The sequence below is a fragment of the Diospyros lotus genome, chromosome 10, assembly GCF_014633365.1.
Source record: "Diospyros lotus cultivar Yz01 chromosome 10, ASM1463336v1, whole genome shotgun sequence".
NCBI classification, from domain to species: domain Eukaryota; kingdom Viridiplantae; phylum Streptophyta; class Magnoliopsida; order Ericales; family Ebenaceae; genus Diospyros; species Diospyros lotus.
In genome coordinates, this window is record NC_068347.1 from 35,798,392 (window position 1) to 36,086,749 (window position 288,358).

At 37.1% G+C, this 288,358-nt stretch overlaps 11 protein-coding genes, 2 long non-coding RNA genes and 1 pseudogene across 43 annotated transcripts; 4 read left to right on the forward strand and 10 right to left on the reverse strand.

Moving 5' to 3' along the window:
- Window positions 1-12,430: 12,430 nt before the first annotated feature.
- Window positions 12,431-18,121, reverse strand: LOC127812263 (2-alkenal reductase (NADP(+)-dependent)-like). The gene is made up of 5 exons (XM_052352654.1): window positions 17,786-18,121; window positions 17,425-17,602; window positions 13,948-14,114; window positions 13,461-13,543; window positions 12,431-13,002 (listed from the first exon to the last, which is right to left on the reverse strand). Exons 1-5 carry the CDS (start codon window positions 18,026-18,028, stop codon window positions 12,624-12,626), a joined length of 1,050 nt encoding a protein of 349 aa, XP_052208614.1. The 5' UTR covers window positions 18,029-18,121; the 3' UTR covers window positions 12,431-12,623.
- An 8,898-nt stretch (window positions 18,122-27,019) lies between these two features.
- On the reverse strand, window positions 27,020-32,450 carry LOC127812264 (2-alkenal reductase (NADP(+)-dependent)-like). Its single transcript, XM_052352655.1, has 5 exons — window positions 32,076-32,450; window positions 31,714-31,891; window positions 28,534-28,700; window positions 28,051-28,133; window positions 27,020-27,563 (listed from the first exon to the last, which is right to left on the reverse strand). The coding sequence occupies exons 1-5, from the start codon at window positions 32,313-32,315 to the stop codon at window positions 27,185-27,187; spliced, it is 1,047 nt and encodes a 348-aa protein (XP_052208615.1). The 5' UTR covers window positions 32,316-32,450; the 3' UTR covers window positions 27,020-27,184.
- A 28,679-nt stretch (window positions 32,451-61,129) lies between these two features.
- Window positions 61,130-62,951, reverse strand: LOC127812265 (uncharacterized). The gene is made up of 5 exons (XR_008025845.1): window positions 62,233-62,951; window positions 61,956-62,048; window positions 61,684-61,855; window positions 61,422-61,551; window positions 61,130-61,318 (listed from the first exon to the last, which is right to left on the reverse strand). It is a non-coding gene; the product is annotated as an uncharacterized LOC127812265 (long non-coding RNA).
- Window positions 62,952-66,607: 3,656 nt separating this feature from the next.
- Window positions 66,608-70,181, forward strand: LOC127811611 (uncharacterized). The gene is made up of 3 exons (XR_008025741.1): window positions 66,608-69,052; window positions 69,142-69,203; window positions 69,337-70,181. It is a non-coding gene; the product is annotated as an uncharacterized LOC127811611 (long non-coding RNA).
- Window positions 70,182-70,573: 392 nt separating this feature from the next.
- LOC127811610 (probable thiol methyltransferase 2) lies at window positions 70,574-78,453 on the reverse strand. The gene is made up of 8 exons (XM_052351622.1): window positions 77,967-78,453; window positions 77,621-77,751; window positions 77,010-77,096; window positions 76,126-76,226; window positions 75,948-76,047; window positions 74,995-75,041; window positions 74,821-74,899; window positions 70,574-71,191 (listed from the first exon to the last, which is right to left on the reverse strand). Exons 1-8 carry the CDS (start codon window positions 78,343-78,345, stop codon window positions 71,138-71,140), a joined length of 978 nt encoding a protein of 325 aa, XP_052207582.1. The 5' UTR covers window positions 78,346-78,453; the 3' UTR covers window positions 70,574-71,137.
- Window positions 78,454-78,845: 392 nt separating this feature from the next.
- On the forward strand, window positions 78,846-81,409 carry LOC127811609 (uncharacterized). Its single transcript, XM_052351621.1, has one exon. The coding sequence runs from the start codon at window positions 79,053-79,055 to the stop codon at window positions 81,120-81,122; it is 2,070 nt and encodes a 689-aa protein (XP_052207581.1). The 5' UTR covers window positions 78,846-79,052; the 3' UTR covers window positions 81,123-81,409.
- A 510-nt stretch (window positions 81,410-81,919) lies between these two features.
- Window positions 81,920-118,265, reverse strand: LOC127812011 (poly(ADP-ribose) glycohydrolase 1-like). 5 transcript variants are annotated; one of them, XM_052352264.1, is made up of 11 exons: window positions 117,843-118,265; window positions 117,477-117,671; window positions 117,276-117,379; window positions 101,444-101,648; window positions 100,135-100,239; window positions 97,502-97,620; window positions 94,141-94,284; window positions 85,033-85,189; window positions 84,654-84,854; window positions 82,747-82,809; window positions 81,920-82,216 (listed from the first exon to the last, which is right to left on the reverse strand). In XM_052352264.1, the coding sequence occupies exons 1-11, from the start codon at window positions 118,095-118,097 to the stop codon at window positions 82,061-82,063; spliced, it is 1,704 nt and encodes a 567-aa protein (XP_052208224.1). In that variant the 5' UTR covers window positions 118,098-118,265; the 3' UTR covers window positions 81,920-82,060. The 5 variants fall into 5 exon arrangements, with proteins under 5 accessions (XP_052208224.1, XP_052208222.1, XP_052208227.1 ...); XM_052352262.1 differs by having other exon boundaries at window positions 117,477-117,689; window positions 117,843-118,264; XM_052352265.1 differs by lacking the exon at window positions 81,920-82,216 and adding an exon at window positions 82,223-82,651 and having other exon boundaries at window positions 117,477-117,689.
- A 565-nt stretch (window positions 118,266-118,830) lies between these two features.
- On the reverse strand, window positions 118,831-130,295 carry LOC127812009 (ankyrin repeat protein SKIP35-like). Of its 5 annotated transcripts, none has more exons than XM_052352259.1 (5): window positions 130,059-130,295; window positions 129,713-129,882; window positions 128,610-129,389; window positions 124,513-124,945; window positions 118,831-119,913 (listed from the first exon to the last, which is right to left on the reverse strand). In XM_052352259.1, the coding sequence occupies exons 3-5, from the start codon at window positions 129,242-129,244 to the stop codon at window positions 119,107-119,109; spliced, it is 1,875 nt and encodes a 624-aa protein (XP_052208219.1). In that variant the 5' UTR covers window positions 129,245-129,389; window positions 129,713-129,882; window positions 130,059-130,295; the 3' UTR covers window positions 118,831-119,106. The 5 variants fall into 5 exon arrangements, with proteins under 5 accessions (XP_052208219.1, XP_052208218.1, XP_052208221.1 ...); XM_052352258.1 differs by having other exon boundaries at window positions 129,713-129,985; XM_052352261.1 differs by lacking the exon at window positions 129,713-129,882.
- Window positions 130,296-167,005: 36,710 nt separating this feature from the next.
- LOC127812022 (protein ALP1-like) lies at window positions 167,006-169,091 on the reverse strand. Its single transcript, XM_052352279.1, has 2 exons — window positions 167,800-169,091; window positions 167,006-167,725 (listed from the first exon to the last, which is right to left on the reverse strand). Exons 1-2 carry the CDS (start codon window positions 168,563-168,565, stop codon window positions 167,658-167,660), a joined length of 834 nt encoding a protein of 277 aa, XP_052208239.1. The 5' UTR covers window positions 168,566-169,091; the 3' UTR covers window positions 167,006-167,657.
- Window positions 168,786-169,974, reverse strand: LOC127811276 (L10-interacting MYB domain-containing protein-like). Its single transcript, XM_052350988.1, has 2 exons — window positions 169,460-169,974; window positions 168,786-169,376 (listed from the first exon to the last, which is right to left on the reverse strand). Exons 1-2 carry the CDS (start codon window positions 169,784-169,786, stop codon window positions 168,786-168,788), a joined length of 918 nt encoding a protein of 305 aa, XP_052206948.1. The 5' UTR covers window positions 169,787-169,974.
- A 4,733-nt stretch (window positions 169,975-174,707) lies between these two features.
- On the forward strand, window positions 174,708-175,160 carry LOC127811277 (uncharacterized). Its single transcript, XM_052350989.1, has one exon. It carries the CDS (start codon window positions 174,708-174,710, stop codon window positions 175,158-175,160), a length of 453 nt encoding a protein of 150 aa, XP_052206949.1.
- Window positions 175,161-177,246: 2,086 nt separating this feature from the next.
- Window positions 177,247-235,490, reverse strand: LOC127811650 (histone-lysine N-methyltransferase ASHH3). 22 transcript variants are annotated; one of them, XR_008025762.1, is made up of 16 exons: window positions 235,319-235,490; window positions 234,705-234,769; window positions 211,918-211,979; window positions 199,899-200,028; window positions 199,517-199,628; window positions 189,497-189,638; window positions 188,580-188,658; window positions 188,291-188,462; window positions 188,136-188,216; window positions 187,775-187,952; window positions 186,247-186,274; window positions 185,988-186,075; window positions 178,044-178,092; window positions 177,885-177,967; window positions 177,693-177,761; window positions 177,247-177,495 (listed from the first exon to the last, which is right to left on the reverse strand). XR_008025762.1 is itself a non-coding variant. In XM_052351685.1 (15 exons), the coding sequence occupies exons 3-14, from the start codon at window positions 211,933-211,935 to the stop codon at window positions 177,896-177,898; spliced, it is 1,149 nt and encodes a 382-aa protein (XP_052207645.1). In that variant the 5' UTR covers window positions 211,936-211,979; window positions 234,705-234,769; window positions 235,319-235,490; the 3' UTR covers window positions 177,247-177,495; window positions 177,885-177,895. The 22 variants fall into 22 exon arrangements, 14 of the variants coding, with proteins under 14 accessions (XP_052207645.1, XP_052207649.1, XP_052207648.1 ...); XR_008025760.1 differs by having other exon boundaries at window positions 177,693-177,772; XR_008025761.1 differs by having other exon boundaries at window positions 177,693-177,804.
- Window positions 235,491-243,933: 8,443 nt separating this feature from the next.
- On the forward strand, window positions 243,934-278,730 carry LOC127811491 (proteasome subunit alpha type-2-B). Of its 2 annotated transcripts, none has more exons than XM_052351403.1 (12): window positions 243,934-244,096; window positions 244,716-244,787; window positions 244,925-245,001; window positions 258,938-259,002; window positions 261,916-261,962; window positions 262,855-262,930; window positions 265,529-265,596; window positions 267,657-267,726; window positions 276,886-276,971; window positions 277,731-277,793; window positions 278,276-278,341; window positions 278,439-278,730. In XM_052351403.1, exons 2-12 carry the CDS (start codon window positions 244,747-244,749, stop codon window positions 278,485-278,487), a joined length of 708 nt encoding a protein of 235 aa, XP_052207363.1. In that variant the 5' UTR covers window positions 243,934-244,096; window positions 244,716-244,746; the 3' UTR covers window positions 278,488-278,730. The 2 variants fall into 2 exon arrangements, with proteins under 2 accessions (XP_052207363.1, XP_052207362.1); XM_052351402.1 differs by lacking the exon at window positions 243,934-244,096 and adding an exon at window positions 244,442-244,572.
- An 8,008-nt stretch (window positions 278,731-286,738) lies between these two features.
- LOC127811959 (uncharacterized) overlaps window positions 286,739-288,358 on the reverse strand; it is a 5,567-nt pseudogene continuing 3,947 nt past the window's right edge.

A 288,358-nucleotide genomic window follows, 5' to 3' on the forward strand; every position in this document is an offset into this window, starting at 1 on the left:
ATAACATCTACAACAGTTTTCTACAAAGATAGAAATATATAATAAAAAAAATTTAGATAGTTTTGAACTCAAGAAGTTATTTAACAAGTTGAGACATTTGTATTAGTAAGTTGTAGGTTAGGATTTAAAATTTATAACATCTAATAATTCTTCAATTTTATCTAAAAAATAAGTAAAAATTAAATTATTTTAAATTAAGTACAATGACAATCTTCTTATCCAAGTCCTCAGACCCATTAATCTTGAATATTTAAAAAAATATATGTTAAGGAGAGTTTGTGAATTTAAAATTTAATAAAAATTACTTTGTATAATAGATCAATATCTAAAAAATAATATTATTTAAATGATTTCAATCGTTGTTTTTGATTCAAATAATTTGATATAAAACAATACGAGTACAAAATGTTACATGTCAGTTAATTTGAGTCTTAATCCTTAGCTTTTAATTAATAAATAAATATATGTAAAATAGTATGAACATGTTATAAATGCATTTACTTATTATTTTTTCTGATCAACTAGCCGAGGCCCAAGCTTAAGCTTGAGAGGCTGTTTGGTTTACCCTTTTTTTTTTTAATAATTTTTAACTATATAATATTTAAATTGATAACATATTTAAATAAATGTATTTTTAAATTATTAGTTAATACTTATATGTTTAGTTTGAAATAATTGATAAGGTAACTTGATAAAAAAATGAAAACAGATATATTTATTAAATAATGCAAATAAAATATATAAAAACAATAATTTTTAATAAAAATATTAAATATATTAATTTAATATACATTAATATATATATTTAACTATAATATATATATATATAGTGAACCAAATAGCCTTGGAATCCCAGATGAATGGCGGCAACGGTGAAAAGAAGTGGATGGAGAGGCAATAGAGGTGACAAACGATGGTGATAGACGACGATGGTAGTGGTAACAGATGATGACGACGGTGGCTACCGAAAATAAGTCTGACAGTGATGGGATGAGAAAAGGTAGAGGGAGAAGAAGGATATAGGTTAAAAATTTATTTGAAGGTAAATTCATCATTTGCGTAATCAAACCCAATAAGCTTGTAATCAAACCCAATAAGCTTATACCAACGCTTTTGGAAAAAGTTGGGGGTGAAGTTTGCTTCAAAGGTATAAGAGCTTTTAAGTTTAATAGCTTTTAAGTTGTTCAAACATGCCAAATACTTCAAAAAAAAAAAAAAAATAGCTTATAAGCAATGATAAGCCAAACACCCTCTAAGAATGGATTAATTACACTAATAATCACTCAACTTTACATTTTGTTACTGTTTAGTCACTGAATTTTGAAATGTTACCAGTTAGTTACTAATATTTCAAAACTGTTATTTCTTAGTTACTGAACTTTAAAATGTCACATGTTAGTCACTAATATTTTAAAATCGTTTCTTACCCATCACTTGTTAGTCACTGAATCTTAAGTTTACGAGTGACGAATGAGAAACAGTTTTGAAATATTAATGACTAACATATAATATTTTAAAATCCAGTAACTAAGCAGTAATAATTTTGAAATATTAGTGACTAACAGGTAACATGTCAAAGTTCAGTGATCAAACAGTAACAAAATACAAAGTTGAGTGATTATTGGTGTAATTAATCCTCTAAGAATGGTGTCGTTTGCTTCTCTCCTATCTTTATTGTCAAATTTGTCTTCTGCAAACCCTAGGCTCATGGAAGCACCTCTATCGGCTTCACTATAATTTTCTCTCTAAATTTGTGTTCGGCAATCTATTTTCTCTCCAACCCATCACATGTATTGTGTTCGTCTTTTCTATAATAGTTGAATCCCATTTAAAACAGACAACTTGCGTGCCATCTGAGATGACTATTGAAAAGAAATCTTTAACTTCTATCGTCAAATTTCTTTGTTTTCAATTTTCCGTTATATTTTTCTTGTTAAATCTCTATATCATATAATAGCAAACCCAAAATTTCCAAATTCAAAACCCTAGATTTTTGATTTGCCAGTCTTGTGCAAGAGTAGTTGATATTTGTTTGTTTGCTCTTGTTTTATGGCTTTCTTCATTGAATTACAAATTCCTTCCACAACACCCCCTCCCCCCCCCCCCCCCCAAAAAAAAAAAAAAGAAAAAAAGAAAAGAAAAGAAAAATAAGGTATAAAGGACAAAAGTGGAAATGACCTATTATCTTCATTTTTGGATACACGAAAAGCAAGATCAAAATCCAACATGGTTTATTATTGTTTGTGTTTTCCTTCTTGGTTTGAAGTGGTCTTAGACTGTTACTTTTCTGCTATATGCAGGTTGTTAATTTCTGAACCCTATACCTTCTGGAGGGAAAAGAATCCCGATTAATTTAATATTTTAAAGAAGCTAGAGGAAGCATAGAGAGTTAATTAGGCTGTCAGCTTCTCATTCTTGAGTAATGTTTTTGCTACTTGGGGTGATAAAAATGCTGGATACACTACCAATATTACCTCTTCCAGAACCACCCTCTGTTGGGGATCTTTGCCTTCTTCTTCTTCCTCCTTCTCAAGTTCCAGAATGTAAGGGGGCAAGAATGTATGAATGTAAGGGCGTTGGAATTTTGAAGGTGGAGTTGGGAATTTTGATGGAAGGAGTGTAGTGTTTAAATTTGATAAGGTAGCTTTTTGAGTGCATAAATTGTAACATCTAATGAATGCTTAGACAAAGATTGTTTTATTTTAATTTTTGACTTTTTTGGTTGAGCAGAGTGTTATATATAGATTACTTTTATATGTTAGACCTGCCAAATTCGATGTGCTATCAAGTTACTCATCATTTTCCTGCATGCATGCTTGTTTAATTTTTATCATTATATAGGTTGTGGTGGTATTAGAAAATTAAGAAGAGATGAGCTAGCGGAGCCATGGAGAAAGGGTCGACGACTACAAAAACTCCAGCAGATCGATTTTCTCAAATCTATTCGTGGGCGGGCGACCTGTTGTTGTCAAATTGAATTCTAGTGTTGATTATCGAGGTAGTAGTGATTTCATCCCTCCGACAGTCCGCTATATGTTAATTTGCTTATCATTTTTACTTTTTCCTACAAAATATACAAGGCTTTCTTTATAACTTGTTTTTGAACTTGATTTGTAGTTCTGCTCCACTTGCAAATTGAGATATGTGGAGTGGAGAAGCTATTTTACCTGTAGATGCATGTGCTTCTGTCTCTTTTGCTCATCAGTTTGTATATGTAGAGTCAGAACTAGTTTTGTAAACTTTATTTAGAATGGAAGAATACAGGACAGCCAATTAGGTCACCTTAGTTTGTAGTTATACCAAAACACATAGTAATATGCGCTTTAGAATAATGCTGTTATATAATGCACTTAAATACATTATTACTTAGCCATGCTCTCCTCTAGGCCAAAGCATATATGTGATGTCTAGCGCCATGCTGCCATCTAAAGCTTTGGCAAATAAAACTAAAAGTTGACCATATACTTAATATGATTAGTTTTGATATTCTTTAACTTCCATTCAATGAAGTCACTGCCACGTGTTTAGTCCTTTCATGGGTCCCTTGATTTGCACTGTAGTGGGTGTCACAAATTAACTTCTTTAAGGGTATCTCCTCATTGGCATTTGGAGTGACATCCTATAATCGTCCAAATGACATTTCGGATTAAAAATTAACCACTCCAATAGGGGTGACATATAAGATTGTAAAATGGCAACAATTTTCTTGCGATGTCATTTTTACAATCTTTAGAGAGAGAAAAAGGGATAAATGCAATCTTTAACTGTCATTTCTAATGACTATATTTCAACTTTTATTAAAATAAATACAGATTTCTTGAAGTAGGGATTTTTAGGCTAGGCGTGCGACGGAGCGAGAAAGAGCTAGAAAGGCAGCAATTGACTAGCTAGCGACGAAGGGGCGAGCCAGCGAATGACGGAGCGAGAAAAGTTGAGAAAGACAGCAGGCGAGAGTGAGGTGAGCGACTGAGGGGAGAGCTGGTGAGGGTGAAGTGACGAGGAATGACTGAGTGAGGGCGAGGCGACGAGGGCGAGGGGGGTGAGCCATCGAGGAAGGGAATGAGGCAAGAGGGAGATGCGCAGAAGAGGGATGAAAGTTTCTGGATTGGATTATATAATCAATTATATATATAATTATTTTTATTTTAGTTAATTATTAGAATTTAAATTGATTATTTTATGTTAGAATTATATATTTTGATTTTAATTTAAAATAAATATTTTAGTTAATTGTTAGAATTTATTTTTATTGATTATTTGAATTTGAAATTTGATAAAAAAATATTAAAATATTAAAATGACACTTCTATTTTGGCACTTGCCATTGAAGCAGATTTATGTTTTAGGGTGCTATAACACTATTTAAAGATACAAATGAGTAATTTAGCACTCAAAATAACACTACTCTTGGAGATGTTTTGACTGTGGATGCTGAAGTCAAAGTCTCCTATGGTTCTAACCCTCTCAACTAAAGTGGGGTGTGTTTTGGCTTTATACCCAGATTATACACTAGAGTGATTTACCATCATTTGCTTCATACTCTTTCATGAGATTAAGTTGTCTACAATAAGGACGTGAGATCAAGTTCTTCAAGAAGAGGGCAAGATTGCTTTCAAATATTATTCCTTGTGTGATGTGTTGTATATGGTGGAAAAGAAACAAATGAGTTTTTCAGGGAGTAGAGTATTCTGTTTGTTTCTTGAAGGGAACAGCTCATATTTTATTTTTCTCCACTATATTTGTAGATGAGATTTCTTGTTTATAGGCTTTTGGTTGTGTAGTGTTTGCCTTTGCCCTCTTTTGGTAATATATTTCTTGTCAGAGAAAAAAATGGTCTTCCACTTCATCAAGAGTCGAATTAATGCTTCCAGAGTAATTTGTTCAACTAGACCTCCCTATCTTCTCCTTCACCCCCTTTCCCTTTCTTTCTTTGCTGAGGTGTTTAGCTGTTCTCGGCTTCTTGCCATGGCTAGTTTTCTTTTTTCATGTAATGTTTTCTGCACATCTAATGATCAACCCGGTGATAATTGCACCCGCAATGTTGCACATAAAATTAATGCGAGCAACTTCTGTATTGTCCACAGTCCAATGAGTGCAGGGCAAGCCAATACTATAGCCATACACGGACAAATGACTAGCAGTAACCTGAATATATTGGGCTTCATTAGTCATGGTTGCAAGTCTTGTTTTTTGTTCAAAACCTTTAAACTCTAGATGATCCGCCGAGAAAACTATTTGCAAGGCATTATAAAAAACCATGTTGGTAAAACCAAAAAGAACCAGCCAGTTTGATGGTAACTGGCCTGTGTTATGGTCCGGTCTGTATACAAAATTTGACATGCCTAAGAACCAACTGGTTTAACTATGAACCGGCTGAGTTGTCCCGGTTAAACTGGTTTAAAGCAACAGTGAAAGGCAGAGAGGTGATGGTGGTGTTGGTTCTGCTGGAAGAGGCTGGGGAAGCCGGAGAGGTGAGAGGGATCATCGGAGAGAGGATGGAAGTGAGGGAGGAAGCGGCATTTTGGAGTCGAGGAAGTTGGTGCAAGCGCAAGAGCTTGCCATGGAGTGGGCAGCTCTGTTGTAGTCAAGAGCTGCCTCTGTAGTGTGGAAAGTCCCCAGTCAATGCCTTTCTTTGTTGACGGATCTGCCCCACGGCCACCTTCTCACCCTAATAAATCTGCTAATTGCTCCTGGTTATTGTTGTCACTGCTGCCGGTTCTCCTTTTTGTGGTAGTCATCTCCTTCATGCCATTACTTACAGATCTTTTTGAATCAAAATTATGTATTTTTCCATCTGACAGCCAATGGACATGCCTTTGATTTCTAATCTCAAATATCAAGGCATGACATTTTGAATTCCAATTGCTGGCCATTTAATTTCTTCAGATTTGAATATTCTGCCATCTCCATGTGATGGCAGGAATTTAATTTTTTTTTTCTGTTTTTATTGTATGTACTAATTTTATTTTTAATTTTAAAATAAAAAATTAACATTTATTTTGATTTGTTAAAAAATGTAAAATAACCATTTACCCTCTGATCTCTTTCTCTCTTTAGGTACAGAAAATAAAAAAGAAAAAGAAAAAACTTGGTGGCAGCTGGCCAACAGGAATCCCAGCAACGCTAGGTTCTTTGACTTTGAAGAACCGAATTGCTGGATTCTTCCAATTCTGAAAAAGAGAGATGGCTCTTTGATTGAAGAACCCAGACCGCAACTATTTGAGAGGGGGGTGGCTCTTCAACCCGACGATGCTAACTTCAGATCGATGAACCCTACGTTGCTAGGTTCTTTGATTTGAATCCACTACAAGCAAGAGAGGGAGGGAGAGAGGGGTTGGGAGAACATACCATTACCGCTGCCGTTACCATTGCTAGAGACTGGGAGAGTGAAAGAGAGAAAGGGAAGGGAAAAAGAGAGAAGAGAAAGGGGAGAGAGGATAAGGTCATTTTTGGTATTTGCAAAAAATTAATAGTAGTTTGACAATGTTAAGGGAAATTCTATTTATAACCATATTTTTTTGTTCTTTGTAACCAGTGTAAAGTAAAATATTAGATTTTACTATTTATAACCACATTTATTATTTTATGTAACAGTTTCTATTCCAAACATACCCTCCAAACACTATCTCTCAAAAAAGACATTTCACGCGCATCAAACCTTGTTCTTCTCTTGCTTCTTCTCCTTTTTCTTTAGACTACTCAAATTATTTATTATTATTTATTGTATTATTATAATTATAACTTTTCAACGTGTATTATTATTATTTGTAATAATATTTTATTTTAGTATTTGTTGTTAGATTTTATTTAAATTAACTTTATTTAATTTATAATAAAATGTCATAAATTTAATATAAATTTTAAATAAATATAATTTTATTATGATTTGTATTTAACTAAAAAAATTAAAATTAAAGCAACATTAATTCAAGAAAAAAATAAATATAATATTAATCCAAATATTTGGGATTCGAAATAATTTATATATATTTGAAATAATTTATATAAAATCATTATATATATGTATATAGTTATAATATTATATATATATAATAATATAATGGTATAATATACATATAATATATAATATATTATATACATTTGCATTCTCCCGATGCATATTATATATTATTATATAATATTATATTAATTATATAATATGTTATATAATTGAATTTGGGAGAATATGCATATTATATATTATTATATAATATATATAATATTATATCAATTATATAATTTATTATATAATTGAATTTGAGAGAATTGTATTCTCCCAAACCTCAGGGTTCAGGAGAATGCAATTCTCCCGAATTCATAATTTCGGGAAAAATGAGTTTTTTCGAATTCATGAATTTGAGAGAATTGATTTTTCTCAAATCTATAAATTCAAGGTGCTTACCGAACCCTGAGAATCGAGGTTCCCCGAACCTCGGGGTTTGGGGCATCCCCTAGCCCTCGAATCCCGGGGTTCGGGGGCATCCCCCAACCCCGAAGTTTGGGGCATTCGCTAGCCCCTGAATCTCATGGTTCGAAGGCATCCCCCGAACCCTGAGATTCGGGACATCCCCTAGCCCCCGAACCCCAAGGTTCGGGGTGGGTTTCAAGGCGTATTTTTTATTTTTTAATTAATCTTATTTTTTTAATTCATCTATCAACTATGTATATGTAAATTATGTTATTGAACTAGTGATAGATATTGTAAATTGTGTTGTTTCTCGTTGAAACAGGAATACTCGTTATCTTCTTCATCAAACTCTACGTAAATAATAGTGGATAATAATCTTTCATCGCTAGTAGTAACTGTTGATAGTACTAGTAATTGGTTATGGCGAGGAGAACTGGCCTGAGCAATATTTGGTGTTAGATAATAGTGGTTGCGTAATGCTAAGTGTTGAATAATAATGGTTGTGCGATATTCAGTGGGTGAGTAAAGTGGCTGTAGTGATCGTGGTCGAGAAAATAAGTGAACGCGCTTGAAGAGTAATGATGGGTGGTTGAGCGTCGAAGATTTAAATGAAGGGCAAATATGAGTTTTCATTTCAAGGTATCTTAGGAATATTAAAAGTAGATTGTGAAAAGCAAAACATATGGTTACAAATAGAATTTCCCTAATGTTAAAGGGTTAAATTGTTATGTTTTTTTAAAAATTATAAGATTGCGTACTCTTTATTATTTTTAAATTATTTTTAGTTTTTAATTTTTTTAAAATAATAAAAATGCATTCATTTTATCATTTTTAAAAATATATTTTAAAAAATAAGAAAATTTTTTGTAAAGGAAATCTAAAACAACAAAATGTTATTTTGGTTATTTTCAACCAAAACCATCTCTAAATCCAAAATATAAAAAATATATTTCATTTTTCACATTTCGGCTCTAAAAAGGAAAAAGAAAAAAGGAAAAAAAGTTTATTTGTAAATTTTAAAAATAAAATTATATATTTATTTAAAATTTTAAAAATATAGTATATCTATATTATAATTAAAAATATAAGATAACATATAGTATATTATTAAGTATATTATACATATTATGTATAATAATATTTAATATAAATTATCACTAAATATCAGTAATTTATTACTTTATTTTAATAATAAAATTTATTAAAAAGAGTTAATTTTATTATTTAATAATCAAATTCATTAAATAAAAAATCATAAAATAATTTTTCTCATAATTCTAAAATAAACACATTTTTTAATTTTCTATTTTAAGAAATAATTTTTTTAAATGATAAGAAAAATACATTTTCAATTTTCTAAAAATAGACTATCATAATAGAAGATTAAAAAGAAATTTAAAACTCAAAACTAAAAATTCAAAATGTAAAGAGAACGCAACTATAGTTTTTCAAAATCACATGTCCCCTAAATTTCAGCTAATTTACATTTTAAATTATAATTTTTAGTAATTATGTATTTATTAAAAAAATTTATTCCAATTTGACCTCGATTCAACCTTCATCTATGACCCAACCCCCCCCCCCAAAAAAAAAAAAAAAAAAATAGTTGCTTGGTTTGGTTCTTAAAATATTGATTAAAATGTCATAGTTTTAGAAAACACAAAAGGAAAAAAAAAAGAAAAGGAAATTCTTGAAAGACCCCAATTCAAAAAACGAAAAGAATTTTATTAATTAAGGTTGAATGCTTAAAAAAAATTTGTATAGTTGAATTGACAAAAGATGAACAAAGAGAAACATATAAGTTGGTGACAAGAGAAGGAACAAAGGATTTGAGCCAAATGTATAAAAGAAGAAGACCAAAAGATATTGGATAAATGATGAACGATCAAAGAAAGATGAAGGGAGTGTTTTGCAAAGCTATTCAATTAATGTAGGAAAACAAATATGGCGTTAGGATATCAAATATGACTTTGTGTCTTCATGTTGTATAAGTTGGTTTCGTAATGTCAATTGTGATGGAATGCAATGATATCAATCACCTTTATTTATTGTCATATTTCATTAAACTTTTTCATATGAAGATAGTGTTGTAATTTTTTCTTATCATTCCCTTTGTAGAGGGTTGCGTCAAGAAAGACATATGACCTAAAATTTTGTCACATTATTCTTTTACATGGATTTCTATTGTTAATGCGACTTTTAAAAGTTAGTTGACATTATGAATGTTGTCCCTCCATCCCTAACTTGGATAAGATAAGGTGTAGTTAATGAATGTGATATGAGATGATTGGAATAATATATGATATAGATGTATTTGTTTGAAAAAAAGTAGAGCAAGCTATAAAAAAATCAAAATTATTAAGGTAGTTGGATTAGATAATATCTTAATAGAAGTATGGAAATAAATCAACAAAAAAAAAAAATAGAGAATTTTGTTGTTAGTAAAATTGTTTAATGTGATTCTTTAATTGAAGATGATACTTGGCTATTGGAGGAGCACTCTACTGCTTATTTATAAGAACAAGAGATATATTCAAAGTTGTGGAGGGATAAAGTTAATAAGCCACACTATACAATTCTTGGAGAGGATGATTGAGGGAAGTTTAAGAAGGGAAACTAAGGTGTGCAAAAATCAATTTGGTTTCATATTTAGCAAGTCAACAATGCAACATATATACTTTTTGGTGTTTGATGGAAAGGTTTAGAGAGGGACAAAAGAATTTACATGCCATGCTTGTAGTTTTAGAGAAGTTTATGACAAAGTCTTTAGAGAAGTCTTATGAAGGGATTTAAAGTAGAAATGAGCCGAATTGCCTATTTATAGGTTACTAAAATATGTGTCATGGAGTAGAAGCATGTTTTACAATATATGGAGAAGATATTGAGCTTTTTTCACTTATGACCAATAATATCAAGAATTTGTGCTTATTAAGCTTTCTCTTTTTGCCTTAGTGATAGATAAACTCACAAAACACATCCAAAGAAAGAAGCCTTGGTATATGCAATTGGCAAGATGGCAATGAGACAAAAGAATCCTTGAATACTAAGCTTGAGATATGAGATGACACTTTATAATTTAATGGTTTTAAGTTGAGCATATCAGAAATTGAATATATAGAATGCAAATTTAGGAAAATATAAGTGTAGATGATGTTTTGGTGAGACTTGAAGATCAAATTGTTCTAAGGAAAGATTATTTTGGATGTGTTAAATTGATAATCCAAAAAAAATAGGGAGATTATTGAGAATGTTAATTATTCATAGAACTAATTCACGATGGTTAAAATGGAGAAGTATGTTCAATATATTATACGATAATAAAATAATTTTAAAATTAAGAGTAAAAATTTATTACGCAGTTATAAAACTTACTATTATATGGTACAAAATTTTGGAATTAGTCCTATTAGAGATAAGATATGTGACAGTGTGAGTTACTGTGAATATGCAACTATACAAGGATAGAATTAAAAATGAGGTTATATTTAATTGAAGAAACTTCTATTTAATATGAGATGTATGAGACAAAATTAAAATGATTTGTTCTATGAGAAAAATGTGCTCATGTAAGAAGAGTGGGTGGAATAGAAGAGTTTTTTTAAAAGGGGCATAAAAAGACCAAGAAAACTAGATAAAATATTAAAAAAAAAAAAATTGATAAGAAACTCTTAGGCATGATTGTTGAGCTAGTATATATCTGCGTTGAGGACCCCCATGTGGTGGGACTGAGGTTTGATTTTTTGTTGTGTTATGTCAAGACATTCTATACCGGGGAGAATTTTGTAATTTTGGGCACCATTATTAGATTAAACTGCATGTACATGTCAAATCTGTTACTTTTTATGTTTGCTTTCATGCTAATGCATGCACTAACATCTTTGCCGTGTTCATTCCATGGTCTGGTTTTCCTATAAGAGAAATGAAGTGAATATAAATTAAAGATCATGGAAAGAATGGCTGTACTGTTCTAGGCTCCCTCACTTTAACACACACACACACACCAAAGGACAGGGTGCACATAGAATTTGACTTTTTTTTTTTTTTCCTTTTATTTTCAATGAGCGGTACCTCAAATCATATACGGTTTTTTCCTTTTATGTGAAATGTGTATAGGAGACTTTCTTCTGTGCCAATCAAACATTACAGTGTTGATAGATATGAGTGCTGCTGTCTCCTAACAATCTGTGGCATGCATGCTTTGGATGATCCACCAGTTCCGACACTTCTTTCTGAACTTATTGTTCATTTCATCGTGCAGGTATTTTAGCCTGTCTGGATGGATATATGAACATAGCTCTGGAGCAAACAGAAGAATATGTTAATGGACAGCTGAAAAACAAATATGGTGATGCCTTCATTCGGGGAAATAACGCTAATCTGATAGTTACAGTAGTATCTAAACTGATATCTTGTCATTAGCTATGATCGTGGCTTCTTTTCCGATGCAGTACTCTACATCAACACATCAAAAAGGACGAGATTGCCGATGGAGCTTAGTTTGCGATGAATATTGGAAGCCTACAATATTTTGTCATAGATTATGTGGATCCGGGAAATGATTGAGTTGGAATTTAACTAGAAAGATCCTATTTTAGTTGTCTGAATCTTGGTATCCGTAAACCAGTAGAGTTATTGATTTGAAGTCGCCATAAAATGATTCCTTGAGTTCCTATGTTTCTGGCGATTTCAAACTTTACCAGAATTGGTTTCTTTAAGTTATAACTGATGCTTATGCCTGGGGTTCGGGGCAACCAACTCTTGCCGTGGCCATTTTGTTACAAGAAATCTGCCATGATTGTTTGTGACATAGAACAGAATGAAATCAATTTTATTGGTTGCCCTAGTTTCTGTGGCATTGTTTTCTCATGTTTACCACAACTTATACAGGTGCTTGTGGCTTTGGAAGAGTAAACATTTTCTAAACTCGGCTGTAATTGCATTGGAAACCAATTGATATGCATGCATACCAGAAAACAATTGATATTTATCGAGTAATGAACTTCACTATCTACTGGCTTTGGCTGCGATTTAATACATGATGGGCATCCCATATTCCAATTCCAAGTTTTATTGCTTCAAACCTTGTGTGACCCTACGCTTTCTAGCCAAAATCTTTGGCTTTAAACTCTCACAAAACAACACACAAGTCCATTCATTTATTTTAAGCTAAACACTCGCGAAATATACTATACTATATCAATATTACATATCATCGTCATTCACGAGCAACTACCACAACTTGTTTCCCCACATTGCGACCAGAAAAAAGCCCAATTAGAGCCTTTGGCGCAGCCTCCAGGCCTTCGGCTATATCTTCAACATATGCTATCTTCCCTTCTTTTATGTTGGGCAGAATCACATCCAGAAACTTTGGATACTGGTGATAGTAATCAAAAACTAGGAATCCTTCCATACGAATCCGTTTTGTGACGAGATACAACAGGTTGTGTACACCTTCAGGTTGTTCAAGGTTGTACTGTGAGATCATCCCACACACAGCAATGCGGCCATGGAGGTTCATGTTGACAAGCACTGCATCAAGCATCTTTCCTCCAACATTCTCGAAGTAGATATCTATGCCATTGGGAAAGTACCTGACAAGCAAATTATTGAATGTAGAGAATGAGGGGATTCAACTTAGGCAAATTAAGAACATAAAAGAATGGCACCTCTTATGCACCAGGCTCCCGCTTTGTGAGGGTCAAGAGAGCTCTCTCTCTCTCTCTCGCTAGCGCATGTGCAAAAAGGTTGTTTCCACAAATCAAACCCGTGACACTCTAGTCACAAAGGAAAAACTGTATTGTTGCTACTAAGGCTCACCTTTACCAAAAGTCGCTTTGTTATAAGCCCTTCTATATTGACTAGAACTTGTTTGAGTCAAGTTTTAGCACCATATAATTGATCTAAAAGTGGAGTTAAAAACTCCCAACATGACTTGACCACCCCCAATGCCATAGTCATCAAGTGGCATTACTGAACAATGATTTCCAATAATACCAACAGTTCCATCTAGGAATGTGCAAAGTTCCTGAAGCATGCAACTAATACTCACCTTTTCAGAGCTGCATCTAAGTCTTCCTCTTCTTTATAGTTAAAAGCTCCATCAAACCCAAATTTGTTTTTCAACAAATCAACCTAAATTTGAAAGTAAAAGAAAGAAATACAACCATCAGAAAAGAGAGAAGCAAATCAATGAAGATGACACTAGACTAGAATATCTGTGTAAAATTTCTACATTTTTTCGGTAGACAAAACATGACAGTTAACATTTGATTACCTAATTGAGAGAGAGAGAGAGAGAGAGCAAAATTTAAAGGGTAACAAATTCTTGAAACAGACAATTAAGTTGGAACATGTTTGAAGGAGCATAAGTATTGATCTGCACAGTTGAGAGACAAGCACCAAGAGATCTCTCTCCAAAATATGCTCAAGAACTGATACAAGAAAAATCTACATTGAACAACAAATAATTGTGAAGCTATTGTGAAGCTATTAGCATCCTTTAACCAACGGTTTAGCATAAATAGCATTTGGCATACCTTTTCTTTGGTTCCAGCACTTCCAACAACATAACAGCCTAATAATTTTGCAAACTGGCCAACAAGCTGACCAACAGCTCCAGATGCCGCTGAAACAAACACACACTCTCCTGTTTTTGGAGAGCATACCTCATAAAAACCAGCATAAGCTGTCATACCCGGCATACCTACAAAATACAAATGCAAAGCAGACTGGTCAGCTCCCAACGTAGCATAACAGTCACATTAACACTAGGCCATAGTTCCACTAATTGGGGTCAACCTAATGCAACAAGAAAAATAAAGACAAGACTCTTTTCAGCTCCCATATACTTCTACTGGTTGGTAACATATTTCAAAACATGATGTATTTATTACCAACCAATAAAAGTGTTTGGGGTTGGAAACAAGATGCATTTATTGCACCTTAATGAATTGCCCTAGCATTACCTTGAAATAAAATAGCACCAAAAAGGTTAAAGTAATATGAACATAACCAAGATGAAAATGTTGCAGTAAACCCAGGAATGAACTAAACTTAAATAAAAAAATGAATCAGAGGCATTGGTTTGGTTCAGTTCTTGGGTCTACGGGGATCCATGGACTTCCCTAAATCTACTAAATTTTTTAATATAATCCTTAAATCAAGGAGAATAGTTGACAAGTGGGGAAAACACACTCTAACAGTCTAATGCTTATTTACAAGAATAAAATAAACATTCTAAGTAGTGAAAATTATAGAGGAATTAAGCAAAGAGACATACTATGAAATTCCAAGAAATGGTAGTTGCACAATGGTTAAAGAAGAAAAACTATGGTGTTTGGAAACCAATTTGGTATTATGCTTACTAGATCAACAACAGAAGTTATCTACTTATTGAGGTAGTTTGTGGAGAGGTTGTGGAGGATTTGTAGATGATGTTCATAGACTTGAAAAAAGCTTAAAACATCTCAAAGAAGTATTGTGGAGGGATTTAGAGAATAAAAGAGTCTTTAATTACTTATAAATAGGTTATTAAAGACAAATATCATCGAGCAGAAACATGTGTTAGGCCTTGTAGAGGAAATACGAAGGCATTTTCAAATATACGGTTAGATTATATCAAGAATCTATAGTGAGCCCTTAACTCTTTACTCTTTTGAGAGACAAACTCACAGAACACATACAGATGAGTTGTCTTACTGTATGTTATTTGTAGATGATATTCTCTTAGTGGATGAGACAAAAAAATATAAGTGTTGATAATATGGCGGTGAGACTTGAAAACAAAAGTAATTCTTAAAAATATCACTATAGATATTTTAAATCAATTATCTTTTTTAACAGAAAAAAGAGGTTATTGAAGATGTTATTTATAAAAATTGTGCAAGATGGTAAAATTTTATGTGATCATAAAATCCCTTTAAAGTTAAAAGGGAGGTTATATTAGGTTATTATCAAACCATTTGATGCGGGCATTGATCAAGACCGGACCCAAGCCAAGGCTGAGCCGACCATGCCGAAATAGTAGCACCAGAACAATATTTTAATATTTCATATGTTTTAGGATTCTACTTGATTTAGGATTCTACTTCATGTTTCTATTTGATTTAAGATTCTATTTCATGTTTGATTAGGGTTTTATTTTTATTAGGATTCTAGTTGGATTTTGTTTTTGTTTACAAATATTAGATGGATTTAGATTAGCCAAGCACTATAAATATACCTAGAAGTTAGGGGTTGTAATCAAGTTTTCTCAATCAAATTTCAGCAACCTATTTGGGTTTTCTTAGCAAAACAGTCTTGTTTTTGCGTCTTCTTGAAAGCCAAGTTTCGGCCATTGAAGTTTGTTCTTTCAAGGGTTTATTTTGGTGTGTGTTTTTTACACACGCGTTACACGCTGCGTCCATTTTTGTTGTATGGTGCAAAATGTTAGGTAGACATGCTAATTATGAGTAAAATATGAACATAACCAAGAAGAAAATGTTATGGTAAATGTGGAATCATATAAAAAAAAGACAAAATTAGAAACAAAATTATCTATAATGAGGTCAGAATAGTGCATATTGAAGATAAAATGCTCAAGATGCATTTAAAAATGGTATAGACATATGATAAGAAGAAAAAATAAAAGAACTTGTGAGAAGAATTGATATGATGGAAGAAGTATGTAGCAAGTGAAAGACAAAAAAGGAGGACGAAAAACCCTCAGACACAACATTAAATATAAAAGATATAAAGCATGTGCAAAGATGACTACAGATCTAGAATATATGTAGCCAACCCAATATACAAGGAATAAGGTTTGTGATGATGAAAAAAGTTTAATAAAAATTATGACTGCAGAACATTTTGGTAGAAGCAAGCATTATAGCTAAAGTTCGGAACTTTCAAAGTAATATACAATCTCTCATGGGATGAATTATTGATTGGGATAACAAAAATCTTTGCCTTTCGAGATCTTTGGCAATGACTCATGAATTATCCAAAGATAAATTATCCCAAGGATCTACAGAGGGAAATTAAAGTGTAACCTTTACAATTCACCATGTCAATAAAAAATGGGTAAATACACCCCTTGAACTTTGGCTATTTGACTCGAACACCCCCTAAACTTTAATACTGACACAATTAGTCCCTAAACTTTCCAAAAATTAGCCACAAACACCCCATTGATACTTACAGTATTAAGTAAATTGACTGTATACCCCTGAACTTTGGGTCTCTGGCCTACACCTTCTGAACTCTTATTTTTCTTCAAATCAGTCTTAGACTTTTCGGAACAAGTGATTCACCTTAACCATAGGGATTTAAGTGGCGTTTTAACAATCACATCATAGAATAACCTTCTTCAATCTCTTATATCTCAAAATGCAGCTATTCAGATCTCTTACATTCAAATTCACATCCACAACCATCAAATACCAAGCATATAATCAAGAGCTGGGGAGATATCCTATTATGCTGAAGAAAGTTCATTATAGGCCCACTTTGATAGATTTCAATCAAGAGCTCTGTTTGTTTTAATAGGTAATGGAATTCAAAATAAGGGAGAAAATAGTAACCTTCGGAGGGGCTAGGCTCAATTGTTATGCATGTAGCATAAATTTTCTTCATGGGCATATGTTACAATTATAGTGCAAAACTTAAGAAAATGGCCAAAAGGAAGATAGATTAGGTTCATGCATTCAGTTTATCTATTGAAACTTTAAAAAAGATAACTTAAATTGTTTGCAAGTACCTCCAAACTTATTAAAAGAAGAGGGGGTAGCTGCTTCAGACACCAATAGGATCCATTAATGAAAATTTCTAGGTACAAAAAACATAATAAGGGAATCGGTATTACCATCTTGAAGTTCCAAGAAATAAGGGAAGAAAAGAAAACTTTTTTCAGTTTCATATATGCTGTTATCATTGTCATGCAGTTATATTGAACAGAGAATAGAACAAACACATTCTCCTTGTAATTATCTATAGATGCAACAGAACTTTGAGGGAAACAAATGAAATGAACATACCAAGGATTCCTGTGTAATAAGAAAGAGGCACATCTGCATTTTGAATTTTAAACAGCATTTCCGGTGTTGTAATGAGACTGTACTCTTCCCAACCAGTTATTCCCCAAACCAAGTCACCCTTCTTGAAATCAGGATGTGCAGAATCCAATACTCTAGCGACTCCATACCCAGTTATAGGCTGCACAAAAATGAACAAGGAAAAACACAAATGTAAAGCGATTACAGATGAGGACACAGAAATTCCATAATATTGTAGTTAGTATAGAACTTGCCGTGTGGTTGAGTTGGGAACCATAATTCTAATTTCTAAGTTTTGGGCATTCTGTTAATTTGGGTAGTATATAGATGAAGAAGAACTTACGGAACCAGGAGTGAAGGAACCAATGTAGCTATCTTGGATGTTGCGCATGCGGCCTCGCATGTAAGGATCACAAGAGATATACAGATTCTTTACCAAGACTCCCCTATTATTGGAATCCTCAGGAAGCTTGAGGCGGATGGTAGCAGTTTGGAGAAACATGTCTGATTCTTTGGGGAAGCCAGTCACGTAATCCCTCAAGATCACTTGCTTGTTCCTCACTTCCTTCTCCTCCGCCATCGCCATCTATAACCAACGTCACTGTCCCTCCTGCTGATAATCTGTATATAAGTGTGAGCGACAGAGTGTGGGCAATAAATGTGAAGGGTGGATATGGTGGAGGACGATTTCTGATGTGCGGTGGATAATGCTTGGACTTTTGCGTCGTGTTTCGCCCTCCGTCCCTCTCATGGCCGGCATATTTATAAAATATTAAGTGGTACATCGGATGCGTCGACTGGATGCGTACACACGTTAGAAATTGTTTCCACTATGAACGTGTGCGTAATGTTAGTCGACATACGAGACCAGAGCCACACATATTGAAAACTGAAAACAATTGATATTTATCTACTGGCTTTGGCTGCGCTTTAATACATGCGTGAATCGGCATACCAAATTCCAATTCCAAGTTTTATTGCTTCAAACCCTATGTGACCCCACGCTTTTTAGCCAAAATCTTTAGCTTTAAACTCTCACAAAACAACACACAAGTCCATCATTTATTTTAGACGGCCAATTTGGCCGACAACTTACTTGATAATGTGATATAAAATTACACATATAGCCTTAAGACAATGACAAGTATTTAACATTGGACAAATATGGACGCGCCTTCATCTTCATCTTGCTTATTGAGTGTTTAGTGAGTGTTTATTAATTTTACCCTGGATGTGTCTTCATCTTCTAATCCATTCTCTCTCTATGTACCCAAATTTCCCTTGCTAGGTTCCCTGTGAACGTGAAAATACAGACGCGCATTCATCTTCATCTTGTTGGGTTCTCATTGCTGCCAACATCTGCAAGGTGCACTCTCTCTCTCTCCCGTTTTCTCTCCCACGTCTTCATCTTTATCGCCATTCTCTCTCCCTATGTGTGCCCAAAAACGAAGCTGAGACGCCACTCCACCGTTGTCGCCGGTATCTACAAGGTGTGCACTTTCTCTTTCTCTCTCTCGGACGACCCCATTTTCGTATAGAACTCCTTCAATGTGATATTGTTTTTGCCATATTTGGTCATCATTAGCTCGCTCCTCTATCGATTAGTAGTCGAGAAGATCGAGCCGTCGCCAGTCCTTCCCTCTCCCATCGCCGCCGGTCGTTCCCACTGTAAGTAGGAGTAACCCCCCATCTCTCTCAATTCATTCGGCTGTTAGTATTCCTTCATGTAGTATAGCTGGGTTCTTGGATGTGATTTGATGGCGTTATTTCTTAATCTTCACTATTATAGTGTTGATTGTGCATTGGCTTTTGAATTTAGGGTTTTCTTATTTATCTTTTGTTCCAAGCACTTCGGATGCTTGAGTCTATTGGGGTTCCTTTCATCTTATACAAGTTTGTGCGTAATTGTTATTGTTTCGGTTTGTTGGTTGCAGCAATTCAATTTGTTTATGGTCTATACTCTCCGAGTTGTTGGGCCAAATACTGTTTCAATGCATTCCCCTTGGTTGGACCAGTCTTGTGTGTGTTGATGATATTGTTAACACAAAGAAAAGAAAAAAAAAAAAATTGTCATTTTTTTCTTGTGAAAGAGAAATAATTTATTAATTACCATGTGTGGCCGAATTAAGGAGCAAAACAAAATAGATGTCTTGTTTTCAACCTTTTAATTGTTTTCAAAACTAGGCAGCATGCTCACATAATGTAAATTTGGTTAATCTAACTCATTTCTCTCTTCTACATTACATGTGTTAGGAAAAATAATTAATGGACATAAACAAACAACAAGTAGCTGGAACCCGAGGCGTGACAAACGTCACTGTCCTTAAAGAGTATTTTCCACCTCTCAATAAACAGTGCAAAGACTCTGGTGGACACTTTCCAAGGATACAACAGGTACTTCCAAATCCGCTGCACTCACAGTATTTAGGAAAGTAAGGAGAGCAAGATACACAAAATGAACCCAACAACAAGTTTGAAGCAACAACAACGTAATGAAGACAAAAAAGAGCAATAATAGGGATGAAAAGCAACCAATGAAAGTATAGCGGTAAGGGAGCAACAAATAGGAAGACGGGCAATCCGAACTGCAACAATTAAATAAAAATAGAGAGCAAAATGTAAACAGAGAAAGAAGACTAAGAGAAGATGTTTTTCTACATTTCTGCAAGTGCATCGAGGGTTGCTTTTATAGGCGCATGAAGGTGAACTTTGGGGGGAGGAAGACTCGGCCATCAGATAAGGTAGATGATCGATTCTGCAGCACAAAGGATAAGCGAATAAAATAAACTGAAGCAAGTGTGGGAGACTTGGTCAGCCACGACCTGGTCTCACTCATTTAAAATATTAGTATTTTACAACAATCCCCCACATATTTCAAATGAGTTCAAACTAGAGGAATGACTGATACTGGGTTGAGTGTAACACATCGAACTTGGTGTCTTTTGGACTGTGAACTAAGTTTAGAAAGAATGAGACATAACTTACATGGTCATTGATGAAACTTATAGTTTCTATGAACTAAGGAACATGCTTGTAAATTATGATTCTCACCAATCATATTACACCCATTTAATTCTTGCTACTTATCGCGGTTTTGCGCTAATAGGCCATGCGCGCGCCTAGTAATTCATGAGTGCTCTAGAAATTTAGCCACAATTTCATAGGAGCTGCCCCACTCCACACTCATATAGGTGAATCCATCAAGTGTATACTGAAATACTATACACCACTCATAAGGGATATGAAATTCATTAAGAGTTGAGCTCAACCCTCATCCATTGCAATTAATCTGCACTATTTACACCATGGGATAGGACACCACAATTAATAATAGTGCTTCACCATAAGATCAACACATGATTTGTTATTACCCATATGAAGCTAATTCATGGGATCTTCAATCACATAGGTTGGGTTACCATCACTGTTGATTTCTATCAGTTGGCAATAGTCCCATTCCCTTCGATGTTTCATTTATTAATTTTCTACCCAATGGTTTAGTCAGAGGATCGGCCAAATTCACTTCTGACTTCACATAATCTATGGAAATAATTTCATCTTTAAGCAATTGCTTTATCACATTAAGTCTCAATCGAATATGTCAATTTTTACCATTGAAAGTTTTGTTCTTTGCAATGCCAATTGCCGGTTGGCAATCATAATGCATCGACACTGAAGGTGTCGATTTTATTCCTAATGGAATATCCGTTAAGAAGTTTTTCAACCACTCAGCCTCATTACCAACCAAATCTAGAGCTATAAACTCTGATTCTATGGTGGATCTGTCAATAATGGTTTGCTTGGCTGATTTCCAAGACACTGCACCCCCACCAAAGGTGAACACATAACCACTAGTAAATTTTATCTCATCTGAATTAGAGATCCAGTTAGCATCACTATTTTTCTAATATAGCGGGAAATCCACTATATAGAATACCATAATCCATGGTACCTCTCAAATATCTCATTAGTCTAAGTAAAGCAGACCAATGATCACGATTGAGACTTTGTGTATATCTACTCAGTCTACACACAACATAAGCTATATCAGGTCTAGTAAAGTTCATCAAATGCATTAGACTCCCAATAATCTGAGCATATTTAGACTGAGGTACACTATCACCTTTATTTTTAATTAAATGGGTATTAGCATCATAAGGAGTGCTCACCAGAGCCGGCCCTGGGCCAGGGCTACCAGGGCCACAGCCTAGGGCCCACAAGTGAGGGGGGCACAATTTTTTATTTTTAAACTTATGTATATATGTGTATAAAAAATTAAAAAAAAAATAACAAAAGAAGTTGCCACTTATACCCTGTCAAAAAAAGATTTCATTGCTATTTTTATTTTGTTGGTACATGTGATGATTGTTTTTACTTCGATTAATTGTGGAGGATAAAAGTAGAGGTGTCAATAGTTCGGATTGGTCCGGTTCTATAAAAATCTAGTAACCGAACAATTTTTAAAAGTTATGAAAAAATAAGAATCGTAATCGAACCATTACATATATAAAACCAGGCCATGACCAATCTGTCACACTAGACCAGTTTCGGTTTGATTTCGGTTCTATCCAATTAACATTTAACTTCTAAACATTTTCGCAAAATATGAAATTACAAACAAATTTGTTAATTAAAATAAACCCATAACTTCATTAATGTTTCAAGTCTTGAAGTAAAAGTAGAACAAAATAATTCATAGACTATCTCATCAAATGAGATTACATCTACCATTTAGTATAGCAATAACGCATCAAAGGTTAGAAATAAAAGAGTTCATGAATCTCGCTAGTTTCCTAAGAAGTGATACTATTTATGCATATATATATATATACTCAAAAAATTATAATATATATATAAGTATAATATCAGTTCGAACCATGGTTTGAAAAAAAACAAATCAGTAACCAAAGTAAATATATTAGTTTTTAATTTTTTAGAACCAGAACCTAACCATTGAACCATAAAATCAATCCAAAAGGCATGGTTCGATCCGTTTGGTCCAGTTCATCGGTTTTTGGATTTTTTTGACAACTCTAGATGAAATGAAGATTGATCAAATCAAGAAATGCTTACGGAGATTTGAGAGGAAGTATGTAGATTCAAATATGTTGTTTTTGTTTTTTAATGCAATATTTACAATGCAAGGTACTATTTTTCCTTCATTTGGGGTTTTGTCCCATTGGATTTTTCCCAAATAAGGTTTTAATGAGACCCCAAATTATTTTTTCTTATCTTTTGTAAATTCTTATATTTTTAATAAAATTAATTAATTGATAATTTTTATTTTTTTATTTAATTTGTATAAAGGGGCACACTTGAAAAAATTTGCCCCAGGCCTCCGAAAACCCAGGATCGGCTCTGGTGCTCATAGGTTGAACATCAAAATGTCCAAATTTCTTTAGTAGCCTCTCTACATAATACTTTAAGTCAGCATTAGGCCATTATTACATCTTATGATTTTAACACCCAAAATTACATTAGCTTCTCCCATATCTTTCATATCAAACTTAGAAGCTAAAAGTTGCTTGGTTTCATTTATAATTTTATTGCAAGTCCCAAAAATAAGCATATCATCAACATATAAACTAATAATCACATACTCATTATCAACACATTTTGTATACACACATTTATCTACTTCAATAGAAGAAAAACTATTTGAAATTGAAACAAAATCAAATTTATCACGCCACTGTTTAGGAGTTTACTTTAATCCATATAAGGACTTAAGCAGTTTACAAACCTTATTGTCTTCACCAAGAGTAACACAATCTTCGGGCTGAATCATGTAAATCTCTTCTTCTAAATCACCATTTAGAAATGCAGTTTTAACATCCATCTGGTGAATAATAAGTTTATAAACAGAGGCTAAAACAATTAAAACACGAATAGAAGAAATTCGGGTAACTGGTGCAAAAGTATCAAAATAATCAATATTTTATTTTTGAGTAAACCCTTTTACAACCAATCTAGCTTTATATTTATCAATAGATCCATCAGGATTAAATTTTCTTTTAAATATCCACTTACATCCCATAGGTTTTTCCCTTGGAGGCAAATCAGTCAAAACTCAAGTTTGATTTTGTAAAATAGACTCAATCTCACTTTGAATAGCATTTTTTCAAAATTGACTTTCAAAAAAAGTTACAACATCAGTATAAGTTAAAGGATCGTTATCAACAAGATATGTATAAAAGTCATTCCCAAAGGAAGACTCTTTTCTTGGTCTTTTACTTCTTCTTATATCATATTCAACATTTTCTAAATCAACCCTTTTTGAAGGTGAAGTAGAAATTGTATTAATTTTCAAAGAAAAAATATTTTCAAAAAATTCAGCATTTTTTGTTTCAACAATAGTGTTTTAGTTAAGTACATCACTTTTCAATACCATAAATCTATATGTAGCACTATGATTAGCATAACAAATAAAAAAATAATTTGATGTTTTAGAGCCTATTTTTCTTTTCTTAGGTTCAAGAAACATAACGTTGGCAAGACATCTCCACACTTTTAAATATTTCAAATTAGGACAGTAACCCTTTCATAACTCATAGGGCGTCTTACTAGTTTTCTTATTAGGAATTCTATTTTGTAAATGGCATATAGATAAAATAGCTTCACCCCAAAGATTATCAGGTGCATTAGAACTAATTAGCATAGCATTCATCATTTCTTTTAGTGTTCTATTTTTTCTTTCAACTATACCATTAGATTCAGGGGAATAAAGAGGAGTAGTTTCATGTATTATTCCTTCTTTCTCACAAAAATAATTTATCATTATGTGCTCGCCCCCTCTATCTGATCTAACTCTTTTAATTTTCTTATTTAATTGATTTTTTACTTCTGCCTTATAAGAAAGAAACATGCTAAAGGCTTCGTCTTTGTTGATACAGACTTTCAGTTTTTACTTTGACAATTTTTAAATGCAAGAAAACAACTAACTTAGTTTTTGTAAAATTGAAAAAGGCCAACGCATCCAATAAAGGTAGTGGCTTCCATCTCCGATAAATTGCTCCAATAAACATGAATGCTGAATATTCACTAATATTCTACTGGTAAACAAATTGAATCAATGTTCTTAAGTGTAGATTTGAATGTTGAATAGGACTTTAAATTTTTATAACTAATTAAGAAGAGCCAAATTATATATCTAATTTTTCTATTAAGTCAAATTCAACAATCCATAATTTCTATTCAGAACGACAATAAAATCTATTTATCTATTTATGGTCATAACTCATAACTATGCATTTTCACTATATATATGCAAACATAAATTTCAAACATTCTCATAAACTATCAATATTCAAGCTCCATAGAAATAGCAAATCAAAATATATAGGAAAGTGGAATTAAACATAATTCAAATCAAATTAAATTAAACATAATTACATTCTTCTTACAGTAAGAAGTATAATCTCTTTTACAAAGACAAAAGCTACATAAAGGTACATTCAAACACAAAACTACATAAGATACACCCTTTCACTACTTAAAAACTATAATCTTCCTTGTAATGTTGTCCATTGACTGAGATATTAGACTGTACAATGACTGTAAATGGATCATTTGTTTGCATAGTAAGAATGAAATCAGTCAGTTAAAAACTTCTCAATTATAAAGTCAACTAAAACTAAAGGAACATTTACGTGAAGAAGCAGAAGCAGCGGACTAGAGAGAGACGGTGACGATGGATAGACGATCTAAACACCGACAATCAAAAAACTAACAAAAAATAAGTGAAACAATGTAAAAAATATTCGTTCAAAGATGCACGCAAACAAATCCTTAAAAGAAAACAGAGAGACGTCGGAGCATTTCCAAACAAAAAACTAAAGTAGCATTTACCTGAAGAAGGGCGAGAACAGAGAGACATCGCCGAAGGCGGCGACGATGGCAAATGTCGACAACTGTCACAGAATTGGGAGGAAGCAACGACCACGGTAGTTGAACACGAGGCATGAAGCAGCGAGAACAAAGAGAAGTCGCGGAGGGAAATGAGACGCGGTGGAGAAAGAGATGTTGCGGATGGGGGGACGCCAGACGTCTAGCTTTGGTGTTGTTGCTAGTGAGGATGCCGGTGCTGCTGCTGGGGAGGGAGACAGAGAAAGAGAGAGTGAGTGAGAAGGAGAAAAGCAAATAAGGACGGGTGAAGGTTGAGAAAGAGAGAGAGAGAGATACCCAGATGAAGACTCCACTGGGTGGGGGGGGGGGGGGGATAATATTTGGTTGCCCTTTTTTACTAATCTCTGTTAGAAAAAAAGTAGCTTTTAACTCTCAAAATAAGGAGCGTTATGTTCACCCCCGTTAAAAGGGGTGAACAAAGTCGCACTCTTTTATACTGGGGAGAATTTTGTAATTTTGGGCACCATTATTAGATTAAACTGCGTAGACATGTCAAATCTGTTAGTTTTCATGTTTGCTTTCATGCTAATGCATGCACTAACATCTTTGCCGTGTTCATTCCATAATCTGGTTTTCCTATAAGAGAAATGAAGTGAATATAAATTAAAGATCATGAAAAGAATGGCTGTACTGTTCTAGGCTCCCTCACTTTAACACACACACACCCACCCACCAAAGGACAGGGTGCACATAGAATTTGACTTCTTTTTTTCCCCTTTTATTTTCAATGAGGGGTGCCTCAAATCATATACGGTTTTTTCCTTTTATGTGAAATGTGTATAGGAGACTTTCTTCTGTGCCAATCAAACATTACAGTGTTGCCTCCGTACGGTTGATAGATATGAGTGCTGCTGTCTCCTAACAATCTGTGGCATGCTTTGGATGATCCACCAGTTCCGACACTTCTTTCTGAACTTATTGTTCATTTCGTCGTGCAGGTATTTTAGCCTGTCTGGATGGATATATGAACATAGCTCTGGAGCAAACAGAAGAATATGTTAACGGACAGCTGAAAAACAAATATGGTGATGCCTTCATTCGGGGAAATAACGGTAATATGATAATTACAGTAGTATCTAAACTGACATCTTGTCAATAGTTATGATCGTGGCTTCTTTTCCGATGCAGTACTCTACATCAGCACATCAAAAAGGACGATTGCGGAAGAGCTTAGTTTGCGATGAATATTGGAAGCTTGCAATATTTTCTGTCATAGTTGTCTGTGAATCTTGGTATCCTTAATCCAGTAGAGTTATTGATTTGAAGTCGCCATAAAATGATTCCTTGAGTTCCTATGTTTCTGGCGATTTCAAACCTTACCAGAATTGGTTTCTTTAAGTTATAACTGATACTTATGCCTGGGGTTCGGGGCAACCAACTCTTGCTGTGGCCATTTTGTTGCAAGAAATCTGCCATGATTGTTTGTGACATAGAACAGAATGAAATCAATTTTATTGGTTGCCCTAGTTTCTGTGGCATTGTTTTCTCATGTTTACCACAACTCATACAGGTGTTTGTGGCTTTGGAAGAGTAAACATTTTCTAAACTCGGCTGTAATTGCATTGGAAACCAATTGATATGCATGCATACCAGAAAACAATTGATATTTATCGAGTAATGAACTTACTATCTACTGTCTTTGGCTGCGATTTAATACATGATGGGCATACCATATTCCAATTCCAAGTTTTATTGCTTCAAACCTTGTGTGACCCTACGCTTTCTAGCCAAAATCTTTGGCTTTAAACTCTCACAAAACAACACACAAGTCCATTCATTTATTTTAAGCTAAACACTCACGAAATATACCATACTATATCAATATTACATATCATCGTCATTCACGAGCAACTACCACAACTTGTTTCCCCACATTGCGACCAGAAAAAAGCCCAATTAGAGCCTCCGGCGCAGCCTCCAGGCCTTCAGCTATATCTTCAACATATGCTACCTTCCCTTCTTTTATGTTGGGCAGAATCATGTCCAAAAACTTAGGATACTGGTGATAGTAATCAAAAACTATGAATCCTTCCATACGAATCCGTTTTGTGATGAGATAGGAGAGGTTGTGTACACCATCAGTTTGTTCAAGGTTGTATTGTGAGATCATCCCACACACAGCAATGCGGCCATGGAGGTTCATGTTGACAAGCACTGCATCAAGCATCTTTCCTCCAACATTCTCGAAGTAGATATCTATGCCATTGGGAAAGTACCTGACAAGCAAATTATTGGATGTAGAGAATGAGGGGATTCAACTTAGGCAAATTAAGAACAGAAAAAAATGGCACCTCTTATGCACTAGGCTCCCGCTTTGTGAGGGTCAAGAGAGCTCTCTCTCTCTCTCTCTCTCTCGTGCTAGCACATGTGCAGAAAGGTTGTTTCCAGAAATCAAACCCGTGACATTCTAGTCACAAAGAAGAAATTGCATTGTTGCTACTAACTCTCATCTTTATCGAAAGTCGCTTTGTTATAAACACTTCTATATTGACTAGAACTTGTTTGAGTCAAGTTTTAGCACCATATAATTGATCTGAAAGTGGAGTTAAAAACTCCCAACATGACTTGCCCACCCCCAAGCCATAGTCACCAAGCAGCATTACTGAACAATGATTTCCAACAATACCAACCGTTCCATCTAGGAATGTGCAAAGTTCCTAAAGTATGCTGCTAAATATATCTCAAGAAGAGATTAATACTCACCTTTTCAGAGCTGCATCTAAGTCTTCCTCTTCTTTATAGTTAAAAGCTTCATCAAACCCAAATTTGTTTTTCAACAAATCAACCTAATTTGAAAGTAAAAGAAAGAAATACAACCATCAGAAAAGAGAGAAGTAAATCAATGAAGATGACACTATACTAGAATATCTGTGCGTAAAATTTCTACATTCTTTTTGGTAGACAAAACATGACAGTTAACATTTGATTACCTAATTGAAAGAGAGACACAGAGAGAGAGAGCAAAATTTAAAGGGTAACAAATTCTTGAAACAGACAATTAAGTTGGAACATGTTTGAAGGAGCATAAGTATTGATCTGCACAGTTGAAAGACAAGCACCAAGAGATCTTTCTCCAAAATATGCTCAAGAACTGATACAAGAAAAATCTACATTGTAACAACAAATAATTGTGAAGCTATTAGCATACTTTAACCAACGGTTTAGCATAAATAGCATTTGGCATACCTTTTCTTTGGTTCCAGCACTTCCAACAACATAACAGCCTAATAATTTTGCAAACTGGCCAACAAGCTGACCAACAGCTCCAGATGCCGCTGAAACAAACACACACTCTCCTTTTTTTGGAGAGCATACCTCATAAAAACCAACATAAGCTGTCATACCTGGCATACCTACAAAATACAAATGCAAAGCAGACTGGTCAGCTCCCAACGTAGCATAATAGTCCCATTAACACTAGACCATAATTCCACTAATTGGGGTCAGCCGAATGCAACAAGAAAAATAAAGACAAGACTCTTTCAGCTCCCAAATACTTCTACTGGTTGGTAAAATATTTCAAAACATGATGTATTTATTGGGTTGGAAACAAGATGCATTTATTGCACCTTAATGAAGTGCCCTAGCATTACCTTGAAATAAAATAGCACCAAAAAGGTTAAAGTAATATGAACATAACCAAGATGAAAATATTGCAGTAAACCCAAAAATGAACCAAAGGCATTGGTTTGGTTCAGTTCTTGGGTCTACGGGGATCCATGGACTTCCCTAAATCTATGAAAATGTTTAATATAATCCTTAAATCAAGGAGAATAGTTGACAAGTGGGGAAAACGCACTATAACAGTCTAATGCTTATTTACAAGAATAAAATAAACATTCTAAGTAGTGAAAATTATAGAGGAATTAAGCAAAGAGACATACTATGAATACTATGAAATTCCAAGAAATGGTAACTGTGCAATGGTTAAAGGAGAAAAACTATGGTCTTTGGAGACCAATTTGGCATTATGCTTACTAAATCAACAACATAAGTTAGCTATACTTATTGAGGTTGTTTGTGGAGAGGTTTTGGAGGATTTGTAGATGATGTTCATAGACTTGAAAAAAGCTTAAAACATCTCAAAGAAGTATTGTGGAGGGATTTAGAGAATGAAAGAGTCTTAATCACTTATAAATAGGTTATTAAAGACAAATATCATCAAGAAAAAACATGTGTTACGACTCGTAGAGGAAATACAAAGGCATTTCCAAACATACAGTTAGATTATATCAAGAATCTATAGTGAGCCCTTAATTCTTTACTCTTTTTGATAGACAAATTCATAGAACACATAAAAATGAGTTGTCTTGCTGTATGTTATTTGCAAATGGTATTCTCTTAGTGGATGAGACAAAAAAAGGGGTGAATATTAAACTCAAATTATATAGGAATACCTTATAATTCAAAGGCTTTAAGTTGAACAAATTAAGAATTGAATATATGGAATGTAATTTTAGTAAAAATAGAAGTGTTGATAATATGGTGGTAAGACTTGAAAACAAGTAATTCTTAGAAAATATCACTTTAGATATCTTGAATCAATTATCTTTTTTAAAAGAAAAAAAGGTTATTGAAGATGTTATTTATAAAAACAATGCAAGATGGCAAAATTTTATGCGATCATAAAATCCCTTTAAAGCTAAAGGGGAGGTTATATTAGGCTATTATAAGACCATTTTTGTTGTATGGTGCAAAAATGTTAAGTAGACATTCTAATTATGAGTAAAATATGAACATAACCAAGATGAAAATGTTGAGGTAAATATGAAATCATATAAAAATAGGACAAAATTAGAAATAAGATTATCTATAATGAAGTCAAAATAGTGCATATTGAAGATAAAATGCTCAAGATGTAGTTAAAATGGTATAGATATATGATAAGAAGACAAATAAAAGAACTTATGAGGAGAATTGATATGACGGAAGAAGTTTGTAGCAAGTGAGGCAAAGACAAAAAAGGAGGATGAAAAACCCTCAGACACAACATGACATAGAAAAGATATAAGGCATGTGCAAAGATGACTACAGACCTAGAATATACCTTGCCAACCCAATCTACTAGGAATAAGGTTTGTGATGATTAAAAAAGTTTAATACAAATTATGACTGCAGAACATTTTTTGTAGAAGCAAGCATTATAACTAAAGTTCGGAACTTCCAAAGTAATATACAATGTCTCATGGGATGAATTATTGATTGGAATAACAAAAATCTTTGCCTTCTGAGATCTTTGGCAATGACTCATGAATTATCCAAAGATAAATTATCCCAAGGATCTAGAGAGGGAAATTAAAGTGTAACCTCTACAATTCACCATGTCAATACAAAATGGGCAAATACACCCCTTGAACTTTGGCTATTTGACTCGAACACCCTCTAAACTTTAATATTGACACAATTAGTCCCTAAACTTTTCCAAAAATTAGCCACAAACACCCCATTTGATACTTACAGTATTAAGTAAATTGACTGTATACCCCTTGAACTTTGAATCTGTGGCCTGGACACCTTCTGAACTTTTATTTTTCTTCAAATCAGTCTTAGCCTTTTTGGAACAAGTGATTCACCTTAACCATAGGGATTTAAGTGGTGTTTTAACAATCACATCGTAGAATAGCCTTCTTCAGTCTCTTATATCTCAAAATGCAGCTATTCAGATCTCTTACATTCAAGTTCACATCCACAACCATCAAGTACCAAGCATATAATCAAGAGCTGGGGGGAGATATCCTATTATTCTGAAGAAAGTTCATGATACGCCCTCTTTGATAGATTTTAATCAAGAGCTCTGTTTGTTTTGATAGATAATGGAATTCAAAATAAGGGAGCAAATAGTAACCTTGGAGGGGCAATTATAGTGCATGTAGCTAAAATTGTGCATTAAGGGGCAATCAAGAGCTGGGGAGATTTTAATCAAGAGCTCTATTGTTATGCATGTAGCTAAAATTTTCTTCATGGGCATATGATACAATTATAGTGCAAAAATTAAGAAAATGGCCAAAAGGAAGATAGATTAGGTTCATGCATTCAGTCTATCTATTGAAACTTTAAAAGAAAAAAATCCAAAATTGTTTGCAAGTACCTGCAAGCTTGTTAAAAGAAGAGGGAGTAGTTGCTTCAGACATGAATAGGATCCATTAATGAAAATTTCTAGGTACAAATAACATAATAAGGGAATCAATCTTACCATCTTGGTAAGTTCCAAGAAATAAGGGAAGAAAAGAAAACTTTTTTCAGTTTCATATGCTGTTATCATTGTCATGCAATTATATTGCACAAAGAATAGAACAAACACATTCTCCTTGTAATTTATTTATAGATGCAACAGAACTTTGAGGGAAACAAATGAAATGATCATACCAAGGATTCCTGTGTAATAAGAAAGAGGCACATCTGCATTTTGAATTTTAAACAGCATTTCCGGTGTTGTAATGAGACTGTACTCTTCCCAACCAGTCATTCCCCAAACCAAGTCACCCTTCTTGAAATCAGGATGTGCAGAATCCAATACTCTAGCGACTCCATACCCAGTTATAGTCTGCACAAAAATGAATTAAGGAAAAACACAAATGTAAAGCGATTACAGATGAGGACACAGAAATTCCATAATATTGTAGTTATTATTGAACTTGCCGTGTGGTTGAGTTGGGAACCATAATTCTAATTTCTAAGTTGTGGGCATTCTGTTAATTTGGCAAATATATAGATGAAGAAGAACTTACGGAACCAGGAGTGAAGGAATCGACGTAGCTATCTTGGATGTTGCGCATGCGGCCTCGCATGTAAGGATCACAAGAGAGATACAGATTCTTTACCAAGACTCCCTTATTATTGGAATAATCCTCAGGAAGCTTCAGGCGGACGGTAGCAGTTTGGAGCAACATGTCTGATTCTTTGGGGAAGCCAGTCACGTAATCCCTCAGTATCACTTGCTTGTTCCTCACTTCCTTCTCCTCCGCCATCTCTAACCAAATTCACTCCCCTTCCTGCTGATTGGTCCAAAGGTGAAATCGCCCCCTTCCTGCTGATTGTCTCTATATACGTGTGAGCGAGCGAGTGTGGGCAATAAATGTGAAGGGTGGATATGGTGGAGGGTACCAAATAGGGTGGAGGGTACCAAAGCAACTAAGTGTTTGTTATTGTTATCATAGAACATGTCTACATCACACGATTTATTTATTTAAATTACTCCATTATTTGAATTTTGTGTTGTGTTGGGTACAAAAGCGACAAAAGAAAGGCGGCCGCTTAGTCAAAAGAGCAACAGTGGGCCTGCCTGCTGGCCGGCCGACGGCAATTCATTTCGTTTCACATTTGGGAAATTTTTAATCTTTTAATAATTTAAGAAATTTCTCTCAATTAGGGTATTTACCCAAAAACTCCTTACAACTTAAAAACATCTTTAAAAACTTTTTGTGATTTATCTTCCTTCCTTCCTTCTCATAAAGCAATCATGCATGTTTAAATAAAATTTAACAAAAATAGTAAATAAAAAAACACAACTTTATTTTCTTCCTCTATTTATACATACAAATTTGTGAGTTTACAAGAGAATATATATATATATATATATAGGTAAAGCATTTTATGTCTCATCTCCTCTTCTTTCCTCTCTCTTTCTCTTTCTTTTTCGACAATTGCCTCTCGTCGTTGTTGTCCCATCCTCGTTGCCTTACTGTTGGACTCTTCATTTTTGTAGCAGTCGCCAAGGCGATAAGGATGCAATGGTGAGGTGACGGCAACGAAAAAAATGTGGTGAGAGGCGGTTGTTGGAAAAGAATAGGAGAAATGGGCAAAAAGGTCATTCAACCTCCTATAAACCAACTTGCAAAAATTCTCTTTTTACAAATAGCACAACTCTGCAAAGAAATTAAATTACCTTTTAACTTTGCTCGTATCGTAACTTGTTGTTTGAAGACAAAACCATCTTATTTGCATTCTTAACCCACCACATCTATTTCTTGAGATATTTGTCATCTGGATAAGTCTGGAAAGTCAAAGAGGGTGATCAACAGGGTTACCGAAAGAAGGCAAAAAGATGAAATTTCCCCCGCTTAGCCTTCACCTCTCTGCTCTTCTCCTTCTCCCATGGCTGCGCGCCCAGCCCTCGCATATTTCCTTTCTCACTTCTCCCATGGCCGTCGACCGCCAATCGCCGCGCCTCGCCGCCTGTCGCTGCATCCAACGACGGGAGGCAAGGAGACGAGGCGAGGCACGGCGAGGCGACGATGTTGGCGGCACGGCGGTGCAGCGATGTGAGGTGAGGCGCGGTGGTCGGCGATCGTGGGAGAAGCAAGAGATGAGAGAGGCGAGGGCTGACAGTGGCATCCATTGAAAATTTGTATTTTAGGTAAGGGTGTTTTGGTCTTTTCAACCATCTTCTGTAAGCCTCTCTATAAGACTGCCTGGCCCTGTAATATAACCCTTGTCATATTGAAGCTACTTTTCTCACATCAATTAATAAAGTATCATAAAATTTTCTATATCTCTCACATCAATTAAAAGTAACATAAAATTTTCTATATCTCTTGTTATAATTTTTTTGTGATTTGGATCAAATCTTTGTTATGCATTTGAAACTAAGGGTGTGTTTAATTGACATGGAAAAGATGAAAAATAAAATATTTTCTAGTCAAATTCCAACTTTGGATGTTTGATTGACAATCTTTTTTTTATGAAATTTGTTTTCCACCCAAGTGTAAAAGTGTCCTATTGTTCACAAAAAACAAGAAAAATCATTTCTGGGAGGAGGGTTCTAGTTTTGATTTTTCAGGGAAGTTGAAAAATGTTTTCTTTTTTACCTTTTGCAATCAAACACATATTCTAAGAATTTAATCTTGTTTTTGTTTGCCAATTACAATAGAAATAATTATAATAAACAATAATTATATTTATAATATTATAATTATTGCTCAAAAATAGAATTATTGTAATACTGTATTTAAATCAACATAATAGAAATATTGAAATAAAAAAGTACTGCGTAAGGAAAAATGAAAGCACAACAAAATTTAAAGAGATGATAACATCGAAACCTGTGTAACATATAATTTTCTTAAAACAGATTTGCTACCTCACAGAAGGAGCTAGAGGCTTTTTGGCATTTATTTCCTAGGGTACAACGGTTTACAGATTGAGAAGTTAGTATAAACTTCAAAACCTTATATCGAAGTTGAACACTATTAAAATTGAAAAACTTGAGAATTTTGTAGAATAATTCTTCTGAAAAATTCTTTAGAGAATTCTCTCTAATAATTCCTCTAAGAAATTTCTCTATCTATTTTCTAAAGAAGAACCCTCTATTTATGGAGGAGGAAAATTGAGAGAAGAAAAGAAAAGAAAAGAAAAAAGAAGAAGAAGGAATGTGGCTAAGAAGTGTCGTGGGAGGATTTCCTTCTTCAATTAATGCATAGTAGACGCTCATAATTTAACGCATAGTATACTTTTTTGTATTTTCTTCATTTCTTTTACTTTTATAATAATATAAATTATGTATTATAATTCACATGCCTCAAAACCATTTTTTAATAAATTTTTCATTCACCCAAATATCAATTTGAACATGTAAATATCCAAAATTTCCAACAGTTTTCCCATGGCATCTCCTTTAAAAAAAGAATCTCTTATCTCATACCTAGGGATGGCAATTGCAACCGAAACCGTGGAGAATTGAACCGAAACCGAACCAGTCAACACGGTTAAAAACTGTTTGACTGGGTAATAGTTTGGTTTGGAAAAAAACCGAACACTGTTTCAATGGGTATGATTTGGTTATGGTTTTCACTAAATCCAAATTAAAACCCGAACCAAATAAACATATACATAATATATATATTTATTTAATATATTATATATACCTATAATATATATATTGACTAATGCATTTTTGACAAGTATTTTAACCAATGCATTACAAATATATAAAATATTTAACATTTATAAAGTAATTAACAAATAAAAATAAAACATAATCTTAAATTATTTTATTTTTATCAATCAAATAATTATTAATAAACATAACTAATTAAATATTTTTAAAAAATAAAACCTGCGCGGGTGATGCCCCACATATGGATCAAAATAAAAAAATCATGGTTAAAACAAAAACCGAACTGAAACCCAATAATTTGATTATAGTTTTTAATTTTTAAAACTAATGCGTAATAGTTTTTTATAATTTAAATTTAATTTAATTATAATTTTAGTAAAAACTAAAACTAAATCAAATCATTACCAACTCTAGTCATACCTTGCTCATTCTCCACATTGGAGGGTTTTTTTTCCCAGCCCTACTTCGTGGGCTTGCCAAAACTTGATCCTTAGGTACACACCAACACTTAGGTGGTGGCCTTAGCTTTCCTGGCTAGGGGTGAAATCAAGTTTCTACCTTCAAAGCGAAACTCTTGACTATTCCTCAAAAACTGCCAAACTTGAACCTTGACTTGGGCACTTTGACTGAGGACCTTGTGATGGATGCCCTAGTCCTCAGAAGGTGATTTTACGCCTTGCTACTACGAGATAGAAGGGAAAAATCAGAATATTTAAGAAATAAAGGTCTCTTTGTATTAATTTACTTGATGATTACAAATGAGTTAGGCTAACATTTTATATAGTGGTTGTACGTGACCTTTCAAAGAGATACAACTTGTAAAAGAAAAGACATGACTGCTGAAAATGAAAATATGAAACCATTGGTCTCAGTAGTTATTGGCAGTTATGGGCGGTTGCTGGCAATGGGTGCCCAGGCTGACTAGCAGTGGGCGTGCTTCTATGCTTGCACGCTTGTCAGGGCCCTTGCTGGCCCTACACGATGTTGCATGGCGCAGATGGCCTGTCTTCAGGTGCCCCTATTAGCGCATGTGCCTTCATCATGCGGACTGCACCAAGAGAAGTGGCCTCGGCTGGCCCTGCATGCGACATTAAGGCCTGGTTTGTGGCGGGCGCTTCAGCCACTAGTTTGACATGCGCACCAGGCTGCAGCAAATGTCGTGATGTGGCAGTCGCTTATGGCAAACTGTGGTCAATTGCTGGCACGGTGGAAACCTCGATTGTAGTGGCTGCAACTTGTGGGTTCAACACCTTGGCCTTCCTTCAAGGGTTGCTTGGACTTTGAAGCAAAACTTTCTACCCCTTTTTGGGATTCCTCGAGGCTGGGAATCTTGATCTCCTACAAGCTTGGGCTTCGACCTTGGAAATTCTATTGAGAGGCATAGTAAAGTGTCCAACTTTTGAGCGAAACTCTCAGCCTCCCTTCGGTGATCATTAAAGCTGGGACCTCAACAACTCTGCCCAGGGTTGTGACAGAGTTTCTCAGCTTTGTTACTTTTCTTTTTGCCTTACTTTTCCTTGCACTCCCTTCATCTCTCGTTTTCTCCATTTTACCTTGTGTTTTCCTTTTTTGCTCCTGTTTGTAGCCTAGGATATGCACTTTACAGCTCCAAACTTTGAATCTTTTCATTTTGAACCCTCTTGAGGTTCACCATAATAATAGTTTATTGACAAGTAACAGAAAAAACTAAACTACTCATACAATTTACAAATAGATATTACAACAAGAGCCATTAGCAACACTTTTCCTGCCATGCTACAATATCCTAACTTCAACCCCTAGCGGTTTTATATTCATTTAACAATGTTATAAGATCCTTGTCAAACCATGGTAGGCGTCTGCGATGCAAAAGTATTTACAAAATTACTGAAACTAAAGTTTCTCTAGGAAAGCTTCTCTTTTCTTTTAGACATTCCAAGTTCCAACTTCGTTTGAGCACATTTTAATGTGCGAAATAAATACTCAACACTTAGTAGGGTTAGAAAATATTTTTGTACATAATTTATGATATGGCATGAGCATGAATATCATCATGACACCCCCAAGTGACTAAGACTAATAACAAGCTTTTAAACTTTTATTGCCTTCATGTTTGCAAAATGGGTCTCGAATGCATTAGATGCTTATATCATGGCAAAAGGTACACTTTCAACTCTATCACCTTATCTCTAAATCTACGATCACAATTATGAAATACAAAGAAAATATTTTTTTCTTATAATACATCAACCAATAGTTTCATACCTAAAGAATGTATTGCATATTACAATTATATATCTATTCATGCATCATGCACATTTCAAACCTAAGAATAAACGAGTTTAAACTCATTTCCTTAATTCTTCTTCCCTTTTTTTTCTTTCTTCTCTACCCCACTTTTCTACAGTTAGCCTTTCCTCAAGAGTACAGGAAAAAAATGAAGAGAAATTGGCATTTCTTCCTTAGGCTAAATCTTAATCCCCTGCCTCAAATGCGTAACCATACTTTCTTTTATTTGTCCCATACGTACCTCTTTCTTTGTCTTTTCATTCCTTTTAACACAAATGCATCACCTTTGCATTGAATGTACTTTCTCTTATCGCCCTTATGTGATCTCTCACCGCTCGTGCTCTCAATTTTGACAGAAAAAATAAATCACAGGTGAAGACTTTGCCTCACTGTGCAGAATAAAGAATCAAACTCATAATCTACTAGTGCGAATCTCATTTTATCATGGTCCAACCATTTAACTTGTGTCCTGGGACTTAAATACACTTTCTTTTTTTTTTTATTATTATTAAATTGGAGAGTAAGAGATACCATATTTTCTTTATCTATATATATACATATAAACGTATTTAAAAGAGAAAATTCATTACTTTAAAATTTTGTGTAATTATTTCCTAAATAATAAGTTCCCCTCAAATTTTTAGAAAAACGTGAAGTGTTACATGGGAATCCATAACAATTCCCACTTGGTATTTAAAATACCTCCTTAACGCACGCCAACTTATTTTCTTTTCATCTTGTATTTTATGAAAAGGTTTTTTTGATAGGTATCTATCAAAAGGATGTTTGTTAACCAATATAAGAGAAAAAAAATATCAGATACGAAAAGCATTTCAAATGTTTGGTATTTCGAACGCATTTGTTAAACTTATTCGATTATTTCCAAAAAAAAACACGTGACCTCTTATCTCCCTCTTTAAAATTAAATTTATCTAACATCCCTCCTTAAATAAATTTATCTTACATTTTTCAAATAAATTTCAATTACCTATATGTCCTTTGTAGGATAGTTAATACGATTTAATATATTTTAAAATTTTAAATTTATTAAAAAAACTTATTCATTTAAGTCTTATAATTAATATTATTTAATATATTTTTAAATTATTTTAAAATTTAAATAAAATTATTCCTTTCACCAATTTTTAAATTATTTTATTCAATTTTATATCTTATTATCTATTATGAAAATATATTTTGACAATTTTTAATTATCTAGATGGAATTATTGTAATTCCAAGAATACTTATTTCTACTTTTCAACTCTTTTTAAATCTATTTTTAACATGGATTTGGAAAATAAAATATTATTTTAATTTTATTTTTTAACAATTTATATTAATCATAAAATATTATTTTAATAATAAATTTGTTGTTGATGTTAACTATTGCCCAGAAAAATACCCAAGAGGGGGGTGAATTGGGTTTTTCAAAAAATAATAATTTTATCTCTTTTGAAAACTCTTAAATTTGTGATCTTAATATATGGTAATTGTAGTAGAATTGAAAATAGTAAAATCACATAACCACACAGAACAAGAGAAATTTATAGATGTTCGGCTCTAAAGAGCCTACTCCTCTCTCTCAAGACTTAGCTTGAGGCTCTCAAAACTTAGCTTGAGCTTCCATTAAGAAAAATAAACACTAGCTTTTAATTGGAGCTAGAACCAACATACAATCTCTTGTTTAAGCAAAAACCACTAGCACACTATTAGCAAATACAATCCCCTCACACAACAAGTGAGTAAAAATAACAAACTTACAATCAGAGACAATTACAAATAAGTCACCAACGGTTGAGAATTCCACCAGCCAACGCATTTCCAACACTTCGAACATTTTCACTCTTGTTTGAATGCTCTATCAAGTTTTTTCTACCTTGAGTCTCCATACTTACCCTATATATATACATCTTCCAAACACACTAGTCATTAAAGAAAAAGTTAATATGAAATTTGAAATTCAAAAATTGTTTAGGTTTTCTCAAACAATTAGAAAACATGTCTCACATTTAATTTAAAATAAATTTACTTTTTGCATGAGAAATCAAAATTTGAAAATTTAAATATAAACTTTTGAGACATAAATGATTAAAACAAGAAAACTTGTCTAAAAATAATTCTCCTTTAATTCAAAATAAATTTATTTTTTGCATGAATAAGAGAAGATATGTTTAAAAATAATTCTCCTTTAATTCAAGATTTGAAAATTCAAATAACCTTTTGAGACATAAATGATTAAAATAAGAAAACATGTCTAAAAGCAATTTTCCTTTAATTCAAAATAAATTTACTTTTTGCATAAGTAAGAAATGCATTTATTAATAAATGAAAATTCAAATATAAACTTTTGAGACATAAATGATCAAAACAAGAAACATGTCTAAAGACAATTTACCTTTAATTCAAAATAAATTTATTCTTTGTACCCATTTTTAATTCAAAATAAATTTACTTTTTATATGAGAAAGAAATATATTTATATCATAAAAATATTTTTGTTATCATCAAAATTGTATTTATTTACCCTTGAATTTAACAATCTCCCCATTTTTTATGATGACAAAAATTCCATGTTTTACTATATATAAACATAACTTCCCTTGAGGATATGCTCCCCTTGATTTTATGCATAATTTTTTTTTTTGATAAAATAGTTAACTAATAAAATATTTTCTATAAAAGAACATATTAAACTTATCAAATATAAGATAATTATATTCATTTTGCATAAAACAGACAAATATGGAGTACATAAGATCAAGACAAAAAATAAAACATGAGGTCCTTTCTCCCATTTTTTGTCATAATCAAACTAAGATATACTCTTAAGTCGATCCTCAACTCTGATAATCCACATTTGAATTGCCTATACTTTGGTCGACTGAAGATGTATAGCAAAACAGGGAAAATGAACTTAAGATAGCTAAACGCATAGATGATAATAAACTTAAAAAATCATATTATTCAGAAAGTTTCAACATTCTTAATTCTCTTCTAATTTTGCAAAATTGATCTCTCCTAAGGATTTTGTAAAAATATCAGCCAATTGATCATTTATGCTTACATATTCTAATTCAATGTCTCCATCTTTTACATGTTCTATAATAAAATGATGTCTAATTTCAATGTGCTTTGTCCTAGAGTGAAGAATGAGATTTTTTGTTAATTGAATTGCACTAGTATTGTCACATCTAATGGGAATATGATTGAACTTGATTCCATAATCTTCTATTTAATGCTTTATCCAAATAATTTGAGCACAGCAACTCCCAACAGCTATATATTTGGCTTTAGCTGTTGAGAGTGCAATTGATATTTGTTTCTTACTAAACCAAGGAATAAGTGAGTTTCCTAAGAATTGACAAGTCCCATTTGTGCTTTTTCTATCAATCTTACTTTCAACAAAATCAGCATCTGAATACCCAATTAATTCAAAAGAAGATCCTTTTGGATACCAAAGTCCTAGATTTTTTGTTCCTAAAAGATATTTAAAGATTTTTTTACAGCTGTTAAGTGTGATTCCTTAGGATTAGCTTGAAATCTAGCATATAAACATACACTTAACATTATGTCGGGTCTACTGGCTGTTAAATAAAGTAAAGATCCTATCATTCCTGTAATACCCGGAGAGCCCAGAAAAGTTAGTATATATCGAGGATAGTGTAAGGAAGGAAACAACAATAGTTGGATACCTTTTGGGCTGAATGTTGGCAAAGAACTCCCAAGTTAAGCGTGCTTGACTTGGGGTAATTCAGGGATAGGTGACCTCCCTAGGAAGTTCGCGTAGGCTCATCATGATAAGTTGTTTCGGTCCTTCCTATCGCTCGAACGGGATGTTACAGGTGGTATCAGAGCCGACCCCTGAGCCTCTGAGTGTGGTGGTGGGGAAAACCTCAGCAAGGAGGCTGAGTCCCTGAGGGGGGGTGCGTGTAGGCACCTTAGGCGAATCCCACATCGGCCATGCATCGATGGGAGATTTGGGACCGGTTGTAAGGTCGCATGATGAGGACGTCATGTGCTCAAGGGGGGGAGAATGTAATACCCCGAGAGCCCAGAAAAGTTAGTATATATCGAGGATAGTGTAAGGAAATTTAAGCGTGCTTGACTTGGGGTAATCCAGGGATGGGTGACCCTCCTGGGAAGTTCGCGTAGGCCCATCAGGATAAGTTGTTCCGATCCTTCCTATCGCTCGAACGGGATGTTACAATTCCTCTATATTTCTTTTGATCAACATCATTCCCATTATCATCCTTGTCTAGCTTAGTTGAAGTACTCATGGGAATTGGACTTACTTTGTACTAATTCAAGCTCAAATTTCTTAAGAAGATCTTTAATATATTTGGATTGATTTATAAATATTCTATCTTCTAATTGTTTTATTTGAAGACCTAAAAAATAATTTAATTCTCCCATCATACTCATTTCAAATTCTTTTTGCATACACTTAGCAAAATCTTTGCACATTTTCTCATTTGTGACTCCAAAATTATATCATCTATATATATTTGAATTATGAGCATTTCATTTTTCTTCATTTTTTATGAATAAAGTTTTATCTATTTTTCCTCTTAAGTAATTATTATATAGAAAAAACTTACTTAATCTTTCATACCAAGCTCTAGGAGCTTGCTTTAATCCATATAAAGGTTTTGACAACCTTTAAACATGGTTTGGATATTTGTCATTTTCAAAACCTAGAGGTTGTTCAATATATACTTCTTCATTTAAGTATCCATTTAAAAAATCACTTTTAACATCCATTTAAAAGAGTTTAAAATCTTTATAGCAAGCAAAAGCCAAAAGCATTCTAATAGCTTCTAATCTAGCTACAAGGGCAAATATTTCATCAAAATTGATTCCTTCTTGTTGATTATACTCTTGAGCAATAAGTCTTGTTTTATTTCTTATTATTATTCCATATTCATCTATTTTATTTCTATACACTCATTTTGTTCAAATAACAGGATAATTTTTAGGTCTAGGAACTAATGACCAAACTTTATTTCTCTCAAATTGACTTAATTCTTCTTGAATGGTCATCATCCAATTTTCATCATTTTCAACCTCTTCAAACTTCTTTGGTTCCAATTGAGACACAAATGCTAAATGTTCACATATATTTCTAATCGATGACATTATTCTAACTCCTTCATTTGGATTACCTAAGATTTGATCCTTAGGATGATTTTGGACAAATTTCCATTCTTTTGGAAGATTACTTAAATCATTTTGAGGTTTTGAGTTTCTAATGAATTATTTAGCTAAGGTAAAATTTGATTATTATTTTGAGAAACATCATCATTATCTAAATACACTCTAGGTAGAGAAGGTGAAGAGTCATTAAAGGCTACATGCACTGATTCCTCTATAGTTTGAGTTCGTTTATTAAAAACTCTATAGGATTTACTAAATCATAAATATCCCACAAATATTGTTCCATCAAATTTAGGATCAAATTTTCCTAGGGCATCTTTGTTATTATTTAACACAAAACATTTACATCCAAATACATGAAAATGGTCGACTTTAGGCTTTCTATTCTTAAGAAGTTCATATGGTGTTTTCTTTAAAATTGGTCTTATAAGAGCTCTATTTAAGATATAACAAGCAGTGTTTACAGCTTCTGCCCAAAAATATTTAAGTAGATTACTATCACATAGTATGGTCCTAGCCATATCTTCTAGAGTTCTATTCTTCCTTTCTACTACCTCATTTTGTTGGGGTGTTCTAGGAGCTGAGAAATTATGATTAATGCCATTTATGTTACAAAAGAGTTACATATCCGAATTATCAAATTCCTTACCTTTATCACTTCTAATACTAATTACTTTTGTTTTGTATTTTTCTACAGAATTCTGAAAAGTAATCATATGTTTCATCTTTTGAGGCTAAGAACATAACCCATGTATATCTAGAATAATCATCAACAATGACAAGACCATACATTTTTCCTTCGAAGTTAAGTGTCCTAGTTGGGCCAAATAGATCTATGTGAAGTAATTCAAGAGGTTTAATTGTTGATACTATATCTTTAGATTTAAATGAAATTCTTATTTGTTTGTCTTATTGACATGCATCACACATTTTATCTTTTTCAAACTTTATTTTAGGCAAACCTTCTACTAAGTCAAGTCTTACTAATTTTGAGAGTAAATCCATACTAGTATGACCTAGTTTCTTATGTCAAATCCAACAATCTTCATTAGTTGCAGATAAACATCTTACATTATTTGCTAAAACATCATCTAAATCAACTATATATATATTTTCATGCCTTTAACCAACAAATATGATATTGGACTCATGTTTAACTACGCATTTAGATGATTCAAATATTACAATATATCCTTTATCACATAGTTGACTTATGCTAAGTAAGTTATGCTTCAATCCATCAACAAATAGCACATTCTCAATGATAGTGGAATGAGCATTATCTATTTTTCCAGCACTAATTATTTTACCTTTGGCGTTATCCCAAAAAGTTACAAAGCCTCCATCATTTGGTTTGAGTTTAAGGAAATTGTTTGGATCTCCAGTCATATGCCTTGTGTAACATCCCAAAATTTTGAAATAAATAATAATTACCAAATTTCGGTATTTGAGGATTAAAGATAAAAAAATAATAGTAGAAATAATGTAGAAAATAACAATAATCATAAGAATAATTAAGTGTAAATCAAATTAACTTAAATTAATTAAATTAAATTAATATGTTTATATTTGTGTGGTTGTGCTCGTGTGCTTGGAGGTCGAGTATTGTACAGTGATATTTTTTTTCTCTTTGAAGCTAAAACAGATGAGAGAGAGAGGGAGAGCTCGAGAGTAAGCAGAGAGTGAGAGATAGAGAAAGGGAGAGAAATGGAGAGATCGAGAGAGGGAGAGAGACGTGATGTAGCGGCGGCCATGGTAGCTGGTCGAGTGAAGTATGGCCATGGCAGCCGAGCGAAGCAACAGTAACGATGAGCTTCAGAAGGTCGCGATAGAGGTAGAGCAGCCATGACTGAGGTTGATGGCGGAGCTGGTTCGTAGTGGCGCGAGAAAGCGACCAGAAGCAAGCGAAGCCGCGGCCATGGCAGCCATGACCGAGAGCTCAGCAGTTGAGCGAGGAGGCGATGGTGGCAGCAGGGCGCGGCCGACGGTGGTGGAGGTACCAGCTGGTGGTGGCGTGGTGATTGAGGGTGGTCGATGGTGCCGCTAGCAGGAGGTGGCAGCGGCTGGTGGAGCTCGGTCGTGGCAGGTGGCAGGTGGCTGCTGGTAAGCGTGCAGGGGAGAAGGCGCGGGGAAGCAGAAGAAGAGGAAGAAGAAGAAAAAGAAAGAAAAGAAAAGAAAGGAAAAGAAAAAAGAAAAAAGGAAAAAGGAAAAATAAATAGGTTTTGGGATTATTTCGGGGTGGAAGGTAACCAGGTATGTAGGTAAAAATTATTAGAGGTGTTATATGTTCAAGAATTTTTATATGGCTAAATTATTCGTGTTACACGGTTAGATTTACTTAATGTGAGTTACAATTTATTTATTGTTTGGAAATGTTTTACTTCGCAGAGGGAGTACAAGAAAGGCAAGAAACGACCGTGTAAAGGCAAGTTCCCAACCCTCTCCTCATGTTTTTTAATTCCCGTGAGAGACTTTGTGGTTTCTCGTATTTTATCCCATTCCTTACTCTAATTTGGCGCCTAGGATTATTTATTGAGTTATTATTCATTTGTTTTAATTTAACTTAAATTCGGGACTTCTAGAATTTTAGTTGTTAGAAGCCTACGGGGGTTCGTACCACCCCCATTCCTTCTGGAATGATGCCGAACCTAACTTGATGACTAGGTTCTTAGATGTGCGGATTCATTTATGGATTTCTCGGGTGTGGGTCGGTTAGAGCTATCGAACAGTGGGGCAGGCATCGGCTGCCTAGCGACGTTGGAGTAGACTATTGTACGACCCTGAAGTGGACCGTCGAGCGGACACTCCTACTCACTGAACATTGACCGGTGCCGGACACTGCTGATTAGCTCTGCTAGTATGTGATTTATTGCATGATTTGATATGTTGTATCACTGTTCATGGTTTGATATGCACATGGGTACGGGATATATGTTGGAGTATTCATTTATTGAGTATGCTTGGTCACAGACATACTAGCTTGGTTATATTGCATCTAGCACAAGCATATGCATCGTGTGTGATTTACTATGTGGGCAGAGCATAGCCTGATGATTGGATGTATGGGCATCGGTGTATCACATTGATGCTCATTACGCTATTGCATTTTTATGTGCATTGCAAGGTTACCGACAGTTCTCAGGTCTCGGACGGGAGGACTGTTCCAAGGGAGCCTTTGGCTCGGTTATTCTATGGCCCGGGTGTCGAGAGGACCGACACGAGCATTTGGGTGGCGGGAGCACCGACCCGGGATGGTGCGCACAGGTTTGTTGGAGATTTATGTTTCCTTTTAGGGTAGCGGCAGGTTGGTATGGAACTTGGGTGCCGTGTGTCTTATGTGGGTCCCAAGGACCGGTATGTGCTTTCATTATGCTTTTATACTGTGTTGAACGTCTCATGACTTGTGTGTGCTTGGGGGTTAGTGTTCTGGGGAGAGGTTATTGGATATGTTCAGCCTTTAGCCTTTCTTTCTTTATGCTTGCTGAGTTTCTCGACTCACTTTATTTTCCATCATTCCAAGTAGTTGCAGCGTAGGTCAAGGGCAAGGGAGTCAGCTTCTAGCGGTAGTGTTGGTATGGTGTATAGGCAGTTCCATCAGTCCCCGTCAACTTTGATGTCTGAGTAGGATTTACTCTATTATTTTTACTGTGCCAAGTCATTCCTTGTGTCTCATGTATGTTGGCACAGGAGTCTGTATTCATTTATTTATCTTGTGACCGCTATGCTAGCGGGGTACCCGTAGTGCATGCATGTATATAGCTTAGCTTCCGCTGCTTTAATTCTCTTGTATGCATGCTAGGATGTTTTCTATCTTGTGTTCCATTCTTTCTCCTTTCGTAGGTGCTCATGTTCGGGTAGTCCAGGTGGTTGGGATATCCGGGCGGGGGTGCTTACATTGTTGGTATCAGAGCGTAGTTTGAGTCAGTTTTGGGGGACGAGTTCCTGTACACCAAGGTTATCAGGTAGAGTTAGGGAGGTGTCTAGGTTGCCTTTAGCGGCCAGATATGAGTCCAAATAGGAGACCCTATCCCTAAGTTGTGAAAAGGAAAGGAGTGAAGTGAAGTGTCCCCAACAGTGAGTGTGTAACATGGTATAGATTTGTGTTGGGATACCCTAGTAAGGAGCCATATGCTTTTGGGCCAGTTTTAGGTTGAGGGGTGAGGAATTTGGTACTTAGCTTGATACTTGATTTTGTGTGCAGATCATAGGGTCTCTTGCTATTTGGTATGGATCCAGGAGGACCGAGTTCTAGGGTGCCAGACCCGGATTAAGTGACACTAGACTTAGTTTGGAATCGTTGGGAGAGCGAGCCACTCCCCACCTGATTAGTGGTTAATTTTGTAAAAAATTTGTTATAATTATACCATTGTTTTGATCTTAAAAATTGTTTAAATTAGATATTAATATATATTTTATGGTTATATGCAAGTTTAAATTGAAAAATGAATGAAATGAAATTTTAAAGTAAAATTTAATAATAATAATAATAATAATAATATATAAAATTATATATAATACATATACATCATTATATGCATGCATGTAATATATATATATAATATAATCAAATATATATATGTGCCATGTGTAATACATATATATAATATATAATTTATTAATAACATTAAATTATTTTTTTTAGGCATGAAGAATTCAAACCCATGAAGACTTAAAGTCCATGAAGAATTCAAGCCCATGAAGACTTAAAGTCCATGAAGAAATCAAGCCCATGAAGAAATCAAGCCCATGAAAAATTAAAGCCCATGAAGAATTCAAGCCCATGAAGAATTAAGGCCCAATTTGAGCAACCCATGGAAGATATTATTTGGAGAAGGCCCAAGGATTATTTTTAATCCTAATGAAGATTAAAAAACCAATTTGTAGAAATCTATTTTTATTTTTTATGTGAGAGCTTTATTAGGTGTGTTTTTTAACTAAAATCCATTTAACTTTATAAGTGCTTTATTAGGTATGTATTTTAGCTAAAATCCATTTAATATTAAGTGTGTATTATAACTAAAATCCATTTAACTTTAAGTGTGTGAGTGCCCATTAGATATAATTATGTCTAGTTGAATAATTGAAATTGTGTGGTTTGTATTGCATCTTGTGGCCTATAAATAGGTCACTTGATTGCATTTATAAGAGTGATTATTATTCTTGAATAAAAGTTTAGTTGTTTCCTTATAATTCTCTCTTTGAGAATTGTTCTTGTTCTTTCTCATTTTCTTTAGTACTTTCTCTTATAATCTTACTTCTTTTTTTTTCTTCTTTTAAATTCTTATGTCATTTATTGTCTTTTAATTATTCATCGCCTAAATGGCCGGTTAGTTTATGCCTTTAAATTTCTGTAATTTTAATTCTTGTCTTTTAATTATCCACCGCCTAAATGGCCGGTTAGTTTTTACTATTTTAATTCCTGTCATTTAAATTCTGTTATTTAAATTACGTCATTTAAATTCCTGTCAATTAACTTTCAAATAAAGATGAGTAGCTAAATCTAATCTTGGATTAAGGCAAGGATAGTGTCCAACGCCAATGATTCGCAAAGAAAGCTACGCTTTAAATAAGTAACATTAATTTAAATTTCAGTATGTGTGTATTAATTATTGAAAAATCACTAGGTTTGGATTGGAGCGTAAGCTTAACTTAGAGCTTTCATGCCATGTATGAGAGTTACTAGAACTGGAAACGCTATCATACCCAAACCCAAATGATTAATTTAGTTGTTTTGTGTATTAATTGCAATTGAATTTATGGTGGTTGCTTAAATTAGAATCCTGCATATCATGTATGGGGATTGCTTAACCTAGAACTATCATCATCTCTAATTGCATTTAATAACAAACCCTCATATCTGAAATTAAATTAATGTTGCTAATCTTTTATGCTAAAATTTGGGAATCAACGGGTTGGTACTGAAATTGTCTTAACTCAAGCACTATCCAAATTCATATTTTTACGTTTAATGTTTATTTCAATTTCTACCTTACTTTATTTTCTAATATCTGTTGTCTAAAAAAAAAAACCATAAAAAATCTTGTTGTCAATTTGTCCAAATGCGTGTGCGTGTGTGACATTCTTTTTCTTTTGCCATAAATAAATCTCTCAGTGGACGACCTGGACTCATCCAGAAAATATAAATTTAAATTTGGACTATAACTGCACTCGTACACTGGCGAGTATAAACCTCTCACCAAAATAAAAAAAAAATATAAAAGTTTTATTATGATTTGTTTTTATTGTGTTTTAATTGCAGGGTGAGAGTGCAGCCACCACCCTGGGTCGTAAGTAGCGTGATGGGGAACATGTGATGGGTTTTCTGTGGCGTATGGACCAAGTATTCATGCTGACTACCCACGAGCACTTGTGGGGCCATTCTGTGAAACAATTACTTTTTGTAAAGAAGTGTATGAATGAGAGGTGGAAACAACTTACTCGGGTTCTGATGGAGGATATGACCCTTTGATACCATTATGACCAGTTCACCTGCGCTGTAAAGCAACAGGCAGAGCTTTGGGATCCCAATGACTCAGGGCGACAATAGGAATCTTCAATGGGGCATCCGATAGATGCCGTGGTGCAGGATCCCATTTACTTGAGGGATGAATCTGCAGGACCTAATTCCAACGTTGGAAGTAGCAGAGGTTTGGCGGATCTGACGGATGAGGTTATGTCCCGAGCGAAATGGGGTGCAAGGAGCTCAACCTAGTGAGGAATGCTCGTGTTAGTGAGGAGAGAGGATAGTAGGTGGATTGTTAAATAGGGTTTATGTATGCACTTTCTTTTGGTTGGTAGTGTGAATGTAAATAGTTGTTGTATCGAGTCTAAGTAATAGGAAGAATCGAAGTTTTGTGTAAACTCTCCTCGGGTATGTGTGGTTATCTTGGAATGTGTATGGGTATTACTGAGGTATGAGCCCTAGATGTAATATTTGTGTTATGTTATGATTGTATCAAAGGCGATGGAAAATGACTTATGCATATGAGTTGGGTGAGTAAGAGCACGTAACGGTGTAAAATAAAGTTTTGATTGGATATGGTACATGTTCGTGAGGCATGCCTGGAACGAGCTAGGGCATGGGTTACTTTCCTGAGGGAATTGTGTGTGTGAAGCTATGGCTCATGATGCTTGTCCAGTGTGGTTCTGGGCATAGCAAGACGTTGGTTTCTATGGTGGTATGACAAAATTGCTAATATAAAAGAAATTATAAATGTGTGATGAGTAGTGACGAGCAAGGTATTGAGAGTAAGGTGTGAACGTATATAAACATTTTACAAAAACGGTTAAGGTGCAGGACTACGTGTAAGGGGACATGATGTATGATGTTATCGTGACTTGCCAAGTCACTTTTATCGGTAGGTGCGTACGCATGTGTACTAATGGGCAACTATAAGGAAAGGGGTGAGGCAGTAGCGAGGCACAACACGTAGTCGACCGTGGGTAAGGGAGCTGTTGGCCGGTGGCCAACGGACACCAGTTCTCTTCCTATCTGTCGATCTCTTTGCTGGGAGCTCGGTATTTGCTATGTGTAGCAATAGGAAAAAAATTACAAGTTAGACATGTTAGTTGCGTACCTAAGGACTTGGGTAAACGAAATATGATGGAGTAGAGTGGTTAAAGATTTATGAGTTACCACGATGTTGGAAGGAATAAACGAGAGGAAAAGTTTGTGAAATTAGATCGTAGGAAATAAGTTATTTTCACGTGGAACAGTTAATTGGCTAGGGAAGTAGAAAATCTCAAGTGGAATTGGGAAATTTGTGTATGTAGTCCAACTTGCTTTGTTGTCATTTGTGAAATTGCCCAACTTGTTGTAATTCGTGTATGGGTTACTCGTGTATATCTCTGGTGGTAGTGTATATCTGAGGATGGAATTGAAGTGTTTAGCTATATAGCTGAATGCTACAATGTGATGTAGAATTAATGGTATTATAATTTGAAGATGGAGAAATAAGGAAAAGAACTCATCGATACATTTATAGGCTGTGTAAATATGTGGACGTTGAAGTTTTGTTCTTAGGTATGGAGAGCAAATAAATTGGAAGTCTCGTGCCTGGAAGGCCTAACCGCGATTTGATTATGACTGTTTTATGACGCTTGGGCATCTACTCGGATATGGAACGAGCACTGTGTAGGCAATGAGATCAAACGATGTTAGTGATAGTTTGCGGTCGTTAAAGATTTGGAATTCTGATGTAACTCTGAGTGGGGAGTTATCGTCTCGGTGACATGTGTGGCTGGGTTATGAGGAAATGAGTAACTAAGTGATTGAGACCTACTAAATGGGGTCTAGTCGATTCACTCGAGACAGTTATTGAGAGTTGTGTTTATTATGGAAACTCAGAGGTGTTGGGCTCAGGCGAGTGTAGAGAGTATGTCGGGACATGAGGGTATACTCAAGTGCATTTTTGGGAAGAGTTACCCTCTAAGCTAGAGACTGAGACTAGCAATGGATTGTTGTTTGGGTTCGTTAACGATGTAGCTTGACCAAGGGTGTTCCTTAGGGTGTTCCCTATGACCCGGTTTGCCGTAGAATAGTCCATCTGATTATGTTTGAGGTGGCTAACATGCTGGTGACACTTATGAACCATATGGGTTGAGCGTCCCGAGCATCTTTTGTTATAATTTTCCTTTGGTCTCGTTGGTGTTGTATGAGTTTAGCTGTCGACAGGGTTGCGAGTGGACTCTTGAGATGCAAACCGTAAGGGAAAGGATCACTGTGGGTCGTCCTAGCCTCATCGATCTGACTGTTATTTGTGTGACCGGTCGGGCCATATGTGATGAAATTGTCCGCAGACCTTGGGGGCGGTTATTGGTCCAATGATCGGTTGCTTTTGGTCTGACCAGAGGGAGGGTCACAAAGCGAGTAAGTGTAAACAACCGCCATTGCTTAATGAACAGAGGTTTGGAGGACAAGGCAGAGGGTTGGTAGTCACTGAATGAGTCATAGAAGGAATCCACAATTGGGTATGTCGATTCCTTTAAGGGGGAGATCTTAAAGATGATGGCTCAACTTTTGTTAATACCAATTATATTTGTAATTAGCTACATTTGCATTGAGCTTTGTGTTGCGGATCCGTGTATCATTGAGATTGAATATCTCTGAATTTTGAGCTCGCCTTTAGGCTGATATGTGGACGAGATAGTACCTAATGGAAGTGTGATAAGAACCCGAGATAGCTTTAGGGTGACGGTCGGATTATGATATTATAACAAGGAAATCTTATTGGTGTCTTGGGTATAATTGCCGATGTTCCTTAAGCTAGTTAAGGCATAAGTGGTCATAACGTGGTCTAATAGAGGTGATAGATTGGGGAGTTGTGCTGATGTAATAAGTCAAGTGGGATACGTAGTAGACTCGGACATGTGAGAATACTGGAAAATGATGATATGAAATGTCTTGGAAGAGATGTTGGGTAATATCATGACAGTTGTGAGCGTATCTTGAGAGAATGGATTGAGCACGAATTTCTAGGACGAAATTCTATTAAGGAGGGGAGAATTGTAACATCCCGAAATTTTGAAATAAATAATAATTATCAAATTTAGGTATTTGAGGATTTAAGGTAACAAAATAATAGTAGAAATAATGTAGAAAATAACAATAATAATAATAATAATTAAGTGTAAATCAAATTAACTTAAATTAATATGTTTATATTTGTGTGGCTGTGCGCGTGTGCTTGGAGGCCAAGTATTGTACAGTGATATTTTTTCTCTCTGAAGCTAAAACAGAGGAGAGAGAGAGGGAGAGCTCGAGAGTAAGCAGAAAGTGAGAGATAGAGAAAAGAAGAGAGATGGAAAGATCGAGAGAAGGAGAGATGCGTGATGCAGCGGCGGCCATGGAAGTTGGCCGAGTGAAGCACGGCCATGGCAGCCAAGTGAAGCAGCAGCGGCGGCGAGCTTCAGGAGGTCGTGATAGAGGTGGAGTAGCCGCGACCGAGGTTGATGGCGAAGTTGGTTCGCGGTGGCGCGAGGAAGCGGTCAGAAGCAAGAAAAGCCATGGGCATGGCAGCCATGGCCGCGAGCTTAGCGGCTGAGAGAGGAGGCGATGCTGGCAGAAGCGCGTGACCGACGGTGGCGAAGGCGCCAACTGGTGGTGGCGCGATGATTGGGGGTGGTCGATGGTGCCGCCGGTAAGAGGTGGCGGCGGCTGGTGGAGCGGCCGTGGCAGGTGGTCGCTGGTGCGCGTGTAGGGGAGAAAGTGCGGGGAAGAAGAAGAAGAAGAAGAAGAGAAGAAAAAGAAAGAAAAGAAAATAAAGGAAAAGAAAAAGAAAAAGAAGAAAGGAAAAATAAATGGGTTTTGAGATTATTTCGGCTTGGAAGGTAACCAGGTATGTAGGTAAAAATTATTAGAGGTGTTATATGTTCAAGAGTTTTTATATGGCTAAATTATTCGTGTTACACAGTTAGATTTACTTAATGTAAATTATGATTTATTTTTGTTAGGAAACGTTTTACTTCGCAGCAGGAGTACAAGAAAGGCAAGAAACGACCATGTAAAGGCAAGTTCCTAACCCTCTTCTCATGTTCTTTAATTCCTATGAGAGACTCTGTGGTTTCTCGTATCTTATCCCCTTCCTTACTCTAATTCGGTGCCTAACATTATTTATTGAGTTATTATTCATTTGTTTTAATTTAACTTAAATTTGGGACTTCTAAAATTTTAGTTGTTGAAAGCCTACGAGGGTTCGTACCACCCCTATTCCTTCCAGAATGATGCCGAACCTAACTTGAGGACTAGGTTCCTAGATGTGAGGATTCATTTATGGATTTCTCAGGTGTGGGTCAGTTAGAGCTATCGAATAGTGGGGTATGGGTCAACTGCCTGGTGACGTTGGAGTAGATTATTGTACGGCTCTGAAGTGGATCGTTGGGCGGACACTCCTAGTCACTGACTGTTGACCGGTGTCGGACACTGCTGATTAGCTCTATCAGTATGTGATTTATTGCATGATTTGATATGTTGTATCACTGTTCATGGTTTGATATGCACATGGGTACGGGATGCATGTTGGAGTATTCATTTATTGAGTATGCTTGATCACGGACATACTAGCTTGGTTAGATTGCATCTGGCACGAGCATATGCATCACGTGTGGTTTACTATGTGGGCGGAGCATGGCTTGATGCCTGGATGTATGGGCGCCAGTGTATCATGTTGATGCTCATTACGCCATTGCATTTTTATATGCATTGCATGGTTACCGACAATTCTCAAGTCTTGGACGGGAGGACCGTTCTGAGGGAGCTTTCGGCTCGATTATTCTATGGCTCGAGTGTCGGGAGGACCGACATGAGCTTTCGGGTGGTAGGAGCACCGACCTGGGATGGTGCGCACAGGTTTGTTAGAGATTTATGTTGCCTTTTAGGGCAGCGGCAGGTTGGTATGAGACTTAGGTGCCGTGTGTCTTATATGGGCCCCAATGACTGGTATGTGCTTTCATTATGCTTTTATACTGTGTTGAACGTCTCATGGCTTGTGTGTGCTTGGGGGTTAGTGTTCTGGGGAGAGATTATTGGATATGTTCAGCCTTCAGCCTTTCTTTCTTTATGCTTGTTGAGTCTCTCGACTCACTTTGCTTTTCATCATTCCTGGTAGTTGCAGCATGGGTCAAGGGCAAGGGAGTCAGCTTCTAGCGGTAGTGTCGATATGGTGTACAGGCAGTCCCGTCAGTCCTCGTCAACTCTGATGTTTGAGTATGATTTACTCTATTATTTTTACTGTGCCAGGTCATTCCTCGTGTCTCATGTATGTCGGCACAAGAGTTTGTATTCATTTATTTATCTTGTGATCGCTGTGCTAGCGGGATACCCGTAGTGCATGCATGTATATAGCTTAGCTTCCGCTGTTTTAATTCTCTTGTATGCATGCTAGGATGTTTTCTGTCTTGTGTTCCATTCTTTCTCCTTCCGTAGGTGCTCTTGTTCGGGTAGTCCGGGTGGTTGGGATATCCGGGCAGGAGTGCTTACACCTTGAGCATCCGCTATTCAAGAACCACTTTGCACTCTATTGAGACTTTGATTTTTCCTACACACATTTCAAACACTTGTTTTTGATACCCAAACTTCCTTGGGTCCGGCTTGATTAGAAAATTTTGGAAGCATACTTTTAGGCACCCATACTTTTTTAACTAATTTTCTTATATATAGGCATGAGTAGGCTTTATGCCCTTCTTCATAACAAAAAAAAAACATGTACCAAAGAATAATAATTTTTCTTTAGAGTTTTTCCAAAACATATTTCTATAGATATTTTAGTTAGGATTATAAAAATTATTTTTCTTTGTTTTATTTTTATTGCGCTTATTTTTGACAAAATTTATTTTCTTTTTTACTTGATTTTTCAAACTTTCATTTTCTTTTTCGAGACTTTCATTTTTTTTCAAGACTTTCATTTTTTAATATTAGAGAAACACTTTCTATTTCAAAGTTTTTTATTTTTATTTTTATAGCATCAGTTTCTTTTCTTAAAGAAGTCATTTCATTTTTTAAAGTGGAATTTTTTGTAGATACTTTTTCAAGTTTATCAAAAACATCATAAAATGCTTCAAGTTGTTCATATGTTAAATCTAAAGAAGAAGAGTTTGGTTTTACCTCATCCTCAAGATCTGTGAGAACTACACTTGCAATCTCATCTTGAGCCTCATCATCTTGCTCATTTTCTTCACTGTCGGGCCATGCCGCCACCATTGCCTTCTTCTTTGATTTCTTGAGCAATGGACATTTGAGCTTAATATGACCAGGTTTCTTGCACTTATAGCAAATAATTGACTTTTTCTTTTGAGACTCCTTCATTTTCTTTTGAGTTTTCTTTTTGAGTAACTTCTTCTTCATTAACATGTTGTATCTTCTTGTGAAGAGGGCAAGCTCATCATTCTCATCACTATCATCCATTTCATCTTCCTCTTCAATGGACTTCAACGTAATAGTTCTTTTCTTTAAACTCCATCTCATAGGTAATAAGAGATCCCATTAACTGATCAAGGGCAAGAGTCTTAAGATTCTTTAACTCTTGAATGGTAGTGACTTTGGGTTTCCATTCCTTTGGCAAACACTTTAAGATCTTTCTAACAATTTCATGGTTAGGATAAGTTTTGCTAAGAGATTTAAGATTATTAATAATATCAGTAAATCTAGTAAACATTTCAGAAATAGACTCATCAGATTTCATCTTAAAAAGTTCATAACTGTGAACAAGCATGCCAATCCTAATTTCCTTAACTTGATCAGTCCCCTCATGTGTTACTTGTAACATATCCCATATTTCCTTAGCTGTGTCACAACCTAAGATTCTATTAAATTCAGTGGGTGAAAGTGTACAATATAAAAGATTCACAGTTTTAGCATTGCTTTGTGCCTTCTTAATATCATCTTCATTATATTCTTCCTCAGGTTTTGGAACTATTTCCCTTTCCTCTATTTTGGTAGACATTTCTATATCTTTAGTTAGGGATTTCCATACATCATAATCATTAGCTTGAACATAAATTTTCATTTTAGCATTTCAATAAGTATAGTTTGTGCCATGAAACAAATGAGGTTTATTTGTGGACTGACCTTCGGCTGTACCAATTCCAATAATGGCTGTCATAGTAAAATTTAAAATATAAATATCACAAGAAAGAGTAATAGACAACTAGAGTAGATTATAAACCTACTCCGATACCAATTGTTGCCCAAAAAAATACCCAAGATGGGGGTGAATTTGGTTTTTCAAAAATTAATAATTTTATCTCTTTTGAAAACTCTTAAATTTTTTATCTTAATATGTGGTGATTGTAGTAGAATTGAAAATAATAAAATCACACAACCACACAAAATAAGAGAAATTTATAGAGGTTCGGCTCTAAAAAGCTTACTCCTATCTCTCAAGACTTAGCTTGAGGCTCTTAAGACTTAGGTTGAGGTTTCACTAGGAAAAATCAACACTAACTTTTAATTGGAGCTAGAACCAACATACAATCCCTTGCCTAAGTAAGAACCACTAGCACACTACTAGCAAATACAATCCCCTCACACAACAAATGAGTAAAAATAACAAACTTACAACCAAAGACAATTACAAACAAGTCACTAATGGTTGAGAATTCCACTAGCCAGCACACTTCCAGCACTTCAAACCTTCTCACTCTTGTTTGAATGCTTTATCAAATTTGTTTTACCTTGAGTTTTCATACTTACCATATATATATATACATCTTCCAAACACACTAGCCATTAAAAAAAATGTTAATATGAAATTTGAAATTCAAAAAATGTTTAGACTTTCTCAAACAATTAGAAAACATGTCTCACCTTTAATTTAAAATAAATTTACTCTTTGCATGAGAAATCAAGATTTGAAAATTTAAATATAAGCTTTTGAGACATAAATGATTAAAACAAGAAAACATGTCTAAAAACAATTCTCTTTTAATTCAAAATAAATTTACTTTTTACATGAATAAGAGAAAACATGTCTAAAAATAATTCTCCTTTAATTCAAGATTTGAAAATTCAAATATAACCTTTTGAGACATAAATGATTAAAACAAGAAAGCATGTCTAAAAATAATTCTCCTTTAATTCAAAATAAATTTACTTTTTGCATAAGTAAGAGAAAACATATCTAAAACCAATTCTCTTTAATTCAAAATAAATTTACTTTTTGTATGAAAAAGAGAAAAATGTCTAAGAGTAATTCTTCGTTAATTCAAAATAAATATACTTTTTGCATAAATAAGAAATACATTTATCAATAAATAAAAATTTAAATATAAACTTTTGAAACATAAATGATCAAAAAAAGAAACATGTCTAAAAACAATTCACCTTTAATTTAAAATAAATTTACTTTTTGTATCTACTTTTAATTCAAAATAAATTTACTTTTTATATGAGAAAGAAATATATTTATATCATAAAAATATTTTTGTCATCATCAAAATCGTATTTACTTACCCTTGAGCTTAACATTAACAAACAATTTTTAATGAATTTGGTAATAGGGATATTTTGATAAAAAAAAAACTCTTATCTTGGTGTTTATTATATGCATTAACAAACACATAAAAAGAAAAAGTACAATTATTAGTGGATTCCAAAAAGTATAACAAATAGTCTGATAGAAATCTTGGAATGCTTTCTACCCTTATCTTGATCATTTCATATATTGGCTCGGAAAACATTCCAAATTTATCTTGATACCTCTTATCTTGCTCATTTTAATAAACGCCCCCTAAAATGAATAATCATTACCATGATAATGATTATTGTAACCTTATGATCTTTAGACATATTAAGAGTCATATTAAGCTAGTATTTGTTAACAAAGAAATGGGATGAAAAATGTCATATATGAAAAGCATTTCGAATATTTGTCATTTCTAACATATTTGTTAAATTTATCTAATATTCCTCGAAAAAATCCTTATGTGACTTCTTATCTGACTTTTTACAGATAAATTTATCTGGTCTTCTCTCCAAATAAATTTATTTGATATTTTACAGATAAACCTAAATTACACATATGCCCTTTGTAGGATAATTAATCTCATTTAATACATTGTTAAAATTTAAATTTCTCTCTTTATATATATATTTTTTATTATCTAATACAAATTCCTTTCACCGATTTTTTAATTTATTTTATTTAATTTTATATTTTATTATCTATTATGAAAATATGTTTTGACAATTTTTAATTATCTATGTGAAATTATTGTAATTTTATCAATAATTATTTTTAATTTCTACGTCTTTTTAGAATCTATTTTTGAACATAGATTTAGAAAATAAAATACTATTTTTATTTTTTGACAATTCTCATTAATCATAAAACACTATTTTAATTATAAATTTGTTGTTGATGTTAACATACAGTTTTGAATGAATTAGATAATAGGGATATCAGTAAAAAAAAAACCTTATCTCGGTACTTATAATATACATTTAACAAACATAAGGAAAAAAATACAATTCTCAATGGATTCCATAAAATTTAACAAAGAGTCCGATGTAAATCTTAGAATACTTCGCATCTTTATTTTAACTATTCCATATCTTGGTCAAAAAAATATTTTAACTTTATATTGATACTCTCTTATTTTGCTCATTTTAAGAAACGCTTCCTAAACATATAAGGTCTTACCTTAAGCAAGACTTTAAACATGAAATGTAAATGCATTGTTGTAAAGCCCAACTTTTGGGCCATATTGTGAGAAGGCCCAAGGAGAGAGGGGGAGCTAGGCCTATATGGGTGTAGAAAGCCATTTGGGCTCTCAACTTCATCCTCCATCTTCTTCCATTTTGCCTATTTCTCTCTCTTTCTCTCTCTTCCAAGAGCATCGATTTCATGAAATTCAACTGCTAGATCTTGAATCCAATCCTTTTTTCATCGTGAAAGTAGCTCTGATTTACAATAAGGTAAGTCTTTTAACTTCATTAGCCTTATTTTCAACATAAAAATCATGATATATATATGTATATATACGTGGGTTGGGTTGGCTGAGACTTTAGAACTACAAAGATCTATCCGCTAGATCTTGTTGATTTTTGGGTATGTTGGTCGATAGGGGTAAGGGTGTTGAGTAGTCACCTCGGATCGCCGAAAAACGTTAGCCGTGGTGGTCGGTGGCGACTGACAATGTGTTTTAAATTTGGCCAAAAAATTAAAAGTAGATCTATGAAAATCCAGCCGTTAGATTTAGCCCATTTTTAAATATATTAATCTCCTTGGATTTGAGGTTTTAATGGTAGGTTCAGATTGTAGAAACCTACGGCTGGCGGTGCTGGCAACCGACAGTGGTCATCGATAGCTGCTGGTGGTAGCGACGGTGACTGGTATAGACTGTTTTGGGTAGGGCTTAGTTGTGGCAGCCTTTGGGTTTGGTCCAAACTTAAGTGACTTAATTTTGTATTTATTTAATTCTTATATAATTTGATAATTTTGATAGGTGATTTTGACACGCCCCAGCCAAGAGACGTTTGAGGGATTTCCAAATCTTGCATATCAAGGTGAGTGGGTGAATGGTATTATGGTGGTAATTGTTGTATTTATATTTTCAAGCATTCAACATTCTATATATTCTATTCACAATTTCATTTCATATTTGCATTTGGGAAAGTAGAATCCATTTTATTTGAACTATGCATATTGACACTTATGGATGATTGCAATTCCTCTAATGTTGCATTTGGGAAGAATATGATGCAAGTGGCACTTGTTAATACTAAATGATAGCGTAAGATATATATTAAATAGAGTAACTATTAGAATCTTGTGTAGCTAACCACGGTAATTGTTAGCTATTGGTGCACCACCTATACATGTGGGTGAGAGTATGGTCTACCGAAGTGATACTGGGAGTGAGAGTATGGTCCACCCCAAGAGAATGAAATATGTGAATTTTGCTTCTAAATGATTAACTCCTAAGTGTGCATGTTTATTCATCATCACCTATTATGTTATTATATATATTGAGCTTGACATGACATGGAGATTAATTTGTTGCGTTGATTATGTTTTCCTCCATTATAATACTTTTTATCCCTCACTAAGTCGATGGTTGGCTTGCCCCATAATATTTTAGATTTGTAGGTTGGCATCAATTCTGATAGCAGGGATCGTGATAAGCGATTCTACTACATATACCCTAGTCACTTTTCGACTAGGATATGTACACCTCATTTCACGAGAATTGTGCATAAGGAGATTTAAGTTTCTTGCTTATGTAAATGGGTAAATTTTGAATATTTTAAGTATATGATGAGTTATGGGCCGAAATGCACTTCAATTTCTATATCAAAATAATGACAATATTTCTATAATTCATTTGAATGTTCAAATGTCAGAGAAATATGTGTATAGCAAGTTTGCTATACTCTATCGAAGTCTTCGACTTTTTAGGGGGTAGTGCCGGTCACAGTCCCCAGATTTTGAGTAGTGACATTTGTATTAATTCTTCTTTTTTTCACTTTAAAAAGATAAGTTCAATTAGGGGTGTGCATTTAGTTATAATCGAACCGAACTGGTCGATTTTAGCTAATCGAACCGAACCGTTCCTAAGAATACAATCGAACCAAACCAAACCGATTCGATATACTAACCGAAATAATCGAAATCGATCTAACCGATTTTGAGTTTGAGCTAACTAAACCGATAACCAAACTGGAAAACTTACCCAACAACCGAACTGAATTTAAACAAAAAATCGAACTAACCGAGTTTGACATTGAGCTAACTGAACTAAAAACCCACCCAAAAAATGAACCAAAGAAATCTAAACAAATAACCAATTTAATCAACTATCCGAATCTTTTAACCAAAATGCACTTAGTTGGCTGGTCCACATGGAGGAGTATACTTCTACTAAAGCTAGTCACACATCTACAATGTAAAGAGAAACAAAGCTAATCACACAGTAGATAATGCTAGTTTCAAACAATAAATCCATCCCCACCCCTTCCAAATTCAAAACCAATATTATAATTTTGACATAGCTTCAATAGAACAGATCTTTTCAAGTATTAAAGATGGAGAAAAGTAAAAAATATTATAACTAATAAGGAAATATTCAAATCAATGTACAAGTGATTGGAGACATGGGTTTGACATAAAAATGTAAAAGAACATAAACATATAAACATAAAACATGATATTATAACTCCCAAGTTTGCTGTTTCATCATACCTTGCCTTGGAATTCTTCGGAGTTGTCGCATCCATCTGTAAAACAGAATCAAAGTAAACAAATTAACCATCAAGGCTAAATGAATATCAAAACTGGAATTCATAAAACAGAACGTTCCAATGATAATAAAATCCTCACCTTGTTGCAGCAGCAATAGTAATTGGTAATCTCAAACTAGCTTCCACAAGGCAATGTTAATGGTGATACCACGTTTGCGCTCAGCTCAGCCTTGAGCTTGTCCAACACCCAGGCATGCTGAAAATTTTCACTGGTTAAGAAGAGCAAGATAATAACATTAAAAAACAAAAAATCATGTCACAAGGAAATTGAATTTTGAGCCTTTGACCAACAGAAAGGATGGCACACTTGCAACAGCTATGGCCAAGTTTCATGGCCTGACCTGTTCATGCAGCAAAATCAATCATGAAGTGCATAGCATTGATATTGGTTAAGTCCCGCCCTATGACACTGAGCCACACAAAAAGTGGACCATGCTCCACATAGACAAAATTTTGCAAAGTAAGAAGCAAATTCATTCCATTTTAGGAGAAGTATCATCATTTTGTAATTACCTGTACAAACAAAGACATTAAGACAATCAGGAATCTAAATTAGTTACTAATACTATAATATGACAATCATATTTAAGATTCATATTCAGGTGACATAGACCTTCATCTGAAACACTTCCACTTAGATCATTTACTTCATGGTCTTCATTTGGAATCCATTCACCTTCTTCTAGTTCCTCAGGACCATCATTTTCTGCAAATTGACAACAGATCCCCTTTTAAGTCTCCCAGAAAACATAACAATCTCTCCTCAAACAATACAGAAACATTTAAAAAAATCCAAAAAATTTAAAAAATCCAACCCCAAACCCGTAACTAAAAGTTCAAAAAAATTAAAAAAATCCGAAACCCTAACATAAGAAAATTTCAAAACTAACCTCTGTTGGTTGTAGGAGTGGCTGAATGGGTTGAACGTCGGTGACTTGGTGTGGTGTGGGTCGATATTGTGGAAAGAAAATAATCAAACTAACTGACGCTCGATGATAAACGACTAGGCTTTAGGTTTAGGATTTTGGTTATGAGTAGAATGGAATGAGGCAAGGAGTTAACCGACGGTGACAAATTGATGGACAGTAAGACTTCTCTCAGTTTCGATTAGGATTGAGATGGATTAGGGTTTCTCTCTCCCTCAAATGCTAAAGATTCAAACTCACCTTCAAACTCACCTCTGTTAACGTTTGACGGCAAAGGGAAAGGCGATGAAAGGTGACGGCGAAGAAGGAAGCACCGGAAGGAAGCGACGGCAACGGTTGGGTACTAGGGTTCTCCCCCCCCCCCCCCCCCTTCTCTCTCTCGTTACATTCGAATTGAAGACTCTCGAACATAACACAAATACAATGGATTGGATTTGGTTTGGATGCGTAGCTGGTAGCCCTTGTTCTCCACGGCATTCGATTATTAGCATAAAACGATGTCATTTTATCATATACAAGATGATGTTGTTTTGATTAACAATCGGTTCGATTTATTCGATTAACCGAACAAGGAAGATCGAATCGCTTTTTTAGTAATCAAGATTTGGCCAAGCATAATCGAAACCGATAACCGACCCTCAATAATCGAACCAAAGCGGCTGATTCGGTTCGACTAATTCGGTCTAATCAAATCGCTGCGCACACCCCTAAGTCCAATGTTAGCAATATATTGATGGTAAGATAGCCAGCTCTGTCAATGTAACGAGTGAATTCACTCAATTAGCATTAAATAACCATCTAAAAAATTGAACATACTCTTTATGAGTTTTCTGCTTAACATCTCTTTAAATCCAATTGAATACATGCGAAACTCATTAAATTAAAATTCAAAATTTCAAACTCACTTACCCGTATTAACTCATACCAGTGAGGTGTTATCTCGATTTTACATAACAAAAATTTACATGATTATGATATATATAATTGGCCCAACTCGCTTCAATTAAACAATAACTTGTATTTAATTTGCCTTTGAAATCGAATTTTAAGAACGTCATTGTAGAAAAATTATGATGGTGGGATGACAAATATGTTATAGTAATTCAAAGATTTTAAGATACGAAAACTCGCTTTCCTTTGTCCCAAAATACAAAGTACAAGGGATCTAAACAAACTTTCAAGATACAATGGAATCAAGAATAATGTTTGTTGACGAATGTGCAATTTTTGAAAATAAACCCGAATACACGGAATTAATAACAAATGAAAGAAACTTTGTATTCTAATTCTGCAATAAAAGAATACAAAGAATAGGTTTTTGTGTGCAAAAATATTATGAAGTTTTATGTAAGAATGTAGGAGAAGAATAAAGAGAGATAAACCATATGAATTCTCAAAATATTTTTATCCAACAACACACCAATCTATTTATAGATAATATTACAACTCTTCACCAAAAGTACAACCATTCATATGTATTACAATTAGGGTTGAGTACAACTTCGGTCGATTTGGTTTGATTTTTTTTTTTCAAAATTTTGATTTGGTTAATTGTTTTTGAAGGTTTGGTTTTCGGTGTTCAGGTTGATTATTTACTTAAAATAACCGAAATATCCAAACCGAATATACCCATAACCCTTCCACCTGAACCCCCCTCACGCGGGTTCTTGCATAGTGTGGCACCTCACACGGGTTTTGTTCTCCTATTCTCCATCCCAGTAGCCTTTCCTATTCTCTATCCCTTGCCTTACTAGGGTGCACTCATTCTCCTTGTGATGTCTCACTAGCACTACGATGTCCCCGAGACTCTCATATCTGTTTTCTCTTGAATCTTCGTCCCATCTGACGGTGTCGCTGTGCCGGTCCATTCTAACGGTATCGCCATCCCTTCTAACTGTGTTCTCCATCCCTCGCCTCACTGAGAGTCCCTTATCTCTCCTTCCACCATCCCTCGTTGATGGCGAAGACGAAGGCCGGAGACGACGCTGATGGCCTATTCGATAAGTTTTCTGGCTATTTCTATTTTATATTGAAACCTAGATCTACTAAAATTCAACCATAAGATACTTTTGATTTCGGGTATGTGGGTTACCGTGGTTTGGGGAATCCAATGATCGGTTTCGATTATCAGAATCACCGGTTGGCTAGGTGGCCGGTGGCAACAGCAAGGCCGAACTGCGAGCCACCGTTGGCAAGGGCGAGCGACGGAGTGAGAGAAAGGGGTAGCGAGCGACGGAGCAGTGAGAGGTGAGAGCGAGAGTGAACTGCGAGCAACCGAGGGGCGAGCTAGCAACGGCGAGGGCGAAGGCAAGACCACGAGCAACAAAGAGCGAGAAAGAGGTAGTGAGCGATAGAGTAGCAAGAGGCCAGAGTGAAGGTGAGCTGTGAGCAACCGAGGGGTGAGCCAACAATGGCGAGGGCGAGGGCACGAGCGATGGAGTAATGGAGAGCGAGAGAGAGGTAGCAAATGAAAGCGAGCGAGAGCAAGAAATGGAGAAGGGTTAGGGCAGGGGCAAAGCCCATTTGCAGAGAGGGATGGGGTGGGCGACTGGATTACCTGGGTAGTGGGTTATGGGCGCTTATAGAGGGGGAGATTTATGGGCCCCCAAATAATTAAATGTCCATGGGCCCTGAAGCAACCGCCTCATGCGCCTCCTGGAAGGTCTGACCCTGATGATATGTTATACACGGTACCAAGTACTAGCAAATATATTTAATATTCATTTATAGGAGGGAACTCACCTTCTCAAAGCTGTAGCCAAGTCATGCTCTTCCTTGGCTGAACTATCCTCTGTCACCCCTAAGACAGTTCGCTCCCATGATAGCCACCGCACTTAGGGGGAGGCTCTGGTGGTGGTGCGTTAGCACCGAGTTCGTCCCACATCAATCACCCAGAGGGCGACTGAGGGGCTCATAAGTGTGATGAAGCTCTTATCCTTTGAAGGGCAAGAGCTGAGAGTTGATTTGTGGTTGTGGGCCTATGATGACATGATGTGTAATACCCCAAGAGCCCAGAAGATGATAGTATACATCGAGGATAAGTAAGGAAAGAAACAACACCAGCTGGATACCTTTTAAGCTGAATGCAGGTAAAGAACTCCCATGTTAAGCGTGCTTAAACTAAGGAAGCTCAAGAATAGATGACCCTCTTGGGAAGTTCGAGTAGGCTCATTAGGGTAAGTTGTTCCGGATCTTCCTATCGCTCGATGCGAGATGTTACAAAAAAAAATGTGTCAACATATACCATCTACATCTCCTCTTTAATTAAAAACTTTACTAGGTACTCCATCCAACCTTTTGATTAGATCCGACAGCTCCAACAACATAGCACCCAATCAACTTTGCATACTGGCCAACAAGCTGACCAACAGCGCCTGAAGCTGCAGATATGAACACCCTTTCCCCTTGCTTTGGAGAGCAAATCTCATAGAAATCGAAATAAGCAGTCATACCAGGCATACCTAGGATTCTTGTGAGTATGATAGGGGTACATTCGTATGTTCAATTTTAAAGAGATTTGTAGGTGTTGTGATGAGTGTGTACTCTTCTCATCCTTAGGTGGTTCTCCAAACTAAGTCGCCTTTCTTAAAGTTAGGGTGCTCTGAATCCACAACTTGTCCTATTCCAAACTTGGTTATTACCTATAATAATTAGTATCAGATTATCGTACATATACTGGTCACTAGAGAAACATTAATTAATTAAACATATATATATATATATATAGAACAAAGGCAAAAGTATATGAATAATATTTTATTAATTAACTTATATATGAATAATATTTTATTATAATATTTTATTAATTAACTTATATATGAATAATATTTTATTAATTAACTTATATATATATATATATATTCAGGAACTATAATGAGTACTAGCTAGTCCATGCATAGTCATGTTACATTATATGTTTGTTTTAACTACAGTACACTTAATTTATTGTATAATAACTAGGAAGTAGTAAATGAAAGAATCTATCAATCTATGGATACATACGTACCGAGCCAGGGGCGCCCCCCCTCCCCCGGTGGGCTTGGCCACCGCCATTTGCTTGTCCCACCTGCAAACCCACGCTGCTGCTGCTTATGTACATGTCGCTCTCTTTCAGAAAGCCACTAACGAAATGTTTCAACCAAATTAATTTGTTCCTGTCTATGTTGGGCCAGGCACACAAAGGGGTTGTTTACTACTGACCACTTGTTCTGCTTCTGCTTCTGCTTGTTCTTCTCGGTCACCACCTGCTTCTGCTTTTCTTCAAGTATTACTACTGACCACTTGTTCTTCTGATCTGTGTTCCTTGACTACTGCTATTAGTGCTGCATCTTCTAATTCCCGTCTCATTATTCTCAAAATAATGTTATTCATCTAGACTGGATCTTCAGTCTAAGTGACATATTTTTATTGAACAATGAAAATGTGCACATGTCTATGTTTATTGTACATCTTTTCATTGTCTAATAAAAACATATCATCTAAGCTGAAGTCTAGATGAATAACATTATTCTTATTCTCACTGATCTCCCGATCTCTTTAATTAATTTGTCCACTAACTAGCTATAGCTTGTTGTCAGAGATTGAATATGTATATATATATATATTCATTAACATCAATATTAAATTGTTGATCTTTCTTATATATTTGATGCGTACACTCCATAGAGAGGCCCTCCTCCTTTTCCTTCTCTGTTTGAATAATTATTATATGATTAGTGGGAACTATCGGAGACTTCGGCTAGTTGCGCGGTCGGGATTAATTTACAGAGAAAAAGATTTCAAATTCGAAGAATACGTACAGGGCAAGGAGCTTACCTCTTTGATGAATGGTGGCCACAGAACCCAAAGCAACGGCCGTCACAGCTTAGCCTATTTCATCTTCACACACACACACACATACACACAGATATATATATATATATATATAGACTTTTCTCCACTTCTCTCCCTCTACTCCACTCGTATGATATGTATGTATGTGCCTACGCTGTTATTGCACCAGAAAATTAATCTGATCTCTTTGACTAGCTAGGATCCCGCAACGCAAAATGTTCTTTTGAATTCACTTTTGCACAGCCCCACCCCCATCTCTCTGTTTCTTTCTTTTCAATTTTTCAGTTACTTTAATTCAAACCAATCTACCGTTCTTGTTAATTAATTCACATCACTTTCAATATTTAAGCACGTTCCCCACTATCTTTGTTTTTAATTTGTTGACATTATTTCGTTCTTCCCAAAGGGCACAAACATCTTTCAAATGCTCAAACCCCATCATCATCTGCAACAAAGATCGTTTTATAATCAGTCAGATCTAGTCTTGAAGCAAACCCATTTCCATTTTGTTATTGTTTCGTTGATTGTATGGAGCATACGACCAACTCACTGTCAACTTCTGTTGCTTCCTGTTTACCCATTTCACTTGAGTTGGGGCGGCGGCATGGAGGAGGGGCTGAACGAAATGAGGAAGTCTTTACAATTTATTTTTTCTAAGGATATATTGGAGGAAAAAGGAGAGCTGGATGTAATTGTAATGAATTTGTAAACAAATCAACAAGGGCAATGTGTCATTTTAACACTATCCTTGATTTTGATGCAAAGTGATCATTTTCCCTAATTATCACTTTTGGTTGGTCAAGGAGACAGATTTTTTTGTGGTAGAGATTGTACTCAATAGGATGAGAAAAGGGATCCCTGCATGCATTTTTTCTTCTAAACAATGATGGCCTATCGCAACCTTCGCCACATTTGAAGCCCCTAACTTGAGGATGGTACGCACATGAAAACTACGAAGGAATTATCTAATTTGATAATACAACATTTCTAGAAACTTATGGATCCTAGACAATCCCCCAGTCACCCGAGCCTTGTGGAAGTGGCAATGTATGTTGATAGAGGTCTTTGTATGATCAATGGACATGCCTGATTTATCTTGTTACAGTGGAAGAGATTAAGCAGGCCATCTTCAACATAGGTGAAGACAAAGCCCCAAGTCCAGAAGGTTTTACGTTCAAGTTCTTTAGGAAAGCTTGGGATTTTGTGGATGCTATTCAGAGCTTCTTTCAGAGGGGAGATTTTCAAGATGGGGTCAATGCTACCATTATCAGTTTCATTCCCAAGGTTGCCCAATTGAGATGGTTAGTCAATGCCGCCTAATATCATGCTATAACGTCATTTATAAATTTATTTCCAAGGTTTTACCTAATTGGCTTAAAGTAGTCCTTCCTGATTTGGTGGATATCTCTCAAATTGTTGCTATTATGGGGAGATCTATATTGGAGACAATATTCTTCTAGCGCAAAAGCTGTTTCACTAGTATGTGTGGTGAAGGTTGATCTTGCAAAGGCTTATGATTTTGTGGATTGGGATTTCTTAATAATGGTGCTTTGCCTTATGAATTTTCCTCCCAAATTCTGTGTTTGGATTTGAGTTTGTATAACATCAAAGTTTTCAGTGAAAATTAATAGAGATCTTCATGGTTTCTTCTCTTGTTAGGAAACCCATTATCTCTATATCTTTTTGTTTTAGTTATGCAGGTTGCTCATAAGATTGTAAGATGTCACTCCTACGTTGATGATTTTCAATACCATGGGCATTGTGAGAGGTCCAGGATTATCATGTTGATGTTTGTTGATGACCTGCTGATGGAAACTATGAAATCATGTCTGGATAAATTTGCAATCCCTTTAGGTCTTGAAGCCAATTTCATAAAAAGTGATTGATTTATATCTTGCTCTGATGAAATCATAAAAGGAAGAGTTGGTTTTGGCCTCTGGTTTTTAGAAAGGTACTCTTTCTATTTGTTATCTAGGCATTCCATTGAATACTACTAAGCTTTCTTATGGAGATTGCAAGTTGATTTTGAATAATGTTTAGAAGCATGTTGGAGTGTGGACAAATAGGCTTCTATCATTTCGGGGGCATCTTCAGCTTGTTAGGTTTGTTCTCTCAACTATTCATATTTATTGGGCTTCTCTATTTATCTTACCTAAGCATGTAATCAAGGAATTTGAGCAAATTATCCAAGCTTTTCTATGGAGCGGTTCTGACTTGAATGGCCACAAAACTAAGGTGGCTTGGAAGGAGGTATGCTGCGCTAAGGAGCAAGGAAGGTTGAGCATAAAACCCTCTTTGTATGGAATCAAGCTCTAGTTGCAAAGCTTATTTGGCTCATGTTACAGAACTCTAAGGAGACTGTGTGGATTCAATGGGTGCACTCTTACCACTTGAAGGGTCGGTGCTTCTGAATTCTCCATATTCCATATTTCTACCTACGGTATTGCAGGAAGCTCATCCTGCTCCGAGATTGGGTTTGTAGGCATTTTCAATGGCACCTTGGAAACGGGCATAATGCATTCCTTTAGTATGATCTATGACACCCTTTGGGCGTTTTGATTGAGCAATATTCCTTACCGTTGCTTGCACAAGTGGATCTATCTATAGAGGCCAGAGTCTCAGCGATTATTGAGGGAAGGGATTGGTGTTGGCCCCAGGGGAACCTTATTCTTCCAGTAGAGATTTATGAGTCTATGCCCTCTCTTTCGTTGGTGGAGCAAGAAGATTTTCTTTAATGAACGTCAACTAAGGATATCATGCCTTTCTCACCCTCGAGTGAGAATCCTTTGGCATTCCTTGGTGTGGCATAGTTCAAGGATTCCAGCGCACACTTTCATCCTTTGGCTGACCAACAAGGAAAGATTGTCTACTTTGGATCATATGAACTTATATATGTCTTTTCCATATAGATGCTTTTTGTGCAAAGATGCAATGAAAAGACAATCACTTATTTTTTGGATGACCATACGTGAGGAAGATCTTGAATCTCTTTAAGGGAGAGCCAAATTTGCTTGGTTGTGGCAACAATGTAATCAAGGAGTTTTGTGAGCTTCAAATGGAGAGACAAAGGTCCTTGGCAAATAGCTCATCCCTTAGTGCTTTAAGGTTTGATTTATTTCTTATTACATGAGCACAATAATAGGTGTTTCTATGGTTAGAAACATGCAGAGTTGTATAATTTCTCAATTACACAAAAAAAAGACATACCAAACCACATAATACTCAAAGATAGTTACTGTTTCCTAGATAATGCAAAAAAAGAATGTGATTTAGCGTGAAATGATGCAATAGAATTAAAGAGGGTCTCTTGCAGCTGGAGATCTGCTTTTCGGGTTGGAATTTGAAGATTATATTTCTACTTTCTTAGTGTAGATAAGGTAACAGGTTGCTAAACAGCTATTAAACACTAAAAGGCACGGAAGGACTTGAGGGTGATTGGCTTAAGAATTGGGCATCTCAAGCAGGCACAATATGATGACTGAAGATTACCTGCTGTCAAATTGTAGCAAGCGCTTCAATTTATAGAGGCCTATGATGAAATCCATATTTGGTTTATCTCAAGGATAAGGATGAAGAAAAGATAGGACAAGTACCTAGTTCAGAAAATTAGTCTCCATCTTACTAGGATAGGCCCAAGGTAGCTAGGTCAAAATGCAAGTACATTGATGCATCAGGACCTGCAAAAGCCCCAAGATCTTAAGAGTTCCTGTGTTGCAGGTTAAGCAACTTTAACATGCCTGGGCCTCCACAAACTGAAGGCAAAGTAATGGAGTAGTGTCTCATATCTGTAATTTGAGAGGGCTGTGTAGTTGTTTTCTGAGAAGAAATGTCCCTGCATTGTTAACTGTTCAGTCAATAATGTTCCGTTTGTAGTGATTGTTGTTCATTGGTGCACATTGTTTCTTAGGGGCCACGTCATCAAGAAGCTTGTGCAATGCTTGAAAGTGAACAAAAACGTCTGCCTAGCTGAGCTTTTGGCTCTTCTTCATTTAGCAATTCAAGTGATGCACGACTGGGAGAAGTAGAATGGTCTTTTTCACAGCGATGATTGGCTGGCAACTTTCTTCCACCTTCCAAGCTTCTCTCTTCCCTGCAAAGGAGCTTCTGTTTAATGCATTTCAATGTAATATAACCTAGTGGAAAGTATCTAACTTTGGCTCATTCACAATTCCACAGGATAAGTATGAAGGCCATGAAAGAGGAAATTTAGGAATTTATCAAAACAAGTCTCATTTTGTCCATCCACTTCACTTTATTTAAAAAAAAAAATGAAGGAAAGGAAGGAACTATTGTGAAAGCTGTATTTCTGAAGCACGGAGGCCCTGCAAGAGATAATAATCTGTTGGTCGAAGGAGCTGGAGACTTCCATTGCCCTATCACATCTATGTTCTGCTTATAAATCTATCTCTAAAATCTGTGATACATGTTTAGGATTGTAATAACGTATTCTATCAATTTACTTACCAAAAAAACAGTAATCTATCAACTTACCAAAAAAACAGTAATCTATCAATTTTCCCTCAGAACTATGACTACACTAGTAAATCACTATAAGCTATTAGCAAACCAAGAATTGCAACAGATGAACACCAAAATACAACATAAAAAATTTTGACCAAATACAAGATGAAAAGAATGCACACAAAAGACAAAAACAATAACAAACCTTAAGCATGCTAGATTTAAGGAAATTCTGTTCCCCTTTTTTTATTTGAAAGAAAGAACGATTGATTCCTAAATTGCAACTATAGCATATTTGTTTAAGGTAGTGGTGGCAACTGGTAAGGATGAATTAGCATTTGTGTTGTTTTGCATTTGATAATGTTTTGATGATGAAAAAATTTACATTTTTGGCATTTGAAAATGATTATATTTTATCTTTGAAAAAAGAAAATGATTAATTCAATCAATGCCAAAGAATATATATGTTTCAATGTTTATAAAATCTTTTATATTTATTTTGAAATCAAATATGTTAAGAGTGTCAAAATATTTTCCATATCATGAATACTTGGCAAAACTGTCGACTGTATTATGCATGTGATCCTCTGAGTTGTTAAAGGCAAGCAAACTGTCAACTGTCTTTAAAAATCGGTCAACCGTTTCCTTGAAAGTTGTCGACCGGGTGATTGCATGCTCTCGGCCACCATTGGTCGACAGCCACTGCATTAGATCTGGTCACCTGTTTTTGAAATCAGTCGACCGGTTTCTTCAACCTGTCGACCGATCTATGTGCATTTATGAAAAATAGTCGATCGATCTTTTGAATTTGTCGACCGTTTTATTGGCAGATTTTTTTAACGGTTAGTTTTTGCAGGCTCCAACGGCTAATAATGGCTAGTTTTTCTTCAACCTTTGGAGAAGCCTATAAATACAGCCAAGGAAGCACTGGAGAAGGCTAATGAATGGAAATAAAGTGTTAAGAGCTTACTATTGTATTGATCCTTCTCATTAGTGTTTAAGCTTTCATTTTTCTCTCAAAATGCTACATTTATCATTTGTAATATCTTGTTCTAGCCTTTGTGTTTTTATTTGAGACATATTGTAACTAAGAGTGTTAACTCTCAGATTTTCTTGTTTGTATTTATCATTGTAATTCCTAACTTATGTGCTAGAGGGCTTACCAAGTTTGGTAAAAGGTTTGTATTCCTAGTAATTTATACTAGAGGACCTACTTGGTAAAGTATGAGATTTTAGTGGATTTGAAAATCCTTAGTGGGGGGCTAAGGTAGTGGAATAGGTTGAGTTTAGGTGAACCACTATAAATCTCGTGTCATTTTTTCATTTTTGCTTTATATTTTTCAAGCATTGCATTTTCCATTTTTCTATGTTAACTCATTAAAACCTCATTTCAAGTAAAGATTTTCACATTTCAAGTAAATTTTTTAAAACACTCATTTCAACCCCCCCCCCCCCCCCCCCCAACCCGCCCCCAGGTGTGTGGTGCCATACATCATGCCAACCCAACAATTTGGTTTTCACAACCAGCATTTGGTTCATCTAATTGATTCCTATGAATTGGATAATTTATCCAAGAAATAAAAAATCAAATTAGAGTTTAAATGGACTTAAACAAGGAACCCACATTAATGTTGATAGTTAGACATGGTTCTGTTTGTTTTTTTTTTACTACATAGTTAAACATGGTTTCACTGAGGGAAAAGTCTGGTAACCCAAATATTCAAGCTTTTGGGTTGATATTTAAACGTGTTTTTTTTTTTAATTATCTAGTAGAAAAACTTACTAGATAGTAACCTATAGTTATTTATTTCAATTCCAGTAACCCAAGTATTCAAGCTTTTGGTTTTGGGTTTCAGTAACCTCGTCATCAATTCCTTCTCTTTGTTTAGATATGGGGGAGAGTTGAGATGTGGGGGGGAGGAGGGGGGGGGGGGATATAGAGCAAGATTGTTCTGTATATATAGGGAGAGAGAATTTAATTTTTTAGGGGCAAAATAGTAACTGTAATGGATAAAGTTGTCAAAGGAGCACACTGAGGCACAAGAGTGCTTTGAGCCTACACAGGAGGCACTAGGAACGAGGGCAAGCCTTTTGAATGTGAGGTGCACATTTAAAAAATCTGTATAAAAATGCTTATACATCATTATTTTCAAACTCATAAAATGATGAATAACATATAACCAACACTATTAACTAAATAATGGAATGTTTTATTGTTTTCTCAAATTTCTGATTATTACTAGTTAGATTTTAATAAGTGCATAAAAAAAAAAAAATAGACAGGAGCAAAAGGCATGTGCCTGGTGCCTTAGCACAAGGCACATCTTAGCACCTAGCTGCAAGCGTCATAGAGTGAGGCACCCTCAGCTGAGCCTTGAGCCTAGGTGCGTCTTTGACCCTATGGTAATGGGTAAATGTTCGTTTGATAGAGAGAGGTCAATGTAATTTCTAAAGCATTGAGGGTACACACTATAATTTAATGAAACCTTGGGTACCAAGAGTAAATTTACTCTAATAATAAAGTGTTCATCTATCTTATTTTGTTTTTCAGCATTCGAAAGAAGGGTCAGATAGGATAAAAATGTTGAAGAAATGGAAGGAGAATTTGAAAATTTTCCTTTTGTGGGAGAGATGCCAAAAGTAATACTCATTGACCCTGAAAGAAGTATAAGGAGCATCAGGGGCTTCAAGTGATTTGCTGTGGACAAGAGTCCACAAGGCTGGGGGATATTCATAGGCAATTCCTTCATACAAGTTCCTGAAGATACTTGCAAATAATATTTAGCCTATTAAGGTACTTGAGGTCGCATGCTTGATAAATATATATAAAATTAAGTAATTAGATGCACTTAAAAAAACTGTACTTCGGTACTTATATGTATATATGTGGGATAGAGGGGCAGCACAACTATGCAAATTTGACATCATAACTGTTTAATTGATTCAATGATTCCTTATTTTAGAAAAATATATTACATTTAATCAAATGAAAGTAAAAAAATTCTTAAAAGTCTTCAACTGAAAAAGTAATGCTATGATCTAAGAAAAAACAGAGTAAGCCATGAGCATAAAATTATGTCACACAGTGTTTCATTACCGAAGGTGTAACTAGTGCCTTTGAGATTATGGAAAGGTAAAGCAGAAAGAAAGCAAGAACAATTAAACTATAGGACAAGAATAATATACAATGTTCTCTTGTATGAAGTTATATGAGTACACCACACAATATATGTTTAATTAATGGGTTTGTTCACATACCCTGCGAGGTCCAACAGCCAACTCATTTTCCACAACAGATATTGCTCTAAACCCCATAGGGTGCAATACCTCTTCATAACTACAATGATGAAAGCCAGTTATAACCAATCCAAACAAATCCCAACAAAAAATTGAAAGAATAAAATGAAAACAAACTAAGGGGCAGAGATGTACTCAGCAACTGATACTTTATATGGTGGGCCACCAACATGATCACTAATCTGCACCAAAAACATACACATTTCACTGTATTATTTGCGGTTTATCAAACAAGAATCCCTCTTTTGAAACTTCCATCAGAAATGAGGGGCTTTCCAATTTGAAATGAGGATGGGACTAATGTTCAACAAACTCTGATTTTGAATTAAATAAAGGCATCAAAGAGAGAAGGGATAGTGGAGTCGATTGAAAATGCTTTAACATTAATATGAAAAGTAAAAAGAATCTCCATTGATTGCCCTGTTACAAGTGTGTAGCTCAGCACTGAAGATTAACCAGAAATACTGCTCCTAAACATCATTCTTTTAGAAGACGAGCATGCCCATTCTAGAAAGAAAGTGAGAGGAATTTGTTCTTTGTTAAAACTAATTTTGAAGAATCTGCTATTTTAATGTATGAACTCACAAAGCATATGGAAAAAGAGATGCCTTCATATATCTTATTTGTAGATGTTATCGTGTTAGCAGATGAGACAAAAGAAGGTGTTGATGTTAAGCTCAAAGTAATGAGGGATACCTTAGAATCCACAGGCTTCAAGTTGAGCAGGTCGAAAACCAAATACATGAAATGTAAGTTTAGTAAAATAGCAGTATGGATGACACTACTTGAAGATTAGTTATTCTTACAAAAGACAGATCAGCAATGAGATTATCAATAATAAATTTAGAGTGACGCCTATCTAATAAGGTCCATGATGAAGTAGAGAGAGCTAGAATTTATGTACCCAACCCCACCTAGTGTGTAAAGGTTTGTGATGATGATGATAAAACTAATTTAAAGAAGAGAGAAATTCTCTCATGAAGAAATTGCTTTTGTATACCATATAAAGAAATTATTAATGAGCAAAGCACAATTAATAAAAATGAAAAGAGGGGAGGGGGGATTGGAGAAATAGAATAAATGGTCACCGGGAACATCAGTGTTATAAGCTCTCCTCCAGGTTTTAGAAGAGCTTGCATTTGGCTTGCCCAGGCTGATCTCATATCAGGTTCAATTGCACAAAAGAACCTGCAAGTTTTCCATTCAACCTACTATCAACATGTTTCTTCCACCAGGATAGTCAAAACTAAACCCTCACTAACTTACGTGTAGTCAAGAATGAGATCAAATAACTCAGTTGGATGCCAAGCAAAGAAGTCCGCTTTTAAGAAAGTAAAATAACCTGCATTTGGTAATGATGACGACAACTGCATTCACAATTTTTGCAGTAAATTAAAGTGTGAGCAACTCCAAAAGATATCAGATCTAATGTAAAACTTAGTGCAGCCATAACTCTGAAAACAGTAGGAGGTCATTTCAGTTTGTAATTGTCCAAGTATTTGCTATTTCAATTTGTAATTGCCACACAAGTTTGACAAGTTATTAGCAAGAAATAAACATTTGGCAATTGCATTACTTAGCAAGGAGATTTGATGATCAACTATGGATAACTCCCCATAAACAACAAAACTAATTTACACGCATCTCTTGGCAACAAAATTACACAATGGAAAATTAATTTACACGTCCCTTGGCAACAAAATTAGACAATGGGCCAATAAAACCTAAGGGGTAAATTCAATCACGAGAATGGTTTAATTAGTACATGTCTTGTGAAGGACTCATTGATTGAGCAGACGAGTAGCAAACAAAGATAGCTCTAGTCTAGAAGTTAATCTCATCTTCTTTGTTAGTCTTACTTTTAAGCTCATCATTCTTGACATCAAAATGTTGAAAAGGTTCAGAAATGTTTAAAAGGAGAAATTAACTGCATAAGACACAGATGAGTCATCAAAGCAATACCAAAGAACAAAAAAGGCATCCACGCCTTCCGAGACTAGAAGCAGAAAATTTGCATGTAACCCTTATTTAGGATTATGTGAAGAAGTTCAGCTTGCCAAGTGTTGCGATCATTGCAAATCCAGTGTCTGCCTTTATTTAGGATATAATGAGCTTTAATGACAATAGATTGCCATGCCATCAGCTCTCACCTCTATTGCTTTCCTAATTGCTGTTTCTGATATGTCCACTCCAACAACATAGCGTTCAGAACATGCAATTGCAACCACATCATGACCCTGTTATAAATGAACTGCTTTATTTAACTGAGCCAAAGAAAAATGGGAAAATTGTAAGAGCAGAAAATAAAACACGGAAACAATAGCAAGATCATGAAGAGAACGAGTTAGGAAAAAATTCAACAGGCAGTGAATCATGTAATTCTGGCACGTGAGAGAACACTTTTGCCAAAGTTTTTTGTATATTAAGCTTCATTCTTTTTTTCTTTCTTTTTTCTTTCCTGGAAAAAGTTGGAAAACTAAGTTTTAAATCAACAACCAAATCAAATTAAAATATGAACAATTTGCAGTCCATAAGATATCTAGGGTCCTAATAGCACCATGACGGCAAGTAGAAAAAATATTATCATAATAGATTGCACAAACCAAATCCAAAACTTTAAAACTCTGACGAGTTTATTGCCCACAAAAATACAGCGCCTCTAAACAAGGGTATTGAGTACTTCAATATATGAATGTAAGAATGCACGTAAGCAAATAAATTTAAGACCAAAAGACAAAAGAAAGCTTTGAAAAGAGCTTACACTTCCAGAACCGGGTACCAAAGCCCTGCCTTTGGCAAGGGCGCCGGTCTGGTGAAGGTGTACCATAATTGGGGTAGGCTGCCCCAAATCCCAGGGAATTATCCCTTCATCCCAACATTTTCCCCAACCACCTGGTAAGTCAACACACAGTTAAGTCTGGTTAATGTTCGCCCAGTTGAGGGCGCCCGCGATTTGCACTTGGGCATTAGATCAATAGCAACATTGGATTTTGAGGGATTGAGATAAATAGTAAGTAGTAACAGTAAAAACAATAGCAAGAGCAAAGGAATTTGGGGATGATGACGACGATGAAGATGAAAAGTATGAAATTGTAAATGGTGGGTACCGGAGGAGGAAGAGTGGGAGTGAATGACTTGTTGGAGCTTGGTGGAGATGGGATTGGAGATGATGTCAGGGATCAGGTGGTGGTCTTTTGAGGTGTCGTTTTCCACCACCACCATCTCCTTGTTTATTTTCTTCTGTCGTTGTGTACCACTATTACTAGTAGTAGAATTGGTATGGTTATCGCTGCTGCTGGTGCTGCTGGTGGTAGAAGTGTGAGTGCGGAGGAGGCGGAGAAGAATGCTACGCCTACGCAACTGTTGAATGACTGAAACTGTGTGCGTAGACGCTGCACCGTCCAACACCAACACCAACCCCAACCCCCACGTAATGGATGTGGATGCGAAGGAGCTCCTGTTAATCTTCAATTTCAAATTGGGCATCGGATGAGCAGCCCACGATGATTCCTCTTCTGAAATGAGGGATGAGGATGAGGAGGAAGCATCTAAATCATAGCAGGTTACCCCTCCCTTCGTAACCACACACACCCCGCTAGATATATATATATAGTAGTCAACCCAGCCGTGGCGTCGCCTGCCAACCAACCATCATAAAATTTTGATTGGGATTTGGGAGTGGGTATTAAAATAAAATAATGAAAATGTTACTTTAAATTTAGATTAATATGTTGTTGTATATTTACACACATATTAAATTTAGTGTAAATAAATGGATATAATGATGGACGCTCCAATTTTTCTCTTTTTTTTTTTTTTTTTTGTTCAACTTACTTGTAAATGCATGGAAATTACGAAAGATTTGTTTTTGGGAGACGACTTATCAGTTATCTTCACACTCACACACCACCGCCCGCCCGCCCGCCCCGCTGCAGACAAAACAAAAAATTTCAAGAAAGAAAGGGTAAAACTGACATTTTCACACTCTCGGGAAGCCAGGGTTAACGTTGTGTTTAAAAATCTCACGACTGAGGAAGGGAAGGTTGCTCATGCTTGCTTGCTTGCTGCTTCGAATTCGTTTGAAATTCAATCTGTTGCCGCTTTCTCGTACCTTCTCTTTCTTCTTCTCTGCCTACTTCCTCTCACCACATCTTGCGTCTTTTATTACGGTAAATTTCCACGCTTGAGTTGCCATGTCCAATCGACAGTTTTCATCAGCATCAAGGAAGAAGAAGCACAAGGAGCGGCCACATCCATTGCGGGATCTCAACGACGTCGCCATCAACGCTTCTTCTTCTTCTTCTTCTTCCTCTGCTTCTTCAGTTTCCTCGTTTATGTCTATTGAGGCCCCCAGAGCCAGAGGTTGTCTTCGCTTCTTCCTTTCGAATTCTTCTTCGGCTTCAAAAATTCCTCCTCATCCCCATAGAAGGAGACGCGCCGGCACAAGTCTTCCCAAGGCTACCGCCACCAAGCCCAAATCAGCCCCCTTAAATGCTGGCAACCATCCAAAACTACCCTCCTCCTGCTCTTCCTTTTCCAGATCTAATAATACCAACAAGCCTCTCAAAGAAAACCTACCAAAACCCACTTCACAAAAACCTCCTTGTCTCTATCAGTCGCAGTACGGAGGGAAGAAGGTTACATCAAACCCTGCCCCAACCGCAAAGCCTCTCTCTGTGGGTCTTACGATTCATTCGGCATCTGGATCTCAACGGCAGCAGCAGCAATGTTCGCTGACGACCATGGATGGCATATCAGTTGAGCCCTCAAGTCCCCTAAATTTACCTGGTTTGAGCACTGTTGCTGACAATTCTACTTTCACTACGTTAGCATCCTGTGATTCTGCTTTGGGATGTGAATTTGGCGATAATCTTGTGGAAGAAGTCTCTACTACTGCAATCCCTGCCGCTGCTGCTGCTGCAAGTACTACAACACCTCCTGCTCAGGCCTCTGTGTCTCCAGAGATTCAAGGTGGGTCATCTATTCTGCTTTCATCTGCGGCAACTCCTGCTTGTTATGGTGCTGGGCATATTGTTTCTGGGGTGAACGACAGGAGGAAATGCAGAGCCAGGGGCATTCTTACAGTAGGTAAATTTAACTCCGGCTGTGGTAAAGAAAACATTTTTGACAATGGCGACGATGTAGAAATTCTCAGTAAATCTAGGACCTCTTTGGTTCCTCTTCCAGCTGAAGCTTCAATGCGTTGGCTGTGTGATGAGAATCCAAAGATTGATCCTGGAAATGGGTTGTCAAACTGTATCAAAAAATCGTTAGGCTCTGTGACTCAGCATTCTCTACCTTCGCCTTCATCAGGTCATGGAATTTCTTCAGGCGTAGGCGACGTTTTTGAGTATAGTAACATCACTAGTTCCAGCGCAAGTAGCAGGGGGAGGACTAGGATAACTTTGCTTTCCCCTGGTGGAAACCCCGCATCTCGAGGTCTTTCCGGGGCATCATTCAATGAAATGGCAGGCTGTTCAATGCCTGTTTCCCCCCATGCTACCCCTACTAGTGATGCACAAAAGCATAGAGAACATAGATATCGTCTTTCCGGGAAAAGCCCTCTATTCTCTTTTGGCTCCTTGGATAGTGATAATGTTATTCGAACTCCACAGTCTGATGTGACTTCAGGTGGACGGGTTATACTGTCTTCATCAGATGCACATGATCATCAAAAACATGATTTTGGATCTGAAATTGATTCGTTGGTTAAGGTTCTTTTAAGGGCATCCTTATCTCCACAGTCCCATTTATCAATATGGGATACACCTGGTTCAGGTTTTCAGTTGCCAAGCTTGAATTTACCTTCCAATTCCATAGACCTTCCCAAGTTTCCAGGTGCTTGGGATCACAGTACTTCATGTATTTCTAGTTCTACTTTTGAGGAAATGTCACGGTCTCAGGTGAGAGTTTCGTGGAGGGATGGACTGGCAAGTCGGATATTTGAGATGGATGAGTTCGATTGCTGCAGATATTTTTCAGATGACGAGAACAATCCTAATGAATGCAGTAATGGCAATTTCAAAGCCAGTCCGAATCATGAGCTTGCTTTAAAGTCGGGAACCATTTTAAATTTTAGCAATGGTTTCTGCTCTCCTGAAACTGTTGGCCATGAAAAAACATATGATGGAGAATTAAAAGAGAAGTTTCCACCACAGAGATCCAATCTGTGTGCAGAGTCCATATGCATTGATGGTGGACTAGTTGCTTCAGGGGATTCAGATTGGACCTTGTGCTACAAAAACCAGTTGTTTGAACTGTAACCGTCGCCTGCTCATTTGTTTGATCATATTGCTTCCAGAGTAAGTTTGCCTTCAAGTCAACATGATTTCTTCCCTGTATGACTGTCTCGAACAACCCTTACATTATTTTCTTTTACTGACCTTGTACCAAGCATCTGGATTTAGCTTTATTTTGTTATTGTGAAATGCATAGGTAACAACAATGTTCAAAGGATACTGTGCGAGAGAGAGAGAGAGAGAGAGTGTGTGTGTGTGTGTGTGAGAGAGAGAGAGAGAGAGAGAGAAGGGAATGCTATATGCAACACCATATAGAAAAAATATATACATAATATATGCACATAAGCCATATAGTTTAATTAACATATGCAATTGATCAGCCTTTATATGGTTGTGAAATTTCACCGTAGTGGAATGAAACATGTATTTAGCATTGAGCTAAGTTGGTTTTGCATCGGCTGAGCATATTCATTCTTAGATCGTAAACTGATAAAGAATCATTTGATGGTCAGCCTAAACATGGCATATATGCATTAGCTCTATTTATGGTGTTAATGGTTTGCCCTAACAATGTGCTTTTTTGGCCTTATGTAACCATTTGTGACATCGTGATACTACAACACTCACGGGATAAGTTTGATCACCTCGCCAACCTTTGCGTACTACAACGAAACCTCGCCGCAATGGAATTGAACCTCTCTCTCTCTCTCTCTCTCTCTCTCTGACACACAACTTTGTCAAGTTATGTAGTTGGATTCACTCTCCGAATATTGCATTGAGTTGCTGTGAAACTGAAGAAGCCCAGGTTGCAAAGCAAGAAATTAATATAACCAGAATAATGCAACCTTTTTTTTTTTTTTCCAAATCGTAAATAAATACTAAATATGCTGAAACACAAAAGTTAAAAAAAAAAAAAAAAATCAAAAGGCTAACTATTATATGGTGGTCGCACACATCCAACATCATGGCATGGCATCAGTTCCAGTAAAGAGTGAAGGGAGGAGCCAACGGAAAAAGCCAATGTTAGTTTCCCCTTTCAACCTCTGAGACGAGTAATCTACCAGCATATTCCACAGCTCTCCCACTGTCCACTCGTGGGACAAAATCCAGTGAGTAACCTGCCCCAAGATGTTATATGAAAAAAGAGGTCAACTGCAAGCTAGCGCGAGGAAAGCAAATTAAACATGTTGTTTGACCCAGACGGACCCCTCCGTGGGAGAAAGGCGGCCTCATCATAATGCTAATGCTAAACAAAGAAACCATGCCTTTTTGGTTTAATGACCTCAAGGAGCTCCTACAAGGCAACATCAACGAGGTGCAAAATTAAATGGCAACCCCACCTATCCTTAGCCTCGCAGTGCTTTCCTGGTCTGATGGCAGAGATTATAAGCTCCAGAGTCCAGGCAGCATCTCAAAGAATTACCATAAATGCTCATGCATAAAAAATGACAAGTGCAGTGCAGGTGTGGAAAATATTGGTTCGACTTTTGTGTCATCCACAATTTTTGAACTAGTACACTTTTAATAGCTCAAGAAGAATCCCTTTTCTCTTCCTGAACAAGGAAAAAGTATAAACTGCTAACACAGAACCAATCAAAACTTCAGCAAGTCCAACAGTTTCAGGAAATTATATACACACAAACTATACCTGTTCAAGAGTCTGCAATGCCTCCACCCCAAATGTGTAGTATGAGATGAAAGGTCTTAGTGCCTGAAAGGAAGGCACCCCAGTTAGCAGAAAATCAACGTCTACTGGAGAAATGAGATAGCATGAAAGTATGCACCCGGTTCAACCTGAAATCAATCTTAAGATAAAGCCATGAAATTTATAAAATTGATGAATACCTGAGAAATATTATAAGAGAGAACATTGGGGACAACAACAACATGTAAGCCTTGATCCCACTGGGTGTGGTAGGCTACATGAATTATCCAGCTAGCCAAACACCACATTGGTGACACAGACTTCAAATATCCTCAAACATGCTATTAACAGTGTCAAGAAATTTCATATCCAGGCATGTTTTCATCATTTGGACAAATAATAGGGTTCATTATACAATAGAAGATGGGGAGCATCTTCCCCAAAATTCATGATTAAATTAGAAGCAAGTTTCAATATCTAAAATAAATGCGATTCTTTTAGTGAAATGATGCATATATATAAACCCACTTCAAAGAAAATTCGCGCAGTGAAATAAAATACATATGGAAAAGTCTAGAGAGCCCGACGGGTTTACTGACTGGGTTACCGAAAGGGGGCAAAAAGACAATTTTGCCCCGCCCTGCTTTCTCCTCTCCCCTCCCATGGATTGCCCCCGCCCCTACTTCTCTCCTCTCCCCTCCCATGGCCGCTGCCCTAGCCTCGCCTTGCCGCTGCGCCTCTGTCGCCTCGCTTCCCTCGCCTCACTGCCATCGCCGCCTCGCCTCGCCGATCTGCTGCGCGACGATTAGCGAGGTGAGGCAGTGATGGCAGAGAGGCGACGGAGGCGAGAGTAGCGAGGCAACGGAGGCGCAGCAGTGAGGCTAGGGCAGCGGCCATGGGAGGGGAGAGGAGAGAAGCAGGGATGGGGGCAATCCATGGAAGGGGAGAGGAGAAAGCAGGGCGGGGGCAATTTTGTCTTTTGCCCCCTTTCTGTAAATCTCTCTGTGACCCTCTCTGGCTCTGTAGTGGAGCTCAATACATATTATTACACCTAACCAAAATTAAAAAAAAAAAATCCCCACTTATTTTTTTCTTTATCTCTGCACACATCTTAACTTGATGAATCTCTGTTGTGAACTAATTCATCCAAACAATTATAGAAAGAATGCAAATTTGGAGTTTGAAACATCTGATATCCTCAAATTATCAATGGATTAATCAAAATCTATACAAATCTAATCTTAAGTGCTTCTTATAGTTGTGTCAGCAATCTCAAAGTAAGAAACTTTTTACTATTATAAATCAATAATAAACTTCCAACATCTGATGTCCTCAAATTATCAATGGATTAATCAAAATTTATACAAATCTTAAGTGCTTCTTATAGTTATGTCAGTAATCTCAAAGTATGAAACTTCTTACAATTAGAAATCAATAATAAACTTCCAACATCTAAGTGCCTATATCCAAGCTGTAAAATGTCTTTCATAAACTTCTTTCAGAACTATAATCAGTTAAGGACATAAGGTAACTTGGGCTTTCAGCAACATGGATAAAGTTATCTGCTTTCACAGATGCAAAAGTGAGAAAAGAACTTAAAGATTTCTTCCTGTTGTGGCTAAAGATGCCAGAAAATAGTGATTATCTGAAGATACCTCATGAAGACTCACAAGAAAGCTAGTTTTGGAAACAGCAGAGGTTGTCTACTTACTTTATTTTGTTTCTAGGGGTTAAAAATAAACATCACACAAGATGGGAGAGAGAAAAACTTTTGCAACGTCCCCATCCTGAATACAAGTGCATATATTAACCCATAAATAGATAATCTGTACACTTGATGGTCATAGTGATCAGTACATTGTGAAGGGCTCCAAACTGAGTTGAAAATTAATGGGGCAGAAGAGAATCACCTCAGATGCAGCAAGCCATTGTAGTGTGGCCTTAAGTTCAGGGTCTCCCCCAAAAGCACCGCAGCCCCAATTCCCTGTTGCAATACCTATTTGATGTTCATGGTCCACAAGCTGACTGCATTTTTCTTCAAGACTATTCATTAGTTGATCCAGAGACATTCCTTTGTCTGATCCAGACAACATTGCTGGAGCTTCATGAAACTGGGGAAAAGCATAAAACTGCTATCAAGCATGCAAGTTCAGATATAGATACCTCAACAAACCAAAACTCATTAATTCCCAAGTCAGTGGTGAAAGTATTGACAACAAAATTTATCACAAAAAATCATCACAACTGCCTTAGTTTACCCAAAAAACACTTCGAGGGGAAGACCAGTACCAAAATAGAATTCCTCAAGATGTCCACAGGATGTTTAAGATCTTGACTAAGATCTTGACAAGGTGAAGCTTTACAAAATTCATCACTGTGAAACAGTTCCTGATACTGCTGAAATTTAGATTGATCAAAAAAGCCACAGAATGCCTTGTTAATCTCCCTGCAATCCAACATGCTGGAGTGAAACACTTACCAATCAACAGCTAAGAAAAATAAGCAACAGGGGTGTTAGAAATCCAGAAATCTTTGCTATAATTGTTTCTTTCCTAAAATATCTCTATTTCCTTATTTCTAGAGTTTCCTTTTTAGGATAAAATTATGCTTCCTTGTTAGTATTGTTTCCTTTATTTTTTCTTCTTTCATTGAGTTGACTAACTCCGCCTGAGGATGTTATCCACTGCCGGTCCCAAGTTCGGATAAAGGAGGAGGGTTGTGTTAGGTAGCCGACAGCCAAAATAAAACCTAGTCAGATCCAAAATATGAACTCTAGACAAACTATGAAAAATCGTTGAGGCATAACCCTTTATAGCAATTCGCTACACTGCCCGCGTGTAGTGTCAAGTGAGCTAGGGCTATTGCATCGGCGCCCGGATGTAGTGACAAATGAGCAAGGGTCCCCGCATTTACTTGGACGGATGTGAGTAAAGAAGTTAGTCTAAAATCAAAATAAAAAACAAAAACAAAATCAAAATAAAAAACAAAAACAAATTCAAAGTCAAAGCCAAAACCAAAATCATAGATTAAGGATTGGGTCATGGAACATAAGAACATTAACAGACAAAGCTATAGAAGTGGTAGATGTGATAATTAGAAAAAAGATTAATATTATATGCCTTCAAAAGACGAGATAGGTAAGGAAAAAACAAAAATTTTATTAGAAACTGAATATAAAATATGGTACACAGGAAATGATTGAGCGAAAAATGGAGTGGGGATTATTATGGATAAAAGTTTAGTAGATGAGGTAGTGGATGTATAGAGAATAAATGATAAGATTATTATGGTAAAGGTTGGTCTAGGAAGAATGACTATGAATATCTTTAGTACATATGCACCACAAGTAGGGTTAGGTGAGGAGATAAAAGCAAAATTCTGGGAGGACCTAGAGGGACTCATACAAATGATACAAAGAGAAGATAAAGTGATTATATGAGGTGACTTAAATGGTCACGTGAGTAGAGATGGAAACGGCTATAGAGAGGTACATGGAGGGTATGGATTTGGGGAAATTAATAATGAAGGTAAGTCTATTCTAGATTTTGCTATGGCATATGAGCTCATCATAACCAATATTAGGTTCAAAAAACGGAACAAAAATTTAATCACATATAAAAATGTCGCATCAAGCACTCAAATAGATTACTTCCTCATGAGACAAGAGGATCAGTTATGTTGTAAGGACTGTAAAGTGATACTGGGGGAGTGTTGACTACTCAACATAGACTTTTGATACTTGACGTCCAAGTAAGAAATTGAAGAGAAAAAATCACATAAAACAAAATCCAAAAATTAGGTGGTGGGATTTAAAAGGGGAGAAACAACTAATCTTCAAAGAAAAATTAAAGGGTAGAAGAGAATGAAATGGAGAAGGACAAGCAAACCAAATGTGGAGGGAAATGGTTACTGTCCTGAGAAGCACGGCAAAGGTAGTCATTGGAAAGACAAATGGTAGAGCCCCAAACCTTAAGGAGTCTTGGTGGTGGAATGAAGAGATACAATTGAAAATTAGAAATAAGAAAACTTGCTATAAGATTGTATATTAGTGCAACAATGAAGAAAATCTAAAAAATTATAAAGAAGCGAAAAAGGCAGCAAAAAGAGCTATTAGTGAAGCAAGGTCAAAAGCATATGAGAATCTATATAAACGACTTGATACTAAAAATGGAAAAAGGGATATATATAAATTAGCTAAAGCAAGAGAAAGAAAAACAAGGGATCTAAACCAAGTGAAATGCATAAAAGATGAAAACCAAAATGTATTAGTGAATGAGGGGCGATTAAGGAGAGATGGAAGGAGTATTTCACAAAATTATTCAATGATGGTGGGGACACAAGAGTTAGGTTGGGACATTTTAGTAACTCCAAAGGGAACGTGAGCTATGCATTTTATCAACGCATAAGTCCAAATGAAATAAGGCAAACATTAAAAAAGATGAAAAATCGTAAGGCAGTGGGATCGGATAATATACCAATAGAAGCATGGAAATGCATGGGAGAAGAGGGCATCTCCTAGCTAACGAAATTATTTAACGTGATCCTTGAATCAAAAAAGATGCCAGATGAGTGGAGGAAGAGTATTTTGGTTCCTATATACAAGAACAAATGAGATGTTAAAAACTGTGAAAATTATAGAGGAATTAAGTTAATGAGCCATACCATGAAACTCTGGGAGAGAGTAATAGAGTATAGGCTCAGAAAAAAAAATAGATGTCTCAGAAAATCAGTTTGATTTCAAGTCTGATAGGTCAATAATAGAAACTATATACCTACTGAGGCGCCTAATGGAAAGGTATCGAGATCATTAGAATGACCTGCATATGGTGTTAATAGATCTAGAAAAGACCTATGAAAGGGTCCTAGAGAAGTATTATGGAGGGTTTTAGAGAATAAAAGAGTTTGAATAGCCTATATACAAGCTCTTAAGGACATGTATCACGGTGCAGAGACAAGGGTCAAAACATGCGAAGAGGATACTAACCGTTTAAAATTACAATGGGACTGCATGAAGATTCTGTACTAAGTCTATACTTATTTGCTTTAGTAATGGATGAACTCACTAAACATATTCAAACAGAGGTGCCATGGTGTATACTATTTGCAGATGACATAGTGTTGGTAGATGAAACAAAAGAAGGAGTGAACACTAAGCTTGAGTTGTGGAGAAACAACTTAGAATCTAAGGGATTTAAATTAAGTAGAAGGAAAACAAAATATATGGAATGTAAATTTAGTAAGAATGCAAGAGTGGAGAATGTTATAATAAAATTGGAAGACCAAATCTTACAAAAAAAAGACCATTTTCGATATTTGGGATCAGTGATTCAAAAAGATGGAGAAATTCATGAGGATGTCACGGATAGAATTAAGGTAGGTTGGCTAAAATGGAGAAATGCATCGGGGGTGTAATGTGATGGTAAAATCCCATTAAAACTGAAAGAAAAATTCTATAGGACAGCTATAAGACCAGTCTTGTTGTATAGCTCAGAATGTTGGGCAGTTAAATACCAATATGAGCAAAAGAAGAGCGTAGCGGAGATGAGGATGCTAAGATGGATGTGTGGCCATATAAGAAAAATAAAATTAGAAATAAGGTTATTCGTAATAAGGTAGGAGTAGTGCTAATCAAGGAAAAGATGAGAGAGACTAGACTAAGATGGTTTGGTCATGTGAGAAGGAGACCAAGAGACGCTCCTGTGAGGAAAGTTGATAAAATGGAACTAGTCAAAAAAAGAGATAGAGACAGACCCAAAAAGACTTTGGGAGAGACATTAAAGTTTGATATGAAGTGTATGGGCCTAAATGAAGATATGACAAAAGATAGAAATATATGGAAGTCTAGAATTCATGTAGCCGACTCCACATAGTGGGATAAAGGCTGGATATGTTGTATGTTATTGAGTTGACTAAACCCTAATTATTTGGGCTTGGTTTAAATTATTCTTTTCCACAAGGGGTACAATTACTGCAATAAATCCTGCTCAAAAATAGGTGAGCATTTCAACCACTCAACATAGATGTGCATACGATCTCAAACAGGAACTGAATTCTGCATGCTCTCTCACATCCTTCAATCAATCAATTTGGAATGATGCTTATCCATCTTAACTTACATATCGACCATTACAAGTCTAAGTTCCATCATAGAAATCTATCTTCAATAAAATTTCCATCATTTTTGTTTATTTATTTAGCATCTTTAGCCATGCATAAAAGCATCAGACTCTAATTTGTCCTTCATGGGCCAATAGACATCCATCCCAGCCCTTTTTAGAAACACTCATAGATTGCAAGCAGCCAAGAGATCCTTATATTTATTTTGGTTCCCTATTATAGGCAATAGTCAACCACCCAACACAAACATGCACTCCAACTCACTCACCATGAGCTTGGTCCTTGGAAATTGGTAAAACACGAAAAATAAGATTAATTGTAATAAAGGTAGAGTGGACCCTACTAAAAGTAGGATGCATGAGATGCGACTAAGAAACTTTGAATATAGGAGAAAAATACCAATGGAAGCACCTAAGGTGAGTGAATGGCATAAAATAAGTTCATGGAAAAATAGATAAAAATAACAAATAAAGAAAATACTAAAAACCACCTTGTAAAAAACTTTTAAACATGATATTGAACATAATAGCCTTGTAGAAGACTTAACCATAGATAGAGATCACTGAGAACTAGAATTCATGTAGCCAACATTACAGGTTCAATTCGTAGCCCCACCACTGCTTAGTCGGTTCCACACCATATGGTCCATGGGTTTAAGCAGAGGGGGCCATTGACACTATAACGAGGTTTTAGCAAGGTATAAGGTTGGCTAGGACTACCAAGGGGCAAATCCTTCACAAGGTAGCCTTGAGTCACCTTCCTACCACTTTCTTAATCTCAAACAAAAAAAAAAAAGAGAGAGAGAGAGAAGAGAGAACATAGTGGTGTCCTTGCATAATAGCACATGAAAATTTATTTTGAGACAGATAAATACCTGCATCCAATGTCCACATGCATGTAATATAGCTAGATAGAAATCGAGCAATATATCACTGCAGCATGAAGATGGCCAGTCCTCTGGTTTTATGTATTATTAAAGTTCAAGAAAAGATATCAGAACTCCTACTTCAAGAAAACATATCAGAAATCCTACCTACTCCAAAAACCAATTAGGTGTTGAAGACTGACAAAAGTATTGGACAAATTTGTAGAAATATGAAATAGTCAAAAGTTAGCTTCTGAGTAGTATACTAAAATGGAATTACTTTGAAATCAGCAAGGTGAAATCCATTTCAAATTGGGGCCTTGTAATAATATCTTCAAATCTAAAGCAATTATAGTACACTGTAAATCCTGAAGAAGTGACAGCTCAAAGAGAGAGATCTGTGTCTTCAGTTCCAAAAACTCAAAAAACTAACTACATAAGGTCTCTATATATATGTACAGCCCATACTATTCATATGTACAAAACTATCCTTCGACACTCCCCCTTAAGCTGGCACATACATATCAAATGTGCCAAGCTTGTTACAAATGTAACCAATCCAAGGTCCTCAAAGCGACTTAGTAAACAAATTATCCAACTGATCATTAGACTCAACAAATGATGTGCTAATCTCTCCAGAAAGCAACTTTTTCCTAGATAAAATGGCAATCCATCTCAATATGCTTAGTCCTCTCATGAAGGACCAGATTGGAAGCAATATAAAGTTCTGCCTGATTATCACTAGTAAGATTCATAGGCCCTAGCTAGCATAACCTCAACTCCCTAACAAGCTGTCAAATCCAGACAAGCTCACATGTAGCTAGAGCCAAAGCCCTATACTTGGCTTCTGCACTAGACCTTGCCACAACATCTTTCTTGCCCTTCCAATAAACTAGATTACCTTCAACTAAAGCACAGAATCCTGAGGTAGATTGTTTATTTAAAGGGCTGCCTGCCCAGACTGCATCAGCCTACCAGTAATCTGTGTGTGGCCTCAGTTCTCAAACAACAAACTTGATAGGGCTTAATTGTATACATATTTTTATCTAATTTTCACCTTAATCTTGTGTTATTTTTCCTATTTAAAATGTGTGTTACGTGAATTTTACATTATTTTAATCTTTTTTCTAGGAATCCAACAAAGTATATTAATTCAAAGATTTGGGTGTAAGAAGAAAATGAAAAGATATTATAAATTAATTTATAATGTTAATGTTAAAATTAATATTATAATATAATTAAAGAATTAATAATGGAAGCCTTGCATTTTTATAATATTATAAGAGTTTGAATTGGAGCACAATTGCAATTGAAGCATATTGGAATTGGATTGGAGGCATCCTTCTCCAGATCTGGGCAAGAAGCATCCTTCTCCATTCAATTTCAGTTTTTATTTTTATTTTAATAATGTCTAGTTAAATTGTTTTAACTAGGGTTTGGATGGATTTTAATTTTGGGATAATGTTATTATTTGTTTAATTTGATTCAAAACTTAATTATTATTTTTATGAGGAATTTATATTGTTGTGTTTAATGCTTTAAGAGATTGATCACATTTTAATGATTTAATGATTTATGCATGACTGACTAAAGAATTGTTATAAATTAGATCCATAAGCAATATAAATCACATACATGACTATGATATTGAGAGATGATTAGCTTATGTGTGGGAATCGAGGAAGCTTAGTGAGTCAAATTCCCTTCCGAGATTAGAGGTTTCCAAAGAACTTAATGCTTATTTGTTCTTTTGACATCCGCTCAAAAATTTAACGGTGAAATTAAATTAATAAATGATTAATATGACTTAAGAAAACTTATTAATTAATTGAGAGAAATCTACCATCACATACAAATAATTATAAAATACTATAAGGGTATTTTTGGTTTTGAATCGGGTTGAATAAATAGTTACATAACTTAAATTAAATAAAATCTAAACCCTAGTGCATTCATTAATTAGGCTTTCTCATAAAGAATTTAGTTTTCCATTTATTTTCCTTTTAATGCATCCGATTAATTAATTAGTTCAACTTAGGCTAAGTTAAAATTGATTTGGTATTGTGATCTAGTCCTTGTAGGATCGACATTTGTTTCATCACTATATGCATATTTGACTAGGGTACACTTGTCTGAATTAATTGTGCATAAATCATACATCAAAACTTCAACCTAGGGGAACTCTTAATATCTCAAAATATGAACTAGAGCATGCCAGTAATTGTCACACGGTCTGTCTAAAACCAGCTCATAAACACTCACCACAAACGAGATATCAGGCTGACTGACAGATAATTAAGTTTCCCCAATAGTCATCCATATCTTCTTGGATCACATATAAATTGCCCCCGATCAGGGAACAACTTCACATTAGTATCCATGGGAGTATCCTCTAGTCTAGAATCAAACATCCCAATCTCCTCCAAAATATACAGGCACACTTGCACTGTGAAATGTAAACACCATGTGCTGACTGAGCCACCTCCATGCCAAGGAAATGCTGCAATCTACCCAAGTCCTTGGTGTGAAATGAGAAAGTAAATGATCCTTCAACTGGGAGATACCAGTCTCAGTATCTCAAGTGATCACAGTATCATCAACATATACAACCAGATATATAGTACCACCAGAGGAATGCTGATGGAAGACAGTGATCAGCATCACTCCTAGACAAGCCAAAAGACTGTACAGCAGTGCTAAACTGGACAAAGCAACACAAAAGTTTCTCTTAAAGAGAAGGAATCGGGCACCAATGTTCCAGAAAACGAAGAAACATTAACTCTAGAAGCTACGAAAGTTGCCTCAGAACTGGACACTACTGCTGAAATGAAGATTAAGTGACAAGTGGCAATCAGCAATTAGCAAGTGAAATCAGTAACAGTTGAACTGATGCAGTCTTCAATCTCAGCAGTCTGCAATCAGTTACAGTCTTCAATTGCAAACTTCAATCACAACACAATCGTAGAAGACTGTAATATTCGTGATGAACAGAAAAAATCGAACACTGAAATAGTCGTGACCTTGAGAAGGACAACAGATGGTGGAAAAAGATTGAGCAGAAGCAATCACAGGGAAAAAAACAGCTGTAAGATTGAAATTGCAGCAAGATGAAGGGTGCAACTGTAAGCTGTAAGCAGCTGAGATTGCGGTAGCTAGGGCCAAGATGAATGCTATATCTGATCGCTTGAGCTGGGAAGAAATCAAGACGCAACTTAAACAAAAAATGCAGCTTGCAATTGAAGATTGTAATAATGTCACTCAGTCACGGCCTACAATTGCAAACCCTAGGTGTGACATCCAATCAAAAAATTCTAACACAATCGAATTACAAGCTCCAGCAATCACGCACTGCACAAGAGTCTAATCACAAACCCTTGCTTTTGAAATCCAATCAACATGTTGATCGTGTTTGAGTTGTATATACTATATATAGAAATAGTTAGCATGATGTCATGGCTAATGTCATGATAGTTGTATATATATGTGTTCCATCTTTTAGTTTGTAACTAATAGAGATACTCTTCAAATCATCTCTCTCTCTCTAAATTCTCACATGGTATCAGAGCCACCGGTAAGAAAATAATAAGTTGCCGCTGTGTATCCTTCTCCAGCGGCCTTCAAACCTAAACTTCTTTTCTCTCTCCTCACCACCTTTGTCAAGACCAAACCTCCACTGTCCGGCTATCATTTGCCAGCACCACTGCTATCATAGTGTTCATCATCATCAGATCGGGCCAATCCTAGAGACCCATCGCCGCCGGATGCCCCACGCACCACCACAAGTTTTTTGCCCATCTTCCACACACTGCCTATCAGCCCACTTTCCGACCACCATCTGCTCGTGCCACCACCGTCGTTGCATCACCGGTCTCGGATCAGTCTAGCCCCAGAACCCCATCGCCACTGGTCGCCCCACGTGCTTCACGCGCCGCCCAACAGAGACTATTCCTTGAGAAGTGAAAGCTTTTATTTTATTTTATTTTATTTTATTTTTGGGGGGGGGGGGGGGGGGGGGAGGGAGAGAGAGTAGAAATCTGTGCATTCAGTTCGGAAAACTAACTACACAAGGTCTCTATTTATATGTACAGCCTATACTATACAATGTACAAAACCATCCTTCAAAATCCATCCAAATGTTTGAATTCTAGAACCAAGTTCTTGGAATAAATACTGCACAAAAACTACCAGAGAGACTATTCCTTGAATGGATGAGCTGAGCCTATGCTTAACTTATTATTGCTATCATGAAGAACTAGTTTCAAAAACAATGACCCATTCTACAAAAACTGTACCACAATTGTCATAAAGAAATGATGATCAACTTGGCACCAGAATTGGATTAAGTGAATGCATACATGCCCAACAAAACACAAAATTACTTCAGATACTTAAATAACACCTGTCTTTTTGCATACCGGATCAGACAATCAAGTCCAAATTGTCTCTCTCCTGGAGAGGAAAGTGCATCCATTGCAATGATTCTTGTTTTCCGTCTTCCTACTAAATCAAAATCCCTCTGGTCAACATGATCCCCTGCAAAACAGAAGGAAAAACCATACCTGCACCACATGGATAGATTAACAGAGAGCAAGCATTGCAACAAATATCATTCAACAACTACCACATTGTAGTTCAGTAGATATTTTCACAGAGTCTAGGAACTTTGAATTGAAATTTGTGCCGACAAACTTCTGAAGATATATGTTCAAAGGGTGGTGAATGCCAATAAATATTATATGTAAAATTTCACCAACCAAAATTTGCATGAATAAAATTTAGGTGGTTATCATGATTGTAAAGGAGTGAATCTTGGTAAACGAAATTATCAAGAAATAAATAAAATAAAGATAACTAGAGGCCTGCTAGGTTGGCTGGGTTGGAAGTCAAAGGAATTTGAGTGGAAATGGGAATGGAATGATTATATCATTCAATTATTATGTTTGATAAAACTTAAATGGAATGGAATTAAAAATTAAAACTCTATACCAAAAATGCCATTTGACTAAAAAATAAAAAAATATTATTTTTATTTTTGAGAGCTAATAAAATATTATTCTATTTTTTGGGTGTTAATGAAATATTATTTTTATTTTTGCGTGTTAATGAAATATTATTTTTATGTGTTAATAGAATATTATTTTTTACTCTTTGTAAGGATATTTTGTATTTCTTGAAAACAATTAAGGATAAAAAAGTAATGCACAATCAACTGTATCTATCTGTAGGGCCAAACCCCCAGGCTTTGACTGCAGCGAACCTATTCGTTCACCTAGGGCTGTGGAGCAGGCAGACCGTGTGTTTTAGAGATGGTGAGATAGGTTCAGGCCAAAGGTTGACTATGATCAAAGGACCCCTCAAGTTTCCCACATTACAAAAAAAAAGAGTAGTTGCAACAATTTTTTATGGAATGAGATGAGGATTCCATCCACATTTGGAGAGAATGCCCATTCCTACATATAACGGAATGGGCATTCCATTTCTAAAGTTGCAACCCTATTAGTGATATGTCCCACAAGCCAATTATATTTTATATAAATGATCATACTTTTCATTGTAATTCTTTTTATTCAATCAAATGTTATTTCAAAGGCATTATGTTTTATTTGTCATTAATCATTGTCGTCATTATTTATTACAATCTATACTTGACAAAGTTCATAGATCAAATAGGCTCATGGAATATGGTCGTGCACGATCATGAAACATATTCCTTATAAGCCTTGATCTTAAATGTTCCTACTCATAGAGTTATCAGAAATGGACACTAATAACTCGAATAAACTAGCATATATGATGCATGCTCAATTGGGAGAATATCTTGTTTCATGGACACTAGTGCATATATGTGGGTACTTATTAGAAGAATGAGTACACTGAACTAACCTGCTACAGAATTCCTAATGGTTATTGTTCAATATCGAATTGGAATTCTTATGTTACAATTGTGCAGATTGGTCCTTAGATTTGAGACATTACAGTAGTCTTATATTTGACTAGTTACGCCTTGGTGCTATTTGGATTCTAAAGGAATCATTAACAAACTGTCACTGGGCATGGCCTTGTCACATATGAAGGCTTATGAATGTCAATAAATGATTCATCACTTATCGTACAGATAAGAGGATGTCCTGTGTATTCCAATAATTTCATGACTGTGTAAATCCTTAGCCAAGGTGAGGTGGAAATCAAAAAGTGTTTTGATTTCACCTATGAAGTCATAAATTTGGAATGGAAACATAGTTATTGAATAGTTAGGGTTAGACATAAAACCATACCCTAAATTCAATCGGGACATTAACTGATGAAAGGATTTTACTGCACAATAATTGCAATTGAAAAGGTCCACGTATATTTCATCATTGGCTAGGTATTCATGGCATGTTGCTAGACGTTAACCATGATATGTAAGAATTTTAGAATTAATTTGATTAATTCCAAAACTATTAATTAAAGAGTTTGATTAAGAAACTCATGAGATGTGTTTAAATTAAACTAATAAGTTGGGCCCTAAAGTAGCCCAATAGAGTTGGATCCTACATCTAGTCTAATGGTGGACCTAAGGGGTCACACACTTGGATCGAGCCCGTTTCACAATTAAAGGAGAGAACCGACCCAATATGATTAGGGTACAGCCCTAAAATGTTTAGGGTTTTGTTATGGTAGGATTAGGGGGGCTTTGTGCTCTACAAATATGTCGCTTCTAAACACTTAGACGACAGAAGAAGTTTTTCGTGCTCTCTCTCAAAAACCGTCCTAGTTGCTAGCACAATTTGGGACATCGTGGAAAGGGCCGATCGTGTGGACTGACTTAGAGGAGTTCGCGCTTGCGTCTCTGCGGATCGGAAACATACAGAATCAAAGACTGCACAGTCGCGGTTTTTAACAAACATTGTTATTTCATTCCCATTCCTGTGCCAATTCCCTCCACCCCCTATTCCAGCAAAGCAAACGCTACCTAGGTAAAGTAATCTCTTTATTTAAGGACACCAACTAATGAACTACGGTAAGATATAAGTTGATTAATGGCAACATATACAAGTAATATAGTGCTTGCATACATTTTTCTAATGTTGAACACCTATTAGAAATCATGTCCATATGATGAAAAGGTTGTATGAGGATATTTTTAGAAGTCATGGCCATACAAAGATTTAACCCAAGGATAGAAGTCCAATTCTAGCAAATACATAGAATCTTATTTACATCTTATTTCCACTGACTCATTCACCAAACAGTGACACATATCCTAACCACTGAATTAATTTATGAACTAAAGATCCAAAGAAGCTTTTTCATTTGAAGACACTTTAAAAGATTTATGGAAAAAGTAAAAATACGTATTTACAGTAGTTGAGAAGCTAGCAACTTCACCTTATCAGCTTCTCATTTTACACATGAAGAAGCTGGTAGGAGTTTCAAAGAGTGTCTTCTATTTTTTTTTTTTTTTAATTTCATAATTCATGTGACAATAACAAAGAAATAACTAGTCAAAGAAGCATTTTATCAAAATCAGAAGAAGATTGAGATACATGAATGGTTAGGCATTATGGCTACTAGCAATTCTCTATTCAATAAATTGGCAAGCAACAAATGCATGGAATCAATTTTATAAAATAAATAAAAGATAAAACTGCTTCTCCCAAACATGATGCATCAATCTGAATCATGGACATAACTAGGAGATACATTTGTGTCCCTGCTAATTATCTAGAAATGGTAATATGCTGACAGCCTTACTCGGAGTTACCACTGAATAAACTAGCAAGTCCTACTCACCCTGAATAATTTGAAAACCTTTCTGCACCCACAATTTCTATAGTTTCATTGTCTGCCATGGAAGGCAAGAAAAGCATTCCAGCAATTAGTTCCGGGTTAATCACGAAACGGATCTCTTCCTATACAGCAAATAACGACAATGAAATAGCATTATCCCCCATATTCAACACAATTCAACCATGGCAATGCTTGAGTAAGAACCACAAAATAATTCAATCAGAAACACTTCAAGGTTTAAATCTTTTATTTCTATTGATTTAAATATTTGTGAAACTTTCTCTAGAAAATATTTTAATGAAATAAGTAATCTCTTGATATGTCACCCCTTGACAATGTGTAGGATATAAATGATAGTAGTGGTTTCACGTATGTTCTGCAAAAAGAAGCTGAATATGTAAAAAAATACCAACATATCAGGCCTTTATCCCATTATCTAGGGTCAACTACATGAATTCTGGCTTGCTAGTTATTTCTATCTATGATTTTATCTTCTATAAGGCTCTTATATTGTACCTATGTGTCTCTCACCACGTTTTTCTTGGTCGTCCTCTGCCTCTTTTACTAGATATCTGTGTCCACATTTTTCTAAAAACCAATTTGGTTTCATACCTAGTAGGTCAACAATGGAAGTTATATACTTGCTCAGACGCCTAATGGAAAGATATTCAAATAAACAAAAGGATTTATATATGATGCTTATTGATTAAGAAAAAGCTTGTGACAGTCCTAGAAAAGTGTTATGAATTGCTTATATATAGATTATTAAAGACATGTATTATGGAGAGGAAACAAGTGCCAAAAAATATGGAATAGGTACGGAGGCTTTTCCAATTACAACTAGAATATATCAAGGATCTGGACAAAGTCGTTACCAATTAGCCCTAATAATGGATGAACTTACTAAACATATCTAGATAAAGGTGCCTTGGTGTATGTTATTCGTAGACAACATTGTCTTAATGGATAAAAAAAAAAAAAAAAGGCCCAAATATTACACTCTAGACATGAAAGAAACTTTTGAATCTAGAGATCATAAGTTGAGCAGATCAAAAACCAAACATATGGACTATAAATTTAATAAAAATATAAGTGGAAAATGTTATGGTGAAAGTCGTAGATCAAGTCATTCTAAGAAAAGATCAATCTAAACATCTTGAATCAATCATTCAAAAAGATCAGCTTTGTTGCATGACACAATATGTTGAGCAATAAAGCATCAACATGTACAAAATATGAGCATAATGGAGATGAAAATGTTACAATGGATATGTAGCCATACAAGAAAAGATAAAATAAAAAATAAGGTTATTTTTATTTCTTAAGAAGGTCGAAGTGGCTCTTATTCAATATAAGATGTGTAAGACACAATTAAGATGGTTTGGTCATGTGAGAAGATGACCAATAGAGCATCTTGTGAGGAGAAAATACAAACTGGAACAAGTATTTAGTAAAAGAAGTAGAGAAAGACCTAAAAAATACTTGGGAATATTGAATATGATATGAGTTATAAGGTCCTTGCAAAAGATATGGCAATAGATGAAAATAATTAACCAGCTAGAATTCATGTAGCCAACGTCACATAGTAGGACTAAAACTTGATCTGTTGTCGTTCTTGTTATTTTCTTTGGAGTTTATATACTTCCAACAACCCTATACAACAAAGTCTCCGAAAAAGGCTTATGGAGGGTTTTGGACAGGAAGAGATTTTGAATTAATTATATAAAAGTTGTCAAAGACAAGTATTACAAAATGAAAGTGTGTACAAACACTCATCACAAAGATGCTAAAGCTTTTCCAGTTACAATTAAATTGCATTAAGGATCTATATTAAGCTTTTACCTTTTTGCCATACTAGTGGATAAACACACAAAGCACATTGAAAAAAAGGTGTCTCGATGTGTATTAAATTGTAGATGACATTGTCTTGATAGATAAGATAAAAAAAATATCAATACAAAGTTGAGTAACAGAGGGACATCTAGAATCCAAAGACTTTAAGTTGAACAAATAAAGAAAAAAGAATACATATAATGCAAATCTAATAAAAATAGAAGTATGAATCCAGGAATAGGCTAATTTAGTTATCCATGATCAATTATTTCAAAATACAACGAAACTATTAAAGACATTACTCATAGACTGAAGGTAGTATGGTTAAATTGGAAAAGGGCTTCTAGCATATCTCTTTAAAATTAAAAGGAAAATTTTATCGAACAACTATAAAACCAAAATATGAGCCAAATTGGAATAAGGATATTACGATAGATATATGGTCATATAAGAAAAAGACAAAATTAAAAATGAGATTATCCATAATATGGTCAAAGTAGTGCTTATTGAAGATAAAATGCACAAAACTTTGTAGTGTAAGACCAGTAAATGATTTTAATACGATTTTATGAGGAAAGTGCAAGGAATGAACTAAGTTTGTAAATAAATAATGCCCTTCCGAAACATATGGTCATTGGACATAATTGGTGAGCTAAGGTCCATATACCAACCCAATCAAATGGAATTAAAGTCAGGTGTGTTGTTACAGTTGTTTAATAAACTACAAGAGAATCATGCAAGGCAAGTTGTACAAAGTCAACAGCAAATAATCAAAATAAGTATGCAACTCCTCAAAAGCAAACCTGTAGACAACCCCGATGAAGAGTGCCACCCCCAAGATACTTGTTTGCAAAATCCACCTCAATAGCCTCACAAGATTGATCTTCTATGAAGCCAGACATGTAAACCTACAAGCAGAAACAAAGATGAAACAACCATATCCTTGCAACAATGATTGATTATGTTTTATTCAAGGATTAAACAAGTTCCAACATCATCAACGGCAATCACAAGCCTTAATACCACTAAGTGGGATCAACTACATGAATTCTAAACCTCCATCCGTTCATATATATGGTAATATTCTTTGTAAGATCATGTTAGGATCCTGTCTTGACTTGGGGTTTGACGAAGAACAGAATGTAGAACGAGAGAGGGAAAGAGAAAGAAGAGGGAGAAAACAGATAGAATAGAGAGAGAGAGAGACAATTGAAGAGAGAGAAAAAGAATTTGAGATTTCTTATTTCTCCACACTTCAATACAGTATTGAGTAGCTTTATATACCTACTCTATATTCAGTTTTCAGTTACAGGTTGTAACTGAAAATGTACAACAGTCCTGTAACTAATCAACTGAAATAACAGAAATAACAGCGGCTAACTATTACTGGGAATTAATTTGCTACAATCAACCCAAGACACCTGAGGTCTTGACAGATCATTATACTATATTCATGCCTAAGGGTTTCTCACCAACTTTTCTTTGGTCTTCCTCTCCCTCTTTTGCTAAAAATTTCCTCCATTTCATCCACTTGCTTAACAATTGCCTCTTTTTGTCTCCTTCTCACATGTCCAAACCATTTTAATCATGGCTCTCACATTTTATAAACAAGTATGTATATATATATATACATATATATATAAACAAATTTATATTTTGATTCTTACCACCAACTTTGCTGGATGGCATTGAATATTGAGGACTGAAGCACTAACATGTGTAAAATGTAAGCGTAATGGAAATGATTATGTTATGGTGGATGTGCAACCATATAAAAAATAAAATTAGCAATGAGGTTGTTCATAATTAGGTCGGAGTGATTCCTATTAAAGATAAGATGCACAAGATGATTAAAATGGTTAGCTTATGTGAGAAGAAGGCCAATAGTGGTTCTTGTGAAAAGAGTACTAGAATGGAACAAGTTTTTAGCAAAAGTGGTAGAAGAAGACCAAGAAATACTTGGTGGAAGACTCTTGGGTATTATATATGAATTACAAATGCCTTATGAAAAATATGGCCTTAGATAGAAATGAGTGGCAAGCTAGACTTCATGTAACCTCACTTAGTGGGATTAAGGCTTGATATGTCGTCGTTTATATTTTTGGTTCTTACCTTGAAGTGGCAAAGAGGCATAGAGGACCTGCTCCAAAAATCAGCCTTTGGATAATAATTACAAGAAGGATTATCGTCCAATGAAAGTACTTTACGCTCAAATGAGACAACACCCACAGGCATGCAAGTGCATATCCTCACAAAATAGTGTGTGATGCATTTGATTTTGTTCTCCTGTTTTGCAGTATAACTGTCATATAAACTCCTGAAAGCACAAGAGTAAGAAATGAAACTATTTTTTGGACAGAGAAGAGAAACCCCTGAAAACAAAAGAGGATGAAATGAACCTATTTCTGGCGTGCGGGTGGGGGGGACAGAGAGGTGAATGATTTCAGAAATGAAACAGCACTATTCTTAATACAACACTCAACATCAAAATAATATTTTCCAAGAAGAATAATAGTTAGGTCAAGAACACTCAAAACCTTGACTCTCAAAACAAAAAGTTAAATTAAAAAGGAAAAATAAAGAAGATGGAACCTATAACAAAATTGATTTACAACTACCTGAATATCCCTTCCAATACTGAGAACCAATCTTCCTCCATTTTTTTCTCCCCTTTCTTTTCTCTCTTCATTCCTTTCCAGTTGTGAGGTTCTGGTTCAAGAGCTAGTCCTTACGTAATTATCATCTCCACTTTTGATGTTCAAAAGTGCAATGCCTCCAAAACTCCCCAAGTCAAAATTCAAAGCACAAACCACTTTTGGATGTAGTTTTCCCCAATAAAAGTTATCACCAATTAAATGATAGCTATAGTGAAAGGACTGGGTAAGTACTTTTTTTTTTTTTTCCTTTTTCCCCTGCCTTTATAATGTGTTTACAAGAGGGGGATGGAATAGAAGAAAGCATTCTCTCCATTTGGGAGAGAGAACAGTAATTGAATGAAAATAGATTGAATACTTTTTCTATTTTGACGACATTAACCTTAACGGTTTTTAGAGGCAAATTACTAAAAACTACTGAACTTTTAGTGAGTTTTCAGTCTTAGACTGGCTTTTTCATTTTTTTCCAATAGACAATAGCCACATCCAACTTTGAAAGCATTTCAACTCCATGGTGTTCCATTCCTCTCCACCTCTACTTACTTTCTCAAACATCTTAAGTGGATCTCTAACCTAACGACATAGGGAGAGAAATAAGTGAGAAAGTGGGTTTTCTTTTTGGTTGAGAGAGTGGGCTTTTAATTAGGATTTCAAAAGTGAGTAGGCCCAACATAAAAAAATAATGTATTTTTTCTAAGATTTATATGAGAATGCATATAACTTCTGTAATTTAAAAAATATAAATTCAATATGATTTAAATTTCAAATATAAAAAAGTAATCATTTTTAAATGTGATACCTTTTATATGAACTATGATAACATATATTTTCTATGATTTAGATGGGAATATATATTACTTTCATATATACTAAGTATGACTAATGGATTCTAATTATGACACTTTTTTCTCAACTCTCAAGACTATTTATGAATCTTGTGAATCTTGTTTCATGTGCATCAAAAGGTACCGATAACTCAAAGTGACCAATCGAAGAAGCTTACCCACCCGCCTGCCAAGTCCCACATTCTGATCAAAGTGGTATAAACCTTCCTCATACCCCATTCCACGTACCAAGTATTCCATGAACTAATTAACTATGATATATGCATATAATATGCCTTGCTCCATCATCCCTATACAAGAGTTCTTCTCTTATAGTAATCTTAGCAGAGGAAGCCAAAAAGATGGAATTGGCACTAAGAGGGTGCTAGACTCGCCTTAAATTATAGGAGCTTTAAGCTCTAGAGCTTATTTGTTAGGGTATTTTGGTCTTTTACTTGGTCAAGAAGTGCCTTTTTAGGCAGCTTATAAGGTCTCCAAAGAAAAGGGTTAGGGGGCACTGTTAACCTTAGGACTCTTAGATTACAACCTTAGGTGAGAAAACCCTCACATAAACCCTCTTAAACACTCTCAGATGCAATGTAAATGTAAGAACATAAAAATGAACAGCAGAAAAGAAGATAACTGAATTTAAAAGATCAAACCAAACAACATTAGGCGCAGATTTATCCTGGTTTGGAATGCCTTTGGCAATCCTACATCCAGCCTTCAAACACCCACCAAGAGCAGCCTTTTATTAGGATGAAACTGATCAGTACAAAGCCCAAGCCCTCTCTCAACCCTATTGCTCAAGTACAACCCTTGTTCACTCCCAGAAAACTCAAGAACACAATACACATGCCTCACTTTCTCTAAAACAAAGAATACTCACAATAGAAACAGAGAACTTGACAAGAGAGAGGAGTTATTAGACTGTTGTCTTGCCCTCTTATTTATAGAGGAGGCAGACACACTTAGGCAACTAACTAACTTAGAGAAATTACATATTAACCCCAACAAAATGTACTAATTACACTTAACCCCTAGCTGCCTAATTTCTTCAACCAAAACTACTCTTTTATACTCCTTCCGGTTCTGCTATCTTCTAGGACAAAACTCGAGGCAAACTTCAACAGGCACCAACTTCTAAAAAAACGATTTAGAAAAGCTTATAAAATAGGTAGCTTATAAGTTCTTTTAAGCCTTTCTACTTAAAAGCTACGTAAAGCTTTAAAGTTAGCTAGCGTTTAAGTTAATAACATGTTCAGATAAATGTGTTTTAAACTATTATTTATATAGTTATGTGTTTGATTTGAAGCCTATCAGAACTTACAAAAAGACTAAAATAAACATGTTGCTGAATAATATAAATAAAATTCATAAAAAAAAACTCATTTTTAATAAAAAAAAATTATAAATTGATGTCCAACTTATAAAATTTTTACCATTATATGTTGATAAATTATATATAATTATTAAAAATATATTATATTATGGAACAATGGAGTAAACTAAAGAAGATGGGTGACGCAAACACAAATGGTAACCAAGAAATAGAATTTGGAGAATGGAGTAAACTAAAGAAGACAGCATTAACAAAGGAATAATTCATCAATTCAATAATAGAAAGGATTACTTAAAAAGGAATCAAAGCTCCACACAAAGTTGCTGTGATTTATGATAAAAACAAAGACATACATATATAAATACAGAGCGAGAAGAGACCGGGGAGGTAGTGGAGAAAGGTGACAGAAACAGAGCAGCAAATGACGCGTCCACCCAAAATCACGAGCCAGTGTCGAACGCTGCGCCTACCATGACTAGGCTAAAGATTGCCCATGGAGGAGCTGGAGGTGGCGATGGCGATGGAGGAGCTAGAGGTGAGAGGCGGCACAATGGAGGCGACGAGAAGGAGAAGGAAGGAGGCGACGAAAGAGAGAAGGGTAGAGAGATGAAGGGCAAAGGTTGAAAATATGATAGTTGTTGAAGGGAAAAATTATGAAATTATTGGTCAATTAAAAAAGCTATGTACAACGTTTTGAGAAAAGCTAGGGGGAGCTTTTCTAAAAACGTACTCAAATAGCGTTTAAACTCGGCAGCATTTAAACTTTTTAATTTTTAACAAACGTGTAACTAAATAAGCTATAAAGTGTTTAAACTTCACTGATAGCTTATAAGCGGTCAAACTGCTAAGCTAAACACCCCCTAAGTTGTTAAAGAACTAATAAGCTCTCTTTGACCAAAAATTAAGCTAAACGCCCTCTTAGAGGCATGGCGCTTTAGTGATAGCTGCTAAAAACATGCCCCACTTCTTCGAAGAGAGCAGTGGCAAGTCATGCACCTCAGAGCTTCATTCACAACAGCAAGGTCATGTGAGCCATGACGACCAACATCCTTGTGATCCCTAGCTCCTATGTCCTCGTCATCAACATGATGGGGACCAAGTCTGACGAGATTTGCGTCTAGGTGGAGGACAACAACATCCTATCAACAAGTGACAAGTAGAGTACTTAATAATGAAAATGTCAACACCAACTGGGGTTAAATATGTCTTCTTCATCGACATGTCAATACTGATTCCATCTCAACACACTACTAGATCCTTTCCCTTTACCCCTACAACTAACCTAGTAAGAGGCTAATCCCCCCCCCCCCCCCCCTTGCATGAGCTAAAGAATGTAGGTGACTGTCATGACTCCAAGGATATATTAGTAATAATGTATTAGATATATTGTAGTTGGTTGTACCTTGTGGTATTATAGCTGTTGTACCTTTCAATTGTTATTGTAACTGAAAGGAAAACAAGTGATAAGTGTCTTTTATACACTTATTTAAGCCTACAAACTTAACATTTATTCAGTTAATGGGCAGATTGCTACCTAATTTGGCTTAATATTTGGTTATGTAGGTGCAAAGCTTATTTTAAATGAACTTGGAGATGAACCAAGCGATGGTTGGATACCTTTTGGGGGTTAATTTTAATGAATACATGAGAGTTTCGGGAGCAAAAAGTGGAAGTTGAAGAGTTGGGAGCCCGAGCAACAAAAGCTCGCGGCCTACCGCAACATGCATACCGTGGTAGGACCACTATGGGAGAAGCTTGTTGTAACTCGTGGTCCATGCATACCGCAGTTGGAAGTCTCCACTAGAGTTCACGGTCCTGCTGCGGCAAGCATATCGCAGTAGGGCACGAAGCTTAGCCGGAGAGTTCGTTTCGGGCCCGTTTGCTTCCAAATTGAACGGGAATGGATGTCTTCTAGTGCACGTCTCTAAAGACCAAAAGAACATTATATAAAGACCCATTCTTCACAACTCAAAGAGAGCCACAGAGTTAAGAGAAGAGATCAAAATGAAGAAGGAGAGAAGACACTTTAAAGACACTCAAGTGCTGGGTTGTATTTTTCTTTTCTTTTTGATATTCTAGTTCATGAATTCCTACTCTCTTTTTTTTCTATATGTTAAATTCATGCAGGGCTAAGCTTTTTGTAACTAGGGTTAATGATGAAACCTCGTTTCTTGTTGGTTTAATTTGAAGTTACTCGCTTTTGCTGTGTTCTTGTCTTCCGGGTTGATAGTTTATTATACTCTGATACCGTTTTGATGTTTGATCACCATTAAAGCGTATTTGTGATTTATGTTGTTTTTGAGAGATTCAATATAAATTGGCACATGGTAATAAACGACATAAGATCCTATAATAGATAGAGATACTATTATGCCTTGTGAAATCATATTGGGATGATCATTGAGAGTGAATGCATGCTCATATGTTCGTAGGTTGATTAGAGATAATTAATCTCATATATATGCATAGAATCGAATTGTAGAAGGATTGGTGTTGGATTGACTGTTGATAGCATCAACAGTGATTGTATTTGCTGAAGAAATTGATGTTGAATAGTACAGTAAATTGCTATAATTAGTTATGTTGTTTGTTGTATTTAGTAAAGGATTAGTTAAGTAGCTAAGTCGGTTAGTTAGTTTGTTGTCAAGGATAGTTGGATATAAATAGTTCAGTTATGTCTTATTTCATTTTGATTAATTCATTGATCGAGACATTCTTCAGTCACTCCTTGTGCTATTGCACGATACTCGTCTTCTCCCACAGAACAAGCCACCACGGACTATTTCCTAGAGCTCCAAACCAACAAATTTTGGCCAATAAATACACATAACCCACTGGTAGATCTCCTGGTCACTTTGCAGCCAACATGGTCTGCATCAATGTAGACCGTTAGGGACAATTCACTAGAGGTAGGTGCAAACAGCAACCCCAGACCTGTTGTGCCCTTGAGATATCGAAGTAACCGTTTATAAGCCATCCAATGTTGCACTTTAGGAGAGGATAGGAACTAGCTCAATTTATTAACAACAAAAGCTATATCTGGTCGAGTATAGGTCAAGTATTGGAGAGAATCAACAATGGTTCTATAGAGTGATGGATCAGAAAAACTATCCCCTTCATCAATCAATGAAATGCCCAAGTTCACCGGTGTCCCACAAGCCTTGTAGCCTTGTAGTCTTGCATTCACACCTTTTTCAACAAATCCAATGTGTATTTGGATTATGTAAGATACATACCACTAGAATCTCTATGAACCTCAAAACCTAGGAAATAATTGATTGAACCTAAGGTTTTGAGCGCAAAATAAGTGTCCAAATCATGAATACAAGCCTTAAAAGCAATAGGATCAGACCCGTGACAAGAATATTATCGACATACACCAATATGAACAATACAGCTTTAGTGGTTCTCTTAATGAACAAAAAAGCATCTAAAATAAACCTGATAAAACCCCAATTTTGCAAAGCTATCCTCAATTTGGTGTACCAAGCTCTAGGTGCTTGTATGAGACCATAGAGTGACTTTTTCAGCTTACAAACATAGGAGGGAAATCTGGAATCAATAAAGCCCTCAAGCTGTGACATGTATACATCTTCAGTTAGGTCCCCATTGAGAAATGCATTATTAACATCCACTTGTTGTATGTCCCAACCAAAGGTGACTGAAGGAAAATAAAGCTTTAATGGTGGGAGCATTAACAACAGAACTAAAGGTCTTCACATAGTCTATTCCAGGGGTTTAAAGAAAACCTTAGCTACCAAACGAGCCTTATGCTTGAGAATTGACCCATCAGATTTATACTTGACCCTAAATACCCATTTGCAACCAATAAGATTCATATCAGAAGAAAACGGAACTAAATCCCATGTATGATTGTGCTATAATGCAGAGAATTCCTCCTTCATAACCGTAATCCAATAAGGATCTAAGAGAGCTTCATGGACTGAATTAGGTTCTAGGGTACTCATTAATGCATGGGGAGAGGTAGTATCAAGCTGTTTGCACTTAGATCGAGTTATCATAGGATGAATAGAGGGTGTTGGAGCAAGTTTATGTTTAGGAATATGGGGTTGAATAGGCTGACAAGACTGCTGATTTGAAGAAGGCTCTAAAGATATAATAAGAGAGGAAATAGAACCAGCAAGATCAAAAGGTGATAAGGAAGGAACTAAAGACACTGCTACTCAAGGAACATCAGAAGAAAGAGAAGGAAGGAAATGAAGGATAGAGGTTGAAGAACTATGAGACTGAACTGCAGATGAGAAACAAGCTAAGGGTAAGAACAAGCTAGGATAGGGATACACAGCTGGATTAAATTTAACATGTCTAGAGACATATTCTACCCAAAGGATGTAAACATTTATACCCTGCTTGAACATGGTTATAACCAAGAAATACACACTTGGAAGAATAAAAATCAAACTTGTGTCAGTTATAAGGTTAAATATAGGGAAAGTAGGAGCACCCAAAATGTTGAAGGTCAATGTAGTTAGGCTATTTATGATAAAGTAACTCAAATGGAGAGCAAAAATTTCAGGACAACAGAAGGTAAAAGGTTTATGGTGTAAACAGCTATTTGAAATGTTTCTACCTAAAATTTTAAAGGCATATGAGCATGGGCTAACAATGTAAGACCCATCTTAGCTATATGTCGATGTTTTCTTTCAACAACACTATTTTGTTGGTGTGTTTAAGGACATGTAAAACGAGGTTGAATGCCACAAGTTTGAAGGTAGGGTAAAAAGGCTTTAAATTCTCCCCTATTATTGGTTTGCAAGACTTTTAGTTTTGAGTTGTATTGTAACTTAGCATATGAAAATTCACAAAAGTGGGTAAGGCATCAGACTTCAGTTTCAAGGGAAATAGCTATGTGTATCTAGTATAGGCATCAACAAAGATAAGATAGTAACGATAACCCTCAGTAGAAGTAATAGGAGCTGGACCTCATACATCAGAATAAAGCAATTCTAAAGGTTGTTTTGCTGTAATGGGACAATGAGCAAATGGAAGTTGGTGTAATTTGCCAATTTTACAGGAATCAGAAAAGGAAATATCAGACTTGGAACAAGAAATATGAAGTTTATTCAAAACATGTTGTAGAACATGAGATGCAAGGTGTCCTAATTTGGCATGCCACTGCTGCCCGACATTACTTGTTTGGGCTACATTTATGCTAGATGACAGATCTAGAGAGAACAAATACTATCTTGTACATTTATTTGAAGAAATAGGAAAAGTAGTAGCAACTTCTTAGGTCTTGAAAGAAGGAATAGCCTTGGACTCTAACACAGCACGACCAAATGCTGGTACCAACTAATATAGGCCATCTTTAAGTGTTCCTCACCTCATATGAAGAAGAGTCTCCTTAGTGTAAATGACTAAGATTGTTGAGGAACATGAAGTACATTAGGCAAGCAAATAACGGAGCTAGGGTGAGTTTGAGTATGTAAATGACTGACACCAACATTGGAAATAGGTAATGTCTTACCATCGCCAATAGCAACTTTATCAACACCGTGATATGGAGAGGCTAGAGAAAGATTGTTGAGGTTGGTGGTAATGTGGTTAGTTGCTCCAGAGTCAACAAACAAAGGAGATTCCCCACAAGGTGAGACTTGGGATTGAGTATCAATGGATTGAGGCAAATAACCATAAGAGGTAGACCCTAAGTCGGCCATAAAAGCTTCATTAGATTCATTAGGACCGGCTAGAAAAACATGCGGATTTGATTGAAACTAAGAACCACCACCTCACCAAAATTTCCAAGATTTTTTATTATGACTAGAAACTCTTAGAAAACTCCTATCAAAGCGGTGGTAACATTTGTCTACAAAATGACCAGGTTTACCACATAGCTGGCAATATACTCTCCTACCACCAAATCGACCTCGTCTCCTGCCTCCTCTATTCATATAACCGCCCCCACGAGATACAAAACATCCTCTATTGTTAACATAGCCACTGCCAAATCTAGATCCTTAAGAGGCAACATTCGTATTCATGGATGGTGAAACAGCACAATCAAAATTAACAAAAGAAAAGACAGATGAATTCTTAATGGCTAATCTTTGTTCATGCATTAACAAGAGATATTGAACTTTCTCTAAGTTTATCTCATCCATCTGATATGTAATAAGGCTCACCACAATTTCATAATCATGATCAAGGCCATTCAAAATAGCTAACAACAAATCCTTGTGACCTAAGAGTTCACCGATAGCAGCTAGAGCATGTGCAATAGTTTTGATTCTCAAAATGTAATCATTAACAGAAAGAGAGTTCTTCTTAACTGACCATAGTTGTTGTTTTAATTGAAATGACTTAGCAACTGTCTACTGCGAGTAAAGAGTCTCAAGAGAAGACCATAAATCCTCGGACGATTTGCAATGTATCACCTATGCGAGGACTTCCTTGTCCATTGTAGAAAAGAGCCATTCGAGAAGAAGTTGATCAAATCGAATCTAGGTCGTGTATGTTGGATTTACAATCAGTGAATTAGATCCTCTTGCTTCGATATTTGGAGCATATTTAGGCGGAGGTGGAAACTTGTGTATGAATTGAAGCAAGTCAAAGGCTCTAATAGTAGCTAAGATTTGTGCCCTCCAAAACAGGTAATTACTGGTATCAAGTTTGATTGGGACAAAATTGAAGAATTTCGCAACTGAAGGAAAATCGAGTTGCGAGTCAAAAGATAAATAATAGTTTGATCGAGGTAACAAGGAGGCACTGCAATCTTGATTAGATGCCATGGACGTAGGTCAAAGGCTCTGATACCATGTAATTAGGGTTTCAGATGTGAAATGAAGAAACAAAAATCACACAAGGAGAAAAATGAGAATTAAAGGTTCTGAAGAATGCCTCAATCAATGAATTAATCAAAATGAAATAAGGCATAGCTGAACTATTTATATCCAGCTATCCTTAACAACAAACTAACTAACCGACTTAGTTACTTAACTAATACTTTACTAAATACAACAAACAACATAACTAATTCCAGCAATTCACTATACTATTCAGCATCAATTTCTTCAACAGTATTGTTAGGATTATGTGTTCTATTGCAGAGGATTTATTTTATCAGTAGACGGTTATGTTTGTTGTTAATGTGGTTAGGCGGTTTGAGGCTAGTATATAAGCTAGCCTCACTATTGATTTCTTGTATCTTGTAATTCATTTTCCTTCAATACAATTCAGAGAGATTAATTTTTCTTTCTCTCACTTCTTCTTTTCTTTTCCATCGTGAAGCTCTCGCTTCATGGTATCAGAGCTCTGCGACTAACATCAATAGCCTCTTGAGATTCCAACTCACCGTCGCTTCCTCATTCTTCTTCTACCTTATCCTTGGTCACTCAGTCTGATTTCTCAGCAATGGTGAAAGCCTTCAATTTCATCCCTACAAAACTAGGTTCCAGCAATTACTTATACTGGAAGGCGCAAATCTTGGCCACAATTAGGGCTTTTGATCTGCTGCCTTTCATCAACAAGTCATCTCCACCTCCGAAATACATTTCCTCCGATCATGAAGAGTCAGTTGTCAATCCGGAATATCTCAGCTAGATCAAATCAAACCAGCTATAGTTAGGGTGGTTATTCTCTACCATAAAAAAAGGAGGTTCTAGGACAAGTAATTCATTGTGAGTCAGCAATTGAGGTATGGATAATTCTCAAGAACCTTTATTCTCAACAAACTGTGGTAATATCTTTTCAATTAAAGCAACAACTTAGATCTATTAAGAATAATGATATGTCCATAAATGACTATATTTTGAAGATTAAGACCATAGGGGCATCTTCAAACCATAGGGCATGCCCTAGCAACTATTGGCGAGCCTCTAAGTGATAAAGACTTGTTGATGGCTATCTTACATGGATTGGATGATGATTATGAAACGGTCATAAGTTTGATTACCTATCAAATGGATGAAATCAGCATAGAAAAGGTTCAATATGTCTTACTGATGCATGAACAAAGACTTGCTGTGAAAAAGTGTATCTAATTTGTCATCTATACATGGTTTTGATTCTGCAACTATGCATGTTAATGTGGCTTCACAATTATCTAGAGGTGGTAGTAGTTCTAGCTGAGGAAGTTTTCTAGTAGAAGAAATTTTGTTCCACGACGAGGTGGTTATAGAGGAGGTAGAGGTCGAGGTAGGTCTTTGGTAGGCAGATCTATTGCCAGTTGTGGGGGAAACCCGATCATTTTGCTGATAGGTGTTTTCATCGATTTGATAAAACCTTTCAGCATAATATGAATTCTTTTGGTAGAGGTGGTGGTATGGTCCAATCTAATCCTCAGGCTTTTGTAGCCTCACATGAGTCTAATGGAGCTTTTTTTATTGATTTAGGGTTTGCACCTAGGACTCACTATGGTTGTTTACCCCAATCCTCAAAAACACAGTCCCAATTCTCTTCTTCTTCACCTTATTATCATGGTGATCCTTACTGGTGCATAGACTTTGGTGCTACGAACCACATCGCCTCCAACTTGAGTAACCTTTCTCTTCATTCTCCCTACAGTGGCAGTGATAAAATTGTAGTAGGCAACGGTAAGACTCTTTCTATTGCTAATATTGGGCTTAGCCAAATGTTTACTCAGACTAATCCTACCTTTATCATTTCTTTACCAAGTGTTCTTCATGTTCTTAGTATGAAGAAGAACCTGATTAGTGTCTCTCAACTCACTAATGACCATAATATGATTACTAAATTTCACTCTAACTTTTGTTTGATTAAGGACAAGGATTCGGGCCAAGTGCTACTTTGAGGAATCCTTAAGGATGGTCTCTATTAGCTGGCTCTAGCATTTGCTCATGCTGAATTCCAGATGCTTCTTCTCGTGTGTCTAGTAATCCTGCTACTACTGTTTCTCTAACGAAGTCTAATAAGTCTAGTTTGAATAATTGTAAATGACAGAGTCTGTCCTCTTCTAGTGGGTTGCCTAGCATGCAATTGGCTTATGTTGATAGGGTGTGTCAGCAATGGCATGCTAGGTTAGGACATCCTTCTTTCTGTGTATTGCAATACGTTCTTAATAAAGTCAATGTTCCTTGTTCTACTACTAATCTTTCATTTTGTGACTCTTGTAAATTGGGTAAAATGCATCAACTTCTTTTTGTTAGTTGTCAAATTACAACAAAGAGTCCCTTGGAATTAGTATACTCAAATTAATGGGGTCCTTCTCCTGTTCTTTCTACTGAGGGGTATCATTATTATATTGTGTTTGTGGATGCTTACATTAGGTATACATGGTTGTATCCCTTGAGACTAAAATCTAATGCTTTGTCTACTTTTAAGACCTTTCACAAATTTGTTGAATTACAATATCAATCAAAACTTAAGGCCTTCCAAAAGGACAATGGTGGAGAATTTAAGGCCTTCCTACCTTACCTACATGCCTGTGGCATTCAACCTCGGTTTCTCTGTCCCTATACACACCAACAAAATAGTGTTACCGAAAGAAAACATAGACACATCGCTGAAATGGACCTTACTCTCTTAGCCCATGCCCACGTGCCCTTAAAATTTTAGGTAGAAGCCTTCCAAACAGCTGTCTACATCATTAATTTGTTACCGGCTTCACCACTTCAATTTCAAACCCCTTTCAAGAAACTCTATCACAAACAACCTAACTACATGCAGTTACAACCATTTGGTTGTGCTTGTTTTCCATACCTTAGACCTTACAACAAGCACAAGTTCGATTTTCATTCTACCAAGTGTGTGTTTCTTGGCTACAATCATGTGCAAGCTAGGTATAAATGTAAGCATCCCTCAAATAGAATCTATGTGTCGAGACATGTCCATTTTAATCCTGAGGAGTTTCCATTTCCTCAAATGTTCTCTACCTTTCATGCCCCTCAATCAATGTCTAATGGTTTGTGTGCAGCTATTCAAAATTCGTCTCTTCCTTCTGTCTTCTTTGATTCTTCGCCTTGAGCAGCACCACCCAACTTCTTTGTCACTCCTCTCACTAGTTCTATTCTATCTATTGCTGAGCAGCCTTCTTCTCCTTCTTCTTTTGTTCCTGTTGAGCCTGTTGCTACACCTAAGTCAACTAAATCTAAGGCTACTCCAACACCTTCCATTCACCCAATGATCGCTAGAGCTAAAGCAAAACAGTTTGCAATTACTTCTCCCCATGCCTTAGTGAGCTCCCTAAGCCCAATTCTATTCAAGAAGCTCTCTTAGATCCCAATTGGATTAAAGCTATGGAGGAAGAATATTCTGCCCTACAGAGGAATCACACCTGGGATCTTGTTCCTTTTTCCTCAGATATGAACCTCATTGATTGTAAGTAGATTTTTAGGGTCAAGTACAATTCTAATGGCTCTATTCTCAAGTACAAAGCTCAGCTCTATTCTGAGGTCAGCCCTGCAAGATTGGGGTTTTGTAAGAGCTGTTTCAAATGTTTCTTTGTTCATTAAGAGGAATCCAAAATTTGTGTTATTTGTTTGGTATATGTGGATGACATTCTGGTCACTGGATCTGATTATATAGCTTTGCATGCATGTATTCAGGATTTAGACACCTACTTTGCCCTCAAGACTCTTGGTTTAGTTAACTACTTCTTAGGGTTTGAACCTTATAGAGACCCTATGGGTATATACTTAACCCAATCCAAATATACACTGGATTTGTTGAAGAAGGTTGCAATGCAAGATTGCAAGCCTTGTGCCACTCCTGAGTCTGGGTACCTCTTTGACTGATGAGGGTGATTTGTTTCAAACCCTTCACTCTATAGGATTGTTATTGGCTTACTTCAATATCTGACTTACACTAGACTTGATGTGACGTTTGTGGCGAACAAATTAAGTCAGTTTTTGTCTTCTCCTAAGGTCCAACACTGGTTGGTTTGTAAGAGGTTGCTTCGGTATCTCAAGGGAACAATTGGTTTAGGTCTGGTATTTACCCCTTCTCCTCAAGACTAGTCTCTGACAATGTACACCGATGTTGATCATGCGGGGTGCAAAGTCACAAGACGTTCTACTAGTGGCTTGTGTGTTTTTCTTGGTAAAAACCTATTAGTTTAGGGTTCAAAGAAGTAGACTTTTGTGGTCAGATCTGTTGGTGAGACTGAATACTGAGCAGTGGCACAAGGAGTAACTAAGGTGTTGTGGTTGAAGTCTTTGTTTTTAGGATCAGGTTATCCATGTATTCATACTCCTATTCTTTGGTGTGATAACTTAGTAGCCAAGTGTATAGTAGAAAATCCGGTGTTTCACTCTAGAACTAAACACATTGAGATTGATGTGCACTTTGTTAGAGAGAAGGTTGAACATGGTGATGTTGAGATTTGGTATGTTCCTACATTGCATCAAGTGGCCGACATATTTACTAAGGGGCTGCCAAATAATAGATTTTTGTATCTGTGTGACAAGCTTGAACTTAGAGTGACACCTATGCATTAGCATTCAGCAACTACAGATAAGTTGCAAGTTACTTCAAGGAAGTCTAATATGGAGTTTGGTTTGAGGGGGCATGTGGAAGGATTGGTGTCAGATTGACCGCTAATAGCATCAACAGTGATTGTATTGTTAGGATTATGTGTTTTGTTGAGGAGGATTTATTTTATCAGTATGTGGTTATGTTTGTTGTTAATGTGGTTAGGTAGTTTAGGCTAGTATATAAGCTAGCCTCACTGTTGATTTCTTGTATCTTGTAATTCATTTTCCTTCAATACAATTTAGCGAGACTAATTTTTCTTCTCTCATTTCTTCTTTTATTTTCCATCGTGAAGCTCTCACTTCACGAATGACCATCGAGAGAGGCTTTTGGTTGACATAGGATCATTGATTTTCAACCCAAGGCAAAGAGTAGCAAACTCGAGTAATAAAAGATTAAATCATATAAAGTACTATGGTGGATTCATGAACTCTAGTGCCGTAGATTATTGAGTTTTGAAATCTAAAGAATTGTTTTTGTGCGTCCGTAGTTCGTGATTTAGTTCTAGTTAGTATAGAACCAACTATTAATAGCTTTATAATTGTGTGTGTGATTTGTTGAAGTTAAGCGTGGTTAAAGTAGAAATCAATAGCCAATCCTTATGGGTTCGACACTCTACTCATCATTATATTACTTGTTATGATCCTCATCAATAGGCTACGAGCTTTTGTTGCTCGGACTCCCAACTCTTCAACTTCCACTTTTTGCCCCCGAAACTCTATAAATTCATTAAAATCGGACCCCAAAAGGTATCCAACCATGTCTTCCCCGCCTGGTTCAGCTCCAAGTTCATTTAAAATAAGCTTTGCACCTATATAACCAAATATTAAGCCAAATTAGGTAGCAATCCGCCCATTAAATGAATAAATGCTAAGTTTATAGGCCAAAATAATTGTGTAAAAGACACTTATCAACAAGCCTATAAATAGGTTACATCTTAGAGGTTAGGGATATAGTTGAATGATAATTGAAATATGTTTCTCTCTCAACTTCTCTAATCTCTCTCCTGATTCTCTCTCTATCTCTGTTCTGCTTGAATCATCCCTCATTTCTATCTGTTTCTACTTTCCCCCTACCTTTTTGTTCTACTTCTCCCTCAAGATTCTTCTCATTTCCTATCAAAACCCTAGCTCAACCCTAGGTACATGGCAGTGACATGGAAGAGTTGACCAACCACATCATCACTTAACAATGAAAATGGACGGAGTTAAATGGCAATCTAAAATTGAAACGTCTCCCAAGTTAGAAGTGGCTATTGAAAACTTTTTATAAAATCAGTGTAATTGAAACTCACTAAAAGTTCAGTACTTTTTTGGTAATTTACCCTTTTTAAGTTCAAACTTGCCCCTTAGTTAAACATTCTATCTTTTCAGGAAAAGGGTATATTAGTCATTTTCTGTTTAATACCTTTCCATTCCACTCAATTGCATTTCATTCCAATCCCTTCCATTACTAAATCTCTCCTAAAGAAAGCCCCGTATTGTTGCCATTGGCATTATAGACTACAACAGTAGGCTGGTTTTTAACATTAAGATCGCTACCTCAACTCTACTAGTTGTCTCAGCAAAGAATTGAGGACACCGAGTCCCCACCACCATATGTTCCCAAGAGAAAGAAAGAGAATGACAGAGAAATTATGATGCTACCCAAATCATGAGATAGAGACAATTACATACGCAAACAAATAATCAAAGTTGATGGTTGGAAGACGTTTCGCTGCTCTATTAGTTATTGGAAACAAACAAAAGAAGGAGCACGCAAGAAGAGCACCGATCAGTTCCTGAAAACAACACAACAGTCAAAGTCACCTTATTAAAATTGTCTATTTCTTTTTCTTCTTCTTTTTTAAACCAAATTGGGCATAACAAGAGGGGGACCTGGGTCATGATCACCATTCCCGATTGCTGGGACTCCAGTAGGCGAAGAGAGGTTTTTAGGCCATGGCTAGGACCACATTTATTATATGGATGAGATTGTGGACACGGACGCTGATAGTGGGCTTCTAAGAGAGATGGCAACCGCAGTAGTAAACTGGCCAATTCCGGGACTACCTCTCCGAACCACTTCTCTGCCTGTCCACGAGACATTAACTGTACCAAATTTAAGCATAATATTTTAACCGACCGAAACAAAAAAAAAAAAAAAATAGTAGTCAAACAAGAGGTTGTATCAAGTATGCAAAACAATCGAGAAGGAGATGATGACGGGAACAAAGGAATAAATAATTAATTAAAGTATATTACTTGGTCGAAGAAGAGGGTGTAGCCATGTCCAGCGGAGGAAGCAAGGCCTTGTCGGAGGGAAAGGTTGTGCCTCAGGTCTGAAATTGCGAGAAAGAGAGACTCTCCTGAGTCCACTTTGCTATTTTGTGGGCCCCCTGACAGTTTTTCCAGGGTTTCCACCACTCGGGACGGCCACAACAACATGGACGACGACGACGACCGAACTACTACTGGCAAATACCCTTGAACGAAATTCATCACTTCCCCATTTTCCATACGCACTCCGACGGACAGTATCTCTTTTCTCTGCGGCTGCGCCGATGTGACCCAACCCAACCACAAGGCGTAAGAAAAGAACCAAAAAAAAAAAAAATTGGAAGACGCGGCGCCTTCCCTGTGCTGTGCAACAAATTCAGAGACAACGTGGAAGAGGACTTGTACGACCCCTACGCTGATTTCTTTTTATTCTGGTCGTGTAATTTATTTAAACATAAATTAGAAAATATACTAAATTTTCCTTATGTTTTTAAATTTAGACATGTATTTTCAATTTTTTATAAGTCCCGTTAAATTCTTACAAGTTGTTTTAATTTTTTAGTGTTACACCCTCCTAAAATCAACTCTCGGATAATTAGATTTTATTTGTCTAATCCCCTTTAAAGGTTATGATTCTTCCATTTCCTATCTCACAATTAGATGAGGACAATGTCCCTCAACACTAATTAATCCATGAAAGCCCAGTTGGCCACTTTTTGGGGGTCAAATTAAGCCCAATTCCCTGAAATTATAATAGCTCAAGCAATTAAACCATTATCCCATATACTTGGTCCTTCACCCAAGTTTTAGACCACTTGGGTTAATCCTACAAAAATTAGTTCCAACAATCTTGCACAAAATCCCCCATTTCTTGGCTAATTAACTCCAGCTATGGTATAATGGTAAATAAGAGGAATGTACATAACCCCACACATACAGCACAAAACAGTGGGACGCACGCAGACACCAAAAGTAGGAAAACGGCCATTATAAATATTACAGGTATCCACCATTTTTGAGATAATATAACTGCCACGAACGCGCACCTCCGGATGTGAGAACACGCGAAGAAGAAGAAGAAGAAGAAGAAGAAGAAGAAGAAGAAAATTGACAAACCCGATGCCTTTTTGTCACCTTAAACCCAACAAACTACCTAAGCTCTAGTGTTATTGTTATCTACTTGATATATCGTATGGCGCAAAAAGAGAACCGAAAATCCATAAGTTGCAGCCGGCCGGGCATGATATAGCTAAGCATTACTAGAATGGAGTAGAAAAAATGGAGGCAGATGATGCTCTAAAACAGCCAACAGCTCTCTCCCCTGGCCTGCATCTTCCAGGTTTCCATTTCCTAGCCTTCTAGCTGCTTCCACAAGCTGCCCCCTAAGTCGTTGTGACAACAAACATCCGCCTGCCTTGACACATGCCCTATACAGAGGCAGATATGCTATGGCCACCCTCAAGGGTGATGGGAGATCCCTTAAGCAAATAGGAGATTCACCCCACTTCAAAATCCTCACCATGTTCAGGTAATGTTCTTGTCCTTCCTTCAGTCCTTCTGAAAATGCCGTCTCGGACCAGTTCTCCTGCAGAAAAGCCCTAAGCTCAGGTGCAACGGCCCCATCTTCACACCTGGCAATGCTGTCAGCAACAGCATACGTGGCAGCTGGGTCACCTAGGAAGTCTGAACGAAGGAGAAATGCTACCCCATCAAGAGACCCACCACTGCGCTCACCAGCAGCCTTGAGAATTTCAACACTGAGGGCTGCAAGGACATGCTGCGGAACATGAGGAAGGAGATAGGCAGCCACCTCAACTTGGCTGCTGGAAGTGGCAGCTGTTAGTGCAAGACAGAGTTCCATGTCTCGGCAGCCCCTTTTCACAAACCATTGAACAACCTGCATGCAACCTCTCTCGGCTGCTCTCATCACTGGACCCAAGAAGGCCATGGCATTACCCTCCTCCACTAAACATTCCATTGTGCCAATCTTGCCATAATGTGAAGCAAAGCCCAAAGCCAGGTCAACATCAACATCCAAACTATTCCTTTGGGCAATCTATGCAAATAAAAAATCAAAACCAAATAACAATAAGAAACGAATACCAAGCAATAGTGAAAATGAAAGTGGAAATAGATTCTAATTGTCCACATTATATGCCTTGATGATACTTATAGGATTAACAAATAACAGGGATGATCTATGCATAAACATTTGAATATTGGGGGGGATAACACGTCTGAGTAATAGCTTGTGCAAAAAACACAAACAAACAACAGAATCAATTAATTGTTACGGAAAAGCTCAAATTAAGCCTACATGTTGTAAATCATGCACAACAAAAAGAAACATAAAGAAGAACAATCACAACAGTTAGTTATTGACAATATACCATTACAATGACAAGAAACAATGTTGGTGATAAAAACAAAAAATACATCAAACTACTATGGTTGTTAGGTCTCTGCAGTACGAGATTTCGTTGATTGATAGGTGGTCCTTGCATTATGAAGTATGATAAGAACAGAAACAAACCATTTTAATCTTCTGTCAGCACTTATTTTAACTAACCAGAATGTTTTGTATCTTCTTACCCCATGATGTTACTAGGGCATTTGATTTGAATTGTGAACTACTATCTCATCTAAAAACTTAAGCTACTAAATAGAGAGTTAACTTTATCTTTTTATATCATAATTTTTACTCTCAACACGCACCCCTCAAGTGAACAGGTTTCATTGCATAACTGATCAAACCTGCGCAATTATTTAAATATCGGGTCAACGGTGAAGTTTGAACTTAGGACTTTTACTTGTTCTAATATCATGTTGAATTGCTAACCACCATCTCATCTAACATTTAAGCTTTTAGATGGAGTGGTAGTTAATAATTCAACAGAAGCAATAACAAGAAAGGAAATAAGAGAACAAGATACAATTTGTGTTTCATTTGGGAGAGGGGTGGGCTAGGGGATGGAACAGTGTATAATGGAATAGAATGGAAGAATATGGGAAGTATCATTAAGGATAAGTGAAGTAACATAAAGAAAGAGTAATGTAGCTTCGCTTTGTTTGAAAAGAGAATGAAAGGTAAAGGAACAGTAAAGTAATAAAAACAAAGTGACAATTAATACCCTTTACTTTCAAAATAAATAGTAAATTCAAGAAAAGTATTTATCAATACTTTCCCTTCCCCCTTCCTACACCACAAATTGGGGTACAAGGAAAAATGGGGCATGGGAAGGGACAAGGGAATAGAGGGTATCATGTACCCCTCCTACACTCCCCTTCTATTACAAAAATCTCTCCCAAACAAGGGAAAATTTTCTCCTTTCCCTCTGTTCCCCTCCCCGTCCATTATGAAAATTTTCTCTCCCCTTCTTTCCCAAGGGAAAACTTTTTCCTGCCCTCTGTTCCCCTCCCCTTCTATTATGAAAATTTCTCCTGCCCTGCGTTCCCCTCCCCTTCCATTATGGAACTCTATCTCAGATAAGGGAAAAAGTTCCCCCTCCCCTCCTTTCCCCTCCCCCTCCCTACCCACAATCTGAACAAGGAAGAGTTTGCACCCAAGAACTCAGACTAGCAGGGCAGTTGTGAAGAAGCTACAGATCATGGAATCAATTAAGAGGAAACAAGAAAATCTTCATGGAAATACAAGGAAAGATGATGATATTATCCATGAATAGATGATGAAAAAGAGAAATTCACATTGGGATATTTCCTGAAACAATACAAAGACCACATTTCTTCAATAATAGGATTTTTGTTATCTAAAATCCTTTTGTTTATCTCTATTTTCTTTCCATTAGGCACCTTAGCAAGTATATAATTTCTATAGTTAACCTACCAAGAATGAAACCAACTTGATTTTTAGACACCTTGGTTCTTCTTCTTAATTGTTCCTCTATAATTTCCACAACTTTAAACACCACCTTATTCTTATAAATAGGCACTAAATGCTCTTCCTTTGCTCGCTTGGCATCATTTTAGTATTACAGGAAAGCAATAAGAAGCTAAAATCCAATAATATGTTTTAGGAACACATGTTTATCCATTTTGGAGAAGATTCCAACCATAACATAACCTTAAGGGGTGTTTGTTAACCAAGATGAGAGGAAGAAAATGTCAGATATGGGAAGCATTCTGAATGTTTGACATTTCCAATGCGTTTATTAAACTTATCTGACCATCTTCGAAAAAGCTCTCACGTGGCCTCTTATCTCCCTCTTTCAAGATAAATTTATCTGACATTTTGCAGATAAGCCTCAATTACCCATATACCCCTTGTAGAATAATTAATATCATTTAATACATTTTAAAATTTTAAATTTATTAAAAGAACTTATTCATTTAAGTCTTATAATTAATAATATTTAATACATTTTTAAATTGTCATATGTTTTGACAATTTTTAAAATTTAAATGACATTATTCCTTTCACCGATTTTTAAAATTTAAATTTCTCTCTCTATATATATATTTTATTAACTAATACAATTCCTTTCCCCAATTTTTAAATTATTTTATTCAATTTTATATTTTATTATCTGTTATGAAAATATGTTTTGGCCATTTTTAATTATCTAGGTGGAATTATTGTAATTCCAACAATAATTATTTTTACTTTTCAACTCTTTTTAAATCTATTTTTGAACATGGATTTAGAAAATAAAACACTATTTTTAATTTTTATTTTTATTTTTTTGACAATTTATATTAATCATAAAATACTATTTTAATCATAAAATTGTTGTTGATGTTAACAAACAATTTTAAATGAATTTGGTAATAGGGATATTTTGATAAAAAAAAAAACTCTTATCTTGGTGTTTATTATATGCATTAACAAACACATAAAAAGAAAAAATACAATTATCAATAGATTTCAAAAAATTTAACAAACAGTCTAACAGAAATCATGGAATGCTTCCCACCCTTATCTTGACCATTCCATACCTTGGTCCGGAAAGCATTCCAACCTTATCTTGATGCTTCTTATTTTGCTCATTTTAACAAACGCCCCCTAAACAAACAAAACAACATCTCTCATTCCCTCCTGATGCACTGTGGCAGCTGTACCCCTTTCCCCAAATTGTGAATATCCATGCTCCAATTACTCAAGTTAGTATAATGTCAAAGTAAGGGAGAAAAGCAGACTGAAACAGATAATTATGGTGTCAGTAGGCCATTTTAGACCAGAGGATATTTTTCCAGATTCATAATTGGTTCTCTGGACAAAATAGAACATGTCTATGTAGATGACATTCTTCAGTTTAAACTAAAGCAGAGCGTCTTCAGCATAATTTCTTCCTTTCAATCTCTTTAACATCAATTTAATGATCCTTAATAAGAAATTGACAGCATTATCATTCGCATCTTCCAACTCAATTTATGGTGTTATTCAATTTGTTTATGTATTTTATTTTGGTAACTAGGGGGAACCTGATGAGTGCAACTCTGTTTTCATATGAATTCAAGAGTTTCTAAAAAGTCTTCAACCTTCAAAGTAAGACAACCAACAAGCTTTTCACCTCTCCTATTTGATTTTCAACAAGAAAAAAATCTCTTTCTCATTTGTATTATGTGAAATGCTAATTGCTAATGTCATATGAAAACAGCACCCTAATTACAAAATGAAAAACTGGATCCAATTCAAATCCCTAACATAAAATGAGCCGCATTGCATTATAAGATATACCATTGCAGTGAAGCATCAAATCAGAATAGGTGGATCCGCCAAGCTCAGCATGGTTTAGATGCTATTGATGGAAAACAGTAAGACTATCTTTCTCCAAGTGAAAGTATTGCAATGAACTTGAAGATGCAACTACCCCCTCCTCCCCCACTCCTCGCAACCCCCCTCCCCAAAAAAAAAAAAAATCATTTACTCAACTTATTTCTTTATTTTCTATTTTTATAGTATTCATATACTTTTAATAATATTATTAAATATAAAATTAATAAAAAGTGAAATTTCCATGACAAATTAGGCAGTTATTTTATCATGTATATTACTTAGGACTACAGCAAAATTGGAATTTGATGGAAAACTTGCATTAGACAGACTCTTCTGTTCAGTCCCACTTCCTCTTTCTTGTTTTGCTCATTTTGTGGATGAGCTGTTACAGTCTAGTTTGGTTCCTTCTGTTTATAAATGGTTTGCCCCAGCAGTCCTTTGATTTGCTAATCAATGAAAGAAACAAGGCTCATCTTTGATACTAAAAGAAAAAATTTGGGATCCAACACAGATAAGATGTAAAAGACTCATTTCCCCTCCAAGTTCTAATTTAATTTCAAGAATGATTTTTAGATAACAATATCATTTTTAAGAATAGCATACAATAAATATTAAGTATAGTTGTTCAAAAGTCTCCACATACCTCTAATCAACTTTTTAACACATATTCCAATATTCCAATATCTAGGCTATTAGAAGGCCCAACAAGCAAACACACACTTGCACTCGATGCTCATACTCAAGTTCATGTAAGAAAGGTAAAAACAAGAATGGAGAGGTCGAAAATAGAATATAAAAATTGAAAACCATGTAATAGAAAGGGAGAAGAATATAGAAGTTGCTTGTATATAAAACAATGGGCACAAAGCTAATATACACATTAAGAGCAGCCTCCAATAATATCTTACTAACAACCATTACCTGTAATAATATGCGAACAAGCTCCGTGCTCCCAAATCGCGAGGCTTCAAGAAAGCATTGGTTCACATTGTCGGCACCTCCTTCCACCAACATACCCAGCAATCCCTGAATTGCAGTTGCTGATATGCCAGATGCCCAACCAGGGTCAAAAGAACTAGAGAAGAGTGTAAGAGGAAAACAAGCTGCATCAAAGGCCTCCGTGAAATCCTTCCCAGTAAGATGGTTGCCTGCTAGATCTAGGAATGTCTTGAATGCAGATAATTGGAGTTGGATCTCAACAGCTGAGCTTTGAGTCACTTTATCCCTATTGCCCTGACTACGTGAATGAAATCCTATGCATTTCAGAGCCCATTCAGTAAACTTCTGAACCTTGGCACCAGCTTCTGCCTTCAAAACTTCATCCCCATTACATTCCTGGAGACGCTCATGCAACCTACCAACAAGGTAATGGTAAGACAAAGTGGCACATCTGCTTTGTGACAATTAATGACCATACAAACAGCTAACAAGTACATAAAAGCAAAAGAACAAAGCCAAAACTAGAACAAAATAAGGACAGAATGCGATTATTATCTTGAAATTCTTGAATACTACATAATGATGGATTCAGAAAGCTTGACAAATTCACATGCCAATGTTCTATGTATATTAACACAGGTACCTTTCGTATTGATTTCTTGGAAGGTCAAGAAACAGTGTAAATCAAGCAGAGTTTTAGTTACCAATTGTTTTACTTTCATCGTTTGTTTCTCATAAGCATAATATTGTATAAAGAAAGCCTTGGAAACAATAGCACAAGTTGTTTCTTTGTGACAGGCAGGTCAAAGATTTAAGTTGTGAGAACAACCTTTGACAACTTGCCCCCGACCCTCTCAAGGCAGGGAGCATCATGCACTTGGGAAAGGGTGGAGATTCAAGACCTCGAACACTATCTACAATAAAAAATCATTGAAGTGCCAGAAGTGGTGCCAATTGAAGACAATACAGAATTAAAAACAAGATTATCTATTATAATGTGGTGCCGATTAAATATAAACACGCATAAAACACGACTAAATTGTAATGGTATAGGTAAAGAGGAAGGGGGAGGAGGATCAAAGAGAAGAGGGATGTAGCAAAAGAATGAGAAGGTGCTAGAGTAAAATTGGACTAAGAAGAAAATAAAACTAATATGGCAGAAGAAAATAAGGGGGAAAAATGAATTAGCAGCAGCAATAGAGGAGGAAAAAGCAGGCAAGACTAGGGCTACTTATTTCCAATAAATATGTTCGCTTCTAACTTCCGAAAGCATGTTGTCAGGACCTTAGGTTATATAGTAGCTTACAGTAGGGTTGAGTGTAGCGGATTATTCCTCAGGAGAAGCAGTTAATTCTGTTACACTGTTAGCAGTAGTTATTTGACTACTTGTATTTTCTGTTAAGCTGTTGAAGTAGATATATAAAGCTACTAGGGCTGTTGTAGATGCATTATTCAGAAATATCAATTGAATCTTCTGATTTCCTCTCTCCGAACTCTCTCTCCCTCTTGGATCTGTCTGTTTCTCTCCCTCAGCTTCTCTTCCTCTCTTTCGTCCTCCCGATTCTCTCTAATTCTTCCTCTATTCTCCCTCTCAATCTCCCTGTTTCTTCCACCACCTCCTGCTTTTCCCTCTCTTTCTCTAATTCTGCCCTAATTCCCAGCTGAAACCCTAGGCGAACCCTAGGATCCTAGCACATGTCAGTAGTTTGTGTATTATTAAGGGCTAACAACAATTATAGCTATTCTATTTAGACCCTGATGATTGGGCATTTTATATAACAATAATAACGTCCAAAAAAGTATTCTAAATTACATTAGGACCCCAAGGGTGCTCAAGTATGTCCCTAGCATATTAACAGCATGTCCAACAGAAAGAATAATAAAGTAACTATGTTATTTTCCTTCCCACTTCCATTTGGGGAAGGAATTCTAGCAAAGTCCTTGATAAGAAAATTATAATTCTGTACCCTTGCATGGCATAATACGCAAGAGCTAAATACTATTGCTTTCAAGGGAATAGAGAGACACATCTAGTCTCAAAGAAACCATTCATATTTTCCCTTTTTTCATGTTTAAGGAACCAAATTTCCTTTTCCTCTATGATCCAGTAGCAAATTCTCTATTTATTAGTGTCTTTATTTTATTTTTATTTGTTTAGTTATGGTTAGTATTTAAGTTACAAGGTTTTAGAAACCTTTTTATCATATTAGTTTTTATCACATAAGTAATTATGTGATTAGCATGCCAATTTTAATATAGATGGATGGCCAAGATTAGATCCTTCCTTTGTGATCAACAGCTAGGGTTTATTACCACTATAAACATAGTTAAGACACTTTGCAGACAGCTGTTTTATGTTAATTCAACTTTTGATGTTTTCTTAAACCCTAATTTTCAGGTCATTGTTCCAGGTTTGGCCTTATGCTGTTTTAGCCGAATTTCTGAACTTGGTTTTGCTGATCTTCTTCGCACTGCATCACTCTTAACTCCTTTTTACTTTTTCTAGATGATTTCTCCATGTAATTAGTGGCTTAGACAAGCTTGGTGTGGGCCTCTTTAGTAGAGGGGTCAGTCCCTCTTAGTGCTGTTTTCTTCTTTCTTCAGATTTCATTGCTTATAAAAAGAAAAGGAAACAAAATGAATTTCCCACAGTCAAAAGCCACCCCAAAGATACCCTATGTTGCGCAATTCTTACAAGTTCCAAGAAGCTCCAGACGGAAGAGAACCATTTCTCAATACGTGGTAATTGTGAAACATGGAAAATGCTACTCCATTAGTTTTTATTAAGTCATACATAATGCACTCTTGCATACACACTACGAGGAATATCACAAATATCTCCTTCCCATTACTCATTCAAAATATCCCCTTTTTGACAGATATACCAGGAATAAATGATGTAAGAGAACTTGATATAGATTGTTGAATTCCTTTCCTGACAACTTAACGCATACTGAGTGTTGGTTTTAAAATATTCCCTTTTTGACAGATACACCAGAAATAAATGATGTAAGAGAACTTGATATAGATTGTTGAATTCCTTTCCTGACAACTTAACGCGAGAGTGTTGATTTTAGGAGGTCATGAGTTCATATCTTGATATTTGTGTTTTGTCACTTGCTATTCCTGTGTGGTCTATGCTCTTGTCCTAAATATGTTAGGTACATCTTTTAGTTTGTTCACATCAAGTTACATATGGGAGAAAGCATAAAAACTTTATATAAATTTTTTAACAAGTTTCCTAGCAGTTTAATATAAACTTGATATAAATTTATTTTGTATCTTAACAAATAGATTAGGAAAAATTCCACCCATTCAATAAGAATGCAGATTCCTAAAACAAGAGAAGGTTGTGTGAGCTACATGTTCAAGAAACAAGCAAGTAATACATAAGAGCTGAATAAATTGAATTTTCCATAAACCATTCTATCATACATAGTGTCATGCATCATGGCCTGCAATCTAGGATATACCAGGTAGTGCAAACATGTAATGCATGTAAAGGCTCCTTCTAATGGATTATAACCTCGTAGGAAATTGCATGCATACATTACAAATGTATAATATATATATTGGTTGAGAACTAAAATTTTTGGTTAGAAAATATAGTTGTTAGACAACTAAATTAGAAATTTGATTTTACATATTTAGCCTTTTAGTAAATATAAATGATAATAATAGGCTTCAGTTATTCACATTTGTTGAGATTCAAACTTCCCAAACATAGGTGACACCTTTTTATAATAGTATAATTACTTGAAGCAGCCAATCAGGGATCCTCAAGTTTAAAAAAAAAAATTGCAATTGGGAAGGATCAGAGGTCAAGTTTAGCAGGCTAAGAAACAAGTCAAGTTCTGACAATCAATGTTCTTGTTTACATAAGAAACAATAGAAGAAACGAAAATTTTGATCCTCATAACTTCAAGCCGCAAATCATTTTTTCATTGGCGGTTATTTTTACTCCCAATCAATTACCACCAACCTACCCACTTTCTCTTTTTCATAAGTGGTCAATAATGAGTATGAGACAAAATTGTATAAATGAGGCAACAAAAATTAAGCACATACATGAAATTTACCTTTGGGCCATCACAGTCACTGTATCTGCCAAACTCATCGTTCTGCTTTGGCAGGCAGAAACACATGAAGCAAGGAAAGAAGTCCTAAGAGCAGCTCTTGTGAAGTCATAGGCGCCATTGGCAATTATCTTCTTAATTAATCCAGTTATCCCATGTAGCTCCTGCTGCGTGCTCAAGAACCAGATGGAATCTAAAGAAATACACAATGCATCATTGAGTATTTGAGGATCTGCCAACATAATCAGACTTTCTGCAAGTTCCCAATCATGGGAACTAACAGCACCCTGAAACAATCGCCCCAGCTCAATCCTATCTTGCCTACTGAGTTTCTTCTCATGCTGGATTTTCTCACTCTTGCTAAGCTCAGAATCTGCGTTGAGCATCCTGGATTTCAGTTTATCTGCCCCACAACTACATCCACTAGCTATCTTGTGCCCTTTACTCACAAGAGGTGCTTCTCTTGAGAATACCACATCACTGGCCTCGCCTCTTTCTTGTGTAAAAGCCATAATCTCATTCCTTGGACTTGCATTTCCACTCTCATCGGCTTCCATTTCTGAACAGAATGGATCTTCAGGGTTAGCCTCCAAATACAAGCCATCACTTCCCATGGCTGAAATTTTATCATGATCCATATTGTCCCCAAAATAATGACCTCCCAATCAGTAGTGCCTCAATCGCTCCAAGCAGCAGGTGGAATGTGCATCAATCAATTATCTTTCTATTAGGAGGAATGCGCGATAAAACCATCCTCCGGACCAAAGGCAACCAAGAACCGCCCTGCAAATTATCCACAGCCTGAACTTATTTAAAATTTTCCCGCAAACATTAATATACTGCTCTAAATTATTGTTTGAGCCAATCAACAGGAAAGGCAAGAACCAAGGACCAGAAACTATGATTTTCTTTTTTTTTTTTTTTTTTTTTGGGGGGGGGGGGGGGGGGGGGGGGGTTGGAAGCAGAAACAGGAAAAAGAAAAGGAAAAGAAAGCAAGAAAATTTACAAACCCTCTCTCTCTTTCTGGACGACCTCCGGCATAAGGCAGCCGAATAATGAAACAAAAGCCAAAGACGGAATCAGAAAAAGCTGTCAAATAAACCTACCCAATCAGAAACTCGTATCAGAGGAACAACAAAGAGCTCCACCCATCGATAAATCCAGAAACCCTAAAACTAAAACCCCTCTTTCGAACAAAAAGCCAATCAGAATCCTAAAGCCACGCCATTCCACAGATAAAATTAAGAGCGTCAAGAATTCATCCAGTGGCAATCCCCTGTCATTAACGGAGTATCATCATCTATGGGTGTGCACATATATATGCAGCAACTATGTCACCAACATAAACGCGAGAAAATTGAACTGACACAGGAATCAGCCTGATGCGGAAACAAGAAATGTCACCGAAGAAAAATACGAGAGAGAGAGAGAGAGAGAGAGAGAGCACCTTACCTGATCAAATCAGTGGAAGAGAGATGCAGAGTGGGGGGAAAAGGAAAATACCCACCATCTGATGGATGGTACCTGATTAAAGAGCATTTTGAGAACTCGGACATAAATAAAATATATAAGTGTCTTGTCTTTTATATATTTGCTATATATTCTCTTTCATTATGAGAGAGAGTCCATCCATAATTTTTAGAGGACGGTATTATTATAGATTTGATTTTTGAGAAGAATGAGGAAATTAGAAATGGAAAATTCGAGACAAGAGTGAGTGAACCCATCCATGGCAAAGAGTCAGTCACCCGAGAGAGATCCCACCCGACAGCCACTCCAATCATACCACAGAAGAAGGCGGGGATGCTTCCCCAGCGGGCTGGGTGGGTCCCACGCTTGTGCTACATCCCCACCATATTCGCCCTCACCCACCTCCCCCCACCCCATCTCCAATAATTGTACATCCCCCACCCTTCACCCCAACCAATAAAATAAAATAAAATAAAAACTAATTATTTATGGAAGCCCAATGATTTCCCTGCTGATTTTTCAATTCTATCCCACCCCCAACAAAATCACTGAAAAACTTGGCTGGAAATGTATGTGGAGAGGATTTTGTAATTTTTCCATTTAAAATTAATCATTATTTAACCATCATCTTATGATGAGAATGTTGATGAAGGCGTTAAGGCTCAATTACATTAATTTATTTATTTTTTAAAATTTTATATGTGGTGTGTGTAATCTGAATCCTGATGATGTAAGTGACATTATACTCATAATTAAAGAGACTTTTATTATTCTAAAAATTCATTTCAAGAGATTTTGATTTTTCGACTTCTTTTAAAAAAATATATTTAAATATACTTGATATAATATGAGTTAAGATTATACAATGATAATCAAGATTTTGCTATATCAATCAACAATTTCAAATGTAACCAATTCTTGTTTTAGTTTATTTTTATTTATTTATGCTTGCCAAATTTAAAATTATTAGTTAACATAATAAAATCTCAACTATCACTTGTACACTTAATAAATCTATAGTATACGCCACTCTAGTCACCCGCCAGGGCTCTTAAAGAATGAATTTTTCTCGTCCCTTTTATCTTCTTCATTCATGTATATAATTTCTCAATAGAAAAAATTAATAATTTTTCATGTATAAAATAAATAAATAAATGAAAGCCTAGCCCAATAAGAGATCATTGCCCCCCGGTGATATTGGACCCCCCCCCCCCCCCCCCCCCCCACCCCATTATCTTTCTCGTCCTCTCGTCTTTGTTATCTTTTTTTTTTTATTACTAATTCATCTTTATTTTTCCTCAAGTATCTTTGTTTTCATTACCTTTCAAACTGAAGACTTAAAAAAGATATTGACTGTTAACACAATTTTTTATAACATTTCATATCAAGTGATAGGAAGGTCTAGAACAACTTATCCTAATGAGTCTACGCGAACTTCCCAGATGGGTCACTCATTCTTGAACTTCCCCACCTCAAGCACGCTTAACTATGGCTGAGCAAAACATCGGTTTAACTAATTAAACTGAACCAAACCGGCCGATCCGATTGGTTCTGTTCGGTTATTAGTGGTGGGTTGTTCGGCTTTGGTTAGTGTTTGGAAAAATTTTCGGATAATCAGTTCGGTTCGGTTATTTGGGTAAAAATACCCGAAAAATCGAATCAACCCGAGCTACCCAATAGGCTCCAAGAAAATCGACCCGTGAGTGCTACTACCCCCCCATCCCATTCTGTGTTAAAACAGTAGGTTCTATGGCACACACCAAGAGGGGGGTGAATTGGATATTTTAAAAATCTTTGATAGAACTTTGAAATCCTTTTGATGGAAAATTCGATGCAAGTGAGGATTATTGAATTGCTTGAAATAATAAATGAAATAAAACCACAAGCACAAGAGAAGAACACAAAGGATTTGTAGTGGTTCGACTTAATCCAAGCCTAATCCACTACCTTAGCTCCTCACTAAGGATTTTTCAAACCATCCACTAAAACCCCCTACTTAAACAAAGTAGGTCCTCTAGTCCAAGACTAGGAATTACAACCTCTTGCTTATACAAGCAAACCCTCTAGCACCTAGCTAGGAATTACAGCAACTTGCTTCAACGAGCAAGTCTTCTAGCACAAAGATAGGAAAATAAGAACGATATAAATGAAAGAGAGAAGCTAAGAGTTAACACTCTTAGTTACAAGTTCTCTCACAATGAAAACAAGGCTTAATAATAAATTTACAATGATAGAACAACAAAGCCTTGGATAGAAAATACAACAGTGAAAGCGCAAAGATTGTAAACTTCGAGTAAAAATGATTTGAACTCTTTAGATCAACTCGTTCCCGTCCATTAGCCTTCTCTTGATCATCTATGACATGTATATATAAGTGTCCCACGAAGTTGAAGAGAAATATAGCCGTTTGGAGCCGTTGGGATTTGAAAAAATAGCCGTTGGAGCTTTCTGCAAAAAGAAATAGTCGACAGAAGACATATATAGTTGATTATTTTTACAACTAAAGCAAGAAATAGTCGACAGACAAAACGAATAGTCGACTATTTTATAACACAAAATTTCAATAGTCGACAGACACATTCCAATAGTCGACAGATGCTGAGATATGAAGAAATTTTTGAATTTCATGAACAAAAATAGTCGACAGATCAGAAGGCATAGTCGACTATTCTTACTCGATAATCGACAGATGCTAAAAATAGTCGACAGATCAGAAGGCATAGTCGACTATTCTTACTCGATAGTCGACAAATGCTAAAAATAGTCGACAGATGCCTTGAATAGTCGACAGAACAACCAAAATAGTCGACTATTTTGAGGCATAGTCAACAGAATGAAAAACATAGTCGACTATCCTTTTGAAAAGATTGAAAATTTATCAAATCCTCATTTGATTCTTTTGAATCCTCATTTTGATTATTTTGAAAGCAAGTTGAGATCATCAAAAGTATATTTTGAAAGAAATTATTCTTAACAAATCAATCTTTCATCCATACTCAATATTTCATATCTTGCTTTAAGATTTATATACTAAAAATGCATTTTCTCATTCATATAATCCATATAGTAAAAATTGATTTTCATATAGACATTCATCAAAACCATTTCATTACTAAGAGATATTAGATATCAAAATACTAGGAGATAGTTTTCTAAAATGAACATACTTTCAAAAACATGTTCTAGTTGGTCTTTTGCCTTAGAATTATTTTGACCAACGATTTCAAGGAGATTCTTTTTAGATCTTAAAACTTGTTTATGCTAATCTCCAAATAATATAAAAGATCATAGATCAAAGCACTTTGAAATTGATTTTTGTTTCCAAACCATATGCTTTAATTGAGAAAAAAATACATTTGAAATTTTTCATCATCAAAACTAAACACAAGAGTAAAATATCATTATGTTCATTCCTTTCTTCTTCCTTCTTGCGCATCACTCACAGTCACCCAATACCAATAGCCCGCCCGAGCTGAGAGAGACCGCCTCACCCGTCGTCAACCTTCACCTCGCCCTCGCCGTTGTCACCGTCGAACGCCTTCGTCGTCATCAGTTTCTCCCCCACCCAACACCCAGCCAGCCCCCCTTCACTCGTTGTCGAAGCATCAACCCTAGGTCCCTAGCCCTAGGTCATTAGCGGCTAACCCTCAGCTCACAATCGTCATCAGACCCAAACGCCTTCAACTTCAAGGCTTCAAGCCCCTTCACCGTCGACTTCTTCAATCTTCCCCACCCAACACCCAGCCTCCCTAACCCCTGCACCCGATAGCCCGATACACAGCCACTCCCCGATCGTCGAAGCATCAACCCCAACCCTAGGTCACCAGCTAACCCTCACATCGCCCTCGCCGTTAGACCTAAACTCCTTCACCTGATAGTCCGAGACCCAACCCAACCCACCCCCCACCCTGTCGAACACGACAACAAACCCTAAGCCCATTTCACCCTCCTCAGTCCTCATCTCCTCACCATCAAGGACTCAAGGTGTCAACAATCTGGTTGGTTTCAGGCTTTCAACAACTTAAGAGTGAACAATCTTGCAGGTATTGTCATCATCGATTTGAGAAGGTAATACAATTTCGGCAACTTAATCGTCGTGTGGTTTTGACTGTAATGTCCAATCTGGTTGGTTTCCCTTGTTGTTTGTTTACTCTCTCAATGCTTTTACTTAGCTTTGCGAATTCGTTGTTTCTCTTTTGTGATTTGGCTCGTTGTTTCTGTTTTGTGTTTTATGTTTTGATTTCATCATTTCAGATTTGGTTTTATTTTGTGATTTGCTGTTTGTTTAACCTATAGATACATTCCATGTAATGTACCTATTAGTTTTCTTCTATTTTTTGCTATCAGAACAGAAAAACCCAAAAAAAGGAAAACATGACCAGGTATTGCTATTTTTAAGCATTGTTCTTCGGTTGTGACTATGACGCTATGTTTTGTTTTTCTAATATTATTGATTGTAATGTAACAGGACACTATGACTTCATTTAAAATGGCGTCAACGTCCTCATCTTGCAATGTAAGTAAATTGGATCATATAGGATTCCTATATAATTTGATTTTCTACAAGTTTGATTGGCAAACTATAGTTTTTTAAAATGAAATTAAAGGCTGAAAGAGAATGTTACTTAATTGTTAAGACTTTACTTAGATTATCATATATGTTTTATTTATGATTGTGTTATGTTTATTGTTTGGATGTGTTTAAATTAGATTTGGATTTAAGATGAATTTGTTAGGTTTAACAACGACTTAGATGCCCTTTCCAACTGTGTGTCATCACTCTTTAAATACAAATTAATTACTTACAATTGTATTAAATTTAAATGGCTAGAGAAGAAGACACCGGTCCCATCACAAACATCCCTATGAATGATGATGATAGTTCAAGGCCTACACCAATAGTATCATCAAGCCAACCTCAAGATGATAGAGGTACAACATCACTAGGAAAATCTAAGAGAAAAGTAATAAGATCTAGGTTAGACGTATGGGATCACTTTACCAAATTTGTAAATGATGAGGGTCAGATTAAAGGAAAATACAATTATTGTTCTAGGGAATTCAACTGTGACCCCAAAAAAAAAGGACAACAGCTTTAAGGAATCATATGGGAACTTGTAAGAAACACCCTCATGCTATAGAATCTCGTCAAATAGAATTACATTTGCAATCATCTACAACGAGGGGTGAGAGAGAAGGTGGTGACAGTATTGGTGCAATGGTGAATTGGAAATTTGATTAAGTGCTTGCAAGAAAGGCTTTAGGTCGTATGCTGATAGTAGATGAGTTGCCTTTCAAGTTTGTTGAGCATGAGAGGTTTCGACACTTCGTGAATGTTATTTATCCAAAATTTCTATTTCCTTCACATTGGACTATGGCTCGTGATTGTTTTAAGTTATTCAATGAAGAGAGGTTGAACATGATGAATAAGTTAAAAAATTATTGTCAAAGAGTCTGCTTAACCACTGACACGTAAATCTCCATTCAAATGATGAATTATATGTGCTTGACGGCACACTATATTAACAAGACTTGGACGTTAAAGAAAAAAATCATAAACTTTTGTCCAATATGTAGTCATAAGGGTGATGCCATTGCTATGGCAATTGAGAGATGTCTGATGGGATGGAAACTCGATAGAGTTTTTACTTTGACAATGGATAATGCTAGTTCAAATGATGTTGTTATGGGTAATTTCAAGAAAAAAAAATGGCAAAATGGGATGTTAGCATTATGAATGGACAATATTTGCATATGAGGTGTATGGCTCACATAATAAATCTAGTTGTACAACATGGGTTGAAAGATCTAAATGATTCAATAACAAGAGTTAGGGATGCAGTGAGATATGTTAGACAATCCCTAGCAAGATTGAGAAAATTCAAACAATGTGTTGAACTGGAAAAAATTGAATATAAGGGCTTGTTATCATTGGATGTTGCAACTAGATGGAATTCCACCTACTTAATGTTGGAAATTGCTCAAAAGTTTGAGAGGACTTTTGAGAGATTTGATGAGGAAGATCCTTATTTTCAGCTTGAACTTAGTACAAGTAATTGGAATAATGATTTGCATCAAGTTATTACTATAGATGGGAGACCCAAGGCAGAAGATTGGACAAAAGTCAGAATGTTTGTCAAAGTGTTGAAACATTTTTATGAGCTAACTTTGCGAGTATCGAGTAACAAATATGTCACATCCAACACATTTTTCCATGAGCTGAGTAAAATGCATTGTCTCTTACAAGGGTGGTTGGAGAGTGACAATTTTGAAATGGTGGAAATGACTGTAAAAATGAAGGGAAAATTCGATAAATATTGGGGGGATTCGTACAAAACAAATCACCTAATTTACATTGATGTGGTTCTTGATCCTAGGTATAAGTTAGAGTATATGGAGTATGTACTAAAAGAGATGTACCCAGGTGAGAGAGGCGCAGGTGTAGTTTTGTTGTTAAAAAATTCCCTACAAGCTTTGTACAAGGAATACAAGAAAAAGTTAGAACCTCAAGGTGATGCTAGAGAGTCATCTGGAGTGTCTACTCCAATTGTTATGGCAGATGATGAGGACGACTCAGAAAACCCATTTTTTTCTCACTTCAAAAAGCATAAGTGTAGCAGTGGTAGTGGTTCTATAAATATGCCTTCAGAATTGAATAAATATTTCAGTAAAGTGTGTGAGCCTTCAAGTAAAGACTTTAACATCTTGAAATGGTGGAAAGAAAATTGTCATTAGTTTTGTAATACCCAGTATTAAATATCAAGAGAAGTTTTGGAAGTTATGGGATCAAAATGAAATTTACAATAGTTTCGGGCCTAAGTGCAATATGCTAACATAAACAGAAGGCGAGGGACTGTGTCAAGTGGATCAACAAAGGTCAAAATGGTTCAAATAAGCAATACTCAACACAATCAAGGGACTTTCAAAGGATTGAAGTCAAAAGCACGTAATTAGGAGCACCCGGGCAAAAGTGCAATTTTTGTAAACTGCCCAAGGGAGATCAAGATGACAAGTTTTTCAGAAATTCCAAAGGGAAATAGGAAATATACAACCTGAGGGTAATTGTGAAGGTGCTAGATAGTCTAGGGGTATCAGGAAATAAAAGAAAATTCAATTAAAAGTTGGCTGGGGGCTAAAATGCAATTTTTGAAAATTGCTTGGTGTGAAACCGACCGGCCGCCTATGGCCGCCGGCGGCCGCTTCTGGGGCATCGGGCAGGTCACCCGGAGGCTCTAGGCTAGCCTCCAGGCGACGACGAGGCCGTTGGGAGCTACCATTGGCCGGAAAATGGCCTTGATGTGATCGGAATTAATGGCCAAAAGATTTCCGATTTGGCCGAATTTTTCGAGGGATCTAGCGCTTGATGTGGTGTTTTTCGATTGGTTTAGAGGATAGATTTGGGCTTAAGGGATAAGGACGAGCCGGATATGGTAGGAAATCGGGTCCAAAACGAGTATAAAAGGAGGTTTTCGGCCGAGGGTTCAAAAACAAAAATCGCTCAAATTTCTTGTGTTTTTGCTTGAATCGAGCTTGAGGGATAAGGGGCTTTTGTTCCTTGGGTTGAGGGGATCATTTCTGGAGCATTTGGGAGCGTTTGGTGTAGATTTAGAGGGGTTTTGGAAGTTTGGCCGGAAAACCGAACCGCCGCCACCGCGACCTGCAACTGGGTTTTAAACCCACCTCCGGCCACTTTTTCCGACGATTAAGGGCACCATTGAGGTCGCATTGAAGAGATCTACAAGCCCCTATAAGAATTTAGGGCATTGGACATCGCCGGAATCGGAGAAGACGACCGGAGAAGAAGACTGTGCGGCGGCGCGTGGCAACCACTCGCGGGACCTCTGGGTGGCGCGTGAGGGCGCGTGAGGTATGGTTTTTCTTTTATTTTAATTTCAGAATTTAGGTAAAATTATTTTAAGAATTATCATGGAAAAATATTTTGTGAAAATTGATGTTAGGTATTTTTAATGAATTTCCGAAGATAGAAATGTTTGAAAAATAAATAAAAATAGAGAAATTGTGGAAAAATAGAAATATTGATTCTAAAGGTCTTAAATGGTGAAATAGGAATCAATTGGGTCATTGGAAGAAGAATTACACAATTTTTGAGGTGTGGCACGTTTTTCGAGGCAAAATCCAGACTTTTCCGAATTAAGGTGAGTGGTTTGATTTTAGTCTTACCTTGACTCGAAAGTGTCTTAAAGTGCTTTTGGTGAGTTCTTGTGAGTATTTGTACGCTCCTAGACTTAGCTTATTTCACAAGGCATTTACTTACATTCGTTGTGTCAATATTGCATTAACTGTTTATTTTTAAAAGTATTGGTGCATGGCGTGTAAATTTTCATATCATATAGGGTCAAGTCTAATTGCATCGTTGGGTCCATATGGGGCGATAAGGGGTCTACTTGAGATTGGGACAATGTTAATCCAGGTGAACGGGTGTCACACTGGGGCACTCGAGGGAATAATGTTAAACCAGGTGAACGGGTGTCACGACGGTGCACTCGAGGGATTAACGTTGGACCAGGTGAACGTGTGCCACAGTGGGATATTCGAGGGATTAAGTATGTCAAGGTGATATCTCGAGTTAGATGTGTCTTGCATGTTGTCGTATAGTATGCCATGCTCGTATGTCTTTATGCATTGTACATCTGTTTCATGCCTTCACTTAGATGGTTTATCATCTAACATGGGTTATGCCCCTGGAACATTCAACGTTCCAGTCAGGGACAGCTGCGAGGTCGAGGACACGGCCGGTGAATCTGTGGTGTTTATTTGATAATTGTTGTATTACTTTGGAAACACTAGTATTTATAATGTTGTATGTATGAGCAACCGCTCGACGGTGTTGTAATCGTTAGTATCAATGTTGTATACACATATCGGTATGGGAACATTTTGTGTGTAACACGTGGTGGGCCACGTCATTTTGATTAATTAAGTATTCCGCTGTGTTTATTTTATCTCGTTCAGTTAAGATTTGTTATTTCTAGCTAAATGAGTAAGACTGGAACTCTCGGGGTATATATCTGCATGAGGAGTGGTTCTTTGATCACCGCGGGAGCCGGATGTAGTTTTACGACGGGTGTTTCATCTGCATGCGAAGATTGTGCTCACAGGCGCCGCGGGTATCAAAAAAAAAAAGAAACCCCGGGAATTTCCTTATAGTGACATGCCTGTATAGGGCGGGGTGTTACAAGTTTGCTATTCTATCTTTTATGGCTCATGATGTATAGGCAATTCCAGTTTCTACTGTTGCATCCGAGTCTGCATTCAGCATTGGGGGTCGAGTACTTGATCTATTTAGGAGTTCTATATCCCCTAAAGTGGTTGAAAGTTTGATTTGTACGCAAGATTGGCTTCAATCGTCTACCATGCCAATGAGTGTTGAAGAAGATTTGGATCGTGTTGAACAACATGAAGAAAGTAAACTAAGTTGAGTTTTACTCTTTTTTTAAATTTACTTAAATTTTAGTTCAATACTTTGAAATTAACTAATTCATTTTGTGTATTGATTTTAGAATTGACAAAGATTACCTTAGACAACAATAGTAGCTCGACTTCCAAATCCAATATGGAAATATAGATTTTTGAAGATCTCGTGCATTTGTAAGTAATAAGTATATATATTTTTTACTATCTAGTTTATGTTTTCAAATATCTAATTGTTTATGTTTTCAAATATCTAACTATAAGTGAATGCATGGTGATGTTTTTGTTAGTGTTATCTTTATTTGTTAGAATTTTCGTTCATGAATTGGTGTTAGCCTTTGTTGGTGTTAATTTGCTGGAATTTTCCTTCATGAATCATTATCAGGTGAATGTTTTTTTTGGAGAGTTATAATGTGAAACTATCTATTGAATATTTCTGGAGTGTTATTATTTTTTCTGGAGTGTTAGCTTATTTGGCATGATTTTGTCTTTTTAGTCTTTATTTTTCATTGCCTTATTGTTTACTTCCTTATACCCTATTGGCTTAAACTTCATCTTAGATCTTAACATCCTAGCAAAATGAAACTTAAGGAAGTCATATATTTCCAAGTTATAAATGATGTTTGAGACTGAGACTAGTCAATAACTTCAGTTTACTGATGCATTTGTGATGGTCAACTATTGATAAAATCATCTTTATTTGACTGTTGAAATGTGGTGTAATCTCTTTCTTGTGAAATGAAAGCTTTATTATGGCTAAGGATTCATGCTGGGATTTTTATTTGTTCCTTGTGTACCATGGTTGTATTGAGTAGAGCTTGGCTTTATTTCTCAATTCATACTGGGATTCTTATTTGTTCCCTCTTGGGGCGCTCTCATATTTAATCTATAATGGGGACCTGGGCTTTCATTTTCAAAATTGAATTTTAAGTCTACGATTCTGTTGGAGATATCCAATAAAGATCTACGGTAGAGGTAGCTTTTTCCTTATTTAAGTTTTGTTTGAAAAGTATGTTCAGGTATTGCCTCAGAATACAGGGTACAAACTTAGCCTTGATAACTATATTGAATATCTTTTATTTCTAGAGTGTTTTTTATGGATTCAATTCTAGAGACTGGAGTGTTTTTTCTTAAATTCAATTCTAGTGGTTTTATAATAATGTGAAATAGAACTGCAACAAACTTTAGAGAGTTTTTTGTTTTTCATGAATCCAATTTCTGGAGTGGTTTATTGAATATTTTTGGAGTGTTATTGTCATAATGAATCTGGTTAGTTTTGTTATAATGAATCTGCTCCCATGTATTTGTTAATCCAAATCTCATATTAGAAATATTTGTGTGTCATCTCCTAATCTATTGCCATGTTAGTGTCACGCAGACAATAGAAGTTATCACCCAACCCCAATCAAGATGTATTCAAATCAATTTTTGTATTGTTTCTTGGTTTAATCACTGGTTCAGTTAGTTTAAGTCCAAATGAGTTAATTCGGTTCGATTTTTGAGCTGTTTTATCAGTTCGATTTACGGTTCGGTTAGTTAAAAGTCTAAATTGGTTAATTCGATTTCGGTTATTTCAATTAGTGTATTTAGGTGGTTCGGTTATTTTAATATGGGCAATTCGGTTTGGTTAGGCAAAATGGGGCGGTTCAGTTCGGTTATAATTAAATGCACACCCCTATGCGTCTGTGAGAAACCTTGGACCCTACAGGCCCTGGCCCTAACCACCGTCTATCACCCCTGAGATGGTCCGCGCCCAAGAACGCCACCACACTTAGGGGGGGAGGGCTGTAGGTGGTGTTGTGCACCAGTTCTCAATCCCACAACGGTTTCCTAGAGGGCCACTGAGGGGCTCATAAGTACAGTGGGGCTCTTGTCTTTTCAAGGGCAAGAACTGAGAGCTGATCCGTGGCTGTGGGACCATGATGACACGATGTGTAATACCCCAAGAGCCCAGAGGAGGGTAGTATATATCGAGAATAAGTTATGAATGAAACAACACCAGCTGAATACCTTTTGGGCTGAATGCAAGCAAAGAACTCCATGTTAAGCGTGCTTGAGCTGGGGAAGCTCAAGGATGGATGACCCCCCTGGGAAGTTCACGTAGGCCCATCAAGGTTAGTTGTCTCGGACCTTCTTATCGCTCGGTGTTACAAAAAACTGTGTCAACATTTGGCGTTGTCTATGCGAAACCCTAGGCCCTACGGGACCTGGCCCTAACCATCCTCTGTCACCCCTAAGATGGTCCGCACCCAAGAGCGCCTGATCGGGGATGTCGAACACCGATAGATTAGATGAATGATGATTCGGATTTGCAATAGGGGTGCAACCCAAAGTCGTCTCCCAACGAACCTCTAACGGATCTGTCAAAACAAGGCTAAACGGGGGGGGGGAAGTTTTTGATGAAAAACAGAAAACAAGATATGCAAGAACACAATGAATCAAGATGCAATCAGTTGCAAACCAACCTTCTATCCCAGTTTTCATCGCCTTCTCAATAAACAATTTGTTTAGTTTTAATCCTCAAATCGAAAATCAGAAAAATCCTTTAACAACCGCCAAAGATTTGAAAGAAAACCAATAAAAAGATTTCAGAAACCTCTTAGTTCAATCTATCAGTTTTGATTCCCCTTTTTGCACAGATTCGAGACTGATTGAAATATCATCCAAACAGGTTGTTCTTGCTTCTAGTTAAAGCCTCAACCGAGCACAAAAACTTTGGATTCTCAAACAAAGATAATGCATGCATTCATCCAACCGGTATCAACACATACACAGATTTAAGAGAGAACAGAAACAAGAGAACAATAAAGTTAAAACTAAAAAATAGATTTCCATTAAAACCAAAGACTCAAACCGGGAACAAGGATGGTATTGCAACTAATTACAGAATCCTTAGCCCTCCATCTTGACAAGAACAATGGGGAGAAGGAAAGCTTTCTACTGTTCACACCCTTCAAAAGAATGCCCCCTTTTAATGGCCTCTTAAGGTGCTTAAGTAGAGCTTAAGGAGGAAACCCTAGGTTACTGCCACTTCACAGCCGATTTCGGATGGGTTAACGTGCGTTCTGGGCTTCGGCCTCTTCATAATAATTGTATATCAGGAAGATTAGATAAATTTGGGATTTTGAATCACTTGATTTGGATATCGGACGCCCAAGATATGGCCTTTTAAAGAATCAGCATCTGTGCAGCTTTCCTAATTTGACCTAACTTCTTAGCCCCGACTTTGAAGTGCTGTTTGAAGGCCCAAACGAACTCGGATTTGGACAAACCATACCATTCCAGAAATCCCAAGAAGTCCTCTACAGTATCTCTGAAGACATCATCTTCATTATGGAATTTTATCTTGGCCAAAATACTGAAGGAAGTGCAGGAGGTTAAATCTGCTAAAATTGCCCTTACTTCTCTATCTCCAATTTCCAAGATATCTCATTGCCATCAAGATGTCTCATGCCCCATCTCATGCTCCCATAGCCCTAAACCTGGAAAAATAAAGTAAAATAGTGTGAAGCCCAATTCCTATAAAATAAAATGAAATAAAATCAAGATGAATAAAATGACACAACTAATGTGCAAAAAGACTAAATATGAGGGCTAAATAATATGAAAATATGTGCTCTATCAAATTCCCCCACACTTGGACTTTTGCACTCCTGGGCAAAACACTAAACACTAACATTCACTCTTTCAAACAAAAAGGATGCAAAGAATGCAAAATGAGAGGCACGACAAGTTTTATGGGAATTCAACACTTCAAAGATCATCTTTCTTACACTTCCCAAACAAACAAGTAGCATGGCAATTTTACTTGGCAAGACGAGTCAAAATAAGCAGACCCTCATAGAATAAGAACATGCTTTCAAGTTCCTCAAATGCTATGCCCAACTCCACCCAATCATAATTCCACTACCAGATATGCTCATCTTCTAAATCTCCACTCTCAGTGCTTTATGCATGCAAATCAAAAGGACTTTTATCCATGGCTCAAACATGGTAAGGTGAAAGGGATAGGAAGATAACAATGAAAAGTAAACTTTAGGAAGAAAGAAAACATTCAAGACAATCCCAAGATCAATGAAGAACTATTAAGCAAGCAAAAAAATAGAACCCTTTTTTTTTTTTTTTTTTTTTTCGCATGGTGGGTGCGTTTTACACTCCATCCCACCTTGGTGAGTGCGTTTTACGCTCCATCTCACCTTGGCCTTTGGCCTTTCTATCTATTTTTTTTTTCTTCTTTTGATTCCAAAGGACTTGCTTAAATTTTTTTTTAATCAAGGGATGCAATGAATGTTCTTCAACCTAAAGAAGGGAAAAGATCACTTTTTTTTTTTTTTTGGTATGACGAGTAAAATGAACGAATGCCTTAATCATCTTTTCACATGCATGAGCATTGATAGCTTCAATAAAGATTCAAAACAAACTCTGGAGTGATACCCATAATTAGTGGATGCAGGCATAGCATAAGAAAGGACAAGAACATGCACATGCATGCACAAATATCCCCACGAGTCTCCATACAGGCGTCAGGCTTAGTGTTTGGTAAGTTTGTTATGATTTTCTTTTTCTTCTTATGAGGCCGTCCATCGTCGGTTAGCCGTTGGTGGTTTCTCTGGCTTCGCCGATCAATGTCGTCTTCATTTTTGGGGAAACAGCACGATTTGGTTTGGCGCTTACTGGGCCTTTGGGCACAATGACCTTAGGATTAGCTTCCCATGGAATACCGGGCTTGCGGCTGCAGCCCCTCCGCCTTAGGCGGCACCCCATTGCAAAGCGCTCGGCCTGAAAGATTTAGGGGATATTTTTAGGGTTTTTCTAGATTCTTGAGGTCTGGTTCGCGATTTGCGACCTGACTGTTCTTTCTTTTCCTTTGTAGATGTTCGACCAATACCGCGAAAATTCAGGTCAAAAGCGCTGCAACTATATCGTAGGAGAAAACAACACTTCAAACTCTAAAGATTGTCTTATCATGGAGGGTCAAGACTTTGAGGGTGCGAGCTCGCGGTCTAGGGAGGTCGTCGTCCTGACCTCTTCAGAAACCGAGCTGGAGGTCCAAGATAAGGTCGCTGAAAGGAGTACTGGTCGTGCGGTCTTCAAGAGATTCCCATCCAAAGCCAAACCTCACGAGGTGATGGCTTGTGCTCGAGAGTTTCATCTCCCTAGGAGCTGTTGAGTATACATCCCTACTTCGAGCTCTCACGCAGCCTACCCGCCGTCCAATTTCGTAGCCGTTAGCCCTCAGCACCTTGAATCTGGCTTTAGGTTCCCAGTAGCTCCATACCTTATTGCCCTTTTGAACAACGTCAAGCTCACCCCCTTTCAATTAACACCGAACTCGTATACCCAACTCACTTCATTGGCCGTCTTATTCCTTACAAATAAACTTCCTCTTCCTTCGCAGAAACTAATAAAATTTTTATTTTTCTTCAAAAATGCCAAGGACGGGCTGTACTACCTGGCGGCTCGTCCTTCCCCGTATAAGGCTGCCCTTCCTCAGGGTAAAGCGAAGGGGAAGTCCAACGTGGGCAATTACAAGTCTAGTTGGTTCTTCGTGTCTTGCCCTTCGCTTTCCTTACTTAGGAAATATAGCTTCGCACTGACCCCTGGTAAGAGAATATCAGCTCGCATGGATCTTTCTTTTCTTTCTTGAGTACTTGTTTTAACTTGCTCATCCTTTGATGCAGATTTTCGGGGCAAGAAACTGACTTTATCTGCTGAGGAGACCGACGTCCTTGACAAGCTTGTGGCTACGAGGTCGAGTTCAGAGATTCTTGAGCTTTCAGACGAGCTTCTCCAAGAAAACGAGCTCGCCCCTCCTCTCGGCTTCGAGACCGTCTAGGAGGACCATATCAGGGATTTGGGCGCGAAGATCCCCCCGTCTGCTTTCCAAGTCGTAGGGCCGAGTAATTCAAGAGGAGAAGCCGACCAAGACGAAAGTATGGTTGACCTCGACCTCCTCCAGCCGAAGCAATCTAGGGCGAGATCGGGCACTACCTCTTCCACAAGCCCGAGCTCTAGCTCGCGGGGTGGTAGGTCGGAGCAGTCACAACCGCAGCCGCAATCGCATCCCCACAAATAGCAACAATAGACTCAGCAGCTGCGGGGGGTCAGCAGGAGCAACGGCAAAGAACTCTGCCCCATCAATCCCATCAGCAGCCAGGGCATCAAGCCCCTGCCTCCCGAGACCATGATTCGAGTGGGGCCTGTGGGAAGGAGGTCGCAGTGGAGGTTCGAGACACTCCTGTTGCCGGTTCAAAGAGGAGGCCAGACCAGCCGCAGCAGAGGGAGGACGCCAGGGCCAAATGGGCTAGGGTCCCTAAGAATGAGCTAGCCCTGGAGGCCCTGCCAGGAGGGGTCTATGTCAGCTCCCTTCTGGACTCCGCACCCAACCTCTTGGGTTCAACCTCGAAGCCTCTCGATGACTCAAAGCTAAAGGGGATCCCTCTTTACAATTTTATGGCCCGTCATAATTTGGTGGTAAGTGAAAAAAAAATTTGTGCCTTGGTTCCTTAGTTTGCTTTTTAATGGGCTAATCTTTCTTCTTTCACAAGCTTTCCTTACTGCCATGAAGCTTTGGGCTCAGTACAAGGATTTTAAGGAGCAGCTTCAAACGGTGAACACGTCCCTTCAGGCTGAAATAGTGAAGCTTAAGGATGGGAAGAAAGCTCAGCAAGCCGAAATAATAAAGCTCATGGATGAGAAGAAAGCTCTCCAGGCCGAGTTCCTTGCTACCTAGAAGGAGGTGGAGGGCTTCGAGATGCGCCTGAGAGTGGAAGCTCAGAAAAATAAAGATCTCGAATAGGAGCTTCGCAGGTCGAAGAGCATGTGGGAGTTTGCTAACTCCGGGCTCACCGACGAGCTAAATAAAGAGAAAGAGGAGTTGCGGAGGGCTCAGGAGGTACTCAAATCATCTGAGGCAGAGCTAAAGGCGGCGAAAGATGAGCGGACTCTGGCGGATGATCGTGCTGCCCGATGTAAGGAGCTCGCCAAGAGGACCATTGACGATATAAGGGCAGAGGTCGGAGTGTGGATGGACGCTGCGCGCCAGGAAACCAAATCCGACACCTGCTCGGCGTTCCTGTACACCCTCTTGGTGAACCATCCTGAGATGGATTTCTCCTTCTTTGGTGCATAGGCCATCGAGGAGGTGCAGCGGTATGCTGTCGAGGCCGCAGAGGACGCCGACGATGCCACTCCCCTTGATTCGTCTGTGGTCGCGACGCAAGCTACCCAGGTCGAGGCTGAGCCATCTGCGGCTGCCGAGGTTCAGCCCAGTGAGACTGCCGAGAAGCCTCCTGTGGAGGTTGTCGAGGCTTATCCAGTCGGGGCTGTGGATCCTCAGTCGACTCCGTCCACTACAGCCCAGCCTGTCGAGGTCGATCCTGCGGAAGCAACCGCCCCTCCTAGTTAGGACTCTCACATGTGTATTTTCCTTTTTTTCTTTTTTTCTTTTTTTCTTTTTTTTTGTAATACGAGCTTCATCCAATAAAAATAGGCATTTTATGTACTTTGTGCACGTTGCCTTAGATTTCTTCGTGAACTCAAGCTAATTAAACTTAAATTCTAACGAAGTATTGGTATAATAATTTTTGAACCAATCTTCATGATATATCTTGAAAACAACTTCAGCAAACTTCCGAATACCTTAGCTTAAAAGATCATCTCAGAGGAAGTCTTCATGAATATAACTTGAGAATGAATCGTTCGACCATAGGTCTAGATAAATCCAGAGTCTTCCCAGCTCGCAAACTGAGATGCTTGAACTAGCTCGCCGATGATAGTTGTAATAATCAACGCGAACACCTATCCTTAGGCAATTTCCAGGAAGCCCCCATCTAACATGTCTTGACAAAATAACGAGAACCTTACCGATGTGTATGTAAAGGCAGATTGCCTTACGATCTCAGCTAACATATAGTGGCTAAACAGATTGTGATAGACGATCAGGACGCGTGTCCGGTAGGTCGCGAGTAGTCTTATTTAAGCAAATTAATACGGACCTCAGCTGACACAGTTGAATATGCAAAATTTGATAGGATATGAGATTGTGTCGTGACCTCGATTAGCATATTGAGGCTTTTGACAAGTTTTAACAAATTGGGAGTGAACGCTCAAGTAGTGAAAACTCAACTTGTACCGCCAAGTTATATGTTCAGGCGAGTCACAGGGCGACCCCAGCTAATATGTTATGGCTTGTTATTTCGTTAACTTGCATGGCCGAGATATGTGTCCAGGTAGGTCGCATTACGGCCTCGGCTAACACACAGTGGCTTCTACAAGTTTTAATTGAACCGAGAGGGAACACCCAGATAGGTCGCAGGCCATGGCTTAAGCCATGATAGAAGGACCTCGTCTAGTGAACCCTAGCTCGGAGATACTTGTGGAAGTGGTTGCTCAGTAGGTTCCAAACCATGACATTGAGTCAAGATGAATGGTTCTCATCTCGCAGTCCACGACCTGAGGGAGAAACCAAGGTGAATGCCCAGTTAAACCATAAGCCGTAACATAGTGGCTAGGTTACTTAGGCCCCAGCTCGCAAACCATGGTTTCTCATATCCTCGTTTCGGGGGTATCCAATCGAATGCTGATAAGAATAGAGCACAACGAAAGTTCATAAATTCTAATCAGAACAACGAAGGTTATTTGTAATAAAAAGACGAAGCATAGGCAAGAACAATTACATTTATTTGAAGTAAGGACGAAGGTGTTCCGCATTCCAATCTCGTGGAAAAGGAAAACTATCCATGTTTGCCAGATGATATGCTCCGTTACTCAGATTTTCCTTGATGATAAATAGACCTTCCCAGTTAGGGCCTAAGGTGCCATCACTTGTCGCCCAAGCTCCTGGGAGTACCAAACGTAGTACCGGGTCTCCGACGTTATAACGTCGGATTTAGACCTTCCTGTTGTAATATTGTGCCACCCTTTGTTGATAGACGGCGACCCTTACGTGAGCTACATCTCTTGATTCCTCGAGTAGGTCCAGATTCGCTGCTAGCAACTCGTCATTGCAATCTAAACTGAAGGTGGCCCTTCGGTGGCTGGCCACTTCATTCTCAGTGGGGATCATAGCCTCCGATCCATACGCCATTGAGAATGGGGTTTCTCCAGTGCTACTTCGAGTGTTGTTCGATAGGCCCAGAGCACTGTTTGCAGTTCATCCATCCGAGCCCCCTTTCTTGCTTGAAGTTTTGTTTTCAGGGTCTGCTTGATTATTTTGTTGACAGCTTCAACCTGCCCATTGGCCTAGGGGTGATCAATGGCGGTAAAACTTTTTTGGATCCCCATTGATTCGCAGAATTGGATGAATTGCTCGCTGGTGAATTGGGTTCCGTTGTCAATTATTATTTGTTGCGGCACTCCGAATCTGCAAATTATGTTATCCCATATAAACGCTTGTACCTTCACACTGGTAATCTGTGCGAGCTCTTTTGCTTCTGCCCATTTGGTGAAGTAATCAACTGCCACTACGGCATGCTTGTATCCTCCGCGAGCCATAGGGAGTGGCCCTATCAGATCCATACCCCAAATGGCAAAGGGCGATGGGCTGCTCATCTGTTGCAGATAGGCTGGCGGAGCTCGCGGAACTTTGGTGAATCTTTGGCACTTCTCGCATTTCTTGACTGCCTCCACGGCATCTTGCTTTACGGTGGGCCAATAAAACCCTTGTCGAAGGGCCTTTTGTGCCAGCGAAAGTGCCCCTGCTTGATTACCGCAGTGACCTGCATGGATTTCTTCTAGCACAATTTGACAGTCGGTGCCGTCAATGCACCTCAGGAGTGGGGCTGAGAACCCTCTCCTGTACAGTCTATCATTGTAGATGCAATATCGAGCTACTTGAGCTCGTAGACGACGTGCTTCCAACTCGTCTTCTGATAGTTTCACTTCTTGTAGATACTCCAAGATAGGAGTCATCCATGAGTTTTGGGACACCGTGATCACCAGCGTTTCAGCCCGTTATTCTGTGCTCGGGGTAGCTAAAAAGTCCACGGGTATGTTTCCCAAGAATTCTACATCCTGGGCGGTTACTAGGCGAGCTAATGTGTCTGCATGAGAGTTCTGGGAACGGGGGATTTGGTGCATTTCATATTTTTTGAAAGTGGCTAAGAGTTTGCGTACCTTCTGTAAGTATGCCACCATCTTTGTGTCTCTGGCCTGGTATTCCCCCCGTATTTGGTTGACAACCAGCTGAGAGTCACTGAAGATCTCTAAGAATTCAGCTCGTATTTCCTTTGCCATACGGAGCCCTGCCAACAGGGCCTCATATTCGAATTCATTATTGGTGGCCGAAAACCCGAACCTCAAGTCGCAGAGTATTTTGTGGCCCTCAGGGCTTATTAACATAACCCCGGCTCCCAATCCTTGTTCACTTGATGAACCATCGACTTATAATTCCAGAATGGCCCTTTCAGGTTCTTCATTTCTTCATCAATCGGTCCAGTGAACTCGTCAATGAAGTCTGCCAATGCCTGACCCTTTATCGTCGTTCTTGGTTTGTACTTTATGTCAAACTGAACGAGCTCGATAGACCATTTTAGTAAGCGACCCAAGGTATCTGGCTTTTGTAAGATTTGCTTCAGCGGGTATTTGGTCAGGACTTCGATCTCATGAGCTTGAAAATAAGGTCACAGCTTCCTTGATGCCATTATTAGACAATAAGTCAATTTTTCAATTGGTGCGTACCTCGTTTCTGCATCAATCAGGCTTTTGGAAACATAGTAAATGGGGTGTTGCACCCCATCTTTCCCCCAGATGAGGGCCGCACTGGGAACCTATTGGGATACTCCCAAGTATAAGGTCAACTTCTCTCCCTCATTGGGTTTGGGAAGCAGCGGGGTCTGTCCCATATATTCCTTTAGCTGCTGGAATGCGGACTCGCATTCTTCTGTCCATCTAAAGTCTTAAGCCTTTTTCAAAAGCTCGAAAAATAGGGGACACTTATCGATCGCCTTTGAAATGAAACGGCTCAGAGCCGTGACCTTCCTATTAAGGCTTTGTACTTCCTTCTTCCTTACGGGCGATCTCATGTCGAGCAGAGCCTTTATTTTGTCTGGGTTGGCTTCGATGCCTTTGTTATTTACCATGAATCCAAGGAATTTCTCGGAGGCTACCCCAAAGACGCACTTGAGTGGATTGAGCTTCATTTGATAGCACCTGAGGACTCCAAACATTTCTCTCGGATCGGAAACATGGTCCGTTACTTGCTCAGATTTTACCAGCATGTCGTCGACGTACACTTCCATGGTTCTGTCGATTAGCTCTTCGAACATAGTATTTACCAGCCTTTGGTAGGTCGCACTAGCATTCTTCAATCCGAAATTCATGACCTTATAACAATAAAGCCCATGGTCGGTAATGAATGCGGTGTGCTCTTGGTCGGTGGGGTTCATGAGGATCTGGTTGTAGCCTGAATAGGCATCCATGAAACTGAGGAGCTGGTGACCAGCTGTTGCATCCACGAGCTAATCGATTCTGGGGAGGGGAAAAATGTCCTTGGGACAAGCCTTGTTTAGGTCGGTGAAGTCGATGCAGGTCCTCCAATTCCCATTTTTCTTTTTTACCAGGATCGGGTTGGCTACCCATACCGGATAGTGGGCCTCCTTGATAAAATCGTTCGGCAAGAGCTTGTTCACTTCTTCTTTAAGAGCGGCATAACGCTCTAGAGTCATTGGCCTCCTCTTCTGGCACACTGGCTTGTAGCTCGGATCTATGTTAAGCCTGTGCGACATGACTTCTGGGGCAATTCCCACCATATCCTCGTGGTTCCATGCGAATACATCGAGGTTAGCTTTAAGGAAATTAATAAGTTGGGATTTCACCTCGGGGGCTAGATTTTTTCCTAGCTTGAGGCGCCTTTCTTTGTCTGCCTCGCTGACTGGGATCTCTTCGAGCTCTTCCATGGGACCGGCAGATCTGTCGCAGTCGACCTCGCGGGGATCCAGGTCATGATTAGCCTCCCATTGGCTGGTTGGTCGCGGGCCATCTTTTGCGATGATATTCACTTTCTTTCCTTTTGCTCCCATTTTCAGGGCATTTTCATAACAACGTCTCGCGAGGTGCTGTTCACCTCGTACACATCCTACTCCATTGGGGGTCAGGAATTTCACTATAAGCGACCTGGTTGAAGTAACTAGGTCCAGGTCGTTCATTACTGGCCTTCCAAGCACGACGTTGTATGCTGAGGGGCAGTTTATGATTAGGAACTCCGCCAAAGCGGTGGCCTGGCGATTCAGATCCCCGATGGTAAAGGGAAGGTTGATCCGACCGATAAGGATCACTGCGTCCCCCGTGAATCCATAGAGCGGCTCTGGGGACGAGCTCAACTGTTCCAATCCCAAACTCATTTGATCGAAGTACACTTTATACATTACATTTACCGAGTTGCCCGTGTCCACCATTATCCTTCGCACTTCGGAGTTGTCGAACTGGGCCCGTATACCGAGCGCATCATTGTGCGGCCAGTGGATGTCTCTGTCTTCTTCTTCCGAGAAAACCATCTTCTCCGGGATTGGGTTACCCCTAGGTCGCTTTGCGGGAACCGACTGTTCGTCCATCCCCGCCAGCAAGATATGGTTGGCTTCACGCACGTACTTGTCGCTGGATTTGTGGGAGGGTCCCGCGAGGTGAGGTCCACCATGAATCGTGTAGATAGTTCGTACAGCTGGTGAGCGCTCATCATCGAAGGGGAGCGGCTGCTATGGCAGTGGCTAGCTTGGTCGATTGATCGGTCGTACCACATAATCTTTCAAGCGACCTCTTCTTATCAGATCTTTAATGGCGTCCCTTAAAGCCCAACATTCGGAGGTGTTGTGACCCGCCTCGTTGTGGTATGCGCAAAACTTTTCCTTATTTCGAAATTTGTTGGGAGTTCTCAATAGGTTGGGCTTCCCGAACTCCTCTTTATTTCTTTCCATGGCGAAGATCCTTTCTTAGGGGTCAGACAGGACACAATAGCTGTCAAAGCGCTGCGACCTACGGGGTCGCTCATCTCCCTCTGCCTTGTGAGCTCGCTTGAAGACTTCATTGTTTGAGCTCTCCCCCCGAGCTTCCCTTCTGGCATCTCCGTTATGCCTTTTCTTATTCTGGTTGGAGCCCCCAGCCTCTTCTCTAGACCCGACGGGTTTCTTTGACCTGAAGGCATCTTCCCATCGGACCTCCTTGGAAGCTCGTTCATAGAATTCCCCCAGGTCTTTAATCGGGGTCCTGTAAATGCTCTCATAGAGCTTTTCGTCTTTTCGGAGGCCAGTGGACATCGCCGTTAGGATACTTTCATCGGAGGGATCCTCTACGTTGCTCACCTTGCGTCTGAACCTAGCGATGTAATCCTCCAGCGGCTCGTTTGCTTTCTGGAATACCGTGGCGAGGTGACAGGGCGGGGCGAGCTGCCTCCTTAGAGCCCTGTATTGGTTGAGGAACCTCTGTTGGCACTCCTCCCAACTATTGATGTTGCGGGGCGAAAGACTCCTGAACCACGCTCGGGGAATGTCACCCAAGATTGCCGGGAAAGCGCGACATTTAACCAGCGAGCTGGTCGTCTACAAATCCATTTGCACGTTGTACGCATCCAAGTAATCATAGGGGTCGGTGTCCTTATTGTATTGTGTCATGTTTGGGACTTTAAATCTCCGGGGGAGGGGTTTGAGCTCAATCTCTCTGGTGAACGGTGTTCTCTCCCCGCGGCCATTATTCTGGCTGTGGACTCCTTGTCGTTCTTCCAGCTATCGTACCCTTTGATATAGCTCTTCCACGGTTGAGTCCGGGCCTGCTAATTGCTAGGCCTGAGATCGTCTACTTCTTTCTCGGACTGGGGAGTGGTGATTTGGGGATGGATAGTTATCCCTGATATCCTCTTCCGCGGGTGGAGGTGTAATGCCCCGCTCCCACTTACGGGTGTTACTCATGAACAATTATCCAAATTGTCCACCCGCCCGGCCTTTAGTGAAGTGTGGACCATGTTTCAAGACGAAACGCCCTAGGTGGGAACTAGGCTCGTCCTTCCCTTCCCTCAACCCCAGGATTCACTAACAGAATTGGGCTTCAACCACACCGCATTTGGTTGAAAATAAAACTCATAAAGACGCCCAACCATCATTTTTTTTATTTATATTTAATTCTTTTTCCATCTAAGAATTTTACCGGACTCCATAAAAATCACTATTTAAATCAATCCATTGATTGATTACCAATTTAGGAGGAAAAACTCATAATTTTTAATTTTCCAAAATTTCAGCATTATTCTCCAAACTGCCCAAAAAATCCCTTTATTTTGAAAATTCATCCGGGGCCTAAAATCAATTAAGAAAATCCCCAAAAATTCCAAATTTTCTTAAAAAAATTGGCCGACGGGGCTCGCTGGCGCGCCCGGGGCTCGTGCGGGGCCCTGCTAGGCGCTAGCCACGCATGCCATGCACGGCCGCGCGCCCGCCCACGCGGCTGCTGCCTGGGCCCTACTGCCACTGCTACCTTCCACACTTTTTTTCTTCTTTATTTTTTATTTTTTTTTCTCTTGAGCCTTTAAACCCATATTTTTCCAAAAAATTTCACACCTCTAAATGTATTTAAAATATCCACTTCTCACATTCCAAAGCCTCTTTTTCTTCCTAATTAAGGCTTAAGCAACACCCTTGATGCTTCAACAACAACTCATACCAAAAGTGAGATTTAACCTAGGCTTCAACATGCCATAAACCTCAATCTCATTTCAATTTAAAATCAACACTTCAAAAGAAAATACACCCATAACTTTGGCTTTTAAAAGCCATTATCAATCAAATAAGTTTACATTTCTTAAATCAACACCACAACCTAGGCTTCCATAAGCCATAAATTTACAACAAAAAGTATAATACACCATGAGCTTCAACCAAAAGCTTGTAACTTTTCCTTTTCTCCTTTGACATAAGAACAACCTACAAGGGGAGGATAAAACCTCATGAGCTCAAAAGCTCAATAAGGTTGCATATGCAAAGTAAATATAAGTATAACAAGTCTATGTAATGGCAAATGCATGCAAGCATGGTTAGGTTATTCCATCCTCACAACCCAACATGGTTTGAGACATCAACCTACCATTTCTTTCCCACCCCCATGGCCATAGGTCTCATGTACAAGTAAAGCATGCAAAGAGATACATAAAAATTTATGCAACCTATTTACAATGCAATGCAAGGCCTCTACCACATGAGGCCATCCCTTACCTCATTCTTGAACCTTCCAATCTTCATTTCAAGAGAGCTTCTAACATCAGTTTCTCCCATCTAAAATGACATTTTAACAAGCCACTTAATTTTTGCATACAAGCATACCAAAAAAATAAAGAGAAGAAAGTATAACTTGCCTTGATTTCTTATTCTTCTTCACTTTTCCCTCCATGGAAGACTTCTTTCTCTCTCTTTCTTTCATTCCTTCTTCATTTCTTTCTCCAAATGGCCAAAGGAAGAGAAGACTTTCGTACTTGCCATTTTATACTAGTTTTCCATATTTCAAGAATGCATCCTAGCCATTCCCTAAAGGCACAATCCATGTGCTTAAGGGAAAACTAAATCTCAACCATCCATTTTGATAAACAAGACTTCTCTCTTGGAGAAAACACAAGAAGCACAATCCATGTGCTCCCTTCTTTTAAAATCCAAGCCTTTGAATTTTCAAGAATCATCCACTACCTTTGGATCAAGTCCCATAAATAGATTTCTTTTCTATTTATTTAATTTGGACTAATTTCAAGACAAGGCTTGAAAGACATAATTACATTCTTTTTCCTTTAAATAAATCCCACAATTTTCCAAAGCATTAATGGGTGACCATTTTCCCATTTCATTTAGATTTAATTAACTCCCCTTAATCATACTCAATATTAAATGCTTGAAAGACTAATTAGAATTTCTTTTGCATTTAATTAAATCACCCAATTTATACTTGAACAAGACTTTGTCAAGTGTCATTCTAAGACACAAACTTGGCTTCCAAGCTTCTATCTCTACCATCCATGTGGCATCACCACAATTATCCACTAATTTAGGGGAAAATATAATTATTTTCATAAATAATAGAATATCCACCATTTTCCCAATATTCCATAATTAAATTCCTCTATGGAATTAATTCCAAAATTACCAAAATATTCTTTATGAATTATTAATCCCATATATCTCCACATAAATACCAAAATTGGGATTTAATTCACTTACTCACCTAATTCCACATAGGAATTATTTCCAATTCACCAAAATACTATTTTTATTGGACTTTACTATTCAAATTATCAAAATACCCCTCTCATAAGGTACCCTTAATCTCAAAATCTTTCACATTCTCAAGGGCATTTTCAGAATTTTCTCACTTCTATTCTCATTCTCTTAACACTGGTAACCCCGGGTGTTACAGAAGGTCTCTCTTCCTGTGGTTGGCGGACCCTACGAGGCAACGTCGGTGGATCGTGGGCAGCCCGTGCTTGAGCTTGGGCCAGAATTCTGACCTCATCAGCGAGCTGCATTACTGTATTCTCTAACGCCTCCTGGCGTTGCTTCCAGTCCCAGATTGCTCCTGCCCCGACGATTGGGTTCGTGGGTTGAACAGGGAACCGCGGTGGTATGCTGATGGCATCTCCGGTCGGCGGTGGTAAAAGGATATATGCTGTCGAAGCAGCGGGCCCTCCATTTGGTGGAAAATCTCGCGGTCGATCGCGGTGGTTTTCTGGTGGGTCAATTGCTGCCCCGGAACTTCGAGTATTCCTTCCTCTTGCCATGGCTATCGATCAAAGCGGCCCCTTCTTCTAGCACCAAAATGTCGACGTTCAATTTCAGCCGACCCCGATTCGTTTTTGGGCCGCGGTGAGTAAGTCCAAAGTGTCAAGAAAAGGAAAACAAAGATCTCGGATGTGAACCGACACCAGAATTTTTTACGTGGTTCGACCAGAACGATACCTACTCCACGACCACTTTCTGATTATTCCTTCAGAATGGCGGTATTTGATTATTCTCCCCCTTTCTTTTGTTCCCCTAACCCCCTATTTGTACTGAGGGGTCTTTACAATTTAGATAATATATAGAAATATAAAGACTACATAATGGGGGACAAATTACCCTTATCGTTTACATAAAACCGAGAGTGGGATCCCCATTACGAGGAGCATGGACCGTTGCAGGTAAAGTAATTGGACCCTACCTCTGACTCATAAGCAGCTTTGCCACTTATGCGAGCTGGGGGTTTTGGGCTAACAACCTGGGTGGTTCAGCGAACTGAAGGATACTGCCGGGAGCTCGTTAGCTGATCGCATGGAGCTTCTCGGAAGCTCGCTTTACGAGCTTCAAATTTTGATGGTGGCTGGACTTTCCTTGGCGAGGTCACCTGGGCCTTCTCGGCTTTGGGTGATTGGACCGGTCCATCAGACCGAGTCTGGCCATGTGAGGTGACACAGGAAATACATATAACATATCCAGACTTATCTTTTTATATTTTATAAATTCTTTATAATGAAATTATTTCAATATCGATTCCCTAAAATCCATGTCCTCGTTTAATTAGTTATCAGAGACATTTTCTTGAATTTATTTGGCTTCATAAATATAAAAAAAAATCAAAATTATTTATTATCTCATTGAATTCAGTTGAGACTAATAGAGCTTATCCCTCCCACAATTCCCTTCCCTTATCTTCAACTCAATAGCAACTGAACTCGACCTAATCCTGCAGCTTATATGCTTAGGACAACCCCTCCAAGCACATGGAATATATAATTAGTCAATGAAAATATATACGAAAATAAACAAATAGAAATAAAATACATCTAAATCTCTAATAATTTATTTGGGTCATTATAAAAACATCTCCCATATTTTAAAAATGACTCTAAAAGTCTCTACAATTTAATTATTTTACACATCCTATTTGTTGCTAACTTTATCACTTAAGTCAAATTTAATATTAATTAAAATATAATTAAATCAAAATAAAAAATGACCCCTAGAGTTTTAAGAAATTGCAAGGACACCCTTACACTATTGAAAATCCATGTTTTTCACCTTATCAAAAGATTGTTGACATTAAGTGTAATGGCGTGATGGCAATGTGATGGTAAAATTGTTTTTTTACACCTTTGGCACGTCTAAATAGTAGGGTGTACTTTGGCGCCAAATGTTACTCTTCATCTGGATCATCTTTCTTTTCCCATCTAGAAATCATCTACATCATCTTCCTCGTACTCGTCTGGAAATCTGTCACTCATTGCCGTCGTTCTGCTCGCAAATGCCTCTGTTTCTCCGGTGGCCTAAGTTGGAGCGATTTCTCTTCCTTCTGTTATTGCGATTTGTTACTCTTTGACGAAAGTTTTTGTTTCATTTTCTATTTTTCTTTTTACTGTGTTTTTATGTCATGCTGTGTCTTTTTGTCCCCCCTTACAAGGTGATATAGAAAAAATTGATTTATCAATAATATTTTATTTTTATTAATTTATCATATTTGTCTTTTGGTATGAGTTGTGATCTTGCTCTTCAGATACTACCATGGCTGAGTTGTATTTACTAGTAATCAATTCAAATTTTCTCAAGAGAAGGAAAATGAGATTTTTAGGGAATTTTGATTTTTCCTAACAAATTGATTAGAATGGAGTAAAAACTACAAACACTAATGAGATTTTGAGTTAAAACTTCACTACCTCCAATATTGGTTTCCAGAACATGATTTTAAAAGTTGTTATGTTTGCTTGCAACACTCTAAACAAGTTTTTGGTTGCCATAACCAAACAAATAATGATATGTATACTTAGAGACCTAGGATATAAGTGTATCACAAGGCCTAACTATGTGTAAATTATGTGTCCCTAAAATATGTTTTTATTTTATAGGTGTTAATCTTCTTCTTCTTCTTCTTCTTCTTCTTGTACTTGTGCCAATGTTGCTACACAACTTTAGTAGGATTATGCTATTTCAGTATCCAAACATCGCCACATTTACAAAGATGGTTGACTAAATACATTTTTGGAATCAAATTAATGCGTTTATGCCCCATTACTCTTACTACCATCATTCTTTTTGTACACTGTCTTTTGACACAACTTTATTTTTTTAAAAGTTCATACAAGTTTAAAGTCTAACTCTAATAATGAGAAACTAAATTTTGTTATGAATAGTCAACTCTATTTCTTATGGCTTAGCTAAACAAATACTATTGTTATATTATTTAGGTGAAGTACAAGGTTTTGTCATTCTTTTACGAGTTAATGATACATAGTTTAGATGTTAGGTATATATTATTCTGAATTTTTATGTGTACTTATGTAGGCCAATATGGGGTCATTCCGATTGAAAGTGACTTTTTTAGGTGAATTATATGATGTGCCCCTGGTAAATTCTAAATGTATTAGTTTTATTGTGTTAATTAAATATATGAAGAACTTGGCTCATGGTGATGGATTAGATGGGGATGATATGTGTAAAGTATTTGTCAAACTGCTTTAGGAAGATGATAAAGTGGAGGTTATAACAGATATACAATTTTTGAGGATTTTTAATGAGCATGGAGAACATGGCTTCAAAACTATGGAGGTTGACATAGAATGGACACCTATTCAAGTTGAAAAATCCATCCCTCAGCTACCATTTACTAAATCGAGTGATCATGACGAGGAAGAATGTACTGATGGGAACAATGATAGTGATAACAAAGATGGTGAAAATGAAGAATCAACTGAGGAATGTAGTGATAAAAAAGACTGTGACACTAAAGTTTCTCAAGAAGAAGAATCTAAAAATGAAAAAAAAAAAAAAGTCATCAAATTAAGCCCACTCAAGGAATCCAGATTACACAGGATTATGACAATGTTGGTCCAAGCCATGTCAAGTCAACTAATAAGAGAAAGAAGTCAAAAAAATGTCCATTAGCATGAAGATTGGTACCATGATCCCAATGAAGAATTCGAGTGGAGTAAGAATGAGGGTGGTCAGCAGAATGGTGATGATACCGAAGCTAGCAAAAAGGCTGCAACTCAACATGCAAATGAAAGTAAGGCTGATGAAGTTCAAAATAATAAAGCTTTAGTTAATAGTAAGGGTGAGGTTTTGTTTGACTGCAATGATGACTCTAAAGTTGAATTTGAAATTGATGTGGAAGATTCAATTGCCACAAGAGTTGAGAAACATAAAAAAGGAAGAAAATGGTAGTTAAGTACAAATAGGAAAGTCAGGTTGAAGGAAGGAGATGCATTTAGTCATGTCTACAAGTTCATAAAAGTCCTTAAAGATTATGTTATACAATAAGTGTTGCCCAGAAAAATACCTAAAAGATGGGTGAATTGAGTTTTTCAAAAATTAATAATTTTAGTTTTTTTGAAAAATCTTAAATTTGTGATCTTAATATATGGTGATTGCAGTAGGACTGAAATCAATAAAATCACACAACCACACATAAGAAGAGAAATTTATAGAGGTTCGGCTCTAAAGAGCCTAATCCTTTCTCTCAAAACTTAGCTTGAGGCTCTCAAGATTTAGTTTGAGATTCCACTAGGGAGAATCAACACTAGTTTTTAATTAGAGCTAGAACCAACATACAATCTTTTGCCTAAGCAAAAACCACTAGCACACTACTAGCAAATACAATCCCCTCACATAACAAGTGAATAAAAATAATAAATTTACAACCAGAGACAATTATAAACAAGTCACCAACGGTTAAAAATTCTACCGGCCAACACACTTTCAGCACTTCAAACCTTCTCACTTTTGTTTGAATGCTCTATCAACTTTATTCTACTTTGAGCCTCCATACTTACCCTATATATACATATTTCAAACACATTAGCCATTAAAGAAAGGGTTAATATGAAGTTTGAAATTCAAAAAATGTTTAGGTTTTCTCAAAAAATAATAAAACATATGTCATCATTAATTCAAAATAAATTTACTTTTTGCATGAGAAATCAAGATTCAAAAATTTAAATATAAGATTTTAAATATAAATGATTAAAACATGAAAACATGTCTAAAAATAATTCTCCTTTAATTCAAAATAAAATTACTTTTTGCATTAGTAAGAGAAAACATATCCAAAAATAATTCTCCTTTAATTCAAGATTTAAAAATTCAAATATAAACTTTTGAGACATAAATGATTAAAACATGAAATCATGTCTAAAAGTAATTCTCCTTTAATTCAAAATAAATTTACTTTTTGCATGAGTAAGAGAAAACATGTCTAAAATCAATTCTGTTTAATTCAAAATAAATTTACTTTTTGTATGAGAAAGAGAAAACATGTCTAAAATCAATTATCTTTAATTCAAAATAAATTTACTTTTTGCATAAGGAAGAAATGCATTTATCAAGAAATACAAATTCAAATATAAACTTTTGAGATATAAATTATCAAAACAAGGAAACACGTCTAAAGATAATCCACCTTTAATTAAAAATAAATTTACTCTTTGTACCCATTTTTAATTCAAAATAAATTTATTTTTTTGTATGAGAAATAAATACATTTATATCATAAAAATATTTTTGTTATCATCAAAATCGTATTTACTTACCCTTGAGCATAACAATCTTCCCCTTTTTGATGATGAGAAAAATTTCATGTTTTACCATATATAAACATAACTCCCCTAAGGATATGCTCCCCTGATTTTATGCATAAATTTTTGTTTTTTGATAAAATAGTTAACTAATAAAATATTTTCTATAAAAGAACATATTAAACTTATCAAATATAAGATAATTATATTCATTTTGCATAAGACAGACAAATATGGGAGCACATAAGATTAAGACAAAAAATAGAACATGAGATCTTTTTATCCCTCTTTTTGTCATAATCAAACTAAGATATACTCATGAATCGATCCTCAACTCAGGTAATCCACCCTTGAATTGCCTATACTTCAATCGATTGAAGATGTATAGCAAAGTAGGGAAAATAAACTTAAGATAGCTAAACACATAAATGATAATAAACTTGAAGAACCATACTTATACTCAGAAAGTTTCAACATTTTTAATTCTCTTCCAATTTTGCAAAATTGATCATCTCCTCAGGGTTTCATAAAAATATCAGTCAATTGATTATTTGTGCTTACATATTCTAATTCAATGTTTCCATTTTTTATATGTTCTCTAATAAAATGATGTTTAATTTCAATGTGTTTTGTCCTAGAGTGAAGAATGAGATTTTTAGTTAATTGAATTACACTAGTATTGTCTCATATAATGGGAATATGATTGAACTTGATTCCATAATCTTCCATTTGATACTTTATCCAAAAGATTTGAGTACAACAACTCCCAACCACTATATATTCGGCTTCAGCTGTTGAAAATGCAATTGATATTTGTTTCTTATTAAACCAAGAAATAAGTGAGTTTCTTAAGAATTGACAAGTCTCACTTGTGCTTTTTCTATCAATCTTACTTCCAGCAGAATCAACATCTGAATATCCAATTAATTCAAATGATCTTTTTGGATACCAAAGTCCTAGATCTTTTGTTCCTAAAAGAGATTTAAAGATTATTTTTACAGTTGTTAAGTGTGATTCCTTAGGATTAACTTGAAATCTAGCACATAAACATACACTTAACATTATATTGGGTCTACTAGCTATTAAATAAAGTAAAGATCCTATCATTCCTCTACATTTCTTTTGATCAACATCCTTCCCATTATCATCTTTATCTAGCTTAGTTGAAGTACTCATGGGAGTTGGACTTACTTTATTTAATTCAAGCTCAAATTTCTTAAAAACATCATTAATATATTTGGATTGATTTATAAATATTTCATCTTCTAATTGTTTTATTTGAAGACCTAGAAAATAATTTAATTCTCCCATCATACTCATTTCAAATTCTTTTTGCATACGCTTAACAAAATCTTTGTACAATTTTTCATTTGTGGCTCCAAAAATTATATCATCTACATATATTTGAATTATGAGCATTTCATTTTCTTCATTTTTTATGAATAAAGTTTTATCTATTTTTTTCTCTTAAGTAGTTATTATCTAAAAGAAACTTACTTAATCTTTCATACCAAGCTCTAGGAGCTTGCTTTAATGCATATAAAGATTTTAACAACCTATAAACATGTTTTGGATATTTGTTATTTTCAAAACCTAGAGATTGTTCAACATATACTTTTTCATTTAAGGATTCATTTAAAAAAGCACTTTTAACATCTATTAGGAAGAATTTAAAATCTTTATAGCAAACAAAAGTCAAAAGTATTCTAATAGCTTATAATCTAGCTATAGGGGCAAATGTTTCATCAAAATCGATTCCTTCTTGTTGATTATACTCTTAAGCAACAAGCCTTGCTTTATTTCTTATTACTATTCCAGATTCATCCATTTTATTTCTATACACCTATTTTGTTCCAATAACGGAGTAATTTTTAGGTTTAGGAACTAATAACCAAACTTTATTTCTCTCAAATTGACTTAATTCTTATTGCCTGGCCATCATTAAATTTTCATCATTTTCAGCCTCTTCAAACTTTGTTGATTCCAATTGAGACACAAATGCTAAATGTTCACATATATTTCTAATTGATGACCTCATTCTAACTCCTTCATTTGGATTACCTAAAATTTGATTCTTAAGATGATTTTGGACAAATTTCTATTCTTTAGGAAGATTACTTGAATCATTTTGAGGGTTTTGAGTTTCTAATGAATTATTTAGTTGAGATAAAATTTGATTATTATTTTGAGAAATATCATTATCATCTAAATACACTCTGGGTAGAGAAGGTGAAGAGTCATTAAAGGTAACGTGCACTGATTATTCTATAGTTTGAGTTTGCTTATTAAAAACTCTATAAGCTTTACTAAACCATGAGTATCCCACAAATATTGCTTCATCAAATATGTGAAAATATTTATATCCAAATACATGAAAATGACCGACTTTAGACTTTCTATTCCTAAGAAGTTCATATGGTGTTTTCTTTAAAATTGATCTTATAAGAGCTCTATTTAAGATATAACAAGCAGTGTTTACAACTTCTGACAAAAAATATTTAGGTAAATTACTATCACATAGCATGGTCCTAGCCATATATTCTAGAGTTTTATTCTTCATTTCTAGTACCCTATTTTGTTGGGGTGTTCTAAGAGTTGAGAAATTATGATTAATGCCATTTATGTTACAAAATAGTTTCATATCCTAATTATTAAATTCTTTGCCTCTATCACTTCTAATACTAATTACTTTGAGATTACTTTTATTTTGTATTTTTCTATAGAATTTTGAAAAGTAATCATATGTTTCATCTTTTGAGGCTAAAAACATAATTCATGTATATCTAGAGTAATTAACAACAATGCCAAGACCATACCTCTTTCCTCCCAAGCTAAGTGTCCAAGTTGGGCCAAATAGATCCATGTAAAGTAATTCAAGAGGTTTAGTTGTTGATACTATATCCTTAGATTTAAATGAAATTCTTATTTGTTTATCTCGTTGACATGCATCACAGATTTTATTTTTTTCAAACTTTATTTTAGGCAAATCTTCTACTAAATCAAGTCTTACTAATTTTGAGAGTAGATCCATACTAGCATGACCTAGTTTCATATGCATCCAACAATCTTCATTAGTTGAAGATAAACATCTTACATTATTTGCTAAGAGGTCATCTAAATCAACTCTATATATATTTTCAAGCCTTTGACCAACAAATATGATATTGGACTCATGTTTAACTACGCATTTAGAAGATTCAAATATTACAATATATCATTTATCACATAGTTGACTTATGCTAGGTAAGTTATGCTTCAATCCATCAACAAGTAACACATTTTCAATGATAGTAGAATGAACATTACATATTTTTTCAGCACAAATTATTTTACCTTTGGCGTTATCCTCAAAAGTTACCAAACTTCCATTCTTTGGTTTGAGTTTAAGGAAATTGTTCGGATCTCCGGTCATATGCCTTGAGCTACCGCTATCCAAGAACCACTTTGCACTCCATTGAGATTTTGATTTTTCCTACAAATATTTCGAGCACTTATTTTTGGTACCCAAACTTCCTTAGTTCCGGCTTAATTAGAAAATTCAGAAGCATATTTTTAGGCACCCATACTTTTTTAACTAATTTTCTTTTATTTTGGCATGAGTAGGCTTTATGCCATTCCTCATGACAAGAAAAACATGTACCAAAGAATAATGATTTTTCTTTAGATTTTTGCCAAAACGTATTTCTATAAAAAAAATATTTTTCTTTATTTTATTATCTTTATTTTGCTTATTTTTGACAAAATTTATTTTCTCTTTTACTTGATTTTTCAAACTTTCATTTTCTTTTTTGAGACTTTCATTTTTTAATATTAGAGAAACATTTTCTATTTCAAAGTTTTCAATTTTTATTTTCATAGCATCATTTTCTTTTCTTAAAGAAGTCATTTCAATTTTTAAAATGAATTTTTTTGTAGAAACTTTTCGAGTTTATCAAAAACATCATAAAATACATCAAGGAGTTGTTTATATTTTAAATATAAAGAATAAGAGTTTGGTTTTACCTCATCCTCAAGAGCCATGAAAACTACACTTGCAATCTCATCTTGAGCCTCATCATCTTGCTCATTTTCTTCACTATCTGGCCATGCGCCACCATAGCCTTCTTCTTTGATTTCTTGAGTAATGGATATTTGGACTTAATATGGTTAGGTTTCTTACACTCATAGCAAATAATCGACTCTTTCTTTTGATACTCCTCCATTTTCTTTTGAGAGTTTTTTTTTAGGAACTTCCTCTTCATTAACATGTTGTATCTTCTTGTGATGAGGGCAAACTCATCATCCTCATCACTGCCATCCCTTTCATCTTCCTCTTCAATGGACTTCAATGCAATAGTTCTTTTCTTTTTGATGTTGTTGTCCTCTTCTTTGAGCTCTATCTCATAGGTAATGAGAGATCTCATTAGCTCATCAAGGGCAAGAGTCTTGAGATTCTTTGACTCTTGAATGATAGTGACTTTTGGATTCTATTTCTTTGGCAAACACTTTAAGATCTTTCTAACAATTTCATGGTTAGAATAAGTTTTGCCAAGAGATTTAAGATTATTAATAATATTAGTAAATCTAGTAAACATTTCAGAAATAGACTCATTAGATTTCATCTTTAAAAGTTCATAACTATGAATAAGCATGTCAATCCTTGTTTCCTTAACTTGATCAGTCCCCTCATGTATTTCTTGTACCATATCCCATATTTCCTTAACTGTGTCACAACCTGAGATTCTATTAAATTCAGTGGGTGAAAGTGCACAATATAAAAGATTCATAGATTTAACATTACTTTGTGCCTTCTTAATATCATTTTCATTATATTTTTTCTCAGGTTTTGGAACCACTTCCCCTTCTTCTATTTTGGTAGGCATTTCTATACCTTTAGTTATGGATTTCCATGCATCATAATTATTAGGTTGAACATAAATTTTCATTCTAGCTTTCCAATAGGTATAGTTTGTGCCATGAAACAAAAGATGTCTATTTGTGGACTAACCTTCAGTTGTACTATTATCAATAATGACTGCCATAGTAAAATATAAAAGATAAAGTTCACAAAAAAGAGTAATAGACAACTATAGTAGATTATAAATCTGCTCTGATACTAATTGTTGCCAAGAAAAATACCCAAGAAGGGGGTGAATTGAGTTTTTCAAAAATTAATAATTTTAGTTCTTTTGAAAACTCTTAAATTTTTTATCTTAATATGTGGTGATTGCAGTAGGATTGAAATCAATAAAATCATACAACAACACAAAACAAGATAAATTTATAGAGGTTCGACTCTGAAGAGCCTAATCCCTTCTCTTTCAAGACTTAGCTTGAGGTTTCAGGGAGAATCAACACTAGGTTTTAATTAGAGCTAAAACTAACATACAATTCCTTGCCTAAGCAAGAATCACTAACACACTACTAGCAAATACAATCCCCTCACACAACAAGTGAGTAAGAATAACAAACTTACAATCAGAGACAATTACAAATAAGTCGCCAACTGTTGAGAATTCCACCAGCCAGCACACTTCCAGCACTTCGAACCTTCTCACTCTTGTTTGAATGCTCTATCAAATTTGTTCTACCTTGAGCCTCCATATTTACCCTATATATATATATATATATATCTTCCAAACACACTAGCCATTAAAGAAATGGTTAATATGAAGTTTAAAATTCAAAAAATGTTTAGACTTTCTCAAACAATAAGAAAACATATCTCACCATTAATTCAAAATAAATTTACTTTTTGCATGAGAAATCAAGATTTAAAAATTCAAATATAAGGCTGCGTTCTCTTTGCTTTTCAATTTTTAGTTTTGAGTTTTTAATTCATTTTCTGTTTTCTGTTTTGGTAATCTGTTTTCAAAAAATTGAAAATGCGTTCTCTTTATCATTTTGAAAAACCATTTCTCAAAACAGAAAACTAGAAAATGCGTTCTCTTTGCAATTTTGAAAATAATTTAAAAATAATATTTTATTCAATAAATTTGATTATTTAATAAATTAAAACTATTTAAATTTAAATAGATAAATAAATTGGCTTGAAAAAAAATAGCAAGTAGGATCATAATGTGATTATAAATAACAAGTATTAAAATAAAAATTAAAGACGTGAACTGGTATTACATAATGTAATTATAAATTATAAGATTGCATCAAACAATTCAATAACAAGCGAGATTCGATTACAAGTTTTAATACAAATATTAAAAATAAACACAATTCAAAAATTAAAACAATAAAATAAAATTACAGACTCATGTACGAGTCCCTTGATACTGATTCTACATTTGTGTGGCAATTTAATCTCTGACTTCTCCCATTTGAGCTGTTTGACTAGTATCAAAATGTATGGCTTCCCGATCTTGGTTTGATTCCGACATATCATCAAATACCATATTATCTACTGAATATTCAGCGAATAACCTGTCTAAAAAGTCCTCCTGACGAATAAAGTTATGTATTGTGCAACATGCAGTAGGGATTTGTCTTTGCCTACTAATTGGATAATTTGTTATTAATTTCAAAATAGGAAATCTTGCCTTCAACACTCCAATGCAACGTTCAATTATGTTCCGACACGAGGAATGTTTATAATTGAACAACTCTTCCTTTCCACGTGGTCCTCCTCGTCCAAGATAATCACGCAGATGATATCTTCAACCTCGATAAGGGGCAAGAAATTCAGGCATGTTTGGATAGCCAGAATCAACAAGATAAAATTGATCTGCAAAAAAATATGATTTAAGATTGTAATACAATAAAAATATTTAATACATCATTTGAAGTATTAGAATATACCTCCCCGTGGCATTGGAAAGTTGTTCGAGGGTCTTGTAACTGCGTCAATAAATACTCGTGAATCATTAGCAGTACCTTCCCATCCAACATGCACAAATATAAATTTCATATCAAAATTGCATGCCAACATCACATTTTGTGTTACATTAGTCTTTCTTCCACGAAAAGATGTTTGTCGTGATGCAGGTACCCAAGCTGCAACATGCATTCCATCTATTGCACCTATACAATTCTTAAAGAAAGGATATTTGCGCAAGAGACACTCATGAGGTCCATTTTGATTTGTAGGGGAGATTATCTCTGTGCCTAATGAACAAACAGCTCGTAAAACACGCTTAAACCATTTATGGATTGTGTTATTGGAATGCTGAAATCTATCGCCAATAATACTATATCTTGTAGTGTGCCCTACAATCATCAAAAACATAGCAACACCCTCCTCGACACTAACTTTTTTCCCATCTGTCAACAGCCCTTTATGTTTCAAAGTGTCACAAAAATTCATGAAAACATGTTTCTGCATCCAAAAATTACGATGACACACGTCTGGATGTCCATTTAAAATTTCAAGCATGTACATTTTTCCAGTAAGCAATGATGTTCTACAAGGTGTCCTGTCAATAAAAACTCGTTTATTGGCAACAAAATAACTAAGCATTAGTCTATCACCAATAGACGCATCCAAATCATCTTCTGTAAATAAAAAATCATCATCACTCAAATCTTCATCAGTCGAATTTTGAACCCAACTTGATTCAGTAGACATCCTTCTGCACAATTATATTTTTAATCAACATCATTATCTACATCAATTATCATTTAATATACTACTCAAACAACATTATTTATGAAAACTATGAAAACTCAACACATCGATTAAAATAAAACAAGCAAGCATCTGTTTAGAAATATAACATCAAAGTACTAAAAGAACACAATAGTCCAAGCTAATAGAAAACACGCAACAAACCAAAATATCAAACAAATCAAAGAAGATTCAAGATAGGTCCTCTCCTAATTTCTGGCATCTCCACAAATGACATCCTAAAATCTGGATCCTTAAAAGCCTTCATTGCTTTCATATAATCTTCATTAGACACTCCTTCCATACTATTTAAGATGTCTAGGCAAACCTTTGTTGAATACGGATCTGGACTAGTGGCTTCAGAATTGCTAGATTGAATAGACAATTTTCCTTGCATGTGTGCAAGCTTTTCTTTCAGGTAAAGCATCCTAAGTTCAGTTTCTTCACTTCTCATACTTACTATAGATGACCATTGAGCTATACAAGCCTCAAGTTTTTCACTTTTATTGGTCTTAGATTCCTTGCGTCGTCGTTTGTCATGACGAATACTTGTAACTTCATCATATTCATCATCTTTTTGTTGCGCACGTACATGCACTCCCCTGTTCAGAAAATCATCTTCTATCTGCCTTTCTTCCTCTGATGTTGGAGGAAGTTGAGTGGAAGCATTGCCTAAACCTCCGGTGGCTGTAGTCCCGCCAAATATCTCTCCTAGAACTGCATAATGCTTACATCCTTCCTTCTTGAATATTTTGTACTCAGCCTTGTTTATCTGCATTCATGAAAATAAGCCATATTAATAAGCTGTATATAGTAAAAGAATATAATGTCACAAATAAAAAATGGTGAAAATACCGTAAAAAAGTGTTGCCAAACTTCCTCTGCAGCATCAACTTTGTTGGTATTTGGATCCCATGTAACACCTGTATGCCCTACTAGTTCAGCGAACAAGCGATGCACTTTACGTAAACGGTTCCACTTACCCTTCAGTCTATCTATCCCACAATCCATTTTTGTGAGACCAATCATGTCTTGATTGATCTTGCCCCATTCGTCTTTCGTGAATGTAGAGCATTGCAATTTTCCTGCTTTCACATTGTCATAAAGTATCCCGATAAAAGCATGTTCATTCTCATCAAGCCATGACATTGGTTCCTTAGTCTTACCTCTGTGACCACCCATATTCTCTATTCAATACATATAATAAATATCAACTACTTAACCAAGTGCAAATCCAAAATTTTACCTATGGGGAGGGCATATAGCATACAAAGATCTACAAGCAAGCTCATGATATAGTAATACAGAAATAGAGATTCGATGATAAAACCCCAACAAGCTAGTAAAGTTTACCTACTCCAATTAATAATTTGTTGCTTTTAGTTCTTATTCCATGCAAGTAACTTTTAAACACACATCAGTACTCAAATTTCCCAGTGCTACTATCTATTACTAGGCTACCAAGTTAATTGTAAATGTTTATACATTTACTTTAAAAAAAAAATTCTGATAAACTGTTTTTACTATATAATTTAGTAAAAAATGATGTCATTTTTTTAATATTTTGGTTGGTTCGATTATAAATGTTTTTTAAATAAAAACATTTAACTGAACCAAATTAACTCAAATACTTAAAAAACCTAACTGAACTAAATTGTTCCACAAATTGAATCAAACTGAACTGTCATTTTTGATTAATTCGGTTCAATTAATTCAAATTTTTTGAATTTTTGCCCACATCTAGCTGCAGATACGTGCCAAAGAGCTTTTGCAAAACTTGAATTGGAAAAGAGATAGATAAGTGGATTTTTATGAAATACATATGCACACAAACACAAACATAAACATAAAGAAGAAGAAGAAGAAGGCATTGACGCCCCCAGAGCATGACACAAGTGGTAAAACTTCCAAGTTTTCTTGGAAATTGCGGGGGATCAATTCTTAGTAGAGATAGAAATACCTCAATTTAATGGAGGTTGACCGTATGTCCGCTTAGAAGTATATAAACTTATGACCGCATTCGATTTATTCAAAAACCAAATCAGGGGGGAAGGCTAGTTTCCTCTAGAACTAGGTGGGCGAAGTTTGGACACCTAAATCATAAAAAAACAGAAAAGAAAAAAAAAAGTAGGCATTATCCCTAGGGTTAGCCCATGGTAAGAAGATATAGCGGCCTTCTTTGGCCAGAGTTGAACATACAAATATTTGCGTGCTTAATGTAGTGAGTCTGATAGTGGTTGTTGTGGTTATCTTAGGATAGCAAAAAATACAATTAGCAAAACAAGGGGGATTTGAAATCAAAAGAAATTAAACAGTAAACATTCTGCATGCATAACGTTAAAGATATTCACTGTCCTTAATAATAAAGAATCATGTTTAACTAAAACAAGAAGTCATAAAAGTTCGTATATAGTTTCATCATCCTATGCTATAGAGGCATACATAACAGCTAGCTATAGTTTCACCCAGTGGAGATGAAAGCAACCTTATACGCTTCAGTAGTACAGTTGCTGTCATCAGATCATTTATCATCATCAGGTGCTTCCTTTTTCGCAATTCCTTTCTTGTAGTAGGTTCTTTCTTTATCATATATTTTTGCTTGCTCATATTCTTGCCCCTTTTTGCCTGCCTCGATTGGCAGGTCATCATCAGAAGTGTGTAATGTAGACTTGCCAAAGGACAATACCTTATCAAACATCTCGTGTAAAACAGACTCCTCAACATCTACTGCCGACTTCTTGTTACTTCTCCCTTCTTCTAAGGCACTTTCCTCTCGGTCAAGACTTTTTCTTCCCCTCAATAAACTACCATGACAGTCCCTTTCATCCTTTTCCAGCTTGCCTGTCGTTTGCCAAACCTTTTCCTTTGCTATAGTTGATGCTAATATGTTGTTCTCAAAATTAAAAGTTCGGCCATTTTCACTAGGTATAATGTTCCTTGGATTCTCTATCCCCCCCCAATTCACAAGAGACTTCACGGGTTCAATAACTCTATGACAAGGGAATCTTATAGAGGAAAATGATGGTGAGTCAGTCAATAATGAATGGTCGACAGAAGGATTGTGCACAAGTGGAGATATACTTGCACCAAATTTAACCAAGTTATATATATATTTTAACAGTTGAAGCCTATGCATGGTGCAACCATCATCAAAATATATATATTCAAAAGTAAAATGCCCAACCTATCAAAAGTATGGTCGACCCATCATCAAAGTCCCACATAATCAACATCCTCCCACAATTAAAACAACGCGAGACAATGAAACAAAGCAGCCAAAGTCATAAAAAATATTATAAAAGAAAGACCTATAAATTCTCATCTTCTGTCAAATGATAGGAAAGACAAATTGATCCAAAATCAAGCAGCTGAACAGAACAATAACAACAACAACCGAATTCCCATAACAGTAAAGCAACACCACAATTCCTATACAGTAAAGCAACACCACGGTAGAAAATCAGCAGTTACAACAAACATAATTTTTAACTATACGCTGCAATCTAAAGAGTACAATACGCTGCAATGCAATGTAACAGAGCTAAACAAAGATCTGAAAAATCAATCCAAGGGTTCATCTTCTCTCAAGAAAAACAAAGCAAAACCCAAAACAGCCAGGCCACGATCAAAACTGAAAAATCGCGAATAAGATACAAGTCGCGAATATCCAAAAATCCAACGATCAGAAATGAAAAATCGCACAAAAGATACAAATCGCGAATATCCAACAGCCAAATATCCAAAGATCTAAGCTAAAACCTCTGGCCAGATACAAATCGTGCATACATACGTATATATCACGGATTTGTGTTGAAACTAGTTGCTGATCAGACTAAAAGACTTACAATCGAAGGCGAGAGATCTGGTCTTGAAGAGAGGAAAAGAAGAAGCGATGGCAGCAGATCTAGCCGACGGCGGTGATGGCCTTGAAGAGAGGAAGAAAATGTAGCGATGGTGGCAGATCTAGCTTGAAGAAAGGAAGAGAATGAAGGAAGCACAGTGGCGACGGTGATGGTTCGCAGAGAGGAAGAGAAGAAGAGTGAAGGAAGAGAGGAAGAGTGGAAGATAATATCAAAACACGGAAAACAACATTCGTTTTCCGTGTTTTGATTTTGGGTTTTGTTTTGGATGAAAACATCCAAAACAACAAAATATTGTTTTGGGTTTTCTTTGTAATTTTTTTTTGTGTTTTCAAAAATGTATTTTTAAAAATGGCAAAGAGAACGCGTTTTCATTGTTTTTGAAAACCGAAAACTGAAAATGGCTTGAAAACGACAAAGAGAACGCACCCTAAGATTTTGAGACATAAATAATTAAAACAAGAAAATATGTCTAAAAGTAATTATCCTTTAATTCAAAATAAAATTACTTTTTGCACGAGTAAGAGAAAACATGTCTAAAAATAATTCTTTTTTAATTTAAGATTTGAAAATTCAAATATAAACTTTTGAGACATAAACGATTAAAACAAGAAATCATATCTAAAAAAAATTCTCCTTTAATTAAAACTAAGTTTACTTTTTGCATGAGTAAGAAAAAAACATGTCTAAAACAATTCTCTTTAATTCAAAATAAATTTACTTTTGTATGAGAAAGAGAAAACATGTTTAAAAATAATTCTCCTTTAATTCAAAATAAATATACTTTTTGCATAAGTAAGAAATGCATTTATCAAGAAATGAAAATTCAAATATAAACTTTTGAGACATAAATGATCAAAACAAGAAAACATGTCTAAAGATAATCCATCTTTAATTAAAAATAAATTTACTCTTTGTATCCACTTTTAATTCAAAATAAATTTATTTTTTTGTATGAGAAATAAATACATTTATATTATAAAAATATTTTTGTTATCATCAAAATCGTATTTACTTACCCTTGAGCTTAACAAGAATGATTTAATACAAAAGTATAAAACAATGAGAAAGTGAGGCTGACATGTGTGTGTGCTGCACAAGGATGCAAATGTAGGATTCATGCATCCTAATTTAGAGTTGGATGCACATTTCAAGTTAAAAAGTATAGAAGCAAACACTCATGTGTCAAGATAAACAAATATCTTAAAACAAACAGTACATGGATTGCTAAAAAGTTCCTATCAGTATTTAAGAACAATCCTAATATGCCAACAAATGTCTTGAGGGATCTACTGAAGCGAAATTATGGTGTTGTAGTGTCAAGACTAAAGCTGCAAACGACCAAGCAAAAAATAATAGTATTAAGCAATGGTGATCACATTAGGGGATACAAAAAATTGCATCAATATTGCCACATTCCAAAGACTAAGAATCCTGGTTCAATAGCAATGTGCAAGGGTTACAAGCCACATGTTGAGAAGTTACCTCACTTTCAAATAATTTTCATATCTTTGCAGGCAAAACAACAACAAGGCTACTTAACAAGGTGTAGACCTTTCATATGCATTGATGGCTTTTTTTTGAATAGGCCATATGGAAGAGTGCCATTTGTTGTTGTATTTGTTGATGCCAGCTTTGGGGTCTTCTCACTTGTAGTTGTTGTATGTGAAGGAGAGAATTCGAAAAATTGTGGGTGGTTTCTAGAACAGCTAATGGATAGTATGGGTGAGGTAGAATCAAGACTGATAAAATTTATAATTGATAGGCAAAAGAGGATACTGAATGCCCTTACCAAGATATGGCCAAACTCACATGTTAGATATTGTGGTCAACATGTATATGCTAATATAAGAAGCAAGTTCCCTGGTTTGTTGTTGAGGTCTTTATTTTAGTCAGCTGCAAGGGCAGGCAATATTGTCGATTTTAAGCAAGCAATGGAGAAAATTAAACAATTAGATTTCAAGGCATAGGAATGGTTGAACAACATTCCTGCTAAGCACCGATCACGACATGCTTTTGACATGGAATGCAAAGTGGACCATGTCACTGACAATTGCACTGAGTCTTTTAACTCATGGATTGAGTGTATTAGAGAAAAACCAACTCTTCAAATGCTAGATGACCTAAGAAGAATGATCATGGAGAGGATTATTAATAGAAAACACAAAGCTGAGATGTGAGAAAGTGATATTCCACCACGGGTGCAGAATAGGCTAGATGACAATGCTGCCAAAGGTAGACTTATGAGAGTGGTATTTGATGGGGTTGATGAGTATGAGGTATTAGAGGAGATAGTGGTTATAGTTGTTAACTTGGACACTAAAAGTTGTGATTGTGGGATGTGGCAGTGGTCTGATGTTCCTTGCAGCCATGCTATAGCTGTGATAATGAATATTAGAAAGGAGTCTGGAAAATTTATAAATGTGCAGTTAAAGAAACACATGTACATCAACACTTATAGTGTGACCATCCATCATATACCAAGACAGTTATCATGGCCTATTGTAGATGCAAAAGATTTCCAGCCACTAGAAAAGAAGAGGAAGCTTGACAAACCAAAGAAAGCTAGGACAAGAGTTGCAGCTGAGCCACAGAAGTTGAAAAGGTTTTTCACTTTACAATGTGGTATTTGTAATGGATTGGGACACAATAGGAGAACATGTCCCAATGCTGCTACAAAGGAGAGAAAGAAGTGAATGTCCTCTATCATGCTAGTCTTTTTGGTGGGATTCCTAAACTTTTTTTTTTTTTTTGTAAATTTCTATCTAAATTCAAACATTTGCTATATATTTTGTACATCATAGGTGGATTTTTTTGGTGATATATTTTGTATTGTTTACTACAAATAACAATGATGCTTTTCAAATGTAATTTCTTTGAAAGAAATTCTGAATGTATATGTAATGGTACAACATATACAGTCAAAATTTTCCAATGATAAGAAGTTTCATATTAGCCATATAGGAAATAGGTGATAGCACTTAGGTGAAATGGACAGTTTGACCAATTGTAATGACTTATTTTATGCAAAAGCAATGGTGAGGAGTCCATTTTTAAAGTGTGTTGCTATTTATAAAGTGTAAATTCTATTTTTTATGTGCTCCTGTGTTAATTATATTATGTTAACTATTTTACTATCAAAACATTACATATGAATATCATTCTTTTGATGTCAAAACATTACATATGAATATCATTCTTTTGATTTCATTCATACACATGTATATGATTTACCTCCATCTAGATACATTGTATACTGGATTATTTTCAGTCTTTAGCATCATCACTATAACAAAAACCAACATAAATACTCCAAAAAACATCATTAGGATCAAAATCATCTAAATCCTCCTTGCATAATTGATTCCAGCTTGTCTAGCTTCCTCAGTGATGCATCAATCTTCATAACAAGTTGCATAGCCATGTTATCACTTAGTCCCTGAGTACTTCCATTGTTGATTGCATCTTCTTGAGGTGTCCATAAAGAGTAGTACCTATACTTGTTAGTTTAACAATAAAAATACATTTTTCTAAGATTTTTAGTTGACACATAAATCTTCACAACAACTTTTTTTCCACAATTGCATCTTTTATTCTTAAACATTATCATTTCTCCATTCACATTACTTATGGCATTTGAGGTAGAATAAGCCATGGGATTGTTTGCTGAGGTGGGAAAAATGGTGAGGAGTGCTATTTTTCCTTATTCATGTGAGTTGTGGTGTTTCACGGGAGAAGAGAAGATAGTGATTTATGATATTTGAGTATAGTTTTTATAAGCTAAAAACTAACTGTTGGTCATCCAACGATATCAATTTGTTAAAATTTTATTAATTAATTTTCTTTTATTTTTTTCATTTCATTGCTTTCGTTTGTTTTAATTATTTATTTATTTTAGTCATTGGCGTCCCATAGAGGTACTTTGCTACTTTTCATTGCCACTAAATTTTAATACAAATGGATTGTTGATAACAAGGTGCCCTAATCTGTTAATTCACAAGGTGAAAAAAGTGAATTTTCAATAGTGCAAGGGTGTACTTGCAATTTTTTAAAACCAGGTTTGATTTTTGTCTAAAACCAAAATAAAAATAAAATAATTTATTATTGCTGTTGGTCGGTCATAGGTTCCAAAAGGAGCTCATTGTTGTTGGGTTCAAAACCCAACAGACCTAGAACAGGTAGAGAGGCGGGAATGGGAGGGAAACAGATGAACCCGGGAAAAAGACCTACGTCTTCATCGCCCACGAAGACGTAACTCCGTATCATGGAGTCTTTATCTCTATATTCCCACTAAAGAGGGGGAGAGACGATGTTATTGAAGTCAGTGGAATAGAGCTGCTGCTAAGGATTCTCTCTCTCTCTCTCTCTCTCACCAAGAACCCCATCGAAGATGGATTCTAGAGAAAATCGATGAAGACGGCAAAATGAAAAGTCAATGGAACAGAGTTACTGCTTTGCTGACAATGAAGACAGTCTTCTTCCTTGATTCTTCATTATCATCTTCTTCATGTTCATCTTCCTCCCCTCTCTATTCCAAGAACCCATTTCACCAGCAACCAACCGACATTTTCTAGGAAGGGTTCTAGCATCTAGCGTACAATAAATCATTTTATTTTTTGCATTTATTTTGGTTTATTAAGGTTGAATTTAATTTAATTAGAAATTAAATGACAAAATAATGAAAGAGGTGCAAAATAATCAACCCACACTGAACTCTAGTCTCGTTTTTAAACTACAGGAAATGTCTCTGCGAAGACCTAAATCACAAGAGTCCAAATGCAATTTATCAAAAAAAGTAATTAATGCCTAACTTATGTCTGGGTAGAAGACAATTTATAGTTAGCTTACAACAAATGGGAGCCCCACCAAGCAAATGGCTGCGCAAAATCCCTCCATAGTTCACGCATTTTTTACATTATTATTTCCCGTTACCAAATACAAAAATGAGATATTCGCAAAGAAACATATCTAGTCTTAAGCTATACAATTTGAACGTGTGGCAGACTTGCCATCAGCTTTTGCACCAGTGTCCTGTAAGGTAAGTCGGCACAAGTAAGTATACGGACCGTATACATGCAAAATTGCGCTCGCATTTTACTCTTTCAAGTTATAATATAGCTCTTGTTGTCATGGTACTAAGCAAGCAGACGGCATGCATCTCAAATATCAAGTAATGATTGCCAACCCTTTATAAATCATAATCCAAATTTGACACATGTAACAGTCACCTTTGGTTAAGTCACAAACACCAGCTCTAATTCTACAAGTCCACAAATGAGTATATCACTGCTCTTTTCCTGATAAAGAACTTTCCCAACACGAATGCGATTCCGATGAGCACTAAATTGAGAAGGATGATTATGGAAGGAATGTTAAAAGAACAATGAACATTAAGTCATAACAATAATAACTTGACTTACCCAACAATCAATCAGAAAACACACAACTCCCAATCTTCTTTTGACATGTCAAGGAATTCACGAGTACCATCTTCAAACATTATCTGTGAAAACAAACAGGTAAGTTGTTGATCGCAAAGATTAATTGCCACAGAGGAACCAGACAGAAACTTGTCTTACCAAGTGTTTTCTAGTATTCTTATCGAACCGGCTAATAATCCCAAAGGAACTGTATAACATGCAATAATAAGAATTTAATACCAACAAATTACAGTACTAAATATGAATTAGAAAATCTAATGGTTGGTTACCAGAATCTTATATAGCAGAAATTATGGTGTTAATAAGTTGTTAGCAAAGCTACAATTTTCTCCCTTAACAAGACAACAAGACACAAGGAGTAGGCAGTCCATCTGAGTTTATTGTGTTTCCGCCTCTACCCAGCCCCCAACATAAGAAAAAAAAAAAAAACAAATTCCCTCGTATATAAATCATGGTCTAGAAGCTGCTTAACCCTAATGGAACAGAGAGACTCATTACATTCACACATACTGCCCTTCCGTGTTCTTTCATTTTTTTTTTCCTGGTAGGAGTACTTAAGGGGCATTGAACTCATGTCTTATTCATGAGAGAATGCAGCCTAATATGCTCAGACATCCACTAAAGGACTGCATTTTTTTTCCGGCTATGTGCACAGGCGTTCATGTGGAGCTTTTTTGTACTATACAGTCATATGATCACGCTAAGAAACCAACACCATGGAATGCTTTGGTGCGCATATTCTGGTTTAAGGGCCTAAATCTGTTTCTGGTGCCTTTTGGGCATCTTACTATTGGAAAGAAAGAATCCTTTATACCTAAACTGATGGGGTAAAAATCCTTTATCTTTGTGCTATGTTTTAAAGTTTTGTAACACATCCAGCTGAAATTGGCATAAATTTCTGATGCCTTGCAAGCATGTGAGTGTTAGAAAGTGAGAATCCTTTATCTCTATACTGATACGCTGAAATCCTTTATTTTCGGGCTACTTTTTCAAGGTTTTTAACACATACACCTTGACATCCTTTTGCATTAATTTTAACATGCTATTATAATTCCTAAGTCGTGTTTCCATATTGTATATGTCGGTTTCACAATATTAACTATCAGGAGTGGAACAAGAAAAAATTAGCAGGGGGGCTAAATTTACAATAATAAAATTTTGGACAAAAAATTAATTAATAAAATATAAATAATTATTTTAAAATATTAAATTTATTTTATCCAAATTGTACTTTATGGTCTTTTTGGTAAGTAAAATCAACCATTATTTTTAAAATCCAAGAGGGAGATTTTAGTAATTTACAGTTGATACAATTTAAATAATAACCTAAACACAAAGATATTAACGCACTCATGGACACTTCCCTAACACCAAACTCAAGACCAAAGAATCAAACATAATCAAATAGATGAAACTTGAGCAATTCATGAAAAGGGAAGAACTTCAATTTCAAATAGAAAACTTATCGGTAATGAGGATTGGAGAACACATGGAACCCATATTATCGTGTTGTCAAAGGTGCACCTGAGCACCAGGAATAATTCTTCAGGACCTACCAAGAATAATTCTTCAGGCACCGGACACGGGAAAGAAGATTGGTGTTGTTGAGGAATGGAATGGGTTGTACTATTTGAAGACATGTAGTGCTGCTCTCAAGGGGAAGCAGCCTACCAGTGCTGCCTATTCTTTTCAGCCAACTTCTATCCCTGATTTTTGGCTTCAACATTGTCATTTAGGGCATCCTTCCATTAGTACAATGCAGTCTATGTTTCCTACTTAGAAATTTGGACATGTGAGTTTTCTAAACATCATCGAGTCTCATATCCTATGAGTAATAAATTATCCTCCATTCCATTTGTTTTGATTCATTTGGATGTGTGGGGTCCATCTAGAATTCCTAATTGTTCTGGGGCTAGATGGTTTATTACTTTTATTGATGATTGTACTAGAATGACTTAGCTATATCTCTTAAAGAATAAGGCAGCTATTAGCTCTATTTTACCTATATTCTATAAGATGATATCTAGTCAATTTGAGTCTCAAATTAAAAAAATTCGGACTGATAATACAAGAGACTACTTCAATCATCACTTGCATCATTTTTTCCAGCAAGAAGGAATAATTCATAAGTCCTCATTTGTTGATACTCCTCAACAGAATGGTGTGGTAGAAAGAAAAATGAGACATTTACTTAATGTCACTAGAGCTCTTTTACTTCATCATTCTGTTTCCAAGCTTTTTTGGGGAAAGACAGTTTTGACTGCTGCCTTCTTGTTTAACCAAATCCCTACTCTCCTAAAACATAAAAGCCCAATTCAATGCTTGTCCTCCTATTTTCCTGCGGTATGTTTACATACTCCTCTTCCCTTGAGAGTCTTTGGTTGTGTTGCTTTTGTTCATGTGTCCAAAAATCATTGGGATAAGCTGGACTCTCGAGCCCTCAAATGTGTGTTTCTTTGTTACTCACCCACTCAAAAAGGGTACAAATGTTATCATGCTAGAAAATTTTATGTGACCAAGAATGTTACATTTGTCGAAACTCAACCATTCTTTGGCTCTCCTAGTACTGATAATGAAGGGAAACATATTTCTTCGGCTGATACAAATATCGATCTACCTATTTTGGGGATTTCTCATGATTCTCAAGTTCATGACTCATCTAATTCTTCCTTGGAGGAGCAGAAACAGCAAGAACCTCCAGAAGAGCAGCTGCCATTCTCTCCCATTCGATTCAAAGGATCTCCCAACGTCTTTAAGAGAAGGAAATATCAACAGCAGCCCATTCCAGAACCTCTTCCAGCACCGGTATCCTCTCCCGATCCAGGTACTGAAATCCCTTGTTGTTCCCCTTCTAATTCGCTGCCTATTTCTGTTGCTTCTAATTCCCTGCCTAAATCAGTTGCTAGGGATTTAGACCTCCCTATTGCCCTTCGGAAAGGCATTAGAAGCTGCACCCAACACCCCTTGGCCAATTAAATTTCTTCTCACCGTTTGTCTCCAAAACATAGGGGGTTTTTTTAACTTCTTTGGATACCATTCCAATTCCTAAGACAGTTAGTGAGGCTTCCCAATATCAGAATTGGGTTCAAGCAATGCAGGAGGAGATGTGTGCCTTAGAAAAAAATCAGACGTTGGACATTGTTTCTAAACTAAAGGGAGTCAAGTCTGTGGGTTTTTAACCTCAAATATAATGCAGATGAGACCCTAGAGAGGTACAAGGCCAGGCTAGTTGCTAAAGGATACACACAAACTTATGGCATTTGTTGGATGAGGAGTGCCGAAGAAGATTTAAAATTCAAAGAAAGAGATCAAGTCAATGGATGCTACTCACAAGAAGAATCTAATAATGTTGATATTTAAAAGTTTGTAATTTTAAGCTGTAAAGTTTGTTGTAGAATTTAAATTTATCTCCTAAGTTTTAGAGATAGATTATCTATTTTCTAGGAGTTTGATAATCCTAATCTTCTCCTAAATTATAGGAAAACATTTAGGAATAACTTGTATATATTTTCCCACTGATTTCATAGAACTTAATTAAGCCTTTAGATTATTTCTGGCTTGTTTCAGTATTGATTACCTAGAAACGTTTGCTCCCGTGGCCAAAATGTCAACTGTGTATATCCTATTAACACTAGCAGCACATTATGGCTGGAGGTTGCAACAATTTGATATGAAGAATGCCTTCTTGCATGGAGATTTGGAGGAAGAGGTGTTCATGGAACCCCCTTCCGATTTTGATAAAGGATTTTCAGGTCAGGTACGGAAACTAATGAAGGCTTTTTATGGGCTTAAATAGTTCCCCCCGGCTTGGTTTGATCGTTTTTCTAAATCTATGAAGCATATGGGCTATCTTTAAAGTAAGGGTGATCACACTCTTTTCTTTAAGCATTCTGGTGGGAGAAGGGTAACAACACTTTTGGTCTCTGTGGATAACATTATCATCACCGAGAATGATTGTGAGGAGCAAGCACACCTTAAAGACAATCTATCCAAGGCCTGTGAGATCAAGGATCTTGTAATCTTGAAGTATTTTTTGGGTATAGAGGTGACCTATTCTAAAGTAGGTATTTTCTTATCCCAAAGAAAATATATTCTTGATTTATTGTATAAGACAGGCTTGCTGGGTGGCAAAGGTGTAGGTACTCCAGTGGAATTCAATGTAAAGTTATGTGACAAAGGCAAACCGGTGGATAAAGGGAGATACCAAAGATTGGTTGGAAGATTAATTTACTTATCTTACACAAGGTCAGATATCATTTTTGCAGTAAGTTTGGTTAGTCAGTTCATGCATTGTCCAACGAAAGACCATATGCAAGCTGTGAGACGAATTCTGTGCTATTTAAAGACTACTCCAGGTAAAGGGATCTTATTTAAATCTGGGTCCGAATTGGATGTTATTGGATATACTGACGCAGATTATGGAGGGTTTTTGGTTGATGGATGCTTTACCATTGGCTATTGTGTGTTTCTTGGGGGTTAATCTAGTATCGTGGTTCATGGAGAAGTAAGAAGCAGGGAGTAGTAGCAAGATCTAGTGTCGAGGCTGAGTTTCGAGCCCTAGCACTAGGTCTATGTAAATTGTTATGACTGAAGATCATTTTGGAAGATCTAAGGATTTCTAATAGTGGGCCAATGAGATTATGTTGTGATAATCAGTTAACCGTCAGTATAGCTCATAATCCTGTATAGTATGACCGCACCAAGCATGTGGCAATAGATAGACACTTTATTAAAGAGAAGCTTGAAGTTGGTTTAATTTGTATTCTCCATGTGCCCTCAAAACAACAACTAGCTGATCTTTTGACAAAGGGGCTACCTACTAAGCGAATTGAAGATTTGGTATAGATTTGGTATGCAAGTTAAGAATGGTTGATATCCGTTCACCAACTTGAAGGGGAGTGATGGAATTTATGGAATCTATGTAGCTGTGTAGCCACAGCTTCCAGCTTCCTATTTTGGCTACACGGTTTGACGTGTTGTGCATGTGGTGGCGTGATCTCCAAGGTGATTGGCGACAGTTGTCAACAGTCTTCTTTAGGTAGTTTCCTAATCCGTTTTTGGAAGTTTCCTAAATGTATATAGTCAAAGGTTTCCTATTCTAGTTTAGGATATTTCTTAAAATGTATATTCATGATTCTTTCCTTTATTTTGTTGTATTCTTTCCAGTGTTATATAATCCTCTACTCTACAAAAGGATAGGATAGCTTCTTCTCGTCTAATAAGTGATTAAAAACAATAAAAGTTGTTGCTTTTCCACACTATTACATGAATTTTGTCTATTATATGTATTAAAAGAAGGAAAAGCAGAATTGACGGATGAAGTCTCTAGGGATTGGGCAAAGGTGTTGCTAACAGCAGGACAAGATGTTGAACCAGATGATAAAGCACATCCTTAAGGTGTCCCCGAAATAGCACTAGCCCAGAAGCCTTGCTAATCAAACAAACATTCGAATGAAACTCAACCACAACATTGTGATCACGAGTAAGTTGGGAAACACTAAGTAAATTTTTCTTTATACTTGGAACATGAAGAACATAAGGTAATGAAAGAACTGAATTAGGTTTAAGCTGTGCTTGTAAATAACCAGTACCTATATGAGTAATAGGCAGTTTCTTACCATTGCCTATGGCCACTTTATCCCCACCATTATAAGGAGTATGCAAGGACAGGTTGTTTAGTTTTGAAGTAATGTGGTTGGTTGCCCCAGAATTGACAAACCAAGATGGATCTAAAAGAAAAGATTGAGCAGCAAAATTATCAGGAGTTAAGGGTTTGGGAAAACTATTGTCTCACTCATGTAGGCTCCATTAGAATCACTAAAGGAGGCCATATAAGCTCTGGAATCAAATTGATATCCGTCATTGGGTCTACCAAACCCTTGACTAGGCACTCGCTGCAAAAGCATGGCCTATTGTCTTAATCTTTAGGATGTAGCCATTTACAGAAAGTGCATCCTTCTTAATTGACCTTAGTTGCTACTTCAATTGAAATGATTTGGCTATAGTTTGACGTGAATACAAATTTTCCAAAGAGAGCCATACCTCAGCAGATGATTCACAGCAAATCATCTGCGCTAACACCTCTTTGTCAATGGTGAAGAAGAGCTATCCCATTAAGAGTTGATAAGATCGGATCCAGCTTAGATATTTAGGATTGACCACGACTTCTCCTCCTTATGGATTGGACAGAAACTTCGCTGGAGGAGACGTCTTGTTGTGAAAGGAAACAAGATCAAAGACTTGAATTGTCACGAGGATCTGAGACTTAAAGAAGATATAATTGCTGGAATCGAGTTTTGTAAGAATGAAGTTGAAGGCCTTTGCCACCACTGAGAAATCAGATTACAAAGCAGTTGACAAGGATGAGGAGGATCGAGGAGGAGGAACTGAGCACATGATTAGAGACCATTTGGACCAAGCAATTGGCTTTGATACCATCTAATGGAAGCCCTAGGGCACAAGAAGACAGAGAACAAAAACTCAAGAAAGAGAGAGAGAGAACAACTTGTAAACTGATTTTACTGAAATGAAAAATGAACTTAACTTACAAGAGAGCCTGTGAGCTGCTTATATATGTAGCTCACAGCACAACAAAGAGGCACCGCCTCACACCAACTTATCTAATAGTAGCAACTTAAACAATTAATCAACAAACTGCTACTCAAACAAAACAATAGTAGCAAGAACAACTCTATTATTGTAAAACATTAGATGCTTCCACACACCCTACGGTCCTGACACTTTTCTTGAAGGAGTTTGTTGATGCTGTTCTAGAAGAAATACCAAATGCCACCTAGTCCTCCACCTACGAGAGATATTTAGCACAAGATTAACTTAATCCTAGGCTCTATTCTTTCAAACAAGACAGCTTATTGCATGATTCCAAAAGAGCATGAAAAATTGCAATGGCAAATTGATGAGCTGTTAGTAAAGGGATTGGTGCAATGTAAAATTAGTTGTTGACTAGATAGGATCAAACTCAACTAATTCATGAGACTATAGTCACCTTGGGAGATATATGAATCTCTTATTTTTCTATAGATGATGGTTGCATGTCTAGGTCCACGAATGAGGGCAAATTCATCGGTCAAGCATTGGGCTTTAGTTGACTCGGGTTTCACAATCCTAAGGACTGAAGTGCTGTGGATTTTTTTATTTTTTTTTGGTTGGCAAGGGAAAAAAGATGATGAGTGACGTTGCTACCACATTAGGGTAAGTTAAGAAATGTTCTGGTGCATTTTGTTTGTGTCTTGGCAGTTATTTGTTTGATGCTCTCTATTCAGAATCATTATAATGCTTCAATTTTCGTTTAGATGGTTCAGGCTGCAAGAAGTTTCATTCTGTTTTACCTATGAGATTCCTTATCTTCATAGCAACAATAAAGTTGCTCCTTTGTGATTGAAAGGTCACAGGTTTGAGTTGTGAAAACAACCTCTTCATAAAATAAAGGTAAGGCTGCGTATAAAATTGAACATCCCTAGACCCTGTCAAAGAGGGAAGACTTGTGCACTGGGAGATGCCAGTTTAACAATCTCAAGAAAAGGAAATAAACAAAATAAAGCAAAGAAAGTTGAAGTAAAGGCATAAGAATTCATAAAGGAGCTAACTGGTGTCCATCAAATTCCTATACAAGAATGAATCAAAGAATAAAAAATGTGCGTATGTAAATACATAACCTTTTAGGCAAGTAGAATCTTAGTCAGTATCCAATTTTATACATACAGATTCCCACAGATGGTATCCTTAAAGCTACCAAAGAATAAAAGAATAAGAAAATAATTAAACAGTTAAGACACCACTAGTGTACAAAACAAAATCATCCAGTCATTCACACATTAAAAGATCAAAAGACAGAAAATGCACAAGGACCTCCCATATCGTTCCTTTAATGTAGTTCTTGAAAACCTTAAGAATGAGAAGGGGAGAGGGATTAAGATGTCTAGAGATCCACTAACTACAACTGGAGAATAGATTCTGACAGAAGTCAAGGAACTCAGGGGCCTTCTTTTGGCATTCAGTCAAAAAAGTGATATTCAGATAAATAACAACACACTTGAAAATAGTATACGCATTTAGTTGTACCTCTTATCCACAGGGCGCACAATTCTAATAACTTCACCAATGCAATTTCGTGGTCCTCTCCTCTTTGTCGGATAACATCTCGAACTTCCTGTTTTTGTGTGTGTGTCCGTGTGTTTTTTTTTTTTTTTTTTTTGGGGGGGGGGGGGGAGGGGGTGTGGGAAGAAAGAAAAAAATTCATTTATGTCTAACTTAAATACAAACTACAATATAATCAAACATCAAGAACAAAATAATCATTATCGTGAGAGAGTTAAGTTACCTATATGCAGAACTCCATTGCGATAAACCTTTTACAAACAATAAGCCACATATTAGCCCCTATAATATCTCTATATGCTTACAGCTCTATATGTTTTCAACTTTATAATATCTCTACACCAATGCCTTGGAAACATCAAGTTCTCAGCTATACTAGTGCAAGAATATAAAATAGCCAAACCTCAAGAACTAGTCTATGCAGCAAAAGAAAACACAAGAAAGCTTCAAACTCTAATTACAGAAATTCAATACAGGCATAAATAATTTAACTTTTGCCATCAGGCCTTATGGTGGCCACATATCCTTTTTTTTCATCTTATCTAATAAAATAACTCCTGAAAATTAACCGAGCAGGAGTAAAAAATCTCCGGAACATCTAACTCATAAAATGAAGTAAGGTATCCCTTCTTGGCTTTTGACCGGCAGTAAGAAACCAAACGCCAACACATCTAAACTCATATAGTCCCCCCTATATCCACCACAACAACTTAATGCAGAAATCCCCATTAGACTAGAATGTCCAAGTGATTCCTCAAGTATCCCCAAGGGGAAAGTGCCAAGGTAATCAAGAACATAAAATAATATACATGGCATCATCTCAAGTACTGTAAGACATCTCTATTGTATTTGTAGATGTGTCATATCAATTAAACCAACCAACAATAGTGAGTTATTCTCAAATTGAAACCAACAGAACAAAATACCCTCCTAGAAGAGAAGAGATCAAAGAGGGGAAGAGAGAACAGGGAAACAATACATCCAAGGATTTATCAAAAATAAAATGAAACACGATTTACATTTCATTTGTGCATTCTAAAAGATGGAACAAGAAGCTTAGCTATTCAAAACTATGATAATTGTTTTTTGATACTTATCATCTCATTGTTTTCCTTTCCCACAAAATATATTGTATAATTGAGACATAGCTATCAATTTTGAGAAGAAAATATCCAAAGGAAAAGGGGGAATATGTTATCAAAAATGCATTTTGACATGATTAGTGTGCATGTGCATGAGCGTGTGCGTGTGTGAGAGGAGGGGGGGAGTCAAATTGTTGAAAGAAAATGATGCTCACATTTAGAAGTACATAGGACAATTTCTGACAAAATACATCTCAAACCATGTTTAATAGCATGTTGCTTCCCTGGTCTGTCAACCAGATGATCCACATTACAAGTAACTTTTGAGCGAGAATGCGAGTTAAAAAAAAAATAAAGAGCTGCTTTTTATTAATGCCTACAGAAGCCAACAAAAGCAAATGGGTTCACTCTAAAAACAAGATGTTATAACAAAAAAAGAAAAAAAAACACAAAGAAATAACATTTCAATTGCATAAATTTTGACATGCGCAAACTGCAAAGAATTACTAGGTCAAAACCTTGAAGCAATATTTTCATAAATGCACTAGCACAGAATTTACATCACAAAATACAATGTTCTCATGAATGCAGGAAATGTCGCACAAAGTGGAAGATGCCATCATATTTGACAGTCATACTCAACAGTATAAATCAAACATCAATACTTACATCTTTCCCAAAAAGAATTGCTTTCACTTTGGGAGACGAGACAGCCACCTGACATGCAACAATTTTCAATGCAGCATCTGATGAAGGAATCTTAGGCTTACTTGGCTTAACACCTAGCTTTCGCCTGCAGCCTACTGCACCACAGTAGCAATCTTGATCTGCACCAAATTGAACAAACCTGCGAAATTAAATAGGTTAGCTCCAGCAAATACAGATATATGGTTGTTGTAATTGACTCGTTACTAAGCCATTCAGGCATGGTTACCCTTGGCATATGCATAAACCTGATAATAAGCTACCTTACAGAATAAGCAAGACACATCATCTGATGAATAAATGAAGAGAGAATATCAGCACATACTGATAATCATAAGTCAGATGCTCCCCCTTTTTTATGTCCCGAGTTGCAAAAATGCCAATCCTTGTCTCGCCATCAATTATCCTAACATAGAATCTTGAGTGAGTAGAATTACAACCACTATAGATTTGAATTTGCAGTAAGAATGAGCAGAGAACCATTTTTGCATCTCAGTGTTTGGACAACAGCTATGATTAATATATCTTGACTTGTTTCCTTTGTATGTGGCATCAATCACCATATCACGATTAATTTCACACAAATAAAAATTTGTTTCTCCACGGTGTTTCATTTTCCAAAGCCTTTCCTCGCATGTTTTGTCATCGATAACTGCATTTAAGGAAATAATCCGTTACAAAACTCCTGATGAGGGAATCTACAAACTAAAAATTAATAATTTCAGATAGAAAGGAAACAGACTGCTGATAAAGAGAGAATGAATGCCACCTTCTCCAACATATTCTATTACGAACTCTCCTTGCTTAATATCTTCATCTGCCACAATCCCTGATCCACATTTCTCCGTCTACAACAAATGCAAGACATTTGAGACAGAAAATGTTCAGACCGCCACATAAAATTCTTAACAAGTTTAGAGACATTAGTCTAAAATGAAGCGGATCGATGACGATGGAGTCTCTCATTACAGAGAAATAAATAGGAAAAGATCTACAAAACATGAATACATCATATTCACAATTAAGGAGAGCTAACACAGCTTCTTAGCAAGATACTAAGAGTCCATAAAAATCTAGCAAAATTGTAAAACAGGATACTAACTTGGGAATACTCTCATATAAAAATGACAGAACATAGTATAAACAAAAGAAATAATTGCCCAAGTAGAGCATTTATCTTTTCTCACTCTGTTGAATTGTACATGTTATCAAACTGTCTCAATCAAAGCTCCCAAACAAAGTCTTCACCTACTGCTAACAGGTGCTATGGTGATGCCTTGCCCCGGGAAAGTTTCCCCAAAAATGAAATCTCCAAACAAACCTTGTCACCCAATAAAGCACACACACATAGGGGCCTGGCAGGCTGGTGTTGCCGACATGTTGGAGATGCACACCTGAAGTGTCCAACAAATTTTTACTATTTTTAAAGGGGACAAGTTTTGAGTTCCCCTTCTGGACACTTCGAAGACATATAAAACAGGGATTATTTCGTTTCTAGATTCTGTATTTTCAAGATTATAGTGACAATTGTTCTAGAATCATTTTTAAACAAGAGATGTTACTCAATGTAACAGGAAATTCTAAATATTCCAATTCAGCCCCCACCCCCACAAAGGTGAGATTATTACCATTTTGTGCTGACACACATGCCATGTATTTAACAAAATATTTAAGTAGAAGTTATACCTTAACTAGCTTCATCTTTTTGGGAAGCCTATGCTGGAATGCTTTATTGAGACATGAACCCCCACATTTACAGCCCGAGGAGCAGGTTGATAGTAGCATTCTGGAGAAAGACAGGAATAAACCACGTGAAAAAAATAGCATCCTGAAACAGAAAATAGTGGTCAAACTTTATAGTTCAAGCAACACTTTATCTCAATTGGCACATAATTGATATCATTGTTCACATCCTTTCAAAATTAACAACATATTTTGTGCTAATATATAATCTCCATTTAATAAAAAAAGAACAACTAAAAATATAAAAAAAGGTTGGGTCAATGCCGAAACCCCAGGAAGGGGGTTCTGAATATTGCCGAAGCCCAACAGATGGGCTCCCGCTTTAGAACCCATATGATGGGTTCAGCTGCTCAAGAACCCAGTGATGAAGAGAGAGAAAGAGGCAAAAACAGAGGCGGTAGAAGAAGAAGAAGAAGCTAAACCCATCCAGAACCCACCTCCAGTGAAGGTTCCAGCCATTGGTGGAGCCGAATAGATGGGGTCTGGAGCTGGAACCCATTTGGTTGGCTTCGGTGATCCACCCACCCTTTGTTTATTTTTTTACTTTTTTTAACTATATAGAGATTTTATTTAATATTATCTTAATTAAAATTTAATTAACGTCGTTACTAGCAGAGAGGGTGTCTTGGCAATGTAGGTAAAGTACCAGAACTAATTTGGCAAAAAATAAAGCATGGGGTGTCTGAGCCAAAGGCCAAAAATACAAGGGGTGTACTGTCTGTAAGAACAGAAAGAACAAGAAAATAAGAGAGAAAGAGAAAGCAAGAAAACGAGAAGCAAAGTCATGAATAATGCCTCAACCAGAATGAATTAACCAACTGAAAATAAGGCATAGCTAGTATATTTATAACCAGCCATCCTCTACAACAGAATGACAATAACCTACTTACAACTTGACTAATTAGCCTCAACCAAATACAGCAACTATCACAACAATAATACAAAGCATAACAGCAATACACCAAGCTATTCAATATTAATTTCTTCTACATTCCCCCTCAGATTAGACTTCCTGTCAGAAGTAGAACATCTGAGCCTCCTTGACATATCTGAAACTGCAGTGGACTGTGAATGCATAGGTGACGAGCGAAGCCCAAGTTTATTACATAAAAATGACAGCCTGTCCCTTGACAAACCCTTGGTAAAAATATCAGCCACTTGATGCTGAGTAGGTACATATCGAATTTCAACCTCTCCATTCTCCACCTTCCCCCGAACAAAATGCACATCAATCTCAATGTGCTTAGTGCGAGAATGAAAAACTGAATTTTCAGCTATGCTCTTTGCTGCTAGGTTATCACACCACAAAATTGGAACATGAACTAATGGATATCCCAATTCTGAAAACATGCACTTGAGATTGATGTGCAATACTCAGCCTCACCCACAGATCTAGCAACCACTGATTGCTTCCTTGAACTCCAAACTAACAGATTCGGTCCAAGAAAAACACACAACCTGCTGGTGGACTGCCTGCTAACTTTGTAGTCAGCATGGTCTGCATTAGTGTATACTGTTACGGACAAATCACTAGACATAGGAGCAAACATCAACCCCAAACCAATGGTTCCCTTGAGATACCGAAGTAAACATTTGCAAGCTAACCAATGCTGCAATTTTGGAGAGGATAAAAACTGGCTTAATTTGTTTACCACAAAGGCAATATTTGGTTGAGTATAGGTCAAGTATTGGAGAGAACCAATAATAGTTCTATAGAGTGATGGATCATAAAATGAATCTCCTTCATCAGTCAATGAAACTCCCAAGTTCATAGGTGTATCACAGGGTTTACCATCCTGCATTGCAGCCTTTTTCAACAGATCCAATGTATACTTGGATTGAGTAAGATATACACCACTAGCATCTCTATAGGCTTCAAAACCTAGGAAATAGTTGACAGAACCTAAGGTTTTGAGGGCAAAATGAGTGTTCAAATCCTGAATACAAGCTTGAAGGGCAACAGGATTAGAACCTGTGACAAGGATGTCATCAACATACACCAAAATAAAGATTACAGCTTTAGCAGTCCTTTTAATGAATAGAGATGCATCAGAAACAGCCCTTGTAAAACACCAACTTTGCAAGGCTGACCACAATTTCGTGTACCAAGCTCTTGGAAATTGTTTAAGACCATAAAGTGACTTTTCCAACTTACACACATAAGAGGGAAACTTAGAATTAACAAAACCCTTAGGCTGAGACATATATACATCTTCCATAAGGTCTCTATTAAAAAATGCATTGTTAACATCCGCTTGTTGAATGTCCCATCCAAACGTTACAGCCAAGGAGAATAAAACTCTAAGGGTGCATTTGATTGCAAGCATAGAATTTGCACGAAAAAAATTTCTAGGCAATTAAATTGTTTAGAATTAAATTTCAGGAAAAATGTTAATTGAAGGTGTTTGATTGATTTAATTTTTTATCTAGAAATTGTTATACTTTTCCAACTTTTGATGTTTGATTGTCATTATTTTCCATGAAAATCATCACATACACGCATGTAGATAATTAATAATCAAATACACAAATCAATAATCAACTATATAAAATAATCAAATATACGCATATTCAAAAAATAAATCAAATATACATAAACAAAATATTCAAAAAATAAATCAAATATACATACACCCAGCCCAGCAAGTTCAACGACAACCGTCGTCACCGCCTAGCCACAACAGCCATCAGTGGCCGCTGCTACCACCATTGCCACCGTCGTGGCCATCCATGCCCACGCCTTCGCTATCACCTATGTTCTGCTTGCCGATGGGCGCCCCTATAAGTCGCTATCACTCACCAATGGTCGTTGTCGCCAGGGCTGATCCTTCTCTTCTCCGTTGATGGGCAGTGGTGGAAGGGGAAGGCCAGCGTGGGTTTTTCCATTTCTATGGAAAATTGATTCTAAACCAACCCGCCCCCCCATGAGAAAACCAATTCCAATAAAAGTGGGAAAAGAGCATCACATGACCACAAATTGAAAAATATTTTTCATGAAAAATTTGGTCAATCAAATACCTCAAAAGCTGAAATTTGAGTGGAAAATGGTCATTTTCCATGGAAAAGATGGCCACTCAAACAGACCCTAATGGTAGGAGCCTTGATAACAAGGTGGAAGGTCTCAGCATAGTCAATCCCAGAGTTTTGAAGAAATCCCTTAGCTACCAATTGGAACTTGTGCTTAAGAATTGATCCATCAGATTTATACTTAACCCAAAACACCCACTTGCAACCAATTAGGTTCATATCAAATGAAAATGGAATCAGATCCCATGTATGATTATGCTGGAAGACAGAAAATTCCTCCTCCATAGCCTTAATCCAATTAGGGTCTAAGAGAGCTTCATGGACTGAACTAGGTTCTAGGGCACAAGTGGCCTATCTACGTTGCTTGTACGTTACCCAGCCTAAGTGGTTGTCCCTTGCGCAATGGTAGTACAATTCATGCTACCATAGTTCTATTTGAATGTCTCTTTTTCAAGCCTTATTTGGCTATAAGCCTCCCCACTTGTCGGCCACACTGCCGTCTTCCTCGGTGGCTACTGCTGATGACCACTTACAGTAGCAACAAGAAGTGTTGCGTAGGGAGTTGGCTACAACCCAGCACAGGATGAAGCAATTTGCTAACGCGGCCTAGTGAACAGGAATTTTCAGTGAGAGATCTGGTTTACCTGAAGCTAACACACTCCTACTAGCAAGCTCTTACTCACAGTCAAGTATCCAAGCTCAACCCCAAGTTTTTGTCACGAGATCAGTATGTAAATAAGGGAAGAATATAGGGTATTAGAGTAATATGGAGTAGGCTGGCCGTTACAGCACATGGGCCTATTTCAAATGAAACCAAATAGTGGCGCCAAGGTATGGGTAATATATAACCAGCCTTCGTGTCCAGAGAAAGCAATTTTGAAAAGATAATTGATTCATTGTTTCCCTCTCAATTCTCTCTCACGCTCTCCCTCTCTTTCACTCTCTTCTCTCAAATTCTCTCCCCTTACTCTTCTTTCTCTTCCTAATACGCGGGTTTCCCACGCAAGCCTTACTGAATTGCGAGGAAACGACCCTTGTCAGATTCATAATCTGACAATTTGGTATCAGAGCATCATCTTGGGTGATCAATTGGTGTCAGAGATGGCGGACGGTACTCGGATGAAACAGATGGAATCGCAGCTTCATCAGGTGTCGACAACTATGGGAGAGATGCAGAACCGGATGGAGGCACTGGAGAATTCTGTAGATCGAAGAATTGACGGAGTGGTGCAAGTTTGGCGAGAGGAAAGCAGGACGCAAGCGGCGAGGTTGGAGGATTAGATGAGGGAGCAGGGTCAGGCCCTCAGAGATCAGATGCAACAATTTGTTTTGATGCTCACTCGCTAAACTTAGGTGCGACTTTCACCTAAGTTTCCTCCAAGGGATAGATCGGAGCCGATTTTGCATGACCACGGGGGAAATTCCCGATCGGAAGGATCGGCAAAATTAGAGATCAAGCCTCCAGGCAGAGAGGAGAATGTGGGAGTTAGAAGGCCAGGCTACGGAATCGGATCACACCAGATCGGCTTCCCTATGCCTAAGATGGAGATACCTCTCTTTGATAGCCAGAACCCATGGTGGTGGGCGAGACATTGTGGCAGGGTATTTAGCCTGCACAATGTGGCTGACGCTTAGAAGGTGACGCTAGCGGCTCCGTATCTCAATGACGAAGGGGATGCATGGTATCAAGGGTGGATCGAGGTGAAGGAAGAGTGCTCGTGGGACGAATTTGTGGCAAGACTTTGTGAGCGATTTGGGGAGAAAGAAATGTTGGATGTGGTAGAAGAGTTTAATAAACTGAAACAGGGAGGTTCGGTACAGGCTTACCAACAAAGGTTTGAGGAGATGAAGGCTCTCATGTTACTATCAAATCCCACGTTGACAGAAGGCTATTTTGTATCAAGTTTCATTAGCGGCTTGAACGAAGAAGTTCGTCCCACAGTTAAGATGTTCCAGCCCAAGACGGTCCAACAAGCAGTTGAATGTGCTAAGTGGCTGGAGTTAACAGTGGAGGCTCTGGTAAAAAAACAGAAGAATGTGGCTAGAGTATGGCAGACCACGCCCTTACCATCCAATAACAAGGGATGGGGAAGGAATGGGGGACATGTGGGAACTGGCAGGAGAGGATTGGCAGCTCTACCAGCGCCTACCCAGCCGCCTCAAGGACAGTTGGTAGAGCAGAGGAGGTTAGCCGGCTTGTGCTTCAGGTGTGGAGACAAGTACACACCTGGCCATCAATGTAGAAGACAATTATTGTTGCTAGAAGGGGAAGAAGACGGAGGAGGAATGGAAGAGGAGGATAGCAACATTGTGGAAGAAGTTGGGGACGAGGAGAAGGTCGAGATCTCCCTACATGCACTAAGGGGAGTTGTGATTAACAAGATTATCAAAGTGGAAGGCAAAGCAAGAGATATCTGCCTGATGATCCTAATTGATAGTGGAAGCACACACAGCTTCTTGGATGAGGGGATAGCAAGGACACTGAAATGCAGACTCTCGGGAACTCAACCCTTGTCGGTGACTGTAGCTAACGGTCGAAAGGTTTTGTGTAAATCAGCTTGCGTAGGGTTTTGTTGGCAGATGCAGGGGGAAGACTTTGAAGCTAACCTCCGCTTGCTTAAGCTAGGCAGATGTGATATGGTATTAGGTGTAGACTGGATGAGAGAAGTGAGCCCCATTTGTTTTGACTTTAACAAGATGGAGGTCACATTTGAGAAAGGGGGAAAGAGAATGACCCTGACTGGCAGCATAGAGACTGGAGCATATAAGATGATTTCAGGAAGAAGGTTGCAAAAGTTATTCAAAAGTAAGTGGACACAAGTAGCTCAGTTATTCTCAGTACAGAGTATGGACATGAGGGGAAATACAGATGATGACGAGCACTACGGGCTGAACTTAGTTAAGGCGACGCCCACTCCTTGGGAGGTAACTCAATCCGATTCTCTTAATTTACTCTTAGATGAATTTGTGGATTTGTTTGAGGAACCAAAGTCGCTACCACCCCTAAGACCAATAGATCATACCATTAACCTCAAACCCAATACTGAAGCCATCAACATCCGTTCATATAGATACCCCCCAAAACAGAAAGCAAAAATTGAGCGCATGATTAAAGACATGCTACACACTTCTGTTATACAGCCTAGTACCAGTCCCTATGCCTCACCCTTGTTGTTAGTAAAGAAGAAAGATGGGAGTTGGCGATTTTGTATTGATTACCGCCAACTCAATTCACAAACCATAAAAAACAAATTCTCTATACCCATCATTGAAGACCTATTAGATGAATTGCAGGGCGCCAACATCTTCTCTAAGCTTGACCTAAGGTCGGGGTATCACCAAATCCGAATGCATTCCAAAGATATCCACAAAACAGCCTTTCGAACCCATCAAGGCCACTATGAATTCTTGGTTATGCCCTTTGGTTTAACCAATGCCCCAGCCACATTTCAATCCCTTATGAACCAAATATTCGAACCCTACCTCCGCCAATTTATCTTGGTATTTTTTGATGATATTTTGGTTTACAGCCCTTCCTTTAACAAACACCTGGAGCACTTACGGACTACTCTACAAATCCTCCGATTCAATAAGTTGTATGTTAAGAAATCGAAGTGTGCATTTGCACAAACCCAAGTGAAGTATCTTGGCCATATTATTTCAGGAGAGGGAGTTAGCACCGACCCACAAAAGGTGGCAGCCATGACAGCTTGGCCCAGACCGGTTAACGTGAAAGCCTTACGCGGGTTCTTGGGCCTCACAGGGTACTACCGAAGGTTCGTCAAGGATTATGGCATCATAAGTAAACCGTTAATGGAGCTGCTTAAAAAAGAGGGGTTTCGCTGGAATGAGAGGACAGAGGAAGCTTTCAGGCGATTGAAAACTGCCATGAGTACGGTACCCACACTCAGTTTGCCCGATTTCAATCAGCCTTTCATATTGGAGACCGATGCTAGTGATGGAGGGGTGGGGGCAGTGTTGGTGCAATGAGGGAGGCCGTTGGCTTTTATCAGTCAAGCACTAGCGCCCAAACATTTGGGCTTAAGTGTCTATGATAAAGAGCTCCTGGCTGTTCTCATCGAGGTAGAGAAATGGCGACATTACCTTGAAGGAGGCTCGTTTGTTATCAAAACTGATCATGAGAGCCTTAAGTTTTTACTACAGCAGAAATTGTATACACACCTCCAGCGGAAGGGCATGTCGAAGCTAATGGGCCTGGATTATAGCATGCAGTATCGGAAGGGCCAGGAGAACAAAGCAGCTGATGCTCTGTCTCGTTGTATGGAAGAAGGAGCATCTGCAGCCATCACCGCGACCACCCCTGATTAGCTACGAGAGGTGGCGTTCAGTTACAACAAAGGGGAATGGATCAAAGAGTTGTTGGAACAGCTAATTCTGACACCAGACAGCAAGCCAGGTTATGTGTTGAAAAATGGGTTATTACGGTACAAAGATAGAATAATAATTGGGGAGGACCAAGCTCTACGTCACAAAATCCTAGAAACATTGCATGACTCCCCTGTGGGGGGTCATTCGGGAATCCAGAACACCTACAGCAAAGTTAAACAGCTCTTCTTCTGGCCAGGATTACGGAAAGATGTGATGGAGTATGTCAAAGGCTGTGACACTTGCAACAGATGCAAGCATGAGAACATACACCCTCCCGGATTGCTACAGCCACTTCCCATTCCCGCTCAAGCATGGACCCACATCAACATGGACTTTGTCGAAGGCTTGCCGAAATCCGAAGGTAAGGACTATGTGTTGGTCGTGGTGGATCGTATGACAAAATATGCCCACTTCTTGGGTTTGGCCCATCCCTTCACCGCCCAAGAGGTGGCACGAGTTTTCTTGGATCAGGTCGGCAAACTGCATGGGCTACCTCAAGTAATTGTCTCGGACAGAGACAAAATCTTCACCAGCCTCCTCTGGAAAGAACTGACGAAGTCTCTCGGTACCCAGCTGCACATGTCATCCTCATACCACCCGGAGACGGATGGTCAGACGGAACGGACCAATCAATGTCTGGAGACTTACCTCAGATGTGTAAGTTTAATGCATTCTACAGGGTGGCACAAATGGCTTTCCCTCGCCCAATGGTGGTACAACACCACTTCACACTCCTCCTTGAAGATGACATCGTTTGAAGCCCTATATGGCTACAAGCCTCCTCTCTTACCATTGCGAGGCAGCCACAGCCAAGTGGCTACCGTAGACGATTACTTAATTCAGCGGCAACAATTGTTACAGACCTTACGAGAAGAGCTAGCCACTGCCCAAAATCGAATAAAACAATATGCGGACCGAAAGCAAAGCGAACGGGAATTCGTTGTGGGAGACAAGGTGTATCTCAACCTGCGACATGCCCAGTTGAAGACTCTGGCGCCTAAGGCAGTTTCGAAGCTAAGTCCCAAATTTTATGGCCCTTTTGAAGTGATTGGCAAAATCAGGCAGGTGGCGTACAAATTACAACTACCAGAAGGGTCTCACATACACCCTGTGTTTCACGTGTCACTCCTCAAACCTTCTTCAGGCAGTCATCCTGTCAGTTCTACATTACCTACTGCTATACAACCCGCACGCCATGAAGCGAAACCCGTAGCCATAGTCGACAGAAGAATCATCTACAGACACCAGGCCCTATCACCGAGGTGTTGGTTCGCTGGTCCAATTTGCACCCAGAAAACAACACATGGGAATATCTTCCCAACCTACTGCAACAGTTTCCTAAGGTCATTGGTCTCCTATGAATTACTTGAGGACAAGTAATGTTTCTAGCAGGGGGGATTGTCACGGTATCAGTATGTAAATAAGGGAAGAATATAGGGTATTAGAGTAATATGGAGTAGGCTGGCCGTTACAGCACATGGGCCTATTTCAAATGTAACCAAATAGTGGCGCCAAGGTATGGGTAATATATAACCAGCCTTCGCGTCCAGAGAAAGCAACTTTGAAAAGATAATTGATTCATTGTTTCCCTCTCAATTCTCTCTCGCGCTCTCTTTCTCTCTCACTCTCTTCTCTCAAATTCTCTCCCCTTACTCTTCTTTCTCTTCCTAATACGCGGGTTTCCCACGCAAGCCTTACTGAATTGTGAGGAAACGACCCTTGTCAGATTCATAATTTGACAGTTTTTTGGGCCATTTCCCATCGTGTTAAAGTTTGGGACTGTTGCTTATAAACTGCAGTTTCAGGCTTCGTCCCACATCCATCTGGTATTCCACGTATCCTTGCTCAAGAAGTCGGTTGACACACAATCGATTTCTCCTACTTTGCCGAATCTTATTTCAGAAGCTCCACCTCCAGCTGAATCGGCCTTGATATTGGATAAGCTGGTGTTCTACAAGCAGGGGGCCCCTCTTACACAGGTGCTGGTTCAGTGGACCCATCTCCATCTCGACAATAACACGTGCGAATATCTCCCTGATTTACTACAGCAGTTTTTGCAAGCAGCCAGGCTTCTTTCCCTTTCTTAAGGACAAGAAAGTTCTCAACAGGGGGTAATTGTTAGGACCCTATGATAAATCAAGGGTAATTTGGTCTTTTGATGAGTAGAGTTGGTAACAGTTAGTGGTTAGAGGCTGTTAGTAGACGGTTAAAAGCTGTTAGCTGTAACTGCTAATTGTTAGTTCTGTTAGAATTGTAACAGCCCAAAAGATTGGCATTAAGGAGGAATTATAAAAGCCTCCCGATTGAATGAGAAAGGCATCAACGAATTTCATAACAGAATCATATTCTATTTCTCTCTCTTCGACTTCTCTCTCCTCTCTCGCAAGGAGAGATTCCACTGTCAGGATGCAAGGCCCTGACAAATAACAAATACATCCTGCCTGCAGCCTAACCATCATGAATCACAGAACAAGTTTATCATTAGAGAGAGACAGAGAGAGAGTTTGCAAACTACATAAAGCAACCATGATTGATAAAAGCCCTTACCCACAATGGCAATCCCTGCCACACACACCAGCAGTTCCACTCAATGAGCTGCAGGAACAGAATATTCCATCATCCTCCAGACGCCTCCTAATCTTCTTAGTGAGATAGATGTCTAAAACCAGTTAACCAAAAAAAAACATGGAGCTAGGGAGAGAATGAGAGAGATGTTTACAAGACCACACATCAACAACCATTTAAAGAAGAAGGTGCAAAAGGAACGTAGATAAAATGTTATGTTGGGGGTGGTTTTTTTTTTTTTTTTTTTTTTGGGGGGGGGGGGGGGGGGCGTGGAAGTTGATGAAACAGAAGTGTGAGGAGAAGCAGGGAGAACTGGACTAAATAAAATAGTAATAAAACAGTGAAACTCTTGATAGATGGATACTGCGCTTTATGAAGGTGTAGGGCATAGGTTTCCACTTATTAAACCATTCTGGAAGTTCAAACTCAACCGGATTTCCAATCTCTTTCAGCAACTCGTTGAATACATTCCTGATGCCACTGCGTTCACCCTTCTAATTTGAGAAGAAAATGAAAAAATAAATGAGAGAGAGAGAGAGGGAGAGAAGTAAAAACAATTACAAAAAAATATGATTATAAAGCATAAAAAAAGATATTCTGTGCTATTATGTAGCCAAACAAACAGAATTATAACAAAGGAATTACAGGAGTAAACAAATAAAAAAAATTAACAACTTGCTAGATCTATCATTCAATGATGAATTGTTTTAAAGCAAGCAGTTGGTTCCTGTAACAGTTCAAAAGAAAATTCCTTTTTTCTTCTCTCATCCTTTTTGGTAAGTGCAGTATAGCCTGATTCAGTGTCCAGTGGTGGTAAGCAAGCATTTAGAATGCAAAATCAGATCATTTTATCTTCCACAAGTGGCCCTCAGCAATGTGAGTGACTGCACTATTATGAGACTAGAATGATGTCAGATCGAAAAAGGAAAATGATATCAGATAATTAAAAAAAAAAAAAAGTTATTACATCCACAACCTAACAAAATTATATTAGACCTCATACTTCGAATGGAGTTGTAAACATGAGGACTCAAAACATGGCAGTACCTAACCAAAATTCTTCTCAATTGATTAGTCAAGTGAGATTTCTAGCTTAGTAACACACACAGGCGCACACACACACACACACACATATATATTAGGCACATGCTTTCGAAATCATAATTGACCATAAGATATTTTATCATGATAAATATGTCTTATAAATTATGTTGCATGGATTTCAGAACACTACATAGTTCAGAAGCAGGAATGTGATTATGCGCCAAATTAAATAGATTTTAAAATCATATAACATCAAAGAGAAGTTCTAAGAACTAAAAAACTGAGGATAATAATGAGAGATAGCAAATGGGGAAAGGTATTAGTTAGAGGATATCCTTATTTCCTTCGCATGTAACTGATTAAATTGTTCTCAAGAAACTTTTTCTCAAGCAGGTTTCTTATTTTTGGAAGCCCTGAAAATTCAAAAGTGTCAACTTGGTTAGAAGTAGCTTGGGACTTCTAGAAAGGTAACACAATATTTTTTGCTCCCCTCTTTTGACCAATCACCACATATTCACATCCAACTCCTTGACAACTGCAATCTCAGCATGTTGATATCGAGTATGTGTATTTCATATCAGTGTGAAGACACTAATCTTTCTCCTCTGCTTACTAGCATCTTTTACTCTCAATTTTCCAAGTTGTTCTGTTATCAATAAATAAGATAGCATTTTTCACATTGATCATGAAGGCAATTATCTCATTTGCATACTTCATGTATTACAGGGCAAGTTGGAAAACTTGTGCATGCTACCTGTGAAAGGGGTTGGGATAGAAAAGATTAGGCATTATAAGAGGATGAAAACAAATGTTTTCAGACTTACACAATAAAGAAGCAACCCTGAAATAATGCACAAACCAACAATTGCTGTGGAGATTATGAGTGACTAATTAATTAGCCCTGTTAGCCGGCAATTATTCTGTTCCCTATTTGCTAAGTTTCCTTATACTGTAAATTCTGTAAGTCAATGCGTTTCCTATTTTCGAGCAGAGAATAAAAGTCTATCTGTTTAGCTGTAGGTTTCCTAATTAGTATAGATGTAACTTCCCATTTTAGGTTACCTAATTAGTTGTACGGTTCCTAAGTCAAGACTGTACTCTGTATATTTATTCCAATCAAAATCAAGAAGGCGTTGCAAGCTGAAAGAGTTCCAACCGGACATTGATTTAAAATTTCAAGCAAATCAGAGGGCGCAGTGGAAGTAGCACCGAAAACGAGAAGCTGGTCGGTGATTGGGTGTGGAATCAAACAAGTTACGGAAGGAGATTCAAGCAGCAGCAAACTCTGGGAAATTATGGAGCCAATTGGACGGTGATTGGGCATGGGTTGGGGTGATTATTGAATCTGATTTACCAAAGGAAGCTAGCAATCGATTTGGAAGCCTCTTATTGATCCAACGAAAACTCTATGATATAAGTAAAAGCCTCGTTGTCAGGTTCGAATTTGTCGTTCGTTAATTTCATGTGCCTCGAGAAGTTTCCTTCAGATTCTCGAATGGTGTGAACTGGAAATTGCTTGGATTTTGATCGTGTTTCTAAAGTCTAGAGTCATCGCTTAGTGAGCTGCTCCAATTTATTGCCTAAGATTGGTCGGATTAATTGAATTGAGAGACAAAGACACCGATTCCAATTGGAGGGGAAGTCATTATTGGCTGTTGCGATCAACTTTTGGCTACTGCTCACTTGATCGAAAGGTGATTTTGATTATGTCAAGTTAAGTAACAGACCAGTCTGCGTGATGTGCTACTATTTGTGATCAGAAGACAGCAAGGCCAAGCAACGCAGGATCCAAAAAGAGAAATCCAGCTTTAGGTTGATGTTGTGGCTGCCGCATTGATTTGTCCTAACACCAAACGGTTAGGCAAACTCGATTGGGCAACCTGGAGATTAACTATGGCTGAATTGAGGTTGAGGCAAGTAGGAAGCTGCGATCGAAAGTGGTAAGAAGGAATCGATATTTTCCAAAAGCAGCTTGTGGTCTTTGGAAGCTATTACAGGGGCGAGCGATTGCTGATCTACAGCGATTCCGATCTGATTTTGAAGGAGACTCAGGGAGTCAAGTGATTGTCAAGGTTGCATTTCGGATCATGCGATTATTGGAGGTTGTTCAACAACAACTAAACTTTGAAGGTTGCTCCTGCATCAGAGATTAAGGAAGATTGCACAGAACAACGCCCTATGGAAGATCGATTTTCTGAGACAGTTGATCATTTTAAGAGGCGGAATTATGAAGTTAAGGAATCTAAGGCAATGTAGGAGGCAATGACCCATAGCCGAGAGGAAATTGCGGCCAACAAAGCAAGCATGTGTTGGGATCTAGTTGCCTCTCGAGAAAGAGTGTAGAGTGACTTGGAGAGGCATAGGGAGATGATGGAACAACATGTCCAACGAATCAACAGCATGTTCAACATGCTATCTTCGCTACCTCAATGACGGCTATCACTGAATTTTCCTCCCCGAGCAGTAGCTGATCCAATTCTGCCTAGCTAGGGCACCCTTCCTATGACCTATGGCTTGCAAGAGGCAGAGGAACTACCGGCCTTGAAACCGGAAATTTAGGTAAGATGTTCATCTTCCCACAGTTCCAATCATACTCCAATGTCTAGGGAATGGGAGATTAGGTGACGGAGCGCTATTTTGTATCAAGATTTGTTAGCGGTTTGAAAGACAAACTAAGGTTAATGGTCAAGATGATGATGCCGGCAACTGTGAAAGAGGCGGTCGAGAGAGCAAGGCTGCAGGAACTCGCCTTGGAAGCCATTTTTAGGAAGCAGGAGCTGCAGCCTAACAGTTATATTAAGGGCAGCCAACTGATTATGGGAGCTTCTAAGACTGCAAATCATGCCAAGCATGAATTGGAGGAAAAATTGGAGTTGGACCGGCCAATTGTAACTAAAGAATTCAGCAAGAAAGAGAGATTGGACAAGGCTATCGGTGGGGATCACTGTTCATATCTACTGGAGGTTGATGTATGAGCACTGGAAGTGAAGGATGGCGATGGTGATAGCGTCCTTACAGCTGATGAAAAGTATGAGACTGATAAAGACCTAAGGATAAGGACGGTAGCTACAAAGAATGAGGAAAAACCTGAATGGGATCAGACAATTCAGACTGCCAAGGAAGTTATGGTAATTGTTAAAGAAGCTATCAAGGTTCCACTGGCAAAAAAATCTGCTAGAAGTGGGTTTTTAGTGTACACCAGCAATCAGGAAGTTAAAGATACCCCAATTGAAGACACCTCTACTAAAGAGAGAAGATGTTGGGAAGATGGTGGGGAAATTCTTTGTGGAAGGAAATGAGACTTTTGTTGCTTTGATAGTTCTTATTTCCATTGGAAAGCGGTAGCATCGAACCAAGTTTTGGCCTGCAAAGCAGTTTGACTTACTCTCTATGGTTGAAGAGGTTATGGTGGAAGGCGTGACAGGTTAACTGGAATTAATTTTAGGAGCAACAAGGAATGGGTGGATGGCTGGAACAGGTGCGGCAGCAAATCATGGTACTACTGTTTTTGGAGGAAAAGCAGTGTTCAAAAATTTGGCATAGGCGGCCGCCTAGGCGCTGAGCGGCAACCGGCCGCAGCGATTTAGGGCTACTCGGTAGCCCTATGCGCCATGGCCGACTAATCGGTCCGCGGCGCCGCCTAGGCGGACCAGGCGGCGCCTAACCACCTAGGTCGCGCACGACCTGGGCCACCTAGGTCGTGCGCGTCTTGGGCCAACCTTTTTTCCCCCTCCCTTTCTCTATTTCCCGATCCCCTTTCCCTTTCTCTCTCTGGTTGTGTTTATCGCGGCTCTTCTCTCTCTCTCTCTCGCCTTCAATCTCCTCTTGGTTGTTCGCCACCGCCATTGATCTCTTCTCTTGGTCTTGCTCTCTCGTTGCTGCCGACCTCATCTGTTGCCTGTTGGTCGTTCTCTCTCGTCGCCGTTCGCGTCTTGCTGCGGTATGTATCCAACCATCCATCTTCCTCCACCAACGCAAGCTTGCCTTTCTGCAGCAACTCAGCAGCAAGCAGCAACGCAAAGCTGCTCGTGGCTCGCTTGCATATTGCTTGCTTGCTGCTTCAACGAGCAACAAGTTGTTGCTTGCTTGCTGCTCGTTGAAGCAGCAAGCAAGCAATACGCAAGCTTGCTGCTTCAAGCAGCACAGCAAGCTTGCGTCAGCTTGCTGCTTCAAGCAGCAGCTGATTTCATTTCATTAGATGAGTTTTAATTAAATTTTAATGTATATTATTGAAATTATTCAATACTCAGGGAAAAACAGGAGTCAAGAAGTGAAATGAATGATTCGGATCGGACTGGAAGTACGGGAGCATCGTCCAAGGCCTCCTCAATTCTTAAAAGGAAGTCAAATGATGTTGGATGGGAGTATGGAATGTTAATTGATCCGAAAAGTATGGATAAAATTAAATGTAAGTTGTGTGGTAAAATTATGTCTGGAGGTGTTTACAGAGTAAAAGAACACATTGGCCACATTTCTGGAAATGTTTCTGCATGTCCAAAATCTTCTCCAACTGATCAAGCCAAATGTAAGAATTCTATTGCCGAGGCAAAGAATAAGAGGAAAAATAAGAAGAAGAAGGAGGAAGAAGACCAATTAGATAGTTAGACTTAGATTCTTCGGATATGGTTTATGTTGTATTATTGCTACTTTTACCTTCTTGAACTTATAACTAATATAATAGTTTATTTTCTGAGTCTTAATTCCATTATTTCACTTGTCTTTTCAACTTTGATTTACTTGAAAATAATATCAAATTACATCAAAAGGTTTTTAGAAAAAAAAAAATCATTTTTCCTAGTCGCCGCCTAGGCGCCCTAGGCGCTAGGCCCCAGCCTGGCGCCCAACTAGCGCCTAACGCGTTTTTATACACTGAGGAAAAGACACAGAAAGGCAAAAGAAAAGAAAAGTAAGAGATAAGAACAGGAAAAGACGAAGAAGAAACTAGATTGTTAAGGGTGGAATTGGCTGAATAATAGGGTGTCAGCAGCAGTAAATTCTTGGGGACAAGAATTGTTTGAAGGGGTGGAGATTGTCATGACCCCAAGTAACCCCAATGATATAATAGTAATACATGTTATATGTTTTTTCTATTAGCTGTATTTTCTGTTATTGTTGTTAATACCTTCAATTGTAAGCCTATAAATGGGCTTGAGTAGTTAGAGAAATGAGCTTAATGAATGATTTGAATTCTCTCATTTTCCTTCTCTCAATTCTTCTAGTTCTCTCTCCCCTCTTTCTCTCTTCTTCCTCAGATCTGTCCGTTTTGTTCTTCCCTCCCTTTCTACCCTATCTACCTCTAATTCTTACCAAATTTCTTCCTAGACCCTAGGCAAATCCTAGGGTCGTAACACAAAGTTCATGCATGGATACTCCCCAACAAAACAGGGTTGTTGAACATTGAAACCGACATCCATTGGAAGTTGCTAGATGCCTTTTGTTCTCCTCAAATGCCACTAAACACTTCTAGGGTGAAGCCATTCTTACGGCAATCCATCTCATTAATAGAATGCCATCACGAGTCCTTAATCATCAAACCCCCATTCAGAATCTTCACCATCATTCCCTCACTCCCGAGTTATCTCAAACATTCCTTTAAAAGTGTTTGGTTGTTCTACCTTTGTTCATATTCATCACCAATTCTGCAACAAAATTGATCCCAAATCCATTAAATGCATATTTCTTGGCTATTCCCCTTATTAAAAAAGTTACAAATGTTATTCTCTAGAACACAATCGGTTCTATAATTCAATGGACATAACCTTCTTTGAAAATCAACCCTATTATTCCAAAATTGATATTCAGGGCGAGGGACCTCAAAATAACTCTCAGAAATATTCCAGCCAGTTCTAGCCCGCTGCAGCCAACTGTTTCTAGCCTATTGCAACAAACTATTTTTAGCCCACTGCAGCCAGCTATTTCTAGTCCACTACAGCCAGCTCTTTCTAGCTCACTGCAACCAGCCACTTCTATCCAGCAGCATCAACAACCTGACCCCCATCCTTCACAACCTTCCACTAAACAAAAAGCAACAGCCATTGAACTTCAAGTCTACTCTCGGAGGAAACATAATCAAGAAGAGATTGAGCAACAAACATGTCTTGGGACTAATCAAGAACCTGACTCGAATCTGAGGGTAAGAGAAGGCAATTCCAATGATAAGCCTATTGATGATGATCTACATTGGCCTATTGCATTGAGAAAGAGGGTTAGATCATGCACACAACATCCAATTCAGAACAACATCTCATACAAGGGTCTTTAATCTGTTTTTAGTAAATTCGTTTGAAGTTTAAACAAGTTGCAGGTGCCTCATAATATACAAGATGCCCTTAAACAACTGAGATGGAAGAAGGCAGTTCTTGAAGAAATTCAAGCCTTGGAAAAGAATGAAACTTGGGACATAACAGAATTACCAATTGGAAAAAACTCTGTGGGCTACAAATGGATATTCACAGTAAAGTACAAAGAAGACAGACATATTGAAAGATATAAGGCTCACCAAGGGGCAAAGGGCTTCACATAGTCATATGGTATAGATTACTAAGAGACATTTGCCCCAGTTGCTAAACTAAACACTATCAGGGTACAGCTCTCCCTTGTTGCCAATTTAGATTGGCCACTCCACCAATTGGACGTAAAGAATGTTTTTTAAATGGAGATCTAGAAGAGGAGGTCTACATGGAAATTCCTCTTGGTTTTGAAATTGAAACCACAAAGAACAAGATCTGTAAACTAAAGAGATTACTTTATAGACAAGCAGTCACCTAAAGCCAAGTTCAAAAGATTCACAAAGGCAGTCAGGAAGCATGGATATGTTCAATGCCAAACTGATCACACCCTCTTTGTCAACTTTGAGAGGTAAAATGTCTATCCTCATTGTAAAGTTTCACAAAAGCAGTCAGGACGATCTTATTGTTATGAATACTTGAGTTGCAAGCTTGGTTTGAACAATATATTTAGCCCAGCTTGAAGGGGAGTGTGGAGATTACAAGTGACTGATTAATTAGCCCTGTTAGCTGGCTAAATTATTCTGTCTCCTATTTGCTAAGTTTTCTTATACTGTAAATTCTGTAAAGTCAATGTGTTTCCTATTTTTGGGCAGAGAACAAATCTCTCTCTGTTTAGCTTTTGGTTTCCTAATTACTATAGAAGTAATGTCTCATTTTAGGTTTCCTAGTTAGCTGTAGGTTTCCTAAATCAAGACTGTACTCTGTATATTTATTCTGATTAAAATGATGAAGATAGTGGTTCTTCTTCCTAAATATTTCTGCAATTGCTAAGAAAACTTCCCTGACTGCTGGTTGATGTTATAAGCAGTGGAATGTTGGGCTGGTTAAACGAGAAGAATTGAGTAAGTCTGGTAACGCCCATTTATCTCTATACTTAAATGACATTAAGCTTTTCAATTTATTTTAATATATGCAGAAAAGAAAGAGGGATGGTATCTCCACTTCCAACATATTTCAAACACTAATGCTTGCCTGCCAACTGTCCAAATCAGTTTCACAAACTAGACAAATGGATCCACATCTATCACATGGATGCATATGAGACTCATTTGGGCCTTGTTACAAGTTGAAAGAATTGAAATGGGACCAAAGAGCAGTACTAAAAAAGTCAGCACCTTGAAAACCTATTGTTATCATCTATTATTTCTGATGCTAAGCCTTCTTTAAATGAACATTAGGTCATACTATTCCCCAATTCTTTCCAATATATTAGAGCCTAATGTTGTTAGCATTTTCATCTAAGGGCGAAATGGTCACTATCTTCACATGTATATAGACTTGCATAATTATATCTTATTATGACCTTGCTGAATCCTGTCAGGAACCAGATAGATAATTAGGAGTAATTGGGTCGGGAAAATGAGATTGGGAGCAGTTGTTGCATTTAATTTACAGTTGTGGGTTCATGGGGAGGTAGTGGGTGAGTGGAAACTGCTGTAAACAGAACTGGACAGCTTATATACATTAAGCTATGCCAGATTACAGGATCAATCAGAAAATTATTAAAGTTTTCCCTCAATTTCTCCCTAAATATTCTCTGCTTCCCTCTCTCATTCTCTCAGGCTTTCTCCCTACAGTTCTCTCTTTTCTCTCTTCCTTTCATTCTTCTCATTGTTTGTCACTAGAAATCCTAGATTCAAAACCTAGGATCTTGACAACTTGGCAAAGCCGACAGTTCACTGCAGTGTTTAGTGTCCCTAGCAATTGACTCCGACTAGACCTTGAAGGCAAGCAAAATAGGGTGATTGTTGGAGCAGTTCAAGAGGTGGATTCAGGCGGTTATTGATTGCTGCTCAGAGTAAGTAAGAAGAATTGAGACAGGGGAAATGGCAGATGGTACCCGAATGAAGCAACTAGAGGCACAAGTCAGCAAGGTTAACTCCCTGGTGACAAGTTTGCTGTCTCTAATGGAGGCACTGGTGGCTGGGGCAAACAAAAGCCAGGAAGGAATGTAGTCGCTAGAAAATAAGTTGGATGCTGTCAGAATCTAATTCTGACAAGGGAATTCTCCTGCAATTCAATGGAGAATTGCGTCTGATTGGAAAAGGTAATAAGAAAGAGAAAGGGAACTGAGAGAACAGAGAGAGAGCTGGAAATTAAATCAGAATGTATTCATTGATGCCTCTATGGGCCGCAGAGTGGCTTATATACCAATCCTTAGAGGATTGGCGCCAACAATTCAAATTACATCTTCTACACCCTTCCACATAACTACCTCCTTCCCTTATTACAATAGTACCCCCGATACAATTCATAATACCCTTCCCGCCTAAGAATTTCCCTTCGGTCACATGACAGATGCCTCAATGGAAGGTTTGACTAGGAGAATGGATGGTTTCCTGCAAATGTTCTCTAAGATACCTAAATTAAGCCTGTGGGAGGACTTTCCATCTAAGGAGCATGGAGAGCCTATTTTAGAAGGTAACGGCTTTAGTCTTAAACAAACCGTAAATTAAATGCAACAACTGCTCCCAATCTCAATTACCCGACCCAATTACTCCTAATTATCTTTCTGGTTCCTGACAAATCCTTTTTGTGATTTCATCTAAATTGTTGTGTTCCATGTCCACATGGGTATTTATAAGCACTCAACACGGCCATATCAAATCCACACCTCGGTGTATACTATCTTACTGAGGCAATAATGCCAACTTATCTGCAGCACCTTCATGCCAAGCCATAATCTCAGTGCAGCTCCATGCTGCATGATCCTCCCTCCAGCTCAATGAGTGTTCAATTGTGGCATATTCTCACATTGAACACTTTAGACTATCTAGGAGGAAGCCCAATGAAGAGGTCAAAGTTGAAGGATCACCATAGATATTGTCCCTAGGTGGATTTGGGTTCATGATTGATCTGATGGAGATATTTTGGCCATTCAAGTGACCACATTCACACAAAGATGAACCAAATCCAAGGATGACACCTTGCATTTGAGAAAAACCCATTTTAAACGAGATGAATGACGCATAACTAAAAAGTTATATAAAAAGTGGACTCTGTTAGAGAGACACATTCATCTAGTCACTCTGACCAACTTATGTGTCTACATTTTTCAGACTGCTTTAGTCTCATCTCTATGTTGCATACTTCACAAATATATCTTGCTCTATTGCCATCACATGAAAGTATAAACCATTCGAAAATTACAAAACCTAATTATGATAACTAAGTTCAATCCAGCCACGGGTGCTTGATCTTCTTTTAAGTCATCATCGTTCTCAGTAGTAAAACATCCAGCACATAACATGACGAATGAATATGAATGAGCATGAGCTTGGTTGCCTAAACACGGTTGATGCTGACCAAACTATGTACTGCATAAAGCATTAATGAGCCACAAATATTCTACATCTCCATGATGTATGAGATGAGTAATAAAATAGCAGTTGACTGTCCCATGTATTCACATTATTGCAGACTTTTCAAAATATGTATCAACTGCAGAACATTTTTCTAACAAATGCTGTAATGCAAGGGTAGTCAATCAAAAGTTTTCCAAACTGTATCTTCTTGCTTAAAACATGTTTTTCTATTTTACGCTCTCAATAATAGACCAAGTTCAATTATTGTGTCTGCATATGTGAATCCCAAAAAGCATTTGAGAATGAAAATTAGGGACAAAAGGAACAGAAAGAGTGACGGGTTGTCTTCTAATTCAAGTCATCTTAACTTTGAGGAAGATTGTCACAACCAGCTAGTTATTTTTATTTTTGCAGCATATTATCTTATTTTGCATGAGTTGGTTATTACTGTAATTCTCAGTTATGGAATGATTTAGGAGGTTACAGAGTGATTTAGAAGCAGTTACTTGTAGTGGAGGAGTGGTATCTGCCTTATAGAAACTGTGGTGTGAATAGCTATATATAAAGCTATAACCACATGGCCGAGTATCATTATGCTGTTATGAATTAAAAGATCTTCCTTTTCTCTGCAATTATCCCTTACTTTCTCTCAGATTCTATTTGTTTCTCCCTACTTTCTGGCTATTTATCCTTCATATCTCTGGGTTTCCCTCTTATTGTGTTTGATCCTCCCCATTTGTCTCTCTTTGTCCTACTCTTTCAATTCTATCTTCAAAAAAATCAGAAGTTAGGGCCAGGGTCTTGACAAAGATTTACCTGAAGGATAAAGATAGAAAACCTGAAGGATATACCAGGCCATTTCTTCTAGCATTTGTAGTCTCTATAGGCTAATTAAAAGACTAGTAGCCACCCGTTCCTTTTGTGTCTCCCTGGAAGGTATCAGTGCATATAACTTTCACAGCACTAGAATGAATCTGGCCAGCCCAGCAGATCTTTGTCACGTCCTCCTTTCTATAGCTAGCTTCAAAGGAAAAGGTGCTATCTTAGAAGGTCTGTAATTCCTATTTTTGGTCAACCTTAGACTAAGTGGAAAGAAAGAGATTTGTTCTTTTTAGTTCAAGTCACAGGTTTATTGGGGGAACAACCTCTTTACAAAGCAAGAATAAGGCCGTGTACAACCCCTCTCCCAACCCTCACAAAGCAGAGAGACTAATGCACTAGGGACACCTTTTATAGGTCCCTTAATGGGACTCAAGTTTGAGAATCTACATTGAGGAAATGCAGCATGGATGCCAGCGAGATATAATTCAAAAGGCTTCCACTAGCTTTCTCAACTCTTTGACCATCCACATAGATCATTAAAAGAAAATCACATTCTACTAGAGAAAGTTGAGGACCCAAGTTTAATAGTACCAATTTTTCATTTGAGATTTTTTTCAGAGTTACATACTATCTTCAGGAGAAATAATGAATGCACACACACAGAAGTAAAAGAGATCATATATATGAAAAGAGTAGAAGCAACCTTCTTCATAGAAGGCATTGCCCAAGCGTGCTTGACAATCTAAGAAGATGAGCAGTAATTGCCTACACAGTCAACAAATGAAGTGAGTCTTTAGAAGAAAAACTACAGCAGCAAACACCATGCAATAACACTAAAGATTATAATGAATATCTACTGTTCACAGACAATATCCTATTGATCCTTCAGATATGGAAAATCAATACCTCTCAAATAAGAAATTTTTTGTAGGTACACTCATCATGTAATATCAATAGTGACAGATTTTACGTCGGAGAATGAGTTTAATGATCTGATGCACAAAAACATGCTTGAAGCATGTTCAAACTTAGCTTATCATAAATCTGCATAAATTACTTCAGCTAATAGAAGTTATCTAAAGACCACATATCAAGTCAAGTTACTGAATAGGACTTGATAAACCATTCAATTTAATGAGCGTTATTATCTACTTTCAATTTGCATAGTTTCTCATAATGTTACAGAAATTGCAATGCAGACCCTTGAATTTGAGTATGAAAGTACAGAACAACAGCGCTAAGAGAAGGAAATGATTAAGAACAGAACTTCTAAAATGGCACCAAACATAGACGAAGAGAAAATAAATTTATAGTGGAAAAGGATTTGCACTAGAATGTTACAGATGTGAAGTTGATTAAGGATTCCAGAGAAACGATGAGAGAAGAAAAAGAATTCTGAAATAGGACAATTAGAAAATGGAAGTTGATGTGACTTCCCAATCTTACACAAATCACAAAAAGAAATAGCAGATTGTGGACAAAAAACTTGAATTTTATTCAAAACATTCTTCAATACATGAAAAGCAAGGTGCCCTAATTTGGCATGCCACTGCTGTCCTATACAATCTGCTTGAGCTACATTGGCATTCAATGACAGATCTGGTAAAATCAGACTCTGCTGTATACAATTATTATTAGAAAAAGAAGAAACAACATCTGAGGTCTTGAAACAATTATTGGCAGCAATGTCAGGGGTTTTGAAAGGAGTAATGGTCTGAGATGATGCAGGCACAGCAGAGTTAAAAGCTGACACCAGCTGATGCAGACCATCTCTAAGGGTTCCTCGGAGCAACACTAGCCTGGAGTCCTTATCCTTAATCAAACAAGAGGTAGAGTTAAACTCAGCAACAATATTATTATCTCTTGTGAGTTGAGAGACACTAAGAAGACTCTTCTTCATATGAGGAACATGAAGAATATGAGGTAAAGAAAGCACTGACCAAGAATTAGATTGCGTATGTAAATGACCAACACCAATATGAGAAATAGGGAAGGACTTACCATCACCAACAGTAACCTTATCCGTGCCTTGATAAGGAGACGACAAGGATAAGTTGTTAAGACCGGTAGTGATATGATTTGTGGCGCCGGAATCAACAAACCAAGGAGAATTGGATGTTGAAGATTGATAAGGACTAATCGATGCTGGATAAGAAGTTTGAGAATTATAGGAGGAAGTAGAACCTAGATCAGCCATAAAAACTTCGTTAGACTCACTAGGACTAGTCAAAAATGCATATGGCTCTGTTTGACTCTGAAAACCACTCCCACCTCCTCGTCCAGACTGACTAAATCCTTGACCAGAAGAACGCTGAAAATTTCTATCGAACCGATGATAGCACTTGTCAATGAAGTGGCCAGGTTTGCCACACAAGTGACAATAAATTCGTCAACCACCAAACCGGCCTCTACCTCTACCACCTCAATTCACAAAACCTCCTCCACAAGACATGTATCCTCCTCTAGAGTTATTGACAGAACCATTACCAGATCTACCACCATGTGTCGCAACATTCACATTAACAGCAGAATCAAAACTCACAAATGATGAGTCAACAGAATTCTTAGAGATGACACGTTGCTCATGCATAAGCAGGAGATACTGTACTTTCTCTAAATTGATCTCATCCATCTGATAGGTAATTAGACTCACTACAGTGTCATAATCATGATCCAATCCATTTAAAATGGCTAACACCAAATCTTTATCACCTAGGGGTTCACCAATTGTAGCTAAAGCATGCGCAATAGTCTTGATACGTAGAATGAAATCATTCACTGAAAGTGAGTGTCTCTTAACTGACCTTAGATGTTGTTTCAACTGAAACGATTTGGCAACAGTTTGTTGCAAATATAGTCTCTCAAGTGATGACCATACCTCCTTCGATGATTCACAGTGAATCACTTGTGCAAGGACTTCCTTGTCCATCATCGAAAACAGCCAGCCAAGAAGAAGCTGGTGAGAACGAATCCACGTCAAGTACGCTGGATTCACAATCGTTTGATACGAAACATCTGCACACGTATTCGGATCAGGAACATATTTCGAAGGTGATTTAAACTCGTTAATGAAGGAAACCAGATCAAAAGCTCGAATAGTAGCTAGCACTTGAGCTTTCCAAAACAAATAGTTACTGGTGCCATGCTTGATCGGAACAAAATTCAGAGATTTTTCAATCGACGAAAAATCGATTTGCGAATCAGAAGAATAATCCGATCGATGCAAAGACGAGGCACTGGAATCACGATTCAAAGCCATGGACGTTAGTCGTAAGGCTCTGATACCATGTGAAGTTGATTAAGGATTCAAGAGAAACGATGAGAGAAGAAAAAGAATTCTGAAATAATACCCCGTCCAAAATTATATTGTGAAGTTGATTAAGGATTCAAGAGAAACGATGAGAGAAGAAAAAGAATTCTGAAATAATGCCCCGTCCAAAATTATATTCAAAACAGAGAGGTTAAGCCTATTTATATGATAGGCTTAACCTCCTAATAACACTTACAACATAATAGCTTACAAGACATGAACTAAGCTCTAAACAAACAAACAATTGAAACCAACACTAAAGCAAAATACAAACTAAAGACATAATACAAACAAAGATGTCAACAAGCAACAAATAGAGACGATGGCACAACTACACAATCAAGCCTCTGCCGAAAAAGAATTTAACAAGAAAAGAAACAAATCGTACAATGTATTTGTAGCCTATTGTCACATGCTCTATACAAAAACCATCTTGAATATGCAACCAATATGCAAATTCTGTTAAGAATAATAATAAAAATAGAAATTAGGCGCAAATAATAGAACAACGGTAATAATTGAACTGCAACTAACCCCGAAGAACCACCTTCAATCTATTCGCCAGAATCTTAATTATGACTTTGTACACAACATTGCAACAAGCAATCGGCCTAAATTAACTAGGAGACTCCAAGTGAGGAACTTTAGGAATTAGAGAAATATCCGCCGCATTCACCTCCCCTAGCAAGCGACCCGTAGCAAAGAAACTACGAACCGCCTCCACCATTATCAGGACCCACCACATCTTAAGCTTTACAAAAAAACATAGCCACAAAACCATCTGACTTAGATGCCTTATCATCACCCATACTAAACAAAGCTCGCTAAACTTCATCCGCATTAACTAAAGCTGTTACCCCCACCCCCGCCCCCCCCCCCAAAAAAAAAAAATAGTCTCGATCAACCCTTTTTTCCAAATAAAGAGCGACATCACTATGGTAGAAATTAGCCCTACGAGCACTATTCCCCAAAAGTTGTTGATAATGAGCCAAAATAAGGTCGGAGTAGTGCCAATCGAGGAGAAGATGAGAGAGACTAGACTAAGATGGTTTGGTCATGTGAGAAGGAGACTAAGAGACGCTCCTGTGAGGAGAGTTGATGAAATGGAACAATTAGTCACAAAAAGAGGTAGAGGTAGACCCAAGAAGACTTTGGGAGAGACATTAAAATTTGATATGAAATATATGGATCTAAATGAGGATATGACAAAAGGCAGAAATACATGGAAGTCTAGAATTCATGTAACCGACCCCACATAGTAGGATAAAGGCTGGATATGTTGTTGTTGTTGTTGTTTATGCCAAGCTAACACGATCTGAAAGAAAAATTGAGAGCATCAATCCCCCTCTGTAACCCACTTGACCCTCACTCTCACTTGATAAAAATTTTGACTCCTAGGCTAAAGCAGCCACCAAATCCCCAGTGTCATTGTTAACCAAGATCTCACCCTTATAGGATCACTTAAAACACTCAAACGAAATCACTCCTTAATTCGCAAGTGACCAGAAACCAAATCAAGAATCAATCAAGAACATACAAACACACAAGAATTTACCTTGGTTCGGTCTTAAGAAAGACCTACATCTAGCTTGGCTTTCGCCTCCACTATCTCCACTATCTTGAAAGATAATACCAGATTACAAAGCACTCAAACTCAACTCACACCTAGCCCAAAAACCTGAAAGCTATATTGAGTTGATACAAGAAAGATATACCCTCTTCCTCTTCGCTTTAATCTTATCCCAAGACAGATCACTAACCCGTGAAAGAAAAGCATACCCTAAAGTCTTCCCCACGACCTATATTTATAAGCATATAAGGCGGGAGACTTTAGCCTGACCGACTGCCCAAAAGCAGTTACAAGAACTCTCGGTCAGCCCTAGAAGAAAAAATAATAAAACCTTCTAGAAACATAACAACAAACATATTACATAAAATGCCCTTCATATTACAAGCTCTAATCTAGAACAAATGCTTTAACAGTCATCATTCATGCCTTGCCCTTTATCACTGCTGGGCTGAAACTTAATGGGTGGAGGATCAGCAACCCGATCATACCCCGATGGCCCAAAATCCATTGCATCTGCAATTCCCAATCGGCTAATTTCTTCATTCGATAACCTGTGAGGGTGATGGACCTCCTAGGGCCCAACATCAACATTGATTAGCGACCCAGTCGACTGAAGGAATTCACATATGGTGGTACTGGTAAAATTAAAAATGTTTGTGTGTATTAGATATACACGACGCAAGCAATATACACACACACACACCATATATAGCTTGGATATTTAAGCAGCACACAATTTCATCATATGAAATACAATAAATGAATACCTGATGTCCGATGTCAAGTGGAATACAGAAAGTGTTTCTGTATTGAGACTAATCGTTCTCACTATGTGAAGGGCCTAGTATGTCCACACCTAGCGTGCAATTCAATACCTCTACGTTCACCTCTTCCCATGCTAGGTTGAAGTTTCCGTATCACAATCACCTATGTCTTTTCACGCTTGACGCTCATGCCCAATTAATTTCCTGAAGTAGAAACATAAAAGGATAAAGGCAGAAGCCAAGTAGAGACATTATGTAATTTCCAATTGCTTCTTCCATCCAATTTCTCCTCTGCCCGATCACCCCCTCTTGCCTCTCCAATTGCACACCACATGGAATACACTAAAGAAGGCTGAGGCGGCACCGGGAGTCGACTCCCATCTACTAGCCAGCTGACTGCCGAGGAAGTCGATTGCTAGAGCTGAGGCAGTCGACTCTCAGTGCTCCAATCCGCCAGCTTTTGACGTACTGCCATCATTAACATTTAATGACATATTCAAGACACAATAGATATATAATGTCGATACCAGATGCAACATTATATGTTGTGTCTTTCTAGATTCACTGTTCGCCAGCAAACAAATAGCACCAAAACCCGTTTGGCACCGGCCAACACTCTTTGACCCATCACAAGGATCTCCACATACCCTAGTGATGATCTGAGAGTTTATGAGAAACGCCTAGCAATGGTTCGAGACAATATAGAAGATAGTGAAATCTAACTTCAAGTGAACTTATTACAATTGATGATTACTGTATGCTGTAATCCTTTTATCACCTAACGTCTCGACTGAGCGAGAGTCATGGTACAATAAACTCACAAATTAAATAACTATGTGTCAGATCTTATTAATATGACTAAATGACACCTCAGGAAACACCTTTCTTGATATTCTATTTGCCCTGGCCAAGGACTATCAAGTCACACCAATAGTAGACCACATAGAACGTTCACCTCATCAATAAGACGAGAGTGACAGATCATATCACTAAACACATGCCTCCATATACCAACGATATGAAACCACATAAATGAATCTCTTCACCTCGCAATTAGATGGTTCAGTGCATTAGCAAATCCTGTACACTAATACACAAGACAATTGTGTCAGTTCAAATATAAGGATCAACTACATTATCGCAATTAGACAATATGACCATTATCTGCAATACCATGTGGTCAGTTATTAATGTCACATTCAGCGCATTGTTCTCCAACAACCACTCACGAGTTTACTGGAGACATCACCATGTCATATGGTATGTGACTCACCGCCCTTACCATCAGTAACTCATACTAATCAATGTAGTAAACTACGTGCAAGTCCATACTCGAGATCATTTAAGAAGAATTGTCACTAGAGAACCTTGTCTCAAAGTCTTAAACATATTAAGAATAAAATTCTCAAACAGGAGATCTAAGAACTCATTCAATAGCAAACTGGAGAGTTTATGAATGATGATAAACTTATTTTTTATTAATATATACAAAGATACAACAAATGTATTTATTACGAGCCTGCTAAACGTCATCTAAATCTAGCATTAGAGCATATTATACTAACAGTCTCCCACTTGCACTAATGCTAATTTACAACAAATTTACAATTAGTGCTTTACCATCGACAAGTATCGAATACCCATCTTCTCAAAATGTCGATCTAACTGTAACTGAGTCATAGCCTTGGTGAGTGGGTCAACTATATTATCTGTTGAATCTATTTTTTGCAATTGCATGTCCCCATGTCCTATGATCTCTCAAATACAGTGAAATCGACGCTCAATATGTTTGGACTTTTGATGAGACCAGGGTTTCTTTGCTTGTGCAATAGCTTCATTATTGTCACAATACAAAGATATTGGTGACAGAATGGACGGAACCACACCAACCCCGAAAATAAATTTCCAAATCCAAACAGCTTCCTTAGTAGCATCACATGCCGCCACATACTAACCTTCAATGGTTGAATGCGCAATGATTTCTTGCTTAAAACTCTTCCAGCTCACAACACCGCTATTCAAGAGAAACACAAAACCAGACATTAATTTATGATCATCAATATTCGATTGAAAATCCGAATCTGTGTATCCATCAATATGGGCATCATCGCCTCCATAAACTAGGAGCATATCTTTAGTTCTCCTCAAGTACTTAAGAATATGTTTCAATGCGATCTAGTGACTCACCAATATATGATTGATATCGACTGACAAGCTAAATCAAGGACCCTGAACCTGAAACTTGATCGCCAAAGCCCCAAACCCTTAACCTTGAATTTTAAACTCTAAACCTTGTAAGTATCCCTTCTTGCTTACTTAATTTATAGTGCAATGTGGACACACTTGTCCACCTTACAATTTCCCCGTTCTTTACAAGGGTTTGCTCTAGTCCATTTCTGCAGTCTTTCCCTAAGTTGTTTTCTTTAGCCAAATAAGGTTTGATTGTTTCTAGCCCCTAGCCTTTTGTTTTATTTGTTTCTTTTTATGTGCTAATTTTTCTCTTTTTGATGTTTTGCTCGGGGCATACCCTAGCTTTGTTGGTATATTTCATTTTCTTTTTTTTTGTTTAACGAATTGTTCATTCATAGTTAGTCCACCACACATGTTTAGGAGCTTGGAATATAGTGAGGTCATGGTTTTAATTTTGCCTCAATGCCAAACTGTGCTTCAACTGTGTCTATTCAAAGAGTGAAGCCCTAAGTTTCAGCCCACAACTAACCTACCCATTCACCCAGGTCAGGGATATAGGTGGACCATGGGTTTATGAAAAGGGTGGGATGTTCCGAGGTAAAGGTTGACAGTGTAGTAGGGAAGCTTTGATTTCCCAGGTTAAAGCGAAAAAAAACCCTTAAACCTACTAAGGTTTGTATTTTTGGGTACATTTTCTTTTTATAGACATTCCATGGGGACACATCGACACTTGGGATTTAGTCTTTAGATTTGTATTTTTGTTTCCCTTTAGATATAAGAATTTTTATTTCTAATAAGTAGTTGGATTTAATTATAATTGTTTTGTTAGATAATTATAGTTGCAATGGATATTAGATATTTGATTATGAACGAAGAAGACTATTCCAATGGTAATTTCTTGTAATGTAATTGAACAAGAACTTTGTGTGAGAGATTTATTAGTCTTGGGTGTTAATGTCACCTTGGCATTGGGATCAGCGTTTATAAAACTTAAAAAAAGTATATATAATAAAATAGTAATGAATAAATAAGAAAATAAATATTAATTTAAAAGAAAAAAAAGAATATAAGAGAAAATAAAGAGAAAATGAGGAAAATAGACGGGCCCGATCCGTTGGCGCGACCCGACCCAACTGGGTCGGATATAAGGGTGGGGGAGACCCTCTCTCCCCCTCCACCTACCCCATCCTCCCCCCCCCCCCCACCCAACTTCTCTTTCTTCTGCCTTACACCGGCCGATAACCGCTAGTTGAATTTTGCCACCACCATCTTCGGTTACCCCTCTATTTTCCTTCACGTCAACCACCACTACCATCTCCATCCGTCTCATTCCCTTCGCAAACCACCAGCCAGTGCCACCATCCCTCCGTTTGCCTTCTTGTCGTCTTCATCACCGACACGAGCATTGGCTCTGCCGCCGCCGCCACCTCTTTGTCTCCTCTGGCTAACCGCCTAACCCCCATCTCTCTGTTACACACCACCGGCTCCACCACAACCAACGCACTAGACAGGTATAGGCCTTTCAATTCGGAGGTTTAGCAAGTTCAATTCACCCTTACTGAGGTTTTTCGATTCTGAGGTTTGATGATGCAGTTCAATTATTACCGTTGTTCCATTATTTGCACCAAATTTTCATTTTCATTATGGATAATTTGTCATTATTATTCCTAACTGAATTTGCATATTGGTTGCATATTCAGGATGGTTCTTGTATAGAGCATATGGCAAAAAGCTACAAATACATTGTACGATTTGTTTAGTTTCTTGTTAAATTCTTTTTCGGCAGAGGCTTGATTGTGTAGTAGCGCCAACGTATTTGTCTGTAACATTCTAGTACAAATCATTTTCCACTATAAATTTATTTTCTCTTAGTCAATGTTTGGTGCCATTTTAGAAGTTCTAATATTAATCATTTTCTTCTCTTAGCATTGTTGTTCTACAGTTTCATTTCTGTAACATTATGGAAAACTATGCACATTGAAAGTAGATAACAACGCTCATTAAATTGAATGGTTTATCAAGTCCTATTTAGTATCTTGACTTGATATGTGGTCTTTAAATAACTTCTGTTAGCTGAAGTAATTCATGCAGATTTATGATAAGCTAAGTTTGAACATGCTTCAAGCATATTTTTGTGCATCAGATCATTAACTCATTCTTTGACATGAAATCTGTCACTATTGATATTACATGATGAGTGTACCTACAAAAAATTTCTTACTTGACAGATATTGTTTTTGCATATCTGAAGGATCAACAGGATATTGTATATGAACAATAGATATTCATTATAGTCTTTAGTGTTACTGCATGGTGTTTATTGCTGTAGTTTTCCTTCTAAAGACTCACTTCATTTGTTGATTGTATAGGCAATTACTGCTCATCTTTTTAGATTGTCAAGCACACTCGGACAATGCCTTCTATGAAGAAGATTGCTTCTACCCTTTTCGTATATATGATCTCTTTTGCTTCTTCGTGTGTATATTCATTATTTCCCCTGAAGATAGCATGTAACTCTGTGGAAAAAACCTCAAATGGAAAACCGGTACAATTAAACATAGGTCTTTATTTCTCTCTACTAGAATGTGATTTTCTTTTAATGATCTATGTGGTAAAGTGGTCAAAGAGTTGAGAAAGCTAGTGGAAGCCTTTTCAATTATATCGCGCTGGCAAGCATGCTGCATTTCCTCAATGTAGAGACTCAAACTTGAGTCCCATTAAGGGACCTACTAAAGGTGTCCCTAGTGCATTAGGCTGACCAGATTCATCTTAGTGTTGTGAAAGATATATGCACTGATACCTTCTAGGGAGACACAAAAGGAACGGGTGGCTACTAGTCTTTTAATTAGCCTATAGAGACTATAAATGTTAGAAGAAATAGCCTGGTATATCCTTCAGGTAGATCTTTGTCAGAACCCTGGCCCTAACTTCTAATTTTCTTGAAGATAGAATTGAAAGAGTAGGAGAAAGAGAGAGAAATGGGAGAGGATCAGACAGAATAAGGGGAAACCCAAAGATATGAAGGAGAAATAGACAAAAAGTAGGGAGAAACAAAGAGAATCTGAGAAAAAGTAAGGGGTAATTGTAGAGAAAAGGAAGATCTTTTAATTCACAACATAATGATACTCGGCCATGTGGTTATAGCTTTATATATTGCTATCCACACCACAGTTTATACAAGGCAATTACAACTCCTCCCCAAAACTAATTGAAGTTATTATTACATGAAGGTCAAGAATTCTGCACCCTACAATCTAAGAAGGATAAATCAAATAGTGAAATTAGGGATTGGATGAAGAAATATTGGTCCAATTATTAAGATTTCTTGGGGACAAGAAATCTTTTTAGGAGGAGAGAATGTCACGACCAGGATAAGTTGGGTAGTTTATTTTTGCAGCAGATCATTTTATTTTGCAAGAGGAGTTAGTTATTAATTGTATTTTCAAGTTATTATCAATTATAGAGCGATTTAGGAGGTTATGGAGTGTTTTAGGGGCAACTATTGGTAGTGGGGGAGTGATAACAGCTCCGTAATATCTTTATATCTTAAGTAATAACCCTTATTACGGGAATAAGAATATATGAATTATCAAGTTTATTAAATTCTCTTTGTTCTCCCTCAAGTTCTATCTATTTTTCTCCCCCCATTCTCTTGGTTTCTCCCCCTCATTTCTATCAATTCTCCCTAATTTCAGTTTGTTTCCCCTCTATTCTTGCTATTTCTTCCTCAATTTCAAGTTCTATTTTCTAAGGAAACATCACTTAGGACTAGGGTCTTGACATTTGGTATCAGCACAGTCTAGTTCTTGGCTAGATCCAGGTGTTTCTATCAAGACTTTGAAGGTGAGCAGAACAAGGCGGTTTCTGAAAGTAGTTACAATTGTTGTTCAGAGTGAAGTTAAAAGGATTCAACCAAGGAAATGGCAGAAGAGACCTGCACAAAGCACATGGAGGCGAGGTTGGAGGCCATGGAGTTAGGTTTGCGACAGATTCAAGAGGAGATGGGTCGCTGCCGGGAAGAGAATACAACCACCAGAGATGTTGTGCAGTCATTAGAGAAAACATTCAAGAAACGTTTTGCTAATATCAACCAAAAGCTAGACGACTTGCTGGATTTGATTTCAATTATGTTTTAGGTTAGTATACCAGTAGAAGCTAGAATCCTACCTAAGACCTCCAATTTGCAAGGAGTGGATGAATTACTGACAATAGATCAAGCAATTCAAGATGCCAGAAAAGGAATAATGGTTACCGGACAAGTTAATGGGACATCATTGGAGGAGAAATTTGTGGAAGATGAACCTTGGGTGTAAGCCAGCAAACAAGAAGCAAAAGATGCTTTTAAGGCACAGTTGGAGTCTGTAAATGTTGAATTCAACTGGACTTGGAAGCCGAGGAGGATGCAGAAAGAACAATTGAAGCAGACTGAACAGGAGAACCTTAATGTGCTTCAAAAGACGATGGAAGATCGTGAAGCTGCTGGAATAATTACTACGAAAACTAATTGATGTGATTACTACATGAAGGTCAAGAATTTTGCACCCTACAATCTAAGAAGGATAAATCAAATATTGAAATCAAGGATTGGATGAAGAAATATTGGTCCAGCTACTAAGATTTCTTGGGGACAAGTCTGTTTAGGGGGAGAGAATGTCACGATCAGGACAAGTTAGGTAATTTATTTTTATAGCAAATTATTTTATTTTGCAGAAGGAGTTAGTTATTAATTGTATTTTCAAGTTATTATCACTTATGGAGTGATTTAGGAGGTTATGGAGTGTTTTAGGAGCAGTTATTGGTAGTGGGGGAGTGGTAACTGCTCTCTATAATATCTTTATATATTAAGCTATAACCCTTATTAGGGGAATAGGAATATATGAATTATCAAGTTTATAGAATTCTCTTTGTTCTCCCTCAAATTCTGTCTATTTTTCTTCATCCATTCTCTTGGATTCTCCCCTCATTTCTATCAATTCTCCCTAATTTCAGTTTGTTTCCCCTCAATTTTTGCTATTTCTCCCTCAATTTCCAGTTCTATCTTCTAAGGAAACATCACTTAGGACTAGGGTCCTCACAACCCAAACCCTCAAACTCAACCCCTATAGCCCTCAACCCGAAACCCCAAACCCTATATACATATAAATATACACACAATACATAATATAATACTCATGCGGCACCGTAATGCCATGATCTTCTGCTATGAGCACTAGAGAATCTACTAGTTTGTCCCTCTACGATGCAAGTGATACCCTACTTATGTGTCACGGCCTAAGCCTGACAATGTTCTCTTTCCTAATTCAGTATGAATTAGGAAGGCGCTCTCAAAGTACAAAGTGTAGAATGAGAAAGAGAGAGAGAAAGCTGAAAGGGAAATAGTAGAATTCTCTTCAATATTCTCAATGCCCAATCCATGATAATTGTTGGACATTTATACAAGTTGTCAAGAGGGTGGAACCCTGCTAAGGCAGATTCTACACTCTTCTATTGTTATAACAACCTTCTGCCACCCTATAACCACTTTGTCATTACCCAAGAAACAATAAAAGACCATCATGGTAATATGGTTGCAATAGTTTGTCACGAGACTAGGGAGACGTATAATTTTGTGGACAAGTTTTGTATCGGCTTGGATATTACTTACTTGTATTGCCTTAGTATTTCATTCTCTTGTTTGTATTTCCTTTCCAGCTAGTTAGTTTGTTATGGAAGAATCTGCCAGGTGTTCATGTGCTAGAATAGGACAAATCAATTAGTTAGAGTGGGTTTGATATGTTGTGACAGCACCCACGATTCAAGCTATATAAGCTTGATCCTTCTTTTGTAAAAGGCATGATAAAAATGAATTGAAAACTCTATTTCTCTCTAATATTTCTTCCCCCCCCCCCCCCCCCTCCTCTCTCTCTCTCAATGATCTCCTCCCTTATCTTCTTTCTGATTTCTCCCTCTCAACTGATCTCTTCCCCAAATTCTTCTCTTATCATTCTTGATCTTCCTTTCATACCCTAGCTCATCTCCAAGGTTCATGACACACTTGCACGTGGATACCCACCTAAGCTAACAAACTTTATAATAGTAAAAAGTTACAACAGTAAAAATTTAAAAAATTCCATAAATCTAGTTCTTCTAGTGACAATTCTCTCCTCCTTACAAATATCTTGTCCTCAAGAAATGTTGAGGAGGTTGGCAAACCTAGGAAATTACTCAAGCAAGTCAAGAAGATAATCCCCGAGTATTGTAATCTGCAGGGTTGCTCTGCCAATTTACCAAAACCTAAATCAGTCGTGCCCCTTGTTTGTACAACACTTGCCTATCTATTATGGCTTCAGGTTCCACCACCCTATTGATCTCCTTAGGAAGCAAGGGTAGTGTAGGACTAACCTATTGGGTGCCCACAAATTTCTTGAAGAGAGAAACGTGGGACACAGGGTGAATGTGTGATTCCTCTGGAAGTAGTAGACAGTAAGCTACCTTCCCAATCTTAGCAATTATGGGAAATGGTCCATAATACCTAGACCTGAGTTTGGACACCGACCCTTGAGAGATGGACTTCAAATGGGGATACCTCAACCTTAAATACACCTTCTCCCTTACTGCAAATTCCCCCTCACTTTTCCCTGGGTCAACAAACTGTTTCAGTCTATTCTGAGTTGATGCTAACTCCTTTTTCAACTACTGTAAAACCTTTTTCCTCGACTGTAGATACTCCTCAACTGTTGCTACTGTAGTGTACTCTCCTACTACAGCTAGAATGGGGGGTTTGTACCTAAATAGGGCCTCAAATTAGAACATTTTGAGGGAGGTATGGTGGTTAAAGTTATACCATCTTTGGGCCAAGGACAACCACCTGTGCCAACCCTTAAGCTGCAGAAAACAAACATACCTTAAGTAAGTTTCCATGCTTTGGTTTACCCTTTCTGTTTGCCCATCAAATTGAGGATGATAGGCGGTGGACATGTTTAACTTAGTTCCCAATGCCTTCATAAGCTCCTGCCACAAAATACTAGTAAAGATCTTATCACGATATGAAGTTATAGACTTAGGAATCCTGTGGAAGGATTCGGGTCAAATTGACTGCTGATAACATCACCAGTGATTGTATTGTTAGGATTATGTATTTTGATGTAGAGGATTTATTTTATCAGTAGGCAGTCACGTTTGTTGTTAATGTGATTAGGCGATTTGAGGCTAGTATATAAGCTAGCCTCACTATTGATTTCTTGTATCTTGTATTTCATTTTCTTCAATACAATTCAGCGAGATTAATTTTTCTCTCTCTCGTTTCTTCTTTTCTTTTCCATCGTGAAGCTCTCGCTTCATGGTATTAGAGCCCTACAACTAATGTTGATGGCCTCTCGACATTTCAAGTCATCATCGCTTCCTCATTCTTCTTCTACCTTATCCTCAGCCACTCAGTCTGACTTTTGAGCAATGGCAAGAGCCTTCAATTTAATCCCTACGAAACTAGAATCCGACAATTGCTTGTACTAGAAGGCGCAGATCTTGGCCACAATTAGGGCTTTTGATCTGTTGCCTTTCATCAAAAAGTCGTCTCCACCTTCAAAATAAATTTCCTTCGATCATGAAAAGCTGCTTGTCAATCCGAAATATCTCAGCTAGATCAGGTCAGACTAGTTGTTGTTAGGGTGGCTATTCTCTACCATAGAAAATGAGGTTCTCGGACAGGTAATTCATTGTGAGTCGACGGCTAAGGTATGGATACTTCTTGAGAACCTTTATTCTCAACAAACTGTGACAAGATCTTTTCAATTAAAGCAACAACTTAGATCTGTTAAGAAGAATGATTAGATGCTGATTTCATCCATTAATGACTATATCTTGAAGATTAAGACTATAGGACATTCCCTAGCACCTATTGGACAGCCTCTAAGTGATAAAGACTTGTTGATGGCTATCTTACATGGATTGGATGATGATTATGAAACTGTCATAAGTTTGATTACCTATCAAATGGATGAAATCAGCATTGAAAAGATTCAATCTCTCTCACTGATGCATGAACAAAGACTTGTTGCGAAAAGTGTATCTAATTTGTCATATGTGCATGGTTTTGATTCTACAACTATGCATGTTAATGTGGCTTCACAATTGTCCAGAAGTGGCAATAGTTCTAGCAAAGGAAGTTTTTCTAGTAAAAGTAATTTTGTTCCATGAGGAGGTGGTTATAGAGGAGATAGAGGTCGAGGCAGGTCCTCTGGTAAGTGGATCTACTGCCAATTGTATCGGAAACCCGGTCATTTTCCTGATAGGTGTTTTCATTGATTTGATAGAACCTTTCAGCGTAATATGAATTCTTTTGGTAGAGGTGGTGGTATGATCCAATCTAATTCTCAGGCTTTTGTAGCTTCGCATGAGTCTAATGGAGCTTTCTTGACTAATTTAGAGTTTGCACCTAGGACTCACTATGGTTGTTCACCTCAATCCTCAGAAACACAGTCCCAATTCTCTTCTTCTTCACCTTATCATCATGGTGATCCTTCCCAGTGCATAAACTCTGGTGATGCAAACCACATCACCTCCAGCTTGAGTAACCTTTCTCTTCATTCTCCCTACAGTGACAGTGATAAAGTTGCTGCAATAGGCAACGGTAAGACTCTTTCTATTGCGCTTAGCCAACTACTTACTCAGACTAATCCCACCCCTATCATTTCTTTACCAAGTGTTCTTCATGTTCCTAGTATGAAGAAGAACCTGACTAGTGTCTCTCACCTTACCAATAACCATAATGTGATTGTTGAATTTCACTCTTAACTTTTGTTTGATTAAGGACAAGGATTCAGGTCAAGTGTTACTTCAAGGAATCCTTAAGGATGGGCTCTATTAGCTGTCTCTAGCATTTGCTAATGCTGAATTCCAAGCTGCTTCTTCTCGTGTGTCTAACAATCCTACTACTATTGTTTCTCTCAAGAAGTCTAATGAGTCTTTGGTGTCTTGTTTGAATAATTGTAAAGGACGGAGTCTGGCCTCCTCTAGTGGGTTGTCTAGCATGCAATTGGCTTATGTTGATAGGGTGTCTCAGCAGTGGCATGCTAGGTTCAGACATCCTTTTTTCCGTGCATTGCAATACATTCTTAATAAAGTCAATGTCCTTGTTCTACTACTGATCTTTCATTTTGTGACTCTTGTAAATTGGGTAAAATGCATCAACTTCCTTTTGTTAGTTGTCAAATTACAACAAAGAGTCCCTTGGAATTAATATACTCAGATTTGTGGGGTCCTTTTCCTGTTCTTTCTACTGAGGGATATCGTTATTATATTGTGTTTGTAGATGCTTACACTAGGTATACATGGTTGTATCCCTTGAGACTAAAATATGATGATTTGTCTACTTTTAAGACCTTCCACAAATTTGTTGAATTGTAATAGGGCCTTCCTACCCTACCTACATGCATGTGGCATTCAATCTCAGTCTTCCTATCCCTATACACACCAACAAAATGGTGTTGCCGACAGAAAAAATAAACACATAGCTAAGATGGGCCTTACTCTCTTAGCCCATGCCCACATGCCCTTAAAATTTTGGGTAGAAGCCTTCCAAACAGCTGTCTACACCATTAATTTGTTATCGGCTTCACCACTTCAATTTCAAACGACTTTTGAGAAACTCTATCACAAATAGCCCAACTACATGCAGTTGCAACGATTTGGTTGTACTTATTTTCCATACCTTAGACCTTACAAAAAGCACAAGTTCAATTTCCATTCTACCAAGGGTGTGTTTCTTGGCTACAGTCATATGCAAGCAAGGTATAAATGTATGCATCCTTTAGTTAGAATATATGTGTTGAGACATGTCCATTTTAATCACGAGGAGTTTCCATTTCCTCAACTGTTCTCTACCTCTCGTGCTCCTCAGTCAGTGTCTAATGGTTTGTCTACAGCTATTCTAAATTCATCTCTTCCTTCTGTCTTCTTTGATTCTCCTCCTCGAGTAGCACCACCCGACTCCTCTGTCACTCCTGCCACTAGTCCTATTCTATCTACTGCTAAGCAGCCTTCTTCGTCTCCTTCTTCTTCTATTCCTGTTGAGCCTGCTGCTACACCTAAGTCAACTAAATCTAAGGCTACTCTAGCACATTCCATTCACTCAATGATCACTAGAGCCAAAGCAAAATAGGATGCTATTACTTCTCCCCATGCCTTAGTGAGCTCCCTATAGCCCAATTATGTTCAAGAAGCTCTCTTACATCCCCATTGAATTAAAGCTATGGAGGAAGAACATTATGCCCTATAAAGGGATCACACCTGGGATCATGTTCCTTTTTCCTCAGACATGAACCTCAATGATTGCAAGTGGATTTTTAGGGTCAAGTACAATTCTGATGGATCTATTCTCAAGTACAAAGCTCAACTAGTTGCTAAGGATTTCCTCCAAACACTTGGGGTTGATTATGCTAAAACATTCAGCCCGGTTGTCAAGGCTCCTACAATTCGAGTCTTGTTCTCTTTGATTGGGATATCCAGTAGGATGATGTCAATAATGTGTTTCTTAATGGGGATTTACATGAGGCAACGTTTATGTCACAGCCTAAGGGTTTTGTGCAAAAGCAGTTTCCTTCTCATGTGTGTCACTTGAGGAAGTCTCTCTATGGGCCTAAGTTGAGGTCAGCCCTGCAAGATTGGGGTTTTGTAAGAGCTGTTTCAAATGCTTCTTTGTTCAATAAGAGGACTCCAAAATTTGTGTTCTTAGTTTTGGTATATGTGGATGACATTCTAGTCACTGGATCTGATTCTACAGCTTTACATGCTTGTATTCAGGATTTAGACACCTACTTTGCCCTCAAGACTCTTGGTTCGATTAACTACTTCTTAGGGTTTGAAGCTTATAGAGGCCCTATGAGTATATACTTAAGCTAGTCCAAATACACACAGGATTTGTTGAAGAAGTCTACAATGCAAGATTGCAAGCTTGTGCCACTCCTATGAGTCCGAGTACCTCTTTGACTGATGAGGGTGATTTGTTTTCAGATCCTTCACTTTATAGAATTGTTATTGGCTCACTTTAATATCTGACTTATACTAGACCTGATGTGGCGTTTGTGGTGAACAAATTAAGTCAGTTTTTGTCTTCTCCTAAGGTCCAATACTGGTTGGCTTGTAAGAGGTTGCTTCGGTATCTCAAGGGAACAATTGGTCTAGGTCCAGTATTTACCCCTTCTCCTCAAGACTTGTCTCTAACAATGTACACCAATGCTGATCGTGGGGGGTGCAAAGTCACTAGACGTTCTACTCATGGCTTGTGTGTTTTTCTTGGTAAAAACCTATTGGTTTGGGGTTCAAAGAAATAGACTGTTGTGGCAAAATCTGTTGATGAGGTTGAATACCAAGCATTGGCACAAAGAGTGACTAAGGTGTTGTGGTTGAAGTTGGTTGAAGTCTCTGCTTTCAAAATTAGGTTATCCATGTGTTCATACTCCTATTCTTTGGTGTGATAACCTAGCAGCTAAGTGTATAGCAGAAAATCTGGTGTTTCATTCTAGAACTAAACACATCGAGATTGATGTGCACTTTGTTAGAGAGAAGGTTGAACGTGGTGATATTGAGATTCGGTATGTTTCTACACTGCATCAAGTGGCTGACATATTTACTAAGGGGCTGCCAAAGGATAGATTTTTGTATCCGTGTGACAAGCTTGGACTTAGAGTGGCACCTAGGCATCAGCATTCAGCAACTACAGATAAGTTGCAGGTTACTCAGGGAAGTCTAATATGGAGTCTGGTTTGAGGGGGCATGTGGAAGGATTGCTGTTAGGTTGACTGCTGATAACATCAGCAGTGATTGTATTGTTAGGATTATGTATTCTGTTGTAGAGGATTTATTTTATCAATAGGCGGTTATGTTTGTTGTTAATGTGGTTAGGCGGTTTGAGGCTAATACATAAGCTAGCCTCACTGTTGATTTCTTATATCTTGTAATTCATTTTCTTCAATACAATTCAGCGAGATTAATTTTTTTTCTCTCGTTTCTTCTTTTCTTTTCCATCGTGAAACTCTCACTTCAAGTCCCATGTAATTTCACCACTTGATCCAAAAAAACCCTAGCCACATCCTAGGCTATATAGGGGTGAGTCAATCCTATAAAATGGGTAAATTTTGTCAACCTATCAACAACCACCAGTATGTTGTCTTCCCCTTTTGACTTAGGCAATCCCTCGATGAAATCCATAGATGCATCGGCCCATGCTTGGTCAGGAATGGGTAGAGGTTGTAAGAGGCCTGGGTAAGCCACGGTTTCATACTTGTGTAACAAGCCAACACAAACACCTTTACCTCTTAAAACAATTGCCTCACTCAAAGGTAAGTATTCTGAATTCTGAATGCCCCCCCAATGCAACCTCATGTACAGCCTGCAATATTTTCTTCATTTTTCAACTGCCATCAATACTGCTAGAAACTCCTTCTCATATATGCTAAGCCCCATGTGCCTAGGGCTCAATGCTTGGCTTAAGAATGCCAGTGGCCTCCCTTCTTGTATCAATACTGCTCCAATTCATGCCCACATGCATCTATCTCCAAAACGAAGGGTTTGCTAAAATCAGGCAACCCTAAGATAGGTACTCGACTCATAGCCCCTTTTAACCTTTCAAAAGCTTCCTCTGCCTCTTGCTCCCAACTGAAACTTCCCTTCTTTAAGAGTTCTGTTAGGGGTTAAATGATGACCCCATAATCCTTCACAAACCAGCAGTAGTACCCGGTTAGCCCAAGAAATCCCCTCAAAGCCTCTACTATGATAGGTTTTGGCCAAGCCACCATAGCTTCCTTACTTGGGTCTATGTTGACCACTTCCCCTACAATTACACGCCCCAAATACTCCACTTAACCTTGACAAAAAGCACACTTAGGACTCTTGATAAAGAGTTGGTTAGACCTGAGGATCTCAAAGATGGTTCATAGGTGAGCCAAGTGCTAAAAAAAGGTGGGGATGTAGACAAGTATATCATCAAAGAATAACGGTATAAATCTTCGAAGATAAGGCTCAAAAATTTTGTTCATAAGGGATTCAGAGTGGCTAGCGCATTGGTGAGCCCAAATAGCATCACCAAAAATTCAAAATGTCCATGGTGTGTTCTAAATGTTGTCTTGGGTATATCCTCGAACTACATTCTGATTTGGTGGTAGCCCGAGCGTAGGTCAAGCTTCGAAAAGAATTTGGCATGGTGTAATTCATCCAAAAAGTCTTCCATAGGGGGTATAAGGAATTTGTCTTTAATGGTCATGGTATTAAGTTGGCGATAGTCCACACAAAAACGCCATGATCCATCCATTTTCTTAACTAATAAGACTGGGGAGGCAAAAGAGCTCTAGCTAGGTCTTTTGATGGATTGTTATAGCATATCCCTAACCATTTTCTCAATCTCTGTCTTTTGGATTGGGGGATAATAGTAGGATCTAATGTTGATCGGTTCAATATTAGGTTTGAGGTTAATAGCATGGTCAAACAATCGGATAGGAGGAAGGGTTGTAGGTTCAATAAAAAGATCCTACAAACTCTATTAGCAATTTATCAAGAAGGTCTGAATTGTGCACCTGGTCAGGCATTCCTAGGGGTGTGCTGATAGTTAGATAGAACTCCCCTTGCTCGACCTTGCTATTAAGGCCCTCCTCTATTGCCACCATAGAGAATAATTGTGTTAACTAGTTCCATTTACTCTTGAATACCTTTTGTAGCCTTCTTCCAGTGATCATCTTACAAGTTCTAGCTTTTCTTCCTCCCGTTAGCGTCATCTTCCTTCTTCTTTTTTAAAAAAGACCTCCATCCGATTGAAATCAAAACTAATGGGACTCACCCCCTTCATCCAATCCACTCCAAGTACTACATCACAACCTCCCAATCTTTAAGAGTCTTAGATCAACTTCGAATTCCTCCCCCTGCATTTCTCAACAGAAACCATTGCATCCTGACTTACTTATCACCCGATTCTCATTACCCACTGTCACACTCAAGGGTGGGGTTCTAGAGAGTTGACACTTCAGCCTCCTAGTAGTGCCTTCATTTAGAAAATTGTGGGTACTCCCACTGTCCATTGATATCATGAGGCTGCAGTCCCTCACCTTCCCTTCTACTTTGATAATTTTGTTATTGGCTACCCCTTTCAGGGCATGTATAGAAATCTCTCCATTGTCCTCCTCCCCAAGTTCTTCACAAACACCCTTCTCTTCATCCTCCTGTAAGTCCACATCCTCTCCTTCTAACAATAGTATTTACCTTTTGCACTGATGTCTGGGATAATATTTATCCCTACACTGATAGCATAGGCCAGCAAGTCTCCTCTGCTCAATTAATTTCCCTCCATAAGGTGTTGTGTTGTGGCCTGAGTTTGATCCAGCCACATTCTTCGCTCCATTATTTCCCTTCACTAACTCCCGATTATATAGCCTCTTCCTCCTTGGTTGGATGCCCCCAAAATCATGCCCTTTTGTTGTTGCGTTTGCTTCTTCATTAAAGCCTCCTCCACCACCATCTCTTGCAACCGGGCACTCTCAGATGCCTATTCTACTGTTCGAGGCCTCATCATTTTAACCATTGGTCTAAGCTCCCCGCTAAGACCACTCATGAAACTTAACACAAAATAAACCTCCAAGAGGCATTGTTGTTAAAATCCCAATTTTACGCATACGATTTTACGCTTCGGAGACCCCCAAACAATTCAAAATCTCATGCAAAATCCAATTTGGGGTAAAATCCTATAAAATCCCGATTTTACGTGTACGATTCTATAATTTTACGCTTCGAAGACCCCCCAAACGATTCAAATCCCATGCAAAATCGAATTTGGGGTTGGGTGCTCCATTAATTAATTACCGATTTGTCTTGATTTACTTATGCAATCAATGTTAAATTAAGTAAAAATTGCAACTTAAATCTGATGGAGGACGTTGGAAGCATCCTCTAAAGAATTTTAATTATATTTTCAAGATTCCTCATGTGGGTACCCCTCCACCATTGATTCAACCCCAAAAGAGCCTCGGCCATAATCGAGCTCTGATACCAAAGTTCTCACGGCCTAAGCCTGACAATGTTCTCCTTCCTAGTTCGATATGAATTGGGAAGAAAACTCTCAAAGAACATAGTGTAGAATGAGAAAGAGAGAGAGAGAGAGCTGAGAGGGAAAGAGTAGAATTCTCTTCAATATTCTCAATGCCCAATCCATGGTAGTCGTTGGACATTTATACAAGTGGCCAAGATGGTGGAACCCTGTTAAGGCAGATTCTACACTCTTCTATGGTTATAACAATCTTCTGCCACCCTATAACCACTTGCACATGGATAACCCCCTAATCTAACAAACTTTATAATAGTAAAAAGTTATAGCAATAAAAATTTAAAAAAATTCCATGAATCCAATTCTTCTCGTGACATTATGCATATTCCAAAATCTATCTATCATCATACCTAGTGCCTAAAATGCACCATTTTTCAACAATTTGTATAATCCGAGAATAAGAAACATTTACGGTATCATATCATAATCACCATGCATATGTTTCTCCCAGTAGGATGAAAATATTTCATACAATTAGAACAATTTGCATATTATTCAAAAAATCACATGTAAAGATCAGGTATAAGTTACGCATGAGGCAGTATATACGTGAAAGAACATAAGTTAAACATAACATAATCTTTCTACTCGCCTGGAAAGGACTAACTCGAGTCTGAACCTGGGGAGGAAGTTGAGTAAAATCCTAGAAACCTGGCCCTACAACAAACAGAATAAGGGGTCAAAATCGACGGTCAAGATTAAACAGGTTAAACTTGGGTTCTGGGCCGACCCAAGGGCTACCACAAATGGGCCAGATCCAGCCCAACACGTTGGTCTGGCCCCTGAACCAGCTGGGCCCGCCAACCCCCAAAAAAAAGCCTAAACCAGCCATAACAGCCGCCGGCGACGACCGCTGCCGGCTGGCGATTTCCATGATCAAAGCTTACGCTGTGAAACACCAAGCCATGGGGGTTAATATCCAAAAATGGGGCAGATCTAACGGCTGGATTTCCGTAGATCTAATTTCTAATTTTCGGCCACAATTGAAAACGCACTGCCAGCCGCCGCCGGCATTTTTCCGGCGATCCGAGGCAACCACTCGACACCCTTACCCCAGTCGACCAACATACCCAAAAATCAGCAAGATCCGACGGCCGGATCTTCGTAGATGTAAGTTTTAATTTCAGGCCAGACACCCAAATCGCGCGCATAAATGTATATATAATGGATCTATGAAAAATTCGCCGATGAAACTAAAAGACTTACCTACTTCTAGATCGAGGCCACTTTCATGGTGAAAATGCGGTCGGATCTAAGATCGGGCGGTTGGATTTTGCAAAATCGGTGATTTACAGTGGGTGTATTTGAGAGAAACTTCAAGAGAAAAAATGGAAGAGCGAGAGAGAGAGCAAAAGTGGCGGGCGGGCCTCTCCTCGCCCCCCCCCCCCCCCCCCCCAAAAAAAAAAAAAATTTATTGCCGACCCGTTTCAAAACGGGTCGGCCCTCCTTTCTTGGTGGCGGGATCCGACCGGATCCGGCTGCCTCTTTTTATCTTTTAATATATAAATATATCATTTTATATACTTCATATTTGTTATATTTACTATTTATTATTATTTTTATTTATTTTATTTTTTTGGTTTTTACAATATAAGTGCACATATACTTATTTATTTGTATTTGTGATGCATACTTACATATATGCAAGCATGTCTACATAAATATATGTATATGTGTATATATTGTTGAGAAATTTGTGTTTTAATTTATTGAAAAAATATTTATTATAAAATATAAATAAACAAATATATTTAATAAATTTCATTATTTGATGATACTCAAAATATTTCGAAAAACTCTTAAGGTTGAACGATTTTATATTGAGTTAATAGTAATAAAAAGCTAAGTATTTTTATTTTTTTGTAATTTTATCTAAATATTTCAATTTTGATAATAGTGTCCCGATTTAATCCATTGAGTGTAATTTAATCTCAAACTCGAATTTGATTGGAGAGGCGTACGCCTTTGTTCAGATGGCACACCATCTGACATTTTTAAACATTTTGAGTGAATCCCAAGTGTACACGTATAAACAAATAAAAATAAAATATTATAAAAAATATATATCTATGTTAAATATATATATATATATACACGCACAAAAATAATGAAAGACAAGGGATGGATGGCGATGACAACGAAAATTTAGTGAGAGAACAAAACAAAGGTTAATGACGAATACCACATTTGGGAGATCGTCGCCACAACATCAAATATAGCAAAGCTCTTTGGGAGACCGACTAGGAGTACGTGTAATACCCTTAAATTTTATGAATAAAATAATTAATTTCTAGACCTAAGGTGGGCAAATCAGTATTTTCTTAAATCTTTGAAGTCAAAATGTTACGAAACTAAATGTACCATATTATATCCATAATGTACAATATATATATATAAAAGAAAATAAAAATAGGAAAAAGGAATAGATAAAAATATATATATATAATAAATAAGAAAAAATAATACTTCAATATTTGTGCAGTTAGAGTATGAAAAATCAGGGTCAATTCATTGTCTAGGTTTAGTTAAGCCAAAATCAAGGTGAGGGTTATTTCCCAGCATAATACAAAAACACCTTGTTGGGCATCTTATCATGAGATATGATGCTTCATGCATATAGAAATGCATTAATATGATATGTTGTGATACATATGTACATTATTTAAATGTTGGCACGCATCGCATGGAATGGTGGTATTGCTAATCTATCACGGATGTTTGAAGCACATATTGTCCTTTGAAATAAGGTCGCATAAATGATAATTAGCATATAAGGAAAATGATATCTACTGCACTTGACATATCATGCATGAAATTTTATAAAACCTCACTTAAATGATTCACCATCTAGCTGGATTATATCCTTCAAATATTCTCATATTCTAAGTAATTCAAGCCAGGCAAAAAACAAGGAGACCATTGAAGAATAAGCTAGCAAGTGTCAATTTTTAAGTTTTATGTAAATTATATTGATGTATACTTTACTTTCATTGATTGTATGACTCTACAGTTTAATGTTACTAGTGAAAATAAATGTACCATTTATTCTATGTTAAATGTGCAAGATTTAGGTTTCGATCCACTTCTTAGAAATATATGATTAGCTAAGTTAGATATATTAGTACTCTAATATCCCACATTTTCTAAATGACTCAATTATAATTTAACTTGGGTCGTAAGTGAAATTTTCGATAAATTGGGATTATAATATAATTTCTCACAATTATAAGTTACCGAATCAACTACAGGGAGTGCTCTGGAGCTCAGATACCTAAGGAAATGGATATAGGATTGACAAGGGTTTCGGGATGTGAATTATGGCATCGAAAGAAATTGGATCAAAAATTATTTTTCGGTACAGTTATATTTCAGGCTGAAAAATCGAATTGTTGTATGAGACTTTTGGGAAGTCATCAAAACTCTAAGGGGGCTCCAATTTACGTAAGGAAATAAAATAAGTTTTAGGTAATTCAATTACCTATAAATTATTTGCATGAAAATTATCAATTAAGGGTGTTTGATTGACTTAATTTTTTACGTAGAATTTGTTGTACTTTTCTAACTTTTGTATTTGATTACCACTATTTTTCATGGAATTAGTTATTTGTTTAAAAATAATTTAATGGGACTAAAAAATGAACAAAAAAACTCAAAATAAATTTAAATGAAAAAAATTGAACAAAAACTCACATAAACAAATGATGTGGCTGGAAAATGAAAACATGGGATAAAGCAAAATTAAAAACTCCAAAAGCAAGCATATGTTATGAATGCAGGGGAGCTCGGAAGGGGGCTAAAAAACATAAAATAAGGGGTCAAAAGTTGAAGAGGAAGATGAATAACGGTCTGGAATGGCAGTGAATATGAACAGCAGTCAACAGCCGAAGAGGAAGATGAACAGTGGTCGGCAGAGATGGAGATGAATAGGAAAGAGAAAGGTCGGCGACGAACAGGAAAGGGAAGGGCTGGTGACGAACATGAAGAGGATCTCAGAGGTCGATCGAAAACCTTGCGATGGACAAATAAGAAGATTGCGACAATCAAGAAAAAGATCTCAAAGGTATTTAGCAAAGATGGCGACGAACACGGTGGGCTGCTTCTCAAATTTCAATTCCCTATAAAAGTTTTTCCAACCCCCCCTCAAGAATTAGTTTTCCAGCAAAAGTTGGAATTGGCCATCACGTGACCAAAAGATGGAAATAATTTTTCATGAAAATTTTGGGTAATCAAATACATCAAAACTTTAAAATTTTAATGGAAAATGACTATTTTTCATAAAAAATGTGGCCAATCAAATAGGGCCTCTCTTAGTGGGAATTATTTGTTCAAGATCCTAGATTCACCATGTTCTCTATGAAGTTTGATTTAGTGAACTGATTATAAAATTTAAATTTGGTATCAGATTAAGTTATTTGAATAAGTAATTTCTCCATTAATTTTAATATACACGATTTCAAATTGTGATCGTTGTGCGTTAAACTTTGTGTGCTTGGCATATTTGGCATTGTGAATTCATAAAGTTTGATTTATTGAGATTTGCATGGTTATGATTATCTTTCTTAAAGTTAATGCACAAAATGTATTCGTCATGGTTATGATTATCTTTCTTAAAGTTAATGCACAAAATGTGTTCGTCGATTTCTTAAAGTTAATTGACAAATGTCATGATGTTTTGGGTTTAGTATTATATATTATAGTGGTGTTTTTGATTAATTAAGTGATTGTCTTATATTTTATTAATGCTGAAATTTTTATGAGGTCTATATGTATGACGTTATGTTTGTTTATAGTTTGTAGCTTCAAAATTAAGATGTTTAGACATCCAAAAAATGTTTTGTAGTATTAATTTTGTTAATAATATTTATTTGTAGTATTTATTTAGACATCCAAAAAATCTGTTTTTCAAAATATCTTTGGTTTGTTTTTTTACTATCTTTATATATATAAAAGTAGGATAGTCTTGAAAAAAGAAATTTCTCCCAAAACTTGCATTAATGATTTACAATTAATACTTATTGCATTAATAATTTACATTTTGTAATTTGCATTAATAATTTAAAATTTTCAATTACTTTGAAATAATAAGTAGTAATAAAATTTTCTCCCAAATTAATGATTTGCGTTTAGTACTTATTATTGAACTAATAATTTACATTTTATAATTTGCATCTTTATATATATAAAAGTATGATAGTCTTCAAAAAAAAAATTTCCCTCCAAAACTTGCATTAATGATTTACAATTAATACTTATTATATTAATAATTTATTTTTTGTAATTTGCATTAATAATTTAAAATTTTCAATTACTTTGAAATAATAAGTAATAATAAAATTTTCTCCCAAAACTTGCATTAATGATTTGCATTTAATACTTATTGCATTAATAATTTACATTTTGTAATTTGCATCTTTATATATATAAAAGTAGGATAGTCTTCAAAAAAGAAATTTCCCCCAATAACTTGCATTAATGATTTACAATTAATACTTATTGCATTAATAATTTAAAATTTTCAATTGCTTTGAAATAATAAGTAGGAATAAAATTTTCTCCCAAATTAATGATTTGCGTTTAGTACTTATTGAATTAATAATTTACATTTTGTAATTTGCATTTTATATATATAAAAGTATGATAGTCTTCAAAAAAGAAATTTCCCTCCAAAACTTGCATTAATGATTTACAATTAATACTTATTGCATTAATAGTTTGCATTTTGTAATTTTCATTAATAATTTAAAATTTTCAATTGCTTTGAAATAATAAGTAGTAATAAATTTTTCCCCCAAAACTTGCATTAATGATTTGCGTTTAGTACTTATTGCATTAATAATTTACATTTTGTAATTTGCATCTTTATATATATATATAAAAGTAAGATAGTCTTGAAAAAAGAAATTTCCCTTCAAAACTTGCATTAATGATTTACAATTAATACTGATTGAATTAATAATTTGTATTTTGTAATTTGCATTAATAATTTAAATCTTTCAATTGCTTTGAAATAATAAGTAGTAATAAAATTTTCTCCCAAAACTTGTATTAATGATTTGCATTTAATACTTATTGCATTAATAATTTACATTTTGTAATTTGCATTAATAATTTAAATCTTTCAATTGTTTTGAAATAATATGTACTAATTATTGTAAAATTAATAATAAATTTTAAATATACGAGTTTTTCAATACTAATTGTTTTGTATTAAATTTGCATGAGTTTTATGAAAAATATTAATAGACAACTTAAACTATTAATTAAGTAATAGAAAAGTATCTATTTATTTAAAATATTATTTTTATATTTTTATTCTATGTATATTTATTTAATATTAAAATATGATAGTTAAATAAAGTATTTTGCCAAGTGTCAATCAATGGTGAATTTTTTTCCTCAAAATTTTGCATTAAATCAAAGGTAGTGATTAATTAATTATTAATTACTTTAATAATTATATTATAGTCTTGAAAATGTGATGTCTTAACAAATTCATAAAAAATTATTTATGGTTGTCAAATACTAGGGTTTTTCAATGCTAATTAATATTTAAAGTATCACATTTTTAAGACTACGGAAGAAATCAAAATTTATTTTTTTTAAATTTTGTTATTATTGAAAAAACTTATTCTTACTCATATTTAAGAGTTTTAATTTATATTTATAATTTATATATAATAAATAGAAAATAACGAACTTCATGGAAATATTATAGATTTTATAATATTTATTTATAAATAAATATAATATAATAAAAAAAATTATAAGTATATTGAATTAAAAGTGTTCTCCATCAACATATTGAATAGTGAATAATTAAGTAAATTTAAATTTTTTCAACATGATTAAAGATTAAAAAAATTATAATTATCAATTTTGTTAAAATTATTTAAAATAATAAATTTATTTTTTTATTTTTAAATTAAACTCTCCCATATATCACACGGGTTGACCACTAGTTTTCTTTAACAAAAAAGTGACATCCCTTGTATTAATATTATTAACAAATATAATACATTTACAGTTTGAGGAATGCAAAATAATAAACCAAAATACATTATCTACAAATTTGTAATTTATCTAAAAATTTGTTAATAGACCGAAATACATTAATATTTTTATAATTTATTTTAAAATTTGAAGAAAAAAAGAGGACCGTTAATGTATGAATTTGATCTAATCAATTAGTTAAATTGAATTAAGGAATGCCGATTAAATAATGTTACAATGATGGTATTTACTATTTATACATTAAAAATACTAAAATAGGTCAAATTGTAGAAATGAGCAAATGTTTTAAAATATAAAACACAATATGAAAATATATTGTAAATATATTTGTATTGATATTATTAACAAATATAATATGTTTGTATTAATATTATTAACAATTATAATACATTTGTATTAAATTAAAATCAAAACTAATTATATAATACTTTTTTGTAAAAAAAATAGAGTAAAAAATCACTCTATTATGTTTGTATGTAAATGATATCCCTTGTTTTAATTTGGTTAGTAATACATAAAAGCCAACACAAAATAGAACCAAATAGGATAATTCGACACACTCCATTACAAATTCCAACTGAGGAAAAGATTTCAACTTTTACCTCATTTACACAATATCCCTTGTTTTAATTCAGTTAGTAGTACATAAAAGCCAACACAAAATAGAACCAAATAGGATAATTTGACACACTCTATTACAAATTCCAACCCAGGAAAGGATTTCAACTTTTCCTTCATTTACATAACTACCAACAAAATGTCAAATGAAATCAAAAGAAAAACAACCGAAAATTTCAATTCCAAAAAAAGTCAGAGATTGGTATATGTATGGGTGTGTGTATATACATATACACAACAAACATCACATACATTTGAGATCTGACCGCAGTAGCGAAAGACGAAGGGAGGGGGTGGGTATGTGAGAGAGAGAAAGAAAGAGGTCGCGAGTGAGTGGGTAAGTGAGAGAAAGAGAGGTTGCCGCCATCAGCCGTTTGCTGCAGCGGGCGACTTTCTACGCCTCTGCTACTTTGACCCTACTACTTCTGGCCGCCAAGCGTTGCCGTATCCAACTGCGCCTCCAACCTCCTCACCCAGTTGCTGCATTGGCTCTCTGTTGCGAGGCCACCTCGCTCGTTGCATTGTTAGGCTCCATCGTCGTTGGAATTGGCCTCATTGGCCACTGTTTGGCCTTTAACTCCCTTACCCACTGCTTGCTTTTTATATATATCTGTATATATATAGAGAGAGAGATTAGGGGTTGGCCATTGTGGGTGGATGGGTATGTGTGTGTATATTATTATATGTATATGACAAGGGCTGGAGAGGGGGATGGGTGGGTGGGTGGGAGGGAGAGAGAGAAAGAGAAGGGGCTAGAGACGGTGGGTGGGAGGGAGAGAGGAAGAGAGAGAAGGAGAGAGACACTGAGATGTTGTGTTGGGCGGGAAAATTTTGAATCTTAACCATTAAATGTTTAAAAATTAATCTCAGCCATTAAAATGTCTTGCTTTGAAATATTTTCAAAAACCATCGTATCTTATTATATAGATATAGATGGTTGACTAGCCTCCTTATTTAGATTTATTCGCCAAAACCCTAAAAAAAATTCCCAATTTGGTTAGACAATAAAGTGGCATGGAGAGTAAGTGGTGTGAATTTGGTGAGGCGGCAGTCAGTGAAATACTCATGGAATGTCAGCATGCAAAAACTAGGCCCCCTGAAAGCTGACGTTGGTATGGATGAACTTCTGTTTCCATTTCTCAATTTTGTTTTTATTATTTTGACAGTGAAAACAGAAAATGGCATTTGATTACTCAGTTTTTATTTCCAAGAATTCTGAAAACTTTTCAAAAGTTTTACAAAACAAAGGTATTTTAACAATTTTTATTTTGTATTAATTTTCTTCCCTTCCCCACACAACCATTCACCAGAATCTCAACAGAGCTGTTTGCCAGCGACCTTACTCCAGTTGGGAGCCATCTCAGCAACTTGCCAGAGGCAGTGAAGTTGGGGAGAAAATGCAACAGTAAAAAAAAAAAAAAATTGAACATAAAAGCATGGGAGTCAAACATGTTCAGTTTTGATTTTTGCAAATGAAGATGAAAACTTTTCACAAAATAAAAAATGAAAGCTTCATCAAACCACCCCTAAATAAATGTTCCACAAATCTTGTATTATTTGAAAGCAGAACAAGTGGCAAGATATACACACCTGGTACTAAAGTCCAGTCAGCAGCAAAAGCTGCAGGAATTGCAGCAGCAGGAACTACATCACCGGAACACTGACATCACTAATTTGGCCACCCCACTGATCGCTGATACCACCATAGGCAACAGCTCCATAATCTCCATAGTCTGGGGCAGCAGGTGTTTCCTCTTCCTATTGTTGCTTTACTTCCTCAGACTCCCCGTAGAAAAACAAATCCATCTGTGACCAGAAAGATAGTTTGAAAAGATAATATAGTCAGAACAATGTTGAGCCGTACAATCCCAAAACACACTCCTTTGAATCTACGTTTTTCTTAAATAAAAAAAATTAGTAAATTTAGTATCTCATTTCCAAATGAGATTAATGAATCAAATGTTAGGATTTGTGATTTAAAATAATTGATAATGTACATATGGATTTTATCATCTTATTTTATATGGATATTTTTCATATGGTTTATTTGATAAATAAAAAGATTTTTTATTTGGGTCAATAATTCATTAGGTCAAATGTTTATAGAATAAATTGGGTTGGGGTCGTTGCCCAACAAGCCCATACCCAGGTTCATTAAACATTTGTTATTTCCCTTCATGTCCTTGACCCACAAATAAAATGGATGGAATCTGGAGAATGGATGATGCACGAACCGAACCCCAAATCAAATCGGGCAAGAACAGTGCACTTGCAAAGCTCAATAGGCACGATCAGGAAGGCACTCAACAATCAGAACGGACAAAGACCGCAAGGCGTTTTCGATCTCGTCTTACGGTAAGTGTGTATCACTCGGGGTTTTTTTTTTTGCGAGAGAGATTGAAGGTAGAGTGCTGGGTTGCTGGGGATTTTGAGCGTTGTACTCTGTGTATTTGTCTTGATTTGGTTTGATTTATGATTTATGAGTGACCGTGACTATCTTGTGCATGTATTGTTGGAAATCCACGGTTATTATTAGTGGAAATCCATGCATTGTTGATCGAGTGGAGATAGAAGCAGCCGGACCGACCAGCCCGCGTTCCCTTGAATTCTCAAAATTTTATGAAAACCAGCTAAAACCAATGTGACGTGGACAAAGGGGGGGTGAAAGTGATATTAAGCTATAGTTGAGGGCGCCTATGTAATTAACCCGTCTTTTTCCGCAAGAAAACCTCCCCGATCAAAGTCCCTTGATTTCCTTCTTGATACTGAAATCAAGACCCCCACCCCAGACCGAAAACTCAAAAACATTGCTCTCTTCTCTCCTGCTGCCTGTAGCCTCTCTCTCTCTCTCTCTCTCTCTCTCTCTCTCTCTCTCTCTATATATATATATATATATATTCTCCTGAATCTCTGTTTTTGTGTGTGTACATGTACATTTCTGTTGTGATTATAAGGATGCGATTTTGATTTTCAGGTATCTACCCGTTCGTTTCGTCCGATAGATCATGGGAGATAGTCAGTACTCATTCTCTCTAACTACGTTCAGGCATGGACTCAAATGTTTCAATTTGTATATGAATGCCCTATGTTTTCACTATAAGACTTGCAATTGCTTTCGTATATATAAGTGTATTCCCTAATCGGAATGGTCTTTTTTCTTTTGAATGATATGACATGGAACAGTCCTTCTGGGAAGCTTGTCCAAATTGAACATGCCTTAACAGCCGTTGGATCTGGCCAAACATCTTTGGGGATTAAAGGTAATATTAGACCCATTTATTTCCCCCATATAATGTATATGCATGGTTGACGTGCCTCCTTGTTTAGATTTATTCGCACAAAAGCCTAAAAAAATTCCCAGTTTGTTTAGACGATAAAGTGGCATAGAGAGTAAGTGGTGCGCATTTGGTGAGGCGGCAGTCAGTGAAATACTCATGGAATGTCATCCATGAGTTGAAGTGAACACCGCTTTAGCTTCCTAGATCACTTTCTTCTTGTTCTGTGGGGGATGACTCATGGAGCAATGAAGACAATAGAGTTTGTGCTATAGATGCAGAGATAAGTATTCTCCCGAACATCAGGGCAGGAGGCAATTGCTCATATTAGAAGGGGGTGAAGTAGAAGAAGATATCGGGGAAGAAGTAATGGTTGTTGTGAATGAATTGGAAGAAGAGGACAATGGGGCTATGTCACTACATGTGATCAAGGGGATGGCCAGCAGTAAAATCATCAAAGTGGAAGGGAGAGTACACGACAATTCACTTATGGGGTTGATAGATAGTCGGAGCACCCACAGTTTTATTGACGAAGGAACGACCAAGAAGATGAAGTGTGAGTTGTCTGACACTCAACCACCATTAGTGACTGTTGCATGGTAGCAAGATGTTGAGTAAGTTGGCCTACTTGGGGTTTTGTTGGGAAATGCAAGGGGAGACTTTTGAGGCTTACCTAAGGTTGTTGAAAATTGGGGGGTGTTACATAGTACCTGGGGTTGATTGGATGAAAGGGGTGAGTCCAATTAGTTTCAACTTCAACAAAATGGAAGTAACCTTGAAAAAGAAGGGCTGAAGGGTGGCCCTACAAGGGAATGTGGAAGTGGGAACTTGCAAGATGATTAGGGGTAAGAGATTACAGAAGTCACTTAAGAACAAACTCTCCCAGGTGGCACAACTATTTTCAGTTGAGGTGAAGGAGGAAACAGATGGTCAGGAGGAACTTGAAGGGAGTGTATGATGGCAGCCAACAATCAAGATCAACCCTTATGGCAGGTACATGAATTGGCCTTATTAGATACACTACTAGTTGAATTTCAGGACTTATTTGTAGAACCTAAGTTACTACCCTCTAAAAGACCCTTTGATCACTCCATATCCCTCTAACCAAATGTTGAACTAGTTAACATCTAATCCTATTATAGATTTAATTTAGGAGAAAAGAAAGAATTAAATTCATTAGATGGTATACAAAGTGTATATATACACGAGTAGATAGAGATAGAGGAGACCTACTTAATGTACAATTCTAATCTATCTACGTATTTCAAATTTACAAATATAAAACAGAAGAGATAAGATAATAAAAATGAGAGATATTCGACCTTATCTCCCTCTTGATTATTCCGACATCTTAGGAGGATTATCTTGGATGAAATGCTAGATAATGCTCCTTATTTAACTTTAATTATCCACACTCCCCCTCAAGCTTGGGCTGGAAAATGTTGTTCAAACCAAGCTTGGAGTTTAATTCATCAAAAATTCTTCTCGGTAGAGCCTTCGTTAGAATATCCGCCACTTGATTGTTAGTTGGAGTATATACTAGCTGAAACATCCCTTCTTCCAGCTTCTCCTTAATAAAATGCCGATCCATTTCAACATATTTTGTACTATCATGGTGTACCAGATTCTTTGCTATGTTAATAGCTGATTGATTGCCACACAACACTTGAACTGATTTAGGGACAACCACTTGTAGTTCTTGAAATATTCTCCTCAACCATATTCCTTCACAAAAACCTTGAGTCATAGTTTTGAACTCAGCCTCCATATCACTTCTAGGCACCACAGACTATTTCTTGTTGTGCCAGGTGACCAAATTCCCCCAAACTAATGAGCAATACTTGGAGGTTGATCTCCTATCATAAATTGAACCAGCCCAATTAGCATCATTATATACTTCTATTCCTCGATTGTTTGTTTTCCAGAACATCAAACCTTTGCCAGGAGTCAATTTTAAATATTTTAAGATGCGATAGACAACTTCCATATGAACTTCTCTAGGATCATTCATAAATTAACTAACACAACTTACTGAGAAGCTTATATTTGGTCGTGTGTGGGATAGGTATATTAACTTTTCCACCAATTTTTGATATCTCCCTTTATTAACTGGTGCACTTTTTTTGCCAAGACCCAATTTTGTAGTTGAATCCATAGGTGTGTCTGCTGCTTTACACCCAAACATTCATGTTTCTTTTAGAAGATCTAAGGTATACTTCCTTTGAGATACTGAGATGTCTTCTTTTGATCTTGCAACTTCCATACCCAAGAAATACCTGAGATTTCCTAGATCTTTGATTTCAAACTCTTTTGCAAGCATCCCCATGAGATTATTCATTTCAGGCCTGTCATTTCCTGTAATTATAATATCATCCACATACACTATAAGAATAGTTAAGTTACCTCTCATTTTATGTTTGATGAACAATGTATGATCAGCCTGACTTTGATTGTACCCTTGTTGTTTGATCGCCCTTGTAAATCTCTCGAACCAAGCTCTCGGTGATTGCTTGAGTCCATAGAGGGATCGTTTGAGTTTGCATACCTAATCTCTTGTATAGTTTGTTGTAAAGCCATGAGGGATTTCCATGTAGACTTCTTCTTCTAGGGTCCCTTTTAAAAAAGCATTCTTGACATCTAGTTGGTTGAGAGGCCAATCTAGATTTGCAGCTAGAGATATTAGGATTCGAATGGTGTTCAGTTTTGCTACCAAAGCAAAAGTCTCTTGGTAGTCAATACTATAGGATTGAGTGAACTAAGTGAACCCTTTTGCTACTAGCCGAGCTTTGAATCAATCAATTTGCCCATCTTCCCTATACTTCACTGTAAAAATCAATTTGCAACCTATATGTTGCTTTCCAAGAGGTAAGGTGGTTATCTCCCATGTCCCATTTTTCTCTAAGGCATTCATCTCATCAAAAACAGCCTGTTTCCATTGTGGATGTTTCAATGCTTCTCTAACCATATTTGATACCCGCACCTTATTCAAGTTGGATAAAAATACACAAAATTGTGATGAAAGATCCTTGTAGGATATGTAATTGTGTATCGGGTGCTAAGTGCATGACCTTACTCCTTTTCGTAATGTAATAGGCCAATCAATGCTTTCATCAGTGGTTGCACTATCAAGATTTTCATCACTGTCAGTGTTTGCACTATCAAGATTTTCATCACTATCACTTTGGAGATGATTGGGGTTAGCCTGAGAGTAGGTTTGAGGTTCTTTCTCTGTTTTAGACTTCCTCCGAGAGTAAACCTGAAGCTCTTTGGTAGTAGAAGGTTGCGGACTAAGGGAACTTGTGGGAGCAGTGTGTAAGGGAGGCTCAGGTTGTTGTATTTGATTAGGATTAGGTGGACTCGGCTAAATAGGATTAGGTTGAGAGGGACTCGGGAGAGTATCCCAAAATTGATATTCTTGAGAAATATAGGACGACTGATTCTCCCCCTGAATATTAGTTTTGGGATAATAGGGTCAATGTTCAAAAAATGTGACATCCATGGAATTAAAAATTCGTTGATGCTCGGGAGAGTAACACTTGTACCCTTTTTGATGAGGGGAATATCCAATGAAAATGCATTTAAGAGATTTAGGGTCAAGTTTGCTATGGAATTGTTGGTGTACATGAACAAAGACAATACACCCAAAGATTTTAGAGGAATATGAGATAGCAGCCTAGTGTGAGGATAGGTTTTTAGAAGAACTTGGCTAGGTGTATGATGATTTAGGATTCGAGAAGGCAATTTGTTAATGAGATAGGTGGCGGTGAGGATTGCTTCACTCAAAAAATGTTTAGGGACATTGGTGGAAAATAGCAAAGAGCTAGCCACTTCTAGGATATGTCAGTTTTTTCTTTCAGCTACATCGTTTTGTTGGGGTGTATTTACACACGAGCTTTGATGTATAATGCCATGTTTTGAAAGATAGGAGCCAATAACAACAACAACAACAACATATCCGGCCTTTATCCCACTATGTGGGGTCGGCTACATGAATTCTAGACTTCCATGTATTTCTGTCTTTTGTCATATCCTCATTTAGATCCATATATTTCATATCAAATTTTAATGTCTCTCCCAAAGTCTTCTTGGGTCTACCTCTACCTCTTTTTGTTACTAATTGTTCCATTTCATCAACTCTCCTCACATGAGCGTCTCTCAGTCTCCTTCTCACATGACCAAACCATCTTAGTCTAGTCTCTCTCATCTTCTCCTCGATTGGCACTACTCCTACCTTATTACGAATAACTTCATTTCTAATTTTATCCTTTCTTGTATGTCCGCACATTCATCTTAACATCCTCATCTCCGCTACACTCGTCTTTTGCTCATACTGGTATTTGACTGCCCAACATTCTGAGCCATACAACAAGATTGGTCTTATAGCTGTCTTATAAAATTTTCTTTTCAATTTTAATGGGATTTTACAATCACATAACACCCCCGATGCATTTCTCCATTTTAGCCAACCTGCCTTAATTCTATGTGCGACATCCTTGTGGATTTCTCCATCTTTTTGAATCACTGATCCCAAATATCGAAAATGGTCTTTTCTTTGTAAGATTTGGTCTTCTAATTTTATTATAACATCATCCACTCTTGCATTTTTACTAAATTTGCATTCCATATATTCTGTTTTCTTTCTACTTAATTTAAATCCCTTATATTCTAAATTGTTTCTCCACAACTCAAGCTTAGTGTTCACTCCTTCTTTTGTTTCATCCACCAACACTATGTCGTCTGCAAATAGCATACACCATGGCACATCTGTCTGAATATCTTTAGTGAGTTCATCCATTACTAGGGCAAATAAGTATGGACTTAGTGCAGAACCTTGATGCAGTCCTATTGTAGTTGTAAATGGTTCAGTATCCCCTCCTCATGTTCTGACCCTTGTCTCTACACTATGATACATGTCCTTAAGGACTTGTATATAGGCTATTTTGACTCATTTCTTCTCTAAAACCCTCCATAATACTTCTCTAGGGACCCTATCATAGGCCTTTTCTAGATCTATAAACACCATATGTAGGTCCTTCTGATGATCTCGGTATCTTTCCATTAGACGCCTCAGTAAATATATAGATTCCATTGTTGACCTATCAGGCATGAAACCAAACTAATTTTCTGACACCTTTGTTTCCTTTCTGAGCCTCTGCTCTATTACTCTCTCCCAGAGTTTCATGGTATGACTCATTAACTTAATTCCTCTATAATTTTCACAGTTTTGAACATCTCCTTTGTTCTTATATATAAGAACCAAAGTACTCTTCCTCCACTCATCTAGCATCTTTTTTGATTTAAGGATGGCGTTAAATAGTTGCGTTAGCCAGGAGATGCCCTCTTCTCCCATGCATTTCTATGCTTCTATTGGTATATTATCTGGTCCCACTGCCTTATGATTTTTCATCTTTTTTAATGCTTGCCTTATTTCATTTGAACTTATGCGTCGATAGGATGTGTAGCTCACATTCCCTTCGGAGTTACTAAGATGTCCCAACCTAACTCTTGTGTCACCACCATCATTGAATAATTTTGTGAAATACTCCTTCCATCTCTCCTTAATCGCTCCCTCATTTACTAAAACATTTTGATTGTCATCTTTTATGCATTTCACTTTGATTTAAATCCCGTGTTTTTCTTTTTCTTGCTTTAGCTAATTTATATATATCCCTTTCTCCATCTTTTGTATCAAGTCGTTTATATAGATTCTCATATGCTTTTGACCTTGCTTCACTAACAGCTCTTTTTTGCTTCTTTATAATTTTTTTGATTTTCTTCAATGTTGCATTGATATACTGCCTTATAGCAAGTTTTCTTATTTTTAATTTTCAATTGTACCTCTTCATTCCACCACCAAGACTCCTTAAGGTTAGGGGCTCTACCATTTGTCTCTCCAAGGACTACCTTTGCCGTGCTTCTCAAAGCATTAGTCATTTCTTTCCACATTTGGTTTGTCTGTCTTTCTCCATTCCATTCCCTTCTACCCCTTAATTTTTCTTTGAAGATTAGTTGTTTCTCCCCTTTTAAATTCCACCATCTGATTCTTGGATATTGTTTTATGTGATTTTTTCTCTTCCAATTTCTTACTTGGACGTCAAGTACTAGAAGTCTATGTTTAGTAGTCAAACACTCTCCCGGTATCACCTTACAATCCCTACAACATAACCGATCCTCTTGTCTCATGAGGAAGTAATCTATTTGGGTGCTTGAGGTGATATTTTTATATGTGATTAAGTGTTCGTCCCGTTTTTTGAATCTAGTATTGGTTATAATGAGCCCATATGCCATAGCAAAATCTAGGATAGATTTACCCTCATTATTAATTTTCCCGAATCCATACCCTCCATGTACCTCTTTATATCCATTTCCGTCTCTACCCACGTGCCCATTTAAGTCACCTCCTATAATCACTTTCTCTCTTCTTGGTATCATTTGTATGAGTCCCTCTAGGTCCTCCCAGAATTTTGCTTTTATCTCATCACCTAACCCCGCTTGTGGTGCATATGTACTAAAGATATTCATAGTCATTCTTCCTAGACTAATCTTCACCATAATAATCCTATCCCCTATTCTCTTTACATCCACTATCTCATCTATTAAGCTTTTATCCATAATAATCCCCACTCCATTTTTCGCTCGATCAGTTCCTGTGTATCATATTTTATATCGAGCTTCTGATAAAGTTTTTGCTTTTTTCCCTACCCATCTCGTCACTTGAAGGCACATAATATTAATTTTTCTCCTAATCATCACATCCACCACTTCCATAGCTTTGCCTGCTAATGTTCCTATGTTCCATGACCCAATCCTTAATCTATGATTTTGTTTTTGACCTTGACTTTGGATTTGATTTTGTTTTTGGCCTTGACTTTGAATTTGATTTTGTTTTTGATTTTGATTTTGGTTTTGGTTTTGATTTTGATTTTGATTTTGGACTAGCTTCTTTACCCACATCCGTCCAAGCAAATGCGGGAACCCTTGCTCATTTATCACTACATCCGGGCGCCGATGCAGCGGCCCTAGCTCACTTGTCACTACACGGGGGCAGTGTAGCGCGTCGCTATGAAGGGTTACGCCCACGCCCAAACGATTTTTCATAATTTGTCTAGAGTTCATGTTTTGGATCCGACTAACTTTTACGTTGGCTGTCGGCTACCTAACACAACCCTCCTCCTTTATCCGGGCTTGGGACCGACAGTGGATAACATCCTCAGGCGGAGTTAAAGATATGAGCCAATGATTGAAGAAAAATATTCCTTGGCATTATCAGTTTGTAGGATTTGAATTGTGGCATTGAATTGTCTCTCCACCATAGAATGAAACATTTGGAATATAGGGCCAACTTCGGATTTTTCTTTCATAAGAAATACCCATGTAAGTTGAGTATGGTTATCAATAAATGAAACAAACTAACGAGAATCAGTTATGTTTTTAATTTGAGAAGGTCCCCATACATCACTATGAATCAATGAAAAAGGATGTGAAGAAGTATAACTTTGACTAGGATAATTATTCCTAACATGTTTAGAGTATTGACAGATTTCACAATATGTATGATGTGTATCTTGACTCTTAAACAATGATGGGAATAATTTCCTAAGATAAACACAGTTCGGATGTTCTAATCTACAGTGCCATAGCATAATTGCACTATTATTAGTAGTAGAAGAATTGGAGAAACAAACGGAAAGAATGGCCGAGTCTGTGTTGGATTGAACTAGGTTATCTTTGGAGTTGGTCTTTGTATGGAGGTAGAGCCCCAATCCTTCTTTAGCATTGCCAATCATCCTTCCCGAAGTCTGTTTCTGAAATTCACATACATTTTTTGAGAACTTAGCAATACAATCTAAATCAGATGTCAGCTTATTGATAGATAATAGATTGCAATCCAAATTAGGCACCAAGAGAATTGATTTTAGCACAATATCTTTAGAGAGAGCAATAGATCCGGTTCCCACAACTCTTGACATTGAATCATCTGCCACCCTAACAGTCCAATTCTTGTCACATGGCTGGAAATTAGACAACTGACTGATTTCACCCGTCATGTGATCGGAGGCCCCTAAATCAATCACCCAAACATTGCATAAATCTCTTTTAGTGATCAATGCATGTAGAAAAGTACCTTTGTGGGCAATGGATCTTGATGCAACAGTTGAGGGCTGATTAATTTGAATCTTCCCAAACATGGACTGCAGCCACTCCATTTGTTCCTTGCTGAATGGTGTTGGAGCAGTAGCTGCAGTTGGCACTTCCACTGATACTAGGTTTCTTTTGTTCTTTCTCTCATGTGCTGGCTTCCAGTCCAAGGGTTTGCTGTGTATCTCCCAACATGTATCCTTGGTATGTCCTTCTTTGTGGCAGTGATCACACCATGGTCGTCTCTTCCTTGTCTTGGAATTGAAATTCTGTGAAGTGCCTCGGGTGACTAAGGTTGAGTGTTCCAGATTAGGGCCTGCTGGCTTAAGCATGATCTTCAATCTACTTTTTTGCCTTCAACCTCGGAAAAAGCCTCTCGGATACTTGGGAGAGGTTTTGTACCGAGTATCCTTCCTCTAACACCATCCAGGCTCTTGTTCAGACCAATTAGCGACTTGTATAGCCTTTTTTGTTCCATAATCTTCTTGTATTTTATAGAATCTTCTATGCACTTCCATTCAATATTATCAAACTTATCTAACTGCAGCCAATATTTGTTCAATGAATTGAAATATTGAGTCACATGAGATTCACCTTGTTTGAGATCATCAAGCAAGCTTTCAATCTCAAACAATTCGGAGGTGTTTTCTACATGCGAATAGGCCTCTCTAACAGCCTCCCAAATCTCTTGGGCTGTATCATATAACAAAAAATTCTCTCCTATCTCATTCACCATAGAATTAATAAGCCAAGACATTACCATATCATTCTTGGCTTTCCAACTTTGATATGTAGGCTCTTTTTCCGTTGGTTTGGTTGCTGCCCCGGTTAAGTAATCATCCTTTCCTTCCCACATATGAACATCAGGACAGATTGAGACCATTGTATGTAATTCTGCCCATTTAATTTATGTCCAGTAACAGTGAACATATTGTTGTCACTGGTGCCTTGATTGCTGGAGGGTAAAGGAATGATTTCGGATGGCTGGATACTGCTGCTGGCCATATTGATGAGACGGCTGAATGGTTAAACGAAAAAGAGACTTTGGGAGGAATGGCGGAAGGAGAGAATTATCGGGAGAGCCTTTGGATGAAACAAGGCTCTGATACCATGTAGATTTAATTTAGGAGAAAAGAAATAATTAAATTCATTAGATGGTATACAGAGTGTATATATACACGAGTAGATAGAGATAGAGGAGACCTACTTAATGTACAATTCTAATATATTTGCCTATTTCAAATTTACAAATTTAAAACAGAAGAGATAAGTGTTAGAACTTTGTTTTTGACAAGGAATTCTCTTGCAATTCAATGGAGAATTGCAGGGAATTGAGGTGTAATTGGGAGAATTGAGTGATGAGGGGGAGAACTAAAAGAGAGAGAGATCGAAATAGAAGTGTGGAGGGAAAATGAATTCTATATTTTCTCATTCATGCTCAACTTGGCCGTGGACTTGGCTTATATAGCCAGCCTCGGCGCCTAATTTTGAGTTTACATTTGAATAATTGAATTATAACTGCCTCTACTTCTCTTATTACAATAGTGCCCTATTTTTAACTATCTCCTGTTATTATTACCGAAATGCCCTCCCTTAGCCGAGGGACTATGACAATAAGATAATAAAAAGGAGAGGTATTCAGCCTTATCTCCCTCTTAATTATTCAGACATCTTAGGAGGATTATCTTAGATGAAACTGCTGGATAATGCTCCTTATTTAACTTTAATTATCCACACCTATAGATATCCTCCTAAACTCAAATTAAAAATTGAAAAACTAGTAAAGGAGATGTTGAACCAGTCTATAATTCGGCCTAGTTGAAGCCCATTTGCCTCACCTTTTTTGTTAGTTAAAAAGAAAGACAGTACATGGTGTTTTTGCATTGACTACTGCCAACTTAATACCATAACTGTCAAAGACAAATTCCCTATCCCAATTATAGAAGACCTTTTAGATGAACTCAAACATGCCTTAGTCTTTTCCAAATTAAACCTAAGATCTAGATGTCACCAAATCCAGATGAACCCTAATGACATATCAAAGATAGCTTTCAAGATCCATCATAGTCATTACAAGTTTATAGTAATGCCATTTGGACTAACCAACGCCATAGCCACATTTCAAGCCCTAATGAATCACATCTTTGAACCTTACCTCAGAAAATTTGTGCTGGTATTCTTTAATGACATTTTGATCTATAACCCTTCATTCTCCCAAACCTAGACCACTTTAGGATTGCATTCAAAGTCCATGGATTCAACCAGTTGTATATCAAAAGGTCCAAGTACGAGTTTGCACAAGAGCAAGTGGAATATTTGGGGCATGTTATCTCAAGTGTTGGAGTTAGCACGGATCCTAAGAAGATAGCTTCCATGACTACATGGCTTAAACCCGCCAGTGTTAAGCCCTTAAGGGGATTTTTGGGGCTAACTAGTTATTATAGAAGCTTTGTGAAAAACTATAGGGTAATTAGCAAACTCCTAATTGAATTATTGAAGAAAGATGGGTTTAGGTGGGATGCAAAGGCTGAGAAGTCATTTGAACAACTTACGAGGGCAATGAGTGAAGTTTGTGTGTTGGGGTTATCGAATTTCAACAAGCCATTCACATTGGAGACATATGCTAGTAGCACTAGGATAGGGACAGTCCTGACACAAAATGGCCGACCATTGGCTTTCATTAGCTAGGCCCTAGACCCAAGGCACCATGGGTTCAACATATATGATAAAGAATTACTAGCAATAATGATGGTCGTGGATAGATGGAGGCATTATTTGGAAGGAAGACAATTTATAATCAAAACAGATCATGAGAGTCTTAAGTTCCTACTACAATAGGGGTTGCACACCCACCTCCAAAGGAAGGGCATGGCCAAATTGATGGGGCTAAATTACATGATACAATTTAGGAAGGGGAGAGAAATTGTGGCGGCAGGTGCCCTATCATGTTGCCATGAAGAGGGCACAAGCGCAACCATCACCGTGTTGGTACCAAGAGGTCACGACTAGCTATGAAATAGGGGAATGAACAAAGGAATTGTTGGAGCAACTGAGTATTGATGCTAATAGCAGATCGGGTTATACCTTACTCAATGGGCTGATAAGATATCAAGGGAGGTTAGTGATTGGGGACTGTGAAGCACTAAGGAGTAAGAGTCTCCAAACCTTGCATGGGTTCCCCCTCGGAGGGCATTCAGGTATTTAGAACACTTACAAGAAAGTGAAGCAGATATTCTATTGGCCAAACCTAAAGAAATCAGTGATGGAGTTTGTCTTGACTTGTGATACATGCAAGAGGTGCAAGCATGAGACAGTGGCACGACTGAGCCTCCTATAGCCTTTTGTTGTCCCTGAACAAGCATGGACCAACATTACCATGGACTTTATAGAGGGATTGCCCTGGTCAGAATGGAAGGATTGCATCCTAGTGGTTGTGGACTGATTTACCAAATTTAGCCGGCCTATCCCACCCCTTCACAGCCCAAGAAGTGGCCAAGCTCTTTTCAGTAGGTGCGTGCAAAAAAATCGTCAAACCGCGAAAATCGCCCGCACCAAACCGCGCAATTTTTTGGGGGTGCGGTTTGGCACGGTTTGAGAAATTCTCAAACTGTGCGGTTTGTGGTTTGCGATTTTCGATTTTTTTGGTTTGGTTAAAATCGAACTGGCCAAGTAGTGTATTAATAGAAAAATTTAAAAATAAATTAAAAAAATCTAATAATTTAAAAATTTAAAAAATAAATTAAAAATATATGCTTGCTTGACCATGAATTATATTGTGGATTTTTATGTTATTTTTATATTATGGACATGTGGTTATGTTGTAGATTTTAAACTTTTAAGTTTGCATTTTTTATTAGATTGTAACTTATTTTACTTTTAAACTCCAAGATACTATAAGAATTTAAAAACTCTGATTTTATGCATTGATTTTTATGTTTTAATTAAAAATTTACAAGCTAGTAGAGGAAGCACCAAATGAAGCAATAAAGAAGCACCAAACTGCGGAAACCGCAAGATGCGATGCAATTTGGTTTAATGCCAAACCGCACATGCGGTTTGGAGTATTAAATCTCTCCTAAACCGCCCAAACTGCACCGTGCACACCCTTACTTTCCAAACAACGTGGTCAAGTTGCATGGCGTAACTCAATCAATAGCATCAGGCAGAGACAAGATGTTTACCAACTTATTTTGGCAAGACTTATTATTGTCTTTGGGCTCCAAACTACACATGTCCACTGCCTACCACCCGGAGACGGATGACCAATTTGAGTGGGTTAATCAATGTCTTGAAACATACCTTAGGTGCTTTTGTTTTTTGTTGCCCAAGGGATGGCATAAATGGTTGTCACTAGCCCAGTGGTGGTGCAATTCTAGCTGCCATAGCTCTATTAACGTGACACCATTTGAAGCTCTATATGGCTACAAGCCAAACCCATAACCAACCATCGAGGAGCCCACTACAGTGGCAACAGTGGATGCCTACTTGCAGCACAAACAATGCATATTGCAAACATTGAAAAAGGAATTGGCTAATGCCCAAAATCGAATGAAACAAATGACAGACAAGAAGTAGAGTGAGAGGGGGAGTTCGAAGAAGGAGATGAAGTATACTTGAGGCTCATCCACCCCCACTTGAAAGCCCTCTTTTGTCAACCAATCTCTAAGCTGAACCCAAAATACTATGGACCGTACCTCGTTCCTAAGAAGATTGGGAAGGTGGCCTACAAGTTACAACTACCTAACGGAACTCACATCCACCCGGTGTTCCATGTCTCCCTACTTAAGAAGTCTATCGGGAACAATGTGGCTAGTCAAGCATCCCCCTCTTGTTAGTGAAGAAGTAGAAGCAGTTGCATCGGCGACCATTTTGGATAAAAGGATCATTTACAAGTACAGAGCTCCCATAACCCAAGTACTTGTCCAGTTGTCTTCTCTACACTTTGACAACAATACTTGAGAATATCTACCCGACCTCCTCAAGCAATTTTCCAGCTTTGCCAATTTGCTTAGCATTTCTTGAGGACAAGAAATATTTTAAAGGGGGGGAAAGTTGTCATGTACCTAGATCGAGGCTATTACATTGAGGGTAGTTATGGTTGTAAGGAGTTGTAGTACATGTATGCATTACAAGTTGTACTCGGAATTGGTAACCACTTTGGTCGCCAATTCCCAGCTGTGGATCAGTATATAAGATCTGACCCAGCTCATTTGAAATCATGGAATACAATTTCAGTGGTCTCATTTCCCTCCTATGATTCTCTCTCTCTCTCTCGACTCCTCTTTCCCAATTCTCAAACTCTCTTCCCTTTTCCCCCCTATTCTCCTGCCTAATTCTCTTCTAAATAGTTGAGAATTCCCCTGTCAGATCTTGGATCTGACAATATGTACCGATCATGTTTTCCATTCAAAAAGGAATTATATCTTTAAGGTCTTAAGCATTAAGTTTGCATGTTGAAGTCAACTGTCTCCATTTCAAATATACAAGAATTTCAGAAGTTGTATGGTTGCAATGGTTTTACTGTGTTATGAACACACAAATTTGTATGATTGCATGCAGTGAGAATCATGAGAAAATTTAAGTTTATTCTTTTCTTCAAGGCAGTGTTATTAAAGGCCCGCCTAGGTGCACGCCTAGGGGCAATGCGCACCAAGGCGCACCCAGGCGATTCAGGGAATTTTGAGATTTATGATACTTACTTGCTTAGAATCTTCACTACAGCTGTTCATGTTCTTGTGCTTAATTTTATTTTATGTGTCTTGCATGTTTGTTGTGTTTGCAGCTGCTAATGGTGTTGTTATTGCAACAGAGAAAAAGCTACCATCTATCTTAGTTGATGAAACGTCGGTTAGTATACACTTTTGTCCATGGATATGGGTTGCTCATATTTTTTTTTCCCCATTTTTGTTCTTTTAATTGCAAATAAACCTCTTCTTGGTCATTGGCACCATCCCACTCTCTTTTCCCTTGATTTGTGAATTCTGAATATGTAGCTTTAGCAATTTCTAATTGGATCAAGTGTACATTGTTGTCTTCCCCATTTCAAATTGATGAGGAGTTTTGGTGATGCTGACTGTTGTCCTCACTGATGTTCAGTTGTTCTTGTGGTTCATTGCACGTATTTTTTCTTTTGCATATTGATCTAAATTTTATTGGTATACAAGTGAGTTGTTACAATTGGGAGCACTGGTATGCCTTATTCAAGACTGATTACACACCCAAAATACCACTTACGCACACTGATATGTGAAACAACAGAAAGAATAATAACTGGAATTGAAAAGAACAAGAATAGAAAGCGCAAACCACACAAGAACACAGCCAAATTTATCCTGGTTCATGCCACATGAATGGCGCTACATCCAGCCTCCAAGAACCGAGAGCAACCTTCTTTGATTAAGAATGATGATCAGTATAGCAGGTTACACCTTCACGATTACAAGTTTCCCAAAAGATTACAGGAGACTATTCTAATCATAGCCTTCTATCTCTCAAGCTTTCTCGTGAGAACACTCATATCATGCCTCCCATAAATGCCTAACCCCTGCCCTATTTACAGAACGATAGGGCGATAACTCCTAGACATTACATAACCGGGTATGACATTTCCGGTTTTACCCCCGTACTTAATAGCTAATTACAATGAGTTCCACCGCTTCTCCATACCCTCTAAATCCGCATGATTACTTGAACAAATTCACTGCTACAACTGCCAATTAATACTTTAGACAAACTCTAACATGAGTGGTCCTAATTTTTCTTGTACTTCTTCATGCTCTTCAAGTGCCATGTCCTGATTTTTGAAAATTTCTTAGTTTGTTTGTCCATAATGGTGCTTCTTAGCTCATATGTCATTTGATGGAGCTACCCTGAAAACATTGCATCAAAAAGTATCCTTTATTTGATTAATTTTTCCAAGATGAGGCAATTATTTAAGAAACTTAATTGGTTGAGAAAATTGAACTGAATGGTCCAACATATATGCAAACGCATGCTGCAATTTTGTTAAAATGTTATATCTTGTTAATTTGCATCTAACAACTGAGGCATTTTATCATCTAATATCAAATGCCTTTATCTTAATCGACTAATAATCCATTTAGCCAATCCCATTCCCCACCTAATAGGATTGAGGTTTTGGTGTTGGTGACATTCTCTGGTTTAGATTCCATTACCTTTTGACTTGTATTTAGTATTTTTTTTTGATACTTCTTATTAGAAACATGTTTTTCGAATGGATTCAATTAGAAGTTAGATAGATGAACTAGAGAAGGAAATACAGCTTTTTGTGCTCCCCATTTTTGGGATGCCTTGGGTGTTCCTAAGGACCATTAGTGAAACTTGAATTACGGGTGGGCAGAGGGTGAATGCCGCGTGCTTTTTTTATTTTATTTTATTTTTTTATTCTCTTATTTGGGAAGATGTATCAAATGACCTTTTTGGGATGTTGAGTTACCTATGGATTGAAGAGTTCTCTTTTGCTGTTTTGTATAGTTGGCTTTTGTATAATGTCGGTTCACTATAAGCCAATTTTTTTGGGTTAACATTTGCGGTTTTCTGGGCTTGAGTGGTGGTTGGCCTAGTTTTTATGTATAGGTTTTATCCTTGACACCTTTCTAGAAATATTTATTTTATAAAAAAGGTTAAAAAGAACAGATAAGTAGTTAGATTGGCTACCTGATAATGATGCATGAGTGCTGTCTGGATCATAGTTGTCAAAGGCGCAAGGCGAAGTGCGAGCCTCAGGCACATGGGGGGCACATTTATTCAAAATGCTTGCAAACTACTTACATATACGAGACATGCATCTTGTGCCTTGCAAACTAATATCGATTGCTGGGAGAACTACAATTGATAGAATATTAGTTCTTTTTTACCGGGATTCATCTTTATCATACTTCTTTTTTCTTTGTCTTCCAACAAAATTCGATCATTAAAAAACGGAATTTAGAACTTAACTTCTTTCTTTTTCCATTTCACTTCTATTTTTATTGTTTATTTGGGTTTGTGACTAATGGAAGTGGAACGGTGGTAAGATGATACTTCATCTGATGATGATGATGCAAAGAAGGAGTAGGGTAGGTTATTAGGTTATAGAAAAGAAAGAATGGAAAAGAATGATAAATAAAAGAATTTTGGATTGGATCAGGAACCCAATTTTGTTTTGGATTCGGTATGGATAACAGATCTTCCTATGGTATACTATTCAATTCGCGACGATGAATTGATTTGATAGCTCAGATATTGTTATTCATGATATCGATCCGATTCAATATCATCGAGAGGTAATTCATCCATTGCATTGAATTTACGGGCGAAAGATTTTTATTATCTTTATGGGATTAAATCCCAAGTTATTGTCAAGTAAAAAAACGATGAGATTATGGATGATCTTGCCTTTCGCCTAGGCGTACCTTTGGCAGCTATGGCCTGGATGATCTTGCCTTTCCTTTGTTTTTTATTAAATTGAAACCTATCACACCATTGTGCAGCATGTTTTGTTGGATGTATTTGTTAGAAGACCAGGGTTTGTAATTTATCCCATAAAAAAGAACAAAAGAAACAAGCTTGTGGTTTCATTCTATTTTAAGGTGTAGTTACTTTCATTATTTATTCAATATTGAGTTTTTTCAGTAACTTTATGTATTATCTTTTATGTTAATAATTATTTTAAGCATTTGCAGTTTTAGTGCTGTCTTTTCTTCTGTTTAAAACAAATAGGCAGATGTTAGCTATGATTCTTTGATGATTGGGTTGCAGGTGCAAAAGATTCAGACTTTGACCCCTAACATTGGAGTCGTATACAGGTTTAAACATCTAATGCTTTAGTCGTTCCGTTGATACAGTTGTCCTTTGTCTATCCGACCTTATTGTTATCTAGAAACTTTGGATTATGGAAGAGCAACATTAATGTTATGTTTGGAATTAATGAATTTAAAATATTGAATTCATTTGCAGATGAATTCTTATGTTTGGTATGAGAGAACTTATAATATGGAATTCAATTGAATTCCACAAACTTATGTTTGGAATAAATTTTTAGAGTTGAAATTTCATTTGCTCTTGCTTCCTAAAGTAGCCTTGATATAATAAGTGAGAAAGAGATGGGAAAAGAAAGGTGGGTATTTTCCACAAAATTTGTTTGTTTATGTTTGTGGAATTCATTTGCAAATTCCACCTATTTTGGTGGAATTTGGTTTAGTCATGTTCATTTCCATGGAATTGAATTCCTAGAATTGAGACCTGCAATTTTTTTTTTTTTGCATTCCAAATATGAAATTTAGAATTGAAAATGAATTCCACAAAATTTTGTGAATTCATTCATTCCAAACAGGGTGTAAGAGAAACTTGTTGAGGTCTTAAACTAAAAAGAAGTCATTGAGTGAATGGGAGATTGGTGTTCTTGCTATTCTGTATTTCAGATCGGCTTTTCACTTTATAATATGCTGGTTTTTAAATCTCCTAGAATCAGCTTTTGGAGCATTGAGATGTTTATCTTCCAGCAGTACTAGGTGGTGAATCTTTTTGGTGGCCCCAGGCCCCCAATTGAACTGCAATTTGTTGAGTACCCTGTGTGACGGGATCCTTCATTTTGAGTCATGTTATTTGATGTAATAATTATTTTCCTTTGCATTTTTTTTTTCTCATTTACTCCCTGGGCATGTGCCTTTATCCCAGTTGAATTCTTTTCATATGCAGTGGGATGGGTCCTGACTCTCGAGTTCTAGTTAGGAAGAGTAGGAAGCAAGCTGAACAATATCATCGACTATACAAAGTGAGTTTCTGTTTCTTACTGTTTTATTTCTACTGCCTTATTGCTTTCTGAATATGTTGAATTTTTGGCCTTAAACACCCTTTTTTTCCCAAGGGTTTGTTTTGTATGAAATTCTTTTAGCCAAGATAGAGGAGTGTTTTACTAGGAATTTACTAGGCATAACATACTCTTCACTCAATAAATCCACTTGCTTCTAGAAATCACTAGCTTCAAGGTTGTTGCCCCTGTTTGGCTACTGTGAATGAAATTGATATAAAATGACATTCTGTTTTCTTGGCTCCAACAAGTTACATAGGACAATATTATTTACCACCACACCTGCTGCCTGGTTTAGCAATTTTTGAACATGCTGGTCCAAGTTGAAACTATAAACTGGCCTGAGAAAATATGAAAAATCCTAGATTAGCTTTCTTTCAACTTTTCTTTGCTTGTCTTATTTGATAAGTTTTGCCTTTCAGGTTTTTGTTTTATCACAAAAAGATTTTTTTAAAAGGTTTTTATGAGATGAAGACAACTGGTTTTTGTTGGATGCATGCACAAATGTGTTTGTAGAAGTCCCATCTTTTTTACCATCGTCAGCATCATTATGATAGCAACACAAAACTGAGTTGTCCGTATCTAATAAATTTTAGCAACTGTCACCTGTCAACAGCTCACATCTGCAATCTATTTCTTTTTGTCATGCATGGCCTGAAGCTTTGCTACAGGATATATTTGGAAGTCCCAAAGTGTATTATTTTTGTGGCTTTGTCTGCAATCTTTTTCCTCATTTTCTCTTGCATTGCAAGCATACTTTTGTCAAATGTACCTGCTTTGTGTACCAAAATTTGAATGTTTATTAGCTGAAGAAAATGAAAGGAACTTTCCTTTTTTCTTCTTATTACATGATTTTTTGTATGTGTTAGTGAAGTTGCTAGAATACAATATTCAGAAGTGTTCCTCTTCTTGAACATCACCTTATTGTGGTTTCATATAATAGCAACACCACCAAACCTAAACTGCTCTAGTTGGGGCTGACTAAATGGTGTCTAGTGTGCCAATCATCTTTATCCATGACTATCTTCTATTGGGCCAATGTATCTTATGTTATTGCCTAAGAGTTCTCTATAATGTTTCTCTCTTCGTTCTGTATCTCTTGCCACAAAGTTTACATATTTTATCCACTATAGTAATAGGTGCGTTACTGGTATTTGTTTTACATGTCTAAATCATCTGAAAGGTGCCTCGAGCATTTTATCTTTAATAGGGGCAATCTTACTCTCTCTCTCTCTGGACATTGACCTTAACATTCCCAAATCAGTTGCACTCAGATTTTTCACATGTTGCTGTTTATTGCCCAACATACTGTCTTATACAAAAGGGCTGGTCTTATAGCAGTTTAATAAAACTTTTCTTTTAGTTTTAAAGAGATTCTATAGACAGTGCTCTCAATGCACAACGCTCCTCACTTTGTGAGGGTCATTTTTTACACAGTGTTACCTTTGCTTTTTAACAAACAGGCTGTTTCCACAATTTGACCTTGTGATATTTCATCCATAAAGGAGCAACCTTATTGTTGTTACCAAACTTGTCTGATCTAAGGATCTGACAGTGAATTGTCACCAATTTAGCAGGAATTAGAGAAGGGGTTAGGGGGAATTGGAAGAACAGAGAGTGAGGGAGAGAAGGATTGAGAGAGAAAGAAGGAGAATGATTGAGAGAGAGAGAATTTGGAGGGAGGAATCAGAATGATCTCAATTGTATTTTCTGGATATTTCAATTGGGTTGGATCAGTCTGTATATATACTGATCCCAGCAGTCACGGAAAAGGCACCAAGCCTGCCAAAAACAGAGAGTACAATTGATTATAGCTCCTATCTACGCACAATCCATATCAGCTATAACTACCCAATCATGTACAACTTCTATAAGCAGTAGGTACGTGACAAAACTTTGCCTCTTTTAAAGAAATTTATAATTGCAAAAAACATTAAAAGGTCCATTTTAACTATTTTGCCTTGATTCTGTGGGTAATATCTTCAATAAACTTCCAAGCATAACCAATATTCCTAGACTGATTTTTTTCTCAAAAGAATGCGATTTTTGAATCTCATCACAATATTATCCACATTTCTATTTTTACTAAATTTACATTTGTATGTTTAGTTGTTGACCTGTTCAATATGAAACTTTACATTTTAAGGTATTTCTCCATAACATGGGTTTAGTTTTCGTGCATTTCTGTTTTATTCATCAAAGTGTTATATACACCGATGCATCTCTTCTTGATGTGCTTAGCGAGTTCATCTATCACTAGAGCAAAGAGTTAAAGGTTCCGAGTGGAATTTTGATGTAATTAGAAAAGTTAGTATCTCCTCCATAAGTCTTTTAACATTCTAGAACAGCACCTTTATAGTGGTTTTGAATAACCTCCAATCCCCCCCCCCCCCAACCAAAACAAAAAAAAGAGGGAAAAAAACCACCCAAAGGAAATGCCAATGGCAATTCGTTTATGAAATTTAGAACAGCCTCTATGTTTTTAATTTCCTTTTACTTACCTATACAGCTTTAACAACCATAATAACCTGCTTGATGATATGGCATGATGGTACTGTGTAGGAACCAATTCCAGTCACTCAACTTGTAAGGGAAACCGCTGCTGTTATGCAGGAGTTTACTCAGTCTGGGTAAGTATTAATGGTTGCATGATTTATCATTTCATCTTATAGGCCTAATACATGTTGGGTTTTTTTGCCATTCTATTAAAATATCAATCAACTTTCTGGATTATATTTGCAAAGCAAGGTACTTATATCTTCTGCTTTTGAATGTAGCATTGTTTTTATTTTTGGCAAGATATTTTGTGATGCAGGAGCAGTTTTTTTTTTTGTTATTAGTGTTTTTATTTTATTTTATTTGTTTAATTATGCCTAGTATTAGATTTTAAATAACTTTTTATTTATTAGTTTTAGTAAGTGACTATTTATGTGACTAGCATAGGACTTTTATAAAAAGAGAGATTCCTTAGGTTAGATGGATTCTTTGTGATCAAGGACCAGATCCTATGTGATCAAGGATTAGTAACCTAGTATAAATAGTCTTTTAAGAGACTTTGTAGGCAGCTGTTTTTATTCTCATTCAACTTTTGAGGTTTTCTTAAACCCTAATTTCATATCTTTGTTTCAGATTTGATCTTACACTGTTTTTGCAGAATTTTTGCTCTTGTTTTTGTTGATTCTTCCTCCCATACTGCATCATTTTGTCTACTGTTTGCTGGGGTTTGAAGGATACAACTTGGTACTATTGTACATAGTTCTGTTTCTCTTAGTTGTATGGAGTTAATTAGTTTGTTTTGTAGAGCTGTATATATACCTAACAGTGAATAGAGAACTATGCTCTCTCTCTCTCTCTCTCCTCTTCACATGGTATTAGAGCCATAACATGAGAGAGAGAGAGTTCATAACCTACGGTTTATGTGTTACCCGATCTGCTCTGTTGTGAGAGATCAGTGTTGGTTCAGTAATTGATCTGAACTTCTGTAACAAGATGTTGTGATATGACCTAGAACTGGATATTCACTTGATCTGGTCTATCGATTTGGTAGTACCACGATCTGGTCTGGAGCAATCTAATCTTGATCTGGTCTGGAGTGGTTTGGTGGCTTCTTCAATCTGATCTGTTGATTCTTGTTCAATCTGAGATTTTGCACCTGGATTCCGTCTTAGGTGATTCCCAATCAGTCTATATCTAGTCAATTTTGTTTCAGGTTTGAGCTATGACCTCATCAAATTCTGGAGTGGTGAGTTCATCCTCTCCGAGGACTCTGCCATCATTTTCTGGTATTCCTGCTATTACAACTGATGAATTGAATGGCAAGAATTATCTTTCTGTCCTGATGTGGTTTTGAGAGCAAGGTGGAAGTAATCTTCCGACTAAACAGCTATTTGATATACCTGAATCAGATAGGAATTTAAGGGATAGAGTGGCTGCACAGTTGGTCACATTGCTGTGGCAGTCAGTAGATACTGATTTATCCCTCTAATTTACATTTATGAGACCTGTTTTCATATTTGGTATCATGCTCAGCAGCTGTACACTAATGATATGGTGCGCCTATACACTATTATTAGTAATTTGTTCTATATTCAGAGGGAAGATTCAGATGTGGCTACTTTTTTGGGTCGAATTGAGTCTGCTGTTACAGATTTTAATGCCATGCTCCCTATTACACAGCTGATCTTGCTGAGCAGAAGAAACAGAGGGATAAATTGTTTATGGCACTTACCCTAGGTGGTCAAATCATGGTAGCCAAAGTGACTGACTGCAATTTAGTTACAAGATGCTGTGACCTAAGCAACTTGCTTGATTGAAAAGGATAATTTTTTTTTTAATTTTCTTTTCTTTCTTTTAACTTTGATGAATTTCATTAATGTGGCTATTGAAATTTGACCTTTTGATTCTTGAAAACCTTAAATAATGCATTTAATTGTCCTATTTGAATAACACTCCTTGAGATTGGAAGCCGTTGCTTGAAAAGAAAAAATATAATTCGAAGGTTTTTGTAGGTAGCCTAAATTGATCTCAAGCAATTGAACTTGAGTCAAACGGACTTGTGACCCTATACTGACAAGTTACCCCCCCCCCCCCCCCCCCAAGCACACACACAATATTTCATAATCTTTGTGCCTTATGGCTTGGGTATTGTATATATTTTCTTTTTGTTACAGCTACTTTGTTTTCTCTGCAGTGGTGTTCGACCATTTGGTGTTTCGCTGTTGGTTGCTGGGTTTGATGATAAGGGTCCACAGCTGTATCAGGTAGGGCATTTAGCTCCTGCTTTCTTTACCATGCTGGAAGAAATAACAACTATTAACTGGTTAAACTGTGTACTTTTGCTGGCTGGAAGTGAATCACTTTTGGTTAGGAAAGGCATACTAATCATTTACTTTTGTCTATTTAAAAATTGACATTTTTCAATCTCTCATATGTTCTATATATGCCATGGTTATCTTAAGCTTTCATTTTGTAGACATGCTTGTCACTCCCACTCCATCAACTCTGTTCCTCTAATTGCAATCAAATATGACTTTTGTGCACTGGCCTTGTGGGCAACATCTTAGTATCCTCCACGAGCCCTCTTTTGATGATTGAGCATATCTTCATGATGTCCCGTTCATATTTATGTGCTCATCCCATGAACTCTCTTACTTGTATCAGTTCAAATGGGCTATTGGTATCATATCCCTTGCGTTACCTTTGAACCAAGTCTTGACTCTTGAGCACTCATGTACATTCTCAGCTTATTGGTTTGCCCTATTACAACCCACTTACTATAAGGATTTTTGCAGCACCTCCTTGACCAGACTGCATGCCTACAGGAACTCCTTGCTTGAGGACCTTCTTCAATCTTCAATGGAGGGGCTTGAATTAAAGAATCATCTATCAAGCAAGGATTATTCTTTGAGATAATTTTTACCTTAATTTGATACATAGGAGGGGATTCCCTTGAAAAGACATTGAAAGAAAACACGTGAATACACATCCCACTGTCAGACACACTTTGGTTAAGTCTTTATGGCCTTGATGATCTAAAGACACTAGTGTCACTCCTTCACTAGTAGTGCTACCCTCTTCATGAGTAATTAGGTCATGAATAATAATTGACTTTGTCTTTCTTGGCATGAACAATACCATATTGTAATACAAGGATTGGACCTAGGGATATGCATTCGGTTATAACCGAACCGAACCGCCCCATTTTGCCTAACCGAACCGAACCGCTGTTATGGATATAACTGAACCGAACCGAACTGACTTAATACACTAACCGAAATAACCGAAACCAAATTAATCGATTTGGACTTTGAACTAATCGAACCGAAAATCAAATCGAAAAGATAGCTCAAAAATTGAACCGAATTAACTGATTTGGACTTTGAACTAATCGAACCGAAACCGAACCAAAAAAATAGCTCAAAAATCGAACCAAATTGGCCGATTTGGACTTTAAACTAATCGAACCAAAAATTAAATCGAAAAACAATCCAAAAATAGAACCGAATATATCTTGATTGGGGGAAGGAATGTCTAGATTTGGCCTGTGCAATGCAGCCTCTTATAGTTTGCTGTAGTTCTATTTCACATTATTACAAAACCACTGGGAGGATGGATTGGGTGACTGGAGGGTTTGGACTTTGAAGGATGCATTAGATGACTAAAATTTGGATGAAAGAAGCATCATTTTTATGCCACGCTTCCTAATCAATCTTAAAATATCACAAACATTGAGATGTACCGACTTGATATAGATAACATGTGATTGCTTAAAGTTTCAAAAGAAGAAAAAACATTATGCTGATCAATACAAATATGCACTGCAAAACACCAACAACAAACACTAAAAATTGTATCAACGAACCAAATCACACGACGATTAAGTTGTTTGTTTACTCTTTTGATTAAGCAAATCAGAACCACACGACGATTAAAAGAGAAACCAATGAATTCGCAAAAGAGAAACAACGAACCAAATCACAACGAATTAAACAAAGCAAACGAATTAAACAACGAATTCGCAAAAGTCAAAGCATCAACAAACCAAATCACAAAAGAGAAACAACGAATTCGCAAAGTTGCCGAAATCGTATTACCTTCTCAAATCGATAACGGCGATACCTGCAAGATCGTTCACTCTTAAGTTGTCGAAACCAACTGGATTGTTGATGTTGACGGTGAGGAGGGTGAAATGGCTTACGGTTTGCTGTCGCATTCGACAGGGTGGGGGGTGGGTTGGGTCTCGGACTATCAGGTGCAGGGGGCTAGGTGTTGGGTGGGGGAGAAGCCGACGGTGAAGGTGTTTGGGTCTGAGGGCGAGGGCGAGGATTAACCGGTGACCTAGGGCTAGGGTCGATGCTTCGACGACCGGGGGGGCTGGGTCTCGGCCTATCGGGTGCAGGGGCCAGGGGGGCTGGGTGTTGGACTTGGGTGGGGAAGAAGCCGACGGTGAAGGGCTTGAAGGCATTTGGGTTTGACGACAATGGCGAGGTAAGGGTTAGCCGCCAAAGACCTAGGGCTAGGGTTGTGGGTTGATGCTTCAATGACGATGAGGCTGGGTGTTGGGTCAGGTGGGGGAGAAATCGAAAGTGAAGGCGTTCGGCTCCGACGGCGACGGCGATGGCGATGGCGACGTGAAGGTTGACGATGGGTGGGGTGTCTGTGAGGCGATCTCTCGGCTCGGGCGGGTTATCGGCTGTGAATCACATCGTGTGATGCACAAAAAGAAAGAAGAAAGGCAATGAATGGACAGAATGGGTAGCATTATAGCAGCACGGGTCGGTTTTGTTGGGCGCGGGTCAGTTCAGTTTTGCGGGTATTTTTGTCCAAATACCCGAACCAAATCGACTACCCGAAGTTTTTGTAAAAAACTAACCGAACCCAAACTGCCCACCATAGATAACAGAACTGAACCAGTTAGAAACCTTTAATTAAATCTTAATTTTACTTGGAAACTAATAAAAATTTTAAATTACATAGGAAATAAACAACTTGCTAAAGAAGAATCCTAGTAAAAAAGGAATTAAAATTCATCCAATTCTGACTCGGTTGATTGGGTTGACTGATCTGCTTGCGTCATTGTTAGTCGACCCTCCATGATTTTTATTATCTCTAACCCAAATTTGGGTTTGTCTCCAGCTCAGCATGGAAGTGGGTTTTGGCATTTTTTTTTTACTTTTCAATAGGGGGATAAAGGAGAGAGAATGAAGGGTAAATTGGTCAATTTATCCCTTTATTTAACAATTGCAGTACTTATTGCTATTTCTCAAACGCCAAGATGTTTCTTGCAATTTTGCCACACTTCAAGGTTGTTCTTCACAATTTACCCCTTTTTTGTTTTCCAATATGGGGAGAAAGGAGAGGGTAAATTGGTTATTTTATCCCATTATTTAATAGTTGGGGTACTTATTGTTATTTCTCAAACGCCAAGGTGTTTATTGCAATTTTGCCAAACTTCAAGGCAGTTGTGTCACATTCCTAGGGTTACTTAGAGTTGAGATTGGAATTTGGGAGGGGGGGGGGGGGGAATCAGAATGAGAGAATCGAAAAGAGGGAGAGAAATTAGCAGAAAGGGATGAAGAATAGAGAGAGTATAGAGAAATCAGAAGGGAACGAGAGAGATTAGAGTTGAGAGAGACGAGAATTCGATTATCATTTCACATGGTATCCCATCCTATTATAGGTAGCCCTTTTATAGTAGTGCAGTTACTTCCCATGTGTTGTTCTATTCCAAGGCTGCCATTTCTTCCATAACTGCTGTCCTCCAATTTTCATCTTGTAGAGCCTGATGAATGTTTCTCGGAATAGCCAAATTATCAAGACTGACAGTGAATGACCGGTATGTAGGGGATAATTTTGAGTATCTGAGATGATGAGAGATAGGGTGATTTGTACAAGTTCTGATCCCTTTTCTCGTAGCAATAGGAGTCCAAGGTCATCCTCCTTAATTATGTCTTCAATCACTGGCCTTCCTTCCTCTTATCTTTTCTGGACTTATCCCCAGGTTGGATGAAGGGTTCAGCTGAGTAATATGAGGCCTTCTAGAATAAACCTTAAGAGGTGGTTTATCTTGAGCTTAATCTTCTCCTGAATTCCCAGTAATTTCTTTCTCATCCCCTTGCTGATCTAAGTAACTAGAATCTGAGTTAGGCTGGGAACTGTCCTGAGAATTCTCTGATTGCTGGAGGGAATCAATGGGAGAGTTTGGGTAGGAATGATCAGTGACAGGCAATAGGGTACTCCACACATCATTTGGATGTGGTGAACTGTCCTGCAGCTGATGGTTCTTGAAAAAAGATTGATTCTCGATGAAGGAGACATCACATGAGACAATAAATTTTCGGTTAGCAGGATCATAGCATTTATATCCTTGTTGAGTGGGAGAGTAACCAATGAATATGCACTTAAGGGCTTTAGGGTCCAACTTAGATTGGGAGAGTTGGTTTTTGTGGACAAAAGCTATGCAGCGAAAAATCTTTAGAGGAAGAAAGTTTAGGACACTAGATTGGTGAGGAAAAGATTCAATGAGCACACTCAAGGGAGTTTTAAACTCTAGAATTTTTGAGGGTACCCGGTTGATAAGATAGGCTGAGGTAAGGACTACTTCTCCCCAATAGTTGTTAGGAACTGACTTGGCAAACATTAAGGCTCTTGCGGTTTCAAGGAGGCGCCGATTCTTTCTTTCTGCTATCCCATTTTTGTTGGGGATTGTAGGGATATGAGCTTTGGTGAAAGATACCATGCTCATTGAGATATTGCTGGAATTCATTTGAAAAATATTCTCAGCCATTGTCTGATCTTAGAATATGAATAGGAGCTTGGAAAACATTGGTGACCATTTGATGAAACCTTTTGAATATATGATAAGTTTCATATTTATCTTTCATTAGGAACACCAAACACATCCGAGTGTGGTCATCAATAAATGTGATGAACCATCGTGTCAAGTTGGGAGTCCTAGTTGGTCCCCAAATGTTGTTACGAATCAAATGAAATGGCTTTGATGGTTTATAATAGGTATGTTTAGGATGAGGATTCTTAGTTTGCTTGGCTAAGATACAATGTTCACAATTGAAATGCTGGATTTTATTGATAGATAGGATTGAAAGGACACAACCTTGAGATATTCTAAACTCGGATGGCCTAATCTTTGATGGCATAACATTAATTCAGATTCAAAGGCTGTAGCTAACGAGGATTGAAAAAATAACTGAGAATCAGTAGGTAATTCAAGCTGATTTGTCTGATATAATCCCTCTCTTTCCTCAGCTTTGCCAATCATCATTCCCAAGGATATGTCCTGAAAAACACAATGAGAACCAAAAAATGTTACTGAGCAATTCGTTTCCTTGGTTAATTTGCTTACTGAAATCAGGTTGCACCTTAGGTCCGGCACAAAGAGTACCGAATCTAAGGTGAAACCTTCTATGTAAGCCTTTCCTTTCCCTTGAGCCGAGGATCTTGATCCATCAGCCATTAACACTTTTATGTCCTGATTACATGGTTCAAAATCAGATAGAGTTTTGAGGGAACCTGTCATGTGGTTTGAATCTCCTGTGTCTACAATCCAACAATTAGTAGAAGACCTTTTAGATAGTAAAGAACAACCTATATTACCTTGATTCACCAAGGACACCACCGGCTTATCTGAGATTTCAGCACCATTCTGCACTTTAGTTTGGCTAAGTAGTTGTTGTATGGCCTCCAATTGACCATCAGTCAACGCAAGCAGGTTTGAAGTACCTTTCTCCGCTTCTGCCACATATGCAGGCTGAGTACCCTTCCGCTGGTTTCTTGGTTTCCAAGTGGCTGACTTCCCATGTAACTTCCAACATGTCTCCTTTGTGTGATAGGGCCTATGGCATTGATCACACCATGGCTTGTCTCTTTGTACTTCACTTTTGGCTGGATTGAGGGCCTTTCCCTTTGATATACTCCAAGCAGAGAACCCCTCGTTTTCTGAATGACCAGCAGAGGAGACCATCACTTTTTTGGTACTCTATTCTCTCTTTACTTCTGCAAAGACCTCCCTTAATGATGGAAATGGCTTAGTCCCCAGCAACCTTCCTTGTACTTCATCTAAATCCGGATTGAGACCATGGAGAAAATCAAACTCTCTTTCTTTTTCCACCATCTTCTCATACTTTCTTCCATCGGCTGGACACTCCCATGTGATCTCATAAAAGAGATCCATCTCTTGCCACAACTCAACCAAGGTGTTATAATACTGTGTCACCGAGTTAGTACCTTGTTTTGTTGTTCGGATGGTGGACCGGACTTGGAAGCTTTGTGCTGAGTTTTCAAGGTCTAAATATACCGCCTTGACAGCCTCCCAAATCTCACTCACCGTCTTATAGAACAAATATGTCCTCCCTATTTTTGGCTCCATGAAGTTTACTAACCAAGCCATCACTATAGCGTTCTCTGCTTCCTAGGCCCCATATGTGGCTGATTCTGTGCTCGGCTTTGCTATTTCTCCTGTCAAATAGCCCATCTTGCCTTTCCCTTTAATCATGAGCATAACTAATTGGGACCATTCACGGAAATTGGTTCCATTCAGTTTATGCACAGTTATTTGGAGAGAATGACTATCCAGGACTGTTGTAGGTGCTGAAAACTGAGGATTATCCATCCGGGAAGGCGGCAGATTTGAGGTGGTGGTCTCACTCACCTGTGGGATCTCGGCCATTATGAGGATTTGAGAGTTCTAGTTGAAATAGAACTCTTTACTGACTGCCACAAAGACCTGGTTCTCATACCATGAAGAAATTTGGTAGGATTGAACGAAAACTACCATATCATTTCGTTGATAGAGGCCGAATATAAGTACACAAAGAATCCTAATAATTCTCCTAGATTTTCTCCTACATAACCTCTTATTTTCTAGGATAAGATTACAACTTATCTAGCTATTTTACAGATTACAACAGAAGCTAGATAGAATTATCTAACTTACAACAATTATTCAAAACACAAAAAACTTATCTTCAGTTGCTGCTAGGACTCTTTCCTTAGTCCACGTCTACTTAAATCTCCTATAGAACTTTAACTTCTTCCAACAATTACTTTAGTAGCTGCCCTTCCTCCCTTGCCTTCCTGAATGGCCTGCTCCATTTTAGGTCTTTCCTCACTTCTTGCAACAACCAGCCCGATCTTAGGGCATCAGCAATCTTAGGGATACCTCCAATCTGCTGGTTGCTCTTAGTGTAACCATTAGGCTACTACCCCTGTGCTTTCTAGAAATGGCTTCTAGTGCTGTTTCATGAAGCCTCATCCTCTCAGCCACTTGTTCTACCGTGGCAGGACACATCATTTTCACAATTGGTCTCCACACATTGTTAAGAGTTAAGACCATCAATAAATTTCAACACAAAGTAAGATTCCTTCAAGGTCAGTTGAGAATTAAGCATCAATGCTTTCAATTCCTCAAATTTGACCTTATAGACCCTTCTTGCGTGAGGTTAATGAATTCATCTCTAAGTTGATTTAAGGAATAGAGTACTCCTTAGAAAAGAATTCGGCTAGAATACTAACTAGGAATTTATGTGAAAATAGAATCAAAAAGTCATCTAACTTTCTACTGACGTCCTTGATTACTTTCCTTGTTGCATCACATTCTTCCTTGAATGTTTTCCCAAATGGATGTGCACTTTCTAGAAGACCTTCGACCATCTTGACAGGTTCAATCCTTGAAAACTCACTTCTATATTAGCCTCTTGATCAACTTCTAAGGACCTCCTCGAAAATAGAGAATCGATTAATAGTCTTTGCAAACAGACTCTAGGTAGTACCTTACCTGTAGTTGAGATCTCCTTTCTCACAACCGGATAAAACTGCCCAAGCTTAAAAGATAGAAGCAACCAAGAACAGTCTCTAGGCATTGCTTATGTTCAACAATCACCAATAATTAGCATTCCCCTGACTTTCACTTTATTTTTTTTGGAGTTTGTCTTCTAGAATTGTCTTAGAATGAATGGCTTCCAACCGTCGGCTAGGTCTTATGGAAACTTGTTGGGTAATCGATCGCCTCACAACAGTTGCCTTGGGTAATCGATCGCCTCAGAGCAGTTGGCAACCTATAATCGGCTTTTGTGGCTTACGATTAATGATTGCCATCGTCGATTGACGACTACTTTTTCCTTTGATTTGTGCTCAATCGCTGGTCATGACTGCTAATGGTTGTGAATCAACAAGCCCTCAATCCAATTTTAGAGCCGAGGATTGTCGAAATGAGCTTCATTGAATTGTCTCAGTCACCTGCAGCGACCTAGATCTAGTTGCTCCAGACTTACTTCAAAGTTGATTGGGTCTGTTTGGTCTTTGGCTGTCTTCACAATCTAGACCTTAATTATTGTTGGAAACTTCTAGATATCTCAACCAATGATTGTTAGCTTGTTCTATTTTCAAAAGTCGAACAAGGACTACCAGGGTTCACAGTTGTGGATGATTGGCTTAGTTCACCTTCAATTCCGAGCTGAGAACTGTTATAAATTGCAGGAATCACAGTCGAGAATTGATTGGCTCTGTTACCATTTGTCACATTCCTAGGGTTTCCCAAGGTTGAGATTGGAATTAGGGGGGAAATCAAAATGAGAGAATTGAAACTAGGGAGAGAAATTAGCAGAAAGGGAGGGAGAATAGAGAGTATAGAGAAATTAGAAGGGAAGAGAGAGAGATCAGAGTTGAGAGAGAAATGAGAATTCAATTATCATTTCACATAATATTCCATCCTCTCACAATTAACCCTTTTATAGGCATAGCTGGCTGCTAACTAAATTCCTAACAACACCCATGTGCTCCTAACAGATTGTAAAATATCTCCTAACAAACTATTATAACCCTAATACAATATTGCCCCTCTATTGGTCCTAGGATCATGCCATGTTCTTTGCTATTTACCCATTTAAGAAATTGGGTGGCATCAATCATACACTATAACAGCATACCAAGCCTATATCTGACCATTTGGACTGGCTACTTGAAGCATCGATCATATTCTATTGGACAATAAGTGTGAATGGCATTCAAGTCTATCAACTAAAAGTAAATAAGCTAGAAGCTTCAGAAGATAATTGCAAATATGCCATTATAATCTTAAATATATCATTTAGCATCCAATGTTTATGAAAACTCTAAAGTACAGTGGGCTTTTAGCTTTCAAGTAAGACCCAACTCCAACCAATGCAAGTATTGGACATGTCACTGGCATGGCCACATGTTCCTACATGTCTAACAATATTTGTGTTGACATAATTATGGTACTCATTACGTGTTCTTGCTTTATAATTATTATCTTGTTACTGTTTTTCTTCTGTTCTTTCTTTCCTTCCCCGCCTCTCTTCATTTTACAAGCTGTTTTGATGTGGGATTTTACATTACCCCTTCTTTTTCCTTTTGTTGGGGTTGGGGGGATTGTGTTCTAGGTGGATCCATCAGGTTCATACTTCTCTTGGAAAGCTTCAGCGATGGGGAAGAATGTCTCTAATGCTAAGACATTTCTTGAGAAGAGGTAAGATAATTTGGTTGCATTCATGATTTGTGCAAATTTCTTTTGCTAACTCGTTTTTGGCTTGACTAGTGAATTGAAAAATCCTATGAATGGTTGACGGTTGAAACTTGACTGGATCATGGGATTCTATTTCTATGTCACCATTTTCACCTAATCATATCAGTTCTTACTTTACCTGAGCTTTCAGCATGAACTTTTTTCTCTATTGTTTGTTACCTTCATCTAGGTATGACCATTATAGTGTAAACTGTGATGTCCATGGCTTGTAGCTTCCTAACTGCTAAAGCTTTCACAAAATCTTTTGTATTTGTTGGCTGCCAAATTGTCATTTTTGTATTTTGTTGAATTTCAATTTTGGCTAATTCTTCCAAACCCATAAAACAATTATTCAACATTGTGAAATGCTTCTTGCTGATGCATTAGCTCTCTTTTCTTTTATGATTAAGTTTACATCTCACAGAAATGGTATTTTTTTTGGTTGGGTTTGTTTTATCTTTTTCTTTGATTGAGGGAGATTAATTTGATCAGCTCCAAATGATTCTTGCTATTTATATGGCATGGTAATCTCTAAATGGTCTTCTAAAGTGATTGTCATTTTCTCCCTTCTCTTTCTAAACCAGAGAGGCCTTGGGCTTTGCTGTATGTACTTTGAAGTTGTATGAATGCAGTCAAATTTGATATTTGTTTTCTAGAAATCGTGTTGAACCAGTCCTTTAGTCTTAATTCATGATATGGACTTAATTTGAATGTTTTGTGCAGGTACACGGATGACATGGAGCTTGATGATGCTGTCCACACGGCAATCTTGACCCTGAAGGAGGGGTAAGAAAATGAACTTTTCTAATGCATGAGAAATAAGGGCTGCTTATGAAATTTTTTCTCTTTGATTATCATGCTCAGGCTCCTCTATCTGTGCATGAATATTTTCCCTGCTCAGTGTTAGATGTTTTCTTTTAACAAATCTTTTAGGCCTTCGTTCTTTGCAAACATATTTATTTTGGGTGGACTGGGATAGACCATTTCCACCTAAAAAATGATTTAATAAATTTTTGTTTCGAAGGGATGAATGCATCCAAAGACTTGTCAGTAGGGTGCAAGTGTAAACAAATATAAAATATATTCAAGTTCTGTACTACTATGTTCTTCACGATCCTATAGAACTCTTTTATCTTTTGGCATGTGCTGCCACAGGAATATGGGTTTGGCATTTGGTGCCATTCAAAAGAATCAAAACTTAGCCCTTTTCTCGTCTTTACCATTTTGAATGCCCTTTTGTAACCTCTGTCTTTGATGTATTTCTCCAGATTTGAAGGGCAGATCTCTGAAAAGAACATCGAGATTGGGATAATTGGCACTGACAAAAAATTTAGGTAAGTTTCCCCTGTTATTTCCTGGTGGTTTTGAGTCCTTGACTCTGCCATGTTTGGGGTGAATGATCACTTGGTCATGTTTTTGTTTGAATGGCAGAGTGCTAACACCATCTGAAATTGCCGATTACCTGGAGGAAGTTGAGTAGCTTAAAGCATTGATATCTATCTATCTTGTCAGTAAAGTAAAGGCTCGTGCAATCCTGGTGTGAAGCTGGGTTTTTCTGCTACAAAATCTATATCCGGTTCTGTTGGTAGAAAATTATGAATTGAAAACCGGTGGACATTTGTGGTGAACATTTGTTGTCTATGGCCATCTGGCTCCCATGTTCTACTTCTTAAAACATTTGTGCTTCAATCTCTATTTCAGTTTCGATGCTGTGCTTTTTCCATCGGCTTGGCTTGCTTCGTTTATTTGGCAACTTGTTTATTTTGGTTCAGCCAAACCTAAATCTGGGTTCATGGAGAACAAATCCGGGTTTGCTCGACCCAAATTCGGTTTGGGGAAAGAATCTTGCCAAGTCAATTTTCTGGTGGTGAAGAGTAAAAAAGAGGGTGAGTTTCCGTAGTAATGATAATAAAGCTGGCTTTGAGATTGGAAAATTACGGGGTTAAAAGCTAAGGTTACAGTGTGAATATGATCCTCAGATTTTGAAGATAGATGGTAAAGTTATATATAAATATGACTTTTTTCTCACCTTACTTTCTACTCTCAAAAGGCAAGCCAGCCAGTCGCCTTGGAGAGGAATGAAGACAAATAAGTAGGCGCGATGATGGAGAGGGTCTTAAATGTGCAGTGTTTAATAATCTTATCTATTGAATTGTTTTGATCTCCCTGTATAATTTCTGTAATGTACGGATGCAATACTGTTCCAAATTCACAGAGGAAAAATATGTTTAAAATTATTAGCTAAAGAATAGCAGCGGCTTTCGTAGCTCAGTTGGTTAGAGCACCCGTCCAATAAGGGGGAGGTCTTGCTTCCGATTCTCAACGAAAGCAAGATTCTTTGTTTTGCTGTTTTCATTTTCTTCACAAAAGATGGCACTTTGACAAGTTGAGCTGAGTTATACTTTTTGTCTTATTTTCCAAGAAGAGAAACGAATGCCCTTGCATTTTGAGCCTTCAATAATTTTCTCTTCAATTACAGTTTTACTCTTAAGAACGAAGTTAAAAGCTAAATAGCCTATAATAGAATTTACATATATTACTTATTGTTAACATATATTAATAAGCAAGAAGTATAATACCACAATCTGTTTCTTGATGTTGTTATTTAAACCTTTATTTTGCAGTGCAGCAACAACAAAAAAAAGAAAGAAAAAGAAAAACAATATCAAGCATGCTGTTTATAGAAACGAAAATGGCTTTTCCTACAAAATGACCCACCAATATGACAATAAAAGCCATTTTTTGAAAATTAAAAAAACATTATTTTCTAAAAATTTCAAATACTACATATAACCCAACAATATGACAACAGTATTTCTAAAAAAAAATAAGAATTCTGTGAATGGAATCGACAACAGTATTTCATAAGCAAAATGATCATAACCAATTTTTTAAAACCGACATCTTAATTAGAAAAACAACAAACATTTTACAACTTAAGATGGACAAGTCTTATATACAAAAACTGCATTTAATTGTTTTCACTTTGAAAGAGATATTAGAAGCAAAGAAAAGCGGAGCAACGTGGGTAAAGATCAATCATAGATGCATAGTTGAGAGAGGCAAGGCATCCACGAGGCAAGCAAAGGTAGTTGGGAGCCAACAATTTTCAACAGGTGGGGGCTGGTTAGAAAAGAAAGGCAAATTAATGTTATGTGTGAGTGTATATGTGTTAATGTGTGTGGGAGTGTTTGTCTCACATTGCTCAGTGAAAAAGTCTAAGCGGGTATAAATAGACCAAATCTTGATATTAGGTTTGGGCCTTAAAGGGTACCTAGATTTTGTGAGCGGGCAAAACCATACCCACACGCAAGCGCCGCCATCATCCGTCCGGTCAGATCAATATGACTAAAATAATATATTTTTAATAAAAAATTATTTAATATATTATTTTATTTTAATATTAATCCCATGCTCTCCATGTCTCCAGTGAGTGCTGTCGCGGTCCCAGTCCCAGGTAGCTTTCCGAATTTCCTGCTGTTGCTTTCCTCAATTTATGCACGGTTGCCTCCATTTTCCTGTGATTGTGTCGGGCTGTCCAGGTGTCCCATGCTTTGCATATATATATATATATATATATATATACACAAGCTTTAAGTTGCGCGAAAAAAAAAATTCTTGTTTTGGAGCTCCACCATCTCTCTCTTCTGTTAAATTTTTAGAATCTCCTCACTGTTAATCAGCGAGCTTATTTCATTTCTCCAATCTTTCTTCTTTCAAACAAAAGAGCCAAATACACCACTGCGAATTCTGCCAGCTCCGATAGTTCTCGGCTGTTGTTCTACCTATAAGATAATTTCATCTTGTTAAGACTATCGTCGTAGTCTGCTAGCTGTCGGTGCAGGACGATTCTGTTTTTAGGACAATATTTTTGCGTAACTTGATCTGTATTAATTTCTTTGCTCGTTATAGCGTTGTCTACTTCGACAATTAATTACAGCTTTCTTGTACCGATTTTATATGTAATTACTGCTATTACCCCAACAATTAATTAGAAGGGGCATTGTCAGGATTGGGATGGCTTTTGTCTGAACAAAACATTAATATATGCTGGCACTCATTTGACTTGGTCGGAAGTGGTGGCTTCGGATGAACATACATACATACATATATATATTTAAACAACTTTGTATTTAAACAATGGATAATGCTATTCGACCATCCTCAACGCTACCCTCAATGCCACCCTACGATATATCGCGATATATTGATACGGAAAAATCACAATTTATTGCAATGGAAAGAGCAACCCATTTCATTAACAAAATTCAAATTTCTCACCTCCCCATCTCTCTCTCTCTTTTTCTCTCTGTGCTGAAATCGGCTTACTGCCGTGACACACACACACACACACATGCACGCACTCTTTCTCTCTCTCTCTGCCATCCCTTCTTCTCCTTTCGGCCGTAACTCTCTCTTTGTCTCCATTGTCCCTTCTTCCCCTTCCGACTGTGGCTCTTTCTCTTTCGTCCATTCAACCCGACCAAGCCTCCAGTGTTCTAAAGACTCGTTCTTGTCGTATCTCTCCTTTCACCTCCAACAACCATCTCTCTCTCCCTCTCCCTCCCGCCCATGCAAACGAGCCTCCTCATTGCAGTAGCTTCGATCTATCAGGAGGTAAGTTTTTTAGTTCTATCAATAGTGATTTTTAGCACACATCCATGATATATATGTATATACACATGACTATGGTTTAACTGAAAGTTTAAACTTAGATCTACGGAGATTCGACCGTTGGATCTTGTTAGTTTTTGGGTATGTTGGTAGGTGTCGGGTGGTTGCCTCTGATCGCCGAAAACCACCGGCTACGGTGGTTGCCGGCGACTAACAATGTGTGTTTCTATTGTAGACGAAAATTAAAAATCAGATCTACGAAAATCCAACAGTTAAATCTGGCTTGGTTTTGTATATGTTGACCTTCTTGACTTGGTATTTCTAATGATAGGCTATGGTCGTTGGAATTTCCAACCGACAGTGGTCACCAACAACCATTGGCGGCGACAGTTGTGGCTGGCTATTTTACGCGTATGTATACATATATAATCATGTACGTATTTCCTTTCTTTTGCTTTAATTTTTATGTTTGCTTTATGATTTGTTTTATGGTGATGATGATGATAATTTGAGTTTTTGAAATAGAAATTATCGACATTCAATTTTAGCCGACCCTGATTCGTTTTGGGTCGCGGTGAGTAAGTCTAGAGTGCCAAGAAGAGGAAAACAGGGGCTCTAGATATGAGTCAACACAGGAGTTTTTTTACATGGTTCGGCCAGAACGATGCCTACTCCATGACCGCCCTTTGATTATTCTCTCAGAATGGCGGTGTCTGATTATTCTTTATGTCTCTATCCCTCATGATATCTCTGACTCCTATTTATCTTTGAGGGGCCTTTACAATTTTGATAACGTATAGGAATATAATGATTACATAATGGGGGACAAACAACCCTTATCACCTACACAAAATCGGGAGTGAGATCCCCATTATGAGGAGCATGGGTGGTTGGAGATAAAGCAAATGGACCCTATTTCTGACTTCTCAACAACTTTGCCACTTATGCGAGCTGGAGGTTTTAGGCCAGCGATCTGGTCGGTCCAGTGAACTGAAAACAAATCAAATTCTTTTACAACTCAAAACAAATCACCTTTTTTAATTTCTGTTATACGTATTTCCCGCATCATTCCTCATGAGCCAGACTTAGTCCAATGGGCCGGCCCAATCGCTCGAAGCCCAGAAGGCCCAAACGGCCTCGCCAAAGAAAGTCCATACACCATCAAGATCCGAAGCTCGGTTTAGGGTTCAGGGTTCAGGGGTCAGGGTTTAGGGTTTAGGGTTGGGGGTTGGGGGTCGGGGTTCGGGGTTAGGGGTTCAGGGTTAGGGTTTTTTTTTTCCTGTAAATAAGAGATGTATAAAACAAAACCGGCCAAAAGGCTACAAACCAAGGTCAGGGCATACCTCGGACTAGCAAAAAACCAGAGGCAACAACAAATCACCAATCACCTTCTGGGCCAAGAAAGGAAAAAGTAAAAAAATGTAAAAAGTGACAGAACATGAAATATGTACAGTATAAAAACACTGGCCACAAGAAAGACGTAATCCATCTCGAACTGATAATGCGACGGACGGAATCTCTGTCAGTCTAGAGACTAATAAACCAATAAACCCATGTGGGCTGGGCATGAGCGAAACATAAACATGGGGGGGAACTGGCACCAAGGATGAGGCGCCATGGACATCGTATCCTGCCCCCAAAGCAAAACATCTCAACGGGGAAGAGAGGTCTAGTCTCTCGGAAGCCTCCAAACATGACGAAGAGCATGACTCTGAAGGGACGACCTGAAGGAAATAGTGGCCAGTCGGGCCCACACAGCACACTGAATCAAATGAGCCAATTGAGAAGCTGATCTCTCCTGATCTCGAAAACACCTGTTGTTGCGCTCCCTCCATATAAAATAAACCATAGCATGAAGCACTAATCTGTTCGCCACCTGCCAGGGACTCTTGCCACTCCATCTAGTCGCAACCTAAAGGACTCCAGTATCCCACCTGTGCCAAGGCCAGCTGAATTTCTTCGATTTACGGAAGAAAGACAGCACCTCTTGCGAGTAGCTACACTGGAAGAAAAGATGGCTATGTCTCTCAGCATCCGCCCTGCAAAGAAAACATTTATTCGGGAGCCAAGAACAAGTTAATACGATCAAGAGTAAATAAGCGTTCTCGAATTGCAAGCCAAAGGATAAATGAGTAGGCGTGAATACTAACAGACAACCAAACTAAACGATACCAAGGAACTTGGGAGCGCTGAGCTTGAATCGCCTGAAAAGCAGTCTTAACTGAGAAGAGCCCGTTTGCGGCCAGAAGCTAATAAGGCTCATCATGGCGGCCAGGGCGAGGCAAACTAGGAAGGTGGTTACCACAGAGATCAGGGGAGATAGAACTAAGGGTCTCCATCGGAGTCTAGGCGTCATCCTTTATAAAATCTGAAACCTTAGCCAAAATAGGGATACCTACTTGACGAGGTAATTGGCGAGGGAAGCGATTAATGAGAACCCCCATCGGGTGCCACTGATCATACCAAAAGAATGTGCTAAAACCGTCCCCAATCCTCCACCCAAAAAAAGGTTTCAGAATTCCTCGTAATAAGAGCAGCTTCCTTCAATACCATGGGCAGGCATACATAGTCTTTAGGAGCCAAAAGCAAGTTCCTTTTACCTGATAAGTGTGCACCCAGTTCGCCCATAAGGATTCCCTATCCCCAACCAGCAAGCACCATATGAGCTTGGCTACCAGAGATTAATTCCAAACATAGAGAGGCTTAAGGCCAAGGCCACCCTGCCTCTTCGGGCAACAAATGTCGTGCCAAGCCACTTTCACTTTATGAGGATAAACACCGAGGCCCAATACACATAGATAGTGGAAAGGACTGACTACGCTAACTGCAATCGACCCCCAAATGAGAGAGCCCTGCTGCGCCAAGCACAAATCTTATTCCTCACTCTATCAATAACGGTTTGACAATCTCCCTAGGAGAGCTTAGAAGAGAGAAGAGGAACCCCCAAGTATCTCATAGGTAGATTCCCTCTCCGAAAACCAGAGGCATTATAAATAGCTTCACGAAGGGATGGGTCCTTGCAAGAGACGAAACAATTACTCTTGGATGGATTGGCAACTAGGCCAGACAGAGAGGAAAAACGCTCCAAGCATGACTTCAAGATGCTGACCGAGGAGGGATCGCCATGAGAGAACAGGAGCAAATCATCTGCAAACATGAGCATCACCAGCTTAGTCTGATCACATTTCCAATGGTATTGAAAGTTTGAAGCCCTCGAGTGGTGCCTGACAATACCTTGCAGGACTTGCATAACTAGAACAAAGAGGTAAGGGGACAGGGGATCCCCTTGCCTCAACCCCCTACCCCCAGGGAAGAAACCATATAACTGACCATTGATCTTAATCAAATAGCGGGGGGTCGTGATACACTCGCGAATCCAGCCGCAAAATTGAGGAGGGAAGTTCATCAAATGAAGGGTCATTAGGAGAAAGTCCCACTCAACTGTGTCATAAGCCTTAGCAAGGTTGACTTTCATAGCACAACGGGGGGACCCCTTATGTAGATGGTATTGAAAAACCAACTCTTAAGCGAGCAGAACATTATCCCCTATCGAGCGCCCAGGCACAAAGGCTGCTTGGGACACATCCACCAAACCAGAGAGCACCGGCTTAATCCTATTAGCCAAGATTTTGGTTATGACTTTATACAAGACATTACAACAAGAAATAGGCCTAAATTGGGATGGCGTCTCAGGGTAAGGAACCTTGGGAATGAGACTAATAATGGTTGCATTAACCTGGCCCAAGAGGCGACTAGAGGTGAAAAAGCTTTGGATAGCCTTCACCACGTCCACACCCACGATCTCCCAAGATTTTTTTAAAAAACTTAGCTGTGAATCCATCAGGCCCAGGGGCTTTATCATCGCCCATACTGAAGAGGGCAGCCTTAACTTCTTCGGCTAAGACCTCAACAATAAGCCCCACCCATTGGTCTTCATCCAAATGCTTGTCAATGAAGGGGGTCACATCAATGGGGTTAAGGGGAGAGTTCCGAGGGCTTTGCCCATAAAGATTATGGAAATAGGAGACTAAAGCTTCCTCAACCTCCTCTTTGGAATTTGTGATAGTGCCATTATCTCTCAGGAGGTTCATAATACGGTGATTATTACGCCTAGCGAGCATGGATTGGAAGAAGAATCAGGAACAACGATCTCCCTCAGCTGACCACCTAATACGAGCACGAAGGCGGAAGTGGTCAGACTTTTGCGCAAGAGCCACTAAATAGTCCCTATTCAACTCTAGCTCTTGCTGGTGAAGGACAGGGTCATGGGGATTATCCTGCAACCGTTGTTGGGTACAGAGTAAGTGATTTCTAAGAGACAAAACCAGGTCAGAAACATGCCTCCTAGACCTATTAAGGGTCTTCATGGCATTCTTGACCACTTTGAGCTTTTGGACAACTTGAAACATGGGAACTCCAGGGATCCACCTATTCCAACTAGCTTCCACCCTATCCAGGAAGAAGGGGTGATCGAAAAGGTGGTTGAGGAACCTAAATGGGCTACCCTTATGCTGAAGATCTTCACCCAAGGCCACCACAACAGGGTTATGGTCAGAGATCCCTGGTTGGAGAAAGAGGGCCTTGCTTTCTGAATAATGGGCAATCCAGTCATCGTTGACTAGGGTTCGATCTAACTTCCTAAGGATACACTCATCACCAAACCTCTTATTAGACCATGTCAATTTAGGGCCACTATAAGCCAAATCCTGAAGAGAGGCAGACAAAAGGAAATCATTAAACCTGCGCATACCTAAAGAGAAAGAGGTGTTTCCACCCCTCATCTCAGAATTATTACGACACATTAAAATCCCCCAAAAGAAGCCAAGGGTTAGAAGAAGCTGTCACCCTAAGACCTGTGAGGGAGTTCTATAATCTGGATTGGTCCACCTCCTCATTCCTTGCGTAAATACAAGACAGGACGAAAGGGATTGGGATCTCAGCACTCGTCACTTTGACATGGATAACCTGGTCCGACTTGAATAAGGTTCGCACACTAAGGGCGTTCAGGTCATAACCTATCCAAATACGACCCCCATCACAGATGTTATAATTGAAGTCCCAATTCCAAGAAGGTATGACATTGTGAGAGACATCCGTAGCATGCCTGATGCGAGCCTATGAAGATCCCTTTGGTTGCATCTAAAAGCCCACGAACAAGTTGAGCATCATCCCAAGAAAGCCAAACCAGATTCAAGTAAACGAAACAAAATAAGAAAAAGAATGATATAGACGCCACACTCCAGAATAAGAGAAGAAGTTGGGAGCGATAAGCCTTGGAAATTGGACGCCACAAGATTGGAACAATCTTGATAAGTCTTGAGTTCTTGGAAAAACCAAGTGAGAAAGTTCTCCTTTCAATAATCACGAAAATTAACCAACCTTTTGAAGTGTTTACAATTCCCTTTAAATAGAAAAACAAATATGAAACAACTACCAACTTGAGATAACTACCCATTAACCTAATAACTACCCACTTCCCAAATGCTCAATAACTACCAGCAACACACCACTACCTTAATGGCTGGTACCCTCCATAATGTAATTTAAGAAATTAAACAACTATTTTGTTAGCCAGCTACACATAGACATAATCTTGGGTGCCACGTGTCATCTTCTAAATGCTGCCACATGTCATCTTCTAATGGGCTAGCATGCTGATTAAATGGACATAGGCTTGACTTCCACTTGTTGTCTTCCAATTGGTGGATGCATCAGTAAAGCCTTGTTTGGCTCGAATGTCTTCAATTAGCCCGTTGAGTGTCTCTCTCATTTTCTTTGCCTTTGCTCTTGTGATTGGACCTCCTTGTAGGCTTAAAGGATCTTTGGCATGTTTTACAGCTCCATTGATCTCATCAGTCCCCCTCTCCTCAAGAGGATTCGTCCACGAATCATCACCTACATCAAAAGGAGTTAAGTCAGAAACATTAAAGGTAGCACTAATATTATACTCACCAGGTAGGTCCAACTTGTAAGCATTGTCATTGATCCTAGTAATCACTTGAAATGGTCCATCACCCCTAGGATGCAACTTAGAACGCCTTTGAGCTGGGAATCTCTCTTTGCGCATATGTACCCAAACCCAATCGCCTGGTTCAAAAACTAGTTTCTTTCGACCTTTGTTGGCTTGTGTAACATATTGCTCGGTTCGTTTTTGAATTTGCTGTCGGACTTTCTCGTGCAGTTGTTTCACCATTTCTGCCTTTTGCTTTCCATATAAATTTACACACTCAACAAGTGGTAAAGGTAATAAATCCAATGGAGTTAGCGGATTAAAACCATAAACTACCTCAAATGGGGAATGGTTAGTGGCAGAATGGACACTACGATTATATGCAAATTCCACATGTGGTAAGCATTCTTCCCAATTCTTCAAATTCTTTTGAATGATGGCACGCAATAGAGTAGACAAAGTACGATTCACTACTTCAGTTTGTCCATCCGTTTGTGGGTGGCAAGTAGTAGAAAATAAAATTTTTGTTCCCAACTTACCCCACAATGTCTTCCAAAAGTAGCTTAAGAATTTAGCATCTCGATCCGAGACTATAGTCTTTGGCATGCCATGCAAACGAACAATCTCTTTAAAGAACAAATCTGCAATGTTGTTAGCATCATCTGATTTATGGCATGGAATGAAATGTGCCATCTTGGAGAACCTATCAACAACAACAAAAACAGAATCTTTCCCCCTCTTAGACCTAGGTAAACCCAATACAAAATCCATAGAAAGGTCAACCCAA

What these genes read in the sequence shown, in the direction of transcription:
- LOC127812011 (XM_052352262.1), bottom strand. Translation starts at nt 118,097, where the DNA reads ATGGAAAATGGGGAAGTGATGAATTTCGTTCAAGGGTATTTGCCAGTA. An exon ending in GAATGGTGATCATGACCCAG is followed by an intron (nt 117,380 to 117,476) that starts GTCCCCCTCTTG and finishes TGTTGTTTTCAG; the next exon opens with GAACTGATCGGTGCTCTTCT. An exon ending in TCTTGAGGAATTCTATTTTG is followed by an intron (nt 84,855 to 85,032) that starts GTACTGGTCTTC and finishes GCTTTTCCCCAG; the next exon opens with TTTCATGAAGCTCCAGCAAT.
- LOC127811609 (XM_052351621.1), top strand. Translation starts at nt 79,053, where the DNA reads ATGTCCAATCGACAGTTTTCATCAGCATCAAGGAAGAAGAAGCACAAG.
- LOC127812264 (XM_052352655.1), bottom strand. Translation starts at nt 32,315, where the DNA reads ATGGCGGAGGAGAAGGAAGTGAGGAACAAGCAAGTGATACTGAGGGAT. An exon ending in TTATTACACAGGAATCCTTG is followed by an intron (nt 28,701 to 31,713) that starts GTATGATCATTT and finishes TGTATTTTGTAG; the next exon opens with GTATGCCAGGTATGACAGCT. An exon ending in TTAGATGCAGCTCTGAAAAG is followed by an intron (nt 27,564 to 28,050) that starts GTGAGTATTAAT and finishes TTTGCTTGTCAG; the next exon opens with GTACTTTCCCAATGGCATAG.
- LOC127812009 (XM_052352261.1), bottom strand. Translation starts at nt 129,244, where the DNA reads ATGGATCATGATAAAATTTCAGCCATGGGAAGTGATGGCTTGTATTTG. An exon ending in GTGACTGTGATGGCCCAAAG is followed by an intron (nt 124,946 to 128,609) that starts GTAAATTTCATG and finishes CCTTGTTGGTAG; the next exon opens with GTTGCATGAGCGTCTCCAGG. An exon ending in TTGTTCGCATATTATTACAG is followed by an intron (nt 119,914 to 124,512) that starts GTAATGGTTGTT and finishes TTATTTGCATAG; the next exon opens with ATTGCCCAAAGGAATAGTTT.
- LOC127812022 (XM_052352279.1), bottom strand. Translation starts at nt 168,565, where the DNA reads ATGTCTACTGAATCAAGTTGGGTTCAAAATTCGACTGATGAAGATTTG. An exon ending in CTTTCCAATGCCACGGGGAG is followed by an intron (nt 167,726 to 167,799) that starts GTATATTCTAAT and finishes ATTTTTTTGCAG; the next exon opens with ATCAATTTTATCTTGTTGAT.
- LOC127811610 (XM_052351622.1), bottom strand. Translation starts at nt 78,345, where the DNA reads ATGCCCAATTTGAAATTGAAGATTAACAGGAGCTCCTTCGCATCCACA. An exon ending in CTCCCACTCTTCCTCCTCCG is followed by an intron (nt 77,752 to 77,966) that starts GTACCCACCATT and finishes TTGACTTACCAG; the next exon opens with GTGGTTGGGGAAAATGTTGG. An exon ending in TGGCTGTTGGACCTCGCAGG is followed by an intron (nt 71,192 to 74,820) that starts GTATGTGAACAA and finishes GCTCCTTTGCAG; the next exon opens with GGAAGAGAGAAGCTTGGAAG.
- LOC127811276 (XM_052350988.1), bottom strand. Translation starts at nt 169,786, where the DNA reads ATGGGTGGTCACAGAGGTAAGACTAAGGAACCAATGTCATGGCTTGAT. An exon ending in TTTGGCAACACTTTTTTACG is followed by an intron (nt 169,377 to 169,459) that starts GTATTTTCACCA and finishes TCATGAATGCAG; the next exon opens with ATAAACAAGGCTGAGTACAA.
- LOC127812263 (XM_052352654.1), bottom strand. Translation starts at nt 18,028, where the DNA reads ATGGCGATGGCGGAGGAGAAGGAAGTGAGGAACAAGCAAGTGATCTTG. An exon ending in GTTCCTTCACTCCTGGTTCC is followed by an intron (nt 17,603 to 17,785) that starts GTAAGTTCTTCT and finishes ATTTTTGTGCAG; the next exon opens with CCTATAACTGGGTATGGAGT. An exon ending in TTAGATGCAGCTCTGAAAAG is followed by an intron (nt 13,003 to 13,460) that starts GTGAGTATTAGT and finishes TTTGCTTGTCAG; the next exon opens with GTACTTTCCCAATGGCATAG.
- LOC127811491 (XM_052351403.1), top strand. Translation starts at nt 244,747, where the DNA reads ATGGGAGATAGTCAGTACTCATTCTCTCTAACTACGTTCAG. An exon ending in AACATTGGAGTCGTATACAG is followed by an intron (nt 261,963 to 262,854) that starts GTTTAAACATCT and finishes TTTCATATGCAG; the next exon opens with TGGGATGGGTCCTGACTCTC. An exon ending in AATATCATCGACTATACAAA is followed by an intron (nt 262,931 to 265,528) that starts GTGAGTTTCTGT and finishes GGTACTGTGTAG; the next exon opens with GAACCAATTCCAGTCACTCA.
- LOC127811650 (XM_052351685.1), bottom strand. An exon ending in GGCAGGGATTGCCATTGTGG is followed by an intron (nt 189,639 to 199,516) that starts GTAAGGGCTTTT and finishes TTTCTGTTTCAG; the next exon opens with GATGCTATTTTTTTCACGTG. An exon ending in AATAGAATATGTTGGAGAAG is followed by an intron (nt 188,463 to 188,579) that starts GTGGCATTCATT and finishes CCTTAAATGCAG; the next exon opens with TTATCGATGACAAAACATGC.
- LOC127811277 (XM_052350989.1), top strand. Translation starts at nt 174,708, where the DNA reads ATGAGAGTGGTATTTGATGGGGTTGATGAGTATGAGGTATTAGAGGAG.